Source organism: Hemiscyllium ocellatum, chromosome 12, assembly GCF_020745735.1.
Source record: "Hemiscyllium ocellatum isolate sHemOce1 chromosome 12, sHemOce1.pat.X.cur, whole genome shotgun sequence".
In the NCBI taxonomy this organism is placed as follows: Eukaryota; Metazoa; Chordata; class Chondrichthyes; order Orectolobiformes; family Hemiscylliidae; genus Hemiscyllium; species Hemiscyllium ocellatum.
The window spans coordinates 27,405,119-27,646,489 of record NC_083412.1 but is presented as its reverse complement, the minus strand read 5'-3'; the positions used below and the strand labels follow the sequence as shown (position 1 = coordinate 27,646,489).

Here is a 241,371-nt window from a genome sequence, read left to right as displayed (position 1 = left end):
AAAAACTCTCCACTCTTTTTGGGTTTTTTTGCTTTTTAAATTTTTTATTAGATGTAAATTTTTAGAAACAATGAAGTTGAAAATAAAGAAAGAAAAAAATGTCTCTCTGCTGATCAATACTTGACAAACACATGGAGATCCTCCCACACAAGCTCTATACATGCACTTTGATGTCTTTCAAAACTGTAGCATCTCTTTCTTGCAAGCACTTGGAGACAGTCTCCAGTATGAGGTCATTTTCAGAGGTAAGTGTCATTTTCGTATCAGTATTAGAACTAATTTTCTAATTTCCACCCTCTTATTATATCCCATCAGTTCATCGACCCCATTTCCTGGCTATCATCTTGAATATAAAATCTGTATTTAAACTATCCAGTAGCTTTTCCCACATGTCCTAAAATGGTCACATCATTCTATTTACAGGACCTTTTTCCAACGAATGTCACTTTAAGCAATCAACCTTCTGGGTGTGATGGCGTTTTGCTAAACTTCACCATCACTCAATTTACTACTGTCCAGCCCCTGATCGATTGCATTTTCAAACTAGGGTGTCTCATTATGTTCTATCAGCTACTCAGATTCTGAGAGTTTGTCATCAAACCAGATTAACAATTAGCAGTGAACTTTAATAATTTGATATAGAAACAGGAAATCATGAAGAAACTCAACAGATGTGGCAGCATTTGTAGAGGGAGAAAAACAGTTAACTTTACAGAGTTATTGATAATGAGACCCCTGACTGGGGTTGTTAACCTGGGCCAATCAGGAAGCCCTGGCTGACAGATATAGACAGGAGTGTCAGAGATTCTCCTCACTCAAGGGACTGACTCTGAGCTAGTTGGTTGGATCTGTCTATTGTGCATGGGTGACCAGGTGACGGGATACTGGGCCTCTGTGGAGTTATTTCAGTGACAATGAAAGAAAACAGTATGACCCTGAAGCCAATTTGCTGACAAAAGTTGCCTTTGAGTTGGGGTAGGCGTTTTTGGCTTCATGTCTTTTTACTTGGGATGCTTGGCTCATTCAATTCTGCCGTCGAGGATTGGGCCCAGTATATGGAAAGAATGTGGTATTGTTTTCTGGCAAATGACATTGGAGCAGATGAAAAGCAACAAGTAATTCTCCTGACAGCTTGTAGACCCTCAGCATTTTCAATTATTAGGAACCTAATGTTGCTTGAGGTACCAAATACTAAAATCTTTCAAGGGTTGACAGATTTAGTTAAGGAATATTATGACCCAAGCCTCTTATAATTTCTGAGACACTATCGGTTTTATTCAGCAGTATGAGGACCAGGGGAATTTGTATTGGGATTTTTGATGAGGTTAAGACAACTGGCAGGGGCATGTGATTTCAAAATAATCCTGAATGAATGGTGAGAGACCATTTGGTATGTGGGATTAATGACATAACCATGCAAAAGGGCCAACTAGTGGAAACCCAACTGGACTTCAAACAGGCAGTACAACCGGCTTTGTCATCAGAAAATGCAAGTGGACGCCTTCAACTGTCTGACTGAGCTGAGGGAACACGTCTTGAGTGTAGGTGATCACAGAGTCTCACACAGGACATATCATGAGCAGAGGGACCTTAAGCCAGCCCACAGCAAAACTCGAAAAGAAATCCAATCCTCAGCAAAACGCTGATATGTTCTTCAGGATCCAGGCTGGCAAGGCATTGTCGTTGCTGCTGGTAAAGTCGACTCGAGACAGCAAAGGAGTCCTGACTTGAGTAAGAGAACAAGGAGAAAGTGAGGGCTGCAGATCAGAGTCGAGTGTATGATGCTGGAAAGGCACAGCAGGTCTGGCAGCATCCGAGGAGCAGGAGAATTTACATTTCGGGCATAAGCCCTTCATCAGGAATGTTCTTATAGGCCAATTTGCAGGAGAGTGCACAACCTGGGAAGTCCACCTACATGTGGTTTGGAACAGTTAAATTGCTTAGTAACATCCAAATCAGAACCAATCAAAATAAATGTCTGGCTAAATGGTCACGCAATTCTAATGGAGCTCGATACCAGCACAACTGTATCAGTGATTGCAAAGCCAATCTTTAACAAGATACGCTCTCAGCTCCAACCCAAATATTTACACAGACCAGACTGAGAACCTTTACACATTAAGGGTCTCACTTAAGTTCTGGACTCCTATGAGAAGCAATTGGTGCAGTTATCACTGATTGTAGCAAAAGGCTCGGGCATCAACTTGATGGGGCGAATTGTTTGAGAAAGGTTCACCTTGATTGGCTCAGCATTTATCGATTAGAAAATGGTTGGCTGAGTGAATTCCTAGTTTTTCAGGAAAGTCTAGGGACTATCAAAGGAGCCAAGCCCACCCTATATGTTAACCAAGTCTACAAGGCCTGCTCAGTGCCATCTGCCTTACATTCAAAAGTAGAGACGGAAAGCAGGAGGCTGGAAAGTGAAGGAGTCATCAAACAGGCACAGTTTGCAGAATGGGCAGCATCAGTTGTACCAATTGTGAACCCTTGGCGGGTGGGTTCACCTTTGTGCAGATTTTAAGTGAATGGTAAACCACTTCCCCCAGCTGGATAAATATCCGATCCCTCACACAGAGGACTTATATGCAAAAGTGGTGTGGGGGGGCTGTCCTTCATGAAGTTGGACATGAGGCATGCGGCATGTTCAGACAGCTCCATACCATCCATCGTCCAATGGTCTGGCAGAAAGAGCTGTCCAAACATTGAAGGCAGGCTTAAAGAAACAGCCTAAAGCTTCACCTGATACCAAACTGTCCCGATTCCTTTTGATTATAGGACCACCCCTCACACAACCACAGAGATAGCTCCAGCAAAGTTACTGAGGGGAAGAAACCTCCACACCAGGTTAAACCTGATATTCCCGGGGGAGGGTGAAACGGCATCAGGAACACCAATGCCGACCACATGCCTCTTCTAAGTGAGAGAGACAGTTTACTTCAGGGGACAACGTTTGATATTGAAACCACAGAAATGGTCCTGCATGGGTGTAAGGCGAGGTTAATGTGAGTCAAGTGTGTGGTGCTGGAAAAGCACAGCAGGTCAGGCAGCATCCAAGGAGCAGGAAAATTGTTGTTTTGGGTAAAAGCCCTTCATCAGCTGACCTGCTGTGCTTTTCCAGACCACACTCTTAGCTCTAATCTCCAGTATCTGCAGTACTCACTTTCGCCAAGGTCAACATGAGGGGTCAGTCCCCGTGACGTGCAAAGTTCAGGAAGTTGAGGCGGTCCTGAACAAACATGTGGATCATCTGAATACTGCTACCTCACAAATGGGGCAGGAGCAAAACATACCCGCCCTCACGACAGCTGGCAAGGCTATCAGAAACCGTGGATTCTTCCCCTCCATTTAGCGTCAAAGAAACCTCAGAGCCCAAGATGGATGCAGCTAATGTGTCAGCCTCAATACTGTTACCACCTGAAAAAAAAGGAGAAATTTCTTCCGAGATGCTATGGGTGCTAGAGGCAGGCTACGGTCTGGTATACGCTTCCAACGTCAGAGGTGGAGAAACCGGACCTGGTGCGAAAATATAGCAGGAGAAACTACAAGAAAGCGAAAAGGCTGAAACCCACAGATTTCGGTGGGGAAGGGATGTAGTGATTGGAATGAAGGCCAAGTGGATGTCATTGAGCATGAGGTCCTTGATTGGAGCTGTTAACCTGGGCCAATCAGGGAGCCCCCTGCTGACTGATATAAACAGGAGTCTCAGAGAGTCTCCTGATTCTAGGGACTGGGTCAGAGCTATCTGGTCAGCGTGTATGTACTGTGCATGTGTAAATAATGGATGACCTGGTGATGGGATACCGGCCTCCATGAAGTTGCTGTTCCACCAATGATCTTCCATTCATCATAAGGTTAGAGGAGACTTTTGCTGATGATTACATAAGAGTCAGTATCATTTGTACTTCTCAGATATTCAAGCAGCCCGTAGCAAGATCTGGGCAACATTATTAGCAGACCACCTAATCACTTCACCATTCACCTCCACCATCAATGTGGCATGGTAGCAGTGTATAAAAGTTATGCTACAGTAAGTTACCCAAGTTGGTTTGACACTAGTGGGCGGCACGGTGGCACAGTGGTTAGCACTGCTGCCTCACAGCGCCTGAGACCCGGGTTCAATTCCCAACTTAGGCGACTGACTGTGTGGAGTTTGCACGTTCTCCCCGTGTCTGCGTGGGTTTGCTCCGGTTTCCTCCCACAGTCCAAAGATGTGCGCATCAGGTGAATTGGCTATGCTAAATCGCCCGTAGTGTTAGGTAAGGGGTAAATGTAGGGGTATGGGTGGCTTGCGCTTCGGTGGGTCGGTGTGTACTTGTTGGGCCGAAGGGCCTGTTTCGACACTGTAAGTAATCTAATCTAAAAAAATCTTCTTCTAAACCCACAGCCTCTATCTCCCTTTTTTTTAAAAAAATCTTTTTTTTTAGAATAACAAGGGCAGCAGAAACATATGAACACCACCACCTGCAAGCTCCCCTCCAAGTCACACACATGCAGACTTAGAATTCGATCATAAATGCTGGCTTCTCCACTGGTGCTGCCAGGGATAGGAAACTTTACTACACCTCCTCAAGCCTAACTCCTAGAAATTCTGACTAAAATTATTTCTTCAGAACTTCCAACAATGTTGTCTTTACGAACTGACTCCTGCTTTATGTTACTTCAAAATGAATTAAAAGTGCCTCTTTATACCTGCATACTCTTGTACCAACTAAAGGTGGTCAGTGCAGCATAAGTACCCATTATTGATAGTAGTGAAAGTACTTTAAGTGGCACAATTCTGCCACCTTAGGGAGGTTAACAGTATTGCAGCTGTTGGGAATCACAACTATCAAAAGCTACCTGCACTAGAATTTCTGTATTGGATGCATTCAGGAAATTGTACTGTTTTTGAATAAAGTTCAAACTTCTGCCCAAACTCATTTTGTATAGTGGAACATTGTAAACAGGTATTATTATGTGACTGGGAATAGATATTGGGACATAGAAAAGATACTGTGAAATTTTCTGCTCAAGAGGGCTTAAAACCAAAAGGTTCTCCCTTTGGAAATTTGTCACATGGTCAAATTTATCTGATTTAAAATATAGCATTGGTGCATGATTTCAATCTGTGCACTCTGCAAATAATTTAAGATACAGTTGATCTGATTGGTTTCAAGTGATTTTTAACAATATGTAACTAGTTTAAGAGTTTATTAACTTAATGTGTAATCTTTAAGGGCAGTAAGTGATTTATATCTGAGTACTATCTAAATTGATCTTTCTTTAAAAAAAGCTATATTTAAATTTATTTTAAATATAGTTCAATCATACAATTAAAATATTCTACTATTTCTGCATTGCTGTATGCATATAATTGCTTTCCAAGCAATATACCAAATACCGAAAAAATATTGTGCCATTTACCTCCTGCTACAGATGATTGATGAAGAGTTAGGCAAGGATGGTTACAATGAAACCTACATATTTGTGAATAGGGCCCTCTCTCATGAGATCAGGACAAGATGAGGAAACCCAATGGCCTTATCTGGTGTTCAGCACTTAATGAATAGTGAAAAAAAAGGTGGTGAAGTACTGACTGAGGTCACTGCTGACACACAGGATAGTGACAAGTGAGATGTGAAACCTAATTTACTGGCAAGGTCAGAGAAATAATATTTAAATTCATTCCTTCTATCATTGCAAATCTGTAAGTTTGAAAATGAATGGTCTTTGATTTGATTTACTTTTGTCCTAAGCACAGCGAAAAGTTTTGTTTTGCAAACAATACAGGCAGATCATAGCATCGAAGGACACACAGATCATAGGATGTTTAGACAGAGCAAGGCATACAAAGTTACAGCTGAATAGGAGATGAACAAAAGCAAGATCGACATTAGATTTGAAATTAGAGATGCCCATTTAGCAGTATTGCATCGAAGTGCATATATTTCAGAGACCACCTCCACAGGTCTTTTCAGCAGCGTTTTCCTGCCTGTACACGTTCTTAGTCATGTTTGGCTTGGTTTCTATCTCTCCCTCAATTTCTATATGTATTACCCATCTCCCCTCGTTCCCATTCCCCTCCCACAATATTTTAAACCCTCCCCAACCATTCTAGCAGGTTCCACTACCCCACCCCCTGGCATTTCCCCGCGCCCCCCCCCCCCAAGACTACAGGGTATCAGTCTTGGTCCGGCCCAGGTTTAACTCATCCAGTTTGTACAGATCCCACCTCCTGCAGAACAGGTCCAAGAATCTGAAATCCTCTCTTCTCACACCATGTGTTCATCCTATATATACATCTGTTTCTACTCTGACTAGTTTGGGGCTCTGGTAGTAATCCTGAGATAATTACATTTTGTCTTTCTTCCCAATTCTCTATATTCTGCTTTTAGGATTTCATCCCTTTTCTTACCTATGTCATTAGGGCCATCGTGTACCACGACCACTGGCTGTTCATCCTCCTCCTCCAGAATATCCTGCAACCGCACCAAGACATGCAGGACCCAGCACCAGGGAGGCAACACACCATCCTGGACTCTTGTTTGTGGCCACTAAAACACCTAACTATTCCCCTTTACAATTGAATCCCCTGTAACTACAGTATTTATAAGCGTATCTCTTCCTCCCTCTGCAGCAGAGCCAACCATGGTGCTGTGATTCTGGCTGTTACTGTTATCCCTTGAGAGACCACTCCCCTCAAAGGTATCCAAAATGGTATATCTATGGCAGACGATGTAAATGAACTTAGAGCTTTGATTAGTACTTGGAACTATGACATTATTGCAATTACAGAGACTTGGTTGAAAGAGAGTCAGGACTGGCATCTGAATGTCCCAAGATTTAGATCTTTCAGGTGTGATAGAAAGGGAGGCAAAAGGGTTGAGGAAGTTGCATTACTGGTAAAGGAGTACTTCACAGCTGTACTGAGGGAGGATCCATCAGAGGATTCATGCAGTGAGGCAGTATGGGTAGAGGAGTAGGAAAAGTGAAAACACAATGCTGCAGGTATACTACAGGCCTCCCAACAGCCAGAGGAGATGGAGGAGAGAATATGTAGACAGATTTTGGATGTAGACAGATGTTGGAAAGATGTAAAAACAGCAGGGTTATTGTGGTGCGTGTTTTTAATTTCCCTTATATTGACTGGTACTCACTACATGCTAGGGGCTTGGATGGGACAGAATTTGTAAGGGCCATTCAGCAGGGAGTCTTGACACAGTATATCATCAGTCCAGTGGTGAAAGGCTTATGCCTAAAATGTCGACTCTCCTCCCCTCAGATGCTGCCTGACCTGCTGTGCTTTTCCAGCATCACACTTTTTGACTCTGATCTCCAGCATCTGCACTGTACTGTACCTAGTTTTAGGAAATGAGCCCAGCCAGGTGAGTGAAGTTTAAGTGGGGGAGCATTTTGGGAGTAGTGAACACAATATCGTGAGTTTTAAGATATTCATGGTTAGGGAGAACATACTTGGGTGAAGGTGTTAAATTGGGGAAAGGCGAACGACAACAATATTAGGCAGGAACTGGGAATTTTTGATTGGAGATGGCTGTTTGAGGGTAAATCTACATCAGACATGTGGGAATATTTCAAATGGCAGTTACTAAGAGTTCAGGAGCAGCATGTTCCTACAGGAATGAAGGATAGGTATGACAAGTTACATGAATCTTGGATGCTATGACTGTGGACAGAAAGAAAGAGGAAGCATACATATGGTCTAGGAGGATGGGAACTGATAAAGCCCTTGAAGTATATAAGGAAAGTAGGAAAGAATTTAAACAAGAAATTAGAAGGGCTAAAAAGGGTCATGAAAAGTCGTGAGCAAACAGGATTAAGGAGAATCCCAAAGCTTTGTATACATATATAAAAAGCAAGAGGGTAGCCAGGGAAAGGGTTTGTCCACTCATGGACAACGGCAGGAATCTATGTGTGGAGCTGGAAGAGGTAGGCGAAATCCTAAACAAATACTTTGCATCGGTATTCACCAAAGAGAAGGAATTGGTGGAGGATGTTCTCAGGGAAAGGAGTGTTGGGTTTCAAAGCCAAGTTGCTATTAAAAAGGAAGAGATGTTGTCCATCTTAAAAGGTATTAAGATGGATATGTCTCCGGGTCTTGATGGGATCTATCCCAGCATATTGAGGGAGGAAAGAAATCAAATTGCTGGAGCATCTTTGTATCCTCTTCGGTCACAGGTGAGGTCCCAGAAGGCTGGAGAATAGCCAACATTGTCCTATTGTTTAAGAAGGGTAGCAGGGATAACCCAGGAAATTACAGGCCTGTGAGCCTCACATTGGTGGCAGGGAAATTATTGGAAAAGATTCTCAGGGTTAAGATCGATCTATATTTCAAAGCAAATGGACTTATTAGCAATAGACAGCATGGTTTTATTTGGGAAGATCAAGCCTCACTAACTTGATTGAATTTTTTGAGGAGGTGACAAAGATGATTGTAAGGGAAAAGTAGTTGATGTTGTCTCCATGGACTTCAGTAAAGCCTTTGACAAGGTCCCTCATGGCAGACTGGTACAAAGTCACATGGTATTGAAGATCTGCGTCCCCTCAAGAGGGGCCTCTTGGTCTGAGATTGGTCAAAGGAATCGACAAATGCGGTCTATTCAAAAAGCAAGGTTCATTAGTTTATTGAATTAAGGTACCTTGACGCAATTCTATCCAGCAACACAGAGATTGAAGCTTCCGTGTTCCGGGGTGAAATTGTGCAATTACATTTGAAAATTACACATAATTTATATGTTTTTTTAAGAAATAGTACAGCCTTAATTACAAGAAAGACCAATCACACATAATAAGGTGACATGATTTACAACAAGGTAATCCTTCTTTAAGAAGGATATCTAATTTACATAAATTGTCATGCCATGTATTAGCTCAAAGTTAGTTCAAATGGTCAATTAGTGTGTCAGTATTCATCTTATGAAAACTCTATTGTCCTCTTATCTTTGAACTGCAAGTTAATTCTGCAAATCAGCAGTATGGTTCACAGGCCATTTTGTAGTATTCTTACAAATCGAGAAACTATTTTGTTAAAATAAAAATCGACATATTTTGTTGCCTAAATTCCAATTTTAGATCCACAGTATCGGGGTGAGCTGGCAAGATGGATACAGAACTGGCTTAGTCATAGGAGACAGAGGGTAGAGGTGGAAGGATACTTTTCGGAATGGAAAGATGTTACGGGGATCAGTGCCATGACCTCGTGGTCTACATAAATTATAATTTATAGGTAAACACGGCTGGTCTAATTAGCAAGTTTGCGGATGATACAAAGATTGGTGGATTTGCGGGTAGTGAGGTGGATTGTCAGAGGATACAGCAGGATATAGATCAGTTGGAGGCGTGGGCAGAAAAATGGCAGATGGAGTTTAATCCAGACAAATGTCAGATGATGCATTTTGGAAGATCAAGTACAGGAGGAAATTATGCAGTGAATGGCAGAACCCTTAGGAGTATTGATATGCAGAGGGACCTAGGTGTGCAGGTCCACAGATCACTGAAGGTGGAAGCGCAAATACAGTTCTGGTCACCACACTACCAGAAGGATGTGGATGCTTTGGAGAGGGTACCAATAAGTTTTACCAGGATGTTGCCTGCTATGGGGGACTTTAGCTATGAAGAAAGGTTGGATAGACTAGGTTTGTTTTCACTGGAACGCAAGAGGTTGAGTGGCGACCTGATAGAAGTTTATAAGATTGTGATTGGCATGAATAGAGTAGAAAGTACGGCACGGTGGCACAGTGGTTAGCACTGCTGCCTCACAGCGCCTGAGACCCGGGTTCAATTCCCGACTCAGGCGACTGACTGTGTGGAGTTTGCACTTTCTCCCGTGTCTGCGTGGGTTTCCTCTGGGTGCTCCGGTTTCCTCCCACAGTCCAAAAATGTGTGGGCCAGGTGAATTGGCCATGCTAAATTGCCAGTAGTGTTAGGTAAGGGGTAAATGTAGGGGTATGGGTGGGTTGCGCTTCGGCGGGTCGGTGTGGACTTTTGGGCCGAAGGGCCTGTTTCCACACTGTAAGTCTAATCTAATCTAAAAAAACAGTATGAGGCTTTTTCCCACTGTGGAGAGGTCAATTACTAGGGGACACAAGTCCTAGGTGTGGTAATGATGTTTAAAAGAGATGTGTGAGGCAAGTTTTTCACACAAAGGGTGGTGAGTGCCTGGAATGCCAGAGGAGGTGGTGGAAGCAGACACAATAGCAGCATTCAGGAAGCACTTGAATGAAGACGTGAATAAGAAGGGAACAGAGGGATACGGATCCTGTAAGTGAAAACGGTTTTCGGATGGAAGAGTGAAATGTAGTGGCGCAGGCCTGGAAGGCCGAAGGGCCTGTTCCTGTGCTGTCTTGTTTCTTGTTCAGTCTAATACAGGAGGAGGAAGCTGTTCTTTAACTTGTTAGTACATGTGTCTAAGCTTCTGTATTTTCTGTTTGATGGAAGAGATTGGAAGAGAGTATAATCAGAGTGGGAGGGGTTTATGATGATGTTGGCTGCCTTTCTATAGCAACGAAAAGTGTGGATGGAGCCCTTGTACAGGTGGTGGGTTGCGTAATGGTCAGGACTGTATTCACAACTTCCTGTAGTTTCTTATGGTCCTGAGCAGAGCAGTTGCCGTACCAAGCCAAGATGCACTCTGATAGAATGCTTTCTACAGTACATCTGTAAATGTTCAGTGAGGATTGTTATGGTCATGTCAAATTTCTTTAGCCTCCTGAGGAAGAAGAAGCAATTTTTTTTTTGCCAACTTGGCCATTGCATCTAGATGGGAGGACCAGGACAGATTTTTGGTTATCATCACACCTAGGAACCTGACTCTCTCCACCTCAGCTCCATTGCTGTAGATAGGCGCGTGTCCTTCTCCTTTCTTCCTGAAATCGATAATTGGTTCTTTAGTTTTGCTGACATTGAGGGAGAGTTTGTTATCTTTGCACCGCGACACCAAACATTATATCTCCTTCCTGTATTGTGACTCATCATTGTTTGATATCCGACCTAAAACAGTGGTGTCATCAGTGAACCTGAAGATGGTGTTCATATGAAATTTGGCCACACAATCATCGGTGTACAGGGAGTACAGTAGGAGGCTGTGTACCCAACTTGGCAGGCCAGCAGTGTTGAGGATTATCATGGAGGAGAGGCTGTTTTCTATCCTCACGGATTGCAGCCTGTGGGTCAGAAAGCTGAGGATCCAGTTGCAGAGAGCAGTGCCAAGACCTAGGTCTTGGAGTTTGTAGATTAGCCTGGTTGGGCATATGGTGTTGAAAATATGTTGCTGGAAAAGTGCAGCAGGTCAGGCAGCATCCAAGGAGCAGGAGAATCGACATTTTGGGCATGAGCCCTTCTTCAGGAATGTCGGTCGGGGCAGTCAGGTTTGTGGATTTTTGGCAGGAGGTAGAAACAGGCGGTGCGGGGTTGTGGGACTATGAGGTTGGAGGCGGTGGATGGGAGATCCCCTGAGGTGATGAGGTTATGGATGGTCTGGGAGATGATGGTTTGGTGGTGGGGTCATGGTCAAGGGGGCAGTAGGAGGAGGTGTCCGCGAGCTGGCATTTAGCCTCAGCGGTGTAAAGGTCGGAGCGCCAAACTACCACCGTGCCTTCCTTGTCTGTCGGTTTGATAGTGAGGTTGGGGTTGGAACAGAGGGAGTGGAGAGCTGCACGTTCCGAGGGTGAGAGGTTGGAGTGGGTGGGAAGGTTGGAGAGGTTGAGGCGATTAATGTCGCGGCGGCAGTTGGCTATGAAGCGATCGAGGGCGGGTAAGAGGCCAGCACGGGGTGTCCAGGTGGATGGGATGTGTTGGAGGCGGGAGAAGGGGTCATCAGAAGATGGGTGAGAATCCTGGTTGGAGAAGTAGGCACGGAGGTGAAGGGAGCGGAAGAATTGTTCAATGTCTAGCCGCGTGTTGAACTCGTTAATCTGGGAATGTAGGGGGATAAAGGTGAGGCCTCTGCTGAGGACTGATCTTTCATCCTCAGAGAGGGGTAGTTCTGGAGGGATGGTGAGAGCTATGAGCTAGGACCTGGTGTGGGGCTGGAGCTGGGAGTGGGGGCGGGGTTAGGCGTGGGGGCGGGAATCGGGGCGGGGACGGAGATCGGCGTGGAGGCGGGGACGCATGCGCCGTGGTCGTTGTGCAGGTTAGCGATGTCACTGGGGGCGGAAGTGGCTGTGGCGATGACAGAAACAGCGTTATTCCCGATAGCCATGGACCCCATGAATCTGTCGGCAATGGTCTTCCTGGCAATCGTGGAGGCGGTTGTCTGGGCGGCGATCCCAGAGGCTGCAAGGTCGGTGGGGGCCGAAGTGATGTCATGGTTTGCGGCGGCAATTGCTACCGCTGGCGCTGCAGCGGCCGCGTGGTTAATGGCGCCCGAGTGATTTCGGAGGCCGATGGAAGATTCTGGAACAGTTGAGGAACCCAGAGTGTGGAAGTAAGTACATGAAAGTTTTTGGTACTTAGTGTCTTTAATTTCCGATATGGCTCGGAAGAACTGTTTGTTTAGTGTATGGATACGTCTGTGGATGAAGAACAGTAGAGGTCCTTTGCAGGTCTGTGAGAGTGTTGTCCTGAGCTGGGGTAGGGCTAATTGCAGGGAATGTAGGTAGCGGCGCATGGCTGCAAGCGTGGATCGAAGGATCCAGAGGGAGGTCTGATGCTGGAGGCTTCGGATTTGTTGTAGGTTGTCCTGGTTGGATCCAAATTTTGTTGGTCTGAACATTTTCAGCTCTGATCTCCAGCATCTGCAGTCCTCACTTTCTCCTGGGAATATGGTGTTGAAAGCGGCGATGTAGTTGATAAGTAAAAGTCTGACGTAGGTTTCTCTATTATCTAAGTGTTCCAGGGATGAGTGTAGGGCTGGAGAAATGACATTTGCCATGAACCTGTTGTGCCAGTAGGCCATTTGCAAAGGATCAAGGCAGGCTGGGAGGCGAGAGCTGATATGAGCCATGACTAACCTCGCAAAGTACTTCATAATTATGGAGGTCAGAATCACTGGGCGGTATTCTGCTCCAAGAACCCATGGAGAAAACATGGGTTGCCACGTATATGCAAAGTAGTAGCTTTTCATACATTTTAATTTTATCACCTCTGTTTTTGCAGGACATGAATGCGAATCTTGAGAAACAGCCAATTGTTGGGGTAGTGAATTGGAGGGGAATTCCAGGCCACAGGCTGTGATTCAGCTGATTCTACTGGCATTTGAAGAGGTAATTGAGGAGCAGATGAGCCTGTGGTCTGTCCAGCAGTCATCTACACTGGCCATTGCTTTGGTAATTAGGACATTCTTTTGGTCTTGGGATCAAATGTTAGGTGGCAAACAAACCTCAACTGGGGGTCTATCAACTGGTGTAGACTTCATCTGCCATTACAACTGTTGGTATCACGTGAATATCTTCTACCCGAGTTGCCATTGACGATTTGTTTTGGATTGCGCTTTGACTAGTTCCTCCTTTTCTACCTTACTGTCATTGGCTGGCCCTGTTGGGAGTTGTGAACTCCTCAAGGCGTTACTATCAGAATCAATGACTCAAATGCAAGCCTTTCCAGTGCAGCAAGGTAGCAATCCATGGATTACCTACAAGTGGAAGGGTGGTTGAGTTGCCAGGGAGATACATCACAATGGATATAACATCTTTGGATTGGGGTTGGGGTGACGACAACGATTGGTGAGTCCCTATTCTTGTGACATTAAATGGTTCCATACAGGAGAGCAGCAGAGGATAGCACCTACATTACTTCCCTTCTGCCTAGCAATTCAGAAGGGAAGAACAAAGAAGACTTTGCTAGTCAAGTCTCACAAGGGCCACCTCAGTGGAGAAGGGGATGGGTCCATGGGAAAATGAAGCAGAGCAGCCTCAGCAGAAGATGAAGAGAAGGGTTTTAGTTTCAGAATATAGCCTGTACCAATAACAAAAGGACAGAGTTCCTCACCAACAACACAACACCATCCTTAGGTCATCCCCTGACAAAAGGCAGGGTCAACTAACTCTCTGCAACCTAGCATCAGCACAAACATGTATGGCTGTGCTCCTACAGTACTTCTGCTCTGCCATAATTCCTACTCATTTTGACTGTCTCTTCAGCAGGTAGACTTAGAGTCATGATTCTGCAAGGCCCAACATCTTATACACTGAAATGTAGAGTCACCTGGTTAAAGAGCACCCCAAAGTGGTGACTTCCCTGCCGTCCCACATTGACACCCTTGTTGACCTAGTCTTGGAATCTGCTGTAAAACTCTGCAACAACAGCAGCCAATTACTCATTTGGCTGCATTAGAATTAAAAATCAGTAGCTATGACAATTGAGAACAAGATGCAAATTTTACACCATTTTGGAATTTCAAAATTCTGGATCACAACATATCCTATACATGGTGTGCTTGGATAACCTTTTGTGCGGGTTCAGCATGTTGCGACTCAAGCTCTGTAGGCTTGACATATATCTTATGCATCTCCTCTCCCCAAATGTCCAAGTTTAGATCTTGTTCAAGACTTGTGCATGATGCAATACAGTGAGACAATCCTAGCCATTCACTGGTGTGCATCTTCAAATCACCTGAACCAAGCTTTTATGTCCCCAGTGGCTTTCTCCACAACCTGACTGGGGGAGACATGGGCCTTATTAAAAGGCATCTGTACCTCAATCCATTGGAGGAAATGCTGTCATCAATCCTGGTCGTATTGTCCCCGATTTGCCATTCATAAGACAAAGTTTTAATAAAAAACATCACATGACACCAGGCTATAGTGTTGAATCGGATTTTAATTAGCAGGGATCTGTGAGAGCAAAAGAAATCAGCAATACTCGTAAAATCAGTTTGAACTGACAATAATCAACCTTTATTGATAATACTGCAGCAGTTTTGGCTAAATCTTGAGAGAGGGAGAGATACAAGTTGTTCTCAATTATTCTTCCAAGTTTTGTGCCTTTACAAAGGAAAGGATATCATTTATATACTTTAAAATATGCTGAAAAGTGACAGATTATGATGAAATGTTTACCATCCACAACACTGACCTTTGCGTTTTCGGTTTTTCAAAACATCAATCATTCATGTCATTCTGTAACTTTGTTTCTGTGTACAGATGTTTCGTTCAGGCTAAAATGTGCAGTTCAAAATATACAAGGAGCCCTTAAGAATAGAGTTAAGAAGAATCCAGAGGGTTTTTACAAATACATTAAGGACAAAAGGAAACTAGGGAGAGAATAGGGCCCCTCGAAGATCAGCAAGGTGGCTTTTTGTGGAGCCACAGGAGATGGGGCAGATACTAAACGAGTATTTTGCATCAGTATTTACTGTGGAAAAAGGACATGGAAGATATAGAGTGTAGGGAAATAGATGGTGACATCTTGAAAAATGTCCATATTACAGAGGAGGAAGTGCTAGATGTCTTCAAACGCATAAAAGTGGATAAATCCCCAGGACCTGATCAAGTGTACCATAGAACTTTGTGGAAAGCTAGGGAAGTGATTGCTGGGCCTCTTACTGAGATATTTGTATCATTGATAGTCACAGGTGAGGTGCCGGAAGACTGGAGGTTGGCTGACGTGGTGCCTCTGTTTAAGAAAGGGGTAAGGACAAGCCAAGGAACTATAGACCAGTGAACCTGATGTGGGTGGTGGGCAAGTTGTTGGAGGGAATCCTGAGAGATAAGATGTACGTGTATTTGGAAAGGCAAAGATAGTCAACGTGGCTTTATGCACGGGAAATCATGTCTCACAAACTTGTTTGAGGCTTTTGAAGAAGTAAGAAAGAGGATTGATGAGGGCAGAGCAATAGATGTGATCTATATGGACTTCAGTAAGGCGTTCAACAAGGTTTCCATGGAAGACTGGTTAGCAAAGTTAGCTGTCATGGAATACAGGGAGAACTAGCCATTTGAACTGACTCAAAGATAGAAGACAGAGGGTAGTGATCGAGGGTTGTCCTTCAGACTGGAGGCCCGTGACCAGTAGAATGCCAGAGGAATTGCTGCTGGGTCTACTACTTTTCATCATTTATATAAATGATTTGTATTTGTGCATAAGAGGAATAGTTAGTAAGTTTGCTGATGACACCAAAAGTGGAGATGCAGTGGACAGCAAAGAAGGTTCCCTCAGATTACAATGGGACCTTGATCAGATGGGTCAATGGGCTGAGAAGTGGCAGATGGAGTTTACTTTAGATAAATGTGAGGTGCTGCATTTTGGGAAAGCAAATCTTAGCAGGAATTATACACTTAATGGTAAGGTTCTAGGGACTGTTGCTGAACAAAGAGACCTTGGAGTGCAGGTTCATAGCTCCTTGAAAATGGAGTCACAGGTAGATAGGACAGTGAAGAAGGCATTTGGTATGCTTTCCTTTGTCGGCCAGAGTGTTAAGTACAGGAGTTGGGAGGTCATGTTGCGGCTGTACAAGACATTGGTTAGGCCAGTGTTGGAATATTGCGTGCAATTCTGGTGTCCTTCCTATCAGAAAGATGTTGTGAAACTTGAAAGGGTTCAGAAAAGATTTACAAGAATGTTGCCAGGGTTGGAGCAATTGAGCTATAGGGAGAGGCTGAACAGGCTGGGTCTGTTTTCTCTGGAGCGTTGGAGGCTGAGGGGAGACCTTATAGAGGTTTATTAAAAAATCATGAGGAGCATGGATAGGGTAAATAGAGAAAGTCTTTTCCCTGGGATGGGGGAAGTCCAGAACAAGAAGGCATAGGTTTAGGGTGAGAGGGGAAAGTATAAAAGAGACCTAAGAGGCAACGTTTTCACTCAGAGGCTGGTATGTGTATGGAATGAGCTGCCAGAGGAAGTGGTAGAGGCTGGTACAATTGCAGCATTTAAAAGGCATCCAGATGGGTAGATGAATAGGAAGGGTTTGGAGGGATATGGGAAAGGTGCTGGCAGGTGGGACTCGATTGGGTTGGGATATCTGGTCGGCATGAACGAGTTGGACCGAAGGGTCTGTTTCCATGCTGTACATCTCTATGGCTCTAAGAAGGTTACTGAAGTTTTGCCAAGGTTGCAGAATTTGTTTACATTTAGCCTGTGTCATGAATGCTGGTTTCTGACCTTTTGCCATAGTCTTTTTAACTTATTGATATGTAACCCAGGAGTATGGCCAGTTTTTCCCATCATGCAATGTTAAATGTTCGCCACAATACCACAATAGTCCAACAGGTTTATTTGAAAGTACAAGCTTTCGGAGCACTGCTCCTTCATCAAGTAGCTGTTGGGGTAGGATACATAGGACACAGAGCTTATAAGTAGAAGATCTACGTGTCATACAATTGATGTGATGTATCAGACAAACCAATATGGCTCAGTCTTTAATCACTTAGAATGGGGATGCAGGTTTCAATTGACCACTGCACACTAAAGGAGTGGAATCCGTGCTTATGAGTCTGTGCAGGTGACATTTGATGCCTTGTGAATGGTGTTAATCAATCTAAGTACCTTGAGAAAAGTGCTATAAAACTGAAGTGACCTCTGATGTTATTCCACATGTATCAATGCAATTTTAAAAATGAATGAACCCTGGAGTCTGGGGTGTCTGTAATTTATTGAATGTTGGCATCCAACTCTCCATGGCTAATCCAGCTCACACCCACAAAAACTTTCATTTCCACCAGGACAAGCTGTGCTTGTTGTTGATCTAGGCTTCTGGTCTCCTTTAGGGAATTAGAATTGACTGATTGCAGCCTTGACGAGATGATCAACTGAAATGAACATGTCCAAGTGGGAATTTTTATTCTCCTGTACAGAAATAAAGTACCTTTTAAACATCTGTACTTAAAATTGCATTCAAGGAGATATTTGCTAAATTTTGTAAATGCCGCTAAGAAGGGGATTAATTGCTAAGCACATGATTTGATGCTCCAGACAGCAGAGTCTCACATCTGTATTGTTAGCTGCACCCATCTTTCAAATTTTTTGACTTTCTCGGGGGAGGAGCAAGTGACCCAGGGCTACTGTTGTGCCATAGCATTGGAAAGAGGTTGGGAGCAGTTAACCCTTTCTACTATCTCATAATTTGCTGAATTAAATCTTATGACATTGCTGAGAAGTGCAAGTAATAATCTAGTATGCATAAAATATTTAAGAAGAGTATTTTTAATGTTTTAAAAATCATTTATGATAATGCACTTATATAAAAATGGTTTGCACTATTTTGTCTGAAGCATTACAGCAGGGTATTTCAGAAGCATTCCTTTACTCTTATGAGCTTCACTGACACTTTTCTCAAAGCCTTTCAGCTATTCCACAGCTTATATAATTGGTATACACAGTCTCACAGCTACTCAACAGTTATACCATTAAAATGAATTTATTTTGCATGCTAAATTCTAATTGTTTTGAAAATTATGTGTGGTTTCTGTGTGGTAGAATTCACTGAAGTGAATTCCAGATATCACAACACCACCTCCAATTCCTTTCTGGTCGTCCTCAAACTGTTTATTTTTGCCTAAGCTTCTGATCACCTTAGTGTATTGTAAATTTCTGTTTGATTTGTACCCCTGAAAAGGAAAATGTATTTTTTTGCATGCAAGTTGTTGTTCATTTTTCATGCCAATGTAAACAAAACGTAAATTTATGAATTCCTACTCAGGAAATGTCTGTGAGGCCATGAGCAAATTGAATGGACCTCAAACCTTGGCAGCATGTTTTTCGAACAGATGGCTCTGGGAGACAGCCAATTGCAGCATTTCTGCCCCAATCCGGAAGGTTCAAATCCTTTTCCAAAGATTTGAGCATCAGAATTCCAGCTGACACTCTGGCACTGTTCGAAGGAATGCTGCACTGTCAGACACAGTATATTAAAACCGAGGCCCTTTGAGATGGAGAAGAAAGATCCTGTGACACTGCTTTGCAGAGAAGGGGAGTTCTTCCTAGTGCCCAGCCCAATATTTATTCCTCAATCACATCACCAAGAACTAATTATCCCATCATTATCACATTGCTGTTTGTGGGAGAATGCTGTGTACATGTTAGCTGTCACATTTTCTATTACAGTAATGACACTTCATTGGCTGGCAGGCACCTTGGATATCCTACATACACAAAAGATGCTTCAAAGTGAATTTTTCCTTTTATATTTCAACATTGTAATATTGATGCTCATCAGTTCTGTTACGGTTCGAAAGTGTTGTGACCAACTTAGCCTCCCATTTTTGAAATCTGGCAAATCATTTATTTCCTATTATCCCAATAAGAAACTAATAAAGTGGCTTTAAATGGAAACCTCACAGGACAAAAAATGTGACGATACTGTGCCTTTAAGAGATGTGATTTATCCTGTTTCTCTTGCAGAGGGGTATTGCCACAGTGGTGCTGAAATGTCTCCATCAGCAGGCAGTCAATAACTTGTTTCAAGTTCTCCCTGGATTTAAAAAAAAATGAGTGGATGGGGTCAGATACACACAGACCTAAAATGAATTTGGTTTTGCTTGCAGTTGGTGTAGTTCTTTTGCTGGCTACTGGAGCTGAAAGCTTGAGTTCTCTGTTGCTGGAGTGAAGTCTAAAATAGAGAGGCTTCCTTAAAAAAAGGTGAAAGGGCAGATTGTTCTCTTTCAATGTTTCTTTCTACTGCACTAGAGAGAGAGATGCACATGAGGATAATAACTGTTGCTGAATTGCCTTTGCCAAGGATGTGTTTATGGGATGCTACCTATATTGAAACAGTTGATGATTTGTGTTTAAGTAAAACATTATCATGTTAAGTATTCCAATAAAGTTGTGCCAATTCTCGTCATGATTTGGAGATGCCGGTGTAGGACTGGGGTGTACCAAGTTAAATGTCACACAACACCAGGTTATATAGTCCAACAGGTTTATTTGGAAGCAGTAACTTTTGGAGTGCTGCTTCTTCATCAGATGGTTGTGATACCACTTCACCATCTCCTAATGAAGGAGCAGCACTCTAAAAGCTAGTGCTTCCAAATAAACCTGTTGGACTATACCCTGGTGTTGTGTAATTTTTAACTTTGTGCAATTCTTATTCTTGTATTTAACTGTTGAAGGAATAAAGTGTGTTATGATCAAATGTTGACCAATTGAATCATATCTGGAACCCAGTGCCTTACACCTGCCTTTTAAAAAATATAAAAGTTAGGGTTTGGGCTTTCTCCATAATATACTTGTTGGGGGGTGGGGGTGGGGTGAGGGGGGAGGTATAGTCCATAAGAAAAAGGACACTGAAATGAGCATAATGGATTAACAAAATCAGAAGAACACAAATTTAAAAACGTAAATACGTCAATGAAACTAAAACAGAGTCCTTGAAATATTGAATGTTTGAATGCATCTTTTGAATAGAAATGTTTTAAAATTAAAGAAGTACATCTGGAAGGCACCAATGGGAAAAGGTACAAGTAAAGTTATTTGATTCCAGCCTCGGGTGACTGTCTGTGTGGAGTTTGCACATTCTCCCTGTGTCTGCGTGGGTTTCCTCCAGGTGCTCCAGTTTCCTCCCACAGTCCAAAGATGTGCAGGTTAGGTATGTTAGCCATTGGTAATACCGGACTCGTCTGGATGGATGCTCTTCGCAGGGTCAGTGCGGTCTTGATGGGCCGAATAACCTGATTCCACATTGTAAGGATTCTATGAAACCAGGTTCTTATGATTCTAAAGAAACAAAATAAGAAACTATGCAAAATAAAAAGAGAAACAAGCAGAAATAAAATCAAGCATCAATCCTTTGTACATCAAGATTAACAAACTTCGGATCTGAAAGATTGGTGAAAATATGTCAGCTAAGAAACTATAGGCACATCTTTCCATTAGAGAGAGAGACACTTGGTTTTGTGTAATGGGGGGGGGGGGGGGGTAGAGAGAGAGTGGAGGATAGTACATGAACTACCGCACTCCATGCATGGACTGAACCTGATAAAAATAAATCAATAGGAACATAAAACTGCTGGTGTACACGACGTTTTCTTTTTAAAAAACTGACTAATCGACTTTATCGCAATTAAATACGCTGAATGCATTTCGTCCTTAAACCATTGCATTGACATGGACTTGTGCAGAATTGAAGATTGAGCAACGTTTTCGTCCTGTACTCGCCATAGAAGATGATCGTTTCTGCAAAGTCTTTTCCAAATCCAACTCTGGGAAGCAGTCGCTTGGATATTTGGCAACCCCCGTTATTTTAATCGAGTCTCGTTTTTGTTCTAACTCGTGGGAGCATCCAAGAGTCTGGGAAAGGTGAGATGGGTGCTTTCTCAAGCATTTCAAACATTAACATGTTTTTAAAGCTTTGAGGCGTGCAGCAGAGGTCGCTAGTGGCAAAAAGTTTGAAAAGCGCTCATTGTTTACTCTTTGTTCGTTTAACATAGAAATAATTTGATTTTCAATTATTACATAACCCAAGTATTTATCACAGAAGACCAGGTGCTTGGAAACAGATTATGAGATGGTGACCAACATAACTTGTTATTTTAGTATGTTTAACTTTGGTTCGTTAACTTGAGTTGCATATAGATGTCGTCAGAACAAATACGGTAACGTACATAGTCAACATAAGACTGGCTATTCTTAAGAGCCTGAAATACAATTAAATAAGCATTCAACTACTCGCGAAACCTTTCATTTCGTCACTTGAAATTGACCTGTCTGATTACAGGAATCCACATGCTCTTACAGATGCTTACGTGAACGCTCCTTTAACTACATGGGCAATTATCAGTTTGAGAATGTCAACGCCCAAGAAAAATGTTAGCAACTACTATGGTCTTTGTTGATGTCTAAGCTATGACGCGCAGTCTTCTTTCGTCTAGTCTACAACGCCGCTGTAATTCATTGCTTCCCGCAAGCAAACGGGATATATTTGCATGTTTTGCGGAACGCAGCAGTCTGACTCATAAAAACAAAACGAATTCCGCATCTGCACTGCTTTAACACACAACGTTTCACTATGGAAGCAGTTCACCTGTATCATGCAAACGAGGACCTCTCATACAACCACTGTGTATTTTTGCAGTTGAATGCTTAAAATTAAGCCAGGTTGCAGGCCGAATCCCACAGCTGCAGAAACAGCTGGATTGTATACTGCAGCAGTTGGACTGAATCCTGCCCCGCAGAAACAGCTGGACTGAATCCTGCAACAATTACCTGCAGAGAGCACTGCAGCGGAAGAAATGGATGGATTGAATCCTCCAGCTGTGGCAAGATCTGGATTAAATCCGACAGCAATAGCTGGAATGAACCCCGCCCTGCAGAAACAGCTAGTCTGGATCCCGCAACGACAATAGCTGGACGGAATCCTGCAGCAACAGCTGGACTGAGCACTGCAGCGGCAGTAAAAGATTAACACTACACTTGTGGTTATAACTGGAATGAATCCTGCAGCAGCAACTGTGCACTGCAGCTGGAGTAACAGCTGGAATAAGTCGTGCAGCAAGAACTGGTCTGTGTAGTGCAGCTGTGGAAACAGATGAATTCAACCCTGAGCCGTAATAACAAATGAATTCAACGCTGCGCTATAGAAACAAATGAATGGAGCACGGCAGCTGTGGAAACAAATGAAGTGAACCCTGGGCTGAAATAACAAATGAATTGAGCCCTGACCTATAGTAACAGATTAATTGAGCCTTGAGCTATAGGAACAGATGAATTGAGCCTGAGCTGTAGGAACACATTAATTGAACCCTGAGATGTAGTAAGAGATTAATTGAAACCTGAGCTTTAGTAACAGACGAATTGACCTCTGAGCTGCAGTAATTCATGAATTGGACCCTCAGCTATAGTAACAGATGAATTGAACCCTGTGCTGCAGTAACAGATGAATTAGATCCTGAGCTGGAATAACCGATGAATTGCACCCTAAGCGATAATAACAGATGAATTGAATCCTGAGCAATAGTAGCAGATGAAGTGAGCCTCATGCTTTAGTAACAGATTAATTAGACCCTGAGCTGTAGTAACAGATGAATCAAACCCTGAGCAGTGGTAACAGGTGAATAGAACCCTGAGCTGTTGCAACAGATTAATTGAGCCCTAAGCAATAGTAACAGATGAAGTGAACCCTGCACTGTAGGAACACATTAATTGAATCCTGAGGTATAGTAACAGATTAAGTGAACCCTGAGCTGTAGGAAAGATGAATTGAATCCTGAGCAATAGTAACAGATGAATTGAGCCGTGAGCAATAGTAACAGGTGAATTGAATCCTGAGCTGTAGTAACAGATGAATTGAGCCCTGAGCTGTAGTAACAGATGAATTGAGACCTGAGCAATAGTAACAGAAGAATTGAACCTGAGCTATGGCAAAAGATTAATTGAACCCTGAGCTGTAGCAACAGATTAATTGAGACCTGAGCTGTTGTAACAGATGAATTGAGCTGTGAGCAATAGTAACAGATTAATTGAGCCCTGTGCTGTAGTAACAGATTAATTGAGCCCTGCGCTCTAGTAACAGATGAATTGAACCGTGAGCAATAGTAACAGATGAATTGAATCCTGAGCTGTAGTAACAGATGAATTGAGACCTGAGCTGTAACCACAAATGAATTGAATCCTGAGCTGTAGTAAAAATTAAATTGAGACCTGAGCTGTTGTAACAGATGAATTGAATCCTGAGCAATAGTAACAGCTGAATTGAGCCCTGCGCTATTGTAACAGATTAATTGAGCCCTGAGCAATAGTAACAGATGAAGTGAACCCTGCACTGTAGGAACACATTAATTGAATCCTGAGGTATAGTAACAGATTAAATGAACCCTGAGCTGAAGGAAAGGTGAATTGAATCCTGAGCAATAGTAACAGGTGAATTGAGCCCTGAGCTGTAGTAACAGATGAATTGAGACCTGAGCAATAGTAACAGAAGAATTGAACCCTGAGCTATGGCAAAAGATTAATTGAACCCTGAGCTGTAGCAACAGATGAATTGAGACCTGAGCTGTAGTAACAGATGAATTGAGCCCTGCGCTCTAGTAACAGATGAATTGAACCGTGAGCAATAGTAACAGATGAATTGAATCCTGAGCTGTAGTAACAGATGAATTGAGACCTGAGCTGTAGTAACAGATGAATTGAGCCCTGCGCTGTAGTAACAGATGAATTGAATCCTGAGCAATAGTAACAGATGAATTGAACCCTGAGCTGTAGTAACAGATTAATTGAACCCTGAGCTGTAGTAACAGATGAATTGAGACCTGAGCAATAGTAACAGATGAATTGAGCCCTGTGCTGTAGTAACAGATTAATTGAGCCCTGAGCAATAATAACAGATGAAGTGAAGCCTGCACTGTAGGAACACATTAATTGAATCCTGAGGTATAGTAACAGATTAAGTGAACCCTGAGCTGTAGGAAAGATGAATTGAATCCTGAGCAATAGTAACAGATGAATTGAGCCCTACGCTGTAGTAACAGATGAATTGAGCCGTGAGCAATAGTAACAGGTGAATTGAATCCTGAGCTGTAGTAACAGATGAATTGAGCCCTGAGCTGGAGTAACAGATGAATTGAATCCTGAGCTGTAACGACAAATGAATTAAACCCTGAGCTGTAGTAACAGATGAATTGAATCCTGAGCAATAGTAACAGATGAATTGAGCCCTGCGCTGTAGTAACAGATTAATTGAGCCGTGAGCAATAGTAACAGATGAATTGAATTCTGAGCTGTAGTAACAGATGAATTGAGACCTGAGCTGTAGTAACAGATGAATTGAATCCTGAGCTGTAACAACAAATGAATTGAATCCTGAGCTGTAGTAATTAAATTGAGACCTGAGCTGTAGTAACAGATGAATTGAGCCCTGAGCTGCAGTAACAGATGAATTGAACCCTGAGCTGCAGTAACAGATGGATGGAATCCTGAGGTATAGTAACAAATGATTTAAACCCTGAACTGGAATAACTGATGAATTGAATCCCGAACTGTTATAACAGATGAGTTGAATCCTGAGCTGTAGTAATAGATGAATTAGACCCTGAGCTGTAGTAACAGATGAATGAACCCTGAGCTGTAGTAACAGATGGAATGAATCCTGAGCTGTAGTAACAGATAAATTGAACCCTGAGCTATAGTAAGAGATTAATTGAACCCTGAGCTGTAGTAACAGATTAATTGAACCCTGAGCTATAGTAATAGATTAATTGAATCCTGAGGTATAGTAACAGATGAATTGAACCTGAGCTGTATTAACAGATGAATTGAGCCCTGAGCTGTAGTAACAGATGAATTGAACCCTGAGCTGTAGTAACAGTTAATTTGGGACCTGAGCTGTAGTGACAGATGAATTGAGCCCCGCGCTGTTGTCACAGATGAATTGAACCCTGAGCTGTAGTAACAATTAAATTTAGACCTGAACTGTGCAACAGATGAATTGAACCCTGAGCTGTAGTAACAACTAATTTGAGACCTGAACTGTCGTAACAGATGAATTGAACCCTGAGCTGAGCTATAGTAACAAATGAATTGAACCCTGAGTTGCAGGAACAATTAAATTGAGACCTGAACTGTAGTAACAGATGAATTGAACCCTGAGCTGTAGTAACAATTAAATTGAGACCCGAACTGTAGTAACTGATGAATTGAACCCTGAGCTGTAGTAACAATTAAATTGAATCCTGAGCTGTAATAACAAATGATTTGAGCCCTGAGCTATAGTAACAGATGAATTGAATCCCGAACTGTTGTAACAGATTAATTGAGCCCTGAGCTGTAATAACAAATGAATTGAGCCCTGAGCTGTAGTAACAGATGTATTGAATCCTGAGCTGTTGTAACAGATGAATTGAATCCTGAGGTATAGTAACAGATGAATTGAAACCTGAGCTGTAGGAACAGATGAGTTGAATACTGAGCTGTAGTTACGGATTAATTGAGAAACGCGCTTGAGTAACAGATGAGTTGAATACTGAGCTGTAGTAACAGATGAATTCAGCTATAGGATCAGATGAATTGAATCCTGAGGTATAGTAACAGATGAATTGAAACCTGAGCTGTAGGAACAGATGAGTTGAATACTGAGCTGTAGTTACGGATTAATTGAGAAACGCGCTTGAGTAACAGATGAGTTGAATACTGAGCTGTAGTAACAGATGAATTCAGCTATAGGATCAGATGAATTGAATCCTGAGCTTTAGCAAAAGATGAATTGAGCCCTCAGCTATAGGTTCTGATGAATTGAGCCCAGCACTGCAGTAACAGATGAATTGAGCCCTGAGCAATAGTAACAGATGAATTCCACCCTGTGCTGTAGTAACAGATGAATGAACCCTGAGCTGTAGTAACAGATGGAATGAATCCTGAGCTGTAGTAACAGATAAATTGAACCCTGAGCTATAGTAAGAGATTAATTGAACCCTGAGCTGTAGTAACAGATGCATTGGGACCTGAGCTGCAGTAACAGATTAATTGAACCCTGAGCTATAGTAATAGATTAATTGAATCCTGAGGTATAGTAACAGATGAATTGAGCCCCGCGCTGTTGTCACAGATGAATTGAACCCTGAGCTGTAGTAACAATTAAATTTAGACCTGAACTGTGCAACAGATGAATTGGACCCTGAGCTGTAGTAACAACTAATTTGAGACCTGAACTGTCGTAACAGATGAATTGAACCCTGAGCTGAGCTATAGTAACAAATGAATTGAACCCTGAGTTGCAGGAACAATTAAATTGAGACCTGAACTGTAGTAACAGATGAATTGAACCCTGAGCTGTAGTAACAATTAAATTGAGACCCGAACTGTAGTAACTGATGAATTGAACCCTGAGCTGTAGTAACAATTAAATTGAATCCTGAGCTGTAATAACAAATGATTTGAGCCCTGAGCTATAGTAACAGATGAATTGAATCCCGAACTGTTGTAACAGATTAATTGAGCCCTGAGCTGTAATAACAAATGAATTGAGCCCTGAGCTGTAGTAACAGATGTATTGAATCCTGAGCTGTTGTAACAGATGAATTGAATCCTGAGGTATAGTAACAGATGAATTGAAACCTGAGCTGTAGGAACAGATGAGTTGAATACTGAGCTGTAGTTACGGATTAATTGAGAAACGCGCTTGAGTAACAGATGAGTTGAATACTGAGCTGTAGTAACAGATGAATTCAGCTATAGGATCAGATGAATTGAATCCTGAGCTTTAGCAAAAGATGAATTGAGCCCTCAGCTATAGGTTCTGATGAATTGAGCCCAGCACTGTAGTAACAGATGAATTGAGCCCTGAGCAATAGTAACAGATGAATTCCACCCTGTGCTGTAGTAACAGATGAATTGAACCCTGAGCTGTAGAAACAGATGATTTGAGCCCTGAGCAATAGTAACAGATGAATGAATCCTGAGCTGTAGTAACAGATGGAAAGAATCCTGAGCGGTAGTAAGAGATGAATTGAACCCTGAGCTATTTTAACAGATGAAATGAGCCCCACGCTGTAGTAGCCCATGAATTAGACCCTGAGCTGTCGTAACAGCTGAATGAACCCTGAGTTGGTAGTAACAGATTAATTGAATCCCGAACTGTCGTAACAGATGAATTGAATCCTGAGGTATAGTAACAGATGGAATGAATCCTGAGCGGTATTAAGAGATGAATTGAACCCTGAGCTGTAGTAACAGATAAATTGAGCTCTGAACTGTAGCAACAGATGAATTGAACCCTGAGCTATAGTAATTAAATTGAGACCTGAGCTGTAGTAACAGATTAATTGAATCCTGAGCTGTAGTAACAATTAAACTGAGACCTGAACTGTACTAACAGATGAATTGAGCCTGAGCTGTAGTAACAGATGAATTGAATACTGAGCTGTAGGAACAGATGAATGGAGCTCGGAACTGTCGTAACAGATGAATTGAACCCTGAGCTGTAGTAACAGATGAATTGAGCCCTGCGATGTAGTAACAGATGAATTGAATCCTGCGCTGTAGTAACAATTAAATTGAGACCTGAACTGTAGTAACAGATGTATCGAACCCTGAGCTGTTGTCACAGATGAATTGAATCCTGTGCGGTAGGAACGGAAGAATTGGGAGTTGAGCTGCAGTAACAGATGAATTGAACCCTGAGCTGTAGTAACAATTAAATTGAGACCTGAACTTTTGTAACAGATGTATTGAACCCTGAGCTATTGTGCCAGATGAATTGAATCCTGAACTGTAGTCACAGATGAATTGAATCCCGAACTGTAGTAACAGAAGAATTGGGAGCTGAACTGCAGTAACAGATGAATTCAATCCTGAGGTATAGTAACAGATGAATTGAACCCTGAGCTGTAGTAACAGATGAATTGAGCCCCGCGCAGTAACAGATGAAGTGAACCCTGAGCTGTAGTAACAGATGGAATGAATCCTGAGCGGTAGTAAGAGATGAATTGAACCCTGAGCTGTAGTAACAGATGGAATGAATCCTGAGCGGTAGTAAGAGATGAATTGAACCCTGAGCTGTAGTAACAGATAAATTGAGCTCTGAGCTGTAGCAACAGATGAATTGAACCCTGAGCTTTAGTAACAATTAAATTGAGACCTGAGCTGTAGTAACAGATGAATTGAGCCCCGCGCAGTAACAGATGAAGTGAGCCCTGAGCTGTAGTAACAGATGGAATGAATCCTGAGCGGTAGTAAGAGATGAATTGAACCCTGAGCTGTAGTAACAGATAAATTGAGCTCTGAGCTGTAGCAACAGATGAATTGAACCCTGAGCTTTAGTAACAATTAAATTGAGACCTGAGCTGTAGTAACAGATTAATTGAATCCTGCGCTGTAGTAACAATTAAATTGAGACCTGAACTGTAGTAACAGATGTATCGAACCCTGAGCTGTTGTCACAGATGAATTGAATCCTGTGCGGTAGGAACGGAAGAATTGGGAGTTGAGCTGCAGTAACAGATGAATTGAACCCTGAGCTATAGTAACAGATGAATTGAACCCTGAGCTGTAGTAACAATTAAATTGAGACCTGAACTTTTGTAACAGATGTATTGAACCCTGAGCTATTGTGCCAGATGAATTGAATCCTGAACTGTAGTCACAGATGCATTGAATCCCGAACTGTAGTAACAGAAGAATTGGGAGCTGAACTGCAGTAACAGATGAATTCAATCCTGAGGTATAGTAACAGATGAATTGAACCCTGAGCTGTGGCAACAGATGAATTGAACACTGAGCTGTAGTAACAGATGAATTGAGCCCCGCGCAGTAACAGATGAAGTGACCCCGGAGCTGTAGTAACAGATGGAATGAATCCTGAGTGGTAGTAAGAGATGAATTGAACCCTGAGCTGTAGTAACAGATAAATTGAGCTCTGAGCTGTAGCAACAGATGAATTGAACCCTGAGCTTTAGTAACAATTAAATTGAGACCTGAGCTGTAGTAACAGATTAATTGAATCCTGCGCTGTAGTAACAATTAAACTGAGACCTGAACTGTACTAACAGATGAATTGAGCCTGAGCTGTAGTAACAGATGAATTGAAACCTGAGCTGTAGGAACAGATGAATTGAAACCTGAGCTGTAGTAACAGATGAATGGAGCTCGGAGCTATAGTAACAGATTAATTGAACCCTAAGCTGTAGTAACAATTAAATTGAAGTCTGAGCTGTAGTAACAATTAAATTGAAGCCTGAGCAGTAGTAACAGATGAATTGAGACCTGAGCTGTAGTAACAGATGAATTGAACCCTGAGCTGTAGTAACAGATGAATTGAGCCCCGCGCTGTTCTAATAGATTAATTGAACCCTGAGCTGTAGTAACAATTAAATTTAGACCTGAACTGTGTAACAGATGAATTGAACCCTGAGCTGTAGTAACAGATGAATTGAGACCTGAGCTGTAGTAACAGATAAATTGAGCTCTGAGCTGTAGCAACAGATGAATTGAACCCTGAGCTGTAGTAACAGATGAATTGAATCCTGAACTGTAGTAACAGATGAATTGAACCCTGAGCTGTAGTAACAGATGAATTGAATCCCAAACTGTAGTCACAGATGAATTGAATCCTGAGGTATAGTAACAGATGAATTGAATCCTGAGCTGTAGTAACAGATGAATTGGGACCTGAGCTGAAGTAACAGATGAGTTGAATACTGAGCTGTAGTTACGGATTAATTGAGAAACGCGCTTGAGTAACAGATGAGTTGAATACTGAGCTGTAGTAACAGATGAATTCAGCTATAGGATCAGATGAATTGAATCCTGAGGTATAGTAACAGATGAATTGAAACCTGAGCTGTAGGAACAGATGAGTTGAATACTGAGCTGTAGTTACGGATTAATTGAGAAACGCGCTTGAGTAACAGATGAGTTGAATACTGAGCTGTAGTAACAGATGAATTCAGCTATAGGATCAGATGAATTGAATCCTGAGCTTTAGCAAAAGATGAATTGAGCCCTCAGCTATAGGTTCTGATGAATTGAGCCCTGAGCAATAGTAACAGATGAATTCCACCCTGTGCTGTAGTAACAGATGAATGAACCCTGAGCTGTAGTAACAGATGGAATGAATCCTGAGCTGTAGTAACAGATAAATTGAACCCTGAGCTATAGTAAGAGATTAATTGAACCCTGAGCTGTAGTAACAGATGCATTGGGACCTGAGCTGCAGTAACAGATTAATTGAACCCTGAGCTATAGTAATAGATTAATTGAATCCTGAGGTATAGTAACAGATGAATTGAGCCCCGCGCTGTTGTCACAGATGAATTGAACCCTGAGCTGTAGTAACAATTAAATTTAGACCTGAACTGTGCAACAGATGAATTGGACCCTGAGCTGTAGTAACAACTAATTTGAGACCTGAACTGTCGTAACAGATGAATTGAACCCTGAGCTGAGCTATAGTAACAAATGAATTGAACCCTGAGTTGCAGGAACAATTAAATTGAGACCTGAACTGTAGTAACAGATGAATTGAACCCTGAGCTGTAGTAACAATTAAATTGAGACCCGAACTGTAGTAACTGATGAATTGAACCCTGAGCTGTAGTAACAATTAAATTGAATCCTGAGCTGTAATAACAAATGATTTGAGCCCTGAGCTATAGTAACAGATGAATTGAATCCCGAACTGTTGTAACAGATTAATTGAGCCCTGAGCTGTAATAACAAATGAATTGAGCCCTGAGCTGTAGTAACAGATGTATTGAATCCTGAGCTGTTGTAACAGATGAATTGAATCCTGAGGTATAGTAACAGATGAATTGAAACCTGAGCTGTAGGAACAGATGAGTTGAATACTGAGCTGTAGTTACGGATTAATTGAGAAACGCGCTTGAGTAACAGATGAGTTGAATACTGAGCTGTAGTAACAGATGAATTCAGCTATAGGATCAGATGAATTGAATCCTGAGGTATAGTAACAGATGAATTGAAACCTGAGCTGTAGGAACAGATGAGTTGAATACTGAGCTGTAGTTACGGATTAATTGAGAAACGCGCTTGAGTAACAGATGAGTTGAATACTGAGCTGTAGTAACAGATGAATTCAGCTATAGGATCAGATGAATTGAATCCTGAGCTTTAGCAAAAGATGAATTGAGCCCTCAGCTATAGGTTCTGATGAATTGAGCCCAGCACTGTAGTAACAGATGAATTGAGCCCTGAGCAATAGTAACAGATGAATTCCACCCTGTGCTGTAGTAACAGATGAATTGAACCCTGAGCTGTAGAAACAGATGATTTGAGCCCTGAGCAATAGTAACAGATGAATGAATCCTGAGCTGTAGTAACAGATGGAAAGAATCCTGAGCGGTAGTAAGAGATGAATTGAACCCTGAGCTATTTTAACAGATGAAATGAGCCCCACGCTGTAGTAGCCCATGAATTAGACCCTGAGCTGTCGTAACAGCTGAATGAACCCTGAGTTGGTAGTAACAGATTAATTGAATCCCGAACTGTCGTAACAGATGAATTGAATCCTGAGGTATAGTAACAGATGGAATGAATCCTGAGCGGTATTAAGAGATGAATTGAACCCTGAGCTGTAGTAACAGATAAATTGAGCTCTGAACTGTAGCAACAGATGAATTGAACCCTGAGCTATAGTAATTAAATTGAGACCTGAGCTGTAGTAACAGATTAATTGAATCCTGAGCTGTAGTAACAATTAAACTGAGACCTGAACTGTACTAACAGATGAATTGAGCCTGAGCTGTAGTAACAGATGAATTGAATACTGAGCTGTAGGAACAGATGAATGGAGCTCGGAACTGTCGTAACAGATGAATTGAACCCTGAGCTGTAGTAACAGATGAATTGAGCCCTGCGATGTAGTAACAGATGAATTGAATCCTGCGCTGTAGTAACAATTAAATTGAGACCTGAACTGTAGTAACAGATGTATCGAACCCTGAGCTGTTGTCACAGATGAATTGAATCCTGTGCGGTAGGAACGGAAGAATTGGGAGTTGAGCTGCAGTAACAGATGAATTGAACCCTGAGCTGTAGTAACAATTAAATTGAGACCTGAACTTTTGTAACAGATGTATTGAACCCTGAGCTATTGTGCCAGATGAATTGAATCCTGAACTGTAGTCACAGATGAATTGAATCCCGAACTGTAGTAACAGAAGAATTGGGAGCTGAACTGCAGTAACAGATGAATTCAATCCTGAGGTATAGTAACAGATGAATTGAACCCTGAGCTGTAGTAACAGATGAATTGAGCCCCGCGCAGTAACAGATGAAGTGAACCCTGAGCTGTAGTAACAGATGGAATGAATCCTGAGCGGTAGTAAGAGATGAATTGAACCCTGAGCTGTAGTAACAGATGGAATGAATCCTGAGCGGTAGTAAGAGATGAATTGAACCCTGAGCTGTAGTAACAGATAAATTGAGCTCTGAGCTGTAGCAACAGATGAATTGAACCCTGAGCTTTAGTAACAATTAAATTGAGACCTGAGCTGTAGTAACAGATGAATTGAGCCCCGCGCAGTAACAGATGAAGTGAGCCCTGAGCTGTAGTAACAGATGGAATGAATCCTGAGCGGTAGTAAGAGATGAATTGAACCCTGAGCTGTAGTAACAGATAAATTGAGCTCTGAGCTGTAGCAACAGATGAATTGAACCCTGAGCTTTAGTAACAATTAAATTGAGACCTGAGCTGTAGTAACAGATTAATTGAATCCTGCGCTGTAGTAACAATTAAATTGAGACCTGAACTGTAGTAACAGATGTATCGAACCCTGAGCTGTTGTCACAGATGAATTGAATCCTGTGCGGTAGGAACGGAAGAATTGGGAGTTGAGCTGCAGTAACAGATGAATTGAACCCTGAGCTATAGTAACAGATGAATTGAACCCTGAGCTGTAGTAACAATTAAATTGAGACCTGAACTTTTGTAACAGATGTATTGAACCCTGAGCTATTGTGCCAGATGAATTGAATCCTGAACTGTAGTCACAGATGCATTGAATCCCGAACTGTAGTAACAGAAGAATTGGGAGCTGAACTGCAGTAACAGATGAATTCAATCCTGAGGTATAGTAACAGATGAATTGAACCCTGAGCTGTGGCAACAGATGAATTGAACACTGAGCTGTAGTAACAGATGAATTGAGCCCCGCGCAGTAACAGATGAAGTGACCCCGGAGCTGTAGTAACAGATGGAATGAATCCTGAGTGGTAGTAAGAGATGAATTGAACCCTGATCTGTAGTAACAGATAAATTGAGCTCTGAGCTGTAGCAACAGATGAATTGAACCCTGAGCTTTAGTAACAATTAAATTGAGACCTGAGCTGTAGTAACAGATTAATTGAATCCTGCGCTGTAGTAACAATTAAATTGAGACCTGAACTGTAGTAACAGATGTATCGAACCCTGAGCTGTTGTCACAGATGAATTGAATCCTGTGCGGTAGGAACGGAAGAATTGGGAGTTGAGCTGCAGTAACAGATGAATTGAACCCTGAGCTATAGTAACAGATGAATTGAACCCTGAGCTGTAGTAACAATTAAATTGAGACCTGAACTTTTGTAACAGATGTATTGAACCCTGAGCTATTGTGCCAGATGAATTGAATCCTGAACTGTAGTCACAGATGCATTGAATCCCGAACTGTAGTAACAGAAGAATTGGGAGCTGAACTGCAGTAACAGATGAATTCAATCCTGAGGTATAGTAACAGATGAATTGAACCCTGAGCTGTGGCAACAGATGAATTGAACACTGAGCTGTAGTAACAGATGAATTGAGCCCCGCGCAGTAACAGATGAAGTGACCCCGGAGCTGTAGTAACAGATGGAATGAATCCTGAGTGGTAGTAAGAGATGAATTGAACCCTGAGCTGTAGTAACAGATAAATTGAGCTCTGAGCTGTAGCAACAGATGAATTGAACCCTGAGCTTTAGTAACAATTAAATTGAGACCTGAGCTGTAGTAACAGATTAATTGAATCCTGCGCTGTAGTAACAATTAAACTGAGACCTGAACTGTACTAACAGATGAATTGAGCCTGAGCTGTAGTAACAGATGAATTGAAACCTGAGCTGTAGGAACAGATGAATTGAAACCTGAGCTGTAGTAACAGATGAATGGAGCTCGGAGCTATAGTAACAGATTAATTGAACCCTAAGCTGTAGTAACAATTAAATTGAAGTCTGAGCTGTAGTAACAATTAAATTGAAGCCTGAGCAGTAGTAACAGTTAATTGAGACCTGAGCTGTAGTAACAGATGAATTGAACCCTGAGCTGTAGTAACAGATGAATTGAGCCCCGCGCTGTTCTAATAGATTAATTGAACCCTGAGCTGTAGTAACAATTAAATTTAGACCTGAACTGTGTAACAGATGAATTGAACCCTGAGCTGTAGTAACAGATGAATTGAGACCTGAGCTGTAGTAACAGATAAATTGAGCTCTGAGCTGTAGCAACAGATGAATTGAACCCTGAGCTGTAGTAACAGATGAATTGAATCCTGAACTGTAGTAACAGATGAATTGAACCCTGAGCTGTAGTAACAGATGAATTGAATCCCAAACTGTAGTCACAGATGAATTGAATCCTGAGGTATAGTAACAGATGAATTGAATCCTGAGCTGTAGTAACAGATGAATTGGGACCTGAGCTGAAGTAACAGATGAGTTGAATACTGAGCTGTAGTTACGGATTAATTGAGAAACGCGCTTGAGTAACAGATGAGTTGAATACTGAGCTGTAGTAACAGATGAATTCAGCTATAGGATCAGATGAATTGAATCCTGAGGTATAGTAACAGATGAATTGAAACCTGAGCTGTAGGAACAGATGAGTTGAATACTGAGCTGTAGTTACGGATTAATTGAGAAACGCGCTTGAGTAACAGATGAGTTGAATACTGAGCTGTAGTAACAGATGAATTCAGCTATAGGATCAGATGAATTGAATCCTGAGCTTTAGCAAAAGATGAATTGAGCCCTCAGCTATAGGTTCTGATGAATTGAGCCCAGCACTGTAGTAACAGATGAATTGAGCCCTGAGCAATAGTAACAGATGAATTCCACCCTGTGCTGTAGTAACAGATGAATTGAACCCTGAGCTGTAGAAACAGATGATTTGAGCCCTGAGCAATAGTAACAGATGAATGAATCCTGAGCTGTAGTAACAGATGGAAAGAATCCTGAGCGGTAGTAAGAGATGAATTGAACCCTGAGCTATTTTAACAGATGAAATGAGCCCCACGCTGTAGTAGCCCATGAATTAGACCCTGAGCTGTCGTAACAGCTGAATGAACCCTGAGTTGGTAGTAACAGATTAATTGAATCCCGAACTGTCGTAACAGATGAATTGAATCCTGAGGTATAGTAACAGATGGAATGAATCCTGAGCGGTATTAAGAGATGAATTGAACCCTGAGCTGTAGTAACAGATGAATTGGGACCTGAGCTGAAGTAACAGATGATTAGATCCTGAGCTGCAGTAACAGATGAATTGAATCCTGAGCTGTAGTAACAAATGAATTGAGAACTGAGCTGTAGTAACAGATCAATCGAGCTTCACGCCATAGTAACAGATGTATTAGACCCTGAGCTGTACGAACAGATAAAATTAATCCTGATCTATAGTAACAGATGAATTGAAACCTGAGCTGTAGTAACAGATGATCTGAACCCTGAGCTGTAGGAACAGATTAATTGAATTCTGTGCTGTAGTAACGGATGAATTGAGCTCTGAGCTGTTGTAACAGATTAATTGAATCCTGAGCTGTAGTAACAGATGAATTGAGAACTGAGCTGTGGTAACAGATCAATCAAGCCCCACGCCATAGTAACAGATGTATTATACCCTGTGCTGTAGTAACAGATGAATTGAATCCCGAACTGTAGTAACACATGAATTGGGACCTGAGCTGTAGTAATAGGTGAATTGAAAATGAGCTATAGCAACAGATGAATTGAGCCCCATGCCGTAATAACAGATGAATTGTTTCCTGAGCAGTAGTAACAATTAAGTTGAGACCTGAGCTGTAGTAACAGATGAATTCAGCCCTGAGCTATAGTAACAGATGAATTGAGCCCCGCGCTGTAGTAACAGATGAATTAGACCCTGAGCTGTAGTAACAGGTTAATTGAGACGCAAGCTGTCGTAACAGATGAATTAGACTCTGAGCAAATTTAACAGAAGAATTGAACCCTGAGCTGTACTATGGATTGGGACCTGAGCTGCAGTAACAGAGGAATTCGACCGAAAGCTATAGGAACAGATGAATTGAACCCTGAGCTGTAGTAACACATGAATTGAGACCTGAGCTGCAGTAACAGATGATTTAGACCCTGAGCAGTAGTAACAGATGAATTGAACCTTGAGCAGTCATAACGGATGTATTGAATCCTGAGCTGTAGCAACAGATTAGTTAGACTGTGAGCTGTAGTAATAGATTAATTAGACTCTGCAATGTAGTAACAGATGCTTTGGGACGTGAGTTGTAGGAACAGATGTATTGAATCCTGAGCAGTATGAACAGATAAAATGAATCCTGATCTATAGTAACAGATGAATTGAATCCTGAGCTGTAGTAACAGATGATTTGAACCCTGAGTTGTAGGAATAGATTAATTGAATTCTGTGCTGTAGTAACGGATGAATTGATCTCTGAGTTGTCGTAACAGATTAATTGAATCCTGAGCTGTAGTAACAGATGATTTGAGCCCTGAGCAATAGTAACAGATGAATTGAGCCCTGAGCTGCAGTAACAGATGAATTGAACCCTGAGCTGTAGTAACAGATGAATTGAACCCTGAGCTGTAGTAACAGATGAATTGAGCCCTGAGCAATAGTAACAGATGAATTGAATCCTGAGCTGTAATAACAGATGGATGAAATCCTGAGGTATAGTAACAGATGAATTAGAACCTGAGCTGGAGTAACTGATGAATTGCACCCTAAGGTGTAGTAACAGATGAAATGAGCCCCACGCTGTAGTAGCAGATGAATTAGACCCTGAGCTGTAGTAACAGATAAATGAACCCTGAGCTGGTAGTAACAGATGAATTGAATCCCGAACTGTCGTAACAAATGAATTGAATCCTGAGGTATAGTAACAGATGAATGAACCCTGAGCTGTAGTAACAGATGGAATGAATGAGCGGTAGTAAGAGATGAATTGAACCCTGAGCAGTAGTAACAGATAAATTGAGCTCTGAGCTGTAGCAACAGATGAATTGAACCCTGAGCTGTAGTAACAGATGAGTTGAATCCTGAGCTGTAGTAACAATTAAATTGAGACCTGAACTGTAGTAACAGGTGAATTGAACCCTGAGCTGTAGTAACAGATGAATTGAACCCTGAGCTGTAGTAACAGATGAATTGAGTCCTGAGGTGTAGTAATAGATGAATTGGGACCTGAGCTGAAGTAACAGATGAATTAGACCCTGAGCTGTAGTAACAATTAATTTGAGACCTGAACTGTAGTAACTGATTAATTGAACCCTGAGCTGTTGTGACAGATGAATTGAATCCCGAACTGCAGTAACAGATGAATTGAATCCTGAGCTGTAGTAACAGAAGAATTGGGAGTTGAGCTGCATTAAATGATGAATTGTATCCTGAGGTATAGTAACGGATGAATTGAACCCCACGCAGTAGCAGATTAATTGAGCCCTGAGGTGAAGTAACAAATGAATTGAGACCTGAACTGTAGTTACAGATGAATTGAACCCTGAGCTGTAGTAACAGATGAATTGGGAACTGAGCTATAGTAATACATGAATTGAATCCCACTCTGTAGTAACAGATGAATTGAAACCTGAGCTGCAGTAACAGATGAAGTGAACCCTGAGCTGTAGTAACAGATGAAGTGAACCCTGAGCTGCAGTAACAGATGAAGTGAACCCTGAGCTGTAGTAACAGATGAACTGGGACCTGAGCTATCGTAACAGATGAATTAGTCCCTGCGCTGTAGTAACAGATGCATTAGAACCTGAGTTGTAATAACAGATGTATTGAACCCTGAGCTGTAGTAACAGATAACATGAATCCTGAGCTATTGTAACAGGTGAATTGAAGCCTGGGCTGTAGTTACAGATGACTTGAATCCTGAGCTATAGTAAAAGATTAATTGAATCCTGAGCTGTAGTAACAGATGAATTGAACCCTTAGCTGTAGTAACAGATTAATGAGGAAAGAGATCAATCTGAGACTGGTACAATTGAGAACAGAAGTGAGTCAAACAGTCAGGGCAGGTAGGGACAAGGTAGGACTAATAAATTAAACTGCACATATTTCAATGCAAGGGGCCTAACAGGGAAGGCAGATGAACTCAGGGCACGGTTAGGAACATGGGACTGGGATATCATAGCAATTACAGAAACATGGCTCAGGAATGGGCAGGACTGACAGTTTAATGTTCCTGGATACAAATGCTTCAAGAAGGATAGAAAGGGAGGCAAAAGAGGTGGAGGAGTGACATTTTTGATAAGGGATAGCATTACAGCTGTGCTGAGGGAGGATATCCCCAGAAATACATCCATGGAAGTTATTTGGGTGGAACTGAGAAATAAGAAAGGGATGATCACCTTATTGGGATTGTATTATAGACCCCCTAATAGTCAGAGGGAAATTGAGAAACAAACTTGTAAGGAAATCTCAGGTATTTGTAAGAATAATAAGGTAGTTATGTTAGGGGATTTTAACTTTCCAAACATCGACTGGGACTGCCATAGTGTTAAGAGTTTAAATGGAGAAGAATTTCTTAAGTGTGTACAAGACAATTTTCTGATTCAGCACGTGGATGTACCTACTAGAGAAGGTGAAAAACGTGACCTACTCTTGGGAAATAAGGCAGGGCAGGTAACTGAGGTGTCAGTGGGGGTGCACTTTGGGGCCAGCAACATTAATTCTATTCATTTTAAAATAGTGATGGAAAAGGATAGACCAGATCTAAAAGGTGAAGTTCTAAATTGGACAAAAGCCAATTTAGACAGTATTAGGCAAGAACTTTTGAAAACTGATTGGGCGCAGATGTTCGCAGGTAAAGGTACGGCTGGAAAATGGGAAGCCTTCAGAAATGAGATAACGAGAATCCAGAGAAAGTATATTCCTGTCAGGGTGAAAGGAAAGGCTGGTAGATATTGGGAATGTTGGAAGATTGAAGAAATTGAGGGTTTAGTTAAGAAAAAGAAGGAAGCATATGTCAAGTATAGACAGGATAGATCGAGTGAACCCTCAGAAGAGTATAAAGGAAGTAGGAGTATACTTAAGAGGGAAATCAGGAGGGCAAAAAGGGGACATGAGATAGCTTTGACAAATAGAATTAGGGAGAATCCCAAAGTTTTTTACAAATATATTAAGGACAAAAGGGTAACTAGAGAGAGAGTAGGGCCCCTCAAAGATCAGCAAGGCGGCCTTTGTGTGGAGCCACAGAAAATGGGGGAGATACTAAATGAATATTTTGCATCAGTATTTACTGTGAAAAAGGATATGGAAGATTTCGACTGTAGGGAAATAGATGGTGACATCTTGCAAAATGTCCAGATTACAGAGGAGGAAGTGCTGGATGTCTTGAAATGCATAAAAGTGGACAAATCCCCAGGACCTGATCAGGTGTACCCGAGAACTCTGTGGGAAGCCAGAGAAGTGATTGCTGGGCCTCTTGCTGAGATATTTGTATCATCGATAGTCACAGGTGAGGTGCCGGAAGAATGGAGGTTGACTAACGTGGTGCCACTGTTTAAGAAGGGTGGTAAAGACAAGTCAGGGAACTATAGACCAGCGAGCCTGACATCAGTGGTGGGCAAGTTGTTGGAGGGAATCCTGAGGGACAGGATGTACATGTATTTGGAAAGGAAAAGACTGATTAGGGATAGTCAACATGGCTTTGTGCATGGGAATTCATGTCTCACAAACTTGATTGAGCTTTTTGAAGAAGTAACAATGAAGATTGATGAGGGCAGAGCAGTAGATGTGATCTATATGAACTTCAGTAACGCATTCGATAAGGTTCCCCATGGGAGACTGATTAGCAAGGTTAGATCTCATGGAATACAGGGAGAACTAGCCATTTGGATACAGAACTGGCTCAAAGGTAAAAGACAGAGGGTGGTGGTGGAGGGTTGTTTTTCAGACTGGAGGCCTGTGACCAGTGGAGTGCCACAAGGATCGGTGCTGGGTCCTCTACTTTTTGTCATTTACATAAATGATTTAGATGCGAGCATAAGAGATACAGTTCGTAAGTTTGCAGATGACACCAAAATTGGAGTTGTAGTTTACAGCAAAGAGGGTTACCTCAGATTACAACAGGATCTTGACCAGATGGGCTAATGGGCTGAGAAGTGACATATGAAGTTTAATTCAGATAAATGCGAGGTGCTGCATTTTGGGAAAGCAAATCTTAGCAGGACTTCTACACTTAATGGTAAGGTCCTAGCAAGTGTTGCTGAACAAAGAGACCTTGGAGTTCAGGTTCATAGCTCCTTGAAAGTGGAGTCGCAGGTAGATAGGATAGTGAAGAAGGCGTTTGCTATGCTTTCTTTTATTGGTCAGAGTATTGAGTACAGGAGTTGGGAGGTCATGTTGCGGCTGTACAGGATATTGATTAGGCCACTGTTGGAATATTGCGTGCAATTCTGGTCTCCTTCCTATCAGAAAGATGTTGTGAAACTTGAAAGGGTTCAGAAAAGATTTACAATGATGTTGCCGGGGTTGAAGGATTTGAGCTACAGGCAGTGGCTGAACAGGCTGTGGCTGTTTTCCCTGGAGCATCAGAGGCTGAGGCGTGACCTTATAGAGGTTTACAAAATTATGAGGGGCATGGATAGGATAAATAGACAAAGTCTTTCCCCTGGGGTCAGGGAGTCCAGAACTAGAGGGCATAGGTTTAGGGTGAGAGGGGAAAGATATAAAAGAGACATAAGGGGCATTTTTTTCACGCAGAGGGTGGTAAGTGTATGGAATGAGCTGCCAGAGGAAGTGGTGGAGGCTGGTACAAATGCAACATTTAAGAGGCATTTGGATGGGTATACGAATAGGAAGGGTTTGGAGGGATATGGGCTGGGTGCTGGTAGGTGGAACTAGATTGTGTTGGGATATCTGGTCGGCATGGACCGAAGGGTCTGTTTCCATGCTGTACATCTCTATGACTCTATAATTGAATCCTGAGCTGTAGTAACAGATGAATTAAATCCCGAGCTGTAGTAATAGATGAATTGAGCTCTGAGTTGTGATAACAGATGAATTGAGCTCTGAGTTGTGATAACAGATGAATTGAACCCTGAGCTGTAGGAACAGATGAATTGAACCCTGAGCAATAGTAACAGATGAATTGAGCCCTGAGCTGTAGTAACAGATGAATTGAACCCTGAGCAATAGTAACAGATGAATTGAGCCCTGAGCTGTAGTAGTAACAGATGAATTGAACCCTGAGCTGTAGTAACAGATGAATTGAACCCTGAGCAATAGTAACAGATGAATTGAGCCCTGAGCAATAGTAACAGATGAATTGAGCCCTGAGCTGTAGTAACAGATGAATTGAACCCTGAGCAATAGTAACAGATGAATTAGACCCTGAGCAGTAGTAACAGATGAATTGAATCCTAAGCGTAGCAACAGATGAATTGAGCCCTGAGCTGTGGTAACAGATGAATTGAGCCCTGAGCTGTAGTAACAGATTAATTGAATCCTGAGCTGTAGTGACAGATGAATTGAGACCTGAGCTGTAGTAACAGATGAATTGAGCCCTGAGCTGTAGTAACAGATTAATTGAATCCTGAGCTGTAGTAACAGATGAATTGAGACCTGAGCTGTAGTAACAGATGAATTGAATCCTGCAGCAACAGCTGGATCCTGCAGCAGGGAGGTGATGACGTCACGTTTGCTGCTTTAAAAAAATGGTGGTTGCTGTGGAGCCAGGAAACGGGGGTTTTAGAAACGGCTGGGGTTGTGCTAGACAGCAGCAAGGACTGGGCAGCAGGTAAAGTGGCCCAGCGGGGATCAGCAGCATGTCCGGAGACTGTGTCGTGGGCTTGGTACTGAGTGAGCAAGAGGAGAAGCGCTTCTCCGACCTTTTCTCATTGACTCTCGCAGACGCCGACACCACAGGCAGAGTTGCAGCCGGAGCTAAAGTTGGCGAGTTATTCCGAGCCTCCCAGCTCCCTGCAGACACTTTGCACCAGGTAAGTAAAGGAGTTTTTAACAATCCATTCAACGACGACTCTGGTTGTTTGTTGAGTGGCTGCCCGCAGATTGTTTTCCTGTGGAAGTTTTTATCTGTAGCACTGCTGGAACTTTTAAAATGTGCCTTTTTAAAATGTTTTTTCAATACACGTCTTTACTGTGTGGGTGTTTGTTTTTTTCCTTTTCAGTTTTCAATCTGCTACGAGTTGCTCTCATCTACACAGCTGATCTGACTGGGGGAAAATGCCTCCAGTGTTTCAGCAACTGTAAAATGAGTCTGTTTTATTTAATCATTGTGTGAATGCAATCTGTGGGCGAAACCCGAAATCTCCCACTATGATACATTGCAGTAACGACAATCGCCACAAATCTGGTCGCTGATGTATTCATCTCGCGTATTTATGAAGGAACGTCCTCTTCCAACAGCCAGTTGTTGTCTGGGCTGAATTTCCTCATTTAAAAAAAAATCAACTAAGTTATAAACCTTAATATAACACAGTAAGTGAGGTGCTGGGCTGTGCTAAAGTCGAAGGCACTTTGCTAAGCCTTTCTCTGCTGGTTTTCAGACCTGAGCATTGTTGACACTTGCCCATTCATAGTAGCATTTGTGAATATACTGTGCTCCATCATTTTGATACTCCAGTGGGAACGTTCGGTGGGGAGTTTCAGACGATTTCACCCTGTCAAATGGAGGAACTATAATACACCCAAGTCAGTAGCAATGTTCCCCTAACCTATGTTTGCAATGTTTGGCAAGATTAATGCACTCCCCGGTTCCCTTAAGATTGTTGCACATTCACATAAAGCGGGCATGCCTTGAGCCCGGTCTGTCTTGATCCCTGGGTCGCACGTTCCCAATTACTAAAGGGAAAGTACGTCCAATGGTGAAACCTGAAGCAAAAGGAGTGCTGGGGAAGCTCAACAGGTTCGCAGCATCTGGTGACAAACAAAAGTAATGTATTGAGTCCTACTTGAATCTTCAGAAGACAAACTCTAGTACTGAAGAACAATTGTTTTATGCCTTTATTTCCCTCTGCAGATGTTGCCATACCTATTTCTTTTTTCCAGAACTTTGTTTTTACTTCAGTCCCAGTTGCTGTGTGGTGCTCGTTTTGAGGGGCTGTTGTCCTCTGGGTAGTAGATGGTATTTGTTTGCAAAGTGCTGATAAAGAAACGTGTTGCAGACCAATAGTCTTGCACATTGTAGCTGCTATTGTAACAAAGGTACTGATGACCTGTCAGTTTGGGTTTCTGGTCAGAGATGACCCCCCCCCCCACCTGTTGTTGGTAGGTGAGGTAATAACAGGAATGCAATTTTACTTCATTTTGGAGATGGTTCATCCATCCCTTGTGTGAGTGTTATTACTTGACACTTCTTCTGCAGGTCAAATTCTTGTTGCATGAAGATGTGGACTGCGTCACTGAGAAATTGGAAGTGGAACTGAACAGCAATATTATCATCTGTGAACATTCCAACTTCTGGAGATATGCTCATTGATTAAGCAGCAAAGAGGAAATCAGCCTTTGATCCTGCTCTGAGGAACGTGTTCTGGAGATGAGTTGATTAGACTCAAAGTTGCAACAATTTTCCTTTGTGCCACTGATCCTTTGTAAATCTGAAGTCAATGGCTATCAAAGACTTCTTCGTACTTCACACAAACACCCAAGGCACAATCCTCTTCTCTGGAATGCAGCTAATGCATTCATGGGTGGATCAAACTTTACTGGTACCTGAAGCCAGATGGTCCTGGCAAAAAAAAGTGAGCATTGGTGAGGAATTATGACTGGATAGCACTATTGATTAATGCTTTCCAACAGATTCCTGGTGATTGAAAATAGGCTGCAAAAGTAGTTTCTGGCCGGATTAGATTTGACCTGAACTTAATGGGTCAATTTTTTGTGGTAGCTTCCTAACATTTTGCTGAAGGCCTGGATCTGTTTGGTTAGTGTTGGAACAAGGAATTTGAATCAATTTTTTTTGTGTCCAGAATCCCTTACCAATTCTTGGTCTCAGTTTTTTTTATATTGGTTCATGGGATGCGAATGTTGTTGACTGGACCATCATTATTATTAACCAATCCTAGTTGTCCTTGAGGAGAAAGTCTTGAATTGTTAGGGTGAAAGTTCAAATGTTTTTGACCTGGCAACAGTGAACCGGAATGGCATTATATTTTCAAGTCTGGATGTTGTGCAGCTGGAAGGGGAACTTGCTAGTGGTACTATGCCCATGTATCTGCTGTTCTCATCCTTCTAGATGATAGCACTTGCTAAAACCACAAAGACTGTCCTTGGTAAATTTCTGCAGTACTTAGTGTAAATGATGCACACTCATGCAATGAAGCATCAGTGATGGAGGAAGTGGATGTTTATTTGTGAATATGTTGCCAGTCAAACAGACTGCTTTGTCCTGGATGGTGTCATGCTTCTTGAGTGATGGTGGAGCTGCACTCCATGGCACTCCTGTGCCTAGTAGATCGTGGACAGGTTTTTGGGAGTAATGAGGTGAGTTGTTCACTGTAGGATTCCTAGTCTCTGACCTGACTTCCAGGATGTTGATAGTGGATAATTCGGAATTACGATGAATGGCATTGAATGTCAAGGGGTGATGGTTAGATTCTCTTATTGGAAATGGTTATTGCCTGACTTTTTTTTTGTGTGTCAGAATTGGTGCTTGCCATGTGTCAACCCAAATCTGGATATTGTCATGGTTTTGCTGCAAATGGATGTGGACAGTTTTAGTATCTGGAGAGTTGTGAATGGTAGTGAACATCCCCACTTCTGATCTTAAGATGGAAGAAATTAATTAGGAGACACATCAGAAAATAATTGGGAAGCAATGGGTTGGTTGCTTAGTATAAACAGCATTTGTAATTTGCATGCCGCCATATCCCTCCCAACCTTTCCTATTTATATACTTATCCAAATGTCTTTTGAACATTGTAATTGTACCTGTGTCCACCACTTCCACTGGCAGTTCATTCCACACGCCAATCAGTCTGAGTTCTTTGAAAAAACAAATGCCTCCTTATCTATTTTAAATCTTTCTCCTCTCTCTTTAAAACTATGCCCTCCAGTTTTGAAGTCTTTCACCTGAGGGAAAAGAACCTTGTCATTCATCTTATCCATGTCCCTCATGAGTTTGTAAACCTCAACCTCCTAAACTCCAGTGAAAAGTCCCTGACTTTCCAGTCTTCTTTTGGTATTTCATACTCTCCATTCCCAGCAACATCCTGTAATTCTTTTCTGCACCCTCTCCAGTTTAATAATCTCCTTCCAATAACAGGGTGACCAGAAATGCTTAGTACTCTGAAAGGGGCCTCGCCAACGTCCTGTAAATCATCAACCTGACATCCAAATTTGGTTGTTCAAAGGTCTGAGCAATGAAGGCAAGCATACTAACCAAGCTGTCTACCTGTGACACAAACTTCAAGGATTTATGTACTTGTGATAACTTGGTGAGAATAACTAGGTGTTTGGGGAGTTTATTTTCATATCATCCCTATAATGTGAATAGTTTGCAACACAAGACTGCCAGGGGAATGATCTAGTGTCCTGATTAGAGAGGTGCTGGAAAAGCACAGCAGGTCAGGCAGCGTCTGAGGAGCAGGAAAATCAATGTTTCGGGCAAAAGCCCTTCATCTGATTCCTGATGAAGGAAATTTGCCCGAAACATCAAATTTCCTGCTCCGCGGATGCTGCCTGCTGCTGTGCTTTTCCAGCACCACTCAATCTCGACTCAAATCTCCAGCATCCCCAGTACCCACTTCTACCCTTCATCTAGTGTCCTCTCAAGTGTGAAAAGGTGCACTGTATTCATCCCTGAGAGACAGTGGGGGAGCTAATGTGGTGCAGTAGGTCATGTCCCTGCTTCTGACCTAGAAGTTTCAGATTTAATTCCCATTCCAGAACTTGGTGGGTATGTTTGTAATGTGACTAAACAGGTTCATTGTCAAGCTGCATGTCCTTCCTGTATACCATGACAGACAAGAAGAGCAGGACAGTTTCCTGCTCAGCCTCGCTTGATCCAGACTGGCATTCTGGGAACAGGAGAACAACCTCTGGAAGTTGACACTAGTACATGCTTTGTCCATCTCTTCCAGCACTAGGTGTGGGAACCAAGAAGAACGTGGCAGAAGGTCTTGTTATACAAATCAAACTCTGTTTTAAATTTTAAAATAGTCCCATAAAGTGTATTAAAAGACTTGATCTGAATTGAATTTATATTTTATAGTATTTAGAAGATGACTAATGGATGCAAAACAGGAAATAATGCTGCTCAACTGGAAGGACAACTCAAAATAAGTTGCAACACTCCGGCAGGTCTGACAGCCTCTCTTTGCGAGAGGAAGGTGTGGTTATTTTAGGTTCATGAACCTGCTTTGGAGAGGGTGAAGATTTACCAGGGTGTTGCCTAATCTGGAGGGTTTTAATAATGATGAGAGGTTGGACAAACTGTAATTGATGGAGGCTGACAGGCTACCTGATAGACGTCTACAAAATTGGGAGGCATAGATTGGGTGGATCATCAGGTCTACACTGCCACTCCAAAGAGCAACCCACCCCGACCCATCTCCCTTTCCTATAACCCTGCACTTCCCATGGTTAATCCACCTAGTCTGCACATCCATGGGCACTGTGGATAATTGAGCACGGCCAATCCACCTAACTTGCACATCTTTGGATGAGAGGACACTGGAGTAACCAGAGGAAACCCATACAGGCACAGGGAGAATGTGCAAACCTCACACAGATTGTTGCTGAAGGGGGGGGGGGGGGGGGAGCGGGTGTGTGCATGTGGGGGGTGATGTGCGCGGCGGGGGGGGGGCATGAGTCAAACCAAGGTCTCTGGCACTTGAGGCAGCAGTGCTAACCACTGTTCCACCATGCTGAGGTGTGGCTGAATTCCCATTTAATTCCCTAAAAGGACATTAGTCAATGAGATGAGTGTTTTACATAATCAACAATGCTTTCATGGTCATCTTTGGACTGGCTATTAATTTCTGCTACTTTACTTGAATTCATATTCTGCCAGCTGCTGTGGGTGGGAATTGACCCTTTCTCCACAGATTATTGGTCAAACATTTCAGATTCCTGGATCCAGCAACATTATCACTATACCACTTCCTCCCCTGTCATCTTTTAATTTTAACTAATTCTACAAAGTAACTGAGGAATTGTATCTCATCATGGAAACATAGTTATTCATTGTTCATTGCTATTCTTCAGTTCAAGCAATTGCAGTAGAAAAATGAAATTGGAAAAGAACTTCTATGTAATGTCACTTAAATAGTGATGCACATGTTGCTGCCGATAATGTTCCTGGTTTACCATATGCATTAGGCATTCAACCTTTTAAATTAGAATTATATAATTTACAGCACAGAATATGGTCCTTTAGCCTAGCTTACCTGTGCTGGCTCTGTGGTAGAGCTACCAAATTAATCCTCATCCTTTGTCCCTTCCTCGTGGATCTGCAACTTTTTCTTCAAGTGCCTATTTAATTTCCTATTTGGAAGTTGTTATGGAATCGTTACACTTTGAGGAAATGCAGAACACACTGTATGAATAGGTTTTACTGCTTTTTTTTCTTCTCTTGTAAGTGCTGTTGGTGTATGTAGATCCTCCCTGCCACCGGGGAGGGAGTTCCATGGTTTTAACCCAGCGACACTGAAGATACATAGTGTGTACTAGTTTTGTTAAAGTTTCTATATATGGTGTTCAGGAGGATAAGTGACTTTTGAAGAGAGCTTACAGATGGTAATGTTTCATCTATCTGCTGTCTTCTCCCTCTAGATTATAGTAGTCATGGGTTTAGAAGGTGCTGTCTAATGAGCCTTGGCAGATTTGAAATTCATCTTTGAGATGATGCATACTGCTATAACTGTGTGTAGGTGATGGAGAGAGTGAGCATTTGTTCAAGGGATGCCAATTAAGCTGGCTGATTTTTGTCTTGTATGATGAGCTTCTTGAGCATTGCTGGATCTGCAACCATCCAGGCAAGTGGGGTGTATGCCATCACAGACAATGTCTGAGAAACCCAGCAGCAATTGGCTTTTTCTTGTTCTCTCTCCACAGATGCTGCCATACCTGCTGAGTTTCTCCAGAATTTTCTAATTTTATTTCCAATTTTCCAGTGCCTGCAGCAGTTTTACTTTTTGAGTATTCCATCACAGTCTTGTGCCCAGATGGTGAACTGGTTTTTGGAGGTCTGCAATACTGAAACTTTTTTTTTAAGGAATTGGAATGTAAAGGATGAACCTAATGTGAGCTTTGACTTTTTCAAAAATAAATTTTATTCATAACAAGTGTCTTTATGTACATATCTCTATGTAAAGATATCTGTCCAATAACTGAATGGAGCCCCAGTTGTCTTTGACAGAAAGACCTTAGATGGTGGGTTGTTCCCCACTGCACCTTGGCGACAGCTGCCACAAGCTTTAGTGCATCCCTCAGCACGTAATCCTGTGAGATGTTACTGTGTACCAGCTTTTAATAATTGTGTACCTGAATAATTAAGTCTATTTTGCTCTTCAACAACTTCAACTCTCTTTCTCATTAAATAAGTATCCTGATTTCTTTTTTGTATTACTGTTAAGTTTACTTTCTTGTAGTTTAATCACTTTAAATTTTGGACAAAATGTTGGCAGATGAAGTTCACTCACTGAATTTGTTCATTCTTCATTTTGTAATTTATTTGATACACTTGAAAATGTAAATCTATAATCCTTCACTCCAGCTGTTTAATGTACAAGTGGAGAAAAGTGGAGGTCCTAATACAGTTCTCAAGGGAACACCAATTCAAATGCTGCCTTTTAATTTTCCTCTGTCTCTGACTGACTGCTCGATTTTAAATTAACAACTTGTACTGCAAGGTTGCCTCCCAATCATCTGCACTGTCATTTTTCTGCAAAATGTCTTATGCAGACTTTATCAAATGTATTTTTTTGAAGAACTGGAGTACATTTTGTGACTGTGTATATAAGATTTTTATGAACAAAGTATATTTTTTGAAATTTAAAAGGATCAGTGGTGACACTAATGCATGGCCAGCTGCCATCAAGGGGTGGTGGGGGGAGACCGCTGTTCAAGATCTTTCTGCAAAAAGTAGAAGTGGGTTCAGTTCAGTTATTGGACCCTCCTAGTCCCTTAAATATATGCAAATATAATGCTGCATGAGCAAGAAAAGCTTGGTTCTTTTTTGCAACTACAAGGAATGCCAAGTTTTCATGTGTAAAGACTATACAGGAAGGCTTCACTAACTGTGTTTGTATATAAAGATCTGTTCTTATGTAAATGTTGTCATATATAAGTAAGGATTGCCTCTGGCTTTGTTTTCCTTTTCAACTGCAAACTTCCTTTGTTTGTTTGTCTCACATGCAAAGACTGTGTACAGAAATGGTCCAGGAACTGTGTGTGTTTTAAAGGATTTTTATGAATTATGTCTTTTGTTTTGCCAAAATAAGGCAGTTCCTTATCAACAGTGTTAGTGCAAGTCACTTAAACTGTCACAAAATTACAAGCTATTATTGGACCCTCCCAGCAATTGGCCTTTCACCCCATCATGCCTGTGACAGCTCTTCTGACAAGCATGCACTTAGTTTTCTCCCTAATAACTGTATATATTCTTTACATGGTTTAGCGAAACAAATACCTGGCAGGGTTTTTTTATTTGCTCTGAATTGTTTTCCTTCCACAATTACTGAAAGGAAATAATTGTACACATTGGCTGAGTATAGAATGCAGATTGTAACTTGAGTATTGGGGATGTTGTGCTCTACCAAGGGCTGGAAGGAACGTGTAAAATGTTAACTCAGTGAGGAATTATGGCTTTGTGGAAGGCAGATAACATCACCGATAGGCTTTTTGCTTCAGTCAGGATGCTTTGATATGTGCGGCTGAATGATTGCCTGTCTGAATTTGAAGTTTGAAACAAATTGCAGCTCTGCAGGAAGCATCCTAGCCTGTTAGTGTAAGGGAATGTAGGGCCACCACCAATAAAACACATATTTTACTCCTGTTAGAGCTATATTAAGCATACTATTTTACTATATACTAGTGACTACCCCCACTCCCCCCAAACCATCATTCTTACTCATTGTGACAACATTACAGGATTCACTATTCGGTGGTCCAGACTAATGCCTTGATGACACCATAGTAGCTGGTGGAATTTAAATTTCAATTGATAATTGTGGAACATTACGTTCATTTCAGTAATGGTGACTACGAATCTAACTTCAATTGGTCATTTTTAAAAAAAATCCAGCTGGTTCCCCAATATTCTTGCGCTACACGTGACTCCAGACCCACCTGCACCCAGAGAAAATGTGGCTGACTCTTAACTGATCTCTGAAATGGTTCTCGTAAGCCATTGAGCTCCAGGGTGGTCAGGGAGAGATAATAAAAATGCTGTAGTGACATGTGAATCGCAGGCTTTAGTCAGGCTTATGCGAAGTAGGAAAGTGCAGTCTTGAGCAAAAGCATAAATCCATAAATGAAAGAAGTATTTGAAATACCTGAGGTAATTACAATTAAGGAAATTGTAATGATTTATGTAATAATTTAGAGGAACAGCTGTTGTCTGAACTGTGTTGCTTTAACAGAATAAGACAGCAGCAAAAGACCATTAGTTTAAAAATAGGCAGCAGGTTCAGGGTCTAGGGTGTGCACATGTTTTAAATTTTTCTTTGAAAATTACTGGCAGATTTTTAATAGTGCCTGTAATTATTTCAATATTTAATTGTTATGGAAATTATTTCCAACAAACGGAGTGCACATAATTTAGTGCACACAGTGTAAATAAACTGGCTCTCTTTTGATTTGCTCTTTTGGCCAACTTTACACACTAATTGTTTCAGCTGTCCACAGTTAAACAACAACAACGTGCATTTATATAGTGCCTTGTTTTTAAAAAAACAATCAAATGTCCCAAAGGCACTTCAAAATAGTAACATAAAGTAAGACTGGACAAGTCAGTCACAGAAAGAGCCCTTTAGGAAGACCACTGAAATCTTTTGTCAAATAAGTAGCTTTTAAAGGAATATCTTCAAGTGGGAAAGAAGGGGAGAGATTCAAGGAGAGAGTTTCCAGAGCTCAAGGTCTTGGTTACTAAATGCATAGCCACCAATGGCAAGATTATTTAGAATGAAGGATGCTCAATGCCTGAGTTTTATACCACAGGGTTGTGGAGCTCGAGGCGATGACAGTGGGATTTGTAAACCAGGATGAGATTTTTAAAATGGAGCCTTTGCTTTAGTAGGAGCAGATCTATGTTACTGAAAGCAGAGTAGTGGATACATGAAAATTAGTGTGAGTTAATTCTTCAGTTTGAATGATCTCTGGTTAATGGAAGATAGAAATCAGTGTGTTAGATATTGAATTTTCAATATGCGGTCACCTGGTGCCATTTGTCCCTATCTAACTGCAGCAAGAGAATTATGTGCAATGGTTATTCTACTTGTTCTTGCCCTACCCATCTCTGGTGTCTTGCCAAATGACATTAAATAGTTCAAAGACAACGTAATTTGAAAAGACCAAGTCAGTGCTGCATTTAAAAGCCTAAATGCCTCCCGTTTAGATAGGCAATGTGATGATACCCCCACCTTACCTCACTACCACTTTTCTCCACCTCCCTCTCTACGTAGTCAGAATGAATGCTTGTTTGACATCGAGTGTAGACTGGTTTTTTTTTCGTAATTCTTGTGACACTGCAGAGCTTGTTTTCAATTGAAGCTGCAAACTCTGTTTCACTGATGCACACTCCGTCCTTCTCACTGGTTGCCATCTGAGGCTGAGCCAGTCTTTTTTTTTAAACATTTGTGATCATATTTAGCTCTAGGTTAAGCTTGAATCTTCACATGTGCACAGTCACTAAGGCTACTTATTTGGAACATAGTAGCATTGCCCTTGTCTCTGTTAATAATTAAAAGACATGTTTCTCATTCCTGATTATTATCCAGTGGCAATCCCTGCAGCCACATGTTGGCTGAATAGAGAATAGCACATGAGGTTTGTTTCATTCAGGATTTAACTGCAGGAAGTGTCATAATCCCGGAGATGATTTTTGTCTGTGCAAACCACCATTTAAAAGGTTGGTCATATACTTTTGAGGATTGGAAGGAAGTTTACAAGGATACTATAAACAGCATACAAGTCAAAATACCCCTGAAAACAGGGCTCACTTTTACAGGCCATGAAAAAAACCAGAACATGGTGGTGTAGGAGATTACCATCCTTGTCATTTGCAACAAGCAGACTGCTCTGACTGGATGTGTTGAACTGCTTCACAACTCCGCATGTATCATTGGTTTGTTTTCTTTCACCCAATAACTAAACGATGCCTTTGTGAGATGAGATTCTGAGGCTGGTGCTGATGCATGTATAGCATTAAAATAAAAGCAAGCGTGGAGGATGGGAATCTGAGACGAGAACAGAAATTGCTGGAGAAACTCAGCGGGTCTGGCACAGCCTGTGCAGAGAAGGGCCACTGGACCCAAAACGTTAACACTGCCTTCTGTGGTGGCACGGTGGTTCAGTGGTTAGCACTGCAGCCTCACAGCACCAGGTTCAATTCCAGCCTTGGGGGACTGTCTGTGCACATTCTCCCCATGTCTGCGTTGGTTTCCTCCAGGTACTCCGGTTTCCTCCCACAGTCCAAAGATGTGCAGGTCAGGAGAATTGGCCATGCTAAATTGCCCAGTGTTAGGTGCATTAGTCAGAGGGAAATGGGTCTGGATGGGTTACTCTTTGGAGGGTCGGTGTGGACTGGTTGGGCCGAAGGGCCTGTTTCCACACTGTAGGAAATCTAATTTATCTCTCTCCACAAATGCTGCCAGAGCTATTGAGTTTCTCCAGCATTTTCTGTTTTTGTTGCACGTATAGCATGTGTATATAGTTGAAATAGCTCCACAGAGGCGAGTATCCTGTCTCCAAGTCCTGAGCATTTGCATGTGCACAGTACATGGATTCTGACCAGCTAGCTCAGAACCAGGCCCTAGAGTGAGGAGAATCTCTGAGACTCTTGTTTATATCTGTCAGCCAGGGCTCCCTGCTTGGTCCAGGTTTACAGCCCCAATCAGCGGACTCCTAGTTAGAGACCAAACTGGCCAACATCCTTCTAGTCACTGCAATAGCATATAATGAAAACTAGGCAGTGGGGTTGACTTAAACATGGAGAATTGAGCAAGTCCCACTATATGTGCAACTGTCTTTTGCAATTTCATTGAGTATGATACTTAACAGCTTTTTGCCCACTGCAAATCCAGTCTTCAATTATTTGCTGTATTAATTGAAAGAAGAGAGAGAACTTTCTTGCTGGTGTAAAAGTACATGTTGCGAATGAGTGTGTCTGCCACATCCACTATTTGCGAAAATCACTAATTACTCTAATCTTCAGAAACACATGGTCAGGAGAGGTGGGACTTTATTGGATGCATGACAGTCATTTCTCGGCTGAAATATGGGATCATCATACATTGGACTGACTTGTACACCACAGATTGCAGTATCCTTTTGAAACTTTTCCAAATATTAAAGATCTCAGGTTATTGCAATTATGGTGAGTGTTCCTGATTGGGAACATGACTGGTTTGTCAGCAAATCATGAATGGGTCCATTGCATATTGATGATCAACTGTCTGCTTCATTAAGTCTGCGGCCTAGTTTTTAACAGTATTGTGCAGTTTGATCATGTGTGGCTAGTGTTTATGTAGTACTCAGTCTCTCCCAAGTCAAGCATTAGAAACCTTACTGCTGACAGCTCCAGGGTATTGCCAGCAATATTGGTTCTCCAATACTCACTTGTCATATCTCAGTGTATGAATTTTGTGTAGAGACCCTCCCAAGGTCTGAAGCTTTTTAATAGACTGTTTAAAATTTGACCTGCAGGTGAATTTTTCACATGAAACCATGTTTTAAAAGAATTTGCATTCTACATTTGTATTAATTTAAAGGTGGATTCATCAACTCTATGCAAGAGACTGTGTTTTAAAATTGTCACTTGTTTGTCTCTTCCTTAGTGGTCAGCAATTGGGCTCAAATTAGGCTATACCTGCATTGGATCTATGAAGTTCACTTCCTAGATTAAAAACATGCCATTTAGCACACCGAATCATCATGCTTTTTATGTTTTGGTTTCTATTTTCATTGTTAATACAAAATAACAACAGGTTTTGTTTTGCTGTCTGGTACAATTATTTTCCTTAACAGGAATGCTACTGGAACGTTTTGTTTTTCCTGTAAATACTGTTCATTTCTGATCAATATGTCACAGATAGCCCTCACTGAACATAAAAGTGGCATCTTTCTGACACTTGTACTTTACAACACATGCTTGACCATAACAGTGTATCAAAAATCTGAATATTTTGCTACTCTAGTACTGAATATTTTAGTACTGTAGTTAGAAATGCAACCAGATTGTGTTACCATCTTAAGGTGAACTTGTGGGAACTGAAACATTTAACTCTGATTTCTTTCCACAGATGCTGCCAGACCTGCTGAGCTTTTCCAGCAATTTCAATTTTCTTTTGTTCTAGAATTTATTGTGCCATGTTTTCTGAAATGCACTAACTGGGGGTGAAAATATCAGTATTTTCAAAATGTCACTCTACCACTCATGTTGACTTCAGAGGAAAAGTTAAACGAACTGAAGTCCACAAAGGAGTAGGAGAAACTAATGTCATCGCCTTTTTTAGGTAACTATTTGATGATCAAATAATAGCAAATAACCTTTTTCTGGGATGCACCAATATTTTGTGCATCACATCAGATTGTATTGTTTGAGTATACATTGCAAACAAAGACTTGTTTATAGTTACTTCTACTGGCAACTTTGTCTTTTTAAAAGCAGTTAGAGCACGAGACAAGATGGTTGCATCACTCCTCTTGCCAGTCTTAAACATAACCACATTGTAAGTGACCTGGGCAAGGTCAGTTGACAAGGGTCTCAAATACTTACAGCTGTACATGATGACAACAACTACTAATCTTTACCCACTGCTTAATTCTTATTTGATTATCAACAATCACTGCAGGGATGTCAATTTTTAAAATGCAAGTTACGGGGATTAATTTGCTCCCAGAAAGGAATGCTGGCCTTTCAAGGTTGACATGAAATATACAGGAATTGAAGATTACATTCAATGGCTTTAAAACAACTCTGGAAAAAATCGTAGGGTCATGAATTTTTTTTTTATTTTGAACACTTACTGTTTCCTGGTTGTATCTGCATTGGAGTTGGATTTTTTAAGATAGAGAATTTTAGATGATTCTTGATGGTTAGCCCGTGAGGTAGTCCCACCAATTGAAGAGCGGTGCCCTCTTTATCATGTGGGTGAAGTGAGAGTCTCCATAATCCCAAAGGCTGTTCTAGATAGAGACCCAAAGTCAGAAATGAAATGGTGTATTGTGACTGGCATGGACAAAGGTTAAAAATCGCATAACACCTGGTTATAGTCCAACTGGTTGATTTTGGAAGCACCAGCTTTCGGACCGCTGAGGATAGCAAATGTGGTTCCCCTGTTCAAGAAGGGGAGTAGAGACTATCCTGGTAATATACCAGTGAGCCTTACTTCAGTTGTTGGTAAAGTGTTGGAAAAGGTTATAAGAGATAGGATTTATAATCATCTAGAAAAGAATCATTTGATCCGGGATAGTTAACACGGTTTTGTGAAGGGTAGGTCATGCCTCACAAACCTTTATTGAGTTCTTTGAGAAGGTGACCAAACAGGTAGATGAGAGTAAACCGGTTGATGTGCTGTATATGGATTTCAGCAAGGCGTTCGATAAGATTCCCCACAGTAGGCTATTGTACAAAATGCAGAGGAATGGGATTGTGGGAGATATAGCAGTTTGGATCAGTAATTGGCTTGCTGAAAGATGACGACAGAGGGTGGTGGATGATGGGAAATGTTCATCCTGGAGTCCAGTTACCAGTGATGTACTGCAAGGGTCGGTGTTGGGTCCACTGCTGTTCGTCATTTTTATGAACGACCTGGAGGAGGGCGTAGACGGATGGGTTAGTAAATTTGCAGACGACACTAAGGTTGGTGGAGTGGTGGATAGTGACGAAGGATGTTGTAGGTTACAGAGAGACATAGATAAGCTGCAGAGCTGGGCTGAGAGGTGGCAAATGGAGTTTAATGTGAACAAGTGTGAGGTGATTCACTTTGGTCAGAGTAACCATAATGCAAAGTACTGGGCTAATGGTAAGATTCTTGGTAGTGTAGATGAGCAGAGAAATCTCGGTGACCAGGTACACAGATCCTTGACAATTGCCACCCGGATTGACAGGGTTGTTAAGAAGGCATACAGTGTTTTAGCTTTTATTAATAGAGGGATCGAGTTCCGGAACCATGAGGTTATGTTACAGCTGTACAAACCTCTAGTGCAGCCGCATTTGGAGTATTGTGTACAGTTCTGGTCACTGCATGATAAGAAGGATGTGGAATCTTTGGAAAGGGTGCAAAGGCGATTTGCTAGGATGTTGCCTGGTATGGAGGGAAGGTCTTACGAGGAAAGGCTGAGGGACTTGAGGCTGTTTTTTCGTTGGAGAGAAAGAGGTTGAGAGGTGACTTAGTAGAGCCATATAAGATAATCAGAGGGTTAGATAGGGTGGACAGGGAGAGCCTTTTTCCAAGAATGGTGACGACAAGCACAAGGGGGCATAGCTTTAAATTTGAGGGGAGATCGATATAGGATAGATGTCCGTGGTAGTTTCTTTACTCAGAGTAGTAGGGGTATGGAATGCTTTGCCTGCAACGGTAGTAGATTCGCCAGCTTTAAGTACACTTAAGTCATCATTGGACAAGCATATGGATGTACATGGAATAGTGTAGGTTAGATGGGTTTCAGATTGGTATGACAGGTCGGCACAACATCAAGGGCGCTGTAATGTTCTATGTTTGTCCGGTAACTACACCAAAAGCTAATACTTCCAAATAAACCTGCTCCCATGAGGAGGTTGAACGGTTCATCAACTTGACCAACACTTTTTCACCCCAACATCCAACTCCCCTGGGCCATCTTGGACACATTCCTTCTATGTCTCTGCCTCCACCGCATCAGTTCCCAGGATGACCAACTCCACCTTTAAAGTTCCAGATGGCCTCCTCCTTCCATGATCGCAACTTCCCTTCCCATGTAGTTGATGATGGCCTCCAGCACATCGCCTCCACTTCACGCACCGCAGCCGTTGAACCCCACCCCTCTCAATGCAACAAGGACAGAACCTTCCTGATCCTCTCCTTACACCCCACCAACCTCCGCATAAATCACATCATCTTCCGGCACCTCCGAATGAACCCCAACACCAAAAATATATTTCCTTCCCTACCCATATCAGTATTCCAGAGACACCATTCCCTCCGCAACTCTCAAAGTCCACACCCTACTCCTGGCAACTTTCCCTGTCACGGCAGAAAGTGCCAAACCTGCACCCACACCACTCCCCTCACCTCCATCCAAGACCCCAAGGATCCTTCTGCATCTGTCAGCAACTTGCCTGTACCTCAACCAATGTCATCTACTGCATCCATTGCACCTGGTGTGGTCTCCTCTACATCAGGGAGGCAGGACACCTTCTTGTGGATCACTTCAGAGAACATCTCTGGGCCACCCGCACCCACCAACCCCACCGCCCTGTGGCTGAGCACTTCAACTCTTCTTCCCACTCCATCAAGAACATGCAGGTCCTGGGTATCCTCCACGACAAAACCATTAACACCCGATGCCTGGAGGAAGAATGCCTCCTGTTCTGCCTTTGGACCCTGCAACCACATGGGATAAACGTGGATTTCAACAGCTTCCTCATTCCCCCCCCCACCCGCCATTATCTCAGTCCCAAGCTTCCAATTTGGCTGTGCCCTCCGGACCTGTCCATTACTACCCCCTCTGACCCATCACCTTCTCAGCTACTCCCTCCATTTCCCCCCTCCTATTTTATCTCCCAGCTCCCGCAGCCCACAAGCCTCATTCCTGAAGAAGGGCTTATGCCTGAAATGTCAATTTTCCCCTGCTTCTCGGATGCTGCCTGACCTGCTGTGCTTTACCAGCAACACACTCCTGATTCTGATCTCCAGCATCTGCAGTCCTCACTTTCTCCTGGACTATAGCGTGGCATTGCAATTAGAAAGGAAATGGTTCACATTAGCTCTAACGGCTCCTCTCAGCACCAGAAGGGCATTTAGAAACTTCTAGCTTCTAAATTTAAATGCATTTTCTTTCATTTTGTGGGTTGCGAACTTCACAATTTACTTTAGATTACTTACATAGTGTGGAAACAGGCCCTTCAGCCCAATAAGTCCACGCTGAAGCGCAACTCACGCAGCCCCATTCCCCTACATTTACCCCTTTACCTAACACCATGGGCAATTTAGCATGGCCAATTCACCTAACCTGCACATTTTTGGACTGTGGGAGGAAACCGGAGCAAACCCACGCAGACACGGGGAGAATGTGCAAACTCTACACAGTCAGTTGGCTGAGGTGGGAATTGAACCCGGGTCCCTGGCGTTGAGGCAGCAGTGCTAACTGCTGTGCCACCGTGCCACCCATAATTGTTTGCTAAACTTGATTTTCCATATTTCTTAGCTGGGAGTAGGTTTGGTAGCCAGTTCACACCTATGCAGACAAATATATTATTGACTTTTGTCGATTTTGGTTCTTCAGTGATATGGACAGATAATGAGTTTTAAAATGATATCTCTCTCTCTTCCCACTCTCACTACCTCTCCCTAAGCAGGTTGATATTTAATTTTCCCTGTGTTTTTGGAACAATGGGAACCTAATTTTGCCATTCCCTTCATTCATGGATTCTGACTATACCTAGTACAGTTGCTGTCCTTGCAAAGATAACCCCCACTCTTGGTTCAAGTCACACCTTGACATGGAGAAACTTCTGCAACGCAAACACACTTAAAAGTTAAAACAGGACATGTTCAATCATGAAAAGCATTTGGAAATAGTGTTTAATTTCTCCAAGCATTGAAGCATGTTGGGAATACTTTGCAACTATGTGGGGAACTGGAAGATTTTGATCTGTTTGGACACCTTTTTGGGGGGAATGAAAGGGGTTGATTGTTCTAACAATTGAGGGCAAAGCCAGTGGTGGGGAAATTTTATTGCAAAAACATTCTGAGGGACAGAACTAATCAATACTCTGAAAGGCAGGGATTGATAAGGGATAGTCAGCATGGAGTTGTTGGAGGGAGATCCTACCTGACTAATTTATTGAGACCTTGTGTGGAAGGCTGGTCCAAAAAGGTAAGAGCCCAATAGGATCCAAGACAAGTTGGCAAACTTAATCTAAAATTGTTTGACAAATAGGATGCATGGGGTGATGGTGCAAGGTTGTTTTTGAGATTAGAAGCCTGTGACCAGCCGTGTACCTCCGGGATCGGTGCTGGGACCTTTGCTGATGTAATGTAAATTAACAACTTGATGTGAATGTTGAAGTTGTTGTGAGTAACACCAAAAACTGGTTTTGGTAGTGAGGAGAATGGTCTCCGGTTGCATTCTGATATTGATCAGCTGGTAAGTTGGGCAGAGCAATTGCGGATGGAATTCCATTGTGATAAGTGGAAGGTGATGCATTTTAGGAAGTTGAAGGGATGGATGTAGACAATTAGTGGTTGGTCTCTTGGGAGTGCTGAGGAACAAAGGGGCCTTTTTGGTGTACAAGTCCATATATCCCTGAAGGTATCAGCACAAGTCGACAGCATGCTGAGTAAGGTATACGGAGTGTTTACCTTCAATAGCCCATATGTAAAGATAGGAGCAAGGACGTTTTATTTCAACTTTAATAAAACCGTTGGTTAGGCACAGATGGAATAGTGTGTGCACTTCTGTTTGCTACACTTTCAGAAGGACGTGATTGCATTGGATGTGAACATAGGAGGTATAGTTAGTAAGTTTGCAGATGGAACTAAAATTGGAGGTGTAGTGGACAGTGAAGAAGGTTTCTCTGATTACAACAAGATCTTGATCAAATGGGCCAATAGGCTGAGGAGTCACAGATGGAGCAGATTTAGATAAATGTGAGGTGCTGCATTTTGGGAAAGCAAATCAGAACAGGACTTGTACACCTTAATAGTAATGTCCTGGGGAGTGTTGCTAAACGAAGACACCTTGGAGTGCAGGTTCATACTTCCTTGAAAGTAGAGTCACAGGTAGGATAATGAAGAAGGTGTTTAGTATGATGTCAGTGCATGGACTATAGTAGTTGGGAGGTCATGTTGTAGCTGCATTGGTTAGACCACTATCTGAATACTGCATGCAATTCTGGTCTCCCTGCTAGAGGGAGGATGTTGTGAAACTTGAAGGGGTTCAGAAAGGATTTACAAGGAAGTTGTCAGGGTTGGAAGGTTTGAACTACAGGGAGGGGCTGAATAGGCTGGGGCTATTTTTTCCTTGGAGCACGGATGCTGAGGGGTGACCTTTATTGAGGTTTATAAAATCATGAGGGGCAAGGATAGAGTGAATAGAAAAGGTCTTTTCTCTGGCCTGGGGAAGCCCAAAATTAGAGGGCAAGTTATAGGCAAAAGTTTTATAAAAGGGATGTAAGGGACAAGTCTTTCACGCGGAGGACCGTGTGTGTATGGAATGAACTGCCAGAAGAAGTGGTGGAGGCTGGTACAATTACAAAACTTAAACGACATCTGGATGGGTATATCAATATCAAACGTTTAGAGTGATATGGGCCAAATACTGGTAAATGGGACTAGATTTGTATAGGATATTTGGTTTGCACTGACAAGTTGGACTGAAGTGTCTGTTTCCACACTGTACATCTCTAACTGAGAGGGTGCAAGAGTGAATCACCCAGGATGTTGTCTGGGATGAAGGGCCTCATTAATAAGGATTGTGTTCAAATAACAATTGATGAATGGTGAAAATAGTCTCTTTATTCAGCCACCGCTGTAGCGCAACTTGTGTCTTATGATCCTGCCCCACTAGTCACTGATGAAGTAGCACTTCCAAATACAGAGGAACCTCGATTATCCGAACGACATGGATGGGGGAGTATCTTGTTTACATAACTGAATGCCAGATAACACTGTTTAGCCAAGCGCCGGGACCTTGAGATCTTGTCTGGATAATCCAGAACTTGAATGATTGAAGTTCCTCTGTAAACCTGTTGGACTGTAAGGTGTTGAAAGGTGTGGCACTGGAAAAGTACAGCGGGTCCAGGCAGCATCTGAAGAGGAGCAGGGTCAACATTTCAGGCAAAAGCCAGAAATGTGTAAGGGGGTGAGGCTGGGGAGAAAGGTAGTTGGGAAGGCGATTAGGTAGATGCAGGTGGAGATGGTGCTGGTGATAGTGTGGCATGGAAATGTGGGAAGGAAGATGGACAGGTGGGACTGTTCAAGAAGATGGTGCCAAATTGGGTTGGATTGGGAGGAGGGGGAGATGAGGAAATTGGTGAAATTGATGTTGATGCAGTGGGGTTGGTGTTGTGATTTTTAACTTTGTCCAAATAAATCTACCACCAGCATCTCCACATCTGTCCTGGGAAACGGAAGATGGTTTAAACATTTGTTAAATGGTGGCTGTTACTTCTGATGGGATTAGGAGTGTCTGTCTGGTCTGCTTGGATAATTTAAGAGCCCTTTTGTCTTAAGTTAGTAAAGGTACTAAGCCTATATGCTCTAAGTTAGAAATTATGTATGTACTTAAATAAAAGATATTAAACTGATTTACTACAGCTGGATTGTGAGATTTGTTAACTGTTTGCTGGTGAGTGTTTCATTCATTCACACAATTTCATGGGGATGCTGCTTTGATAATAAGTTTAATGGTCCTGTTAATATGTATTCAACAAGTACACTCTAACTATTTCTTGTTCCGTAATCTGGTCAGGCCCCGACAGATGGTTGGTTAAAGCTGATTTAATATTATGTTTCGGTTAGGTTGCAGAGACAGACTGGCCGTGGGGTTTTGGTTTCTGATTAGGTTAGTAGTCTTTGATATTTATTCAGAGCTAGCTTTTGATGTAAATAAGTCAGAGGGTTGGAGGTGTGAAGAAGCAGTACTGGATTTGGAGCACTTGTGGGTTATGAATGAATGAGAATACTGTATTAGTAAATATCAAGCACTTGTGAGGGAAAATACAAAGCGTTTGTGAAATGGGTTAGTAAAGAGATCGGACAAGCTGGGTTTGTTTTCTCTGGAGTAGAAAGGGTGGTATGTGATCGAGATACAAAATTGAGAGACATAGACAGAGTGGATTTTGAGTCGTTTTTGCCATGCCAGATGGGTCTAAAATCAGAAGACTTAAGTTTAAGGTGAGGAGTAAGTGGTTTAGTGGGGATCTGAGGGGAACAAATCATTTTCATACAGAGGATGGTGGAAATGTGGAATGCATTGCCTGAGAGGGTGGTGAAGGCAGATAGTCTTGCAATATTTGAAGAAGCATCTGGACGAAGATGCACAAGTTGGGTGGATTGGCCATGGTAAATTGCCCATTGTGTCCTGGATGTGCAGGCTAGAGTTGGGTTAGTCATGGGAAATGCAGGGTCACAGAGATAGAGTAGGGGAGGTGGGTCACTGTGGGCATGATAGGCTGAATGGCCTGTTTCAACACTGCATGTAGAGATTGTATTAAACAACAAGCACATAAAATGCTAGGGCATTATAGGCTATGGGCCAAGTGCAGATTAAATGGGTATGATGTGGTTTGGCATTCACTGTTCAGCATAGACTTGATGGATCGAAGGGCCTGTCCCTATGCTGTATGACTATGAATTTATCACTCTATGACCTCTCTGCCAATGGTTGCCTGGCAACCCTACCTGGGTTCAGCTTCTGCAGACTCTTGAGGTTAGAAGGAAAACAACAAAAAGGATGGAAAGCTACAGCATGTCTTTGTTTCTGCTAGCTGAAACTTGAAAATCTAATAAATTCAATACCTCCATACTTCACTGCCTTAAACCTTCAATCTGAGTTGTAACCACTTTTCAAAGAACTAGCTTGATTTACAAAGAAATTGGAGTTTTCTTTAAAAGAATCTTCCATCATTATGTGAGTGTTGGCAATTTGATTTTATCAACAAAAAACTCAGTGGACTGTGTAAGAAGCCATCAACTGCTGTCCTTTTTATTTTATAGACCATTGGGCAGTGAGGGTATTTTCCTCATCTGTTTTTCTTAAAGTGTCATCATTGTGGAATCAATATTATCCTGTTTGGGATAAAAAGGGGATAGGCTTGTAATTCTGGGTTATAATTTAAAAATTGACCAGTTTTGCTGCTTGTTGTGAGAGTTGGGTTTTTTAAAATAAAAAGATTATTTTGTTTATTGAAGAACCTTTGCAAAAGTCTCTCATACATTCTGGATAGCAGTACAAAAGGGAAACAATTAACCATTTTGGTGATTTAAATTAGAGTTTAAATTGTTCTGATTCAAAGGTACTAAATTTTTAGGTGTGCTGCAGCTGTTGGAGTAGTAGGACCTGATTATCAACATTTGCTCTCAAAGTGAGAGAGAGAGAGAGACCGACCATTGCTGATAGTACAAAAAAGCAAGGAATTCTACTTTTTCAGGGTTTTTGTTTTCCTTTTAACAGTCTGAAATTTTTTAAAAAATAGATAGGTGAAAGAGTCAGAGTTGTACAGCACAGAAACAACTCACCTATGCCGACCAGATATGCTAAATTAATGTAGTCCCATTTGCCTGTATTTGACCCATATCCTCTAAACCCTTCCTATTCATGTATACATCCAGATGCCTTTTAAATGTTTTAATTGTACCAGCCTCCATCACTTCCTCTGGCAGCTCATTCCATACATACACCATCCTAGGACAGCACAGTGGCTCAGTGGTTAGTACTGCTACCTCACAGCACCAAGGCCTCAGGTTCGATTCCAGCCTCTGGCGACTGTCTGTCTGTATGGAGTATGCAAATTCTCCCCGTGTCTGTATGGGTTTCCTCCGGGTGCTCCGGTTTCTTCCCATAGTCCAAAGATGTGCAGGTTAGATGAATTGGCCATGCTAAATTGCCCGTAGTGTTAGGTGCAATAGTCAGAGGGAAATGGGTCTGGGTGGGTTCCTCTTTAGAGGGTCGGTGTGGACTGGTTGGGCCGAAGGGCCTTTTCCACTCTGTAGGGAATCTAATCTAATCCTCCAGGTCCTTTTTTTAAGTCATCTTTTTCACCTCTCACCTTAAACCTAATGCCATCTAGTTTTGGACTCCCCACCTGAGGAAAAAGACCTTCCCTCCTCACCCTATTCATGTTCTTCATGATTTTATAAACTTCTCTTGGGTCATCCCTTAGCCTCCGCTCCAGGGGAAAAAAAATCCCCAGTCTTTTCAGCCTCTCCCTATAGCTCAAACCTTCCAGTCCTGGCAACATGTTTATAAATCTTTTCTGCACCTCTCAAGCTTAACAACATCCTTCCTACAGAACAGCAACTAGAATTGTACACAGTTTCTAAAAGTGGCCTCACCAGTATCCTGTAGAGTGGCAACTTGACGTCTTAACTCCTGTGGTCAGTGCACTGACCAATGAAGACAAGCCTATCAAATGCCTCCTTCAAAACCCTGTTTACCTGCAACTCCAACTTCAAGGAACTATGCAGCAGCACCACTTGGTCCCTTTGTTCTGCAACACTGCCCAGGGCCCTACTATTAACTGTATAGGACCTGCTTTGGTTTGTTTTACAAAGTGCAGCACATCACAATAACCTAAATTAAGCATCATCTCACTCCTTAACCCATTGTCCAATCTGATCAAAGTCCTGTTGTATTCTGAGATAATCTTCGCTGTCCACTACACCATCTATGTTGGTGTCATCTGCAAAGTTACTAACCAAGTCTCCTATGTTCACATCCAAATTGTTTATATGAAATGTCAAAAGCAGTGGACCCAGCACTAATCCTTTGGTACTCTGGTGTTCAAAGGCCTTCAGTTTGAAAAGCAACCCTCTACCACCGCCCTTTACTTCCCTCCTTCGAGCCAATTTTGTATCCAGTTAGCCAGCTGTCCCTGGATCCCATGTGATCTAACCTTATCTCTGTAGCCTTTACCCAATAGTTCCGCATACTAGTCTTATCAGGAGTACACAAGATGTTGGTGGTCTCGTTGCCACTGACGTTTGAGAAACTTCAGGACGGTTACTGTTACATGATCGTAACTGTCAACAATGTGGGATGTTCAAGTGTTTTAAAAATAATCATTAAATATAAATGTGATCTATAGATGTATAAAAACTTCATTCATGATAGAAGTCATTGAAACATCTGATCTGAATGACTTTTTTTGTGCTCTGTCTCCCCAATGTCAGATTGACAGTAAATTGTTTAAATTCCTTTTTGCATTATGTTTACCATTGTTCAATCGCTTTTCAGAAATAATAATACTTTTAGCACACTTGACATGTTGAATGGTGTCGTGACATCGAATTCTCTCAGTATGAATGCAGACCATCCGACCTGGAGAAAGTGAGGTCTGCAGATGCTGGAGATCAGAGCTGAAAATGTGTTGCTGGAAAAGCACAGCAGGTCAGGCAGCATCCAATGCTGCCTGACCTGCTGCGCTTTTTACAGCAGACCATCCGACCCACCAAGTCCACACTGACCCTCCAAAGAGCATCCTATCCAACCCCAGCCCCTACCACATCCTGTAACCCTGCATTTCCCGTGGCTAACCCGCCTAACCTACACATCTATGGACAAGTTTTAGCATGGCCAATCCACCTAACCTGCACAGCTTTGGACTGAGGAAACCAGAGCATCCAGAGTAAACCCATACAGGCATAGGGAGAATGTGCGAAGGGCTTATGCCCAAAACTTCAATTCTCCTGCTCCTTGGATGCTGCAGACCTGCTGCACTTTTCCAGCAACACATTTTTCAGCTCTGATCTCCAGCATCTGCAGTCCTCACTTTCTCCATAGGGAGAATGTGCAAACTTCACAGACAGTCACCCGAGGGTGGACTCAAACCCAGATCCCTGGTACTGAGGCAGCAGTGCTGGGCACCACTATGGTGCCCCAATAAATTCATGACATCACAACTTTGAAGAAGGGCTTGTGCCCAAAACATCAAATCTCCTGTTCCCTGGATGCTGCCTGACCTGCTGTGCTTTTTCAGCAACACATTTTCAACATTGTACAAATAACCTGCATCAAAATGGCTTGCATTTCATTGATAACCTCTTGATTATATTGCTGGTTTAAGGAATGTAACAAGCATGGTCAAAAGCTGTGAATCAAAGTTTGTTTTTAAAAAATGGCAGAATTAAAACATTTTTGAGATTTCTTTACTCTTGTAGCAATGCTCAAAAAGCATGGGAAAATTCTATCACTGGAGCAACCAATCTTAAAGGAACTCTGGAAAAAATCTCTGAGAAAATGAAGACTTGTATTATTTTGAACACCACTCTCTAAGAGACATAGGTTAAGCATCCACATTTTATTGTCCAAAAAAACAGTCCAGAAGCATAGTTCATTATCCCAGGAACAAATTGTTACAAACTTTCTTTCCAAGTTATTACCTTGGTTGGCAACGGGAAACTGAGTAGGAATGGACGGCCATTTTCAGAGTGGGAGGTGGTGACTAGTGGAGTACTTCAAGGAGCAGTTCTTAGCCCCAGCTGTTCACAATATATTAATAATTTGAATAAGGGAATCATATGAAATATTTCCAAGTTTGCTGACCACATAATCCCAAATGGTTTTGTGAGGAGGATGTAAAATGGCTTCAAGGTGATTTTTGGCCAGTTGAGCGAGCAAGAAAATGGAAAGCGCAGTTTAATCTGAATAATAGTGGAGTTGTTCACCTTCACCAGGGAAAACAGAATGGTGACCTATTATTTACATTAGATTCCCTACAGTATTGAAACAGACCCATACGCCCAACAAGTCCACATGAACCCTCCGAAGACTAACCCACCCAGACCCATTCCCTATATTCACCCTTGACTATGGCAATTTAGCATGACCAATTCACCTAACCTGCACATCGTTTGGATTGGGGAGGAAACTGGTGCACCTGGAGGATACCCATGCAGACACTAAGAGAATGTCTGTGTGGAGTTTGCGCAGTCACCCAGGACAGGAATCGAACCTGGGTCCCTGGCGCTGTGAGGCAGCAGTGCTAACTACTGTGCCACTGTGCTGCCCCATGGTGACTGTGATACATTGGGAAATGGGACTGGGATGTACTTCTGCACCAGTCACTGAAACCAAACATACAGTTGCATCAACTGGTAAGGAAGGCAAATTACATGTGAACTTTCGTTGCAATAGAGGTTGAGTACAGGAGCAGGGACATCTAGCAGCTGGACAAGTCCTTTGATGGGCCCATATCAGGAGTAGTGTGTGCAGTTTTGGTCTCTTGACCCAAGAAAAGATGTATTTACCAGAGAAGGAGCATGATGGAAGTTCACCAAACTGATTCCCTGAGATGAAGGGCTTATGCCCAAAACATCGACCCTCCTGCTCCTCAGATGCTGCCTGACCTGCTGTGCTTTTCCAGTGCCACACCTTTCGATTCTGATGCTCCAGCATCTGCAGTCCTCACTTTTTCTCCTGATTTTCCTCAGATGGCAGGTCTGTCAAGTGAGGAGAGGTTGGGTTGGCTGGGCCTGTATTAACTGGAGTTTGGAAGATTTGAGAAGGGGTCTCATTGAAATGTTCAAAATTTGGGTGGACTGGATGCAGAGCTAATGGTTCCCCTGGCCAAGAGGTCTAAACCAAGGGATCCTTGACTGAGGTGAGGAGAAATTTCTTCTTTTGAGGGTGGTAAACCTGTGTAGTTCTGTACACCAGAAGGTCTTTGAGGCCACGTGATGAAATATATTTAAGGAAGAAATAGATTTTGCGATCTGAAGATATCCAGGGGTATGGGAAAAGTATGGGAGTATGGTGTTCAGTTCGAGGGTGATGGTGGAGCAGGTTTTCTGCTTTGCAACAGCATGAACTTTGACTTTTCAGGAACAGCACCACTAAAGCTCCTACACTATATAATGGCTGCTCGTTAATACTGCAGGTAAATTGGTTTCCATCTCCTACTTCATAAAAATGTACAATATAATGCAACCACACTTACTGCTCTAAAGGTTACACTCTCCTACCCACAGCCGATTTCTCCATTGGAGAAAAAAATATTGAATTGGAGAGGGGCACTGAAACATTCCTCAGGAATCTGTGTAACGTGTCCCTTGGGATTCTCTGTGCCATTCCACTCCATGCCAAGAGATTACTGTCCACTTCCTCATCCTCGTATTCCATCTTGGGTATATGTCACTTTGCAACTTGCTGCCCTTTAGGAGGTGGGGTTCCACATGAGAGAGCTTGCTACACTGGAGTCCTACTCTTCATTCAGATCTCAATGGGACAACGAGGCATGGGGAAATCCTGCTGAATAAGTTCTGAAACCATTTCTGGCCCCTTTTACATATAGCATTTGTAACTTCTGTGGCTTTAATGAGTCAATGTTCCATGTGAGTGTGAATGGATGAAGTCGCTATCAGTCGTTTCAAGGAGTAATGGTTCATATATTAGAACCAGTACATGTGCAATGGAGCTTCGTCTGCACCTTGCCAATTCTGTGATCGAGTCCTGTGTTCCTGATAGTGATATACTGTGTTTGGTGGAGTTGGCGAGGGGCAAGTCAGATGAAAATCATTCTTTGGTTCTGTTTTGAAATATTGGTCTTAGTCTCCTCCCTCTCTTCTCTGGCTTTATTCAGGCCATGGTGACCCTGGGAAAAGGAATGCAGAGTGTCTGCTGTTTTGTTTTAAGACTTGTGGTTAACATAGTAAATGGTATATAAAATTAGATTTCCTTTTTATGGTTTGTATTTTATTAATTGTGCCTTTGATGATAGGATTAGGGTTAGATCTTTTTGATGCTGGTTCAACCAATAACTCCTTCAGAGTTGTGTTCAAAGAGTGCAGTTGTTGTGCTGATGTTAGTATTCCTGGCTTTTAAAAATGTTTTTGAGCATTGGCTTGTATTTAGTTTAAAGTTGATAGCATTCATTGCAATTTTTTTTTTGAGAGGTTACTGGCAAACCAGCTCTGCTCTGGTGAAGAGGCATCTAAACTCAAAACATTAGCTTGCTGTCTGACCTGCTGTGATCGTCATCTTTTGTTGCATTCAGTACACTTCTGCGGTCTATGGAGTGTACCTACACTCCAGTGTTCAAGAGGGAGTTCCAGGATTAGTCTGAGAGACTGAAGAAACTGTCATGTGCCACTTGGAGAACAATTTGGCGGTTAGGTGGTGATCAACTAGGAGAAAGTGAGGACTGCAGATGCTGGAGACCAGAGTTGAAAAATGTGGTGCTGGAAAAACACGAAGGCCAGGCAGCATCTGAGGAGCAGGAGAATCCGGTTAGGGGTGATGTTACCATGTGCCTGCTGATCATGTTGTAAGTTATTGTCCAAGAAGACCTGGTGAGTTACTGCAGTGGATCTTGTGGGTGGTATGTACTGTTGCCAGTGGTGGAAGGAGTGAATACTTAAGGTTGTGGCTGGATGCTGATGAAGGGGACTGTTTTGTTTCTGGTTGATGTTGAGTTTCATGAGTTGGCACTGTACTCATATACTCCAGCCTTGCATTGTGTAGATGGTGGTGAGAGGATTGTGACAGAACTCAGCCTCTGGCCTGATCTTGTTGTAGGTTTTAGGTCAAGGACGACAACCAATTTGCAGATGTTGGGGGATTCTGTTGAAATGGGAGATGGCACAGGGCAGGGTGACACTAGGCACACGGTGGCTGCTGAGCTATCAGTTGGCCACTTGACACAAGATGGCCACTGGGCCATAGTAGGGAGAGAGACAGCAGAGCAAATACAGACACTGCCTGGAGCCATCAGGATGCCAGCACAATGCAGTCACAACTTAATTGATTAGTTTAAGGTGGGTGGGGGAGAGAATACACATGAGTAGAGTACACTGCCCTCCAGACAACACCTTTTTTTATAGAAATGATCACAGCTTGATATGGACTCCATACTGAATGCTAATAGCCAGGGGTGCAGTAATCGTCCTTCTCCAGAAGAGCAATTAGCACCCACTACTAGAGTAATGGACTGTTGCAAAGGCATGGAAACTGGCACTAGCAACAACCATGCTGAAATTAACAAGGGCAGCGCTGGAACTGACAAAGACTGTATCAAAGCTATCAATGATTCTGCAATGATTACCATAAACAAACCATGTTACAAAGACAATAGGTCAGTGATGCCTATCACAAGATGTATGCAAGTAGCTTGACATGTGCTCTGGATTGGGGAAAAAAATCGCAGCTGATCACTGTGCTGTTGGTGTCTTTCTCTCCCCTGAGCTCCAGTATTTCCTTGTACAATAAACTGTCATTGAATCCCAACTCTGACTCTGAGACTGATGATTTTCCCTGTCACACTGATGGTAATGTGGTTGAATATGTGAGGGCAAATGGTTAGATTTCCCTTTTTTTATATATTGCAGGTTGTCATAAAATGGCACTTGTGGCACAAATGTTACTCCCACTTTGAATGCCCAAGTCTGAATATTCACACAAGTCTTGCATAAAAGTGTGTGGACTGCTTAACTAACTGGGGAGTCATGAGTGATACTGGGCCCTTATCAGTGAGCATCCTGTCTTAGGGAAGGTTATTGATTGTCAGCTGCTTAAAATGGTTTGGCCTTGAACACTAATCTGAGGAACTATCCTGGGTTTGGGTTGACTTGCCTCCAACCAATCTTTTTTTGATAGACATGACTTCAACTAGTGAAAAGTTTTCTCGTTGATTCCCATTTACTTTGGTTTTACTAGATCCTCTATGCCATATGTCAAATGATGATGTGGTGTCAAAGGCATTCATTTTAGCCTCCCCCACCTTGAATTTTCCTTTTTAGATGGGTAAAAACAATGACTGCAGATGCTGGAAACCAGATTCTGGATTAGTGGTGTTGGAAGAGCACAGCAGTTCAGGCAGCATTCACTGCTCCTCAGATGCTGCCTGAACTGCTGTGCTCTTCCAGCACCACTAATCCAGAGTTTTCCTTTTTAGATCCTGTTCAGCTCAAGGCTATGAAGAGGTCTTGAGCTGAGTGGTCCTGATTAGATACTCAGTTGAGCTTCTATTAGGAAGTTTGTTAGTGTCAGCAAGCAGCAATTACTCACTATATCTTTGACCGCCTCAAGCATTTTGCTGATTGAGATTAGGGCACTTGGATGGTAATTGTACAAATGTTGCCCTGCGTTGTGGACTGAGGAATATCCTGGAGCATTTTCCATTCTGCCAAATAAATGCCACTGTTGTTTGTTTAGGGGTGTGAATATTGGATTGTTACGGTAACGCTGTCATATTCCTATCAGACCATAAGGCTACTCTCTCATTATAGAGAGATGTTTGGTGGTTTAACCTGAGCGTCATCATGCCTCAGGCAAGGGAGAGGTTCAGAAGGAGAAGCCTTCTTGATAACCTCAGTTGATGTGGGGATTGAACCCATGCTGTTGGCTTCATGCTGCATTGCAAGCCATTCATCCAGCTAACTGAACTAAACTGGATGATTCCATGGCATATAAATGAGTTTACTTTTAGTTTTTTAAAATCAGCCCTTAAAATGCATGATCTGCATTATAAAGTAGGAATTATTGATCCATTATAATTATCTGATGTGTGAAGTGACTAATAAATATCATACAGACTATCATTCATTATGCATACAATAGTTTCTATAATCGCCTTGAGCCATTTTGTCCCCTCAAGGTCGAGAAGTTTGTGTGCCTTGAGCAGTTTCACAAGGCAGTAAGAAACTGACAAGAATATTACATGAAGCTAATCTGATTCTGTCGAGAGTTCAAAGCCATGGAGAAATTTGTACTGTGCTGTCCTTCGTTGAAATGCATATGCTATTTCATTGCTGCTCTGCATTTGAACTTAATAGTTTAACATGACCACAGAACCAGAGGAATTCTCAGAGGCAGTGAAACAGTATGTTGCTGGAAAGCTGTTTGACTTCCACGTTGATCATTTGGACTGATCTGTTGAATATTAAGGTGTGGTTGTCTTCGGTGCATAAACCTGAAAGTCTGGTTTAAAATTTTATAGCGCTGCTTTGGTACCTGTAGAAAATCTGATGATCTGTTCCTTTGTTTTAGCTTAGAAATACATAATAGTATGTTCACCTTCCACTGCAAAAACAGTCTGTAAAATGTAACAAATGTGATTTGAGGTTGTGGTTTACTTACACTAGGTTTTTAAAAATCATTTCATTCGAATATTCACACATAAGGGAGGATTTCTACAAAGCTTTGTCCTTTTATCTGAGGTTTCCACTTTCTACTATTGTACCAGTGTTGAATCTACTTTATTCTGATCAATTATTTTCTGCTTTAAGTATGGAGATGGTGGTAAGTGCTTTCCTGTACTAATTTAGGGATGCCAAATATGAGAGGATTTTCCTTTTTGGGGGTGTTTATTTTTGGAATATATTTTCTTCTGGTTTTAATTGGTGCTGCTGATTTTCTGTTTGCTTGTGGAATAAAGACGCTGTGATGGGGATTCTGTTTAGTGAAACTTTCGGAGAGTGTTTTGTTTTGTGGAGAAAAAAACACAGCCATTTCCTCAAAGGAGCAGAACTTGGGTTAATGTGTTTTGTATGACATAGCTAGGAGCAGAAAAGGAAACTAGAAAATAATTGAACCTTTCGCTCCCATGTCGTCTGCTATTTGCCATTTGCACAAGATTACCCTTGCTGTTTTCTTTAGTATTACTAACCTGTAGCATTGATAATTTTAAAGAATGATTATTGGCAAATACCTGCGGTGCTCAACTGAACTATTTGGCCCTATTTGCAATCAAATCCACACCACGATTCCCCTTAAGAGGTGTCTCAGTACCACTTGGGTTTGTGTGTCAAACCCATTTTTAATTCCCTGCATTTGTCTAAATGCCCAATCTTGTTCCAACCTTTGTCCACAGGTTTTTCAGGTTCTAGTGAGGCTCTTTTTTGCTTATTTCTTTATCGCCAGGTCAGACTGATGCAACACAAGTTTGCAGGTTAAACATTTGTTCCTGCCTGCTTCCGTCGGTAGTTTGAACAAATTGAAACTGGCTTGATGCATTAATATTTTAAGAGAGAGGTGACCTCGATCCACCTTGAAAAGACATCACAGCCAATAAAATGAAGCACTGCAGTCATCGGATGAAAGTAGCCATTTGACTTTGCTGAATCAATGCAGCAATGTACTTTTAGTTAAATGCCATTCAAAGACAATTCAATGATCGAATGAATCGGTCACTTTTGTGCTTCTTTGGAAATTTGGTCGTACAATGCATCCCTTTTTTTTAGTAAAATGAATGGGACTGAATGTTTAAGTGGACAGTGGGTTTTTCACCATTGGTCTGTGGTATTTGTGTATTTCGAAATCTAGCAAAAATGACTTAAAACTTCATCATGATTTGAAAAGATTAAAGATCTGAATTTCAAATATACATCAGAGTAGGAAATGTCTCTTTATTTTGTGTGTGTGCGTGGAATTGTTTTTAATGTAGAAATGTTACAGTCTTCATCAGAATTTTAAAAGCCAAAAGCATCAGCTTGAGCCAATTGATAGTGCACCTGATTGCTGGCTATTTGAATGCGGTGAGCTGTTAGCATGGTTTGAGGCAGCTGCTGTAACTGCTTTGTCTGACTCGATCAGTAAAGTGTGGCAAATGGCCTTTTCTCTGTATACACTGGCATTCTGCACACACAGAAGAGGCTGTGTTTTGGGTAAGAGTTGCCCAGAGCTAGGCGAACTGTCCTTGGAGCAAATAAGCGAAGAATTGTGGCAAGAGTCGTCATTCACGTTTAATTATTTTCTTTCTTTTGAAAGAATGGCTGTAATTCACTGTTGGCTAATTCACTTTCACACGCACTTCAGACTTTTTATTGAGGTGAAAGGAGAATGTATTTGTAATGTGGTTGTGGAAAATGAGTCTATTGATTTCAGGTAAATCGAAAGAATCATCTGACTTTCTGTTAAGTGATGTTTTATCATGTTTTATTGGTGGATTTTTGGTTTAAAAAAACTTTTCATGGAGGTATTGTTGGTAATGCCAGTATTTGTCGTCCAGCTGTAATCTCTGGCCTGAATAGCTCTAGTCTAGATTAGAGTGGTGCTGGAAAAGCACAGCAGGTCAGGCAACATCCGAGGAGCAGGAAAATCAATCTTCCCTGATGAAGAGCTTTTGCCCGAAATGTTGATTTTCCTGTTCCTCGGATACTGCCTGACCTGCTGTGCTTTTCCAGCACCACTCTAATCTAGATTCTGGTTTCCAGCATTTGCAGTCCCCACTTTTGCCTAGTTGAATAACTCAATAGCCCTCTGAACTGGCCTGTAAAGTGTCAACCATATTGCAGCCATTCTGGAGTCACATGTAGGCCAAACCAGGTAAAGATGGCAGTTTTTTTCTTTCCTGAGACAAACTCCTTTTACCTTGTTTCGTATACTGTGTGTATTTAAGTACAATGTCTTCAGTCTTGTGTTGACTGCCCCCTTCATTTGCAGTGCATTAAGTTAGATTCCTGACCTTTTCCCATACTTGCTGAGCTATTATTTGTTCAGGAAATATTTTTAATAGTCTCTGCTGAGTCCTACCCAACCCCTTTAACTTTCTCCATAATTTTCTGTGCAACTGAACCCATTCTCCACTATTTAGCTTAAAGCTTAAAGCCCTGTTTACACAATTAGCCAGGACAGTTTATACTTAAGTGGGCTACAGCAACTGGGTACGAAGGAACCTCGATTATCCGAACATTAATTATCTGAATTTCGGATCATCCCGAACAAGATCGCAAGGTCCAAATGCCTGGCTAACCTGTTATCCAGTATTCAATTACCCAAACATTCGATTATCCGAACAAAATACGCCCTGCCCAAGTCATTTGGATAATTGAGGCTCCTCTGTATTTCCCTGGCTACTCCAAGTTCCTCTGTCCAAAGAACAAAGAAAGTTACAGCACAGGAACAGGCCCTTCATCCCTCCAAGCCTATTCTGATCCAAATCCTCTGTCTAAACCTGTCACCTATTTTCAAAGGATCTGTATCACTCTGCCCCCTACCCATTCATGTGTCTGTTCAGATACATCTTAAATGATGCTATTGTGCCTGCTCCTACCACCCCTGGTAGCAATGCATTCCAGGCACCCACTGCCCACTGTGGAAAGAACTTTCCAAGCATATATCCCTTAAACGTTTTCCCTTCTAACCCTGAACTCGTGACCTCTATTAATTGAGTCCCCCACTCTTGGTGGGGGAGAAGCTCCTTGCTATCCACCCTGTCAATACCTCTCATGATTTTGTGGACTTCAATCAGATCCCCCTTCAACTATCGTCTTTCTAAAGAAAATAATCCTAACCTACTCAACCTCTCTTCATAGCTAGCACCCTGGATACCAGGCAACATCCTGGTCGATCTCCTCTGCACCCTCTCCAAAGCATCCACATCCTTTTTGGTAATGTGGCGACCCAGAACTGTACACAGTATCCCAAATGTGGCTGAACCGAAGTCCTATACAACTGTAACATGATCTGCCAACTCTTCTACTCAATACCCCGTCCGATGAAGGAAAGCATGTGTATGCCTTCTTGACCATTCTGTTGACCTGCGTTGCCACCTTCAGGGAACAATGGACCTGAACACCCAGATCTCTCTGTACATCAATTTTCCCCAGGACTTTTCCATTTACTGTATAGTTCACTCTTAAAATGCATAACCTCGCATTTGCCCGGATTGAACTCCATCTGCCATTTCTCTGCCCAACTCCAATCTATCTATATTCTGCTGCATTCCCTTCACTATCTGCTACTCTACCAATCTTAGTGTCATCTGTAAACTTGCTAATCAGACGAGCTATACCTTTGTCCACATCATTTACATATACTACAAACAACAGTGGTCCCAACATGGATCCCTGTGGAACACCACTGGTCACAGTTCTCCCTTCTACTACTACTGTCTCCGGTTGCCCAGGCAGTTCCTTATGAGAGATCCTGGGCACTAGGCAGGCAACACAGCCTTTGAGACTCTCTATCCTGGCAACAGTGTCTATACCCCAACTATACCACCCCTGATTATAACTACATTTCTCTTTTCTCCCCTCTCCCCCTGCTTTTGAACAGCTCCCTGTACCATGGTGCTGTGGTCAGTTTGCTCATCCTCCCTACAGCCCCCACTCTCATGTATACAGGGAGCAAGAATCTCCAACCTGTTAGAGAAGCTCAAGTACTTCTTCAGCACGAATTCCCGATGCCTCTATCTGCCTTGCTCTTGTCACAACTTCCTGTCCCTGACCACTGACTAATTTGATTGAATTTGAGGTTGTTAATCTAAGGGGTGTAAAATAAATTCCTGAGGAAGGGCTCATGCCCAAAACGTCGATTCTCCTGCTCCTTGGATGCTGCCTGACCTGCTGCGCTTTTTCAACAACACATTTTCAGCTCAATCTAAAGGGTGTGACAGCTTCCCTGATGTGTTGCAGTGTTTGAAGCTCCGAATCCAGCTCATTAACTCTGAGCCAGAGTTTCTCCAGCAATCAACACTTTTTACAGACATGGTCACTATGAACTATAGTGGCATCCACTCGCTCCCACATCAAGCAGTTACAAGACACTACCCGGCCTGTTATCACTAGTTTATTTATTTAGTTCCAAATGTGATTTTAAAAAATGCTGCCCAGGTCTTTTAGTTTTTAACCTGTAAGTGTTTTCCCTATTTTACCTTCAATCTGAAAGTAACCTATGACAGACAGCCAGGTTCACCACTGTCACCAACCAGGTGTGGCTTACCTGTGATGTCACTCTTTGTGCTGTGCCCCTGACCCTGGGCTTTAATTTATTCTTTTTTTAAAAAAAGAAAATCTTTAGAAACAGTCCAAAAAAAATCAAGCAAGAAGCACCTCTTCCCTTCTGCAGCTCCAGATACCCTGATATGTACTAACTTGGGCTATGTCTCATTCCGGATGTAATCGTTCCTACTTTCCTATGTGAAAGTTACTGAGCTGCATTTAGCACCAATGCAATGGAATGTCGCGTAGGTTTGAATATAATTAATGAGGCTCCAGATTTGCAGAATAGAAGAACATCTTGAGTAACAAGAATTGTGGATGTGTGGTATACTTTACCACTATGTTCACATCTTAAGCCCTTCAATGTCATAATGACCCAAGACCTGGAGAAGTACTCCCATCTTTTTCTGTCTTACACCAGCAAATTATTGGACTCCCTAGTATTTGATCAGTCTGTCTATACCACTTGGTGATATGTGAATCCCTTTTAACAGCAAATCATTCCACCATTTAGTGCAGTGTGTTAAGGTTCCACTATTCTAGGCGTTTGTGACTGGGTGCAGATGGGAAGTGTGATCTACTACATGCACACAGCTGGAGGAAGCACAGGTCCAGATGTCTCTTTGCCAGCTGCACTGGGGAGGCAACAGCCTAATAGTATTGCTGGTGAATTGTTAATCCAGAGTTCTATAACTCCAGATGTTTATATTGATCTAATGATGACTCTGAAACCATTGTTGGGAAAAACCCATCTGATTCATTTAAGGCCTTCACTTTTGGGAAGAAATCAGCCATCTTTACCTGGTCTGGCCTACATGTGACTCCAGACCCACAGCATTGCGTTTGACTTTTAACTGCCCTTGGGCAAGTAGGGATGGGCAATAAATATTGCCCTAGCCAGTGGTGCCCTCATTCTGTAAATCAATTTTTAAAATGCCTAAATCTGAGTCCAGGATGCAGTTCATTCCTGGATAGGGTTAATATGTGCATTCAGTCAAAAACCAGAAATAAAAAGGTTTGTTTAAAACATTCTCATGTTGCAGAATTCATTCATTTTTTAAATACTGGAAATATGTCATCAATGCAGTTATTGCTACATTGACTCTTTTTTTTATTTTTATCATTTTGACAAATAGCCCATTATTTCCAAAGTAACTAGGTGCAGCAATTTTTGTACATTCATCAACTCTTTTCTGTCACCTTGCTGGAAGAAAGTGGTTCAATTTACTCAGACTTTGCAACAGACCTCAGATTAAAAAATTTTTTTTTTCTTCATGTACCATGATAGATTACATCAAAAACATATTGATGATAAATGATCCAAGAAAATTATGCTCTTTGTTATTTCTCTTTCTGAATTCAACATGCATATATAGGCTAAGTTTTGGGGAAACTGGGCTGAGCACAAACCTCCATCTATTCAGAGAGCAAAGAAAAAAATCAACTTGGAGACTCCCTGGCATACAGTGTGAGCTGATGTGCCACTGTGCTTTTCCAGCCATGTTGGTATTGTATGTCTATTTCTATTTCACCCGGTTGTAACATTAGCGAGAACAGATGGTTGCTTTTTTTTCGGACCGCAGCAGATTTTTGCATTTTGCTGGATTGACATTTTCAATCTGTAGTCTCGTAAGAAATAAGGCAGACAGGTATCCTTCAGTTAAACAAATAAGGAGTTAGTTTTATTGCTACATTCCACTCTAGTGAAATAATAAGTATTTGAAAATGTGCAAATTCATCCTATTCCCATTAATCCTGCCAGGACAGTCTTGAGTCCTAAGCAGTCAGAAAGGTACAACTATGAAGGATATCTGGATGTAGGTTTGCTTGCTGAGCTGGAAGGTTCATTTCCAGATGTTTCATCATCCTACTAGGTAACATCTTCAGTGGGCCTCCTGGCAAAGCACTACTGATAATTCCTGCTTTCTATTTATTTGTTTAGGTTTCTTTGGGATGGTGATGTCATTTCCTGCGGTGATCTAATTTCCTGTTCTTTTTTCTCCAGGGTTGGTAGACGGGGTCTAACTCGATGTGTTCGTTGATAGTTACTGCACCTGTGCCTTACCACACACTTCACCTTCAACAACAAAACCTACAAATAAATCAATGGAGCACCCATGGGTTCTCCAATATCAGGGGTCTTAGCAGAGGCAGTAAGTGCAGAGATTCAAACAAACAGCTCTGCCAACCATCCAACTCAAGCTTTGGGTCCACTATGTGGATGTCATCTTTATCATCACTAAATGAAACAAGTTAGAGGAAACCTTCAAGACCAATAATGCCCTTTTTATTGGCATAAAATTCACCTAAAGAGGAGGAAAACCACAACAAATTGCCATTCCTAGATGTCACATACAGCGAACAGCCAATGGGCAACTTCAAACCAGCATCTTCAGAAAAACAACACATACAGACCAAATATTGAATCCAGAAGTAATCATCCCAACATCCACAAACAAAGCTGCATCAGAACATTATTTCAACGAGCCAACACACACTGCAACACAGAGGAACTACGCAGAACAGAGGAAAATCACCTATACGATGTATTCGAAAAGAATGGGTACCCAATGAACACAGTCCGCTGATTTCTCAGCAACAGATCCAAACAAGCAGACAAAACATGTCCAGAAACCCTAGCCACTCTCCCCTACGTCAAAGACTGCCAGACCTCTCAAACCCCTTGGCATCACGTAGCCCACAAACCCACCAACACTCATTGAAATAATGTTCTGATGCAGCTTCGTTTGTGGATGTTGGGATGAATGCTTCTATAGTTCAATATTTGGTCCGTATGTGTTTTTCTGTAGACACTGGTTTTGAAGTTCCCCATTGGCTGTTCACTCTACTGCGACATCTAGGAATGGCAGTTTATTGTTGCTTTCCTCCTTTTTTAGTGAATTTTATGCCAGCACTGGTAGATATGTAGAAGGACAAGGAGCATTGAGGAGGCAGGGAGGCTATGGAAGGATTTTGACAGGTTAAGAGAGTGTACTCCATCTGCCACGTCTGCGCAATGTGGGAAAGTGAGAGGTATACACTTTGGTAGAAAGAATAGAGGTGTGGACTATTTCTAAATGGGGAGAAAATTCAGTGTGATGTGCAAAGAGACTTGGGAGTTCTAGTCCCAGATTCTCGTAAAGTAAACTTGCAGGTTGATTCAGTAGTTAGGAAGGCAAATGCAATAATGACATTTTGAGAGGACTTGAATATAAAAGCAGAGATGTACAACTGAGGCTCTATAAACCTCTGGTTAGACCACATTTGGAATAGTGTGCAGTTTTAGGGCCGATATCTCAGGAAGGATGCACTGGCCCTGGACCATGTTCAGAGGAGATTCCCAACAATGGTCCCAGGAATGAAAAGCTTAACGTTAGAGGAACATTTGAGGACTCTGGGTTTTTAGTCAATGGAGTTTAGAAGGATGGGGGGCGTGGGGGGGAGGAATCTAACTGAAATTTACAGAACACTGAATGACCTGGACAGAGTGGATGTTGGGAAGATGTTTCCATTGGTAAGAGAGACTAGGACCAGAGGGCACAGCCTTAAAGGGGAGACCTTTTTAGGAAGGAGATATGGAGAAACTTCTTCAGCCAGAGAGTGGTGAATCTATGGAATCCATTGCCACAGAAGGCTGTGGAGGCCAAGTCTTTGAATATATTTAAGACAGAGATTGATAGGTCCTTGAGTATCAAGGGTAATGGGGAGAAAGCAGGAGAATGGGATTCAGGAATTTATCAGCCTTGATTGAATGCAGAGCAGATTGGATGGGCTGAATGGCCTAATTTCTGCTCTTATGGCCTTAAGTAGGAAAGAGTCAGTTGAACCTTCAAGAGGATCATCTTCACTGTGCAGCTGTCCACTTCTATCCCAAGGAGATGCTACGTGGCTGGGCAGTATTGCAAATTAATTTTGGCCATCTTTGGGTTTCAGTCAGCATTCTTTTCTTGGTTTGATTGTTGTAACATCCACAGATCTCCTGTAATGTTGCTCTCTGAGGTAGAGGCGTGGTTTTTTTTATAATGTGAGCCTGCTATGTTTGGAGAGCAGTGCCCTTCACCATTACCAGCAGGAGTAGCAGTTGTTTTCGGTGACTCTCTAGAACAGGATAGGTTGAATTTTTGGGCAGATAGGGAGTTCATCTGTCTTAGTGAAGGCGGTGATGGAGGCTGTAGACCCCCAATCTCTGCCATTTTTGCAAGCAGGAGAAAGCGGGTTGGTTCTATTGAGCACATCCATTGTCTCCAGGGACAGCTGCCCATGTTAAACCTTTGTTCGATCTGAATTTTACTAGTGGGATGTTTAAGATATTACTTTATATGTTTTAATCTGGTGGTTAACTTTTGATCTTCATGACAATTCTTTGGAGTGATAAGGTATCCTTTTGATTGTCACACAGTAATACCTTTGGGGAGGTGCTATTTGGGATTCAGAAAAGTAGAAATGAAATGTGTGCACAAACCCATTGCAGCTGTCAAGGCATTGAAAACTCCCAACCTTTTAAATGTCTGAAGAAACTGTCCCTGCTGCAGAGAGAATTTTCAAAGAATTCAACATAGCAACAGTGATGCTAGAGTGTGCTTCAGCTGGAACATCCCAGGACTTGCTAACGTTAGCTATTGGTGCAAAGCTGCAAGTTGTGCCAGTGAATACACAGTGGTATACAGTTTGGCGGCCAGGTGAATATGGACTCTGGACAGAAATGTGATCAACTCGAACAGGAGCAGACGTTGAGGCAGCCCTTGTTTGAGTGAGTGGCTCTTGACCGGGAGTTTCAAGGCTGGATCAGCAAAAGTGCAGATTAAAATCTCCTTTATTCTGGACCAGACCAAACCCTCTCAAAATATATTAAGAAGGTAGCCTCGGCCCGAACTTTTTTTTCTTATTTTAAAGGTGAATGTAATTTACTGTTTTCCACATCAGATTTAATTAAATGACTCCACTTTAAATCATGTTAATTCATCCACTATAGTTAAAATACAACAAAAAGAAGGAATTGGAATAACCTAACTCTATTGGAGAACTTTACAGAAACAGCAAATGCAGTAACTGTAGTTGTTCCAGTACAGCAATATCTCAAACACAATTTATTTTCTCTCCAATTGTTTTTTATCTTGCATGCAGTTCTTCAATCCAAAAGCAAAGAACATCAAAAGACAATTCTGAAAAGGAGAGAGAACTCCAGCCTTGCTCTGTAGCAGAGAGCGATGTGGCAGCTTGTTGTCTGGGAGCTGGACCCCACCCATTCAGGCTGCTTCTATTGTTCCAACTTTCAAAAAAAACTCTAATCTAAAGCCTCTTAAGCTGTTTACTCTAGTGAACATGGTTGACTGCTGTGCACCTCTACCTTTAAAATCTATCTTCCAAACAAAGGACAAAATAACCTCTTTAAAGCCACAGCGTTGTCGCACTTGGCAAGTTTAATGAAATTTAATGACCCACAATGTCATTTAATATCTGGGTGGAGTTACTGAAATAGCTCACACAGATTTCTTGATCACTGTTCATATTTGATTTGCATTGTCTGTATTGGATTGCATTATATTACCCATGTTTACCATAAGTTAATTCTGGATGTTTGTTAGGGTCCTTTTACAGATTTGAGTTTGTATTACCTTTTTATAACTTGTACATTAAAGACTTGCCTCTTGTGGAATATTGTGGCTTCACTGTCTTAGTAAATCCTCTGGAACTCCCCTTCTAGTTTAAAACTAAACACTACCAATCCCTACCCAGATCATGGCATAATTTGGTCTTTTCCGAGGTGAAAGCAAAGTTGGGTCGTCTGGCTTGTAATAATCACAAATTCCAAGCGCTGGGTCAGGAATGGTATGAGTTGTAGGCTGGTATGGATGGTGTGAGGTACCTTTGGCCTGAACACAGGGGCTGAGTTGGCAATGGAAAGAATGAGGGACCAGGAAAGTTGGCATAGCTTGTTAGCGTGACAACTGGAGAATTTTTTTTTTCTGTTTTTTTTTCCTTTTTTTTGAAAGAACTTCAAAATATTCTGGTGGAGTGAAGCTGGCCTTCCATTCAAATCATTTCTTTACCCAACAGTCACCAAACTATTTTGTGTTCTTCCCCATGACTTCCATTTCCAGCCACTTCCAGAGCAAACATCCGAGCATCTTATTTTGTCATGTTGGATTTGTGAAGCTGACCGTTACCTCGTTTTGTGTTCCCAGTTTATACTAGATACATGTATTTATGTTCTGGTTTGATGTTATCAGCCATTACTGTTGGACGACATCGTAATTCTGCCATAATTGCCATCTTTCCTTGTCTTATTTCTGGATAACAAAAGCACTGCAATATCTATCTCTTTTCTTCCTTTCCTTTCCTTTTACCTCCTTTTTGTTTTCTCCCTTTTTCTCCTTTTTGTTTTCTTCTGCAATCCCCTCTTTTCCTCTCCAATCCCCTCCTACCTCCAATCAAATAATTAAATTATGCAACCTTATTCTCTTAACTAGAGGCCCTTGTGCATTGTTCATGAGGGTGTGCTGTTGGAGAGTTTTTTGTGAATGAACACTTGCAAAAATGCCATGCTTGCTGCAGAGAACATGAAGGAAATTCTTCAATGCGATCTAAGGTTCTCTTTGAAACCGAACATACTATTTGAAAATACACGTGGGCCAAAAAGAAAAGGGCAAATTTAAAAATAGATAAGCTTTCACAGCAGATTTAATATATTATCTGTATGTAACATGATTTAATTGTGTCATTATGAAAGAGCTACTTTCTCACTTAGTTTAAGATGCGTCACAAGAGACCTATTTTTAAAACAATTGTGCTGATAAATTGGCATTTTCATTTATAACTGCTTACACCTGGTGTTTTAAGCTTCTGGAAATTCCTGGTACATGCACACTACTTCTTAAACTAGCTTTGAGTTTCTATTTTGTGATACAATGCCATGTTAGTTTTAACTCTTGGCCCAATATGCCTGAAGAGGTTACGAATTTAGAAATTGTCCCAGTTTTGTTCTATTGGTCTATTTTCCATTTACTGGAACTCCTCATAGTTTATTAGCTGCTACTCGTCAGCATATAGCCAGGTGCAAAAGAATATAAAATTCAGCAAATTTTGGTGTTAAACATAGTTGAATGATTGATGACAACAAAAGAACAGGCCACCTTTTGTGCTGCGTATCAATTTTACCTGCAGCACTACTGCACTCATTCATGCAGCTTGTTAAATATGAATGTGATGGTGAAATGGAATTTAAAACCAGAACGTTTGGAAGTGAAGATGACAACTAATTAACTGTCTCAAAGAAGGTTTCAGTGAATACTGGTCTTCTCCCAGAAATAAATTTAGGTTTTCTGCGTTGTCTAAAGACGCATGCTACTTTCATTTTCTCAACTTGGTCTCTCTCCTAGCCCCAGCTTGAAACTTGGACAATTTGAACAGGATTAAGCCTGTTTTGATCTGAGTTTATTGATTTAGCTCTATAGCAAGAATTCTTATGGCTGAAAATACATGTTTTCTAAATATTTCTACGTATAATGGGTAAAATGAATTTCGGTAAATCCAACACATTCACATTTTCTGATCAGGTTTACTTGCACTAGGGCATCTAGTCTCTGATCACTTGTTGCATGACATTCTACTGGAAGCATACATCTGTTTCTAACTGCTCTAGATTTATTTAATGTTGTTACCTGTACCTACGTACAGTGAAATGTGGATAATGGTGCCATATTCTGGTGCCATCTTGGATTACAGAATAAATTACTGAATAAAGTATACAAATGATAAAATACTGAAAAAAATAATAAATTGATATTACTGAGCCAGAAACAGCTTCAAAAATGTAACCTTTCCCTCTCCATAGACTACTTCATCTTCTCTGCTCCTCCAGTCTCTGCCATCCAATGTCATCCCTGGGGGTCCTATCAATGTGCTCCTTTTCACATAAGCCCTGCCTGAGCAATGTAGTGTTAGTTTGTGATAGTTGTAGTAAATACCTATTGGATTTTTCAACACGACAATATTCATGTCCACTTTCTTTGTTATGGGAGATCAGTAGCTTTGCCACATCCTGTAAAACATCTTGTTGGAGGCAAGCTCACACTAGGGTAGCAGTGGCAGTCATTTAGAAAATCTCCAATATCTTTGGTAGCTTTTTGGAAACTAGTTGAACACCAATCAGACCATAGCTTTGGCAACAGCATACTCAGGCAAAGGGAGAATTTCTTGCCCATCGGCAACACTGGTCTCTGAGAGTGCAGACAATTGCACAGATTTGTAAATACAGCATTGCCCACTAAGAAAGCAATGGTAACTTTTACTTTTGATTTAGAATATGGTCTTTCAAGACAGAATAAATTTTCAAAGATTGCCTGAATTAAAGAGAAGCAATAAAATGTCTGGAGTGTATTTTTGAGCTGCAACACAAAGACAGTGTAATACATTGCAGAAGCTAGAGTTTAGAATGCTCTGTTCCTGGGCGGTGATACAGAGGTAATGGTTTCTCAGCATTACTATCTCATCCAAAAACCTTCTGGATAGTAACAACTGCTTCCAGAATAAGCAACAAGTTCATTATAAGAAGGAACAGAAGCCAGCTTGGGGAAAGGTACAGCACAGTAATTTTATAGAAAGAGCAAGAAGGAATGCTCCTATAACAGTGTGGTGATGCTAAGACACCAGGTTTTCAAAAGTGTGCAGCAAAGAATAAAATTAACCTCTCTGGTGATTAGAATTGCCAGATCAGGACCGTTTTTCAAACTTCTAAAGGCATTACATTGAAGTTTGGAATGTTAGTCTTATGAAACAGCTAAAACCGATTTTTGCATAGTTATCAATTAACAATGCATACCTATATGTAACAGTATATCTATTCAGGATAAGTGTTTATTTTTGGAAAAAGGAGGATGTTGTGTTATGTCTTGTGGCTAATATCCCACAGAGGGACATGGTTATTATACATTATACCGCAGGTTATATGCTATGATGCAGTGAAAGATTTGACATTCCATTTTGCTTCTGATCACTTGAAGCATGCTCCTTTGTAAGCTAACAGCTTAGTTTTAGCCCAGAGGCTCATGTGCCTGGGGAATGTAATGTTTGCACATCACGTCTGCCTTGATTAATATTTATTGAATTCTTCAAGACTACAATATCTGTTTCTTGTGTTACAGGTGATTTTAATGTAAACACTGCCACATAAGGTCAAACATCCTGTTGGTGTGCAAGGCTCTGTCCAATCATTCCATTACCTAAACCCGCCAGGGGATAAAGGTAAAAACAATGACTGCAGATGCTGGAAATCAGATTCTGGATTAGTGGTGCTGGAAGAGCACAGCACTTTGGATGCTAGTTTTACTATATGGCTACAGGTTAAGTCTGATTTAGTTGTTGGAAATCTGTAGACATAGAAGTTGTGCATGTGTTTACCCTTTTTTTGGGTGTTCAAACATGTCACTTGACAAGTGCCAGAATGAGGGAATAAAATTTTGGATTTATTTCACAGACTTCACAGATGTGGATGATTTAAAGTATGAAGGGGGAGCCTGAGATTCGGCAAACCATTACCAGTCTGCTAAAGAAGTTCTACAATGGGACAAAGGCTTTATGTGAGGATTATTGACATCTTTTAGAGCTAATCTTTTGTTTACCTTGCTGGAAACTGTTATGCACTCCATTATGCAGGAAGCATTGACTACAAAACATGTTTCTGAGCAATAAGTGTCAGGTTAGTTTTTAAAAGCTTAATCCCAGACGTGAAACACAAAGATGTTATCCTCCTGTTGAACAATACAGCTAATGGGGTTAGGGACAAATTTGAGGGTTAACCATGTGCTTAGTGGAAAGAAATGATCACTTTTGTGGGAGCAGGAGAATGAATGGAGTCTCCAAACAATTGATGGACTTGTTAATTTGACCGAATGAGTTATATCCTGAATAAGGGTGCTGTAAAGAGACAGGGATATAATTGTCTGGGTGGATCTGTTTTTAGATGAGCTGTGTGAAGGGTGTGGAAAGACGATGATGAATATTTCTGCGTTGATCTATTTTGTTTGGTCTGAGAGTTGGACCTTGCCTAAAGCAAGGGCTTTCCTTCAGTGAGATTATCCAGTGAGTAACTGAGCCATTCAATAATTACAAAAGCTGCTTGAAAAATCTCTTTATAGATTCTTGACCATCAAGCTAATATATAGACGAAATGTAATGAACTGAGAGCTTCGTGCTGTAATTAATACTAAAAATTGATTGACCAAAATCTTCCATCACAGCTGTGATTTGTAAAAGCGATGTTTGGGTGTGATTGTTAATGGCCAGTAAATATTAGCTCTAATTACAATTAGATGACATTTTCCCTGTTACTGGAGGTCCACAGTTATTTGTGGCTGCATCTTCTGACTTAAAGCCATCAACAATAAAAGAGACTGCATTAAAGTGAATTAAAGCTTGTGCAGCTCTATGTAGTAAATGATAACTATAATATCCTTCAATTTAACTGATCAGAAAAGTATATTTTTCTCTCCAGACTATGGGAAATTTGTCCAATGGCATTATGATTGGGGCAGATTAAAACTGGGTGTACAAAAGCTGGGCCCAGTGTCCCCCACATATTGCAGTATAAAGATGACTATTGCCTGAAGAATCAAATGTGAAAATTAAACATTCTGACACACAATACTTTCTAGTACCGTGTAGTTGGGAAAGACTGTTCTGAAAGTAATGTGACTCTGATCTGGAAAGTGTATTTCCCAGGAAGAAGAATATGGAAATCTGATTTCCAAACTTGTAACATCTTAGGTGCCAACTATTTCTGGCGATTTCTAGACTTGCTTTGGAAATGTTGGTAATAGCTCTGATTCTATAGGGTGTAAGAACCTTCCCTCTTACACTGGGGCCAGTTCTATGATCCAGTTATCTGGGAAGCTGCCTGAGGCTGTAATAGTGAGATTGGAGACTGATTTTTGTCTGCATGGGGAAATTCTCACTTGCAGGTTATGAGACAAACCTTTTTGCTCTTCAAGAACTAGAAGAGTGAGATTAAGATACATAAATTGTTTTCAGCAGTAAGTAAGTTTGTTGTTTGCTGAGGTAAAGGTTGTAGCTGAGCAATTTATTTAAATATTCGCACATGTGAGATGCTGAAGGAGGCGCATTTAAAACCACATAATCGTGCATTTGGTGTTACATTTACCTGTTTCAGATCATTGACGACAGTGTGATTTATAACAAGATAATGGTATGTTGATATTACCTAGCTAAAGCTACAGCTCTCCTGGACGAGAGATCTTGATGCATAGATTTGTGTACCAGGCTCCTATGTAAGCATTTTAAAACAAAATGTTTGAAAGCATGGCCAAGTGTTCGTATTTAATATTTCAGTGTTTCAGTCAGGCCCTCCTGAGTATTCTAGCCTGATTTGACATCACATTGCAGTTCTACTCTTTTTGCAAACCTATACTAACCTATACAAACCTGGACTAATTCAGAGCCTGATAATAGTAATAATGTTCCTTCAAAATTGCAATACACAATTCACTGAATTAAAATTTATTTTAAATGCATCCTGAAAGAATGTTAGAAAGAAATGCTGCATTGGGATTATGCTACATTTCAAATGGACAGAATTTTTTTAAATTTTCAAATTTAGTTTTTGAAATTTAAGTCTACTATAAGAGATTTAAATATGACAGTGAGGCAACTGGGTGACAGGTACTTGTTAACCCTTGGGACATTGGTTGGTTGTGAAGGGAATCTTGCATTCATGTAGCACCCATCACAACCACAAAAATTACTTTGTACGTAATGGGGTACTTTTGAGGTTTTTAGTGGTAGTTATAATGAAGGAAAAGTTGCAGCTAACTTGCGCATGGCAAGCTGTCTCAAATTATGACCTGATAATCTATCAATTTTAAAGATATTGATTTAAGGATTAATTTTGATCAGGGAACCGCTGATAACTGTGCAGTTCCTCTTTTGAAATCATGTCACAGGATCACTTGTATGTATCTGGGGACAGACTGGCTTCTATTTAAAATCTCATCTGAAAGACTGCACCTTGGAGTGCAGCACTCTCTCAGTACTGCAGTGGAATGTCAGCTTTGATTTGTTTTTACTCCAGTCCTGGAGTTTAACTTGAATCCACAACTTTCCAACTCAGACAGCAGCATTAACAACTTCTCCCTAGATGATTGGCTGTGGGACTGATTTCTCCTGTCTTTTTATCATTACTTACATTTGGCAAAAATGTGACAGTCTGAGGTTTTGCATTTTTAAACCCTCTGTAAAATGAGTTTCTGAGAGATCTATAGTGTAATTGAGAATGGGTCTCTTCTCCCTCCAGTCGATTGTATAAATTTGTAGCTGATTTTTAAGGACTGTCCATATTCGTGGTCATTTTAAATACACCGGTCGAACCCTCTTCTCTGGTGCCATTTTCATGCGGCTGTTTCTCTAGCTGCAATTATTGTCGCTCTGAAATGATCTGAGTTGTCTGGCAAAGTAACACTATTAGAAAAAATGGTCATGGTGAAGATCTATTGAGTTGTTGAATGAGACAGTTAATAAAATTCTTTTATGTTTTCAATGTCTTCTCTCTCTCTCTCTCCTTTAAAAGTAGCAAAACTTTGAATAAGAATGGGTATGAGGAAAAGGAAGGCAAACATTATAACTGATTGCTACTTCCATATCTGTTTTCTAATCTGATGTATGCCTTCTGATCTGTATATATTCCCCTTGTGTGACACTTTATAGTTAGCTTCGCAAACCATATTGTTAATTGAATAATTTGGAGTAATTTATGGAGTGTTCCTTCACCAGGTATTAACAATGTCCTTGTTTTCTCCTCTTTAGATCATGAACCTATGTGGTGCGAAGCAACTGGGTTATTTTGGCCGTAGTCAGTTTTACATTGCCCTGAAACTAATAGCTGCAGCCCAGGCTAGCCTTCCAGTACAGCTAGAAAGCATTAACTGTGGTGAGTAGAAATACTTGTTTGAATGTTTCATTTCCATAACTATTATTGAGGTTTTGATGTAAGCTTTGCTGGTTGGTTAGATGTGCAGCCTAATGAATACATTAGTGTGAAGTGAACATTGTACCTTACAAATAAGTCAAAGATACATGATGTAAAGTTAGCCAGTGATGACACTTCCACTATTCCTGAGCCTGTGTTGTAGTAATTATGCTATTACCAGTTTGAATTGAAGAAACATGTGCACAGGTCAAAGTATTTAAACAGGGTAACGGATGTCTAAGGCTAAGTTAAATCAGCATTATGTTTTTTGGGACTATTTTAATTAAAACCCTCATTTGAATTTTGAGAGCCTGGATTATCTGTAAAATTGTATTTTCATTTATTTTTGTCTCATTTGCACTTTTCACTGTCTTCTGTAGAAGGAGGATAGGTGTTTGTTGTTTGAAATTGCTGTTGTAAAGATTTATCTGAGTTGCTGATTCTCAACCATTCAGTTTCACACTTGAATATGATCAGGAGCTGTGGGAGATTTACAGACATGTGAATTGTAAGTTAGATCACATGGTATAATAGTCGCAAGCACCTCGCGCTGAATATGTAAAATTCTGTCAGAAGTTGGCTTTTGTTAGACAGGAGCAAGGAAGCCAGTCATGCAAAAATATTTTGCAATGGAATGAGGAGCTGGATGGGAATATCTTCCAATATTTCTTCCCCTTCCTTTTTTTTAGAGGAACAATTCCTTCAATTTGCCTGTCCCTCCATGTCTTTTGAAGCTTGGGTCCCAGTTACACTATGTTACACAGATAGTAACCTACTCTATAGAATGCTCCTTTAGTCAGGAGGAAAGTTTGTGCCCTTTCTATGCCTGTCATTTACTGTTCACAATCCTCAGACCTAATGGGTAATGTGCTCCCAATTTAGGACCCCTTTAAAACTGATTTGCTAACAGAGACAGTGATGGGACAAGACTTTATCAGAATTTGTTGTTTCTCTTGTGGTTCAGTGTTCGTGTCCCCACCTCTGGGCCAGGTCAGAAGGCCTAGGTTCAAGTCCCACCTCCTCTAGAGGTGTGTCAGAACATGCCTGAACCAGGTTGATTTCCAAGTAGCTATCTTTGTTGATGTACAAAAGCATATTTAATGAACTATTTAAAGATTGAAATGTTTTATCCAGACCAACTGACTTCATGTGGTGAAGTGCTTAGTCTCTGTTTACTGGTGACAGATTTTTGGGAGTTTAGTGTCTGGGGTTAGTGTGTAGTTAAGTTGTATCCCAAGCATGGTGACCACAGATCAAATTTAGGTTTGGAGAATCGATATGAAAAGATGCTTTATTGATCACAGCACATAAAAGATTAAAACCCAGCTAACAGCTGTTTAATATTGGCGTTCACTTGTATTGTTGACAGATTACCTACATGTTCTCCGACCTACCCTCTGCTCCACCCTTTTCTCTCTGACCTATCACCTATTCCCCTTCCTCCATCTGCCTATTGCACTCTCAGCTACCTTCTCCCAGCCCCACCCCCCTCCCATTTATCTCTGCACCCCCGAGGCTTCCAGCCTCATCCCTGATGATGGGCTCCTGCCTGAAATGTCTTTTTTTTACCTGCTCCTCAGATGCTGCCTGACCTGCTGTGCTTTTCCAGCACCATTCTAATCTTGACTCTGATCTCCAGCATCTGCAGTCCTCACTTTCGTACAGTGGATTATGTCATTAGGTGATTCATTCAGCCGAGTTGTGCAATTTGAACAGTTACCAAGATGTTAAACTGGATTTTGAAGAAAAGTCACCAGATCCGAACCTTTGACTTTGCTTTCTGTCCACAGGTGATGCCAGAGCTGCTGCGGTTCTCCAGCAATGTCTGTTATTGTTGCGGATGCTGGAAATCCGCAATACTTTTTTATTTTTGGTTAAACTTGATTTCTGGGCCAATGGTGCTTGTGCAGAGCCATCCTAAGGCCCAGCACAATCTGTATCTTCTGAAGTATTGTTTAAGTAGCTGTTGCTTCGGCGGGTCGGTGTGGACTTGTTGGGCCGAAGGGCCTGTTTCCACACTGTAAGTCATCTTTAAAAAAAAAGAGCTAGGAGAGTTACATATTATCCTGCAGGATCTTTAGCAGATCATTGCTTTAATTGGGCCCTGGTGATGAATTGCACCGTGCAATGGTCAAGGACCAGAGAATGTCAGCTCTGACTGGGGCTGGTGGCTTTACTGGCCAAGTTAATGAGAATGGAAGGGAGCAATGGTCATTTTTGATAGGAAATCTGTGACCCAAATGCAGACATTTGGAGAAATCCAAAAAAGTATACGTTTCAAACCTGTTTGTGTCCTACCAATCCGTCACTGTCGAAGAGACTAAGCTGAGTTAGTGACTCCATGGTAATGCTAGAGCTAAATGCGTCTCTTTTGAGCAACAATTTTCTATAAATTCTTTGACTTCTTTTCTAAAATCAAAATGAACGAGTATAAAACATGGAACAAATATATTTGTACAAGTTGTTTGAGATAGAAAATCCAAAGAAGGACTGCAATTAATTCACACTGCAGTGACAAATTTAAAAAGTATTCCGTTTCCAATGTCTTGTCTACCTTGTTTGGTCTCCTTTTTATGTTGGCGAGACCAAACACAGGCTGGGTGATCATTTTGTGGACCACCTCTGCTCTGTCTGAAAGAATGACCATGTCTTTTTGAGTTGCTTGTCATTTGTATAAACCAGCTTGCTCCCATAATAACATTTCTGCCCTGGACCTACTGCAGTGTTCCAACAAAGCTCCACACAAGCTCGAGAAATAGCACTTAATTTTCTGCTTTAGCACTTAACCCTCTCTGTATTATTTAACTTGTGGCTGGATGCAAGGGAGTAAGCAGATGATATGGTTAGCCTTACAGATGTGTGTGCTAGTTTAAGACAAGACCACACAGAGCATACCCTGCATTATGAGCATTAAAGAGAAATTAGTTTTCCAATAAAAAATTAGGTGCAAAGCTGGCTTCAAGTAGAAAGTCGTAATGTTTTGCTAACTTGTTAAATGACAATGCTACAGTAGGGAACTCAGTGTTGCTGAAAGCCCTGCTTTGAGAGGGCAGATTCTAGCTGAAAATGTGTTGCTGGTTAAAGCACAGCAGGTTAGGCAGCATCCAAGGAATAGGAAATTCGACGTTTCGGGCATAAGCCCTTCATCAGGAATGAGAGTGTGCCAAGCAGGCTAAGATAAAAGGTAGGGAGGAGGGACTTGGGGGAGGGGCGATGGAGATGTGATAGGTGGAAGGAGGTCAAGGTGAGGGTGATAGGCCGGAGTGGGGTGGGGGCGGAGAGGTCAGGAAGAAGATTGCAGGTTAGGAGAGCGGTGCTGAGTTGAGGGAACCGACTGAGACGAGGTGGGGGGAGGGGAAATGAGGAAACTGGAGAAATCGGAGTTCATTCCTTGTGGTTGGAGGGTTCCCAGGCGGAAGATGAGGCGCTCCTCCTCCAGCCGTCGTGGTGTTATGTTCTGCCGGTGGAAGAGTCCAAGGACCTGCATGTCCTCGGTGGAGTGGGAGGGAGAGTTCAAGCGTTGAGCCACGGGGTGGTTGGGTTGGTTGGTCCGGGCATCCCAGAGGTGTTCTCTGAAGCGTTCCGCAAGTAAGCGGCCCGTCTCTCCAATATAGAGGAGGCCACATCGGGTGCAGCGGATGCAATAGAGGGAGTGTGCCAAGCAGGCGAAGATAAAAGGTAGGGAGGAGGGACTTGGGGGAGGGGCGATGGAGATGTGACAGGTGGAAGAGCGTGTGCCAAGCACATTCTGCCATAGGGCAGATTCTATGCTAAAGAAGATGTTCACACCATATACCTACATCAGAGTAGGGACCGGCCATTGGCTTGGTCTCGAATCCTGCATTGGGATAGTTCCTCAAGCCCCAACAGTCACCAGAGGTTCAGGTGCACATATAGACATTGAAGTGTGCCAAAACAAATTACAGTCCAACAGTTAGAAGTTATTGTAGCTACTTTATGGGTTGTCAAATGTCTAGTGTTGTAGCAAAGCAGAGATCGCTCAGTGACTATCAAAGTACCTCATTGCCAAAATTATTGGTTCCAGTAATTTTGTTTTACCATCAGGCATTAGTAAAAACATGAAAGCTGTAATGGTATATCAGCAAAGTGGATGAAATACCCATGAAGTCCATTAGGCTCCACAAGTCCAAAGATGTGCAGGTTAAGTGGATTGGCCATGCTAAACTGCCCATAGTGTTGAGAGATGTATAGATAAGGTGCTTTAGTCAGGGGAAACGTAGGGTTACAGAGAAAGGATGGAGAAATGGGTCTGGATGAGATGCTCTTTGAAGGTCAGTATGGACTTACAGTATTGTGCCGAATGGTCTGTTCCCACACTGTAGTGATTTTATGATTCCATGAGCAGCACTGTGGAGCTATAAAGATTGTGATTATGGAAAGAATAAAGCTTATTCGTGTTGGAACTTGTTTAGATCCTAGAATGCTGATCAGATGAAGACAAATCTGTGAAGAGGTAAAACCTACCATGTAATGAACTTGGTCTAATATCTGTAGTTCAACATTTTGGAGGGAAGCAAGAAGTATTTATATTTGAAATGGAAACGTGAGTCATAGAGATGTACAGCACGGAAACATCCTTCGGTCCAACTCATCCATGCCGACCAGATATCCCAATCTAATCCAGTCCCACTTGCCAGCACCTGGCCCATATCCCTCCAAACCCTTTCCTATTCATATACCCATCCAGATGCCTGTTAAATGTTGTAATTGTACCAGCCTCCACCACTTCCTCTGGCAGCTCATTCCATACACACACCACCCTCTGTGTGAATAAGTTGCCCCTTAGGTGTCTTTTATATCTTTCCCCTTTCACCCTAAACCAATGCCCTCCAGTTCAAGACTCCCCCACCCCAGGGGAAAGACAATGTGTATTTATCCTATCCATGTCCCTCTTCTAAACCTCTATAAGGTCCTGTGCCTTTTGAAATTTTGTGGGGTGTTGGCACTGAATTGTGGAATGCTATTAATATATAAATCATCATTAGATCATCAAAAACTAGAAAATGTTTTGTTCTGCTGATCCTGAAATCTCTCTGATCCAGAACAAGATCCTTATAATGATGCTGTAGTCGCAGTAACTCAGACTAAATGAGATTAACTTTTCTTGGATGCTGAACAGGATAAATTTGAATTTTAAAATGCTTTAATTGTGGTTAAAGCAATCATTGTATGACTATCTTGTACCATTTAGGAGGCTTGGCAAAATAGATGCTGAGATCATGTTTCTGCTGTAGCAGAACAGAGAAGAGAGTGGAATCTGAGTTAGAGTTGCTCGTTAAAAGGAGGGATGAGGAGGAATTTCTTTTGAGGGTAGTAAATATAAGGAATTCTTAATCACAGATGGAGGCTGGATCATTAAATATATTTAAAATTGACCTCTTCAGACAGATTTTCTTATCATGAAGGGCCTAGAGGTTTATGGGGAAAAAGGCAGGAACTTCAAGTTAGGGATTATCCAAGTAGCCCTGATCTCAGAGTCTGCTTTACTGTTCAGTGACCCAAATGACTCATTTCTGCTGCTCCTTATTGTCTCATTAACCTATTCCATAACCATGCCACATAAATCTACCATGAATTATAGATTATTGCTTTCACATTGCAAAATGGCAACCACCCTTACTAGCAGTTCATATCTTGCGCTCTATGGATAAGTCAACCCATTTTTATCATGATTCTCATTCCTCATGAAGGGTTTTTGCCTGAAAATTTTCCTGCTCCTCGGATACTGCCTGACATGCTATGCTTTTCAAGTATCAAACTCTTGACTCTAATCTCCAGCATCTGCAGGTCTCACTCTCAATTTTTACCATGATTCATTGAAGCTTCAAAGTTCCACTTAGAGACCAGCATGAACAGTAATTTGTTCTCTGGTGAATATATTTGGTAACTGAAGTTTTATGTAATATTTGATAAAATCAATACATGTTTACAGCACAAGGAGGCCCTTGGCCCACTGTTACTGTACTGTACAATCACATTTTCACTGGAAGTTTGCTCCACTAGCTACCTGACAAAGGAGCAGTGCTCTAAAAGCTAGTACTTCCAAATAAATCTGTTGGACTAGAACCTGGTGTTGTGATTTATAACTTTGTCCACCCCAGTCCAACACTGGCACCTTCACAAAATTAATCCCATTTCTCCATCCCAATGTTGCGTTCTGTCTCAGTCAGTATGTCATCATACCTTTGCAAGAAATTAACTTCTATCATTACTGCATCTTAGCATGTGACCTTTGACAGTAAGAAGGTCTCCTATTCCAGCATCCCTCTGTCCACCTTGAAACATGACACTAGAAGTACTCCTCTGCCGTAAACTAATAGCCTCATGTTGGCCCTGACACTTTGGTGCCTGAGGAATGTAGTGTTTTGTGCACAATACTTAATTTCTTTAGAGAATCTAATCTAATCATCTCATCAGTGTAGAAACAGGCCCTTCAGCCCAACCAGTCCACACCAACCCTCTGAAGAGTAACCCACCCAGACCCATTTCCCTCTGACTAATGCACCTAACACTACCAGCAATTTAGTACGGCCAATCCACCTGACCCGCACATTTTTGGACTGTGGGAGGAAACCCACGCAGACACTGGGAGAATGTGTAAATTCCACACAGACAATTGCCCAAGGCTGGAATTGAACCTGGCACTCTGGTGCTGTGAGGCAGCAGTGCTAACCACTGAGCCACCGTGCTGCCCTGGATATGACATAAACAAAGTCATATCAGGTAAAACACCCTGCTGGAGGCAAATTTCCACCAGCTAGCAAATTCCTTTCTGGAGTTCTGAAGAAGGGTCACCAGAAGCGAAATATTTACTCTGCTTTCACCCCATGGGTGCTGCCAGTTCCGCTGAGTTTTCCCAGAAATTTCAGTTTTCATTTGTATGCAAATTCCTTTTAACGTCTAGGTGTTCAAATGCTAATACTAACTTCCAATGTCACCACTGCCTGTGAGATGATCCTGTATGATTTTAATTTGTTTCAGTACTAATCATTCTCCAACTTTGGTTTCATAAGTGTAGTTCCAAGTGAATTCTCTGGATTTGATGAGCATGGCATTTCAATATCAACATCTAAAAGGGCTGTCAACAGAATTTGGTGATTAAACATTAACATCAACAAGTATTCATAGCACCAAGGAAATCAGAGATTCACAAAGACAACCTGAACACAGAATTAAATGTTCTTTGACTAAGTAATAATACAGTAAGTGGTAAAATCCTCTGTAAGCCATGTAATGACAAACCTACACCTTGAGTTCATAACACCAAACCTGTAATTATGTACAGTAGAATTATAAACTTTGAATATCCTATTTTCATTCAGCTCATTACCATGGCAACATTTATCTCTTTTTGTTGCAAACCATTTGCCACTCAACAATGTGTACTCGTTCCACCAGTATCTTTGCAAACGCTGCAAGGCGATACGGCAGTCAGGTCGATAAGTGGCAGAATGTCTGAAGTTTCCTTTCAGCTCCAAGTTGTTCATGTATGAAAGTAATTTTCTCAATCTTGTTAAGCCATGAATGAAGGTGAGATTTCTAGAATATATTGAAAGTAACCAAATCATTAGCCATTCTTCCAGAGTATTATTTGTCAGTACCTTGTATCGTTTCAATTATAAAGAAATAGGGTTAATTTTTAGTTGCATTACTTCAGGGATGATTTATTATTACTTTGCCTTGGTTGCCTACAACAATCCATGTACAGATAGTATACGAGAAATAGTGCAACTATTGGCAAACTCTACCATCCTCTCTATATTGGAAGCTAAAAATAATAGCTCAAGTTCACAGAGCAAGGGGACATGTAGAGAAAGAACTCACAAGATAAGGTGAGGGATAGGAGCTAGCTACTAGAGATTTTTTTCTACTTGTCCATACTGAAGGAGGGAGAAAAAGAGTGAGATGGATGATTTCTCGTCACCGGCTAAACATTTCTGCTGTGTCATTTCTACCCAAAGATGTAGGCACCTATCAGGAAGGTGTTACTCCATTGAGCTTTTCTGATCCCACAACAACTGATGTTGATTTATCTGGAATTCATGCTCACTACTTGAAAAGGCCAACACTATATGATGTATATACAATGTAGCCCAATAACTTGCTTCTAAAGCTGCGAGCACTTTCTTACGCATCTCCCCCATTTAAAGAAATATCCTTTTTCTATTTCTATTCCAAGAACGCATTTTTTTACAATTCATCAAATAAGACCTCATGGTACAGGATGTTACTTATTAGCATGGAAAAAAAGATTGGTTTGATAATAGAAAATAAATAATTGTTGGGTCGTACAAGACTTGAATATTGCTGAAAAAGGATACATTTAGTCAAAGTTTTTTGTCTTGCACTAATCAGGACATGTTGCAAGAATACAAATTTTGGGAAGAAAACCGGTATTTATACTGTATAGTGTGTGAGAGGAGTGCTGATTATTTAGTAAGTGGACTTTGATCGATGGCTAGCGTTGCCATGGAGAATTCACTCATTAATTTTAATTGACAGTTAACAGCCTGGCATTGTTGATTCTGATTCGTCAGGTCATTGTGTCAAGGGATGAACCTATTATTGTTGAGTTGAAACAGACATCGTGCGTGTATATGATCTTTCTGTTGGCCAGTAGAAAACAAACAAGTGTACTTGTCGACTTTGGCAGCAAGAATAGAAAAACAGCATATTATTTAAGTGGAGAGAAATTCTAGAATTCTGGTGACAAGAATTATGGATGTCCTGACACCTGAGTCACAAAAAAATTAGTAAGCAGTTACGACAAGGAAAGTAAATGGATTGTTGCTGTCTCCGGCCAGAGGAACAGAATATGTGAGTTGGAATATTTTGCAACAGCTATCCAGGGTGTAATATTGTGAATGGTTTGGGAATCTTCTTTTCAGGAAGGCATGCTGTTAATGGTTAAGTAACAACCATAAAAGCTATCCTCTCCATTTCTGCTTCAAATATAGAATTGGCCTTTCAAATGATTACTTATTATCTCTACACACAAAGAACAATGATGTTATCTCCCGGAGTCAGTACAGTGATAAAGACATGACCCTCCCTTCAGTATTCATTTGGAGGCGTGATGGAGTTGACATGCTATTATTATGTAGGCTTTTTATCAGGATATTGCCATATTAGGGGGATGGTGAAAACACCCAAAGTAATTCACTGAGCACCATTGACTCCCATTTTAAACTTGAAAATCAACTAGATATGAACTAGCCAGGATTCTGGGGGGGAGAAAAACATTCTTGCTTTGTAGTATTAAAATTTAAATCCTAATTGAATGATAATGCAAACATTCTGATCTCCCTCTGTTTGTGAATAGAGAGAGAGAGAGAGTGATTGTGACTGCTGAAGTTTTGTTGAATGTCTTTAATGTTGATGACTATCAAGTTGCTATTTAAGCTAAAAGCTGCCCTGCCTTAGCCTTTCACAGTTTTCAGTTAAACCTTGTTGCTCTAGTATATAAAAGAGGTGATTGCTGAAAATGCACCATGGTGCTTGTTTCTAACATCAGGCAGAATTGTAACATAATTTGAGTGAAAATGATAGATTTGCCAGCAATTATCAGGTTTCAGGAACGAATATCTTGCCGCAAAATATGTAGTTTTTTTTAAACCAGTTTTGGAAATGAACATGCTAATTCCATCCAATGACACTTTTATGGACTAATTTCACTTTATTTTAGTTAATTAAATCATTTGTGTATTCTCATTTAGCTATTTTAAGTTTACAAATAACTAAACCCTAGCTCTGCTTGACTTTGATTAACTACTTTTCCTGAAAGCATTTTGTTATTTTTAAAAAAAAAAAGTTTAATTAGTAATGAAGTTGAAACACTCATGTATTTATGAATCACTTTTTCCCCCTTCATTGCAATCCTGACTGTATTTAAGTTTTATAGCATTTAGATTCAAATATTGTGACTTGCTAGTTTTGGATTTGAGAGTTCAGATTTTGTTCTTGATCAGGATTCAGAATTAATAGAAGTTGCTACACATATTTTAAAGAGGAGCAATTGTTCTCTCATTGGGGTCTGTGACTGTTTAGAATCTGAAGGGACTTTCCTTACAGCCTGCATGATCAATTCTCCAAGATGGCAGCGGAGTAGGACAGTTCAGCTGGAGTTTATATGGTCTGTCCATTTCATTTTTCTTTTTTATTACCCCCGCCCCCCGCCCTCCTCCTATTGTGTTTTTTTTTCTCCTTTCCTTCTCCTGTCTTCGGTGCAGACTTGGACTCTTGGCCTCAGCTCAGACCTGGTGTGGTGTCCTTTAGGCTTGGCCTGACAGTCACTTGGCAGAACATGGTGGCCTGTTGGCCCAACATGACCTTTTGGTAGCCTGTGGCAGTACTTTGACCCAGTGTAGACTGGCTTGGAAAGACTGTTATTTCTGAACTTGTTATTTCTCTCTCTTTCTTTCTAATTTATTCCTATGATCTGTAATGCTGGACTTTTTTATTTCTTTATTTTTCCAGTTTGTTTTCTCCAGTACTGAAGAATCTGTATCTAGGTACTTTCCACTAAAATTGTGCTGTAAGCGATAATGTGTAAGTTTGTCACTGTACTCATTTGAATCCATGTGCCAATAAAGGCAATTCAGTTCATAATATTGGAGCTGGGAATGGGATGCCGCTCTAGCACTAGGATTGTTCACCCAGCAGGGAAACATTCTTTGAGGATGATTGGGACCAGGAAGATCCCCACCCCCGGGTAGACTGGATAGTGGATGCTAGCCTTGCCTGAAAGGGGAATTTTAAAAAATACGTTTTGAGTGCAGCATTGTGGACAGTGAATGGTGCATCTATCTCATTGGTCTCTAAGTAAATATGTGTTTTCTTAAATGTATCCTTAGGACACTTGTTGTGTGCAATAATTCTATATTATGAGTAAAATCTTCTACAGGGTTATAATTATCATGGAAGTTCTGTCTTTTTTAACCGGCTGCAGTGATCTTTCTGCATTGTTCTTCATCTTTATCTGCTCTCGTCTTCACCTGACAAACTAGTGCAAAAATCCAACGTTCTTGGCTGAACATTGGTGATGGAATCAGGACCAAATAGAAGCTGGACTGGACAGAAGATGGCCACCATGCAGCATGCTTTGAAGTTCTGCTTCTGTTCTATTCTATTTTTTTTGAGGGTTGGGGAAGGCATGGGGCCCTGAAACCTGCCTACTTCTATTAAAAAGGCAAGTGACCATGATATGGACTCGTTGAGAGCCCATCTGTGTTCGGTTCTTTTTTCCTTTAATATTCATGGGCGTTGGCTCGACTTTAGCAGCTGTATAGAGCTGTGAACCATGAATTGGAGAGGGGTGAGGGTGGGGGGTGGGGTAGTGAAGTGAGTAACATGTAAATTCTGAGGAGGAAAGAAACATTTGGAAAGCTGTAGCTTGAGTTGTTGTCTGTGTTCATGTCGGTGAGTTGGAAGACCTATTGATAGTGTAACTGATCACTTGGAGTCCAAGTTACTGTGACAACATACATTTTATTTTCATGTTGCTGTCTGGATCTGTGGATAGGAAATGGTTGAGACTCCAATGCTCTTTCCATTACGTGGTTGGCGAGCAATCTCTCCCACTCTTCTGACTCTTGCCAATGGCAGGTAGTAAATATTTTGGCGGTTGATACTCAAACTGCTAGGTTTCATTATGAAGCATGCTCCTTGACCATCACATCCTGAATTGCAACTTCAACCTGGAATATTTAGCTCCGAGGTGGAATGCTCCCCGCTGCACAAAACCTCCTGATTGTTTTCGGTATTGTTGCACTTTCCAATGTGTTTGGTCCTTCTGGCAAGCTAGCAAGTAGAAATTTTAGCACTGTAAAAGTGAGAATTTTCAAATGAGTGAAGTTTATTCAATTGGAAAAACAAAAGTAAACTTCAATCCATTTGAAAGGGTCCAACAGCAGTATGTAAGTCAGTGTTTATTCTTTTCCACTGGTTTTATATATTTATTCTATATCTAGTGAGATAGCAGAGCTAAAGTCTATGTTTTCTTGGAGAGTTTGTTGTCTGCAATTAAACTACTTCATCTTTTTTTTTTACAAATGCTTGAAGCTTTTGGAGAAGGTGGTAGCATAGTGATAATATCACTGGGCCAGTAACCCAGCAGCTCGGGCAAATGGGGACACAGGCTTAAATCCCAGCTCAGCAACTGGTGGAATTCAAGTGAATAAAACCTGATATTGAAAGCTAGTCTCAGGAATAGAGACTGTGAAACAATTGTCAGTTGTTGTTAGAGCCCATCTGGTTCATTTAATGTCCTTGTTTAAGGTAGGAAATCTACTATTGGGCTCCAGATTCTCAATGTTGTTGACTCTTAACTGTTCTCTGAACAGACCTAAAAATCATTCCATTCAAAGGCAATCCAGGATCAGTTCAAATGCAATTTGGGATGAACAACAAATTATGGCCTTGCCATTGATGGCAATTTTACTTAGACTACTTACAGTGTGGAAACCGGCCCTTCGGCCCAATACGTCCACACCGACCCGCTGAAGAGCAACCCACCCAGATCCATTCCCCTACATTTAGCCCTTCACCTAACACTAAGGGCAATTTAGCATGGCCAACTCACCTAACCTGCACATTTTAGGAGTGTGGGAGGAAACCCACGCAGACACTGGGAGAATGTGCAAACTCCACACAAACAGTTGCCTGAGGTGGGGATTCAACCCGGGTGTCTACTACTGTGAGGCAGCAGTGCTAACCACTGTGCCACCATGCTGCCCTTGTTTGTACTGTTATTTTGAACAGTCTCTCTCTCTTTAGTTGGGAGGCTCATGGGTGAGGAGGAAGAGCTCAAGAAAGAGACAGCACATTGGCAAGCACACAGATGTAAACTCAAATAGCACACATTAGCACAAGCATATACACGCACATGCGCACACACAGACGCATGCACACAATCCTTAATCATCACCTTCTAGCTGGGATGGGAGGTGGGAAGAGGGTGGATAGGCCAGGATAACCCTTGCCTGCCACATGTAAAGTTGCAGCATAGTCAAGCCAGATGGGTACTTGGTGGGGAAAGCACCCACAGAATATCTCCCCATTCAGCCTCCAACCAGCACAACTGCTCATAGGTGACCCTACAACCATTTCTGGGGAGTTTTTATAAGTGATTCAATGGCTTCCAACTTGAACAGGATTCCCAAGCTCTATTGTTAATTCAGTGGATAGAGGACGAGGCTTTTAAGTCAGGAAGGTATTTAGTGGTCAGATGGTTCATCTGTATACAGGCAAGCTGTTGATGGCAGCAGAAGCACTAGGTGAGGTTTTTTGTAATGTTTTGAGTAGGGAGACAGGCCTTTTAACCTGACCCACTCGGGACTCTATCCACCTCAACTTCTGTAATTTTATGTTTGGGGCACTAGAGAATCCTGCCTTCCAGGTCCTCTCAAAATGGAGGCAGGATGTGGGACATCGGTTTAATCCTGCCTCCATAATGAAGCTCTGACCCTTTTTGTGTTTCAGGAATTGTGCTCCGGTAATGTGGCGCAGAAATTCTATGCTTTTTTTCAATTCCTTAAATATAAAGTATCACTTTGTTATCTCTGTGTATAGAACACCTCTTTTTGTAACCTAGCGTAAGTTCTCAAAAGCTTTTGATTTGTGTGATGCGAAGTCAGTTCTGATATAACGCAATAGTTCTGTTCTTGTGCGATTTCATTTTACAAGAAAATCACGTAATAGCCGATCTATTTAAACTAATAGGTGCAGGAGTAGTGTTAAAGCCAATACAGGTCAGAAAAGTGTGTTATACAAATAACAACAGTCTTTTCATGTTTAAAGCCAATTCATGTTGAAGAAATACACACTAGCAGAATCTATAATGTTGTTTCCTAGTATAGATATAGTAATCTATTCTATCACATCTTTCACTTTCAGTGCTAACCACAATACCATGATCCATTAGTCTGTCTGTAATTGATAGAGCTAGTCGCCAACTTTTATTCACGCGAATAAGATACTAAAGCAAAATGCTTGCACTCACAAAAATAAAGTCATTGTAAATTCAAATTATATTCTTCACCAGTAGCCAACAAACAAAACTTCCCCAAGTTTTACATTACATTTTGCTCATTTACACTGTTTGAGTATGAAAATGTAAATTTGAGGAGAAGCTAGAGCAGCTTTTTAGCAATAAAACAAAATGTGAGCACTGCATTATCAGACTTAAATGATCCCGTGAATTGGTCTATTTAGCTTTGTCATCACACACATCTCTCTTGTCTGGTGTGAAACAAGATTGGAATCTCATCCTTGTTCCATTTCTTCTTTTGACTTTCTTGATTAGTGTTCCTATTCCTGTCCATTTTTTCCTGGATTGGATTATAACTCACACAGAAAGCCTTCTGCTGTCTGGTTTTTAGCTGCAGGATGTGCACTTCATTGTGCCTCTGGGTTGCTGCTGTCTATTGTGTAGCATCGACAAGCAGGAGGCCGGACTGCATGGCTTGCTGTGCTGTTATCAGGAGGTGGAGAAGTCTGATATTTCGGGTATAACCCTTCCTCCTTCAGGAATGGAGGTGGATGTGGGGGGGAGCAGCAAATATGGAGCGGTGGGGAGAGGGGTGGAGTGGAGAGGTGGTGATACTTGAACTCAGGTGGTAGGTATGACCTGATAGCTTGATAGGAGGAATGAATCTAGTTGGTAGCTGGAAGGAGAGGTCAGTTGGAGGGATGGAAGAGAGGAGGTGGGGCTGGAAAGGGAGTCAGGGTATGGCTGGGAAGGTTATCTTGAAGAAGGGTAATACCCGAAACATTGACTTCTCCACCTCCTGATGCTGCCTGGCTTGCTGTGCTGTTCTGGCCTCCTGCTTCTCCACTTTGGATTCCAGCATCTGCAGGTTTGTTTTTGTCGTTAACTAAGTCAATACCAAGTATCTTCTCAAAACCGGGAGTGTGAGAGGCAGAATTAAATCTTGAGCTTTTCTTTAAAATGTGGAACATCCCAAAAGCAGTAAGAAAATTTGCAAAGGCTACACATGATTAAGTGAATTGTTTTAACTTCCCTGCCACTATTAGGCTAATTCTTAGGGGCTGGATTTTTATTGGCAAGTGTGGTGCTGGAAAAGCACAGCAGGGCGGACTGCCTGATGCCTCTGATGCTCCCTGACCTGCTCTGCTTTTTCAGCGCCACAGTCTTGACTCTGATCTCCAGCATCTGCAGTCCTCACTTTCTACTGGCTGGATTTTTTTATTCCCAAGGTGGGTAGCTCAAGCCAGGAAATATTTTGTCCGACCCACTTTGTTTTAAAATGCCCCGGTTCGACCCGACTTCCACTTCAGACAGTCGGGTGGGATGGAGTTGGCTTCATCCAGCCCAGAGGGAAATCCAAGGCTATGATGAGAGTGCAAGTTTGAATGGGGAGTGGGGTACAAGTGAGGTACCAGCACAGACAGCAGACAGACAAGTAAAATGGCTTGTCGCACTACTTTTATGTTTTTTGAAGCTGTAAAACCCTCAATCTGTGACCTCTTAAAATGCGCTGTAGTCCCTCTGTCATAAACTACTCAACCCCTCCCTACCCCAACCCCTCCAATGACCCTACAACTCCCATGTCACCTCCATAGCTACTTCCCCTTTATCCACAATGGGATGACCTCAGGAACCATGTAGAGATTAAAGGGTAAGTAAAAGTAATGCATCTCTCACTTCTACATACTTAACAGTGGGGAAGAATAGAAACCTGTCATTCACAAAACCCCTTCAAAACTTTTAAATCTCCTTATTTAAGACTTCTATTCTGACCTAAAGTCAAAGACAGCTGCTCCTTTTTGATGGACTATTTAAATTGTAATTCAAACCATGAACATTCTATTGAGATACTTTTGAAACTCAGCCAAGCATTCATAAGTGCATGATAACAACTCGTGGAAAATGTCATTGTGGGATCCCATTGAAACTGCGCATATTTCTAATGTATACCTGTCAATCAGAACATTTCAGCCAAGTCTCAATAACAGTTAAACTTTTCTGCTTTCTCAAATATAAAGAGACGGGGATTTTATTTTTAAAATTTCATTTTGTGACCTTTTAAGTAAACGTATACAGCCTTCAAGCATGTTTACATTTCCTTCATAATTCCTAACTCCCTCCCATTTGTCTAGCCTTTGGGATAACCAAAATGGATTGAGCTATCTGAGTTTGGGTCTTTATCTTGAGTGAATGGCAGCTTTGCTCCTGCTAGCAAAACGGGACCTATTGGAACTGATCAGGGAATGGGACTTCAAAACCTGGGTCTTGCTGCCATTTTTAAACTTCACAGAGTTCTCTGAACTTTGCAAAATCAGACCTTTGGGCTGTAGAATTTCCTGCCAGGAGTTGTCATCAAACACAACAGTTTTTTATTTTGCCTGAAATAGCTGAGGTTTCCTTTCTGATGTGAGTGCAGAATGAGGTGGCCTTACATTCATGGAGGTTGTGTATGTTGTGCTCCCTTCTCACACACAGCCCTTTTTAATGTAATGACCAGCCGTTCTCAATTTGCCAAACAAGTCACAGAAAATGCCTTAATATGGGAGGATGATGTTTCTTCACAATATTTGTGCAAACATAGCTGGAGAAATCTAAAATTAACACAGATCATGTAGCAACCTTCAGAGCAGTATAAAGGCAGCATAAATAGCTCAACTATTTATTTCCCTAGTTTTGTCTGCTTGAGTGCAGGTGGAAGTGACACTGCTTTGCTTTGTCCTACTGCTAAATAGGAAGTGATGCAGGCAGGAATAAACTACAGGGCTCATAGTCTCAACAATCCACCTCTTGGCAAGACAATAGCCAAATCTCCATTGAAAACAAAATGATTTTGGTGTGCCATTTCTTTCGTTCTACTCACATCCTAACACCTCTACTTTCTCAGGAGGCTAAGGAAATTTGGCGCGTCCACAATGGCTCTTAGCAACTTTGATAGATGCATCATTGAAAGCATCCTATCGGAATGCATCACTGCATGGTATGGCAACTGCTCTGCCCAGGACTGTAGGAAATTAGGGTTGTGAACAGTCCAATCCATCACACAAACCACTCTTCCATTTTTTTGACTCTTTCTACACTTCCCACTGCCTAGGAAGGCAGCCAACATAATCAAAGACCCCTCCCATCCCAGGTATGATCTCTGTCAGGCAGAGGATAGAAAAGCTTAAACAAACATACTAACAGATTTAAAAACATCTTCTTCTCCGCTGTCATTAGACTTCTGAATGGACCTCTCCAATTTTAAATTTTATGTTGGTCTCGCTCTTAGCGCATCTTCTCTGCATCTGTAACTGCCTGTCTGTTCTATTACAAAGTGCATTAGGGTATGGTATGATCTGTCTGTACTACATGCAAAACAAAAAAAAAATCACTGTACCTAGAGACATGTAACAATAATAAATCAAAATAAAATCACTAGGCATTGTATTGTGTATTGCAGCAGATATGTAACATACCTTTTAAGAGACCTGCTTAAAATGTCTTCAGGCTCCATCTTACTCCTTGCTCTCTCAAGATTTAAATTCTCAACTGTCAGACAAACATTTTGCCCAGCTTGTGAAGCTTTGTCTTAATCCTGACAAACTGGAGTCAAGCCTGTTAAACTTGTAGCTTTTTGAGTTGCATGCCTCTTCCTAGTTTAGGGGTAACCGAGTGGTTCAGTGATTAGCACTGTTGCCTCACAGTGCAGGAAACCTGATTTCGATTCTAGCCTCAGGTGACTGTCTGTCTGTGTGGAGTTTTCACATTCTCCCTGTGTCTGCGTGTGTTTGCTTCTGATGGTCCGGTTTCCTCCCACAGTCCAAACATGTGCAGGTTTAGGTGGATTAGCCATGCTAAATTGCTAGGTGGTTAGGTGAATTAGCTATGGGAAATGCAGGGTTACAGGGTTAGAGGAAGGGGGGGGGGGGGGTGGGAGGTAGCTGGGTCTGGGTAGGATGCTCTTGAGGGGGGCAGTGTGGACTCAGTGGGCCTGCTTCCATAGTGTAGGAATTCTCGGATCCTGTAACTACTTCTGTCAGTGAATCAATGTTCCCAGTGAATCCAAGGGTGACATTGCCTGGTAACTATCACCTAGCTATTGGACAAGCAATCATCCCGTCTCTAGAAAGTACAGGAATAAATTAATGAATCAGATTGTGGCCTGGGCTTTAAACTACAGTACTGAAAAGGTTTATAAAAAAGAAAATTAAATATTTTAATGGTGCCTTCTCAGGACTCTTTGTTCTGCATAAACAAAGACCTTGCATGATTGTAGGTTCTTACTTCATGCAGGTACATGATGATGAAGACCAAACAATTACTTCAATTTTTGAACAGGCAAAGGCACATTTAGCCCGTAGAAAGCAATGACTCAGGTAAGAGGCAGCTCTTGTTTCTGAATAATCAGCAGAATGGCAGTGCATTGCTGTCTGATTACTCCAGGCTGTCTGCCCTAAACCACCACCAGATTGCAAGTACGTCTGGATAAGGTACTGCAATGAATTATTGCTCCCTCCCTCTAGCCTTGCATTGACTCCTAGCAGGAGAGTGAGTGAAAACAGCAGTAATCTGTTCAAATAGAGTTGCTCCTTACATTCTGGTTTAAAGGTTTCAGGGGAATTTTATGGAAGTGACAAAGTTCTCCTGAGAACCCATGCCACCATTTTTTCCAGCAGTCCAACTAGTTAGAATAATGGGTAAGCACTCAAGTTGGCAGGGCATAACTAGTGGTGTTCCATTGGGCTCAGTGGTGGGCCTTCATTGTTCACAATATTCAATGATTTCGGTAATGTTGCAAGTCACCAGGATATAGTCCAACAGGTTTATTTGAAATCACCAAGCTTTCAGAGCGGTCCACTCCAAAAGCTTGTGATTTCAAATAACCTGGTGTTGTGTGTCTCCTGAACAGTCCAACACCGGCACCTCCACATCACGACTTAGATGAAGGCATAAACAGTCACATATCCAGATTTGTGAATGAGATAGTGTTGACCATGGCATAAAATTACATCAGGATATTGATAGGTGAATGGACAAAGCTGTGACAGATGGATTTTAATCTATGCAAGTGTGAGGTAATCCAGTTTTCACTAAGAAAGGAGAGATTTGGTTTTTTTTAAAAAAGGCACAAAGTTGAATAAAGGAGATGGCCAATGTGAATTGGGAGTTCAGGTGCATAAAATGTCACCCAAACAGGTGTTAAGAACAGTTAAAAAGGTGAATGGAATGCAGGCCTGCCTATCTAAAAAGCAGTTATGCAAACCCCTAGTCAGACCCCACTTGGAGTACTGTGAGCAGATCTGAGTACCACACGTTAGGAAGGATATACTGACCTTGGATAGAGATCAATGCAGGTTCACAGGGATGATACTTGGACTTCTGAGGTTATGAGGGAGAGGTTAGACAAATAAGCCCTTTTTTCATTCTTAAAATTCAAAGGGCGAAGGAGTGATCTAATTAAGGTCATCAGAATATTAACTGCAAAAAGCAGGGTGGATAAAGCTAAACTGTTTGCACTGGTTGAATTTTCTATATCCAGCTGCCATAGTCTAATAAGCAGAATGGCTTCCAATCCCACACCCCAAAGCTGTCTTGGGGAAGGGCATAGATTCCACCCATTGTTTTGGTAGGATATCTTCTTTCCAGTGAAGCTGAGCATTGCAAGTGATGAATATAAGTGCCCTCTGGTGAAATGATGGTATCTGCTCAGAGAGGCTGGGTTTGAGTCAGACGTTATGTATCTGAAGCAGACAGTTCCCATGTTCATGTCGTTGTGCAAGATAATCAACTCCATTTCTGCCACTCCTGTCTATTTATAATAAATATGTATAAATTATTTTTGATGAACATAAGTGCACTTCATCAGCCAGTTGCAATTATGGGAGAAAATCAAACCTCAAATATTATTGCTATGGCTTGAGAGTTTATACAGAGATCCTTTTCTGATTTATTTTATTGTAAATATATTTACAAGCAAAAATCTTTTTTTTGACTTTATTTATGAGAAATATGACATACCGGTATAATTAAGAAAGTACAAATTACAATCCAACTACTGTCTACTAACTACTAACCTACGCTATAAAACAAAACACAACAAAACCAAACACTATGCAAAACAACACCAATAAATAAGTGAATTTAAAAAAAAACAAATTAATACATGAGACCACAAAATAATAACAAGGCTAGGTGCAACGCTCCCAAACAAAAAAACAGGAGTGTTGTGTGTGTATATACCCATATTAACTCAGGAGTACCCCCTTCCAGGGGCCAGGGCTCAGTAAACCTAACCATCCTGGTTAAATGGATGCCGTAGTTAAGATACCAGACAAATCTGTGTCCAAATAACTCCGAGTTGCCATGTCTTATAAAAATGGCCTGTTGTGTGGTGCACTATATTTGTGAAAAAATCCAAAGGAATGTGCTCCATAATTTCCGCCATCCCAACAAGCCTGGCAGGTTCTAGATACCCAGTTCATCAGAATATTCTTCCATGCGCAGTAGGTAAGAATATTGAATAGTTTCTTCCCATGCCCGTCTAAACATGATAAATTCGATAGACCTATGAAGAGAGAGATCTGGTCTACTTTAACTTCGGTCCTCAATACCCTCCCTATCTCTCCAATAAATACCGAGCCTATGGCATGTCCAGAAGCAATGGGTAAGAGTACCCGTGCTAATTTTACATTCGGGCACATTGGAGATGTCCTTTTTTAAACTTTACCAGATAGTGCAGTGCCAAATAAACCCTGTGCAGGACTTTTAACTGCATAGCATATGTCGTATTACAGATTGAGATCTTTCACACGTTCTCCCATATTTCAGAAGAGATCTTCACTCCTGGCTCTTGCTCCCAAACTTCATAAACCGGTTAATATCCTGCCAGGCCCTGCCACCCAGTAGGCGATAGCAGGCACTAACCGAAAAGGTGCTTGTGGCACGTAGCAACAATCTCTCTATCAGGCTTATAGGGCTTAGTGAGAAGGGTAGTCGTCTTCTGGATGAAATCCCTAACCTGAAAAAAATGGAAAGGACCTCTACTGGGCAGCCTGTATTTGTGGCTCAGTTGTTCAGGAGGGTGAAGAAGGTGGGCAGCTAATCAGCCTTTTTGAACGCTGGAGGCCGCAGTTCCTGGGCCTTTAAATCAAGTCCGGCTGGCTGCACATTGGAAGGGCCGATTGGGTGGCAGTGCACAGGTCTGGGCCTGAACAGCAGCCTCCCCCTACCCCTGGTCCTCATGCACTTCCTACAAGGACAAACAAAGAGTGAAAGAAGCCTCCAGATCACTGGGGAAAGATTCACAGGCACTACTGCACAAGGGGTCAAAAATTATGCTCTTTTAAGGTTTCTCGGCAGCTGTAATTCGATAGAGGTAGCCCTTCAATGAAGTTCAGGAGAGGCCGAGGAGCCTGGGCATCCAGTACTCCATGATGTACCCTGCGGTGCTCCATTTCAGCTATGAGGATTCAGTTTATATGTTTGACTTGGCGGATAAAGCCAAGAACTTCGTGGACCGTTTAAAATAGTCCAACTTTTCTGAAGAATACAGTTAATGCTCATCCTCTTTTCCTTCTTTCTGTGTTTTCCCTTTTCCCTCTCTACCTCATAATTTTCTTTTTTTTTTAAAAGTTCTTGGAATATGTTGTTCCTATTATTTTTTATAACTAGATTTTATCGTGGGGAAGTTTTATGGGTTCCCTTTGTTGTTTTTATTTTTTTGTTCTCTTTCTCTTTCAGTCGTAATGGGGGTTGACCTGGAGCCAGGGATGGGTGGAATACTTATCCTGACTTTGCCTTCTTGTTGATTTAAGGATAATCTCCTTGTTTACTTATTTATTTTTGCCTCAGGCGGGGGCGCAGTCAGGGCTTAAAGGAGCTGTGAAGGGGGGGCATGGGTAGGGTGAGCGCCCCCCTAAAAGAGTCTCCCGTTCAAGGTTTTACAGTTCGATTTCTTCGTAGTTTTTTTAGTAGCAATAGTAGTTTGTAGTTATGTTAGAGTAGATTTTGTGTGCGCAATTTTACGACTGAGTCTCTATTTATTTGTGCTCGGCACATTGCAAGCAGGGTTTTCCTTCCTGGGATTCAAGGGTCTCTGAAAGGGGATATGGTTAAGTGTCTTGTTAAATGGTGCACCTGGAACAAAAAGGGAAGTCATTCACCTGTTAAAAGGAAAAAAGTGCTATCTAGCCTTAAGAAGGAAAGGGTTGATATTGCTTTATTGTGGGAAACTCCACTTGACAATGGGGAACAACTGAAGCTGCAATGGGGGTTATGACTGGGTATTCTTTATCATTCTTTACTACTGAAAGTAGGGGAGTGGTGGTACTTATCCAGAAAAATCTTCCATTCACATTATTAGAGCAGGTGAAAGATGAACAGGGACGGTTTGTGATACTGAAGGCCCTGATACGTGGGGTGGAATATGGCATTTTAAATGTCTACTGTCCCCTGGCGCATCCCCTCAAAGTTTTGATTAATGCTTTCTCTAAGCTGAGTGCCTTTGGAACACAGTACACTATGATTGGGGTGGGGGGGGGGGATTTTTAATTGTCTTTTGGATCCAACAGTGGACAAGATGCCTCGTAGGCCCCCAAGTATTTCTTCGCAGGCCAAGCAGGTGGTTGACTTACGCGAGGAGTTGGGGCTGGTGGACATTTGGAGATGACTTCACCCTACCAACAGGGCCGTCACCTTTTTTTTTCAAACCTAAATGTCACACGAGGATTGATCATCTTCTGGCTCCCTCGACCTTTCTGGATTTTATTACAGGTTGTAAAATTGGAAACATAACTATCTCTGATCACAAGGCGGTATATTTGGAGGTTAAGGCTAAGAGTGAGGGGTTAGGTTCACTGCATTGGCAGCTGGACCCTTTCCTCCTCCAAGGAATCCACGTTTGTGGAATACGTTTTGAGGGAGTTTCAGGAATTCTTGACTATCAACTCTGGCATGGCTAGTAGTCCATCTATGCTATAGGAGACCGCTGATTCCTACTCGGCTAGCCAGAAATGACAGAAGGGGGTCAGCAGCGTCTACTTGAGAGGTAGTTGAAAGCCGCTGAGGCAGCACATTTTATGCGGCCTTCGGTGACCAAGTTACAGTGGGTCGTGGCCCTCCGGGCTGACTTGAATTCAGTAATCACACTAACCACGAAAGACCTTGCTTTTGCGAAACAAAGGCTGTTCGAGCATGGAGATAAGCCGAGGAAGTATTTAGCAAATCTGACTTGGAAGAAGCATGCTCCCCAATCCATTACTGTAATTGGAGACTGCGCCAGGGTCCTTACAATTATACCAAAAGGATTGACGAGGCTTTTCGGCATTTTTTACCCTGAATTGTATCAGTCTGAAGGTTGCGAGGATGGGTGGGCCAAGATGGAAACTTTTTTTAGAGCCTGCACCTCCCGGGGTATCATTGGAACAGGCCTCTCTCCTTAATGCCCTTTGATGGTTCAGGAAATACAGGAGACAGCTCGGCAATGTCCGAGCGGGAGAGCGCCGGTCCCTGATGGTCTCCCAGGTGAGTTTTATAAGGAGTTGATAGGGAATCTGTCAGGGCCGATGCTGGAAATGTACAATCACTCCTATATGCATGAATGCCTACCACCATCTTTTGAAAGAAGCTAATATTTCCCTCATTAAGAAGAGCAAGGTTCTGGAGGATTGTGCCTCATACAGGCCCATGTCTCTGTTAAACTCTGTCTAAGAGTTTGGCACGGAGATTGGAGAAGGTGTTGCCCTTCATTGTCAAAGAGGACCAGGCAGGTTTTATAAGGGCCATAGGTCCTCTAATAATATTAGAAGGTTGCTGAATATGGTCCAAGTATGTCAGCAATGATCAATCCAGGGGCTGGTGATTTCCTTTTGATGCAGAGAAAGCATTTGACTGGGTGGAATGGCCATATCTCTGATGTCTGAGAGAGGTTTGGATTAGGTTGGGCCTTTGCTAGGTGGGTGGAGGTTTTCTATCATCACCTCGTTGATGATGACCATGGTCAGAAGGTGAAGTCTGGGAAGCTTAGGTTTGGCAGAGGTAGTCGTTAAGCTGCCCCCTCTCATGGTTATTGTTTACGTTGGAGATAGAGCTGCTGGCAGAGGCCATCCGTCACCCGTGGTTGTACAGGACACTGGTGAAGCCTGTTCTGGTGTATTGTATCCAGTTTTCGTTGCCCTGTTAAGCTGGAGAGGGATCAGAAAATATACCAGAATGTTGTTGGGAAATGGAGTGTTTGAGTTATAAGGAGAGACTGGATGGGCTGGCACTATTTTCACTGGAGCGTAGAAGTTTGAGGGGTTTTGAGGTTTATGAAATCATGATGGGCATAGATGAGGTGAATGGCAGGTGTCTTTTCCATAGGGTGCGGACTTCAAGACTAGGGGACATATTTTTCAGGTGAAAGGAGAAACATTTTTAAAAATGACATGAAGGACAACATTTTTTTTTGAGTGGTTCACATGTGGATTGAACTTCCAGAGGAAATGACGGATATGGGGACAGTGACCATGTCTAAAAGGCATTTAAGTAAGTACAAGAATAGGGAAGGTTTGGAGAGATGTGGGCCAAGTGCAAACAAGTGGAACTAGTTCAGTTTGAGATTATGGACTGCATGGACTAGTTGGATCGAAGGGTCTGTTTCCTTGCTGTTTTACTCTATGGCTCTATAACTGCTCCGGAAGTGGGATCAAGGGTACACAAGATTACACTGTATGCAGATGATGTCCTTCTGTTTTTTAAATTGGACCGATTCGACCGCCAACCTAGATTTTTGACATAGTCAAGCTGATCTCGCAAGCCCTGTGCTTGCTCTTCCTGAGCCTGAATCTGTCTGGACGAGGACTCGATCATTGCTTCCGAGGCCGTGGTTCGACCGTCCACCACTTCCATCCATGCCCCGAGGCCCTGGAGCTCATGGACGCGGTGGGTTGGATCTGGGCACAGATCTCTTTGATCACAGCCTCAACCTTTGCGATAATTCTTGCCATTGCCGCCAATTCCTGCGAGTCCGTGAAGTCCCTTGGGGGTTTGGGAGAGGTTGCTGCAGGGAAGTGTCCTCCCTGCTGCTGTTTGCTCAGTCCCTTTCCCTTTGGCATCCTTCCCACTCCCAAAGATTAATGAATAACTCTCTCATAGGAGTTAGCCAGGGATGCCAACAAACACCAATATGCCTTGGCTATTAGACAGAGCCGTCCATGGCATTTCTAGCGAATCACCGCCATCTTGCAGAATCTTCTTCTGATTAATTTAAAATATTTTTGGCTGTTTTTGAAACCTTTGATAAGAAAATTGCTTCGGTTTTGAAAATTCTATCAAGATTTTGAGTTTAATGTACGAGATTGCATTGACGGACTGAAGGATGGCCGGATGGTTCCGGCTTCACAGCTGGGCTTGATCAATAACTCATCCAGAATAAGTGCTGGATGGCACGATCCCCAAAATACAGTACAGCACATGGAGTAATAAATCCGTCACTTTGAATTGGGTTGTAATTCAAGCTGCATAGAGGACTATGGACGATAACTGTCTTAACTCTGTCCATTTCTGTTGTTATTCTGTTATGTGACATTTTTTTTTTCATTCGTGATTCATCCACATCGCTGCCATCATCCTCCATTCTGATTTAGTGTATTTATTTATTGTCACATGTATTTTGTTACCACCCTCTGGCACCCTCTTAAATAATGGAAAAATAAACCAAAGTATAAAGGCAGAACAATAAAGAAATGCTGTCCAACTTTACAGTCCTTCTTGCTAAGTGCTCATCCATGGACCTACTGGCCAGGTACAAGTTCCCTTTTTGCCATGCCACTGTGCCTGAAACAAAAGCCTCCACTCTTCACCATCTCACCTCCAGCAATGCCCTCGCCACTGTAAGTACACGCTCGACCTCACCAACGCCACCAGGTACCGCACCAGTCCAAACGTGACTTTGCCGCCACCATGTTTCTGCTTCGGGCCCCCCTGGCCAATGCAGCCGCTGCCAATGCTGCCAGGCCTCGTACTGGGCCTGAACCCACCACCACCACCACCTCCATGAATTTGCGCTAGATGCAGACCACACTGGGAACCCAAACTCCCCTCCGCCGCAGCAACCATGAGCCGGCGCTAAGGAAAGAGCGAGCAACAGTTCAGAACAAACATTCCCACAAGAGAGTGAATGGATTCCCAATCTGAGATCTGCAGGTGGATGTTAAAGGGCATGCACAGTTGGATGAGGCAAAACAACAGAAGTTGTGGCAGAGGCTGAATGTCCAGGATGTCAGAAAACCTACATATTTATAGAAAATGTAGGAGTACAGTTTAAAAAGGAATGTAAAGCAGAAATGAAAGTACAGTACTGTACTTGCTGAAGAAAACGTCAATCTCAATTAAACATTGCCCCTCTATTTTTGACCAAAAAAATCTGGAATTTTCCATTCCCCTCGTGTAAAAGTCAATCCTAGTTCTTCACCGATAACAACAAATCAACATTTGAGTCAAGATATTATCCTGAACATAAATGTTACAGTGAGGAAACGTTTTTTTCATGCTATTATGTGTTTTGATGTACAATTTGCACCAATTTGGCACGACAATGTTGAGACGCATGAGGTCAGAATCAGGTGGCCTCCTCCCTTTATGTGCAGCTTAGTTTACCGTAATTCGTTGTGTTTTTGTTTTGTTCGTTTAGAATCAGTTGGGCTTCTGCTAACGATACGGTATTTTAGATTATCGCATGAACTTCAGCCCCTCAAAAATAGTTTCCACATAATAGGTGGCCCCAAAAAACTTTTTTATGCATATATGCAGTATATTGATAAGTAAAATGGAAGAAAATCCAAAAGTGTTTTATAAATTCATGAAAAGCAAGGGAATAGCAAAGGAAAGAGTAGGGACTAAGAAGATGGGAGTATCACCATCAATATGACAGTCTTAATAGAACATTAGAACATAGAACAGTACAGGCCTTTCAGCCCTTGATGTTGTGCTGGCCTTTTATCCTACTCTAAGATCAGACTAACCTACATACCCTTCATTGTGCTATCTTCCATGTGCCTATCCAAGAGTCACTTAAATGTCTCTGACTCTACTATCACTGCTGGCAGTGCATTTCATGCACCCACCATTCTCTGGGTAGGGAACCTACCTCTGATCTCTCCCTTAAACCTTCCTCCAATTACCTTTTAAAATTATGCCCCCTCAGCCATTTCAGCCCTGGGAAAAAAGTCTCTGGCTATCCACTCCATCTCTGCCTGTCATCATCTTGTACACTGCTATCAAGTCACCTCTCATTTCATGTGAACTGTTATCTTACTTTTATGTATTAGAATACTTTGCATCCAAGACTTTATTAATGGTTATTTTTTAATTACTTATAAGCCTTGTAGACTAGTATTACAAGAAGGATTGATGGTAGTATATCTATCCAGAGGAGATTCTGGCAGAGCTGAAAATGTGTTGCTGGAAAAGCGCAGCAGGTCAGGCAGCATCCAAGGAACAGGAGATTCGACGTTTCGGGCATAAGCCCCCATTCCTGAAGAAGGGCTTATGCCCGAAACATCGAATCTCCTGTTCCTTGGATGCTGCCTGACCTGCTGCGCTTTTCCAGCAACACATTTTCAGCGCTGATCTCCAGCATCTGCAGACCTCACTTTCTCCTCTGAGATTCTGGCAGACTCAGATACTAGCTAAGGCTGCCTGTTATAGCATTGTGACAATGCAGTGTGAGCTGCTTCAAGATAAAAATAAATCAGCAGTAGTACAAGAAGCTGTAGTCATCACTGGAAAAGAAAAGAATCCAAATTAAAAGAAGAAAGGAGTGCCTCCTTAAGAACTCAGAATAAAAAGGAGCATAGATCCCATGAGCTCCTGAAAATGCAGCAGTTAATAGCAGCAGCCAGTCTTTCTAGACAAGAGGAACATTAAGAGCAAGCAGCCTTTTTATTGTTAAACTTTAGCTCAGCCAGACCCTGTGGAAGAAGTATAAAAAAGCTACCGAGGACCAGAAAGAGTCTCACTGAAGCTACAAGGAGACTGGGTAGGGGGAGAGGTATGTGATCATTGTTTTACAAGATTTATGATGACTACAAAACTATACTCGTCAATCCTGGCTAAGAATTCTAGACCGGCGGAGAGCAGATTTCAACGGAGAAGAGCACAACTGGGCAGGTTAGACTGGAATTGAAGAATGGGCAAAACAGTAACCAAACAATAAACTGTCTTGACAGAGATGGTTTAGGCATGGTGTTAATATATATGCACACAAAAGAGATGAGTAAACAAATTCAGGGCTCCCCAGATGATAAAGGGAAAAATTAAGTTAAAAAGAAAAGTGAGTTTATAAGAAGTGTCAAGTATAGTTGAAAACCAAGCAGGGTGGCATGGTGGCTCAGTGGTTAGCACTCCTGCATCCCAGCATCAGGGACCTGGGTTCGATCCCAGCCTTGGTTGACTGTCTGTCTGTGTGTAGTTTGCACATTTGCCCCGTGTGGATTTCCTCCTGGTGCTCCAGTATCCTCCCACAGTGCAAAGATGTGCAGGTTAGGTGGACATGCCCTGGGAAATTTGAGCCACCGTGTTCATGGATGTGCAGGCTAAGAGGGTTAGTCATTAGGAAATGTGGAGTTACAGAAATAGGGCAGGTGGCTAACATAAAAGACAATCCAAATGCTGCTATAGACACATCCTAAAGGTAAAAGGGAGGATAAGGGGTCAAATATTTTCAGAGGCAAGTAATATGGATCTTTACCTGGAGGCATGTTGACTAAGAAGAAAACTCAGTCACTAGAAGGGATAAGTCGTCCGTATTTAAAGTTGATGAGACACCACGACTGGATGAGATGTATCCATGAACATCTAAGGGAGTGAGTGTGGAAATTGCAGTGGCACTGGAAATCTTTCAACTGTCTCTGGATTTAGAGCTGCTGCTGGAGGATTGGGGATCTGTAATCATCACATCAGTGTACAAAAGCTGGCAATAGAAGCTGAGCAATTACAAACCAGTCACTTTAACTTTGGTGGGGAAATGTCTCAAATCAATTATTTGGGATAGAATATATCCATGGTGGCACAGTGGTTAGCACTGCTGCCTCACAGCGCCAGGGACCTGGGTTCAATTCCCGCCTCAGGCGACTGACTGTGTGGAGTTTGCACATTCTCCCCGTGTCTGCGTGGGTTTCCTCCGGGTGCTCCAGTTTCCTCCCACAGTCCAAAGATGTGCGGGTCAGGTGAATTGGCTATGCTAAATTGCCCGTAGTGTTAGGTAAGGGGTATATGTAGGGGTATGGGCGGGTTGTCGCTTCGGCGGGTCAGTGTGGACTTGTTGGGCCGAAGGGCCTGTTTCCACACTGTAAGTAATCTAATATAGTCACATGGAAAAAAGTTGGCTGATTTGAATGAGTCAACACAGACATAGAGTAATCTGAAAATCCACAAAATGACCAAGTGAACTTTTGAATATTGTGATGTATTGAGAAGGAGGCCTTTGACAAAGCAGGCGCTGCCAATTGTCCAGCATGATATCTTGCTATGAGCACTCTTTCAGAGGAACAAGTGAAAGATGGCAACTCCGAGATTGGATAATCGGATGCCGAAGGTGAGCTTGAATGGAGTGAACAGAGACGGAGGGCCTGCTGTAAGTTTAAATGTCAGTCATCTGCCACACCATTCAAGAAATTGGATGTGAAATGTTGCTTTTCAGAGTCAGGAAAGTGATGATGGGGCTTTGCCTACCTCCATTATGGCCCTGTATCTGTTACTCAAAGGGAATGTGAGGAAGCGATGAATAATCTGGTCTGACTTCAGACAACTACAAATACAAGCAAGTTCTAGCTAGCTGTGTCTATAAAGAGTGTTTCTGCTGCACAAAAGCTTCCTTCCACCCTTTCCCCGCCCCCCCCCCCGTACAAGGGGCATCCTTCTATTTGTTTTATCTCCTTGAGCATTGTCTTGTTTTCCCCTTTAAATTCAGATCTGCTCCTCATGGAATTCTGTATTCTTGTCTTTCTCTCTTTCTTTCTCTCTTTCTTTCTTTCTCCCTTTCTTTCTCTCTTTCTTTCTCTCTTTCTCTCTCTCTCTCTCTCTCTCTCTCTCTCTCTCTCTCTCTCTCTCTCTCTCTCTCTCTCTCTCTCTCTCCTTCTTTCTCTCTCTCTCTCTTTCTTTCTCTCTTTCTTTCTTTCTTTCTTTCTTTCTTTCTTTCTCTCTCTCTTTCTCTCTCTCTTTCTCTCTCTCTCTCTCTCTCTCTCTCTCTCTCTCTCTTTCTCTCTCTCTCTCTTTCTCTCTCTTTCTTTCTCTCTCTCTTTCTCTCTCTCTCTTTTTCTTTTTCTCTTTCTTTCTCTCTCTTTCTTTCTGTCTGTCTTTCTTTCTTTCTCCCTCTCACAATCGTATTTATTTATATTATGATGGTGGCCAATGTTCCCCGTGCTTCCTCTGCTTCTGGAAGTGGAAGTCACGCAGCAACATGACTACTGACATGTGCAGGGATTCCCAATGGTGCATCTGTGCAGTTTAGAGGGAAGCTGGTTGACATTCCCTAGCTTTTTTTGTTGTCTTCCATCCACTCAAGCAAAGTGGAAATGGCCCATCCGTTCTCAACATGCAGTAGCTGCTGCCAGCTTGGCAACAGTTGAATGGATCTGGAAACAAAGCAACAACAGTTCTGTAGCTGACTTGCACCAGTGACTGCCTTAAACAATGAATTGAATTCGTGTTTTTGTTTTGAAAATTGATGATATTTTGTCCCTATGTACTTTAGCCTCTGGCTTAGCTCACTCTGACATTGCATGATTAATCATTAAAACAGAACAATGCTGGATGTTTCTGTGGAGATTTAAGACTTAATATTGATGCATTACACCAAAACGTGTTTGGCATCTACCTCTTCACAAGTGGTCACTTCCTGTGTTGTGAATACAGCTAATGAGTAAACTGGCTTCCGTTCATTTCCAGAATTTGTTCGAACCACACTACAGAGCAAATTACAGAGCTGACCTTCTTTTCAACCCAGGTCCCTCATTTATTTTCTTTCTACAGTCCACAAATGACTCCGATTCTTACCACACCCTTCAGCAATAGCGAATCTTCAGCTGAAGAGGTTATCTCCAAGTGTCCAAACTGGAATTGTTTGTGCTTCTTCACAAAAACTGACTTGTGTTTGCAATAGTTTGAGTTTGAATAGTTAAATTTCATTTATTTTTCGATGGCTGGTATGCAGACTTGCAATGTGATGCCTACTGTCAGGAAAATGAATACAAAATATGTAACTTCAACTTCACACGTTCTCTGCTCCCGTTCCAAGGTTTGCTCGTTTGCCATCAGACTTTGGTGTCAAGTCAATACTATCTAATTCACTTATTTTCAATGAGGCAAGATTGTACCGAAGGCATGTATTGGAATCTAGCCAGACCAGTAGAGCACCGTACTTGAACTGCAAATCATCCAAGCATAGTCAACTGTTGTGTTAGGACTAAAACATCTTGTAAAAGTAAAACTCTTGAGTTTCCAATTCTGTTCATTTTGCTTTGTGCTGGTTATAGCGAAAATACAGCTTGTGCAAAATTTAAATTTCTTTCTCACCTCAGAAAACCAGATAGATTGGGATGAAATGATTTCATTCTCACGTAATGATGTGGAGGTGTCAGTGTTGGACTCAGATGGACAAAGCCAGATATCGCATGACACCCGGTTATAGCCCGACAGGTTTATTTGATGCTGCGACTGCTGCCGCAACATTGACCACCTCAACTGTTCACCCCCTCACCCACTCCAACCTCTCACCCTCGCAACGCGCAGCCCTCCACTCCGCCACTCCAACCCCAACCTCACCATCAAACTGGCAGACAAGGGAGGCGCAATGATAGTTTGGCGCACCAATCTTTACACCGCTGAAGCTAGATGCCAACTCGCGGACACCTCCTCCTACTGCTCAGCCTGCTCCTGCCCCACCGAACTTCCCTCTGCTTACCTCAACACTGTCCTGTCCCCCTTAACCCAAGAACTCCCCACCTACGTTCGGGACACCACCCATGCCCTCCACCTCCTCCATGATTTTCGCTTCCCCAGCCCCCAATGCCTTATCTTCACCATGGACATCCAGTCCCTATACACCTCCATCCCCCATCACGAAGGCCTCAAAACCCTCCGCTTCTTCCTTTCCCGCCGAACCAACCAGTACCCTTCCACTGACACCCTCCTTCGACTGACTAAACTGGTCCTCACTCTGAACAACTTCTCCTTCCAATCCTCCCACTTCCTCCAAACCAAAGGAGTAGCCTTGGGAACCCGCATGGGCCCCATCTATGCCTGCCTCTTTGTCAGATATGTGGAACAGTCCATCTTCCGCAGCTACACTGGCACCACACCCCATCTTTTTCCTCCACTACATCGATGACCGTATCGGCACTACCTCGTGCTCCCACGAGGAGGTTGAACAGTTCATCCACTTTACTAACACCTTCCACCCCGACCTCAAATTTACCTGGACCGTCTCCGACTCCTTCCTCCCCTTCCTAGACCTCTCCATTTCTATCTCGGGTGACGGACTCTACACAGACATTTACTACAAACCGACTGACTCCCACAGCTACCTAGATTACACCTCCCCCCACCTTGCCCCTGTAAAAATGCCATCCCATATTCCCAATTCCTTCGCCTCTGCCGCATCTGCTCCCAGGTGGACCAATTCCAATACCGAACAACCCAAATGGCCTCCTACTTGAAAGACCGCAATTTCCCCTCTGAGGTTGACCATGCTCTCCACCGCATCTCCTCCACTTCCCGCACCTCCGCCCTTGAACCCTGCCCCTCCAATCGCCACCAGGACAGAACCCCACTGGTCCTCACCTTCCACCTCACCTACCTTTGGATACATCGTATCATCCTCCGTCATTTCCGCCACCTCCAAACAGACCCCACCACCAGAGATATATTTCCCTCCCCACCCCTATCGGCGTTCTGGAGAGACCACTCCCTTCGCGACTCCCTCGTCAGGTCCACACCCCCCACCAACCCAACCTCCACTCCCGGCATCTTCCCCTGCAACCACAAGAAGTGCAAAACTTGCCCCCACACCTCCACCCTCGCCTCCCTGCAAGGCCCCAATGGATCCTTCCATATCCACCACAAATTCACCTGTACCTCCACACACATCATTTACTGTATCCGTTGCACCCGATGTGATCTCCTCTACATTGGGGAGACAGGCCGCCTACTTGCGGAACATTTCAGGGAACACCTCTGGGACACCCGCACGAACCAACCCAACCGCCCCATGGCTGAACACTTTAACTCCCCCTCCCACTCCGCCAAGGACATGCAGGTCCTTGGCCTCCTCCATCGCCAGACCCTGACCACATGACGCTTGGAGGAAGAGCGCCTCATCTTCCGCCTAGGAACCCTCCAACCACATGGGATGAATGTAGATTTCTCCAGCTTCCTCATTTCCCCCCCCCCCCCCCCCCCCCCCCCCCCCCCCCCCCCCCCCCCACCTTATCTCAGTCTCAACCCCTGGATTCAGCACCGCCCTCTTGACCTGCAATCTTCTTCCCGACCTCTCCGTCCCCACCCCCTCTCCGGCCTATCACCTTCACCCTCACCACCTTCCACCTATCATATTCCCAGTGCCCCTCCCCCAAATTCCCTCCCCCCTACCCTTTATCTCAGCCAGCTTGGCACACCAGCCTCATTCCTGAAGAAGGGCTTATGTCCAAAACGTCGGTTCTCCTGCTCCTCGGATGTTGCCTGGCCTGCTGTGTTTTTCCAGCACCACATTTTTCAACTCTGGTCTCCAGCATCTGCAGTCCTCACTTTCTCCAGGTTTATTTGAGATCACAAGCTTTCAGAGCACTTGGGTAAAGTGACTTCACCTGACAAAAAAGCAGCACTCTGAAAACTTAATTTAAAATAAGCCTGTCTGCCTATGACCTGGTGTCGTGTGACTTCTGACATGCTCCAGTGATGCTGTAGATTGCCTTTTTTTTTCCCAATTCAGTACCCATGTGGTAGCAAGGAAAGCAATTAAACAACTGGAAAACCTTGCTGTCAATCAGAAACCCTTGTTCAATTCAATTAACCCAATGCCACTTGCTGCTGGTCAGTACCACAGAGGTAGCATTATGGTGCTTCCATCATGGAGCAAAGCTGCTAACAAACCCCAGTGACCAGAAGGTCCTAGCTGCTCATACTGTCCATGTTTATTCTTAGACTAATGAAACTATGAGACAGAGGTGTTGTTAGAACAGAGTTGGGAGTCAAACCCAGAGCCTACTACACTTTGTAACCCAGAGCTTCCAGCTCACCGGTGATGATTTTCCCATGTAACTTTTTTTTTCTGTTTGTGTATTCTGCAGTTAACTAATGGGTGAGTGAAGAAAGGACACCGTGTAGGAGCACAGGACACTAATTGGTTGCGACTGATTATTCTTACTCCAAATGTATTTAAGATCATGCTTTTGTCTGCAAGCTCAGTGAAGTGGCTTGGTGTGGAGAATGTATGGTTTTTGTCCTGCCCCACATGTTCCTGTGTGAAGTTTTGAAAGGATTCTATCTGAAATGGCAGTGGAACTACCTCACTTGTAATTGAAATCTTAGGACTGACCAATATTTTGATTGCTGTACCACACTGGCTCTCTAGGTCTTTCTCTCTCTGTCTCTGCCCTGCCTTCAATAGCCACACCTGTCCTTGAACAATGTGAATTGTTGCCTAATCTGATTACTTCCTGGCAGAAAACTCTGGAACAACCTTTTTTCCCTATTAAATGGCTTCTCCTGCTTCCCTCCATCTTGGGGATTGGTATTCTGTGTATTTTCTGCTACATGTTTGTCTCGATTTAGGTAGCTACTTACTCAAATACAGTAAGTGCATGAAAAATGGTGATTTATGGCAAGGATTGGACAGTTTTATTCAAGAGGAAAATGACATCCACAGCGAACTTTTTGAAATTTTTATTGGAAAACCTGTGTATGCATGTCAGTAAAAGTCTGAAACTTTCTTTGAAAAATCCATTTAAAAAATGCTGCTGTTTTCATAGTCCCACAGAGTGAATCAATGTGGAGAAGTGAAAAGAGTTAGAGGGAAGAAAACACATAGAGAGAGGAAAATAAACAGGATGATTTGGGAAAGGTAAATTTAATATATTGAGTGTGAGAGCAAGTGTTTTGAGATATAGGTAGAGGTGTGGAAACATATTGAATGACAAAGGAAGGAGATAATCAGAAATCCAACACAGAATTAAAAAGAGGCACTTATTTCCATGTCTGAAAGAAGTCGTAGAGTCACACAGAAACAAACTCTTCTGTCCAACTCGTCCATGCCAACCAGCTATCCCAACCCAATGTAGTCTCACCTGCCAGCACCCAGCCCATATCCCTCCAAACCTTTCCTATTTGGATGGGTATATGAATGCCATTTAAATGTTGCAATTGCGCCAGCCTCCATCACTTCCTCTGGCAGCTCATTCCATACACGCACCACCCTCTGTGTGAAAAAGTTGTCCCATAGGTCTTTTTTTTTATATCTTTCCCCTCTCACCCTAAACTTATGCCCTCTAGTTCTGGACACTCCCATCCCAGGGCAGAGACTTTTTATCCTATCCATGACCCTCATGATTTAATAAACATCTGTAAGGTCACCCCTCAGCCTCCGGCCCAGAGAAAACTGCCCCAGCCTATTCAACCTCTCCCTATAGTCGACCAGTTTATTCCTTGAAGTGGAGCCATGCGGCAGTATGGCCAAGAATTAGCGATGATTATATATTTATGTTCAAGCAGAATCATGAAGAGCTGGCAACTAAAAAAAATTACCATAAGGTAAGCCACCTAGTGGTTTGTGCTTAAACCAGGAACTTTGTCCGAATGCTCTTGATTTCCCCAGTTCTCCAGCTAAAATATTAGAAATAGCATTCATATGTCAGCTATCTCTGGTGCTTCTGCAGCTGCATCAGATGCTTGGAGCATTCAAGTCCTGAACAGGGACTTTGTAATTATCCAGGCTGACACTTCAGTACTGAGAGAGCACTGCACTGCTCTCGGTGCTGTTTTCCAAAGAACTCATTACACCAAGGCTCTGCCTACATTCTCAGATGGACATGAAAGATCCTACAGCGCAATTTGAAAAACAGCTGTAGATTTATTTCTGACGTTGCTGGTTAATGGTTATCCTTCAGTCAACAACATATCTAGTCATTAGCACATTGCTATGCAAAAGCTAGCTGCCACCTCTCCGATATTATAGCAGTGACAACATTTCAAAAAATAATTCATTTGGTGTAAAATGATTTGGGACGTCCAGTAGTTGGAAAAGATGTCGTAAAAACGCAACATTCTTAACACCAGAAATCCAGTTTTAAATAAACGCAAACAGAAACACAAATGCAGAGGAATGGGATTGCGGGAGATATAGCAGTTTGGATCAGAATTGGCTTGCTGAAAGATGACAGGGGGTGGTGGTTGATGGGAAATGTTCATCCTGGAGTCCAGCTACCAGTGGTATACCGCAAGGATCAGTGTTGGGTCCACTGCTGTTCATCATTTTTATGAACGACCTGGAGGACGGTGTAGACCGGTGGGTTAGTAAATTTGCAGATGACACTAAGATCGGTGGAGTTGTGGATAGTGACGAAGGATGTTGTAGGTTACAGAGAGACATAGATAAGCTGCAGAGCTGGGCTGAGAGGTGGCAAATGGAGTTTAATGCGGACAAGTGTGAGGTGATTCACTTTGGTCGGAGTAACCATAATGCAAAGTACTGGGCTAATGGTAAGATTCTTGGTAGTGTAGATGAGCAGAGAGATCTCGGTGTCCTGGTACACAGATCCTTGACAGTTGCCACCCAGGTTGACAGGGTTGTTAAGAAGGCATAATGTTTTGGCTTTTATTAATAGAGGGATCGCGTTCTAGAGGTTATGCTACAGCTGTACAAAACTCTAGTGCGGCCATACTTGGAGTATTGGTGTACAGTTCTGGTCATCGCATTATAAGAAGGATGTGGAAGCTTTGGAAAGGGTTCAGAGGAGGTTTACTTAGATGTTGTCTGGTATGGAGGGAAGGTCTTACAAGGAAAGGCTGAGGGACTTGAGGCTGTTTTTGTTAGAGAGAAGAAGGTTGAAAGATGACTTAATAGAGCCATATAAGATAATCAGAGGGTTAGATAGGGTGGACAGGGAGAGCCTTTTTCCAAGAATGGTGACAGCCAGCACAAGGGGGCATAGCTTTTAAAATGAGGGGTGATAGATAAAGGACAGATATCAGAGGTAGTTTCTTTACTCGGAGTAGTAAGGGTATGGAATGCTTTGCCTGTAATGGTAGTAGATTCGCCAACTTTAAGTACATTGAAGTCACCATTGGACAAGCATATGGATGTACATGGAATAGTGTAGGTTAGATGGGCTTCAGATTGGTATGACAGGTCAGCGCAACATCGAGGGCCGAAGGGCCTGTACTGCGCTGTAATGTCCTATGTTCTAAATTGCTGGAAAAGCTCAGTCGGTCTGGTAGCGTCTGTGGAGAGAAAAGTTTGAACGTGTAAGGTTGGGTGACCCTTCCTCCGAACTGGATAAACATTCTCGTCTAAAACTCTTAACTCTTACACAAAAATGAAAGCAAGAAATTGAAGCTGATGGAAATGTGAATCAAAACTGGAAAATGCCAGAATTACTGGAGTGAGTGTGTGTGAGCATTTTGAATGTGGATTGCACCAAAACGGTTTGGATGGTTGGTACAGTATCCAGGTGATACATAACTCTGGCCTCTCAGCAAGTGCTGGCTGAACCAGGCAGTCAGTTTAGTCTGCATTCATCGACTTAACTGTGGCATCCCAGTGAGATGCATGGGAGCAGTGTTTGGATTCAATGTGAGCGGCAACAGGAAGATCTGGTATTTTATTTGAAGATTTTCAGTGCTGTGACAATATTGATGTTTTAAAAAATAAAGTGTTGGCTTTTTTTAAAAAAAAATACTCCTCATATTTGTTTATTTTCACAATGTTACACATTCACATCTGCTGTCGATGCTTTCTCTCATTCAGAGGTGTCATTTACACCACAGGCAATTTTTGCCTGCCTTGCCTTTTTAGCAGTTGGCTCCCTCTGCCCTCTATCCATGCACTGAGAAAGGACCTGGGATTGGAGCATTTGTGCCCCCTTGTGACCCATACAGGATTTTCATGTCTTTTACACGTGTGTTTCCCCAAGCAGACAGGTGGAGTAAGCACAGGGTGAGGGGAGGGCTTGATATGAACAAAGACTGCTTTAGTTCACAGCAGTTGGATGTTCAGAGGAGTGCTTTTGATTGTTTTCATTTAGTTTATTCCATATGTTTTTATCTCTGACATAAAAGGAAAAACACAGCCCATTTCCCCACATTAATAAGTCATCATACTTGAGCGGGAGTCTTCTCATGGCTTTCCTAGCATTGCTAACTTTTGAGAATTCCAAATACCTTCGCCACCTTTGTAATTTAGCCAAGCTTATAACTAGTGTTTCCTTTTTTCCAAAAGACTTTGTGCAATTCTGTCTTTTTTGTTGTCTCTCCTTTTCATTCCATGAAGAAGACAGAGTTTATTTAGCCAGTTTGTACAATTTTTCCGAGCTGTTCCCAGAGCTAATCTCTGCTTCTTCTAGCTTTCCTGTTTATATCACAAAGACCAGCTTCTTACTGTTGTTCCTTGGAAGGTCTAACTGCCGTTGCACAGTGAAGGAGCATGTGTAAACACATCTTATTCCATTAAATGTAATTATACTGCAGTTGACGTCTGGATGATGGATGTTGATGTAAAATATGTCTGAGCCGATGCCTCACAGTTACCTTCTTCAGATTTCTAACGTGTACAGAGCCATTGAAGAAAAACATGTTGTTGCAACCTAGAATTAAGATATTTAAGTTTCCACGAGGCATGACAGATTTGTCTTATTTAAGGAAATGGTTCTATAAAGGTTAATGTTCATGTTGCATTGACCCCCATCCATTCTATTGAGCTGTGCATGGAGACAAGGGGCTCTACTCCCACTTTTGGAAGGAGTGCATGTATCTTTATTCGTCCTCTAAAGTCCTAGTATTTATGTCTGACCAAATGTAATTTTATTTACTATCATGTAATAAATCTTCACGTTCTCTAAGAATAGTGCCTTTTCTGTAGATGCTGTATGGTGATGCATCCTCTGCTATTGTTACAGATTAGACCAGATCCCCCTCAAAATATTTTAAGAAGGTAGCCTAGATCCTAACATATATTTTTCTTATTTTAAAGGTGAATGTGGAGTGCTGTGTTCCAGATGAAATGTGACTGGTCAAACTATTCAACATTAAGCAAAAACATAATTTATTTAAACCCTGTGTAGTTAAAATACAAACAAAAGAAAGAAGAATTCAGTATAACTTTTTTGGAAAACTTAACTGAATAAAAGATACATTAACCATTACCGATTAACTGTTCCAACATAGTAACATCACATAAACACACTCTCTTGGCAAAAAGATAAATTCAAACACAGATTCTGACATGCAGTTTTCTAATCCAGGAGGAAAAGGGAAACATCAAGGGAAAATTCAGAGTAGCAGCCAGGAGACATTCACTGAATCTTCCAACTCTGAGACCCCAATAGCTTCTGATGTTACTGATAAACCAAACCGAAAACCTAATTTGAGAGAGCTGGCCACACCCATTCAAGCTGTTTTATTTTTCAAAGAATCAAGGCCTGCCAAGCCGTTTAGTCAAGACGTCTTCATGAGGCAGCACCCCTCACTGCCCTAGCCTTAACAAACTCTCTTCAAAACAAACAGGACCAAATCATCGTCACATCATTAATCACACAATAGGCCAAGACAAAGGAAGCTTGGTAGTGGTGAACCACTTAAAACAGCCCTTATTAGTCAGTACCACATATTGGCAGAGGTGGTAAATTCCACAAGGTCCATGAGTGGTCACCTGGGGAAATACCACAAGATCCAGAAACGCAGGGTTGTGGTCTCCGGTATTTGATGCTTTGTACACTGATCCTTGATTGTCAGGAACCTGGAATGAAGAAACTGTTTTCTAAACATTAGGTACAGTTGGTTTTGCTATAATGCGTTTCTTCAAAGCAAATTGGCTATAATGCAATTGAAGAATTTAGGCCATTATTTGTACAATATGTATATTCATAATACAATTCCGGCCCCATTAGTTTAAATGGTTCGGCTATTGCATGATTTTCTCAACACAAAGGAACGGAACTATTGTGTTACATCAGAAACAACTACTGTTATAGACTTCTATAAACACCAGACTGCTGCTTGTGGGAACTTTTTAAAGCAGCCCAAACCATTTGACCTGTAAAATTGTTGGGTAAATTCAGGTCCTGCTTTAATTTTCAAATTTTAAGCAGCAAGACAATCCGTATCCATTCAAAGGGCCAGACATTGCAACGCGAGCTGTGGGCCCCCCGAAGGACAGTAAAGTATCAAATCCCCAGCAAGAAACCTGCCACGAGGAGCACCCAGAAGGACTAGCCAGGGAGGAGGATAAGGACACCTTTCTTAACCGAGTGGCACAAACTCCACTCGAACAGACGGAGTCAATAGAGGAGGTAGAGGAAACGACAAAGGCAGAGGAGTGGATACTGGTGTGAAACAGCCAGGAAAGGAAATCTCATTGGGTCCCCACAAGACCACAGCGCACTGGAAAGAGACACCTGCATGTTGGACACCACAGCAGATGCTCTGATGCTGAAGACACGAAGAGGGATGGCCACCCAGCAGTGAACAAGGCCCAGCACCACTCCACCCTCAGCAATTTTTCCAGCCTCAGGCGACTGTCTGTGTGGCATTTGCACGTTCTCCCCGTGTCTGCGTGGGTTTCCTCCAGGTGCTCCGGTTTCCTCCCATAGTCCAGAGATGTGCAGATTAGGTGAATTGGCCATGCTAAATTGCCCGTAGTGTTAGGTGCATTAGTCAGAGGGAAATGGGTCTGGATGGGTTACTCTTCAGAAGGTCGGTGTGGACTTGTTGGGCCAAAGAGCCTGTTTCCACACTGTAGGGAACCTAAATCTAAAAATGTTATGGTTATGTCCTCAAAGAACGCAGTCACATTTGGGATGTGATTTCCCATGCACAAAGCCATTCTAAGCATTTTGCTATGTATGTATCCTCAAATAGATGAGAATTTGTGATACTTTTCTGAATCCCATATCTATTTATCTGTATATAGAGAAGATTGTTGAAGTATGGAAACATACTAAAACACATTGAGAGACAATATGATGCAATGGAAGATAAAATATTTATTTCATCTTAAAGACATATGTTCAATTGAACAGTTGTGTGCTATTGTCCACCAAAGAATATAATTGTTAATACATACTGATAGTGATGTTGAATTTTACTATTCATTTTATGCTGGTATAGTTGTTAGGGTGGTCATTTAAGCTTTGCCTTGCCATTAAACTACCCCATCCCTATCTCTGCTGCTACCATTTATTGGATATGATCATGTTTCCATCAGATGCTTCCAACAACTTTGCTTTTAGTTTACTCTGTATAAATTAAAGTTGTGTTGTTTTATTTATTTTGCTTCATGTGCCGCACTGCACAATGGAGGGAAATGAGTGACCTGCTCCCATCTTATTGCCAGTCGTCCATGCACCACTCACCAGGAGGTGTATGTGAGTTATGTGCTCTGCGCTCCTATTTTCTATGAGCAAACTTCTGACCTTGAGCCAATGACTCCAAGATCAAGCGTACGATTTTCAATTTACCATCTTCAGCAATGTGTTCCATCACTCTGTAATGTGTTGACATAATTCACTATTGCTCTGCCATGCGTTACTTTTTACAGACATGTCTTCTATTCTCACCCAACTCACTCCTCAAAATAGATTAATAGATCCAGCAGCAGCGTGTTGAAACTCTGCAACCTGAGGAGAAAAAGATCAGATGCTGATTTTTGACTGATTTTTTTCCAGATTTACCTGCCTTTATTGGAAAGGGTCGATACTTATAGCAGTACAGTTGATGAGCACCCAGAGTATTTAGGAAAGAGCATGCAACCCATTGACAGTTGTTATGGCAACCATTCTTAAAGATGAAGTCTGAAGCAGAAGGTGGGGGGGAGCGGTGGACAGCTGGAACGAGCCAAAGAGGAAGCAAAACTGAAATGATCACTGGATTGCCAATTAATTAAGATACTTTAAAGGTTAGGTTTTGCTATGCAAGACTTGAGTTTTAATTTTTTTTTAATCTATTTAGAATTGCCTCTTCCTCAATTCCCTGCACTGAAGATTGACAATGAGATCCAAAAAGGAAACCTGTCCCAAAGTACAGAAATCCATGGGCAAGTGGGGCGCACAATCTCATTAGTGAGCTCCGCCAGAGGCATAGAGACTGTGGCAGGAAAAGTGGTAAGTGTTCAGATTTATGAAAACAGCAAGGTAAGTCACCTCAAATAAATTTACAAAAAGCATCCGAATTTGCCAATGGAATGAGTACTTCCAAGATTGTGGAAAGAAAAGAGAGGTCAGGCAATTGCAATCTGCATCTGGGCAATACCAGCATTTGTTACCAAACCCTACTTGCCCTGATACCATTTAGTGAATAGCTTACCAGGTCACTTCACAAGGCAGTTGATAGGCAATCATGAGGGGCATAGATAAAGTGAAAAGCAAGGGTTTTTCCCTTAAGATGGGGGAGTTCAAAACTACGGGGGCTATGTTTTTAAGGTGAGAGGAGAAGGATTTTAAAGAGGACCATGAGGGGCAACTTTTTCCAAAGAGGAGTTCGTGTGTGGAATGAATTGCTCGAGAAAGTGGTGGATGCGGGTACAGTTACAACATTTAAAAGACATTTAGATAAGTTCATGATTAGGAGGGATTTGGAGGGGCAAGCACAGCTCCTGGGACTAGTTTAATTTGAGAGCATAGTTGGCCTGGACTGGTTGAACCACCGGGTCTGTTTCCATTCTGTATGACTCTATAACTGATATCAAAAAAGAAATCTCTCCTTGAAGCGAACAATGTTTGTTTAGAATAACTTTCCAGGATGTTTAATAGAGTTTCAATCACTGGAACTGCTTGAGTATAATGAGATGCCCTGATTCAACAGAAAATCCAGTAGAGGAATGAAGATTTACATGAACTAATATCCTTCTCCCATGTGTGACTTGCAATATACAAATAATAGGCCACAAATCTGCTGAAAAGGTAAAATATTTGCTGTCACTAATCCTTATCCCAACCATGCAGTGTGTACATTTGCTCCCAGATATCATCAAGAAGATGGGACAGTTAGCTGGTTATGTGACAGAATTGGTTTTAAAGCAGAAAATGTGGGCTTGTGTGTGTGGAAATATTAACAAAGCATTTCCTGATCAGGACCAAATTCAATAATTTCAGAAATTAAGTGCACAACGTCCAGAAGATTGCAATACTTCATTCTGCATTAACCTCACCAGTAAAGGTTCGGGTGATGACACCACTTACGTGTTCAGTATGGAACTTAGTTAGAAATGTTTCAAGAAAAACTTCGTTGAAGTGGGAAGATTTGAGTCCTACATGAGGAGCATGTTTCATCATTCCAGCCACTACTTGATAGTCTCATGGAATTTAACGAATAATGAATCGCCCAGAATTAATATAGCAGTAGACACTGTTTTCCATTTTTGTAAAATATGGACATTTTAATAATCCATGATTTGGGAGGTGGTGATACAGTGAGACTGTAAATTGATTCATAATCCACAACTCCAGGCGAATATTCTGGGGACATGCTTTCGAATCTCACAAAGGCAGACGGTGAAATTTGAATTCCATAACAATCTGGAACAAAAACATAATCTGTTGGTGAGTGTGTAACCATTGTTGATTTGGCATAAAGCCATCTGATTCACTAAAGTCCTTCAGGGAATAAATCTGCCATCCTTACATGTGACTCCAGACTCTCAGCAGTGTGGTTGACTCTCAACTGCTACCTGGGCAACTGGGGATAGGCAATAAATGTTGACCTTTCGAGTGATGCCCACACCCTGTGAACTAAATGTTTATATTTAAACTGCATGTTAATATTGAATCCAGCCCTATGTAAGGTTTGGCCATGGTAACACAAATGATAGGATAATTTGCTGCAACATCAGGCTTGAAAAATAAGGGAAGCGAAATCCGAGCCCTTGTACTTTTGAGAAGTCATAGCAACAAGTTTAAGGATTCTGGGTAATCCAAGATGGAGGATGGGAAAAACTTCTGGCTGTAAGAGCTGCTCCTTTTTTTTTGAGGTATTTTAGGTGTTGGAGGTGATTTCCTTGAACTCCAGGAGCAGCAATTACTGTTTTATATGCTGTTGCATTGTTTTGGGACTTAGGGAAAAAAAGTCAAAATAACAGCAGTTTAAAAGGGAGAAGAGGAGACAAAGGAAGCACACGGTGAGGACAGTGCAGGAGAGAGAGAGAACCTGCACAGTTACCGCCTTTGCTGTTTGAATTCGTGTATCGCTGGACATCGGGGTGCATCTGGGAAAATTAACAAACAGTGAAATTCACAACTAATCTTGGAGGAACTGTTGGGTGAAGTTCACAGCACAGAATCAGATAAGTTAATTGTTGTTTTAAGTCTGTCCAAGAGAAAGGCTGCAGTAGTGAGTACTTTGGGTTCTTTCTTGATTTTATGTTTTTGGAGATAAGTCTCTTGATTAAACTTAAATTAATAGCTATGGCTTACATTTTAACTTGGGGCAGTGTTTTGTAGAGGAATAAGACGGTGTTATTTTCTGGGTCTGTAGATTGAGAAGGAGCAAAAATGGCCTTTGCAGTGATATGTATTTCGTGTCAGATGTGGGAGTTTAATGAGAGTTTAAGGGTTATGGTGGATTATATCTGCCATAAATGCTGTTTGATGCGAATCTTATCAAATCGAGTGGATCAGTTGGAGAGACAGATAGAAGCGATGAGGAATTTGCAACAGCAACAGTATGTGATGGATGGCAGTTATAGGAAGGGGGGACAGTCTCAGATACAGTCACATAGATGGGTTAACTCCAGGAAGGGTAAGAGAGGTAGGCACCTAGGCAGGAGTCTGTTGTGGATATACCCATTTCAAACAGATATGCTGTTTTGGAAAATGTAGGGGGTGATGGATTCTCAGGGGAACGTAGCACAAACAGCCAAGTTTCTGGTGTTGAGACTGGGTCTAATGCAATGAGGGGTACGTCGGCTTCCAAGAGATCAATTGTGTGAGGGAATTCTGTAGTCAGAGGTACAGACAGACGTTTCTGTGGCCAGCAGAGAAAAAGCAGAATGCTGCGTTGTTTCCCTGGTGCCAGAATCAAGGACACCTCAGAGAGGGTGCAGAATGTTCTCATGGGGGAGAGGGGCCAGCAGGTTGAGACTTTAAAGGGAGATTGCAGAGAGTTATGCAGAAATTTAAAAAGATTAGAATGGTGCTGGAAAAGTACGGCAGTTCAGACCGTATCCGAGAAGTAGTATAATCGACGTTTTGGGCCTGATTTTACTGCTCCTTGGATGCTGCCTGAACTGCTGTGCTTTTTCAGCACCATTCTAATCTAGACTCTGGTTTCCAGCAACTGCAGTCATTGTCTTTGCCTAGAAATTTAAAAAGGAGGTCCTCAAGGGTAGTAATATCTGGATTACTCCCAGTGCTATGAGCTAGTGAGGGCAGGAATAGGAGGATAGAGCGAATAAATGCATGGCTGGTGTATGGGAGAAGGATTCACATATTTAGATCATTGCAATCTCTTTTGGGATAGAAGTGACCAGTGCAAGAAAGACGGATTGCACCTAAATTGGAAGGGGGCTAATATACTGGCAGGGAAATTTGCTCGAACTGTTTGGGTGGATTTAAATTCGTAAGGATGGGGGGGTGGTACCCAGGGAGATAGTGAGGAAAGAGATCGATCTGACATGGGTACAGTTGAGAACAGAAGTGAGACAAACAGTCAGGGCAGGCAGGGACATGGTAGGACTAATAAATTAAACTGCATTTATTTCAATGCAAGGGTCCTAACAGGGAAGGCAGATGAACTCGGGGCATGGTTAGGAACATGGGACTGGGATATCATAGCAATTACGGAAACATGGCCCAAGGATGGGCAGGACTGGCAGCTTAATGCTCCAGGATACAAATGCTACAGGAAGGATAGAAAGGGAGGCAAGAGAGGAGGGGATGGCATTACAGTTGTGCTGAGCAAGGATATTCCTGGAAATGCATCACGGAAGTTATTTGGGTGGAACTGAGAAATGAGAAAGATCACCCTATTGGGATTGTATTATAGACCCTTAATAGTCAGGGGGAAATTGAGAAACAAACTTGGAAGGAGATCTCAGCTATCTGTAAGAATAATAGGGTGGTTATAGTAGGGGATTTGAACATTCCAAACATAGACTGGGACTGCCATAGTGTTAAGGGTTTAAATGGAGAGGAATTTCTTAAGTGTGTACAAGACCACACTTGGTTCTAAATTGGAGAAAGGCCAATTTTGATGGTATTAGAAAGAATTATTGAAAGCTGATTGGAGGCAGTTGTTAGCAGGTAAAGGGATAGCTGGAAAATAGGAAGCCTTCAGAAATGAGAAAACAAGAATCCAGAGAAAGTATATTCCTGTCAGGGTGAAAGGGAAAGCTGGTAGGTATAGGCAATGCTGGATGACTAAAGAAATGGAGGGTTTGTTTAAGAAGGAAGCATATGTCAGGTATAGACAGGATAGATCGAGTGAATCCTTAGAGTATAAAGAAAGTATGAGTATACTTAAGAGGGAAATCAGGAGGGCAAAATGGAGATAGCTTTGGAAAATAGAATTAAGGAGAATCCAAAGGGTTTTACGAATATATTAAGGACAAAAGGGTAACTAGGAAGAGAATAGGGCCCCTCAAAGATCAGCAAGGTGGCCTTTGTGTGGAGCTGCAGAAAATGGGGGAGATACTAAATGAATATTTTGCATCAGTATTTACTGTGGAAAAGGATATGGAAGATATAGACTGTAGGGAAATAGATGGTGACATCTTGCAAAATGTCCAGATTACAGAGGAGGAAGTGCTGGATGCCTTGAAATGGTTAAAGGTAGATAAATCCCCAGGACCTGATCAGGTATACCTGAGAACTTTGTGGGAAGCCAGAGAAGTGATTGCTGGGCCTCTTGCTGAGATATTTGTATCATCGATAGTCACAGATGAGGTGCCGGAAGATTGGAGGTTTGTAAATGTAGTGCCACTGTTTAAGAAAGGCGGTAAAGACAAGCCAGGGAACTTTAGACCGGTGAGCCTGACCTCGGTGGTGGGCAAGTTGTTGGAGGGAATTTTGAGGGACAGGATGTACATGTATTTTGAAAGGCAAGAACTGATTTGGGATAGTCAACATGGCTTTGTGCATGGGACATCTTGTCTCACAAACTTGATTGAGTTTTTTGAAGAAGTAACCAAGAGGACTGATGAGGGCAGAGTGGTAGATGTGATCTATATGGACTTCAGTAAGGCATTTGACAAGGTTTCCCATGGGAGACTCTCATGGAATACAGGAAGAACTAACCATTTGGATACAGAACTGGCTCAAAGGTAGAAGACAAAAGGTGGTGGTGGAGGGTTGTTTTTCAGACTGGAGGCCTGTGACCAGCGGAATGTCACAAGGATCGGTGCTGGGTCCTCTACTTGTTGTCATTTACATAAATGATTTAGATGCGAGCATAAGAGGTACAGTTGCTAAGTTTGCAGATGACACCAAAATTGGAGGTGTAGTGGATAGCGAAGAGGGTTATCTCCGATTACAACAGGATCTGGACCAGATGGGTCAATGGGCTGACAAGTGGCAGATGGAGTTTAATTTAGATTAATGCAAGGTGCTGCATTTTGGGAAAGCAGGACTTAAACTTAATGGTAAGGTCCTCGGGAGTGTCGCTGAACAAAGAGACCTTGGAGTGCAGGTTCATAGCTCCTTTGAAAGTGGAGTAGCTGGTAGATAGGATAGTGAAGAAGGCATTTGGTATGCTTTCCTTTATTGGTCAGAGTATTGAGTACAGGAGTTGGAAGGTCATGTTGCAGCTGTACAGGTCATTGGTTAGGCCACTGTTGGAATATTGTGGGCAATTCTGGTGTCCTTCCTATCAGAAAGATGTTGTGAAACTTGAAAGGGTTCAGAAAAGATTTGCAAGGATGTTGCCGTGAGGGTTGGAGGATCTTAGCTACAGGGAGAGGCTGAACAGGCTGGGGCTGTTTTCCCTGGAGCATTGGAGGCTGAGGGGTGGCCTTATAGAGGTTCACAAAAGGATAAATAGACAAAGTCTTTTCCCTGGGGTCAGGGAGTCCAGAACTAGAGGACATAGGTTTAGGGTGAGAAGGGAAATATATATAAAAGAAACCTAAAGGGCAACTTTTTCACGCAGAGGGTGGTACGTGTGTGGAATGAGCTGCCAGAGGATGTGGTGGAGGCTGGTACAATTGCTACATTTAAGAGGCATTTGGATGGGTATATGAATAGGAAGGGTTTGGAGGGATACGGACCGGGTGCTGGCAGGTGGGACTAGATTGTGTTGGGATATCGGGTCGGCATGGATGGGTTGGACCGAAGGGTCTGTTTCCATGCTGTACATCTCTATGACTATGACTCTGCTGCTATTTTAGCATGTCGTCCAGTTCAAGTAATTCTTGATGCTGGTTCCGAGGGACACTGTGTCCTGGCAATGTGGTTTGTTAATAATGAAGGCTATGTATCAGAATAAGCTGGAAAGATATTTTTGAAAATGGGACTGCAGAAAATCAGTGTGCCGCTGTCAGTCCCAAGGTTAAGCAACTGTCCAATGTGAAAATAGTAACTTCAGCTGTTCACTGTTGAGCTACTTAGCAATGTATGAGGCTGCTTTTGTCAGTGGTGGTTTGACATGAAGGGAGATTTGATATGCAGCATTCAAACAATAAAACTGGCCTTTGTAGTTAAAATAATCGTAACTTTTTTTTAACAAATGAACAAATGATAGGAGTCCAACATTTTCCCCCAGTACCTGACATACAAGGGGAATGGAGCTGATGGTTGCATAAGAAATACGAGGGAGAACTCATTGTCATTGCCAGGAGGTGGATATTAAAAACAAGGAGTCAGGGTCGTTCATTATTATTGTGGGTGAGATTTTGATCAGTAGGAGAGAGAAATGCAACCAAAATGATGAGTTCCCAGACTGAGGCAATTTGAACTAAAACAATGCCCCCACAAACTTTTGTTTCAGTTCAAGACCCAGGTCTTAATCAAATCATCGTAGAATCCCTACAGTGTGGAAACAGGCCCTTCAGCCCAATAAGTCCACGCCGACCCTCCAAAGAGTAATCCACCCAGACCTGTTGCCCTATATTTACCCCTGACTAATCCACCTAACCTGCATATCTTTGGACTGTGGGAGGAAACCAGAGCACCTGGAGGAAACCCAAGCAGACACTGAGAGAATGTGCAAACTCCACACAGACAGTCGCCCGAGGCTGGAATCAAACCCAGGTCCATGGCACTGAGACAGCAGTCCTATCCACTGAGCCACCATGCCGCCTCTCTACCTGTTGCTAGTGGCAGACTTGTGTTCATTGACACTGAATCATTGGTGAGCCTTGACTACGAGTACTGACATCTCCATTGTACTGTGGAGCTGATTTGAATTGTGTTTGTGCTTAGCATTATACATAAATGCACCCACTTTCTGATAGAAGTCACTGGATGGTGAGAAAGAGGGTAACTATGGTTAATCCCTCTAACTTTCCTAACCTTCAGGACAGTTGTAGTGCCTTGGCTCAGATCGTTCAAAGGTAGCACAGATCAGGAATTGAGTCTTTTGATCTGAAAGGCAAATCTCCTTATTCAATATGCCATCAAGACGACAATTTACACTTTGTGCAGCAGCACAGGAAGTATAGTTTTAATGAATAAGGTGTGTAAAAAAAATTATGAATGTATATATTTTTGTTATATCGTCAGTGGTGCCACTAACCAAAGGTGACTCTCTGATTAAAATCTGTTGGTTGAAGCACTGCAGTGTACCACCTCTGGACTGAAATATTACTCTGTTTGATGTGAAGCAGGAGCCCGTGTCTGCAGTTCCATTGCCCTTCAACTCTCCTCCTTCTTCACCATCATACCAAAAGAATCAAGCAGTAAGTGGAGATGGGAGACCAAGATTTAGTTTTGATCAAAACCAAACAGGTAGGTTAAAGCTCAGTGTTTGCTTGTTTATGAAGTGGAAAGGTCTTCCACAAGGATTGAATGACAAAGAGTTTTGTTTTCATATTTAATCTTTTTTTTTTCTCTGCCAGAATCTGTCAGAAAAATCTGATGTTGTTCTGGGTACCCATGTCATAAGAAAAATAATGCTTGAGGAAAATCTCGCTCTCTCGCTCTCCTCTTTCTTTCTCTCTCACTATTTTTCCTTTCGTTTTCTCTATCTCTCTCTTGCCTCCTCTCTTTCTCTTTCTCTTCCTCGCTCTTTCTCCCCCTCTCTCACTCTTTCTCCCTCGCTCTTTCACTCTTGCTTTCTCTTATCTCTCGCTCTTTTTTCTCTGTCTCTCTCTCTCTGTCTCTCTCTCTCTCTGTCTGTCTGTCTCTCTCTCTCTGTCTCTCTCGCTCTGTCTCTCTCTCTGTCTCTCGATTTCTTATAGTTGGTAGCACCATTATTGGTGATCATAAATTTATCTAGATCCTAATGCTACTGGTTTGCAAACAATATGAGGAGAATGAGAAGAAAACGTGAACCTAATGTGGTTGACTCCAGCACCTATTCATTGAAAACCTCTCCCTCTCTCTGTTATTTCAAATGTCGAAAATAAATTATGACACAATTCTGTGACTATAATTCAGTACTGGACGAGTGAGGGGAATTGAGTTTACACCAATGGTGCCTCTCAGTTGATGAATTCAGAGTAGATGATGTTTAGGAAACTCTTCTCCCCCCCCGCCCCCCCCCCTCCCAGCTGAGCTTTAATAACACCCCAGTGAGCCAAGAGCACCGGACCTGTTGACTGTTTCTCAGCAATAATTATCAAACAAGGTACGGTTGTAAAAGATATAGTGCATCAGATGGAAATGTAAGACCATAAAATGTAGGAGCAGAAGTAGGCCATTCAACCCATCGTGTGTGCTCCACTATTCAATGAGATCACTCAATTGATAATCCGCAATTCTACTTCCCTGCCTTTTCCCTATGATGCTCGACTTGTTAAAAGTCTGCCTGTTCCTTAGATAAGGGGCCTAAAACTGTTCACAGAATTCCAACAGTGCTCTGATTTAGTGCCTTATATAGGTTTAGCCTCCTTATTTTTGTAATCAGTTCCCTTTGAAATGAAGGCCAACATTCCAATTGCCGACCTTAATATCCACTGGGCCTTGCATGCTAGCTTTTTCAAAGTAGTGCATGAGGACTCCCAAATCTATCTTTGCTGTCGTATTCTGTAATCTTTCTCCATTTAAATAATATTCAAATTGTCTATTCTTCCTGCCAACTGCATTCCCTCACATTTTTTCCCAAGTTGTGTTCCATCTGCCAATTTTTTTGCCATTTGCTTAACTTCCCTCTGCAGACCATTTGCATCATCCTTGTCACTCGCTTTCCCCTCTATTTTTGTCATCTACAAACCTAGCTACAGCACAGAGGGTTTGTCAGTCTGACATAGCATTGGGACACAGATAGACCTATTGTTTAAAAAGCTGAGCTATCTTGAGAATGTAATTTAAAAGTTCTGAGATTTACATATCAAAGAACAGAAACCAGCATAATCCATTATAAAAGATTGTTAACTGTATCACATCTCCATGACACTGGACTCCTTTGGCTATAAATTCTGTGAGCATGATCTTAACCTCCACAGCCACCTGATGAAGGAGCAGTGCTCTGAAAACTAGTGCGTCTGAATAAATCTATTGGACTATAACCTGGTGTTATGATTTTTAATTTTGTCTACCCCAGTCCAACACCAGCACCTCCAAGTTATAGCTACAGTACATTTACTGTACATCAAAGTCAGTCATATACATGATAAATAATTATTGCTTGAACACGAATTCCACAAGTTACAGGTAGACGTCCGGAAATGCCCCCTCGTGTATCCTAACTCTGTCTTCTATTAGTTAGCCAGTCCTCCATCAAGTTCATATACTGCCTCCAAAACCATAGGTTCTCAATAAGACAAGAGACCAGCATGTGATACCTTTTATCAAATGCCTTCTCAAAATCCACACACATTACATACACTGCTTCCCCTTTTACTATCCTGCTTATTACCACCTCAAAGAATTCTTGAAAATGTGTTGGGTATGATTTTCTCCTTTGTGAAGCCATGCTAACTCAGCTTGATCATATGTATTTCTACATGATCTGTGATTACATCCTTTATTATAAACTCTAACATTTTCCCAATAACCGACATAAGCTAACTGGCCACTAGTTACCTTTTACTTGATTTCAACCCTTTTAAGTAAAAGTATTACTTCAGGTTTACAAACTTCTGAGGTTTCTCCGAAACTTAAAGATTGTTGGAAGATTACAACAGTGCACTGACTATCTCTGTGGCTATTTCTTTTTACATTCTGTCAGGTCCAAAGGACTTCTCGTCTTCAGCCCTAATAATTTCCTTAATACACTTTCCTTAATACATACTTACTCTCTAATGATAGTTATTGTAATTATTTCCACTCATCCTTTTGCCCCTTGAGTATTTGGTAAATTTAGAATGCTGTTAGTGTTTTCTACCGTGAAGATAAATGCAAAGTATTTGTTCACCATCCAGCATTATTTATGCAGAAGAAATAAAGGTATGATCTGATGTAGTTTGATTGAAAGATTCTGCTTAAGGAATTGCCTAGCCCTCAATAAATGTGTCGCTTTTTTTTTAAAGAGCTTCCATCTATTTACTATTTCACAGGAGGTAAGCATCACTGAGAAGGCGAGCACTTGTTGCCAACCTCTAACTGCTGTGGAGGTGATGGTGAGCTGCTGCCTTAGGGAGCCGTGGGTGTTCTGGTGCAGGTATTCCTGCCGTAGTATAAAGAAGAGGGGTTCCAGGACTTTGATCCTGAGCCCATGAAGAAACCATGATATGGTTCCTAATCAGGCTAGCATGAAATTTTGAGGGGAAACTCATTGGTGGTGGTGTTCCACATATCTACTGCACGTTGTGCTTCTGGTCAATGCAAGGTTATAAGAAAGAGCCTTGGTGAATTGCTGCACTGCATCTTGTGGATGGTACACCCTATTGATGTTTGGCATTGGGGAGAAGGCCATGAATGTTTTATGATGGTCAGTGGGGTGTCAATTAAACAGGCTGTTTAATTGATCTGGATGGTATTGGGCTGCTTGAGTGCTGTGGGGGCTGCAATCCTTCAAGTTAATGCAGCACTGTCCCTCACGCTCTGAGTATTGAGGAATCATAAGGCAAGGTAACCACTACAGAATTCCCAGCTGCTGACCTCCTGTCCAAGTGAGTGTGATAATAAACAGAGCTAATTTTTTTTTTTAAAATTGAAAGATAATTAATTTTTGGATATTTCTTTAATGTTCACCTACCTCTGAATCAGTCAAAATCATAAAATTAAATAGTGGGGGAAAAACACCAAGCATGAGACACAGTAAATGTATGGTAACTTGCTGTAGCTGGTCAGTACAATGCAACTTCATACCTCAGATTGAATAGCACCTAACTTTATTGTTTTTGTGTTATAGTCGCTCACGAAGGAAGCCCAACAGCAGGCTCCGTTGTATATCCTAGTGGACAAACACATGGGAACTATATATCCAAGCCTTCACTTCCTCACTCTATTTACTCTCGGGTAAGAATAAATGAGAGCCAAAAAACTTGTAATTTTTCTCTCAAGATTTTCAGCATAATTCGCTGAAACACAGCTAAATTTCTGTGCTTATCAAACAAAGTTCAAGAGTATGTCTACATGGAGATTTTGACAAAATACAAAGACTTTATCATCTTATAAATATACGCTTATGGGATGAAATTAACATTTACTGGTAAGGACAGGAAGAGATTTTCTGCCAACTGGCATCTCAACTACAAAACTGTTTATTGAACTCTGTTTCTTGAATGTGTTAAGTCAGTGTTCTGTTCCGGTTGTGGCAGTGGGGTGTGTAGGAGATTGGCAGGAGGTAGGGGCAAGTGAGAGAACTTTAAGATCAAGTAAACATAATGAAGGCTGTGCAGTTTTACATAATCTGACCCCTAGCTTTGATAACACTGAATAAGTTCAAGTACCTTTTTGAAATAAACCTTCATTATCAATACTTATTATCATTCCCTCTCCATTTTCTTTTATGTTGTGAAGACAGATTTAACTCTGGGAGCCTCCTTTTGAGTTTTTGACAGTACTGTGGAGTTTTAATTGGGACTGGTGTACACAGGCACCCCATTTGTCCTTCACGATATAGCTTGCTTGACAGCTCCCAGGGCTTTTGCAAATGCACAACAGTCTAGACTCCCATGGTCTGAAGATTAAACCCCTGTAATGGTCCAGGAAGCCTCACCCTTGATATGCTTGATAGTTCTCTTAAAGAGTTCATGATGCCCAAAGCCTTTGAAGCGAAGCCAGTGCCAGGCTGTAGACTAAATATTTTGCTTTGCTCTGCATCACTTCCAAATCAGCAAAATGTATTTGTAGCGGAGTGCTTTAACCTTGCACATAACTTGCAACTTGTACATAGGATTAAACTGAATTAAGATTTGATTTTGTTTTAATCCTTTCCACTGCATCCCAGTTTTTCATTAGCTTCATTACACTGCCACTTTAGTATGCTAAATGATCTGAATCGCCTGCCCAGCTCGCAGCCATGTTTGTGTGACACCAGCTGGAGTGTTTTATGACTGCTGACTGTTCTCCAAACTGCCTTCACATTAATTCTTAACGTGTGAAGTGGGAGGCGGTGGTGCTGGTGGTGGTGTTATGCAAAACACGAGGTTGTAAAATAAAATCACGCCACAAATAACTCAAGATGCTGAGCCTACTTTTACTGTTCTGATTAAACAGCCTTGAAAGCAGAAATGAAGACACCTGATCCTGTCTGCGTAGAGAGAGAGAGAATACACTGCTAGTTTAGTTTGCTCTTCTTCTCTTTCCCTGTGCCTATTACACAGAAAATAATTGGAACCATCAACCATCTGAAGTGGGGCAGACTGGATGAGGGAACATAAACCACCAGGCAACCTCACTAGGTTCTTGGTCAAGACTCCTTTCAGCTGTGTGCAACAGAGTATGTTTGAAATAATCCTGTCTCATGGGGAAAGGGGATGTTTAAACCAATTCAAACAACACCAGCAAGAAGAAGGGGGATACCTTGCTCATGGAATAGGAGAAGCTGGGTACTAAGTTTAAAAAGCAGCATCTAGGGGGTTGTAATTTGCCTGGATCGCAAACAGCCTGGTATTGGAGATAGTCAGAACAGGGAAGTGTTTTTTAAAAACTTGATCATGTGATATGGGTTTTGCTGACTGAGCCAGCATTCATTGCTGTCCCTGGTTGCCCTTGAAGGTGGCAGTAAACAACTGAAGTCCAGTTTAGACCCACAATGCTATTGGGGAGGGATTTCCAGGATTTTGACCTGTCACCAAAGTTGGAACAGTAATATACTTCCAAGAGGGGATGGTGAGTGGCCTGGAACAAAACTCTGCAGGTATTGGTGTTCCGAATTATCTGCTGCCCTAGCCCTTCCAGACCCTATTGGTTGTGAGTTTAGAAAGTGGTATTTGAGGACCCTTAGTGAATTGTCGCAGTGGAATTTGTCAATGGTACTAGGACAATACTACAGTTTTGAGAGGTTTGTCATAGTTTTTGCTTATTAAGAAAAGTTGCCGAGCATTCTACTCAGCCACTGGAGTAAACAGTGTGCTGAGACCTTGGGGTTTTTTAAAGGTGGAACAATAGCAGCAGCCCAAGTTCCCACAGAACCAGTATTTTCCATTTTAGCTGTCAATAGCAGTTGCTGCTGGGGTCTTGAAGCTGGATGTGCAAGCTCTTATTCCTCTCTCTGTTCTAGCTAAAAGTGGGGCTTTCTGCTAGAATTGCGTGTGAACCAATCCATTTCACTGAATTTGCTTTTGCCAAGGGTGTGTTTATGGGCTGTTACTCGATTGGAACAGTTGCTGTTTAGTAGTTAGATCATCCATTATTCTGTTAAGTTTTTCAATGGCATTAGGTGATTTCAAGTTCTTCTTTCTTTTGTTGTATTTTAACTCTGGTGTGGGAATAAAGTGTGCTTTGCTTCAAATCTGGCAGTTTGACCCATTGAATTGCATTTAGAATGCAAGACCTGACTTGCCTTTAACATAAGATGGTAGGGTCTAGGCTATCCTCTTAATATGGTTTGGTCTTGTCCAGAACAGTACGTATTGCTGCTACTGAGTATCGGTGGTAGAGAGAATGATGCTTGTTTGTGGATGCGGTGCCAATCGGGGGGCTTCTTTTGCCTTGATAACATCAAGCTGCTTGAATGTTATTGGCGTTTGTAGTCAACCAGACAAAGAATATTCCATCACACCCTTGACTTGTGCCTTGTAGTTGATTAGGCATTAAGGAGTCAGGAGGTCAGTTACTCGCTGCAGGACTCCTAGCATCTGACCATCTCTTTTGGCATGGTATACATATGGCTAATCCAGTTCAGTTTCTTGTCAATAGCAACCTCCAAGATGCTAATGGGACGTTCAACAGCCGTTGAATGTCATTGAGTTAACATGTGGTGAAAGAGCTTGTGTGGGGAGAAGGGGTTCCTTTTCCAGACACTCTGGCATCAGTACTGAGACAAATTCAGGCTTCACCTGAACCATGCAGACCCCAGTGTCCCGGAGGAAGGGGCCTACAGGAAATTGGCGAAAGGATTAAACTAATAAAATGGGCAGGGCAATGAAAAATCTGTAAATATAGACGTTACAAAGAGCATTGGACAGATTTAACAAAAGGAGCACAAAAATAGCGAAGGAATAACTAGTTACAGGCCAGAAGTAAAACCTATACTTAAAATTCCAATGCAAGGAACTGCTATTAAAAAAATTGAAATTATTAAACAATAAGCTAATCCATTAGTACATCACTGCACACACTGTCTAATAAAACAGTGAATCGGTACTCAATAAAAAGAGGTTCCAGATAGAGGTGGAATTACTGAGATATAGGGGCTAAAAATATTCAGTTCAAAATTGCTGGACGTAACACTTTTAGAAAAGAGCATGGGCAAAAGGATACGCATGTGCTGTTTGTTTTAGCGATAATGTGATGGCAGTAGGAAAAGCATGCTACCAACAGTAAGGCAGAAATAGAAATGCCAGTAGAAATAAGAGATGGGTGAGGATCGGGTGTGGAAATGAGGGGTGTCTCCAGGCCACCTAATGGAAACCATGTGAAGGTGGACTGGGGTGGACGAAGTCAGAGGTCACACGATACCAGGTTATAGTCAAACAGATTCATTTGAAATCACAAGTTTTCTGAGCACTGCCCCTTCGTCAAATAAAGTGCACTTCACCACCACTGACACCCCCCAAAAAGTCACAAGACACCCCCCAAAATATCGAAAAACAACATTCTTGATCCAGTCAATTTGCACCTAGCAAACATTTCTGTTTGAGATAATTTCTAATTGCCAATAGTTTTAGCAACTTTGTCACATTTAAAACTAAAAATGCAAGAGAAAATGCCCCGAATGTTAGATGGATTCTTTTGGCAAGTAATAGACTAATTTTGTCTTTCTGTTCTGTGCTGAAGCAACCAACTGTACAACCAACAGACCCAGAAATACAGGAGGACCCTTCGGATGACACTGATGACCCCTGGAGGATAACAGAGGAACAGCGAGAGTACTACTTCAATCAGTTTAAAACATTGCAGCCTGATATGAAATCTCTCATTTCTGGTACAGTACTTTATTCAAAGCATAAATAACATACTGTGAATGAAATGGCTGCACTGTCATGATGCGGTTATTATCTCTTTGAAATTAATCTCTGTAAATCCAGTGAAAAGTAAAATTGAACTGGTCATAGAACAGGTACTTGTGCCCTTGCCAAAGTTGAACTTCATTGTTTCCACTCACACCTGAGTTTGAATCATCACGAAGTTTGCTCTTATTGATAACAGCCCTCGTCATAGAATGAGGGTTTCAATCTTTGCCATTTTAGAGGCAGATGTCTGTCATGAATCCAGCCCCATGGAAATAGGAATAGAGTTTCTCAAACTCTTTTCACTGACTGAGACTTGCAGCTGGCAGAAGGGCAAGCATGGAACCTCATCACTTCCAATGTGAGCAGAAACAAGACCCAGACTCCTGTCTCTGTAACAGTGCTGACTGTTTCTTGTTGCAACCGAATTACTATTTATTGGTAAACTCTCCTGTCTGCTGTCCATTTAACTAATAAACAGTGTGGTCTGTATCCATAATGTAAGGTGAAATAGTCAGAGTGTACAAAAGCAGTGATTTGTACAAAAGTGATTTCATCGCTTCACCCATTTTGTAATCAAACGTTATCTCTACCAAAATAAATAATCACCATTTAACTGAAATCAGCCGTCAGGACATTTTTGGAAAGAAATGTTAAAACTCCCTTGGGTAGCCAAATTGATTTTCAGGCCATGTCAGCGCATACATTTTAAAAACACGATTTACTGGTGTCGAAGATGCAATGGTGAGAATGACACTTCATCATCAACTTTACAACATCCCTCCCGTCAACTTCCTCCTAAGCAGTTCTCCCCTCTCTCTTCTCCCTGCATGTCGCTTTAGTCCTGCATTTTATTTAGAACTGGGACCTTTTTGATTAGATTAGATTCCCTACAGTGTGGAAACAGGCTCTTCAGCCCAACAAGTTCACACCAATCTTCTGAAGAGTAACCCACCCAGACCCATTTTCCTCTGACTAATGCACCTAACACTATGGCCAATTCACCTGACCTGCACATCCTTGGACTGTGGGAGGAAACCCAAGCATATAATGGGGAGAATATGCAAACTCCACACAGACAGTCGCCTGAGGTTGGAATCGAACCTGTGTTCCTGGTGCTGAGAGGCAGCAGTGCTAACCACTGTGCCACCCCAGCTTTGGTTTCAGTTCTTCAGCAGTCTGAGTGCATGGGATAGTGTGTCTCAATGTCAATTTGCACATACATCTAAATGTTCTCAGCAGCTCCTTTTGGCAGCCACAAGCCACCTTCTGCTGACGGGCCTCTGTGTTTGCCGTCCTCCCCTCTCATGAGTGCTTTCAGGCAACAGCTGTACTTATGCTGCAGAGAACTTCCAGCTGCAATTAATCGTTCCCCTCGTGGTCACAGATTTCATTTTTTCCCATTATGCTGAGAAATCGATGTTCCCAAATTCCTAGTACAAAGGAGAAAGTGAGGACTGCAGATGCTGGAGATCAGAGTCGAGAGTGTGTGGTGCTGGAAAAGCGCAGCAGGTCAGGCAGCATCCGAGGAGCAGGAGAATCGACATTTCAGACATAAGCCCTTCATCAAATAAGCCTTCCCTGATGAAGGGGAGATGCTGAAACGTCGATTCTCCTCCTCGGATGCTGCTTGACCAGCTATGTTTTTCCAGCACAGCCCCCAGTTGACATCTCTGGCCATACCTATGTCGAGCAGCCCTCTTTAAACCCGCTCCTGAATTGGATAGGCGCCCATTATCTTCCGCGTCCAAATGTCTTCCCTGATTCCACACCACCTGCTTCTGATGTGGTGACTTTCAAAGTAAGCTTTAAAAATGACCGATTTCTGGCATGAAGGGTTGTATCTTATGACAAATTGTTCAGCATTTGGGCCTATATTGGTTGGTGTTAAGAAGAATGAAGCGTGATCCTGCGGAACAGAAGATTCTGAGGGAGTGAGGCAAATTGAATTTGGAAATGTTTCCTTTTGTGGGATAGACTGGGACTAGGGACACCATTTAAAAGCAAGGGTTGACCATTTAAGTATTTTTGAGGGGAATGAGTCTGTGGGGCTCTCTTGTTACTCTCCACCAGAGGGTGGAGGGAGGGTGATGGAATATTGTTAAGAGGTAGATGTATCCTTAACTGATAAAGGTTCAATGGATGGACAATAAGCAGAAAAGTGGAGACAAGTAAAACTTAAATCAGCCATGATCTTACCAAATGGTGGAACAGGGTTGCAATGTTGAATGGCCTGCTCTTGCTTCTTGTCTTTATGCAACAATGAGAGCTAGCAATTCCTTTTTTGTGTGTGCGCGCAGAGTTGGCAAAGAGTTACGAACATGGAACTCTGACACAAAAAGTGCAGTAGTAAAATGGATGTGCTCAAGTCAGCATACCATTGTTTTGTGCTTTTCCATTCAAGTGTTTTCTCTAACAAGTATTCAAAGTGCGCTCCCTGTCTGCTGCCATTGAGGATAAGGGCCTTTGTGTTGTGAGCTAGGGGCCTAGGATTGAGGCGTGTGGGGTAAAGAGTACCTTTCTCCAAGTTTAGACCACACCAACCCTTGCGATAGGAGTACTTGACCACCTTGCTTCTGTGCTCACTCTAGCTCCTGTATTCGAAGCAAAATTCATGTGGCATAAGGTCTTTTTCCATATAAAATTGTTTATTACACTTGAACCACGACATCGATTTTGTTAATGACAAAATTAAATGGGATCAACACATTCATAGTTTAAAAATACAGCCTCCTCATCCAGCCCCACTTGTTTTCCTCTTTCTGTTTGTTGCTCTTCCCACCAGGTTTGTTTTATACTTGAGCACTTCAATGTCATTTTTTAATGTCAAGACTTGTTTAATATCCTTGGAAGTAATGTCTTAGTTTTTTTTAAATCCTTTCCTCTGGGTGGTAGAGGGATGCTATCCTGTGGGTGCTGTTACCCACTCCCAGTATCTGGCACAGTAGTCAGGACAAGTGCAAATAGAGTCGTAGAGATGTACAGTACAGCACAGGAACAGACCCTTCGGTCCAACTCGTCCACACTAGCCAGATATCCCAACCTATTTTCCAGCACCCGGCCCATATCCCTCCAAACCTTCCTATTCCTATACCCATCCAGATGCCTTTTAAATGCTGCAATTGTACTAGCCTCCACCACTTCCTCTGGCCACTCATTCCATACACGTACCACCCTCTGTGTGAAAAGGTTGCCTCTCAGGTCTCTTGTATATCTTTTCCCCTCTCACCCTAAACCTACGCCTCTTGTTTGAGACTCCCCCACCCCAGGGAAAAGACTTTATCTATTTATCCTTTTATAAACCTCTATAAGGTCACTCCTCAGCCTCCAGTACTCCAGGGAAAACAGCCCCAGCTTATTCAGACTCTCCCTGTAGCTCAAATCGTCTAACCCTGGCAACATCCTTGTAAGTCTTTTCTGAGCCCTTTCAAGTTTCACAACATCCTTCTGATAGGAAGGAGACCAGAATTACACACAATATTCCAACAGTGGCATAACCAATGTCCTGTACAGCTGCAAAATGACCTCCCAACTCCTATACTCAATGCTTTGACCAATAAAGGAAAGTGTAACAAATGCCTCCTTCACTATCCTATCAACTGCAACTATTTTCAAGGAGCTATGAACCTGCACTCCAAGGTCTCTTTGTTTAGCAACATTCCCCAGGACCTTACCATTAAGTGTATAAGTCCTGCTAAGATTTACTTTCCCAAAATACAGCATCTTGCATTTATCTAAATTTAAAGTCCATCTGTCACTCCTCAGCCCATTGGTCTATCTGATCAAGATCCCATTGTACTCAGTATATATCTTTTCCCCTCTCACCCTAAATCTATGCCCACCTCTATAAGGTCAATCCTCAGCCTCCGACGCTCCCGGGAAAATAGCCCTAACCTATTCCGCCTCTCCCTATAGCTCAAATCCTCCAACCCTGACAACATCCTTGTAAATCGTTTCTGAACCCTTTCAAGTTTCATAACCTCTCTCGATAAGAAGGAGACCAGAATTGCATGCAATATTCCAACAGTGGCCTAACCAATGTCCTGTACAGCTGCAACATAACCTCCCAACTCCTGTGCAATGAAGGAAAAAGGCACAGAATCTTCACTGTGGGACTCTGCATTGGGAGGCTTTTTTTGTGGATAGAAACTGAAGCTGTATTGGTGTCGCGATTAGGGGTGAGCTGATGTCCTGAATCCAGCAAGCAAAGCGATTGGATATAATATGGGCAAAGTGACAATGACTGCTCTTTCTCTACTAACCCCATCACCATTACGGGATCCTTGAAGTCATCTTGTAGATTCCCATTTGACGGTTTTTAAAAAACTCATTAATTGAATGAGAGTGTCATTGGCTCAGAGGGCACTTAAGAGCTAACTACATTGCTGTGGATCTGGAGTCACATACCAGCCAGGTAAGGCATGGCTGTTTCCTTCCCTGAAGGGTATGAGTGAACCTTCTGGGTTTTTTTACAACAAACTTCATGGTCATCTTTAGACTCTTAATTCCATTTTTTAAAAAATTCCAATCCCATCATTTGGCATTTGAACCCAGATCCCCAGAACATTACTTGGGTTAACAGGTCACCGATTAACACCACTAGGCCAATGCCTCCTCTTCAGTGCTGTCTCTTTGAGTTCAGAGCTACCCCACCTTGTGCCTGGGTGATGGAGGTACCTGGTGTTTGCAAGTCCTTGCAGTTGGTCCTGAATCTGAAAGAAGGAAAACTATTCAGGAGCAGCTAATTTTGACTAGTAGGTGTAGGTGAAATGCTTCTGCAGGGTGAGGAGTCAAGAACCAGGGAAACAATTTAAAAATGTTAAAATGCCACTTTAGAGATGAGAATTGTTTTGCGCTCAGTTATGCATCTTTGGAATTCTGTCAGAGTTAGCTGATGAGGCTGAGTCTTTCAATTTGTTTCATAGAATCCCAACAGTGTGGAAACAGGCCATGAAGTCCAACAAGTCTACACTGACCCTCCAAAGAGTAATCCACCCAGACCCATTCCCCTACCCTATTACTCCACATTTCCCCTGACTAATACACTTAACCTCCACATCCCTGAACACCCATGGACAACACAGCATGGCCAATTCACCTAACCTGTTACAGAGGTGGAGAGATTTCTGATTACCAGTGATATACAAGATTATAGAGATGGGTTGGGTAAACACCATTGAAGTGTCCAATCAACCATGATCATATTGAATGGTCTATTCTGTTTTCCATATTCTTATGTTAATGGATTGAGGAAATATTTGCCACACGTTTTAAACATTCTCATGATTATAATTGCAAACTAATCCAAATCTTGTTATAGGTTCCGTTGCAAAGGACCTCTTTACAAAATCCAAGCTTCCCATCCGAGAGCTCTCTCATATATGGTAAGTTTGATGTTTTGTTTTCCTTTTCTGCCTGATGCATTGGTAAAGAATACAACAAAACGTCATGATGCAAAGATACCCAAATCAGTGCTTTTTGTTATGGTGGGCTGAATCTGACAAATTTCTAATCTCGCTCCTCCGTCATGAAACTTGAGTCCTTTTAAGGGAAAGAAATTGTGGCCCAGAATTTGCTGGGAAAAATAACAACAAATGACAGTGTTTGTAGTGATTAATCTACTTAAAGAATTCTCTGTCAGTTGTGAATTGCCATACATGCTCCATATATGGGAGCTCACTGGGAACCTTTCAGTAACTTCAAAAAATTACTGCATCTGTACCATAAATGTCACTGAGGGCTGGTGTTTCATGTTGTAAACACTCTGCTAATGATGCCGTTTATACTACTGATGTGAAACTGCATTTGGATGCTGTGGAGCCTAACTACATAGTTAGTAGATTGTCACAAGAAGATTTTTTAAAAAGTATTAAACGTCCAAACTTTTCAATGTTTTCATTCTGTATCTTGATCACCCTCTTGCTTAATGCAATCTTTCTTTCACTCACTGTACTTCACTTTCAATGTTCAGTTTGATTCTAATTCACCCTATTTCCTTCTCAGTCAAATGGTTCATGTCTTTTTCAATCGGTATGTTAAGGAGATAGACTGCTAGTCTTGCCATTCATCAGGATCCCACAGAGAGTACTTTTTTTTTATCCCTACCATTAAGGAAGAACATCAGTTCATTCCGTATCTGCAGCAAACTAGCTTCCAAGTGCCTCATTTAAAAGATTAATCACAATATGCAAGAAGCTTTGTCAAAATGTATTCTGATACACTGCAATCCACCAGTTCTTGCAGCAGCTTTGATTTTGATTTATTCATAATAAAATCAAAGCATAATAAAAACATGGTGATTTCATTTTTTGCTCTCCTGATATGACCACATTGCAACCAATTTTATGGAAGTCAATCTAGAGTTGAGGTCCAATCTGAGACATTTGTTGGTCTGATTTGTCAGTGGGACACATCAGTCTGCAGAGTCAGAGTGGATGAACAACTCGTACATAATTTGAATTTGTATTTATACTTGTGTTGATGCTGCCAGCAAGGTAAAAGAAAATCATTGAAACGATATTATTCGGATAGTCAGCATGGTACAAGTTCCTCATTGTGCCAATCTACCTGTGGTCTTGGCTTTGTTTCAGGCTGTTGTTGCATTTGGACCTCCTAAACAATCTGAGTAAATACCAAGAGTAACTTCAATCGTGGCAAATGTATTGTGGGGTAACTTTCTGCCTAGAAGCTGCAGGTCATTGTGTCATAGGGATGTACAGCATAGAAATAAACCCTTTGGTTCAACTCGTCCATGCCAACCAGATATCCTAACTTAATCTAGACCCATTCGCCAGCACTTGGCCCACATCCCTCTAACCCTTCCTATTCCTATTCCCAACCAAATGCCTTTTAAATGTTGTAATTGTACCAGCCTCCGCCACTTCTGCTGGCAGCTCATTCCATACACGCACCACCCTCTGCATGAAAACATTCCCCCGTAGGTCCCTTTTATATCTTTCCCCTTTCACCCTAAACCTATGCCCTCTAGTTTTGGACTCCCCCCACCGCAGCGAAAAGGCCTTGTCTATTTACCCTATGCTCTTCACGATTTTATAAATCTCTATAAGGTCACCCTTCAGCCTCCGACACTGCAGGGAAAAAGCCCCAGCCTATTCAGGCTCTGCTGGGCTACTGCACAATCAGGAAAATGTGCATTGCACAAAGCCTGAGATCTGCTAGTGATATGACATTGCAGATTAGTTTTGGAAAACTGATCCTAATTATGCCCAGGTTCACTCTGAAACCCTCCAGACCTATTTTTGGGAATATTATTGGTGTGACTCAAGCTTTGGTAATTTCTGTCTTCAAAGTCTCCTTTAGTTTTTAAATTTGTGTCTGAGAGATTTGGTCGAAATTTTTCCACATGCTGTTTCTCTTTTGCTGTATGTTTTTAGTCACCATCCCCCCCCCCCCCCGCCTTACCTCACAGAAATTGGACTGTACATCTTAGTTTGTTTGTAATGTTGCTAGAGTTTGCCCATGTCAATTTGTGTTCATCTTCTCTATCAGCTATCATTGTGTTGCCCAATTGATTGATGACCAGCAGATGGAAATATTCAATCTTGATGCACAGAAGTAGCAATAACGACAATTATATTTTATCTCTGTCATTGCTCAGTTGCAACGTTTTATGGATAATGGGGGCAACTTCAGTTTGTTGATTTCCTTGATGGCTGATGCAGTGCCTACTAATGGGCATCTAATTCCACCTATTATCTTTTCAATGATCAATGCTATCTCTAATCAATGACGACACCAAATAAGCTTCCTGAAAAGCTCAATGACCCTGATTCATGTTAAAGTCACCATTGTCGCAATAGTCCTGTGGTCCAGTAAGTCATTAGAGGGGGGGGGCGGGCACGTTTATGACTGGCAATGGTTTAACTGGGTCAACATGCCACGGGTAAGGGGAGAGTTTGGGAAGTAAGAGTCCTTCATGGTAAGCTCAGCCAGTGTAGAAATTAAACCAACCCCATTGGCATCAGAAACCAGCCAACTGAGCCAACCGACTCCCTTGTATAATTAGTTTCAGATAGCTTCAGGTATATGCCTGTCTGCTACTAAACAGCAGCATTGTCCACGATGTAGAATCAATAATGCCCTGAAGCTGAAGATTCCTACCATTTTTAAACTAAGTGATCCATGTTTTGATGGTGTCGAGGCAAGCTTGGTGACCAAGCAATGAGCTGTTTGATAAATGGGGGATTTTGTTACCTTCTGTTCTGTGCCCAAGGTTTCCTCCAGTCATAAAAGCAAATCCCATGGATGAATAGCTGTGTAAATTCAGTGTGTAAGGAAAGAAATCACTTCTGTTTCTGTAGAAACATTTGCATTCCCAACAAGTCTCAAAGTTCTTTACTAATGATATTTATAAAGTCTGGTCAGTGTTGTAATGTATAAAATACATTTGTCAATTTGCAATCTACAATGGTTGTCATGGCCAGGTAATCTACAGCACAGAGTCATAGAGATGTACAGCATGGAAATAGACCCTTTGGTCCAACCCGTCCATGCCGACCAGATATCCCAACCCAATCTAGCCTCACTTGCCAGCACCTGGCCCACATCCCTCCAAACCCTTCCTATTCATATACCCATCCAGATGCCTTTTAAATGTTGCAATTGTACCAGGCTCCACCACTTCCTCTGACAGTTCATTCCATACACATACCACCCTCTGTGTGAAAAAGTTGCCCTTTAGGTCTCTTTTATATCTTTCACCTCTCACCCTAAACCTATGCCCTCAAGATCTGGACTCCCCGATCCCAGGGAAAAGACTTTGTCTAATTTTCCTATCCATGCCCCTCATAATTTTGTAAACTTCTATAAGGTCACCCCATAGCCTCTGACGCTCCAGGGAAAACAGCCCCAGCCTGTTCAAGCCTCTCCCTATAGCTCAAATCCTCCAACCCTGTCAACATACTTGTAAGTTTTTACTGAATCTTTTCGAGTTTCACAAAATTTTTCCAATAGGAAGGAGACCAGAATTGCACACAATATTCCAACAGTGGCCTAACCAATGTCCTGTACAGCCACAACGTGACCTCCCAACTCCTGTACTCAATACTCTGACCAATAAAGGAAAGCATACCTCCTTCACTATCCTATCTACCTGCGACAGGAGTTATGAACCTGTACTCCAAGGTCTCTTTGTTCAGCAACACTCCCTAGGACCTTGCCATTAAGTGTACAAGTCCTTCTAAGACTTGCTTCCCAAAATGCAGCACCTCACATTTATCTGAATTAAACTCCATGTGCCACTTCTCGGTCCATTGGCCCATCTGGTCCAGATTCTGTTGTAATCTGAGGTAACCTTCTTCACTGTCCACTACACCTCCAAGTTTGGTGTCATCTGCAAACTTACGAACTGTACCTCTTATGCTTGCATCCAATGGCTATACCTACAGCCATACTAGTCTGAAAACGCACGATCTCATCTGACCTCAGAAGCTAAGCAGACTCAGGCCTGGTTAGTACTTGGATGGGAGACCACCTGGGAATACCAGGTGCAGTAGGCTTTGGGCGTGGCACGGTGGCTCAGTGGTTAGCATTGCAGCCTCATAGCACTAGGGTCCCAGGTTCAATTCCAGCCTTGGGTGACTGTCTGTGTGGAGTGTGCACATTCTCCCCGTGTCTGTGTGGGTTTCCTCCGGGTGCTCCCACAGTCCAAAGATGTGCAGGTCAGGTGAACTGGCCATGCTAAGTTGTCCATAGTGTTAATCAGAGGGAAATGGGTCTGGGTGGGTTACTCTTTGGAGGGTCGGTGTGGACTGGTTGGGCCGAAGGGCCTGTTTCCACACTGTAGGGAATCTAATCTAATCATTTATATAAATGATGAAAAGTAGAGGACCCAACTGTGTGGCACTCCACTGGTCACAGGCCTCCATCTGAAAAACAACCCTCCACCATCACCACCCTCTGTCTGCTTCTTTTGAGCCAGTTCTGTATCCAAATGGCTAGTTCTCCCTGTATTCCGTGAGATCTAACCTTGCTAACCAGTCTCCCATGGGGAACCTTGTTGAATGCCTTACTGAAGTCCATATAGATCACATCTACCATTCTGCCCTCATCAATTCTCTTCGTAATTTCTTCAAAAACCTCAATCAAGTTTGTGAGACATGATTTCCCATGCACAAAGCCATGTTGACTATCCCTAATCAGTCCTTGCCTTTCCAAATACATGTAAATCCTGTCCCTCAAGATTCCCTCCAACAACTTGCCCACCACTGATGTCAAGCTATAGTTTCCTGGCTTGTCCTTACCACCCTTCTTAAGCAGTGGCACCAAGTTAGCCAATCTCCAGTCTTCTGGCACCTCACCTGTGACTATCAATGATACAAATATCTCAGCAAGAGGCCCAGCAATCACTTCTCTAGCTTCCCACAGAGTTCTCAGGTACACCTGATCAGGTCCTGGGGATTTATCCAACTTTATGCATTTCAAGACATCCAACACTTCCCCCTCTGTAATATGGACATTTTTCAAGGTGTTGGGAATTTATGGGGCACTCCATTGATCTGTTTAATTACTACTGTGCAATTTTGTTACATTGAATAAGACAGACAGGATATCTGTTTCACATTTCACATTAAGTGTCACATCTGACAGCACAGCACTCCACCAGTACTGCACTGCAATGTTAGCTTAGATATTCTGCTTACATAGCTGGAATGAGGCTCTCTCACACAGTTGTCTGAGTCTCTGGTGGCAGTGTTACCTAAAGACTCATACAACACATTTTTATAGCTTGTAGTTTCAGAACAAAGTGCTTTTATCACTAATTGATTATAACAATATCTCGGAGGGTACCGTATGCTTGATTGATGTCACTGCCATGAGAATCATTGCCAATCCATTCCTCCATCTCACCGCCACATGCAGTCTCCCAATACTTCACTTTTCCATGCTCATGCCTGTATCCACCCCATGCTCCCATATACTCTTCATGCTAAACCATGTCTCCATCCATCACCCTCACTCTCTTATACCTACCATGACAGCTCACCTAATATACACTACAGGCAGAGTCTTAGACCCACACGGAGGTGAAATAAAGTAAAATTCTATTAAATTAAATTCTAGGTTTGTGTTGCAAACTTCACTGTATTTTAAAAAAATCATTTAAAAATACATTACTTTAGCTACATAATAAAATGTATGAAGCTTTCAAATGTACAACCTGTTTTTAACAACAAACATTGGAATTCATTCATAATCCCACTTCAAAGGGTCTATAACCATTTGAAGATGCCAATCAAACAATAAAATGGCTGGCATCCTACTGTGATCATGAATGTTGTAAAATAGGTCATGCAGCAACAATCCTGAAATAGATGCTTTTGGGCTTAAGTCAACAGACAAATGTAATAGCACATCATGGTTTGTTTTTAAGCACTCCAAACAGTTTCTTTTTCCAAATATTTAAAAGAAGGGAGTTTTAAAGCCTTGGCTGTTATCTTGGACAGTTACTTTTGACAGTTCCTCTCAACAATCCTGGCAGATTTTTTTTTTTGAAAGGTTTGCTGATTGTTCCAATTAGCTTGATAGTTGATGTATTTTGGCACTTTTTGCACACCCAACGTCTGCTTCTAACCTTTCCAAAGAGCATCTTGCCTCTCCAAGGAAATACCCTAACTATGCAAACATATGCACAAGGACCAGACTTGCTCTTACCAGGTCCACTCTACACATGTTGGGCTTCACACTCCCTGAAAACCAAAATCTATCAGGAGCACAGGCAGCTGATTTAAATGGCCACCTGCTTTTGGGTACTGCATGTGTGTGAATCCTGACACAACACCATAATGCCCCTCTGAAAATAACAACTGCAGTGCTTTGTTTTGGAGCTCGCTGTTTCTCAATTTTCACCACAATAGAAAAGCTCTCCATCATTGTGAAATTCCAGAACCAATTTAATAAGTTGGTTTAAAGTCCGATCACTTAAAAGCAAAAACAAAGAAAACAGAACTTAGAGTAAAATATCTAAAATAAGATTAGATATGAATCATCATCTGTTCTAGTCATTTTACATAGTTTCTACACGTTTTCTTGCATTTAAGTTAAATTTACTCTTTTGAATGGAGCGTGATTTTGAAAATTGAGTTTGTCTTGAACATTTCCGAGTGTGAGTTACAACAATTATCAAGAAGGTCTATGAGGCTTGTCAGTAAAATTGAGGTGATTTGAGATTTAGAAACCCAAGGGCAGCCCAAATGCAAAATTGACCAAGAGATAGAGAAATGTGTTTTGTTAAACTGTTGTTTACCAAGCAAGAAACAAGTGCCGAAATAGCAAAACCCAAGGATCAATTTCAGATGTTTCAATGTAACACGTGGAATGCATCGCCTCTGATGATGGATCCAGATTTACTAGCAGCTTTTAAAAGGAAATTGTAAGAATACTTGCAGATGATTTTTTAAAAAGCAGGGATTTGCAGGAAAGGGAGTGGAGTGAGACTAACCTGAAAGCGCAGATTTGATGGGTGAATGGCCTACTGTACTAGCCCAAAATACTGTGATAAACATATTGGATCACAGTAGAACTGAAATAAAAGAACATTGAGGGAACTTTTTATTTTAATTTTTTCTTCAATTGTACAGCAAAACCTGTTCCAGATTTTATTAATGATAGTAGTATGCTGAAATAATTGCAATGGTTCTGTATTGAACCTTGTAGGATTGAAAGCTGTCTTTTCTTTGGTATAGAAATAAAGGTTTCCTTGTTTACCTTATTCTTCTAGATACCATCCATTTTCTGTTGGAGATGAGCCAATGTCCATTGTATTCCTGTTTAATCTGGGAGACTATCCTACTTGGCTGACTCTTAAATCTTAATTCATACATATTCCTGTTCAACATCTCCCCACGATTTCTGACTATGAGTGAATTAGAGTTTCAGGGGAGAAATGTTTTAAATTTCCTTTTATCTGGAACGGGTCCTGTAAAATGCACATTATGTTCCATAAAAAACCATATTGAATTTTTAAGGAACAAAATTTGAGAGAATTGAGAGGAAAATAAATTTTTGTTTGAGTTTAATGTTGAAATCCTACTCATGTCCTCTGAGGATTTGCATGTTGCTGATATGAGTGAAGGCTTTGGATGTTAACAGCCCTTATCCCTGTAGGGAGCTCTCTGATGTGGATTGTGATGGAGCATTGACATTGTTCGAGTTCTGTGCTGCCTTTCACCTTGTCGTAGCTAGGAAGAATGGTTATTCCTTGCCGGCCATGCTTCCAGAGACACTGATGCCTGAATATCTACAGAGGAGTGAAGGTAAGCAGAATCTCAGCGATGATCCCATACTCCCAGAACGATGTTACACTTGAAGGATATTTCTAGGTCCCCAACACTGCAGCCCTGATGTTTCAACTAGCTTGTGCCAAATTGGGCACTTCTTAATAATGTAAGAGGATGGAATAAATTAAAACTTTGAAAATAGTACAAAATTGAGCACAAGGGCCTAGCACTGGGCTGTGCGCATCCAATTTTCTCCTTCCTTGAAAGAATTGACTTGTTGCTGGCATACAAATCTGTCGATACAGTCAGTCTTGTTATTTCTTGAAGGCAGTATAATTTGTGAAGCTTGATAGTGGGAACTGTTGGGTGACAGAGTTATAATGGGATGAACTTTACCACAGTATCTGCTAATTCTAAGCAATAAAATGGAGTGGTGATTGTTTCAAGTGAAATTTTGTATTTTCCACATTTCATAATACAATGGGGAAGGTCAATATATTTCTCAACTTTTGTGATCCAAGAAAATCCATTCAAACCATTTGCAGGAGCCTTCTTGTCAATGTAAAATTAATTGCCAAAACTCTGAACATCACTATAGAGACAACAGGGCTGTGTGTAATAATCATTTATTCCCATTAGAGTTCCTGGAGTTGTGAGGCAGTAGCAAGGAGGAACTGTGGCCTTTTAGTGCTTCCAGATGGGAAAGAAAGCCAGGATTCGCACTCTTGAGTTCTGCCCTTCACTGGATTCAGTATGTGCGTTTTGGGTGGCTGGGATGTTAATGCCATACCAATCAACACTTAGAAATATAGTCACTTTGCTGAGTTCCTTGACAACTATTGAACGATTGTACAATCTTGGTCCTTGAGGAAAACTGAGGGAAGTGCAGCAATTGTTTTCCACCTTAACAAATATCCCTTACCCACCTTCCCTCCTGACACATACTCACCCTCACGCTTATGCACACTCTCTCTAACTCACAAATGATAAACTCACTCCATGCACATCTGTTTTCTTAAAAGAGCAGATGAAAACATCAATTATGGTTTTCTTTCTTCTCTACCTTTTATTTCTCTTTTTTTTCCTTCTTTCTACATTTGTGTTTTTGTTTTCACTTGTCCCCTCACAATTCCCATTTCAATATTTTTTCCTTTGTTTCCATCCCTCTTTTATATTTCATTCATGGTCTGTCACCCATCAGTTCCCAGTATCAAGTACAAATTATACTGCCTTGAAGAAATAACAAGACTGACTGTATCGACAGATTTTTATGCAAGTACTAAATCAATTCATTCAAGGAAGGAGAAAATTGGATGCACACAGCCCAGTGCACATAAAGGCACAGTCTAAAAATCCTGTTTGTTTCTCATTAACTGATCTTGTTGGTTGTGGTGTTATCTAGCCAGCCTAAAGCAGCTGGACATAAAGAAAAATCTTGCTAGGTGTGAGCTCATAATTACACTCTGACTCTTAGAGAAAGGGAGCTGGAAATATGAAGAGAGTAAGAGTCTCTAGTTAGCAGAAATGGAGCAAATGGGAGCAGGTGTGGGCCTTTAGCCCTTTCCACCTGCTTCATCTTTGGATGCAATCATGGCTGATCATCGAACTCTGCACCCTGTTCCTGCTTTCACCCCATACTCTTTGATCCCATCATATGTAAGAACTATATCTAACTCCTTTGAAAACATTTTGATCTCAGTCACATTCTGTGATAGTGGATTTCACAGGCACACTCCTCTCTGGGTGATGAAACTTCTCCTCACCTTAGTTTGATGTGGTCTGTCTTGTATCCTTACACAGTGATTCCTGGTTGCGGAGACCCCAGTGATCAGGAACATCCTTGACTAGCCGTTTTAGAATTTTGATTCTATAAGAACCCCATAACGCTCCCATTCTTCTAAACTCCAGTGAATGTAGTCCCAACTGATCCAGACTTCTTTCAGATGTCAGTCCTACCATCCCTGCAATCAGAGAGGTAAATCATTTGTTGCACTCACTCCATAGCCAGAGCACCTTTCTTCAGGTATGAAGACTAAAACTGCACACGACACTCCAGATGTGGTCTCCACTAAGGCCCTGTACTGTTGCAGCAAGACATCCCTGCTCCGGTACTCCAATCCACTTACTATGCGGGCCAATGTACCATTTGCCTTCATCACCACCTTGCATGCTTTCAACAACTCATGTACATGGGCACCCAGATCTCATTGCACACCCCCTTTTCCCAATCTACTGCCATTCAATTAATTTGAAAGGGAAAGTGGAGTTGGCGTGAGAGTCATCCTCTAGGATGTTTCCTCTTCTGAGGAAGGCTACAATTAGAAGACACTGTTTAAAAATCCCTTTTATGATAATGATGAATTTTTTTCTGTCAAGAGGGTCATTAGTATGTGAAATTCCTTTTCTCCAGAAAGCATTGGAATGGGATAATTGAATTTATTCAAAGCAGAGCTCGATTTCTTTTTATTGATGAGGGAGTCCAGCAATAAAGAAAATTGGAAGTTGAGGCCACAACATATACATTTTTCTGTAATCTGTAAATGCTGGCCTGCTGACAATACCCGTGTCCCATGATAAATAAAAAAAAATCCAAGGTTCCAAATGCAGTGCAAGCTATTTCAATACCTTCATGAGGTAAAAAGAACAACTGAAATATTTGTTTGACACAGTTAATCTTTTTAAACCATTAATGTTAGGAAACAGGACACATTTTACACCTTCTCATGCGCTGTATGAGAGTTGGTCTGATGCCTAACGCCAGGAAATCAATATGCCACCCCAGCAATTTTTAAAACAAAAGTGATCACATTGGCCTGAAGTTGTACTGTAAGGTGGGCGAGGCAACTTTTGTAGAATTCAGACAGCAGACTGATTGCAATCTCACTTCAACCTTCTACTTCAACATCAGTGAGTAATTTAAAATTAGTTTCTATAAATGGGGAACTGCAAAAACATCTATAATTTTTATTGTGTGTTCTGAAATTTGATTTTGCAACTTGGTGACCAGAAGTACATTTTTAATCACTTGAGTGTGCAGCCATGATGCCGTAACCTAACTTAGAAAAGCAAAATTTCTGTTGCAGCGTTTCCACAGTTGACGCATGAAGTTGTACTATTGGGTTCCCATGGTAACTCGGCTGTTGAGTCTCTAGCAGGGCAACAGCAATGGATGAACTGGAATCACAGTGAGGTGAGACAGGAGCAATGATTAACATGTCATGTCAGTCAATTCATAGACAGTTGTCATTGTAATAATATGAAAATATTCTCAATAACTTTGGTAGGAGAAGAAAGTGTGCAAATTTGCTTCAGTTGTTTGAGTTCTAACTCTTAATTATCATGCTGGACACCTAACTGCTCATTGTCACCACTCCTTTCTAACCCTTTAGAAATGTGCTGTACAAGAATGATGAGTCGAGGGGAATCTGGATGGGATTTAGTTTAATGGGATGTTTTTAAAAGTTCCTGCAGTTTACCAGTGTCCTGAATGATCTTGTGATTATGGCCCTGTGTTTTAGGCTAGATGATCACTGCAGACAATCTCTAGCATCTACCTTGTCAAACCCCTTCAGAATCTTGTATGTTTCAGTGGAATCACACCTTATTCACTTGAACTCCAGAGAATATTTTCCCCATTCACTAGAACTGCACATCACAGGACAATCTTCTCACTCCAGCTACTGTTTTGGCGAACCTTCGAAGAACCACCTTCAATGAGCATATATCCTTCTTTAAATATGAAGACCAAAGTTATACACAGTATTCCAGATATAGTCTCGCCAAAGTCCTGCATAATTGTAGCAAGTCGTCTTTATTCTTGTCATCCAGTCATCCTGTAATAAAGACCAACATGCTTTATGCGTTTCTAATTGCTCATTTGAACCTACATGTTGATTTTCTGTGTTCCTTGTACGAGGACAAGCAAATGTCTCTGAACGTCGATCTTCAGGTTTTTCCCTTTTATTTTAAAAAAAAACCAATCTGCTTATGCATAGGACCAAAGTGATTAACCTTATATTCTACATGCCACCTTACTGCACACTTGCTTAACCTGTTTATATTCCTAGAAGGAAAATGTCTCCTTCCTTTCATCTCATCTGGGCTGCTTGACTGGATTAAACTAAGCTATATGTGGCCTTTAACCTGAAACTTTATGGAAATAGTGGTTTAAATCATCTGTAACAGTTGCCCCTGCTTTTGAAGTTGGCTTTTGTAATCTTAAAACCATGCATGGAGTCAGCTTATGCTTCAATAGAGGACTCGGGAATTGAAATAAATGAGTCTGCATTATGAGAGTGTACGAAGGAATGTCAAAAGAAAAGAACGCTCGAGCAACAGACAGTGTTTTGCTTCATTTTACTTGAATTCCAACTAACTTCATAGCAACTAACTTCGCTTTGAATCAACTGGAGTCCATTTTTTAAAAAAAATGTAATTGACAATTACGTCAAATCTTTCTCTAGACCAAATGCTCCTATTTACCTGTAGTTTCCTCATTAACATTATAGTCAGAATCTGGAATGAACCAACTTCTGCGTAATTAGCCTTTTTCCCTGAAGGCTTGCAGAGCAAGACTGCAAGCTACTAGTAGTGAACAATAGCCAGAACTGTTGTGCGCAGTGAAATAGCGATTCAAAATGAAACGAAGTTCCAAACAAACCTTGTTGCTGCCAATTTATGAAATATTTATTCTGATAAAAAATAATTGAAGTGACAGTGCTTAATTTATTTTTTTAAAAAACATTTTAGTTGACACACTAAGGAATGAACATTTATTACCTACTGTGGTGTATCAGGATTTGGATTGATATTACATATTTTGCATTTCTAATATTTTATATTCCCAGCAGGTGTATTCAGAAAATGTATGTTCTGTTCTTTATTTATAATAAAACATCTAGAATTAAGCTGAACGTTTCTCTGAAGACAAATATTTCCGCCTATAGAAATCGTCCTTCCATTCAGCCAAATTCATAGCTGCGTTCTGAGTTGTAATATGATGGTTTGTGCCACATTGATCTGTGTTAATTATTTCCTGGCCTGGGTATCTCTGCTACAGATGCTAAACAGAAAGAGAGAGGAATGTTCAGGATTCTCAGGCCTCTAGGTTTCTCTGGGCCTCCTAGCCAGCTGGGCTTTTCATTTCTGCTCTTCTCTTCAAATGGCCTTCCAGACGGTCAGCCTCCAGAAGTCTCACCATCAGACTGTCTTCCAACTGTCAGTATCACTGTTTGCCATCTTCATATTTTGTGGGTGTTCTTCTGTCAGAAGTATAAACACTCAAGGAGGTGTGAACCAATGGCCAGTCGCCATCTTTGGTGTGTAGCGACAGATCGTGAATGACAGATGTGTGAAGTTACCAAACAACCTTCAGCATCACGCTGTCAATACTGACAGATGGTGCTATCTTCCACTGGAAGTGATGGTCAGACTAAAGTCTTTATATGCACCAGGGAGTTGATACATTTGCTGTGGCAAGTGTTCTTCAGTATAGATTGCTAATGTGGCATTGTTCATGTGGAGCAACTCTCTGATGAGGACTTTGGATGACTTTGTCTTAAATCTCAGTTGCGCTAAGGCTGAACAGATTTCTGTCACTAATCATAAAGTTGGACACCCTCTGTGGAAAACCTTAAGACAAATGACAGCTGCAAAGAGAAAAATGTGCCAAAATATCGGTGTCTTAACTGACCTTGCCCATTATGACGCTATGGAAAGAAGCGATATGCATGAAGATATTCAATGTGATAGTTCTTTTTAAATCCAGTTCACAATGAACTTCCAGAAGTCTTCTCTAATCATATAAATAATAAAAGGAGTCGGGCCAATTAAAGGACCCAAAAGCGGATTCATGGTAGTAGGCAGGAGAATGATTGATTGAGGCACTGAATTAGCAATCTGCATTGTTTTTTACCGAGGAAGAAGATGCTTTCCAAGTTTTAGTGAAAGAAGAGCGAGTTGAGATATTGGATGAACTCAATATTAATAAAGAAGAGAGATCACTTAGTGTAGCAGTCACCAGGATTGAATCTAATGCAGGTGAAGATATTGAAGGAGGAATGGGTGGCACAATTCATAGTCATCCAAACCTCTTTAACACATGGATATTGCCGGAGAACTGGAGAATTGCAAATTCATGTTCAATTGAGAGTTTGGGGATGAATTTAGAATGGTGAGTTTAACATCATTGGTGATTAAACTTTCAGAAATGATTATCTGGGATAATATCGACATCCACTTGGACAAATGTGGATGAGTTAATATTAGCCAGCTTGGATTTCAACAGGAAAGTTATTTTTGTTTGAGTTTTTTGATGAGCTGACAAAGGGCTGGTGAGGGTCATGTACATGAACCAGCCAAGTGTTTGATAAAATGCCACACCATAGGCTTGTTAGCAAATTTGAAGCCCATGGAGAAAATGGACTATGGATACAAAGTTTTCTATGTGGCAGGAAACAGTATAGTAGTGGTAAATGTTTTTGTTTTGTTTTTGCTTCCCATCTGGAGGAATGCACAGACAAATTGGGAAGCAGCCTCAGTAGTTAGACCATCCTGCATTATGGATTTTCCTGGATTTTTGGACATCTAGGTCAGGTGGCATCAAGGATTGTTCAGATTTACTGACTCAGTTTGGGAGTTAGACTGACACACACATTCGAACAAAGCAGCAAAACCGATAACTAACAAAAAAAAAACTGAATTAATGTTTAGAGTTCTGTGACCTGAAATGTGGATTCCTGCTTTCTTACCACAGATGACACCACACCTGCTGAGTTTCTCCAGCAATTTCAGTTTTTGATTCCGATTTCCAGATCCGCAGTTCTTTAGTTTTTAAACAGGATAACTGGTTTCTCGCATCAGGAAGAACCAGCAGCTATCTACATTATTCTGGTATTTGAAAAATAAGTCAGTATTTTGTTCAAGTGAATATGTGAGAATTGAATCTTAGTTTCTGGACAGACGGATTTTGGATTCTTAGCCTCAAATCATTTTCACCATGGAGCAGAGTAAAAAATTCCTGCTGTTCTTGACATAGACATGGGTGTATAGGGCACAATGTCAAATTTGTGGATTGCACAGGATTCTGACACCTCCTGAATGGGGAGGATAGCAATCAATATGAAGATGACCTTGACAGGCTGGTGGTATCATTTAGCATATGACAGATAAAACTTAATGCAGGGAGGTGTGAAGTGATAGATATTGGTCGGAAGAATGACAAAGGCAAGATAAATAAATTATACAATACTAAAGGGAAGTTCAGGAACAGGGGACCTTGGAGTATATGTAGCCCAGATATGAAAAGAGGCAGATCAGATTGAGAAAGTGGTTAGCAAGGCACATTGAATCAAAAACATTATAAACCAAGGAAAATAGTCCAAAAAGCAAGGAGGTGATGATGAATTTATGAAGTGATGGATCAGCATCAACTATTGTGTCCAATTCTGAGCATGACATTTAAGGAAGGTTTTTGGGAGGCTGCAGAAAAGTTGGACAAGAATGGTTCGCAGAATGAGACATTCCCTTTACTCTGGAAAAATTGGTGGAAGTAGATGCTTGTGAAGAGATTTGATAGAAGTATTCAAAACCACATGGAGCCTGGAGAAGAGCAGATAGAGAGGAATTGTAGAATTGAAAACTATAGGACATCAATTTAAGATGATTAGCAAAACACAAGAGGCGTTAGGAGGAAATTTTTTTTTTAAATGCGGCGATTGGCTAGGGTCTGGAATGGACTGTCTGAGAATGTGACCGAGGCAGATTCAGTTGTGGCTTTCAGGTAAGATTGGATAATTATCAGAAGTTCAAACTCTTCTATTTACAAAAGGTTGGTACATGACATGAGCCGAGTTGAACTTTTGAGTTGGCATGGCCAGGGTAGGCTGTGATAATCTGGTAATTTTTGGGTTGGGGGATGTAACTAAAGGAAAGAGATCCCAAATGGGATGTGAAGGAGGAAAATAAGCATTTTGCACTACTAAGTTCTCTGCTTGGGAAATAACCTACAAAGCAAAGTATCCAAATAGTTCATTATCTGGAAGTTGAAGTTGCTCACAAATACCTTTCAGATATCCAGTGATTAGAATAATTCAGAACAATGTCTGTCTGAGTGGGCAGCACGGTGGCACAGTGGTTAGCATTGTTGCCTCACAGTGCCAGAGACCTGGGTTCAATTCCTGACTCCGGCAACTGTTTCTGTGGAGTTTGCGTGGGTTTCCTCCAGGTGCTCTGGTTTCCTCCCACAGTCCAAAAATGTGCAGGTTAAGTGAATTGGCCATGCTAAAATGCCTGTAGTGTTAGGTGAAGGGGTAAATGTAGGGGAATGGGTCCGGGTGGGTTGTTCTTCGGAGGGTCGGTGTGGACTTGTTGGGCCGAAGGGCCTGTTCCACACTGTAAATAATCTAATCTAATGTCCCTCAAAAAAAAATTCCAAGCTCAAAGACAATGTGTTTCAGGACTAGCTGCTTTATAGTCTTTATTGGCAATGTAGGAGAGAATGAGGACTGTGGATGCTGGAGAGCAGGGTCTAAAAAGATGGCATTGGAAAGGCACAGCAGGTCAGGCACCATCCAAAGAGCAGGAGAGCTAATATTTCAGGCATAAGCCGTTTATCAGGAATGTTATTCCCGAAACGTCAACTCTCCTGCTTTTTGGATGCTGCCTCACCAGCTGTGCTTTTCCAGCACCATCTTTTTCAACATTTATTGGCAACATAGCCAAAGGGAATGGCCAATTTCCACTGGTCCTGGTTTCGAGTCTGAATTATACACTACTGAGAAATTTAGTGGACAGATGTCTGTGGGTAAATACTTTGTTTCTCTTAATGTTTGCAAATTATTTATTCTTGCCATTTCCTGATGTTTACAATTTATTCTGAAATATGTTTTTGCAGCAATACAATTTATCATAATTAGTTATAATAGTTTCCCTCTAATTGTGAGTTACTTACCACTTTATGGTTCTGAAATTTCTTGAGAATTATTTGTGTAATAAATGGCTTTTGAAATGCAGCCACAATTACAGGTGCAAAAGAGAAATTTGGTTGCTAAATGGAATCCTGTGTGAATGTAGCCTTTTGAAGGATGGATCAATGGAGTTTAGAATGGGATGCCAAGAAAGAATAGGGAGGGCAAACAGTAGTGACAGAGCAAATGGTTAAAAATTATCCACCCTGACTGTTTTGATAACTTCCGAATTTCAGATTTCTTTAAAAAGACGTCAAGTAATGGTTAATATTTCTAAAAAAAAGAGATTTAATAATGCAGTGTTGTCAATGGAACCAAACATGAAGCTGATCAGACACCCTTGATTTTCAATATTCTCACCTATGTTTTCAAGCCCCTCTATTATCTCATTCCCCCGCTACTTGCATCAGTTCTACAGCCCTCCAAAATCCCTCTTTCCCCAATTCTGGAGTATCTCCAATTTTAATCGTCCTATTTTTGGCAACTATGTTTTCAGTTACCAAGGCCCTCAACTCATGAATTTCCTCCTTAGAACTCATTACCTCTCTCTCCTCTCTTAAACACTCCCTTTAAAACCTATCCTTTGACTAAGACCAGATTTTTGCAGAATTATGAAGTCAAACAATCAAAATCTTGCCAGCAGGCAGGGTATTGTTCACACAGGTGGGAAATCCAATTCAAAGAGGTCACCTTTGTACAATGGCTGTTCTGAGGGTGTTAACCTACAGTGAAAAAGTCACAAATGGATGCAAATGTAGTTACGAGGCAGATGAGCTGTGTTCAAGTGTCACGACCTGACGCGAAGAGAGCTGGGTTTTCTAACCACCTTGCATCAACACACACCAGCCTTTGGCCTCTAACACTGAGTCAACAGGTCTGACGTGATCCCATTCCCACCTTCCTGGAGAGAAAATTGAATCTAATGGGGCCCTCAAAGCAAGTCAAATTTTTGTATTGAGCTAACAAATTGCAAGTGAACTTCGCTCTAATCTTTCGTTCACCTATCCTCGTATCTCCTTGTGTGACTTTGTGTCAACTCTTTTGATTGTGCTTTTGTAAAAGTTGGGATACTTTAATACATTAAAGACTCAGTATAAATACAATTTATTGTTGAATAAAGGGAAAATGCTTGAACGTTAAATTTAATTTTTTTTTGTATAGATGAGAAAGCTACATCAGAAATACTAGTTTAAGAAGCCATGAGGAGTCTGAATAATGCAGCTGCAGATATATTATGAATTGGCTGAAAACCACATGAATAGGGTCCTTCAACTGCTGAAAGTGAGAAGTGATGAGACAGATTTATGATGAGAAAAGACAGTATATTGCAAGTACCTTGTTCCACAGTCACTAAGAAGTTTCATACTGTCCGAAAAATTCAAGCACAATTCGTCATGGCGAGTTTAAAAATACAGTGTGGATCAAACCAGCAAGAACCGTGCAATTCACCAGTAGTCATTGGAAAATACTTTATTGTTGACCTCCAGAATAAGAAAATTGGATAAGATTTCTCTGTTATGTTGCTTTTTTGCCTTTCATAGCTCTGGGAGATGTTATTGTCATGATTTTGCAGGGCTTAATGATGATGCAGTACAATGTGCAGCAAAGAGACTGCTTTTTGACAGCTACGCCTTCTTATACATAGGCATTTTATCGAAATGGCTCCTAAGTTGAGGAGCGAGGTCAGAAGAAATCTTACCCAGTTGAACAAGTGCTATGTTGCCAAGCTGATGCAAGTCACTTTTTTGAGAATGTCATTCTAAAATTAGGATATGAGATGTCAGAATGAGTGATTATGCAACACTGTGTGTTTGACTTTTCTGCCAGAGCTGGATAACTGGAGGCTTGTGGAGGCAGCATTGGTTAGCTTGTTATGGGTGAGATGCAGCGTCTGGATGTTAACCATGAATCTTCCACCTGCTTTTTATAGGGGTGCACTGTCTGGATCCCTCGGGCAGTTTGCAAAGTTCTAGTCAGATGATACTTCTACTTTCTACCTTTGCTTGGCGTAGGTACTGAAGAGAATGGACAAAAATCCGAATTGTGATGTAAATAAATCTTTTTTCCCTTTTTTTCTCCGTTTATGCTTTTTCATAATGACTTCAGAGTCTCACTAAGTGGTGACTACTTAATCTCCATGCAGTTGCATCTGGTTCTTCATCCAGCTCTCCTTATTTTTACACGTTTCTCTGCTCTCCTCCCTAAAGGAACTAGGCAGCACCAATTCCCAACCTGCAAGTTGGGCCAGGTACCTGGAACTGCATCTCTGCCCTTGTTTGCCCCAATCATTGTCCAGCCTCTGTCACTGCACACTTCATTGGTACCAGCCTCTTCAACCTTTATCCAAGGCAGTCAGCATGGGCAAACCATCAGCCTCACCATACTCTCATAGCTGCTCTCACACCACATCAGCCCTTCAACATTTTACTTTTTGAAGCAGAGATACCTAGGACTTGTATAAACTCATTGAATATGGAAACAGACCCTTTGGCCCAACAGTCTACCAGGATTTGTTTCCTTTTGTGCATCCCAAGCAGATTCATGAGATACATCTTGTGGCTCGTGCCTTGCTTTCTTAGCACTCATTCACTTTGTGTTAACTCTGATTATTACCAGCATCTCTGGCTTACTATGAATTTCAGGGCAGAGTGAGAGAGACAGGCAGCTTGTCATTAGATGAGCAGTGGGGGAAGAGTACTGAAGTCAACTGTCCGGACATGTTAATGTATGGCTTCATGTTGTGCCCACTTCATACATGCAGTTTATGCAAACAGAGACTGCTTGTTTCAAGCAAATGACCATGCTTGAAAGGGGACCAGCAATCAGTGGGGAGGACTATGGTAAGTTAAGGGTTTTGTGATGCTTTGTCAAGGGTCTTGGCTAATTCCAGCCCAGGCAGTGCTTGATTCTATCAGAGTGAGGGCATCCCTGTCCTTGCAGTTGAGGGATTGGACCAACCAGTCCAGGGACTATGGTTAAAGCAGTCAGTGAGTTGTGAAGACATCGATCTGGAATTAGGTCTACATTTTCTGCAGTGAGAGAAAGGGAGGGGTGGAGTGTCATTGAAATAGATAGAAGAGCAGTTAATAATGATGTAAGAGTGGGAGGGGTAGAGAGGTATCTCCAGTTGAGTGACGAGGCAGCACTGGGTGCAGGAAATGTTAACAGTTTTGAGGGAGTTGAGGTGGGTGAGAGTTGAGTGGTAATAATAGCTGTAGCTTATGAGCATTGATGAGAGTTAGTGAGTGGTGGCCCTCGAGTGTGAGATAGCAGAGAGAAAATGGTAAACATCTATCCTTGTGGAACGCACAAGATCTTTGAACTAACTTCTGCTCCGCAGGACATTCCTTTCATCCTGGCAAACTGTACCAACCCAGGCCCCTATCTAGGTCCATGCTGGCTCTTTCTGTTGGTGTGGTCTACTGTGGCAGTCAGCTGGATTAAACCCACCCTTCCTCTCCATCACCCTGCCTACTAAGATCTCCAGGTCCCTGTCCATGAGGCTGGGAGTGAACTTTCTGGGTCGTGTCCTCAATGATAATGGCTATACACCACACTCCGAGTCAATTTCTGGCTTGTATCCTCGGAGGTACTGTGCATCTTAGCTTTGCAGATGGTGTGAACATCACAAGTGATGAGCATTTCCACTTCTCTGGCTACACGGGAAGTGTCCTGAAGAGCCAGGTTGCGTTATCAGTAAGGTGAAGAGTGGAAGACTGGGTAAGCAAAGGTACTCCAGACTATGGTAGAATAGATGCTATGTGTCTCCCTCTCAAAAATCATTCAACTGCAATTTAGAAAATTCAACCCTTTCTTATCTATGGGAAAACCTGTCCCCGAACCAGAAGTTAGTCAATGATAAATTGCAGTAGATGTAGCAGAATTCTGCAATTATCTTTCTTTTGTACTGAAAGGCCTTTTCCACCATTTAGGTAGTCATAGAGTCACAGAGATGTACAGCACATAAACAGACCCTTTGGTCTAATTCATCCAAGGCAATCAGATATCCCAACCTAATCTAGTCCCATTTGCCAGCATCCAACCCATTCCCTCCAAACCCTTCCTATTCCTATGCTCATCCAGATGCCTTTTAAATGTTGTAATTGTACCAGCCTCCACCACTTCCTCTGGCAGCTTATTTCATACACGCACCACTCTCTGCATGAAAAACTTGCCCCTTAGGTCCCTTTTTACATTTTTCCCCTCTCACCCTAAACCTATGCCCTCTCGTTTTGGACTCCACCACTCCAGGGAAACGACTTTGTCTATTTATCTTATCCATACCGTTCATGATTTTATAAATCTCTATAAGGTCACCCCTCAGCCTCCGATGCTTCAGGGAAAACAGTCCCAGCCTATTCAGCCTCTCCTTTATAGCTCAAATCTTCCAACCCTGGCAACATCCTTGTAAATCATTTCTGAACCCTTTGAAGTTTCTTACTTAGATTACTTAGTGTGGAAACAGGCCCTTCGGCCCAACAAGTTCACACTGACCCGTCGAAGCGCAACCCACCCAGACCCATTCCCCTACATTTACCCCTTCACCTAACACTACGGGCAATTTAGCACGGCCAATTCACCTAACCTGCACATTTTTGGACTGTGGAAGGAAACTAGAGGACCTGGAGGAAACCCACGCAGACACTGGGAGAATGTGCAACTCCACATAGGCAGTCGCCTGAGGCGGGAATTGAGCCCGGGTCTCTGGCGCTATGAGGCAGCAATGCTAACCACTGTGTCACAATATCTTTCCGATAGGAAAGAGCCCAGAATTGTACGTGATATTCCAAAAGTGGCCTAACCAACGTCCCATATAGCCGTAACATTACCTCCCAACTCTTACACTCAATGCTGTGACCAATAAAGGAAAGCACACCAAATGTCGTCTTCACTATCCTAGGGGGAAGGGAATTGTTAGGCTGACTATGCTGAATGGCTTGTTTAAGTTCTGATCAAAATGAATACAAGAAGATGGTGGCACTTTGATATCGAGAGCAAATTAATTAGCTTAATTTACTTTAGATATATGCAAACTAATGAATGTATCTATGAGTTTAATTTACTTTTGACATGTTCAACAGGCAAGTGTTACTGCCTTCTGGCCATGCAGGACTCCTGAGTGGCACTGAGCTCTGTCTCAGTTTGCATACACCAACCTTACAAGTTCCATCTTGATGATGAAACCATCCCCCAAACTGGAAAAAATCTCCAGCATTAAAACTGTTCTGAAACTGAGTACCTTTCCTAAGCATTCCCTTCTAAAGAAACACGTCCAATCGTCTTTGTGTTTCAGCACAATACTCTGTTCCTGAGCCAAGCTCAACACAATTACCTTCTATCAAGGCAGGCTGTTTATACACTCTGCTGGTTTATCATGGTTTTCCCCTTCAATTTCCAATTGCTATGTCCAACTTACCCTTAATACTCTGGTGTGGAGATAGCATTTTTAAGCATAACACTGTAGGAAGTCAAGAAAGCTTCGAGAAGGCATTAGCAGGTCAGTGGATGAGGACAAAGGTTTTCCTGTTAATTCATTGGTGGCCTTTTGAATTCTTTGTCCCACCTTTGCATTTCAGAGTACAAGAAAATTAAGAGATGGGCAACTTATCCACACAGTTCACATCCTCTTACATTAGGTCTAAATCCTTGCTACACCGATTCCATAATAGCGAGCCTATATTTGGGAGTTCTTTTGAGGCCTTCAGTTAAAATAACTGAGCAAGTTCATTGAGGACAGTGCCACAAGGAGGTTGAACAGTTCATCTCGGCGCTCCCTCGTGCTCCCACAAGGAGGTCAAACAGTTCACCAACTTTACCAATACCTTCCATCCCGACCTCAAATTCACCTGGACTGTCTCAGACTCCTCCCTCCCCTTCCGAGACCTTTCCATTTCTATCTCGGGCGACCGACTCAACACAGACATTTACTATAAACCGACTGACTCCCACAGCTACCTGGACTACACCTCCTCCCACCCTGCCCCCTGTAAAAACTTCATCCCATATTCCCAATTCCTTCGTCTCTGCCGCATCTGCTCCCAGGAGGACCAGTTCCAATACCGTACAGCCCAGATGGCCTCCTTCTTCAAGGACCGCAGAATCCCCCCAGACGTGATCGACGATGCCCTCCACCGCATCTCCTCCACTTCCCGCTCCTCCGCCCTTGAGCCCCGCCCCTCCAACCGCCACCAAGACAGAACCCCACTGGTTCTCACCTATCACCCCACCAACCTCCGTATACAGCGTATCATCCGCCGTCGTGTCCGCCAACTCCAAACGGACCCCACCACCAGGGATATATTTCCCTCCCCTCCCCTATCAGCGTTCCGCAAAGACCACTCCCATCAGGACTCCCTCGTCAGGTCCACACCCCTCACCAACCCAACCTCCACTCCCGGCACCTTCCCCTGCATCCGCAGGAAATGCAAAACTTGCGTCCACACCTCCTCCCTTACCTCTCTCCAAGGCCCCAAGGGATCCTTCCATATCCGCCACAAATTCACCTGCACCTCCACACACATCATCTATTGCATCCGCTGCACCCGATGTGGCCTCCTCTATATTGGGGAGACGTCTACTTGCGGAACGCTTCAGGGAACACCTCTGGGACACCCGGACCAACCAACCCAACCATCCCGTGGCTCAACACTTGAACTCTCCCTCCCACTCCACCGAAGACATGCAGGTCCTTGGACTCCTCCATCGCCAGAACATAACAACACGACGGTTGGAGGAAGAGCACCTCATCTTCCGCCTGGGAACCCTCCAACCACAAGGGATGAACTCCAATTTCTCCAGTTTCCTCATTTCCCCTCCCCCCACCTTGTCTCAGTCGATTTCTTCAAACTCAGCACTGCCCTCCTAACCTGCAATCTTCTTCCTGACCTCTCCGCCCCCACCCCACTCCGGCCTATCACCCTCACCTTGACCTCCTTCCACCTATCACATCTCCATCGCCCCTCCCCCAAGTCCCTCCTCCCTACCTTTTATCTTAGCCTGCTGGACACATTTTCCTCATTCCTGATGAAGGGCTTTTGCCCGAAACATCGAATTTCCTGTTCCTTGGATGCTGCCTGACCTGCTGCGCTTTAACCAGCAACACATTTTCAGCTGTGATCTCCAGCATCTGCAGACCTCACTTTTTACATCCAGTAGTGTGGCCTTGCTTTTGTGAATAAAATGGCCAGTTGGCCATCGGTCGTGTCAGTGCCAACACTTCACCGAATTAAGTAATTGAATCTCAACTCTTGAATAGAGAACAAGGATCTGAAGTTGATAGATGACAACAAAATTGCACAAATATCAACTGGAGCAAGCCTGAAGCTATGAACAGCAACCCTGGACATGCCTCGTGATAGAGATCATGTGTGGTTTAGTTTGGGAAACCGAAGGGCCTGTCGGACTGCGGCAACATAGGACAAACATTTGCATACAGTTGCATTTCAATCCTCGCTCTGGTATTGAATGATTCACCAAGTGGAAGACACCAGTTTAATTACAGATTGTTCATGTGATTCTAGTTTGCAAATTTTGTTGAACACCTAACTGTTTTTTAACAAGGACAGCAACAAAGTGGTCCTCCTGACTCCCACTGAAGTATTGCGCAATGTTAGCACTGCACCTTGCAGTTGTCGGGTGTTTTACGAGGATGACAGAGAGACAGAAGCAAACTTCGCCGACTTACTGTACAACCTGCCTTTCGCCTGGGGAAGTAAACCTTACTCAAACATCTCGTAACTTACTCAAATCTAGGCCACTCAAAGGAAACTCCTCTCCCTAAGGTTTCCTGAATTAATCCTTCACAAATAAGTTTGTCCGATTCTTGGTAAGATGTTACAAGCACAGAGATCTGTTCATTGCCATTATAAATCCACTTGAGTTTCAGTGAGGAACTCATGTAAAAGGAGAACTGTTATCCCTCAGATAATTAATAAGACCAATGAGAAGCTCCTCCAGCACCACTAATCCAGAACCAGGGTGCAGATTAAGTAGGCTGCAAGCTATTTCCCCGAGCACATAAGGAGCTAAATGCTGGCTTGATAACTTGCCCATCAAGTTCTGTGCAAACTACGTAATGAAGAACTAAACTTACGGGAAGCTGAAGTTTCTCAAAAAATAGGGTTTTGCCTTTGATTTATTTTGCTTGCACCAGTTTTCTTTCAAGTTTCGGAATCTTCATTGACATTCGATTTAAGTTCAAAGTCATTGTATACTTTCAAGTTATATTCCAACATTGCACTAAACCACTTATCAATGTTTTCTACAGGGATTATGCAAAATAAATCATCTGAATTTAGCTATTCTGGGAGCTATCCAGAATCGAGCAAGATTCAGGTCAATGGTACTTTCAAGAATGTAGTTTTAGAGGTGCCCTTCTGACAATGAGGTTTCAGTTTGATGTGTACACCTTGTTGTCTCATTGTAGATAGGCTGAGATACTTTGGATGACATTCCAATGCCTGTTTAAATAGCACTATTTCCTCTCTCTTTCTTTGCCCCTTAGTCAACAAGAATTACAAAACCCTCCTCTTAAACTACCATTGAAATGGATAAGAACTCTGGTAGCAGATAAATTTATGCATTGGGTTTGGAAAACTTTAAACAAGAAAAAGTTGTACCAAAGTTTGGCTTCTTGAACAAAACTTCCATTGTTTCCTGGCTTACCTTCAAAAGGTTTAATCTAAGATCGAAGACCATTTAACCTCCAAGAGAGCATGACAATCCATCACACTTGTGGTAATTGTACAAACACAATAATGCTCTGCTGCTTTGACAAGTGTTTTCTTTCCATTTCCCCCCCCCCACTAAATGTCTCTGTCCAAAAGCTTTGCTCTATGGCACACTTGTACAAGATATACATGCAAGGGGAAGCTGAAAAGTGAAACAACATTTTTTTTTTAGTTGCACCATGACCCTTTCTCTTGCTGTGCCCTTTCTTAAACAGTGGGGAACTATGAAAACAGCTTCGTCCAGCTCAAATGCTGTGAATTGTTTTGACACTAAACTTGCCCTGGCTGATTCAAGAACTGGGCCGCAAGCTTAAGAACACATGCAGAGCACTCCCCGATGGCTCAGTGAAATGTATAGGCTCACCACCTCTGGAAATGACACCTGGTAGCTGTTGTATTAACTGGTTTCATTTGGAGCCAAAGGCCAGTGCTCTACGATTGACCTTTTCCCTTGAATTTGGTTTGGCCTGAGTTCCTTTACACTATAAAAACAACTCTTGCTGTAGGAATTTGTGTGTGTGTGTGTGTGTGTGTGTGTGTGTGTGTGTGGACAGTTGGACTTTTCTACAGTGGTTGCAGGTTCCATTGGCAGTCTCTGTCAAGATGAACTCGTTGGAGGCTGTGTTGGAGATGGGCTGTGAACTGGCACTCCGACAAGGCTGTGTCACATTCTTGAGTGGAGGAATTAATTTTTAATAGTGTTTGCAATTTGGGTCTTATGTTTGAGAAGCATTTTGGAAGCATAAATGCCGGTTTCTTTACAAATATAGTTAATTGAAGGGAGCTGGATTCCGTGAGTAATGAATACAAAGTCCTCAGTTGGTTTTGACATGGTCGTGTGAATTGCATTCTGAAGCAACTCAGTGTCATGTTATTGTATGGATGTGGACATCTACACTGGATATGATGGAGGACGGGTTGTAATCTTCAGGTCACCTTTAAAGAAACATACAGGCTGTCTAATTCATGCTGTCTATCAAGGTCTTTTCAAAGTCTTCACTGGGATTTCACTGCCATCCACGCTGTAATTGCAGCAAGAGGAACAGTCAGTTTTCTTTTTAACCAGTTGTATTGAACCTCATTTTTCATACTTTTTTCCTAATAATAGCCTGTTCATAAACTGGATTCAATTGAATAGTTCATTATGTGACTACCATATATAGACAAAGGAACAAAACCATTCAGTTCATCTTGCAAACAACCTCCGCAGTTTCCTTTCAATTTATTGACCTGTCCATTCTAATCTACATTGATCTTCTTTGATCAGAGAACTACTTCTCGAAATCAATCCTGCTTAGACCTTTTGAACTTTGAGTCTGCTTTCCTTTTTGCTAACATCAAAGGTTAGCTGGAAATAGTGTTCCATATGATGCAAGTCCAGTTATTCCTTAAATTATCTGTCTGTTTCTCTATAGTCTTCCTTTCTTGAAAACTCCTCTAATGGAGCCTTAACCTTTTTATTCCCTGCACAAGCTTCACTGAGTGCCTCCTTGACTAGAACTGTTGAGTTCAGAAGTAGAGATGCCTTACTGTTATTATACAGGGCCTTGCTGAGACTGCACATGAAGTATTGTGTGCAGTTTTAGTTCCCACTAACAAAGAAAGGATATACCTTCTAACTGGGGAGTACAGGGAAGGTTCACTAGGCCAATGTTGGGGATGGCAGGGCTGCCCTATGGGGAGAGATTGGTTCAACTTGGTGTGTATTCATTATTGTTCAAAGGATGAACTCAATCCAACTGAAATGTGTAAAATTCTTTCAGAGCTGAACAGACTAGATACAGAGAGGATGTCTTCCCAGTCTCAACCAGGGACACAGTGGTAGGATAAGGAATAGACAATTTAGGGATGAGATGAGGAAAACGTTCTTCACTCAATGGGTCACGATCCTGTGGAATTCTCTACCACAGAAGGCCAAGTCACTGAATATACTCAAGAAAGAGATATGCATTGTTAGAGTTTTAAAGGCATCAAGGGTGTGGGGAGAAATTGGGAATATAACAATGAGATAGAGGATCAGCCAGGATCATGTTGAATGGCAGAGCAGATTTGAAGGGCTGAATGGCCTATTCCTGCTCCTAATTTCTGTTCCTCTTCTTTCTCACTTGCTCAGTCCTTTCAAAAGAGGCTAAAATCTGGAATATTTAGCTCCCAACTGTGCCCAGTTTGCTGCTTGAACTTTTAAAATTTATAATGCATCATGTACTTCGGTCTGATTTGTGCTTCTAACTCTTTATTTCATGCAATAGGTATTTAAGCTGGAAATCTACGAGGTGTTCTTGAATTATTTCAAATTTCTGAATAAAATTTATTGTTTTATTTGAAAGTAGTGGTGCCTCAACTCCTGCAACTAAATGCAGGGAGGGATAGCACAGTGGTTATATGAGTGGACTTGGAATCCAGAGGCCTGGGACTTATAGTCAGATGCAAGTTCAAATTTCACCACAGAAGCTGCTGGATTTAAATTCACCTTCTGTTGCTAATCACTAGACAGGTTCAAGATAAAGGACAATTGGTGGCAACAACCCTTACCCAGTGCCACATACTGGCAGAGGTGGTAAATACCACAAGACGCCAGGAGTGGTCATCTGGGAAAATATCCATGAAGTTGCTACCAGTTCTGTTTCAAAATTACAGGGCATATTTCTAGCAGCATGAGATTTCTGTATGTATAAAACGTTATCAAAACAGTACTATTTGTGACTGGATTTACCGTTTTTTTTTCTGAACAGGAGAATGTTATAGCTGAATCAGTGCCTCCTAAATTGTCTGCAAGTACCCTCCAGCAGCCAGAGCATCACTTCCACAATGAGAAACCAGGTAGAAATTGTCTCCCTGTAAACTGTCTGATTTTCTTAGAGTTCTGTCCATTGTGGAGATGGACTGCCGCATTTTGAACAGTTCACATTGGCTTCATCTTATTCTTCAGCTGGGGTGGGGAGCAAGCAATACGTATCTTAAGAATAGTCATGTGCTTGTAGATGCATTCTGTGATCAAAGGGGTTAAGAGTCTTTGCCAGCCAAAGTTCCAAATGGTAACTTGCTGGTCAATCAATTAGTGAATATAAGAGAAATAACAACGAGCAGTCTGAGGTTGGGATTCTGCATTAGTTTAACCTCATGGTGTTTGCATTATATTTGTAAAGAGCTGTGTGGCTGGCTTGAACTTTTAGAAGTGCCACAATTTGGGTACCTTTACTGTCTTGACCCATGCTCCGAATTGACAGAGCTCTGGATTGAAAGTGATCTCCCAAAATTAATTTATGAAGCTGAGTGAGATATATTGGGCTACTTTTTTTTAAGTCAAGACAAGAAAGGGTTCGGAAAAGATTTACAAGGACGTTGCCAGGATCAGAGGATTTGAGCGCTAGGGAGGGCCTGAATAGGCTGGGGCTGTTTTCTCTGGAGCATCAGAGGCTGAGGGGTGATCTTATAGAGGCTCATAAAATGGTGAGGGACATGGCTAGGATAAATAGACATAGTCTTTTTGTTGGGATGGGGGAGTCCAGCTCGAGAGGGCACAGCGTTAGGGTGAGAGGGGAAAGACTTAAAAGGGACGTAAGGGGCAACTTCTTCACAAAGAGGGTGGTGCTTGAATGGATTGAGCTGCCAACGAAAGTAGAGAAGGCTGGTGCAATACCAATATTTTAAAAGGCATCTGGATGGGAATGTGAGCAGCAAAGGTTTAGAGGGATTTGGGCCAAGTGCTGACAAATGGGACTAGATTAGTTTAGGATATCTGGTCAGCATGGATGAGTTGGACCGAAGGGTTTGTTTCTGTGCTGTACATCTCTGACTCTCTCCCACGTCCCCAAAAATACAAACTTTACTAAGGTAGTGCGCCAATGTCCATTTCTCCTTCCCACAGTCTTTTTTCTTCAACTTGGGTAGATAACATCAGAACAAAAATAAATGTGGCATTTATGATCGAATCTGACAGTGGAATATAATAGTTGGCGACATAATTTACAGATCGGGCAGACTGAACAGAAAGTTATTACTTTTAATCACAAAACAGATAAAAACTATGCAAGGTCAACAGGCATTTCTCATCACAGAAATTATGTCAAAGTGTTTGTACGTTTTGTGACTCCAAACAAGTAGATATGAAAGCGAATAGCAATTGAGAGATTTGTCAAACTCAGTGGAACCTTCTCAGCACGACATTGAGACCAATCATTCAGATATCAACATTTCAATACAAAATGTAGTTATCATTGAATTGGTCACAATGATTTGACATAGTTCCAAAATCAATTTGGCTTAATTTTAGTTGGCATGGTGGAATTTCAACAGTTCTTCTCTGGATGATGAGGGCATTGACTTTGACTTTGGGGTCTAATCCTCCAGATTAGAATGGCTCAAATGGGAACCTGTTAAAAACTTTGGACCTGTAACCTTATTTATAAGGGTTAGGCAGTTAGAAATTAAGTTGCTGTGGCCCTTGCCATTCATAAAAAAAGTGCTTAGAATAAATATTTTGAGGAGAAAACCTTCCATGCTGGAGCTAATCTTTTGTATTTATCCAACATTGACCCTCGTTCCAAACTGGAGTCAGTTCATTAGGATTGGAATGAGGAGATATTCACAAACACTGGTTTTATTCTGTGTTTTTTACTAGTACTTTGAAACAAATTTCTTAACTATTTCATGAGCTTGGCTAAGTTTAAATAATTCCACAGTCACCAGAATTGAATCTGCACGCTTTCTGATTTGGCACATCAAAGCTTGATACTCTGGAACCCTCCACCATTGGTTGGAAAGGTTGGCATGGCTTGCGGAATGCAGCTTGTAGTCTGCCCAGTGCCTCCCTCCTATCCTGGGGCCTCTCTTACGGTCTCTGGAGGGTGGCAGAGATGCTGGATGCCCAACCTATCCTGGGGCCTATTGAGGCCTTTCAAATGATGACCACATGACATGGGAAGCCTGGCAACTTTCACTTCCTGGGCAGGAAAGGGGTTGTTCCTTCTTTTCTCCAGTATTCATCGCGGGCATCCTCCTTGTCCTGTTTGCTATTCCTTCCATGCACCACCACGCACATCCACTCACTGCTCCCCCCACCCCCCACTCCCCAACTGACCACCAGCCACCCCTCCCACAAACTCTCAACCCCAACAGACCCAGCCCCAAACTCCAACATCCCATCCAGTTGTAACTTGGTAACTTTTAGCTCATGGCTTATCTTCTGGGGGAATGGTCGGGGCCCTGGCAGTGGCCACCCCACCCTTCCCTGGCATTGCTGGGATTACAAGAGCTGACAGCCATCAGACTCACCAGCTGCTGTCTCGAAGACAGGACCTCCTCCCTGATGTGAGGTTTTATCAGAAAGCCATAAAAGCTGCTCCCAAATGATCAAAGGACAGTGAGGCACTGGGGAGTGGGGCAGGCCATTGACTACTTACCCATCCCCAGGTGACCAGGGACTAGGGTGTCTCATAAAACCATCCAAATGGCTCAATTCACTGGCTGTCCTTGCTGCCTTCTCTCCCCACTGAGGTAAATGTTCCAGGAATGTTGCTTTCACTGCTCTCTTGTCCTGTGTGTGAGCTTGAACACTCAGCACTAGTAAGCTGGCTGACCTAAATTGGTAGCACAATTGGGGGCGTTTTGGCTGATTTTATTTCCCCGGTAGGTGGCCCCAGATGAAGTCAGCTAAACTGCAGAGTTGGAGTATCAAACAGGGAGCCTCCTGGTCTGAGTTCCGATAAGATTGGAGAGAGTGAGAGAGAGAGAGAGAGAGAGAAAGGAGCGAATTTTTTGCACAACTTTTCAAAATCCGGAAGTGCATAGCAATTCTCGTATTAACATTTCAAAACCAAAACTGAGGATATTGAAGGATCGCAGGTGTTCTGTGCTTTGATCTATTGCTCTATCATAGGAAAACAGCCTGCGTGTCGTCAATTGATTTATGACAATGTGGTGCCTTCAGTGAAATTTCAAATTTCATTATCATTATAATATATCCAGTAAAATAAGTTTTTTGTGTTAAAATCAGGATCCTGTTTCTCTTCATCAGAGAAACTGGACTGGCCAAAGAACATGCTGTTGAACATTTTTTATACTGGGTTGATGCATACAAAATTACTATGGGAAATCATTAGCCACAATTGTGTAAGTTTCTGTTTTTCCTCTGTGTAACACTAGGAGGCATCCCATCCTCAGCAAAATTAAACTGAGAAACGAATTAGCAGAAGGTAATAATACAGTCTGCATCTCTGTCAAACTATATAGAACATTATCACCCCATATCTAGGTCACTAAGTAAGCAAGGGTGCAAATGGTAATAAATCATGATGTGGACAGAACGGGACAGACAAACTTATGAAAAGTTGATGCTAATTTTTGCAATTGTTTGACAGATTTAATTCGGAACACAAATGCCAGATTCAAACAAGTAGCAGCTGAATGCCAGACGAGTGAAGATACGTTTTGCTTATCTAAAGTAGGTAAGTGAATAACACAGAGATGACTTAATAACAAAGTAACATAAGTGATGGTACAGCAGTTTGCCCATTGCACAAATATTTGCAATTTCCTCTCACCCTTGGTCATCCATCAGAGATGGGGTAAGCAACAAAACTGTGACAGGTAATCTGAAATAATTAACAATTAATTTCCCAATGGTTAAGCATGCCACTTTATTGATGAGCAGAGCAGTCAGCTGTCTAGTTGTTTTAACTTCCTCAAGGACGTAAATAAATCTTTGAAGCTCAAAATCTAACATATATTTGAAAAATAAATTAATCCACATGGTTGTATTTGAACTGAATGAGTTGGCTTCGTCTTTTTACATGTCCCCACAGGAGATGGGGGAGATCTAAATGAATATTTTGCATCAGTGGTTACTGTAGAGAATTTCATGGAATATATAGAATGTGGGAAATAGATGGTGACATCTTGAAAAATATCCATATTACAGAGGCAGAGCAGCTGTATGTTTTAAAACACACACAAAAGTAGATAAGTCCCCAGGACCTGATCAGGTGTACCGTAGAACTCCGTGGGAAGCCAAGGAAGTGATTGGTGGACCCCTTGCTGAGATATTTCTATCATCAATAGTCACAGGTTGAGGTGCCGCTATTTAAGAAAGTTTGTATGGGAAAGCCGAGGAATTATAGACCGGTGAGTCTGACATCAGTGGTGGCAAGTTGTTGGAGACAATCCTGAGGAACATGATTTACATGTATTTGGAAAGGCAAGGACTAATGAGGGATAGTCAGCATGGCTTAGTTCATGGAAAATCATGTCTCATGAACTTGACTGAGTTTTTTGGAGAAGTAATGAAAAGGATTGATATGGGCAGAGCAGTAGATGTGATCTATACGGACATCAGTAAGGAGTTGGGACAAGGTTCCCCATGGGAGCCTGGTTAGCAAAGTTAGATCTCACAGAATACAGGGGAAACTAGCCATTTGGATACAGAACTGCCTCAAAGGTCGAAGACAGAGGGTGGTGGTGGAAGGTTGCTTTTCAGACTGGAGGCCTTAGACCAATAGTGTAGCACAAGGATCAGTGCTGGGTCCACTACTTTTCAACATTTATATAAATGATTTGGATGTCAACATAGGAGGTAGAGTTAGTAAGTTTGTAGATGACACCAAAATTGGAGGTGTGGTCGACAGCACAGAGTGCAATGGGATCTTGATCAGATGGGCCAATGGGCTGAGGAGTGGCAGATGGAGTTTAATTTAGATAAATGTGAGGTGCTGCATTTTGGAAAAGCATATCAGAGCAGGACTTATACACTTAACGGTAAGATCCTAGGGCGTGTTGCTGAACAAATTCATAGTTCCTTGAAATTGGAGTCGCAGGTAGATAGGATAGTGAAGAAGGTATTTGGTATGCTTTCCTTTATTGGTCAGAGCATGGAATATAGGAGTTGGGGTCATGCTGCAGTTGTACAGGACATTGGTCAGGGCATAAATGGAATATTGTATTTCTGGTCTCCTTCTTATTGGGAAAATGTAAAACTTGAAAAAGTTCAGAAAAGATTTACAAGGATGTTGCCAGGATTTGACCTTTAGGGAGAAGCTGTATAATCTGGGGCTATTTTCCCTGGAGTGTCAGAGGCTGAGGGGTGACTTCAGAGGTTTACAAAATCATGAGGATAGGGTAAATAGACAAGGTTCTGGATTAGTGGTGCTGGAAGAGCACAGCAGTTCAGGCAGCATCCAAGCAGCAGCAAAATTGACGTTTCGGGCAAAAGCCCTTCATCAGCCCTTACTTCGTTGATTTTAAATAGACAAGATATTTTCCCTGGGATGGGGAGTTCAGAACTAGAGGGCATAGGTTTAGGGTGAGAGAGGAAGATATCAAAGAGACCTAAGGGGCAATTTTTCATGCAGAGGGGGGTACGTGTATGGAATGAGCTGTCAGAGGAAGTGGTGGAGGCTGGTACAATTACAGCATTTAAAAGGCATCTGGCTGGGTATATGAATAGGAAGGGTTTAGAGTGATATGGGCCAAATGCTGCCAAATGGGACTGGATTAATTTAGGATATCTGTTCAGCATGGACGAATTGGACCAAACGGTTTGTTTCCATGCTGTACATCACTGACTCTATGCCTCCATGTCTACAGCAAAGTCAACTGATTTCTTCCAACAAAATGAGCTGGAAAACGCTGCTGTGAATGTAGTCATTATTTGCCACTTTTCTATTATGACAGAATAACAGGCAATATCAAATTAATTTTCAAACTTGTTTGTCACACCAGGTAAAAGTGTAAGACATCTGATTAAGTACCCGCTCCAATACGCAGATTGGCTAGCCTGTGGTGTGTGTGTTCATGTGAAATGATGGAAGATGGAGTAAAAGTATATGCCGGGGCTACCCATATGATTCATGCTTAAATCATTATAGAACATAAAACATTACAGAGCAAGGCAGGCCCTTCGGCCCTTGGTGTTGTACCAACCTGTGGAACCAATCTGAAGCCCATCTAACTGACACTATTCCATTCTCGTCCATATGCCTATCCAATGACCATTTGAATGCCCTTAAACTTGGCAAGTCTACAGTACAGCCCTACTACTCTCTCTAAGTAAAGAAACTACCTTTGACATTTGTCCTACATCTATCACCCCTCATGCTAGCCATCGCCATCTGAGGAAAAAAGCTCTCACTGTCCCAACCTATCTAACCCTCTGATTATCTTATATTGCTGAACTGCACAGACCAGTAGCTTTCGTACCTTACCTGTGTTACACTAGTCAGACTTGGCTGGAATAGTTCTGCTAGTGCTATGATAGGCTTTAGTGCGCACGGTTAGCGAGAGACTAAATATCATACAGCAGCACTTTTCCTTCTGATCCATATTTACTTTGTCTCTGGTTGAAGGTAGGTGTAGCAAGCTAGTGGTTCAGGTTTGATTGTCAAGCAATGATGATTGAATAGGATTGTCACAATTCACTTGCCACATTCATGGGCAAGGCATTCGAGGGTAACTGGTGACTTCAGAACTTTACCTCAGTATAAACCAGCCACTGCTGGGAAGGGAATAACATGCGAATGTCCAGTGTCTGTTAACAGATAAAAATATTTTACATTTGTCAATTGAATGCGTTAAGTTATCACTTAACTAAAATTGACATGATATGAATCAATCCACCCTGGGGGCTGGTACAATTACAGCATTTAAAAGGCATCTGGCTGGGTATATGAATAGGAAGGGTTTAGAGTGATATGGGCCAAATGCTGCCAAATGGGACTGGATTAATTTAGGATATCTGTTCAGCATGGACGAATTGGACCAAACGGTTTGTTTCCATGCTGTACATCACTGACTCTATGCCTCCATGTCTACAGCAAAGTCAACTGAATTTTTGACTGCATATTAAAATGAATTCATAGAATCTCTACAGTGTGGAAGCAGGAGATTCGGCCCAGAGTCCACACTGACCCTCCAAAGAGCATTCCATCCAGACCTACCCCATTACTGTAACCTTGCATTTTCCATGGCTAATCCATCTAACTTCCACATTCCTAGACACAATGAACAATTTAGCCTGGGAGAAAGTGAGGACTGCAGATGCTGGAGATCAGAGCTGAAAATGTGTTGCTGGAAAAGCGCAGCAGGTCAGGCAGCATCCAATTTAGCCTGCCCACTCCACCTAACTTGCACACCTCTGGACTGAGAGGAAACCGGAGCACTCTGAGGGAAACCAAACAGACATGAGGGTGGAATCAATCCTGAGTCCCGAGCACTGAGGGGCATGAGTCATATCGAACATACATATATAACTTTTAGACCTCGGTAAAGTATTTCAACGAAATCTGGTTGTCACAATATAAGTGAATGTCATTATTTGTTCATTCATCACTTAGGGTCTCAGATGCTCTTTAAAATTGTGACGTTAACTACTGAGCCACCATGTCACTCTGGTTTATTGGAACCATGTCACCAAAAGGTTCCAAATGAGATGTTTTTGAATTTACATGCATAATACATTTTAATTGTTGTCCAAATGCTTAGGCTTTTCCCCCACTCCCCTTCTGACTAACTTGTTCCCTTCTTTTGCAAAGGAGATGCCATCATTCAACCATAAATGTAAAGGTAAAGTTGCTATAGTCCGACTGAGCCATGGGCCTTCTGCCTCACTGGGAGGAGATGACAGATGCTGGTTTAACCTGAGGGTCACCACACCTCAGGCAAAGGGAAAGATTGAGAAGGAGAGTCCTTTTGTGGTAACCTCAGCTGATATGGGAATTGAACCCACACTGTTGGCATCACTGTGCATCACCAAATAGCTGAGCTAACAGTCAGTGCACCAGTCCCAATTCTGTCATTCTCTCAATGTCCACATTTTATTCAAGGTGGTACATTAGTAAGCAGGAGGAGGTGTGAACTTCTGTTCTTCCTCTTCCTAACCCTTGCATATTGAGGCGTATTGACAATGAACAGCATAGACTATAAACCAAAACCAGGACAATGTTTGAGCCTTGTAGCTTGGTAGCTCACTGCCATTAATAAACCCAACCACCAGAAATGCTCCCAAATACCCTTATTCTAAAGATTATAGGAGGAATTTGCTTTTTATGTATGTGACAGAATTCTCTAAACAATGGTGAACTGGAGTGAGCATCAAAAGTTGAACGATGAGTTGGTCCATCCTGTAAATGCTGAGGTTGCTGGAAGAGGTTAGAGGCGGAGTACTCCAGCAGTGGGCAAGTCACCTCCCATCACTCAAAAACCTCTCCAGTACCTTCGAGACAAAGATCTGAACTATGATGGAATATCCTCAATTTCATTAATCAAGAAGCTGCAAACTGTCCAAGTTAAAGGAATCCACTAATCATCATCTTGTCCACCAGTTTAATCATCCATGCCACTGCTGTCTGCAGGAGGTTTTGTCATGGTTCATCAAAGTTGTTTCAGCACTGTGTGAAAAACCATGGACCCCACCACCTGGAATAACAAGGACATGAGGGGCATGAGAATACAGTCATCTTCAACTTCTCTTCTGTCACACAGCACCTTGACTTGGACATGCAGCTATTTCTACTGTAATGCAATGGTTGCATTCTTGTGCAATCCCGTGTAAGAGAAAAATCATGCTTTAGAAACAGCACTTAAAGCGTTGGTGATGTAATCGCATTACAGCCAATATATGTTTTAAAAGATGACGCTTTAGAAACAGTGTCCCCAGTTCGTCAATCACAATTGCGGTGAATTTGTGTTAGAAACACTCGTTATAGCAAAACAACCTGTATATTGGCTAGCAGTGCCCATGGGACCCTGGGTTTCATTAATACAGGTACTAAGTACAAAAGCATGAGTCAAATCGAACATATATAAATTTTAGACCTCGGTAAAATATTCCAATGAAATCTGGTTGTCACAATATAAGTGAATGTCATTATTTGTTAATTCGTCACTTAGGGTCTCAGATGCTCTTTAAAATTGTGACATTAAGTGAGACTACTTTAAATGAGCTAGAGGTTCCCTTGGGAATCTAGAGTCAGGGTTTCTTAGTCAGTGCATGAAGATTTAGATAGATTAACTAGTTTCCAAGTTAATATTGTCCGTCTGTTTTGTTTGTCACAATTTAGGGATACCCCGTGAGTCAATTGGGTTGTTTGATCTCTCCATAGATGCTTTCAGAAGATCCCAGGCTGTCCAAGACTGAGCTGGTACACACTGGAGGCAATGATGAATTTTGTGTTTACTGTCTACTTTGAATAAGACGAGGTTCTTAATGTGCAGAAAGTGGTCCAGAACCTCATCTCTAAAGTTAACTGATGATCTTTATTGTTTTCACCAAGCTAGTGAGATCATCTCCTGGTAGAGAGGCCAGTGAACTCTGAACGGGGTCCAACTTACAACTGGTGGCTGAACAAACGTGCAAACTTAGTCACAGGAGTAGGCTATTTGAGCCTCTCAAGCCTACACTGTCATAATCTCAACTCAAATTTCCGACCTTCTCTCCCCCGTCTTCATGTCCGTCAAATATTTGCCCCCTTTATCTTAAAATTATTAACTAACTTTGCCTCCATTGTTCCCTGGGGGACGAGCATTCCAAAGCTCTCTGACCTTCAGAAATACTTTGTTCTCAAATACATTTTAAAGGTAGCCCTTTCATTTTAGAATGCCTGCTCCATGATGAGTGGTGGAGTAGGGACAGCGCACTTAAAGGGAGAAATCGTTCCTACGTGTAAAAGTAACAAGAGTGCAAAGGTCGAGATATCATGTAATTTGGAGAAAACAAGAGTGATGTATGGAAAATTAAAACTTTCTCTCTTAGTGAATAGTTACGATCAGGAATGTACTGCCTGAAAATGTGGTGTAGTCAGGTTCAGTTGAGGCATTCAAGAGGCCACAGAATCATAGAGTCGTAGAGATGTACAGCATTGAAACAGACCCTTCGGTCCAACCCGTCCATGCCGACTGGATATCCCAACCCAATCTAGTCCTACCTGCCAGCACCCGGCCCATATCCCTCCAAACCCTCCTTATTCATATATCCATCCAAATGCCTCTTAAATGTTGCAATTGTACCAGCCTCCGCCACTTCCTTTGGCAGTTCATTCAATACACGTACCACCCGCTGCATGAAAAAGTTTCCCCTTAGGTCTCTTTTTATGTCTTTCCCCTCTCATCCTAAACCTATGCCCTCGAGTTCTGGATTCCCTGACCCCAGGGAAAAGACTTTGCCTATTTACTCTGTCCATGCCCCTCACTCCTCAGCCTATGACACTCCAGGGAAAACAGTCCCAGCCTGTTCAGCCTCTCCCCATAGCTCAAATCCTCCACCCCGGCAACTTTCTTGTAAATGTTTTCTGAACCCTTTCAAGTTTCACAACATCTTTCCGATAGGAAGGAGACCAGAATTGCACGCAATATTCCAACAGTGGCCTTACCAATGTCCTGTACAGCCACAACATGATTTCCCAACTCCTGTACTCAATACTCTGACTAATAAAAGAAAGCATACCAAATGCCTTTTTCACTATCCTATCTACCTGCAACTCCACTTTCAAGGAGCTATGAACCTGCACTCCAAGGTCTCTTTGTTCAGCAACACTCCCTAGGACCTTACCATTAAGTGTATAAGTCCTGCTACGATTTGCTTTCCCAAAATGCAGCACCTCACCGTTATCTGAATTAAACTCCATGTGCCACTTCTCAGCCCATTCGCTCATCTGTTGTAATCTGAGGTAACCGTCTTCGCTGTCCGCTACACCTCCAATTTTAGTGTCATCTGCAAACTTACTAACTGTACCTCTTATGCTTGCATCTAAATCATTTATGTAAATGACAAAAAGTAGAGGACTCAGCACCGATCCTTGTGGCACTCCACTGGTCACAGGCCTCCAGTCTGAAAAACAACCCTCCACCACCACCCTCTGTCTTCTACCTTTGAGCCAGTTCTGTATCCAAATGGCTAGTTCTCCCTGTATTCCCTGAGATCTAACCTTGCTATCAGTCTCCCATGGGGAACCTTGTCAAATCCCTTACTGAAGTCCATATAGATCACATCTACTGCTCTGCCCTCATCAATCCTCTTTGTTACTTCCTCAAAAATCTCAATCAAGTTTGTGAGACATGATTTCCCACGCACAAAATCATGTTGACTATTCCTAATCAGTTCTTGCCTTTCCAAATGCATGTACATCCTGTCCCACAGGATTCCCTCCAACAACTTGCCCACCACCGAAGTCAGGATCACTGGTCTATAGTTCCCTGGCTTGTCCTTACCACCCTTCTTAAACAGTGGCACCACGTTAGCCAACCTCCAGTCTTCCGGCACCTCACTTGTGACTATTGATGATACAAATATCTCAGGAAGAGGTCCAGCAATCACTTCTCTAGCTTCCCACAGAGTTCTCAGGTACTCCTGATCAGGTCCTAGGGATTTATCCACTTTTAACCATTTCAAGACATCCAGCACTTCCTCCTCTGAAATGTGGACATTTTTCAAGGTGTCACCATCTATTTCCCTCCATTCTATATCTTCCATATCCTTTTCCACAGTAAATACTGATGCAAAATATTCACTTAGTATCTCCCCCATTTTCTGCAACTCCACACAAAGGCCGCCTTGCTGATCTTTGAGGGGCCCTATTCTCTCCCTAGTTACCTTTTTGTCCTTAATGTATTTGTAAAAAACTTTGGGATTCTCCTTAATTCAGTTTGCCAAAGCTATCTCATGTCCCCTTTTTGCCCTCCTGATTTCTCTCTTAAGTATACTCCTACTTCCTTTTTACTCTTCTAAGGATTCACTCAATCTATCCTGTCTATACCTGACATATGCTTCCTTCTTTTTCTTAACCAAACCCTCAATTTCTTTAATCATCCAGCATTCCCTATACCTACCAGCCTTTCCTTTCACCCTGACACAAATATACTTTCTCTGGATTCTCGTTATCTCATTCCTGAAGTCTTCCCATTTTCCAGCCGTCCCTTTACCTGCGAACATCTGCCCCTAATCAGCTTTCGAAAGTTCTTGCCTACTACTGTCAAAATTAACCTTTCTCCAATTTAGAACTTCACCTTTTAGATCTGGTCAATCTTTGTCCATCATTATTTTAAATCTAATAGAATTATGGTCGCTGGCCCCAAAGTGCTCCCCCACTGACACCTCAGTCACCTGCCCTGCCTTATTTCCCAAGAGTAGGTCACATTTTGCACCTTGGTCAAAACAATGACTGCAGATGCTGGAAACCAGATTCTGGATTAGTGGTGCTGGAAGAGCACAGCAGTTCAGGCAGCATCTGACCAGCACCACTAATCCAGAAGATTTTACTGCTCCTCGAAGTTTTGTACTTTGTCTACTAGATACATCCACATACTGAATCAGAAAATTGTCTTGTACCCACTTTACAAATTCCTCTCCAGCTAAACCCTTAACACTATGGCAGTCCCAGTCTATGGAAAGTTAAAATCCCCTACCATAACCATCCCATTGTTCTTACAGATAGCTGAGATCTCCTTACAAGTTTGTTTCTCAATTTCCCTCTGACTATTAGGGGGTCTATAATACAATCCTAATAAGGTGATCATCCCTTTCTTATTTCTCAGTTCCACCCGAATAACTTCCCTGAATGTATTTCTGGGAATATCCTCCCTCAGCACAGCTGTAATGCTATCCCTTATCATAAATGCCATCCCCTCCTCTCTTGCCTCCCTTTCTATCCTTCCTGTAGCATTTGTTTCTTGGAATATTAAGCTGCCAGTCCTACCCATCCCTGAACCATGTTTCTGTAATTGCTATGATATCCCAGTCCCATGTTCCTAACCATGCCCCGAGTTCATCTACCTTCCCTGTTAGGCCCCTTGCATTGAACTAAATGCAATTTAATTTATCAGTCCTACCTTGTCTCTGCCTGCCCTGACTCTTTGACTTGCTTCTGTTCTCAACTGTACCAGTCTCAGACTGATCTCCTTCCTCACCATCTCCCTGAGTCCTGATGGACAGGATGGTCCTCTACCCAGTGGATCACCAAAGGAATCCATGCCACCCGAGCCTGCCAGCCAGGTCTGCGCCAGGTCAGTGCCATCTGTATGGTGTGGAGGCAACAGTACCATTAAAAGATCAATGATCATCTTCGCTCTGCCAGGGCAAGAGTTACACCCTTAGCTCCACTACCCTGCATTCATTCTCGCTCTGACGATTGCCTGCAGCATTTTCCCTCAGCCTCCCACACCACTGACCTTGCATAGCCTCTGCGCTGTCTCTTATGGTCTTTTGCTACATCTCCTCACCTTTTGTGAGAATGGTGCAGCCTGAGCCTTGGCAGGAGGTGGGAACAGTAGCAGAGAAAATGGTTGGGCAATACCAGAAAGACGATGGTGACCCTTAACGGGGGTTGAGTGGATTAGGTCATTGGTCTTCCAACGTCATTGTGCGTTTGCCCAGACAGCTGAGACTGCATTGACCCAGGAAGCAACTTCAGACCAGGCTGCCATGATCTGGTGTTGTGGCCTCAACTGCTGTTCCTGAGCAAAGAGGAAATCCTGCAGAATTAGGCCATTCGGCCCATCAAGTCTGCCCTGCCATTTAATGGTGGCTGATATTATACTGCGTGGATTGAAACTTAGTTAATAGAGTAGAAATAAACAGGTCCTTCTCAATATGGCAGGCTGACAAGGGTCAGTGCTAGGGCCACAACTATTCACAGTCTTTATAAGTTACTTCGATGTGGGGACCAAATGTAGTATTTTCCAAATCTTTTGACCTATAACTCGGAAGGCATCTGAGTTGTGAGGAGAATACAATATAACATTAGGTTATGTGAGTGGGTAAGAACACGGCAAATGAATATAATGTAATTAAGTATGAATTTATTCACTTTGATAGGTAAAATAATACAGGAGAGAGTAATTTTATATGCGCAGTGTGCTGTATGATGTACTGAAGTGCTCCATGCATTTAGATGATCATTTCTATGACTTAGTGCTATCTCTAACACATTAACCAACCAGGTGAGAGGTGGCTGGGAAATGTTGGAATCCAAAAGCCAGGGGACATTTGCCTGTGAGTTACTAAAAGCTAGCTATAAGTACAGCCAGCAATTAGGAAGGCAAATGAAATGTATCGCAAGGAGATTTGGAGTACAGGAGTAAAGATGTCTTGTTGCAATTGTGTCCAATTGCTGGGGATCAGACCTGGAGTGCTGTGTTCGGTTTTGGTCTCCTTCTTGAAGGCGGGGTATATTTGCAGGAGAGGGGTTGCAACAGAGTTCACCAGATTAATCCCTGGGAAGTGGGATTAGTTTGAGGAGAGATTGAGGAAACTAAGCCTGTGTTCTCTTGGGTTACAAAGAATGAGAGGTATCTTTTGACCCAGTGATAGGGACATGGACATTGCATCACAGGCATCCCAATCTATCCATTATAATGGCAGTGTTCTTATACACCAGATGATATAAACAGGCCTCATTATCAGTGTTGATTCAGGAAAAATATAATAATAATAATAATAATAATAATAATAATGTCAGAGTTCAGGGATAGTTTTGGTTTTCAATTCTTTTTACTACTAATCCAATTCTACCAATAGACTGTGTTGTAAAACCTTGCCAGTAGAAAGAACAGCTTACAACTGGGCAATCAATGGTTAAAACCATAGCAGTGCCCAAAGGGAAAAATCTGGATCTTTCTTCCTGAGTACACATATCTTTATAAAGTGCATGATTCCAGCCTCAATTATAATTATTCAAAAATGTGATTTTTTTTCATAAATTACTTCTATTCAAGAGGCTTGTGCTTAATGTGTGACATCCTGTTTTCAAAGGTTGTAAGGAACTGGACTGCAGCCAGAAAAGGAAAACAAGACCCAGGTAATTTACGTGCCCTAAATAGCTGCTTAAATATCTAATGTTTATTAAAATAATAGAGCATTTTATATGCGCAATGTGGTGTATGATGTACTGAAATAATCCATGCATTTAGGTTATCATCTATCTGATTTACTGCTATCTCCAACACATTAATCAACCACAGCTGGGTCCCAGTGGAAGCTGAACAAATGTAATAAACTAGTTAAGTGAGCTCTGCAAATTAGTTGAAAAGCTAGCTGTGTAAAGTGGTGCTTGGAATGAGACTTGCTTATCAGACAAATGCCATACACAATGGGTAGTTTCTGACTGCACCAATATCAATTCCTGTTGATTGATTTTTTTTTTGGGGGGGGGGTCTTCATTAAAACTTGTCTAAACTGCTGTCAGTCTAAGCAATCTGCTTTTACTGCACATTTAATCTGATTTTAACTATAAAGGAATAAAAATCAATGTTGGCTGTTGTGCAAAGTAAATGGGATCACTTTGGACTTCTAGTATATGTCTCATGTTATGTACCATTCTGTTAAATTCAATGGAGCGAAGTATCACACATTACCAGTGTGTAACAAACAGCAAGTACAGTTTTGCCTGTTATATAATGGCCCAAGAAAAACTTCTACCCCATAAAATGTTATGAATAGTATGCCATAGCTGCATAACCTACTGGAGTTCCACTTCGGAAATCAAATCCTAACCGACTGACAAATTTGTCCGATATAGCTTTGCATGTTGAAATGTAGTCCTTGCATCATGCCGTACCAGATCCTTTGTGTACACGAATAAAGAAAGTATTGTGCTTCAGTCAAAACTGTCACAGCATCGCAATGTCTCAAAATGCTTTTCAGCTCATGAACTACTTGTCAAGTAATTACTATTGTAATGTGTGGAACACAGCAGCCAGTTTATCTAGGGTGAGATTCAACACGCAGAAGTCAGATAAAGCTCAGAAAAGATTTACGAGGATGTTGCCAGGGTTGGAGAGTTTGAGCTTTAGGGAGAGGCTGAATAGGTTGGGGCTATTTTCCCTGGAGCATTGGAGGCTGAGGGGTGACTTTACAGAGGTTTATAAAATCATTGAGGGCCGTGGATAGGGATGAATAGATAAGGACTTTTTCCTGCAGTGGGGGAGGGCATAGGGTTAGGATGAGAGGGGAAAGATTTAAAAGGGACCTAAGGGGCAACTACTTCACACAGAGGTGGCATGTGTGTGGAATGAGCTGCCAGAGGATGTGGTGGAGGCTGGTACAATTGCAACATTTAAAATGCACCTAGATGGGTATATGAATAGAAAGGGTTTAGAGAGATATGGGCCAAGTGCTGATAAATGGGACTAGATTAGTTTAGGATATCTGGTTGGCATGGACGAATTGGACCGAAGGGCCTATTTCCATGCTATCCATCTCTATGAATCTAATGATCAACCTGTTTGTTTCTCTTGCCAGCTGAGTAGTAACTTGGTCGCTCAATGTACAAATCTCTTACAATGCCGGCACTATTCAAATGCACACCTTTCTCTCTAACAGGTCATACTCCAGTACCTCTGCTGAAGATGCTATTAAGAAAGCAGAAGTACCTCCCACTCCGCCCCCAAGACTTCCAAAGACTCACTCCAGAGCATCTTCTCTGGACCTCAATAAACTTTTCCAGCAAGGTAACCAAGGTAAGTCATCTTTCTATTGTATGTGATGAGGGAACTATGTTGTGGAAGTTCCTGTAGCTCTTTGTCCACATGCTTGCTTCAAGCAAAAAGAATAGCTCCTAACTCTTTGTATGAGACAAAAAGAGATTTTACTACATTTTTCATTTAGTTTTACCCAAATGCACCTTTAACCTTTTTATGCTGCATGTTATAACAAATCGTCAAGGATATTAGAATTTTGTGGTTTGTACCCAGAATTATGTTTAAATGCCCAACACAAACATATTGCATGTCGAAAATCTTGGAACTCTTTAAATCCTTGCAAAAAAGCCTGTCTTCCATCGTGTAGCTTTCAATTATATTTTGTCGTCTTACAGTATAACGTCCATAGAAGGTTGTACCTGTAGCTCAACAGATAGTCAGATGAGTAGGGTCGGCCTTCATTGTGTAGATGAACTAGATCAAGTTGGTTTTACTCCCACTTTAGCCTGAATTCTGCTAGGTTGCACTAATATTTCCAAACATTGCCTGAACTAGTGCAAGGGGATTGAGGAATTCCAAGCACAAGGTATGTATTGTGCAAATCAATCTTCCACATTTGTGCTGAAATGGATTAGCCCAAAGCAGAAGTTCCTGCTCCCAGCTGCGATGCCGCTCTCAGGTAGGGAAATGACCAAAGCGTGACTGTTGGCCACTTAAACCACTGGGTTAGAGAGGAGAGATTGGATTGAGTTCTCATTCTCAATTGACCTTCATTAGCACATTTCTGGGAGCTCATGTATCTGGATGTTTGAAGGAAAGTAGATTGGGATTGATGATTAACATTTCCAATCCGGTGTATAATTAGTACAAGACACCCAGTGTGGCCTTGAAATGTGTTCCAACAGTGGTTCAATACCTTAAATGTGCATTGGGAGAATAAGAGGTTTTACTCCTTCGGCCCCCTGATGCAAGAAATTTCATGATGCAACCTACATAGTGAGTTCCTGATTGAACTGTATTGGGACTAGGCCAACAATACACTCTCTTACAGCCATGGTCATAGCATTTAACCCAGAGTTGGCTAAACTATTTTTTTGAATTTCCTGGGAGACTGCACTCTACTACTTCTGTCTAGATTTTTCTTCTTTCTTGCTGAAAGTACTGTACCTTGTTCGGCTGCAATACCTTGTTAGGTTACTATTCAATTCTATGAGTAGCAATCGTGTACCACCACTCTCGAGCCTAGTCAGCATATTTTCTAATCACGCTGTAAAGATGTTTATTACACCTCTCTGGAGCAGGTGGGACTTAAACCCAGGCTCCCTGTTCAGAGGTAGGGACTCTACCACCATGTCATAAGTGTTCAAGAGGCCAGTCAATTGTAAGCTTAGCCACAAGAGTGGACAGGCTGCCTGATTGGTAATCGCTTGGTAACCAGGAACAAAGATCCTTGCTCTCCTCTTTTGCTACATGAGGGGATCAACGATCTGTGGTCCTGCAACCAAGGTTCAGTGGTTAGTACTGCTGCCTCACAGCACCAGGGTCCCAGGTTCGATTCCAGCCTTGGGCAACTGTCTGTGTGGAGTCTGCACATTCTCCCTGTGTCTGTGTGGGTTTTCGCTGGGTGCTCCGGTTTCCTCCCACAGTCCAAAGATGTGCAGATTAGGTGAATTGGCCAGGCTAAATTGCCCATAGTGTTAGGTGCATTAGTCAGAGGGAGATGGGTCTGGGTTGATTACTCTTAGGAGGGTCGGTGTGGTCTGGTTGGGCCGAAGGGCCTGTTTCCACACTGTAGGGAATCTAATCTAATCTAAACCACATACTTTGACGTGTTATTTGCAGATGCCAACCTTTTCAGGTAGGATCGCATTAACCTGAAAAAGAAAGGCTGTTCAGAAAATGAAGTCAAGGAACATAAACCTGTGTTTTTATTACAGGGATAAAAAGATGGTTATTATGCTGCATTTTATGGCTTCAAATTATGTTTTTTTTATGCAAACAATCATACTCTAACTAAGCCTATTCGATTGGTTATAACAACAATGTTCTATGCATGTTTATAAATAATGCCTTCTGGTTTTTGAAGAACAGGTTTTATGATTGTGTCCACTATTGTTTCTAATGTCGATGAAAAGCTACATTATTTAGCAAAACACAATACCACAAGAATCAATAGTCAAAAAGTTGTCTTGATTCTTCATATCTTAAATTGAAGTTTGTTTTGAAGATTGGCTTTCCTGCCAATTTATACTGAAGCGAAACATTTTTTTAAAAATTCAGATTTAGGTCTTTTTTTTTTCTCTTGATATGAAAATTCAACACATATTTTGTTGATTATATATAGGAAATTAGGCATCTACCAGAGACTCTTGACAATTTGAAATGCAGGATTTTTTTTTTGCTGCTTATAATTTGGGCAAATATTTTTTAAAAAGCTTTTCAGCTAAAGGCCCCTTTAAATACCGTTCCTGACTGCCCTGTTAACTTGATACAGACCAGGAATCATTGGAGTCTTTTGATTTCTATCGCCTGGGTAATTGTTTTTCCCAAAATTATCATATCCAATATCCTCAGCCATATTTTTGTTGATGTGTCATTTTCATTTCTCCTTTGATGTTGATGAATGCTTTTTTCTAAAACAATATAATTGGCATTTTAAAAAAAATAGGCAAGAGGAATCTGAAGTTATAATCATGGCAACATTGTTACCATATGCTCAATTAAGCAATCCCTCGCCCCTTATACAGTGCTTTCACATTTTAATAGTTATTACCATTGATGTATGATATCGTAAATACACTTACCACTTCACCTCATTCAAGTTGATACTTCCTACAAGTTGTTGTCTCAGTAAATTGATTTTTCTGATGTTAACAATCTAGCCCCCACAATGACCACAATTACTTGAAAAATACATATTTTTTTTAAAAAAAGCCAAGTTGTATTTCCCAGTCAAGGTTGCATATAAAATGGATGAAGTATATATAATATCATATCACCAAGTTGTACCTTAAATTCCTTAACGTGGTATCCTTCTCCAGGCTTACAGTCCTCTGAGAATGCTACTTTTCTCTGACCTCTTCAGTGATGCTGATATTCTTCTCCCTATGCTTAGACATGTTTGGACTAGCTCCCAAACTTACAAATTCCTGCAAACCATAGTTACCTTCTTCCCTCTCCAAATCACTTTCCTTTCACAATCTGCTTTCAACTCATTACCTCAGTTAAGGTTTTCAATCACCTTGCCTTAATGTCTTTGTTTCTTGTTGTGGTGTCACTCTTTGACTGATTATGCTCTTAGGATAATACAATTACAGGTGCCATGTAAATACAAGTTGTTGTAAACTATCATAATTGAAAGTGCATTAATAATGCTGCTAGTGGTGGATGCATTATTGTCAGTGACACAATTGCCTTAGATGCTTAACCTTCAGTTAATGGAAGTGTCAGATTGCCCTTTTGTACTCTCAATATTAGAAATTTATTGCACAATTCATTAACTGGTATTTAATATTAAGGTTTTTTTTTAAATTTTGTATTAGCAGTGAAGTCTGGTTTGCCACAGCCACCTCCTGCAGTCCCACCACGACCTCCAACTGTCAAGGTAAGACGCAGCATGCACTGCAACCACCAGAGTCCTCCATGTGTCAAGTCTTTTGTTAGATGAGGGAATATGTTTTTGCAAAGAGTAATCCAGAATAATTAAAGTGAAAATATTGTGATTAGAATTAGAATTGCAAAGTGAGTTCTTGCTACATCTGACTGGAATGGAAAGGGATGTATTTGTTCAGCAGCCCCAGAGGAAGAGCTGTGTAGGCCGTGTGATGTTTGCACAGTGCATTTTTCAGGATACAAAAGCAGATGTCACAGTTTAGTCAAGCAAAGCCAAGCTGATTAAAAGAGCTGCGAATGTGCCCTGGCACTATTTCATAGTTTACATCTTTGTTTTTAAAAACAGAGAATGAAGCATCATAGGAAAGGATAGCATGGTAAAGGAGCCAAAGAGTAAAGCTGACTGTGTACAGTATTTGGATTCATTGCTTATATTTCTGCCTCTGTGATGCAGTGATCCCGGGAGAACTCGGAGCATCACCGTGTACTGTTGACCCGTGACTTTGCCTGATTTGCTGCTTCAGGGAGGTGGTGAATTCAGAGCTGTCAAAATCCTCATGTTAGGAAGAGAACATCAGGATGGATGTCCTGGGATTGTTTCTGCACATCCCTGGCCGTCAGGCCCCAAGCAGACTAACTGTCATCCTCTTGGCTGTGAGAAGTCAAAGAGATCAAGAGGCTAGGCTCAGAGAGAAAGCGTACAAACTCACGCAATATTTATTTTTGTAGCAAAGCTGAGGTGAGTTTATTATTATGTCTCAATTCACTCAAAGATAAGTTGATGCCAGAATAAGTGCATGGGGAATTAGGCACAGAATCATTTAAAATTCAGAATAACTTTACCTTGACTCTCATGCCTACTGTTTTCTTAGGTTTTTCCCAATCAGTAGATAGCTATTTCCATTTCTGTTGTGGAATAGGCTGTCACAAGTTGTCTGACAACATTATACTTAACTGTGACAGCCAACCTCAAATTACCTGCTAGAATTAATTGAGGTCTTAAGTATAAATAGGTACTGAGATATACAACCCAATGCTAATATTACTGACTTCAGAAGGAGGACAGGGAGAAAATTTGCAGAGATAAAATCTCTAGCCCTGGAAGACTGTTGATTGCAGTTAGAACATTTTCCTGTCGTGTTCTACAGATTGCTCCCTTCCCTAACAAAGCCGAGACCAGTAATGTTATTGCGGAACAGCCAAATTTTGCAGATTTCAGCAAGTTTAGTGAGCAGGTAAGAACAATCTAATGGATCATTCCTGTTTATCAGATAAATTCTATCTATCATGTTACTATGGTGGGGGTGCTGGGGAGGTGGAGGGGTTTGTGGGGATAGGAAGATATGTAACTGCAGGATAGGCCAGAAAGAAGACTGAACAAAAGCTGAAGTCTTTACTTTAAGTGTTATCTCCTCTGAATCAGAAAATCTTAAGCTGGAGACTTGAGCTCCGTGAGTAGACTGTTACTTCGATGCAATATGGCGATCTTGCTCTACTGTCAAGAGATATTCTGTCTTTTAGGTGAAACGTTAAATCAAGGGCCCATCCAGTTTGTTAATAGATGTTGAAGATCCACAGTATATGTTAGAAAGAAGAGCGAGTGTCCTACCTGTTCTAGCCAAAGATTATGGCTTGGTTTACATTACTAAACAAACTATGGTAATTTCTCTCTCTGCTGTCTATGAGGCCAATTCATGTGAATCTTATAAAATGTTTTATATGTGAATATAGAAAACAGGAGCAGAAGAAGGCCATTCAGCTCTTCAAGCCTATTTCACTATTCAATATGATCTGTGTATGCCACATTCCCATTCAGCTGATAACCTTTACCACCATCACCTTTGTTAAAAGAAACATCTTTCCTATGATCCAGCAGTGTCTGCAATCCAGAAGAGCCTGTGAAGGGTGTTTTGGAGCACTCCAAGGATGTGAGTGGTTGTTTAGAAATGAAACTTTCCTCTTCAGGTCGAAGATCAGTAACTCTAATGACAGTCTAGAGACAACCTATGACCACTGACTGTAACGCCTTTGCAAGTTTTATTGCCTTCAGGTTGACTTAAATTACTCATTTTGCATGTGAACCTAGTGCTTTAACATAACCACTCCAGCAGTGTGCAAATGGGGTTTCAGAAGTTACTAACATCCCAATTGTACAAGCTTTGAATGAAATTATTCTCATTCAAACCTGAATCTACAACAGATTTAGGAGTTTTATTATAGTGTTGACGTGAGAAATCGACGGACTTGATCATTTTATATTTCCTCTTCGAAATCTTTCCCTTCCCATGGCACTGTGTACTCAGCTCATTAGAGACATGTGACAGCAGCATGGAGATGACTGTATCTCCTACCCTATCACAGACTCCTCTGGTCACCGCTTAGCTCCCTGTCTTTCAACATCATATTCAGAGTTATTGAGAGACAGTTTAAGATTCAGTGGTGAGTTTTTATATATCTATCTATGTCTCCATCTAATGTGCTACAAATCCTGATGACTGAGGAAGGTTTAATCAGAGCTGGGCCTGATCCTCCTCCTCCTATCCACAGTGGGGTACCTGTGATCAGTCTTGCCTTGCTAATCTTGTCCTAATTCTAGTTATAGTCTCCATACCCCTGTCCAGGTTGATGATCAACCAATCAGAACAAGTTTTACACTGAACCAAGTAACTTCCTGATGAGTTGGTTATTGACTAAACTATTAAGCCACCCTTGCCCACAGTTGCACATGGATTGACGTTTTCTTAAACTTTGCCCAACTCTTCATGTCAGGGTCTAAGACTAGGAGGCCTCAGCTGATGATTCCAGATGTTGGGGCATTAGTCAAACCTAATTCTTTGCCATTCTCTCACTCTAGCCCTCCACTCTCCCCCTCTCACTCCACTGGACTTACAGCAGGAGTAAGACAACTCCTTTCAAGGCACCACTGTACGGTACATTTTATCAGGTGTGAACCTTGCACACTGTATGATTTCATGTCAGCAGAAATGACTGGAGCAGAACCTTTTCTACCCTGCACACTAGTATCTGTCTTGAGAACAGAGTTTAAACAGATTCCTGTAAACAGGATAAGAGAAAGACATGGGATGAAAGGTTTCAGTTTGTTTACATTGTGCAAAATAAAGGTGTACATGATCGTGAGTTGACGGTTTTCTGTACATAATCAGTTGGAGTCCTGTTTTGCCAAGACTACTGGGGTCTCAGGGTCATTTAAATAGACATATAGTCCACCTGCATATGTGGTCTCCTGTAAGAGATAACCAGTAAAATTGCTATTGTCCCAGAGGACCCTGGGGCTGTTCTCTCATTGGAGAGACGACTGGTGGTGCTTTAACCTGAGGACCCCCCACCCCTCAGGTAAGGTTGAGAAGATAGGATCTTTATGGTCACCTCAGCTGGTTGGGGGGTGGGCTTGATTAGCTGCCATTGCTGGAATGGCTAGCTTAATGATGCTGAGCGATGTTAATAGCACAGGAAATTAATGACAACAATGTCATTGTCTTTGCTGTGTCAGATAGATTAGCACCAATTATTGAAGTCCTGCAGTGATCCCATTCACCTCCAGTGCTATATCTAGCTATCTCTTGAATACATTCAATGTTTTGACATCAACGACTTCCTGTGGTAATGAAATTCCACAGGCTCACTGCTCTTGGGGTAAAGAAATGTCTCCTCATCTCTGCCCTAAATGGTCCACCCCAATCCTCAGACTATGAGTCCTGGTTCTAGACACATCAACCATCAGGAGTATCCTCCTTGCATCTACCTTGTCTAGTGCTGTTAGAATTTTATAAATCTCTGAGATACCCCCCTCACTTGTATGAAAACAACCCTAACTTAGTCAATCTCTCTTCATAAGTCAGTCCAACCATCCCCGGAATCAGGCTTGTAAATTTTCACTGCATTTCCTCAAAAGCAAGAGCATCCTTCCTCAGAAAAGGAGACCAAAACTGCTCACAATATTCTAGGTGTGGCCTCACCAAGGCCATGTATGACTGCAACAACACATCCCTACTCCTGTACTCGAAACCTCTCGCAATTAAGGCTAACATATTATTTGCCTTCTTTACTGCCTACTGCACCAGCATACCTACCTTCAGTGACTGCTGCACAAGGACACCCAGGTCCCACTGCACACTCCCCTCCCAATCTACTACCATTCAGTTGGTAATCGGCCTTCTTGTTTTTGCTTCCAAAGTGAATAACCTTGCATCCATCTAAATTATACTGCGCCTGCCATTGCATTGCCGACTCACCCAACCTGTCCACATCATGCTGAAGGATCTCTGCATCCTCATCACAGTTCACCCTCCCACCCAACTTGGTATCAGCTGCAAACTTTGAGATGTTACATTTTGTTCCCTATCCCAAATCATTAATGTATATTGTGAACAGCTGGGGTCCTAGCACCGATCCCTGTGGCACCCCACTAGTTACTGGTTACCAATTTGAAAAGGACTCATCAATTCCTACTCTTTGCTTCCTCCCTGCCAACCAGTTTTCTATCCCTCTCAATGTGCATCCCCCCCCATCCCATGTGCTTTAATCTTGCACAATGGAATTGTTTGCATCAACGAGATTTCAATACAGGATGAGGAAAAACATTTTGGCAAGTTTGTTAATGGACTGTTTAGAAATGGCTTGCGGTTGATTAAACAATCAATTTACTGAATCTCTCATGATCAGTTGGGACTGTGCTTTCAGGAATATTGAAATGAAGATGGAGCAGCAACAAAAAGAACACTGTTCCAGTTCCGTACTTTCTCTTCAATTTAAATGATGAACTGCTAGAATCTGCAATTTATGCATGAAGGTGACTTGTCACTTAAATAGGATATCTCCGTGCTCTTCTATCTTAATAAATTGTGAATAGCCTGTTGCCAATTTGGAGAAACAATAGAACACTGGGCCCTTGAAGCATTTTCAGTGGAGGGATACCTGTGCATTGAGATGACTTGATGTATTTAAGAAATAGAAGGAGAATTTACAGGAATGATCCTTGTAAGTGGACAGTGGCCAGCATTTTAAGTGACCTCATCGATCCAACCTCTGAGCGAAGAAAAGATTCATTTTTCTGTGAGAAAGCCATTGCTTCTAAAAGTTAAGAAGGGGAATTTGTTAAAACTCTGTGGATTATTCTGTCTCATCAATAACTTATCACACCTTTCCAAGCCTGTAAGAGGGTTGAACATCCACTCTGCAGATGAGTAGAATTTTTGAAATTGAATTTACAGGTGTCTGAAACTTTCATGAAGGACTACTACTTTCATTTTGACAGGATCCTTCTGCATTTCAAAAGGTGTCACTTTCTCTTGACGTCACTGGTGATGGCGAATCAAAGAAATTAAGTCGGCGTTAGGTGGTTAATTTTAATTGGCAAGGGCACAATAAGCCAAAGGGCCTTTTTCTGTGCCGTAGATCTCTGTGCCATAGTGCTGTGTGGGGCAGCTGTTACTCAGGGATAAGAGGAAGTCTTAGGAAGATTGGAAAAATTCAGGTTGTCGTTATCACATTGAAGACCTTTACAGGAGACAAAGAAGTAACGATGCAACAAGAAAGATTTAGAAGCTTTCAGTACCAAGGGTGTGCAATCTCCCCGAAATTCATGAATATGGGTTGGAATAATTGGCAAATGCATCAATAGATTGAGTTGGATGAGGAGTGGAAGAGGAGTTAATGGAGAATTCGATTCAAGGAGTTCATTATGGAAAAGGTGTTAATCCTTTTTTAAAATTATTTTATGGGATATTGGTGCCCTTGGCAAAGATAGTATTGTTACCCATCCTGAATTGAACTCGAAGATCTAATAAGGTCTGTTTGTTGTGATTGCACTTGGTGTTGTTTGCATGGGAATGCAGAATTTGTTGAAGGCAAATTTCACTTGCAAATTTGACTATATTGAGTTAGCTCTGAAATCGCATTCCCATTTCATTGTAGACCCATTAATACCTAAAATCCAAGAACTGTCTATTCATCATCAAGTCCTTTTTTCTGTAAAATTCACTCATTGATGTTTGAAATCAATTCTTATTTATATTGTATATATTACAGTAAGTGCTCCTCAATTTCATGCCTAAAGTGTATTTGTTTCCCTGCACAATGGGAATACAGCTTTCAAAGGCAATGCTAAGGATATCTTTGAACTGGTGGTCGATTTAAAATTCAATTTTCTTCATAAAGCATTTTGTTTGGCTTTTGTGTAGCATATTTGCAAACATCAATTACTACAGTTAACCCATTAAAGGGGTGGGGGTGAGTCATGTAAGGAGAATATTACAGTATTCCCCACCCAAAGGTAAGTCGCTAATTGGGAAGGGATTCCTAATAAAGTACCATTTGTTTGAGAAGGATGGTAGAGATAAAGCTGTAAACTACAGGTCAGTGAGTCTAAATCAGTGATAAGGAAACTATTGGGAAAAAATTGAGGGACAGAATTAATCCCGACTTTGGAGGAACAAGGATTAATCAAGAATAGTTGCATGGCTTTGTCAGGGAGGAATTGTGTCTAACAAAATTGAATTTTCAAAGAGGTGACTAGATTTGGAGATGAGGGTCATGTAGTTGATGAAGCCTGCCCACACAGACTTCATTAAGGCTTTTTGACGAGGTTTCCCATTGATTAAGATGAGAACCCATGGAATCCAGGGTTACTGTAGAATTGACTAAAATTAGCTTAGTTGGGAGTAAGCAGAAGGTGATAGTTAAATGTTTTTTCCATGCAAGTCTGTGCCCGATAATATGCCAGTGTTTGGGGCTGAGTCATTTGGCTTTGAGGTGTACGTTAATAATTTAAGACAGGCAGAACAGTGGCAAATGTAATCCTGAAACGTGAGAGATTGTGCATTTTGGGAAGACTTATAAGGCAAGTGAACATGTGATGAATGGTAAGACCACAAGAAGACAATCAAAGGAACTTTGGTGTACATATCCATAAATTCTTTAAGAACAAGTAGATAAAGTGGCTAAGAATGCATAGGTAGCGGGAAATGCTTTTCCTTAGTAGAGGGGTCATTAATCTGGGGTGTAGATTTAAGGTCAGATACAAGAACTTTTGAGGGTATTTGAGGAAATAGCTTGAACAGGAGTGCTTCATCCTTACCCCCAATTCCCCAAACGCCAGATACCTGACCCTTCCTCCACCTCAGGTCAGTTTAAGGATTAGATCTGCCTGGGATGGGAGCTATTTGGAAATTGTCTGCAAGGGCGATGGAACAGGAACCCGAACATTTAAAGAATTTAAATAAATACTTGAATCACCAATCGCATACAAGGTTATGGATCACATGCTTGGGAAATGGAATTTGAGTAGGTAGGTGTGTGATGACCAGTAGGGACACAACAGACCGAAGGCTCTCTTTTCATTCTATAAAACCCTCACCTGATAAACTGTTCACATGGAGGATTTCCATTTCAAATCACATTACAATTTAGTGCCAATTTTAGATTTCAATTATGAATCGTCACACAAGAGAAACTTTGGTCCCTGCAACAAATTCTAATCCGTGGACACTCTACATTTCTTTTTCTTGGGCACAGGTGATTTGTGCAAGTGTGCGGGCCCCTTACATTTAAAATACATGAGACTTAAAGGTTTCAATTTTAATGTGGCCTGAGTGGGAAATTTTGAGTGACCACACATTGTTCCTAATGACTCATTAGTCAGACATTTTTCCAGAGTCGAGTCTCTTGAACCTTTTAAAAAAAAGTCATAGATGTTCATGATTTTTAAAAGTTGAAGCATGATAGAAGTCAGCTCCAACCAGCTGGGTTCTAGCTTCTGTTCAGACAGCTTAGTTGGCTGGGCAGCGCAACCGTCAGTCTCCTCTTGGGATACATGAGACCTTGTTAAATGGCTGAAGGCCTTTACTGGTTTCACTGTAGGTTAGCATACCTCGGGCATCCTAACAGCTCCAACCAGTGCAGGACCTCCGTTCCCGAGAGAGGGAGGAACAGGAGTGCTTCGTCCTCACCCCAATTCGACAAACTCCAGATACCTGTCCCTTCCTCCACCTCAGGGCAGTTTAAAGATTTGACAGACCTAGGATGTGCGGCTTATTCTTCACTGTCCCCTACCCAACTGCCAAGCCTGCCAAAGAGATGGACTTCCAGGCAACGAACTCACGTGGACTCGTGTTAGAATGCCACCACTTGCTGAAAAATCTAGCCTTAACCGGTCCTCTATATGTGACCAGAACCTTCTCTTGACCTCACCACAGGGCATGTCAGAAGGTCAACATTTCCCCTTCCATCGTGTTCATGCATTGTCTCACTGCTGACCTTCTACACAGACTCTGTGACCTCAAAGATTTTTGACTCTGTTTGGTATGTTTTCCTTTATTGGTCAGAATATTGAGTACAGGAGTTGGGAGGTCATGGTCTGGCTGTACAGGACATTGGTTCAGCCATTTCTGGAATATTATTTGTAATTCTGGTCTCCATCCAATCAGAAGGATGTTGTGAAAATTGAAAGGGTTCAGAAAAGATTTACAAGGATGTTGCCAGGTTTAGAGGATTTGAGCTACAGGGCGAGGCAAATAGGCTGGGACTGATTTCCCTGGAGCGTCATAAAAGGTTTATGAAAGGTTTATAAAAGATAACTAGCTAAGATCTTTTCCCTGGGGTGGTGGAGTCTAGAACGAGAGGGCACGGGTTTAGGGTGAGAGGGTAAAAGATATACAAGAGACCGAAGGGGTACCTTTTCAACACAGAGGGTGGTGTGTGTATGGAATGAGCGGTCAGAGGCTGGTACAGTTACAGCATTTAAAAGGCAATTGGATGAGTATATGAATAGGAGGGGTTTGAGGAATATGGGCCAAGTACTGGCATATGGAAGTAGATTGGGTTGGGATATCTGGTCGGTATAGATGAATTGGACTGAAGGGTCTGTTTCCGTGCTGTACATCTCTATGACTCTGAGTCTAAATTACTTTAATTGTGGTAACCTATGTAGAGCTATACAACCAAAACCAACTGGAATATGAGAAATTTTTAAAATCTAATTCTTCAACTCAAAAAAAAGAACAGTTTTATTCAAAAATTGCCCACAGGGCACTTGCATTTGAATTAAGCAGCAAACCTCTTCCCCTGATATGTGCCCATGACACAGTGCCTGTTCTTCGCTATCCAAACAAAAAAAATGCTGGCCATTTTGCGAGTGAATCTGCTCTTTAACACCATTCAAAGAGGGACATGGGGATAGAAGCAGGTCATTTAGCCCCATAAGCCACATCCACCATTTAGTTAGATCATGGCTGGTCTGTGTCTTAACTCCATTTCTCTGTCTTGGTTCAGTAATCCTTAATTCTCTGATCTCATAAAAATCAATCCCCCTCTGGTTGAAATTTTCAATTGATCCAGCCTTGGCCATATGCTGGGAGAAGAGTTCCAGCTTCCCACAATCCCGTGTGTGAAGATGGACTTCCTGACATCACCTCTGAAGGGCCGAGCTCTGATTTTAAGATCATTTCTCCCGTTCTAGATTCCCTCCTCGCCAAACAGAATAGTTTCTCTCTATTTATCTTGTCAAATCAATTAATCATCTCAATTATATCAATATTTAATCTTATTTACTTCAGGGAATAACAGCCTAATCTATGCAATCTGCCTGACGATTTCACCCTTTTTCACCCTTCGATATGATGCTGCATTGCTTGTTTGACACCAGAATGAATAGACAGAATAATTGGTATTCCGTGGACAAAGATGTGTCACAATCACAACAAGTGTTGTTTATATTGATGCAAAGTTCCATTTCAACATTACATTGTTACATTGAGCACTTTTGCTTTGCACATAGAGTATTCTGTGCACCCATTAATAAGCTAGTTCAAAATGGCTTTGAGTGGGGAGGCAATGGTCCAGTGGCCGTTAGTGTTAAAAGCGGGTCAAGTGGTTGGCATCCAGGAGCTAGCCTTCCCACTGGGTCAGGGTGGAACCAAAGGAACTGTTTCCAAGGGCACATCAATGGCACGAGTGACGCTACAAACACAAGTTCACATTTGTAACTATATTCTTATTTTACATCACCTGTCTGGTTGACAGTTATTGCAACAGGAGCTATAAGAACCACGCTACTCAGTTTACCCATCCTTAACGCTGTCCCACTCTGAAAACTGTCTAACTCATTCCCCAAGACAGAGTGCAGTATAACATCTTCCCATTGGGGTCAATGTTGGAGTTGCAGTTGAAAATGTTCAACAGGAGCAAACCAAGAAAAAGAAACAAAGAAAAACTACATTAGCTTCTGGGAACAAAAGGGGCTGCAGACTGCCTTTCCCACAGTTACACATTTGCGGTCAGCGAATGCTGTCTCCCTGCTTCCAGCTCTCCTCTGTTGCAAGCTGAAATGTCACTTGGCTTGTTGCAATTGCTGTACTGCTCTGCTGTGCTGGATGTGATGGTCCTCCCACTCAATGCCCTGCTGTTCCTCCTCACTCTCCCAGTTCATCAACATTCCAGCTTTGCCCGCTTTCCTTGTCCAGGCAGAGTATGCTGGGATTGTGCAACACAGTCTGTCTGGACTGTACTACCAGCCACCCTCCCCCCTCCCCTGGTCTGAACCAAACTTCAAAGCCTCCTCTACAGGCGGCATGCTGTCTGCTCCACTGTGGGCCTGGTTGAAGAATAAGCTGCATTGGCTCTATGGTAAAAATAAGGACTGCAGATGCTGGAAGCCAGAGTCTAGATTAGAGTGGTGCTGGAAAAGCACAGCAGGTCAGGCAGCATCCAAGGAGCAGGAAAATAGACGTTTCGGGCCAGAGTGATCAGCCATGGTCAGAGTGTGGCGTTCATCACTCAGCAACGATCTTTGTAAGACATCCAACTGTTGAAACAGGAACATAGGAGTTCTCAAGGATACAGGCACCATGGCAGCTTCCAGGCTCCCTGGAGCAGAGGTTTAGCCTGTGGTACTGATGACCATGGATGACTTGTATGTTGATGGAATGGAACCCTTTTCGGGCTGCACTATCAGCAGTGTTATGCAATGGAATACTCTGTGCGTTGAGGCTCTTGCACCTTTGATTAGGGGGTGGGGTGTGGAGCAAGCCGGCTATATCAGCAAAGCCCACTGCCTGAGCTGCAGAACTGCCCTTTGTCATGGTGTGATCCGGCATCAATTGCATTGATAGCAGTCATGACACATTTGTGGGCTGAAGGTAGAGAGGTGTTCACATGGGTCCCCAGTAGCTGCATGGAAGCAGCCAGTTCCATGAATTATTGCAGCTCTCACCTTGACGACCACTGGTTTAGGATGGTCACCCCACTGCCCCCTTCAGGTCCCGCTGCCACTGATGACACAGTTCTGCAATCGTGTCCTGAGACTGAGAATGTCTATGTGGTGGCACTGTACCTCGCGCAACGGGAGGGAATAGCAAAACGGACCTCCTGTAGCTCCCCTGCATCCTGAGCAGACTGTCAATTCTTGTAGAGGCTGTTGACCATCTGCTGGAGGTGGTTGCCAGACCTGGGCTGACACGTATGTTCAGTCTCCATTTCTCTGCCCACAGTGGCAGCAACATTAACCTCTGTCCAATGGCTGGATCCAAGGGCACAGTTCTGGTGAGCCTGTGTTGGAACCATCTGAAAGCGAAGAGGTTGTTATTAATGTGAGCAGTCAGCATTCCCATCACCTCAACACAACCCCTTGACATAGGGACCTTATTCTGATGAATGTAGCACGAGCCAATCCAAGCAAACCCAGCAGCAGAATATAAGTGTAATAGGATTATAAGACCAGTGTGGTAGGTATTATCGCTAGACCATTAATCCAGGTGATGTTCTGGGGACCCAGGTTCACATCCTACCAAGGCTGAGCAACCCCTGCTGAGCCTCCATGTTTCTTTATTCCTTGCACTCCTCATCAACCTCATCAGTATAGAGCATCCAACTCATTTACATATCCATCTCCCAACATTACCTAAGTCCCGACCCCTCATCCTGCTGCTGCTTTTGAAAACCACTGTGCTGCTCCATCTCCTTCCATCCCATCACGATAAAAGGAGAATGTTTGTGACCATCAATTACAGCATTCCCCCCCCAGCCGACAAAAACCCACTTAAGCTTTCATTGAGCAGACCTCCAAGTCTGACTCTGATCCATTCACCTGTCTCTGATAGAAAACCCCAACCAAAGTGACCAGGCCCCTAACGTAGGGTGAGTATATACACAGGACCCACAGGACTGATTGTGTTCCACTCCTGGACGACAGTGATCTGGAAGCCCTGACACTGACTTACTGACTCCAGCTGCTGACTGACCGAGTTCAGGTCCCTTGGCTGATATGAGATGCTGCCCTTGACTGAGTGTGTCAGTACCTTCTCACTAAAGGTGCTCAACGTGTCTGAGAATGGCTTCCCTGTAGACTGCCAGGCATGGGCATTTGACTGCAGCCTGTACAGTGTGTTGCAGTGTAAGCTGCTGGCACATGCTGTCGGTGTGACATTGCCATGGCACTGTGCCACACAGCAACATGCTCACCCCCTTTGACCGATCACTGCTGACAACCTGCTTGGCGTTGTGTCCGTGCTAAACAGTGAGACAAAGTAGAGGAGCGGTGAATATTTAAGATCAGGGAAGAAGCCGCAAAGTGCAAATAGGCACAGCAGAGGTGCAGTGAACATTGCAGTCAGCTCGGAGTGAGTGAGTGAGTGCTAGGAGACCAAGTAGGAGCCCTGAGCAACACCCCCTGCCTGTGACTGTGGAGTTGGGATCCTGTACCTGCATACAAACTTTCCTGGCGGCTACACTACAGTCAATGTCCCGATCGATACTGCAGCATTTTAGTGGAGATCTGAGCCAGAGTTTTTTTTTAATATATATTTCAAAAATCTGGTTTATTCATTAAAAATGTCTTTTTATGTGGATATTGTCACAAGTGCAGTTTGGTTTTGTACAGTAGCATATCAAATAAACAAAGAAGCATTTGAGTTTGACTCTATCCCAGCAAAACAAAGGCATCTCCTACACGTACAAGACGATAGTTGAACGGATTGAAGCAGTAAGAGAGTCTGATAATTGAACAGGCCACCAATTAACTTCAGCAGGAACACCTCAGGCAATGGTCTTTCCCCACGGTGCGTTGGCAGCCAGAGATGTGTCATGATGTGGTGAGGCTGGGGGTATGTGTCCGATGCCAAACCTCTGCTGATGGGGCATGTGGTCATTGTGTACCTTAGATATTGGGGATTGTTGTCCAAGCTGTTGGATCAGAGAAGGTGATGAACTGGGCTCACCAGAACCCTCCCTGACTATCATTTTGGAAACTCGTGCCGTTTAGTTTCTGACCAGCATGTGGGAGAATAGAGAAAAAAACATATCAAGATGAGGTACTAATAGATTGCAAATGCATGCAGATTAGTTACTAGTAGAATGCAAATAGCCACTCACCACTCACTCTTGAGGTTTGCACTCCACTGTTCAAAAGTTGATTGCAGAATTGACTATTTTTTTTATTTTGCTGTTGAAAATCTCCCCCTCCCTCACACTGGTATAGTGGAATCTTCCCATCCACTGAAGGACATAAGCCAGTCAGTTTTAAAAATGTGGGGAGAGAGAGAGAGTGTGAGAGAGAGTGAATGTCTGTCTCTCTCTCTCTCTCTTCCCCCCCCACCCCCGGCCTTTGAATCATCCCTGAATATTGGATGAATCTTGGCTCAAATTCTGCTTCATTATTTTCTAAGCTAATTTTCTGCTAACCAGCGCACCCAGGACAATTTTGGTTGAGATTTTAACTCATTCAAAGCCCAGCCACTTGCACGGCGTTAAAATTGGGCCCAGTCAGTGAGACGCCTGACCTGCTAAAGTGTTTAACCATGACAGTTCCAACAGTGGATCTTTTATGTTGCTGTGCCTTACCGTATTTGTTTATGACTTACTATAATGATGAGCAAACAGCAATTTAATCCTGCTGCCAGGATTCCTCTCTTGTGTTTATTCTTCCTGATTTAACTCCCTTCTAACCCCCCTCTTTTTGAGTGTACAAAGTTAAAAATCACACAACACCAGCTTATAGTCCAACAGGTTTATTTGGAAGCACTAGCTTTCAGAGCACTACTCCTCAACCACCTGATGAAGGAGCAGCACTCCGAAAGCTAGTGCTTCCAAATAAACCTGTTGGACTATAAGCTGGTGTTGTGTGATTTTTAACTTTGTACACCCCAGTCCAACACTGACATCTCCAAATCTTTTGAGTGTGTATGTCTTCATGAACAGCAATACACTTGGCTGGCTATTACCTGACCCAGATGCTGTTGTCATCTCTGTTCCCCTGGCGGCTTTCTGCCCTGACCCTTGTTCCAGGACCTGATATTGGCCCTGACTCAACCATCTCAAAATGTACAGGCCTTTACTGCTCTGTATTTGCAAGTCCATCATTTTCAGTCAGTTGTTTTAAAGAACAGGTAATTTGGACTGAAGCACACAGATCCAAGCCTGGATGTTAACTTTTTTTTATTTGACAATGTGGGCATTACTGACACGGTCAGCATTTTGTTGCCCACTCATAACTGCCCTTGAAAATGGCAGAGCTGCATTTAGTCACCAGCATATGGTGCAGAAATGTAATGCCATGGTTCTGACAAGTGTAGTTAGCCTGGCTGTTGCTCTGTTACAGAAGCCTAGGTAACCGGGCATCACCAAGGCTTTAAGAAAATTAAAGTACGTAGGGAAAGCTGGAGTGGCAAAGTTATGTCACCTTCTGTGAAAAGTCACACTCCACCTAAAAAGGATTTGGTGCTGATTTGAAAGCCAGAAGACCAATGTTTGTACAGAGAGCAGGCAGCACTTTCACACTTGGCATGTGGTTTATTCGGTTTTCGGGAGGATGAGATTGGTGTCTGACCTCTTGCGTTAACAGTCTGCCTGTGTATTGACAGCAGAATTACAAATTCACTCACGTCTGGGTCTGCAATACTGCAAAGGTGAGGAGAGTCGTGGTGATGTAAATATAGCCCAGCATCCAGGTGGCTATCCAAACTGAAGAAGTAGCAGATGTGAAAGCATTTTTCTGTATTTACTCTGCATCACTGTGTTTTAGTACACTTCATGATTTTACATTTAATAATGTCACCCCAATTTCATTGTTGTGCAGTCTGGAGAAAATGGCTGCTTTTTATTTAGAAAGGTTGGATTATGTGCTCTGAATAACTCCATCTGGAAACAAAATCATTGCTGTTTTATTGCTGTTTTACTATACCAAGTACCCATTAGAGTAAAATTCAGCGTTGTCAAGGGCAGGGTCAAGTAAGATGATCAGTGGTGTCCAAGCCTTATGCCATCAATCTCCGAAGTTCCGGTTGTAAGACGGGAGCATCTGGAATAATCTGAACTGGAGTGCTGACCCATGCTGGGGCCACTCATCAATCCAAGGGTCTGAAACTTTGACCTGAACATCTGATCTACCGGTAGATGAGCCAAAAGTTCAGCTGCTGTGTGAGAAAGATGGGGGTGATTATCCATATTGTGGGTTCGAAGCTAATCATGGTATCCCAGTACATTTACAAAGTGGAATGGCTGTCAGTAATTGGGATAAGTTTGGGAGCCGTGGATCGTAATCTATGGTTTCACCACCAGATGGTGCACTTAACAGATGTAGCAGTATTTTTAAACAGAGTAACTTCAAATAACAATTCAAACAGCAACAAGAGTTTAAATGGTTATTTAAAATGTTTCTTTTGACCACCCCTTTTACTACCACTCAGATAAATGCAGTTATTTTGTTAAGTTCGTGTTTTTTTGTATAAAAAATTTGACTTGTAACTCAAAGTATAGATTACAAATGAATAAAAGACAGGGAAGAATCATTAATGTTAATGGGGTAGAGTTTGTACGCAATTGTGGGATAAAAACTTGAAGAATATCAACTTTGCGTAATTATAGAAGTGCAGAGGGAGGGGAGCAGTCTGTCATTTGCCATCTTCTCAGCCAAAGTATGCAGCGTGTGGGAGGCTTGTGAAAACAGGGAAGTGCAACACAGCAAGAACGCCGGTTCAGACAGAGGAACCTTCTCCTCCTCTCGGCCTCCAAACAATAGCACATGGGCAGCATCCAGAAACAACAGGGTTATCAACATTCTCGTCTCTGACTCTGAAAGTTCCGTCATGTGGGCCAGGGCTTTGTTGCAATGTCAAGGGAGTTGCTACATTGTCATTCGGCTGCAACGTTAAATCCACATGTTTACATGAAAATAAGAGATCCCATGGCACCATTCAAACATAAATAAACCGAGGAATTCCTCTGGTGTCCTGGCCAACATGCATCCCTCAACCAATAGCACCATAACCAATGGGACCATACTTCTAGTTAACTTGTACTCTTGGCAGCTTTATTGCATTTTTTGAGAGATTAGTTTTTGATTTCCTTTGGTTAATCTGTATCCTGTGAGTCTGATGCCACTTTCCTACTTTGTTTGAGGCTGTCAGAATAGAGGCAAAAGGATTTTCATCTCAAAATTCCTTTCTGGGCCCTGCTATGTGCAAATTGGCAACATAGAATAGAATCATAGAATCCCTGCAGTGTGGAAACAGGCCCTTCAGCCCAACAAGAGTAACCTACCCAGACCCATTCCCTCTACTTACCCCTGACTAATGCAATAACCTACATATCCCCGAACACTATGGGCAATTTAGCATAGTCAATTCACCTAACCTGCACATCTTCGGACTGTGAGAGGAAACCAGAGGAACCCATGCAGACACGGGGAGGATGTGCAATCTCCACACAAATAGTTGCCTGAGGCTGGAATCGAACCTGAGTCCCTGGCGCTGTAAGGCAGCAGTGCTAACCACTGGGCCACCATGCTGCCCAATGACAGTGACTGTACAGTACAACTCACTCGCTACTTGTGAAGGTTTATGGAGCATCTGTTAATGTGAAAGCTGCTATGTGAATGTGAATTCTTTCCTCCCTCCTTTCCCTGAAACTTTGTGATGAGGTGACCGTTCGCACGCAGAAGTAAGGGTTTCTTCCTCCAGGTGAGACTGGGAATGTGTCTTACAGAGGAATTCTAGCACCCAAGCTGCATTGTGCTGGAAGCGTGATGTTTGAATTCAAATGACCAAATTGGCTGGGAGCTGAGGTCAACGGCCAATTCAGGAACTTCGGGTCAGTAGCTCATTTCAGGAACTCCAACCACAATGCCATGTTTCGTCTCCTGGCTTACAGGCAAAAGCTCAAGCAGGAGACCCCTTTGCGGATACAGGCCCAGTGCTGGTCGGAGAAGGCAGAGGATCAACTCCGGTGCTGTCTGGAATCAGCTGATTGGGCCATGATCAAACAGTCCGCAGGTACCTTGGACGAGTACACCACCACCGTCACAGACTTTATCAGCAAGTGTGTGGAGGACTGCATAACGAGGAAGTCAATCTAGGTGTTCCCCAACAGGAAACCCTGGAGGAGTCAGGACATGCAGAACCTGCTAAAACCAGGTGTGAGGCCTTCAGATCAGGAGACCCACCCAAATATAAGGAATCCAAGTCTGACCTTTGCAGAGACATTAAGACAGCCAAGAGCCAATACCGATCCAAACTAGAGACCCAAACAGACACCCAGCAACTATGTCAAGGACTGAATGACATCACAGATTCTAAAAAGAGACAGTGCAAGATGGTAGACAATGATACATCCCTTCAAGATCATCTCAATGCCTTCTATGCTCGCTTTGAGTAGAATTTCGGCAGAGAGGTGACACCTATTCTGACAAGTCTTGACAAATCTATCCCAACAGCCACTGCAACAGAGGTCAGATCAGTTTTCCTTCATGTGAATCGATGGAAAGTGATGGGACCAGATGGAGTACCAGGCCATGCACTCAGCATGTGCAGATCAACTGGCAGAGGTCGTCTTGGACATCTTCAACCTCTCCCTGGAGCAGGCCACTGTCCCTGCCTGTTTGAAGAGGGCCAACATCATCCCTCTGCCTAAGGCGGCTCATGCAGCATGTCTCAATGACTACCGTTCAGCGGCCCTAACTTCGGTGGTCATGAAGTGCTTTGAAAGGCTGGTCACGGCATTAATCAACTCCAGCCCCCCCACTAATCTTGACCTACTCCAATTTGCTTATCGGACCAACAGATCCACGTCAGATGCCATATCACTCCTCCCTAGAACACCTTGACATCAAGAACAGCTACATAAGAATCCTACTCATTGACTACAGTTCAGCCTTCAATATTATTATACCCTCGAGACTAATTACTAAACTTGGCGATCTCGGACGAAGCCCCACTCTCTGCAACTGGATCCTCAGTTTCCTGACCCACAGGCCACAATCAGTGAAGATTGGGGACAATATTTCATCCTCACTAACACTCCAACACTGGAGCCCCCCCCAGCGTTGCATACTCAGCCCCCTACTGTACTCACTGTATACCCATGACTGCATCGCCAAATACCAGACTAATGCCATTTCCAAGTTTGCTGATGACACCACCATAGTCAGTCGAATCTCAGATGGCAACGACACAAGACTGCAGATGGGAGGTGGGAGACCTGGAAAAATAGTGCACTGAGAACAATCTAGTTCCCAACGTCAGCAACACCAAGGAACTCATTATTGATTTTTGGTGGGATGTTACTCATACCCCCCCTACACATTAACAGCAAAGAGGTGGAACAAGCTCCTGGGAGTCATCATCCACAACAAGCTTTCTTGGACTCTTCATGTGGACACACTGGTTACAAAGGCCCAACAACGTCTCTTCTTCCTCAGGCAGCTGAGGAAATTTGGCATGATGGTGAATATCCTTGCCAACTTTTATAGGTGTGCCGTCGAGAGCATTCTGTCTGGGTGTATCACTACCTGGTATGGCAACTGTTCCATTCAAGATTGGAGATGGTTACAGAGAGTGGTGAACTCAGCCCGGACAATCACAAAGGCCAACCTCCCATCTATAGGATCCATCTACCAGGCCCACTGTCAAGGAAAGGCCACCAGCATTCTTAAAGATCCTTCCCACCCTGGCAATGTCTATCTACAACCTCTACCACTGTGGGGTAGGTACAGAAGCCTGAACACATGCACCAGCCGGTTTAGAAACAGTTTCTACCCCACTATCATTAGAATACTGAATGGACTCTCAAAGGTCCCAGCAGAGACCTCTGAAATGGGTCATCTGAATTTCTTTCACCTGTACCTGTGTTTTTGTTTTTGCCGCTGTTTACCTATTATTTACTATCTCTGCTACTTAACTCTGTGATCTGTCTGTATTACTCGTAAGACAAAGCTTTTCACTGCCTCGGTACACGTGACAATAAATTCAATTCAATTCAATCAGAGGCACAGCCAAGAGAATGGCGCTGTCAGTGTGGTGCCTGTGCCAAAGGCAAGTAGGTAGGCATGCCACCTACCCTGTTGGAGGCTATGGCTGCCTTGCCGAGTTCAACAGAGAACTCCATGGCAAGCCAAGAGGCTGAGCAATTTTCTGTAGGCTTTCAGACAGGCACCATACAGAGTTTAACAGGCTATTAATTGGAGTCAAGAAGCTTTCCCACTCTCTCCTCACCATCTGCTTGTAAATAATTTAAAACAGTCCCAGAAGCCAGGTTGCCAATTTGATACCCCCCAACCCCCCGCACCGCAATTTTTAAAAACTCAACTTCCACTGATTCATGACCCCACAGCCCTTTAAAGGTCCCAGCAGAGACCTCTGAAATGGGTCATCTGAATTTCTTTGCATTCCTGTTATGTTTCTCCTGCCCTGAACTCCTGAGGGTGTGCCCACTTTGGATTGTTTTAGCTGCTTGCACCACCACGTCTTGTACCTTTTTAACATCTCAAGGCACCACCAAGAGTGTTACAAAACAAAGCACCATTTTGAGCCACGTAAGGAATTGTGAGGTCAGATGACCCAAAGGTTTGACCAAAGAAATTCCATTCTCATCTCATCTTCAACTAGGTAGTCTGTGGAAAACTAATCCAGAGCTCATTGTTGTACACTTGATTTTGTAGGCCAACAAAGAATCATTAACTGATCTATCCTCTCGAGTGAAGAGACCAAGTAATCTTGGAGAAGAAAATAGCTCTCCAATTAAGGTTAGTTCGGAATGTGCAAGCATTTGATATTTGCAAGATCAAATTTTTAATTTCTTTTGTTCCAGGTCAAAGTTCGAAGGAGTATATTTCATGGTTTATGCGCCTGGTTCCCTGTCAGTAATTAAAACGTCAGCAAAAGAGACAGGGATCCTTGTGAATAGAGGCAACGATCTCACATAATGTCATTAACTTAAACCCTACCTCAAGTCAATGTATGCTAAACATAACACATGTCTGATTAATGATTTCTGAATTTAAGGAATAGTTATGGTCTTTGTAGCCCTACAATTTGCTCTATTGTCTTTGTCACTGCTTAGTTATAGTCTGCAGTTTATAACCTCAGACACAATATGACTTCTTAATCTATTACTCACCATTCTCTACAGCGAAAAACCAGAGATAGAAGTTTCTGTTCAACCTCTTTTCTCGCTATGTTACTTCATGCTTCTATTTGCTCAAAAAAGGTTCTGGCGTGTAAGGAGTGAGGGGAAGCATCTGGCATCAACTATGTGCAAATTGTCTGAATAGAAATAAAAAAGAAGCAAGGTAGAAATTGGGCTGTTTGGAGGGATTTGGTGGCCAGTAGCAAAACCAGGACAGAACCATAGCTTAATTTGCAAGGACTTAGTGAATGAAGAAATAATTGTGTGAGAACAAGGATAAGCTGCCCATTTGCATTCACTTGTTTCATGTTACTACACACAGTGAATCAATTCCTCTTTAAACAGAGCTTTAAAACCAAGCTTCGGGCTGAACTGGACACCAAAGCAAGGAACCGTTAAGTCTGCATTGACTCTGGTGTGAAATCTAATCACCTTGTTCCATTTCTCTGCCCTTGCCACCCACCTTTCTTAGTTATTTTATTTCTCAAGTGCATGATTTTTTGTTATTAAACTGTTTGAAATTCTTCCCATTGCTGTATTTTGATGGGTATCTCTTGACGTAAATGACACCCCCACCCATAGCAGGAAGCCAAGGGCAGACGGGGGCTTTTCTTACTGTGTGCTTTTTTTTCATTTCCTGGAGATTTTGTATGAATCCCTCCCCATACCCTTGCTTCACCTATTTATCCAGCGTATAAGTTACTATTGAATATGTTTCCACCACCATTCCAAGCAGTGTATTTTACACCTTAACTCACTGTGGGTTTTTTTAAAAATCCTCACATCTCTTCTGAACCTTTTTTACCTTTACCTAAACTCAGCCTTTTAGTTACTAGTCCTTCCCTCTGTCTCTGGAAACAGTTTCTCTCTGAAATTACGCCCTGGATAAGCAATTGTAAAACACAATGAAAACAGCTGTGGGCTAGTAACAAACCCAAAAAGCACCACTGTGTACTTAACCTCCAGTCTGTAAAATAAATGTTCACTACTACTCCCTGCTTTCTGTCCCTTGGCCAGTTTTGTAAGCATGCTGTCACTGTCCTGTTAATTCCATGGGCTTTAGTTTTGCTAACACAGTCAGTTAGGCCCTTTTGAAAGTCTACGTGCACATTAATCACCCAATCTCATTAACGCTCCATTACTTTGTTGAAGAAATCTTATCAAGTTGGTCAGAGATGATTTTGTGCTGACTTTCATTTGTCAGTGCACACTTCTCCAAATGCCAATTAATTGTGTCCCAGATCAGTGCCTATAAGCATTTCTCTGTCACTACCAACTAGATTAGATTAGATTCCCCACAGTGTGGAAACAGGCCCTTCAGCTCAACAAGCCCACACCGACCCTCTGAAGAGTAACCCACCCAGACCCGTTCCCTGAACCTATATTTACCCCTGACTAATGCACCTGACACTATTGGCACTTCAGCATGGCCAATTCACCTGAACTGCACATCTTTGGATTGTGGGAGGAAACCGGAGCGTCCAGAGGAAACCCACACCGACAAGGGGAGAATGTGCAAACTCCACACACACAGTCGCCTGAGGCAGGAATCGAACCTGGGTCCCTGGTGCTGTGAGGCAGCAGTGCTAACCACTGAGCCACCGTACTGCCCTGTGGTTTTCAGTTTATGTCCTCAATTTACTGACTCATCAAACAGTGGAATAATCCTCATCCAATCCCTTTGAATCCCAATGGAATGGCCCCTTGGTCAAATCTTCTCTTGGTTTCTTTGCTGTGTGCAGGAAGCCAATGGGTCAGCATGGCAATCAAACATTTACATAGTCTCAGATTTTATAGTCAGCAGTGAAATGATCATGCATACCACTAACCTAAACAAAAAAGGCTGCCCCACAGAATTGATTATTGTCTATGGTGTAGATTCCTCCTTTCCCAACATTAACTTGGATCTGGCACTAAGTGGATCTCCAGACATCCAGCAGCAATAATGTCGTCAAACAACATAAATTATCCCATTGAATTATTCTCACTGACAGTAAACTGGGAGGTGAAATGCACCAATTAGCCTTTATTGTTTTGTCAGTTTTACAGAGAATGGCATAAAATTTGGACCATGTGCATTAAAAGTTAAGACTTTGTTTTGAAATGTGACTTTATTTACACTAAACTCATTACATAAACCTCGTTATTCACAAATACAAAATTTATTTTCGGGACCAAAGAGACTATTTAACAGTAGTTATGGTTTTGTACACTATTGAAAACCCAGTTATCAATAAGACATAATTTTTTTTCCCAGAGGAGTTAACAATTATATCGCACTGTGTAAAAAATAAAGTCCTGTCAGTTCACTAACTTTTAAAGATTGCCATTAGTGGGAAAGTCAGCAGTGCATCCCATTGACATGCTGTGGGACTCACAACTTTTGGATTTCCATATTGAACTGCGCATGTGTCAAAGGCAGAAATACACATCCATTGCACAGAGTAAAAACAGCAAACTTCAAAACCTGGGCCATTACTGTCAAGCTCATTGCAGGACCTCAACCAGCTAAAGCTGTGTAGGTTGTCGGCACAGCCTATTCATCACCCTTCTGCTGCTTGCCCCTCTCCAGTTCACCCAACTTATCAGAACTTTGGTTTAATGGGTAACGTGAAGTCAGGCCGAAGAGTGTGGTGCTGGAAAAGCACAGCTGGTCAGGCACCATGCGTTGAGCAGGAGAATCGACATTTCGGGCATAAGCCCTTCATCAGGAATAAGCCCTTCATCAGGAATGAGGCTTGTGGGTCAGTGGGGCTGAGAGATATATGGGAGGGGGGTTGAGGCTGGAGGGAAGGCAGCTGGGTATGGGATTGGTAGATGAAGCTGGGGGTGAAGGTGATAGTTTAGAGAGAGGGTGGAGCAGATAGGTGGGGAGGAAGATGGACAGGTAGGACCATTCAAGAGGGTGGTGCCAAGGCTGAGAGATAAGTGGCAGGGGGGAGGGCCCCAGGTGCCAAATGCCTAGTTGGCTCCAGTATCTGCAGTCCTCACTTTCTCCCAATCGGAAATCAAGTGTGAGAAATGCCAGGGCTCAGCTTAACACCCACCAGTTAGCAAGTGTGTTGGGGGCAGATTCAGTTGAGGCATTTAGGAGGGCATTAGATGATTATTTGGATAGAAGCAGTGTGCAGGGTATGGGGAGAAAACAGGAGATGGGAATGAGGTGATTATTCTCATGTGAAGAGCTGCAGACACGTGGGCTGAATGGCCTCCCTCCCATTGTGAGAACTTGTTTGGAGAAATGGGTCTTTTTGCTATCAGTGTTGCAAAGCTCCTTGCTTTCCATCACATGATTTTTTTTCCCAATTTTTCTTGCCAATGACCCCATCGATTAGTGCCTGGGAAGATTCTGCCCATTGCCTCTGACATTTTAGCCTGCCTCCAGTGCTGCATTGAAGCCGAGATTACATGCTAATGTTCGCCCCCCAAGAGGGGGGCTCAAACCAACAAATCTCTGACTCAGAAGTGAGAGCGCTGCCACCTACTGGCTGAGACCTGAAAGACCAAATGAGTCTTTCTCAATCCAAACTCGGGCATGTTTTGACGTTGTGGTGTTACTGGAAATATAGCAATGGATCAAGTGGTGAGGGAAGAATAACCAACAAAATGGCTCTTTTTCTTTTCATAAAGGATGTGAAATCTCGCCAGCCTCCATTAAAACCTCTTCGTAGAAAACACCGGCCTGAAAGCCAGGGGGACAGTCAGGAGCAGTTGCCACGACTGAATTCGACTTCCACACCAGATGCAAAACCGCACCAACCATTGCAAAGGTAATATTTGTGTTGCTTTTAGTATTCAGCCATTCAGAGCGTTAACGTAATCTTAGTGTACAACGTTTACAATCTTTAGCTGTAGTCTCCGTACTGTTATCTCAGCGTTGTACCACTTCAAGTAAGTGGAAAACAAGTAGCCACTATGTGCAATGTGCAACCCAAAGAAATGGACAGTGTATTGTACAGAGCTTCAACTCCTCCAGAAGTTAAAGGTCACCAGCAAAAGCTGAGTTATGTGGCCTTAGACCAGCTGTGTCTGCTTACTCTGCATTGCTTAAAAAAATTCCCAATTCAAAAACCCTGTTTTATTAGTCATGAAAGAAAGGCACAAAAAAGGGGATTCATTATTGACAGAAAGGTACAGGATAAATCCTCCATTCAGTGTGGAGTGCTGGTTCTCAACTCTGCTTGACCTCAGATTAATATCAGCGGAGTCTGCTAGTTGTATTGTGTGTTAGACATTAATCCTTACCCGCACAGCCATGCAAAACATAGCCCTGGATCAGCAAGAAAAGATCTCTTGCAAACTAAATAATCATGGATTGGTGATGGGAGTGTTTTTTTCAGGAAGAGAGTAAAATCCAACTCGCCTGAAACTTCAAAATTGTGCATAAAGCCCCCATCTCTCAGACCTTACTTGTTGACAGTCAATGATCAGCGATCCCCATTACAGGTATAATTTGTCACTCACTGAAATGTTGAACTGAAGATGGTTATGGATTTGACTGCCTTCATTATCATTTTTTAAAAAAAAACAAAATAACTTTTCGTTTCTTGTTATAGAATGCCTTCCAAGCATAAAAAAGCCATTCAGACAGCTGTTCGCAAAAACAAGGAGGCTAATATGATTCTGGTCAGGTTGAATGGTGAACTGCAGCAGCAATTCAAAGTAAGATAACCGCACAGAGCTGGAGAGTTCAATGTTATAGTTGCTGCAAAAGCAGATTGCTCTTTATCGCAGCAAAAATTCTATCTATTTTTAATACAACTTGTATATTTGTTTATAAGTACTGATTTACCCAAGTCTAAATTGTCTTGCTATAAGCACGATGAATATACCAATGTTTGTGGATATGCTGTTATCGCGACTTGGGTAATACATTGGGCTGGTATTTCACTCCTCACCTTCCAAATGATGCCAGTCTTGGGATGGAGTTGGACACCTTGCAGTGTCTTAACGTTGAGAAATTATTGTTAAGAGTGTAGTTCACTCACTTTACTGTTTTGACACTTTAAGAATTTTCATGAGTTTTACCTGCCTACTGCTTTTGAATTAAAAAGATTATTTTTGAACAAGCAGTGAGCTAATGATTTAGTGTTTGGAGAATTGACCGCCACCTCACTGCCAAAGACTGTAGGTTGCACCGTTTAGCTTGAATTTCCACTCTTGAGCCACTGTCCCAGGACAGTCTCACTGACTGTCTGTCTGTGTGGAGTTTGCGCATTCTACCCGTGTCTGATTGGGTTTCCTCCAGTTTCCTCCCACAATCCAAAGATATGCAGGTCAGGTGAATTGGCCACGCTAAATTGCCCATAGTGTTAGGTGCATTAGTCACGGGATAAATATAGAGTAGGGGAATGGGTCTGGTAGGGTTACTTTTCAGAGGGTCGGTGTGGACTTGTTGGGCCGAAAGGCCTGTTTTCATACTGTAGGGAATCTCATCTAAAGTTCTCCAGATGGCGGCTTGGTTTTTGTTCTGGGATTTGAGCAGGGATTGCCGGTGTGTGCTGGGCCCTCTACCCAGTAAACTGCAAAGACATGCTGTGCTCTTTCTCGTAGCTGCTTTTTTTTTAAAAAAAGTCAAAAATCCCAGTTCCTCCCTCACCCTTATCCTAACTACACCAACTTATGCCACTTCCTCCTCCATGCCATCCTATGCCCTCAAACTGCATTTCATTTCCCTTTCTATGCCCTTTCACTCATGATCCTTTTATAGACCATTTGTCAATGTATTGCCAGCCATGCTCTCAACACATTCCTTTGCAATTACAAACATTTGCATTCACAGCCCCATTTTGATGGTTTATGACCAGTTGGCAGAGCCAGTGCAACTGTGAACTGCTAAGCACCTAACTGCAACAATCTGGGATTGGAACAGAAATCACCAGGCCCCCGTGATGCCCCTGGCTCTAGTTGATGGGCCCTGATGTACTCTTTGGTTACAGGCCTTAGTGATAGACGTTTTGCAGCACGATTCCTTTTAGTGATAAGTCCTATGTCTAACTAAGGAGAGTTAAGTTGTAGTAAGCTGCATTATCTTGGAGAGAGGTGAAATGTTAGTTGTACCGTGATTGTGCTGGTAATATCTTGAGACAATATCAGCTCATTCGTTTTATTGGCATTGAACCACTCCTGGTCAGTTTAGGGGCTCCTTTGTTTGTGAAGCTTGATAGAGAAGCAGAAGTCCCTAAGGAGTAGATGGACAGTAGGCAAACTACACCACCTTGTGTAGTGGGTGAAAACGTGACTAGAGTTTGACTCCTGAGCTCTGTTCAACAACCTTCCATGAGATGTCAAATGTCTGGGGCTTGGGTGAGGATATTATTGGGCTTATCTGTGCTATATCTATAGATCAAACAGCCAACTAATAGTCACAAGAGTGACCACTTGAGCTCAGTGTTAAGCATAGGGACTGGAGCTTGAATATTTAGTGCCTCAAGTCTATTCTGCCTTTCAATGAGCTTGTGACTAATCTGTGATACACTTCAAAATACTCGCCTCTGTCCCATATTCCTTAAAACATTTACTTAACAAAATCTATCCATGTCAGTTTTAAAATGAACAATTAATCTAGCATCCAGCAATTAACGATTTGTTTAACTATTTAAAGGAGTAAAGTTACAAACTTCCAAAACCCATTATATGAAGAAGTGATTCCCAGTCTCTGCTGCAGAGTTATGATTCTATTTTGTGTACTGTGCCCTTAGTCCTTCATTCCCCAATCCACAGAAATAGGCTCTCTCCATTTACCTTCTGTTCCCCTTCGTATCTTTAAACTTTTGATTAAATCACCCCTTAACCTTCTCAATTCCAAGGGTACAATCCCCGAGCCTTGTCGAATCTCTCCTTGAAGCTCCAACCTTGGAATCCAGGTATAACGTGAGTAAATCTACCCTGCAGTCTCTCCAAGGCCAGTGTATCCTTACAAAAGTGTACTGCCCAGAACTGTGTACAGTGCTCCAGGTGTGGTCTAGCCAGGACTTCATGTAGCTGAAGCAAAACATCCTCTAAACGTAAAAATCAACACTTGGTGAATCTTTTCGATTAAAGGGAGACTGAAGGCTACTTTTAGATGTGTTTACACTTTCACAAACCCACAGGGCAGAAAGCAGCAAAATTTAATGTTTTAAGCAAACCAAACAAATTATTTTTCAGAGCGAACACTACTCTGTTTGACAGAGTTTTTAAGCTTTAGTGAAGAGCTAGATAGAGGTTTAACTGCCAGTTCCATCTGCTGGAGGAACACAAGTAGCTCGCACTCTGATGCAGCCCTCCCCACGAGTACTGCACAGGAAATTCAGACTGTGCACTGAATTCACTGGAGGGGGACTTAAATTCGCCACTTTCTAACTTGAAGGCCAGTTTGAAACTTACTGAACCATGGTAGATACCTGTTATGGGTGTTACAATATCATACAGTTTAATCAATGTCATCCTATGGCAATAAATTACCTCACCAGACAGTTAACAGATAGAGACGGAAAATATGATGGAAGCCCAAATGCAAAAAGGAAATGTGGTGTGCAATCGGCAGATCTGGCAGCATCTGTGGGAAGAGAAATGGAGTTAACATTCAAGGTCAATAACCTTTCTTCGCAATTGGAAAAAGGTTAAAGATACAATCGAATTTAAGCAGGTAAAAGATGGAGAGCAGAGGAAAGAGTGAGAGGGGATGCCTGTGATGGTGTAGGTGGTAAGTAATGAAGCAGATTGCAGACGGACACTGACAACGTTCAGACTTGGGATGATGAGCAGCAAGTAGCATGAGCATGACATAAATGCCTGACATTGACTATGGTGAATGAGTGTGCAGCTACCTCCAATTAACATCCATTCATATTATAATCATTTACCGTGCCACAAATGACATCTTAGGGGCTCTTAGTGACCAGACATTTAACTGGATCAGCTAATATTTAAGAAAAGATTAGCTGGGTATTTCATAGTAACTTAGCATCTCACTCCAAAGGTTTTTCTATTATCTGCTAGACATAAGTTAGCAGTGTGCTTGAATATTCCTTCTTGCCTGGATGAATGTTTCTCCAACAGTGCTCATATGCCTTAGGAGCAGGAGTAGGCCATCTGCTCCCCAGAATCTGTCAGCCATTCAGTAAGATCATGCCTGATCTAATAACTTCACACTCTTGCCAATCCCCAATAACTTTTCACCCCCTTGCTTGTCAGAAATCTGTCTACGTCAGCCTTAAAGTTATTGAAATAATCTGTTCCTATTGCCTCTTAAAGAGAATTCCATTGATTTAGGACTTAAAAGAATAATTATTCTCATCTGTTTTAAATAGGCAACCCCTGATTGTTTAAACAGTGACCCCCTAATTATAAATTCTCCCACAAGAGGAATCATCTTTTCCGCAGATGTACTGTCAAGCTCCCTCAAGATCTTATGTTTCAATTTGTCTCTTACTTCTCTAAATGCCTAATCTGTCCAGTCGTCCCTCATAAGACAGCCCATTCAAACAAGACATTAGCCTTGTAAACCTTCTCTGAACAGCTTTCAACATATTTATATCCTTAAAGACTAACACTGTGTACACACAGTACTCCAGATGTGGTCTCACCCAGTGCCCTCTACAACTGAAGCAGAACTTTCCCTTTTGTATTTAATTCCCCTCAAGGTAGATGTTAACATTCCATTAGTTTTCCTAATTTTGATATATCTGCAACTAATTCTTTGTAGTTCATGCATTAGGAGTCCCAGACTCCACTCCAGCTCAGAGCTCTGCATTCTTTCACCATTTATTCTTTGTGCCAAGAAGGTTAATTTCATAGTTTCCCACTTTATACTCTATTTTCCAGATATTTGCCCACTCACTTATCCCATCCATACCCTTTTGGTTCCCCCTTACATTCTCTTCACAACTAACATTGCTGCCTATCTTTGTGTCATTGGCAAATGTAGCAACCAATATCTTCCATCACTTCACCCAAGTTAGTTCTAATATGTAATAAGCTGAGGCCTAGCACTTACCCCAGTGGCACACCACTACTAGAAATTGACCCACTTATCTCTGGCTAGCTCACAGGAAACAATCTTCTGTCCTTGCCAATATGTCCCCCTTTATACAATGAGATTTAATTTTCTGCAATAACCTCTGATCTGGCACCTTCTCAAATGCCTTTTAGAAATTTACGTAAAATACATCGCCTGATTTCCCTTTACTGACAGCTTACATTTAACCCTTCGAAGGACTCTACTAAATTTGGTTTTACAGGATTTGTCTATCATAAAACCATACTGAATCTGCCTCGTTACTTGAATTTTTTTTTTAAATCCTTCATCACAGCTTTGACCATCATTTTTTCGATGGCAAATGTTAAGCTAAATGACCTATTATTTCTAGCTTTCTGCTTCCCTCCCTTTTTGAGTAATAGAGTTATATTCACTATTTTCCAGTCTAATGGAGATTTCCAGGGATATAGGGAATTTTGGAAAATTAAAATCCAATTTATCAACTATCTTAATCTGCCACTTTTAAGATCCTAAGATGAAGTTCGTCAAGACCCAGGCACCTGTCAGCTCACAGATCTAACAATTGCTCAGTACATCACCGAGCGTAGCTCACCACCAAACAAATCGAAGCCGCAACCTGAACCAATGCCATCCACCATCTTTAAACAGGCACTTCCTCATCCACTGGCATACAACAGGAGCAGTACGCACCAGCAACACAGCAAGCTTTTGGAAAAGCTTTTTTGGTTGCTCTGAAACCCTTGGTCTCTCCCACATCAAACGTAAGGGCAACAGGTAAATGGGAACACCACAACCTGCACATGCCCCTTTAAGATCATACAGTGTCCTGACTGGGAACTCCTTAATTGCTGGATCACAATCCTTGAATTGAGTTATAAGTGTACCTACACCAAGGACATTGTGGTGGCTCATAATGGCTGTTCATTGCCACATTTTCTCCAGGGCAGTTATGGGGAGGTGAGGAATACTAGCCTTGTCAGTAACCACCTCTCAAGAATTAGTCTTTTAAAAATGACAACAAGCTTGAAAGCGATGGAGATATTTAAGATGAGTTCGCTGGTTCTGACTTCATGACAAATGGTACCTTATGCTCAGTTGTAACCAGAGTGCAATATACTGGGACCCAGTGATAGCTTGACCAAGGTGTGCGTTAGTTGTGAGTGAGACCTAGAGTGATGCATATAGCATTTAAACCGTACTAATGGTAAATGGATCCTTTTCTAACTGGAGAATGCTGGTGGGTAGAATGGTCAGAAGTCTGATTTTCAAGTTCCAGAATTTGATGAATGTGGGTGCTCCAAATCATTATGGAGGAATCATTGCCATAAAGATTGCAATTGTTCAAGGCAAAGGTCCACCATTGCCCATAACCTGTAAATCAATTAATTAAGTGAAGAATTACTCCGGACTAAAGTCCCTTTACTTACAGGTGCTGTTCATTTTTTGGGGGACAAGTTATAGAAGCATGGCATTCTAACCAGAACTCCATCAATAAACACATCGGTTTTAACCCTATCTACCTTCCCTTGGGAAAAGAAAACTGTAAATAACATAATCCTTCAGAAACCAAGACCTAAAAATAGAGAGGCGGGATATACCACCAGCGCTTCACCAGAGACTCATTGATGATGTAACCTAGTATGGTGACAAAATATCTGAAAACAACCCTTCAAGTTCAGCAAGCTAATTTATATACTTATCATCAACCTGAGCTACAAATCTTCCCAAAAATCACTAGAAGTTGTAACTATATGTTGGCTTTGAAAAGTGTTGATTTTAAATTACAACTTGGACAGAACATGAAAGGTCGTGAACTTTACATGAAAAATTGGTTCCAGTACAACTAAAACTGCCACAGTGTATTAAACCTGTGGTAAGAAGCTAACAATAATGTGTTCTGGGTGAGACACTGTAGGTGATGGCGTTGATTACAAGGTAAGGTGGAGACAACAGTAAATTGACTTTTCATTTTTAAAAATGATTTATCATCTGACACTTGTTGCTGGATTCCGAGAGCAACAGTAAGAATTCTATTTTGGTATGATTCAAATTTTCTCAGCTACTGTACATGAGGCCTAGAGGCTGTGATGAGGTCAGCCAAGTGGACATCATAGAATAAGAGTTCCCTGATTGGACTGGGTTTAACAGACCCAATCAGGGAGCCCTGGCTGACAGATATAAACAGGAAGGTCCTGTCTCCCCGGGCAGGTACTGGGGCGGGCTGCCCCAGAGGTGGTCGAGAGGTGCTGAGGGTGGTTAGTGAAGCTGGAAGGTGGGTAGGCCGTCCTGACCGCTGTCACCCTGGGCGGGTACCGGGGCGGGCTGTCATAGAGGTGGTCAAAAGGTGTGTCAGGGTGGACTGAGAACTGGGAGGGGCATGGGGTGGACTGAGAGCCAGAAGGTGCATAGGGGCGGGCTGCCTTAGAGTGGCCAGAAGGTGGGAGGGATGGGGACTTGTTGGGTCTGTATTGTATGCACCATTTAGGTAACTGGATTGTCCTTTTATGTCCAAATGTCATTGTCACTGTCTTGTCATATTTGAAACTGGGATTTTGAGGTTTGTCCTCATCTCCCTGTAAACTGGGTGAATGGTAGGGTTTGGGGTCTGGCTTGGCTGCTCCTCTCCCTTGTAAAATTGCTGTTGTATACAGCTATAAATGTTAACTGTTTTTTGTAAACTGTGTTTTACAATTTGTTTTTAAAAAAATGAACAGGAGATTTCAGAGTCCCCTCGGTTTAGGGGACTGACTCTGTGCTGGCTGGTGTTACGGTCAGTATGTTTTTTAAAAAAAGCCAAAAAAAACAAAATAAACAGGAAGGTCAAAGATTGTGTTCACTCTGAGAGTAGGCTCTGAAAGAGCTAGATCAGTGTCGAGTACTCTCCACATGTAAATAAAGGGTGATGGAATACTGGACTCTGGAGTTTCACAGGTTTTATATATTTCTGTCAGTAGACATTTCCAAGGTAATTAATTCAATGTCCCTTGATGTCTCTCTTCGGTCAAAGCAACACCCCCTTTTGTCATGTCACTTATTTGTTATTTGTGTTTACACAAAAAATAAATCATCAACCTCCTTTTTAGCAAGAAAAGGAAGAAACTTTGGTCAAAACTTCTCAAAATAGATTTACAGAATGCAGGCCCTGGAGGATCAGCACTTGCTCACAGTAGTGTTTGACATCTAGCCATCTTCAGCTGCTTCATCAATGACCTCCATAATAAGGTCAGAAGTGGGGATGTTTCCGGATGAATGCATAGCATTCAGCATCATTCACAAATCCCGAGATACTGAAGCAGTCCATATCCAATCTAGCAAGACTTGAAAGCATCTAGCTTTGTGCTGACAACTGGCAAGTTACATTCGCTTGACACAATGACGTTCTCCAACAAGACAGAATCCAACCAATTCCCCTTGACATTTCACTGAATCCTCCATTGTCAATCTCCTGTGGTTATCATTGACCAGATACTGAATGAGACCAACCATTTAAAAACTGTGGCTTCAAGAACTGGTCAGAGACTAGGAATTCAGCAGCGAATTCCTGACTCCCCAAAGCCTGTCCACCATCGACAAGGCACAAGTCAGGAGTATGATGGAACACTCTCTACTTGCCTGGAAAAGTACAGCTCAAAGAACCTCATGTCTGACCCCATCCAGAACAAAACAGCCCACTAGATTGATGTCACATGCACAGACATCACTCCATCCATCTACAACACTCAGCATTGGTGTATACCATCTACAAGATGCACTACAGAAATGCAAGGTTCTTTAGACAGCACTTTGTAAACACACAACCACTCATACCTTGAGAGTCAAGGGGCAGCAGATACATGGGAACATGTTAGCTGCAACTCCCCCTCTATAACAGTATTGTAGATGCACTTACAGTAAATGGAATGCAATGGTTCAGGAAGGCAACTTGCCACCACTTTCTCAAGGAAAAATAGTGATGTGCAATAAATGCTGGTCCAGGCAGCGAACCCACATCCCCTGAATGGAAATCAGAAGCTGCAATCACCATTGTATTCGCAGCCAGATTAAGTAGAATCCATGATTACAAATGAGGATCTTGAGCAAGTGCCTTCTATTGTACAAAGAGTGGCAAGTGTCAATGCTAGGAGAACACCCTGAAAGGGATTTTTTATTCTTGGGCATGCTCAGCTTAAAAATAATTAGATCTTTGATTTTTCTTTGAGGGGAGTGGTATTTCCCTGCATTTGAAAAAGTTTACAAGAACTATTCGGCCAAAACCAAGTGTAACTTAGTGGGTGATAAAAGCGAGAAAAAGAATTGGGCTCTTGTTCTTATTTTCATCCATTGAATATTCCGTTGCCATCACTGGTGGGAGGGTGTCATTACAGCATGGCAAATTTACATGGGTAATTAGCATTATAAATGCTAATTTATAAATTTACAATGCCAAACTTGTCAGGAATGTGGAAATTTTTTTTTAAATATTCAGTAAGTATTTCATGGTGTGTCTATTAATTATTCTCAGAATAAATGGCCATTAAGCTTCATAAATATTTGTTGGATAATCTGTTAACAAATATCCTTATTTCTCAACTGTGTTTTGTTTTACCACCATAGTTGTTCAATCTCGAGCAAGGGTTCACAATGTTAATACAAGGATATTTATTTTCCAAATTTAGTCAAAAGCACTGTATTTAGAGTTGAAATACTGCTACACCTGCCAATAATCATGAAAAATAGTAAATTTGATTAACATCGTAAAGGTTTTCTAAACAAAAAAGTTGTTAATTGTACTTGAGAATACATCATTAAATCTTAATAAAAGGTTTTAAAACAACAAGCCATTTAATTACCATTGAAATGGGCTTGATCATCAATGTTGGGGACCACATGTTAGTTCTTCATGAACCTCATGTAGGTTCAAAGCTACTGGTTGTAAATCCCTGAAATCTTTGCAGAATACTTTTAAGAATTTATTCGTTAATGAGACAAAATGTAATTACTGGACTTTGAGCATTACAAAAAAAAGTTTTGTGGAATCTTTTTATCAAGTATTTAATAGGAGAATTCTCAAGAATTGAGAAGGAATTAAGGGGAATACAGCGTTTATCCCATAGAGTGCTATTCGCTGGCAAGTCTGCTCTGACTGCTGGAAGTATCACCATGCAGAATGCACAGTTAGTGATGACTGAGAGTGAACCACCAAACTTAGCTTTTAAAGCAATGGGGTTAAGACTAGTCAAGGCACTTCTGTGAGAAATTAACTAGTGCGACTTTGTTGAATTGAAGCAGGCATAACCCATCTTAATGTTGTTTTTGCCTATAAAAAACAGGGCCCTGTGATTTTATATATGTAGCTTCCAGTGCACAAAAGTGAACCAGAGTGCAAGCCCAACTGATTATGAGGTAGTTGATTTCAAAAGGAAGCATAAATACAATAGTGATAGTTGCATATTTCCCTTGCATCTTTGTTGAATGAAGCATGAAACCAAGGCCCCATCAACTCTCTCTTTAGATTGATGTAAAACGTTCTATGGCTTTATTTTGAAGGTTGGTAAGAGAGTTATGCCCACCTTCTTTCTCCTCAACCACCAAAAGCTGGATTATCTGGATATTATTGTTTACTGTTTGCAGGAACATGTGGTTCAGACATTGACGGTGTTTCTTTCCTTCATTGCACTTAACCAATTAGAAAGCCTTTTTGAGGTGCAATGGGACACCTCAAATAAAATAGGAACTATTTTAATGGAAATTCTTCCTTTATTTGAGACTCACTAATTACAGCCTCTGACTCTACTGCTTTTAATCTTTCAGATTTGTATTGAGAGGTTTTCATTCCTGAGCATTAGCAATGGTGGTAATGCTGTTATAGCCATCTGTGCTTTTTGGAACAAGGAGCTTAGTTTTCAAAGACAAGATAGCAATGTACTCCATATACCCATCAATACCCACCTGACTGTACTCCCATAAGATTTGTGCACTATGCTTTGATTCTGTGCTGTCTTCAAAAGGTTTAAAATAAAAGTTCTAATTAAGCATATTGGTTGTATAAAATGACTAGACTGGCATGTAATACAAATTCTGTATCTCTCTTAGGAAGTTCGCAAAGAACGGATTGCACTAGAGTCTCAATTGGAGCAGCTTCGACCAGTCTCGCAGACGTGACTTCATCACTTTTCAACAAGTTATGGGCAGTAAAGCAGAAGCTCAGCTATGAGGACTGTGTGCAGTCTAAAACTTTGGATAGGAACAGGGCAAATGTAAGCACAATTCAGACCACTGTGATCCAATAACTTCTCTTGGTGCCATCAATCTTTAACAAACTGAGCATATAAGCAGGAAAACCTACCTGGTGCAAACACACACATTTGCGTGTTCCAATGACCTTTGAAAATGTACAGTTGTTTGAAGGACAATATGTTCTGGCCAACCTGTGTGACAAGTACTAGAGCGATTTTTTTTTGTGTGGTTAACATGGTTACGAATGGCTTTCAATTGAAAGCACAATTTGTGTTGTTAGTGACTCTTGCATGCACAGTCCAAAACCATTATAAACCAGGAGGAAAGCCAAGCAATCTGAGAATTTGCCAAATAACCTGCTCATTTCAGATCTGTCCCATGTGTTCAACGCCATTTTCTCCCTCCCCTCCCCATCCCAACAAATTTTGCACTTCATAAAATGTGTGTACTTATTTGCATTTTCAATATTCAACGACTATATTATGAATTGTGCAAAAAAGTTTTTTAAGGAAATTTATAATGAAGACAATGTTAACTTTCAAGTGGGTAATTTTATCATCGTAAGTCTTGTATACAATATGTTCTATATTACAGAGGAACCTTGATTATCCGAATTTCGGATTATCTGAAGAAGATCTCAAGGTCCCGATAGAAACATTACATCAGAGACATGTTTCCAATACTGATCGCGTATTTTCTTTACAGTGATCAAAACTGAACTTCGCTTACTGAAATACTGCCAAGAACAGTCCTGGACATCGATGGGAGGCCAGGCACAATCTCCAAATGACTGACCTCCCACCCTCTCACTCTCCCCTCACATACATTCCCTGGAGTTCTACAGAGGCGTGTACCCTAAACCCCCCTTCCCCAGATAATCTCTTCAACATTGTCCTCTATAGGATAAAGATGGAACATTGCAATAAAAAAGGTGTGTGTGGCTATGAGCTATTTGGAGACTCAGCCCCCAGAAGGCAGCAGTCTTGTCGTTGGTGTCCAGACCGGCTGCCGTAGAGAGGGGGGTAGTGGCACGGTGGGGCAGTGTTGGACGGGGTTGGGGGCATGCAGGAGTGGGGGTGGGGGGGGGGGAAGGGGGCAGTGTTGAACAGGTTTGAGGAGTGGGGGGGAGGGGCAGTGTTGGAGGGGATGCAGATGAGCGGGGAGCGACCTGGGAGGCTGTGTTGGATGGTTTTGGGGGGTGCGGGTGGTGTTGGAGAGGTTGGGAGACAGGCGGGGAGGTGAATGGGGAGCGGTGTTGGATTAGGGGACAGGTGGGGGGGGCAGTATTGTGCAGGTGGGGGCAGTTTTGAACAGGTTTGGGGGTGGGGTGGCAGTGTTGGATGGGGTTGGGTGGTGGGGCAGTTTTGGATGAGGTTGGGGGGGGGGGGTTGCAAGGGCTTGCGAGCAGTGTGCTGCTGCCTCGTCTCCTGAACAGGGAGTGGACTTAACAGAACACTCCAAGCCCCAGAGGAAAGGCATTGAATCAATTAACTGAATAATCAATTATCTGAATGAAATAGTGCCCACCCATCTCGTTTGGATAATCGAGGTTCCTCTGTACTATGAATTCTAGTTGAATGGTGAAGTACTGTGTTTCAGCAGCTCTCTGAAGTGATGGGCATCTTGTAGTTGTAATTTAAAGCCCTGTGAGACTCCTGGACTTGTCATTATGTAGACAAAATAACAAAAGAATTGCATGTCATCAGAGGGAAACCTTTTCTGGAAATGGCATGCTTGTATTCTGTGCAACTGCCTGTATGTAAACCCATTAGGGCACAATAGTTCTCACTCTAACTGTCAGTTTTATAGATTTTTCTTCATATGTCTGCTTTGTACTGATGTGCAATATTTTTATTCTGAATTATGCATAATGTGGAATAGTTATTTAAATAGAGGTATCAGGGATTGTAGGATTTAAATATTTTCTTCTGAATAACAACTTTTGCTCCTCCCAAAAAAAAATCATTGCAGAGTCGGTAGTACTCTTTTAAAATAAATCTGTTAAAGTTTCTAAAACTGATGCGTACTTGGTTTGTATTTTGTCAGCGGCATTTTAAAACATGCCTTGCGAATAAAGTGGTCGAGCCCTGCTCTTGAATCGTAGATTCCCTACAGTGTGGAAGCAGGCCATTCGGTCCATTTGAGTCCACACTGACCCTCTGAAGGGCATCCCACCCAAAACTATCCTAACCCTGTAAACCTGCAATCCTTATAGCTAATCCACCTAGCCTGTACATTCTTGAAGACTGTTGACCACTTCACCTAACCTGTGCATCTTTGGACTATGGGAGGAAATTGGAGCACCTGGATGAAACCGACGCAGACACTGGGAGAATGTGCAAATTCCACACAAACAGTTGCTCAAGCTTGGAATGGAAGCCAGGTCCCTGGCACTGTAACACAGCAGTGCTAACCACTGAGCTATCCCCACCTCCACTATACTCCAAACACTCTCATTTCGCTAAGCTCGCTAACTCTCATTAGACCTTTGGTAGAAGACCACTATTATGGCTGTATCCCCAGCCAGGCAACCTGGGTGCATCTGGTCCCAACCATTTAGAGACTAGTGTATTCCAACCTTGTAAATATTAACTGTAAGAAACAATGTAGATGATGAGTGTGAGTCAACCTGAAGTTCCAGTCGAGTTATATGTTGCTTAGGGCAGAGATCAATGGGAGAACTGGTAGACACAAACATTAGTAGGTATAAGTCATTCTCGCCAATTTGCAAATCTGACCAAATGCAAAGATCTTCCTCAAGCTATTTGCATCAGGTTGATCTATTTAGGTGTAATATATCCAATATGTACGATAACAAAAATGGAGCAATGTATTTAACGACAATGTGACACGTTGAGCTTCAATGCTTTACCTTTGTAATTTCTGATCAGTTTGAAACCATAGTATGTTGTTGCCTTGAAACACACACTAGAAATCTAATATATCCGTAAAATATACTATTTCATGATAAGCTAATACTCAGGTTGCATCACCATATTTGGTTATGATCCTGTATTAATATGGGGCTTGGTTTTGGCATTCAGTGGGCAATACAAAGGAGCCCCTAATGGATAGTTCATGACATCATCTGAGTCCTTGTTAGGAGACTGCTGCTTTGCACTTGCTCCCAGACACTCATTGTTCTCTGTTTTATTTGAACAGTCGCTCAATCAGTTGTGTAGTTATTATACATCAACTGTTTCATACACCACTATCTAACAATCTGCATACTTTCCCATAAACTATTGAAGACGTAGACTGTGTGCTTTGTGCTGCCGTTACATAATAAATCCACTGTAACCGATTGAGAAGCACTTGGTGCATTGCACTTCCAACATGAACTACCCATTTGGTAAATACTCACATACAAAAAGCATCCTCATATAACAGGCCCAATTTAAAGAAAAGAGATCACTGTTTATCAAATGACACTTTTGGTCTCGCTCGTTCTCTCACTTGTCTGGTTTCAACTTAGTCCTCTTGACCTGAGCAGTGCTCCTGTAATTACAGTAGGAATCAACCTGATATGAAACCTTATGATTTTTACAAGTTACAGCTTTTTAATTTGGCATTCACTCCAGTAAAGAGGAATTTTAACACCTCCAACCCCAGCATTTACACAGTAAGGAGTAATGACTATGATGACTTATTGATGGCCACAAATATCTCACTCTAGCATGTTTATAATAAACTGTGATAAACATTTCCATTTGAGAAATGGAATTATACAACATATTTGGCATTCACAAAGCCTTGCAGGA

General features: G+C 42.0%; 1 protein-coding gene and 1 non-coding gene across 6 annotated transcripts; both read left to right on the top strand.

Moving 5' to 3' along the window:
- Positions 1–42,183: 42,183 nt before the first annotated feature.
- reps2 (RALBP1 associated Eps domain containing 2) lies at positions 42,184–238,655 on the top strand. 5 transcript variants are annotated; one of them, XM_060832956.1, is made up of 20 exons: positions 42,411–42,492; positions 86,732–86,834; positions 90,073–90,196; positions 132,417–132,568; positions 140,218–140,341; positions 143,850–143,956; positions 147,884–148,031; positions 153,377–153,440; positions 161,182–161,330; positions 164,378–164,484; positions 181,722–181,809; positions 185,349–185,435; positions 196,724–196,769; positions 198,293–198,429; positions 201,933–201,994; positions 203,151–203,237; positions 221,945–222,028; positions 226,042–226,181; positions 226,968–227,073; positions 237,467–238,655. In XM_060832956.1, exons 2-20 carry the CDS (start codon positions 86,817–86,819, stop codon positions 237,533–237,535), a joined length of 1,899 nt encoding a protein of 632 aa, XP_060688939.1. In that variant the 5' UTR covers positions 42,411–42,492; positions 86,732–86,816; the 3' UTR covers positions 237,536–238,655. The 5 variants fall into 5 exon arrangements, with proteins under 5 accessions (XP_060688937.1, XP_060688938.1, XP_060688936.1 ...); XM_060832957.1 differs by lacking the exon at positions 42,411–42,492 and adding an exon at positions 86,400–86,499; XM_060832954.1 differs by lacking the exon at positions 86,732–86,834 and having other exon boundaries at positions 42,184–42,492; positions 140,221–140,341.
- On the top strand, positions 157,456–157,574 carry LOC132821231 (5S ribosomal RNA). Its single transcript, XR_009645301.1, has one exon. It is a non-coding gene; the product is annotated as a 5S ribosomal RNA (ribosomal RNA).
- Positions 238,656–241,371: the final 2,716 nt, after the last annotated feature.

Coding starts and splice junctions, on each gene's coding strand:
- reps2 (XM_060832953.1), top strand. CDS start 42,319: ATGTCCGGAGACTGTGTCGTGGGCTTGGTACTGAGTGAGCAAGAGGAG. Junction 143,957..147,883: donor CTCACTCTATTTACTCTCGG/GTAAGAATAAAT, acceptor TCTGTGCTGAAG/CAACCAACTGTACAACCAAC. Junction 201,995..203,150: donor CACGACCTCCAACTGTCAAG/GTAAGACGCAGC, acceptor CGTGTTCTACAG/ATTGCTCCCTTCCCTAACAA.